Genomic DNA, 288,358 nt, shown 5'->3' with positions numbered 1-288,358 from the left:
GAGCCACACCCCCAATAACCACTTCCTCCAGCCACACCCCACCTGCCTCCAGTTACCACTCAGTTAAACTCACCAGGGACTAATTCACTGATTAGGTTAAGACTCTCACAACCCAATCATTTCTCCTCTAAACATTCTTACATTGTCTCACACATGAGCTTTTGGGGCACACCTCACATCCAAACCATTTCCCACCATTATCCGCCACCCTGAAAATCCATCCCTACACATATTATCCAGATTTATGTCTCCATCCACTTACCCATTGATCTATCCCCATGTTTCAAATCTCTAAAAGTCAGTCTGTCTTAAACTTTTGCCAATGGGCTAGAAGCTTTTTTAAATAGAGAAAATTTTATTTTAAAATGCTTAATTGTACATCATTTATTGATGAATAGAGTCCACAAGGTTTATGAAAGTTTTTGTGGGCATTTGATGCCTAAAATTATAGTTGTCACATTTCTTGAGTATAATTAGATGTGGGGCAGCATCTTACATTGTTTAAAAAGAGGCAGTGGGGAAGAAATATCAAAGCTTTTCTGTCTGGCCTAAATGATAGGTCAAGCTACACAGAAATCTCTCTGGTTTTGGAAACTGGCATTTGGGCCCAGATTGTCCAATTATCTGGGCCATCAGCCTCGGGTCTGTGCTGTCCACAATGATGCTTTCTGGGCCCAAGGCCAGGGTCTCTAGGCCAGCAAAAACCTTGACTGACGTCAGGGACCGAAACTGGAGAGGAAGAAAGGGAGGGATCCTCTCAGTATCTGTGGCTGCCTTGAAGGAGATATTTGACCCATACTGTTCAGGATAAGAATTTTTACCTTTCCAAATGAGTTTACTGTGATACTGTATACAGAAGCTCAATCAAATATCCCAGTGTGTACTTAGAAAGGAGCCAGAACAATGGAACTTGAAACCTTCTTCCTGTCTTCTTTCCAGCAGCGTATTTCCTCTAATAGAACCCATAGTGAAATCCATACTAAACTGTAGAACTGTGAGGTGAAAGGTTGCCATCCATGCCAGCACACATGGAGAAGTCCAGTTGTGTCCAGGATGATGTTCACTCAGTCATCCCGAAGAGAGTCCCATATTCCCTGTAAGTGAATAAGAATCTTACCCATGAAGACTTCATTGACTTGCCAGAGCCAGCTTGCCAGTGTTTTCCTTTGTCACAGAACACTGAGTGATTTGTAACTTGAACATATTGTCAGTTCCTAGGTGGACTGGCAAGGAAGGCTCTGAAAGCCACCCATACTCTGCAATATCACCTCTGATGGCTTCCCAAGGTGCCCCACCACTCAAGTGGCTGACTGTTCCATGTTGGAGGAGAGCCCTTAGAAGATGGATTGAGAGGTTTGACATGGAGGAAAAGAGCAACTGGACTTTAGGCACCCTGGTGAATAGCCCCCTTGTAGTGTAAGCCTCAGAGAGGGGTCAGGTAAGAGCAAACCCTACACAGCACCATTCTCACCATGCTTTGACATGGTGCCTGACAGTCAGGTGCCTGACAGCATGCCTTCCCAGAGTTCTGCACAGAATTAAGAAAACCAGTCCAATTCCTGCTTCCTGGCAGCTATCACATCAGCACAGACAATCCTGTGCCAGATAGGAATATTAGAAACAGACATCAATTAATAAACCAGGAATTTATGTTTTTGCTTTAATGAAAAGCAAATGGGTCAGTGTATTTGGAGGAGGAGCATACAAGGAAGAAATTGTGGTGGAATTCAATGCTCTTCATGTCAGTAATTAGGAGTTTTTGTTTTTATTTTTTGGTGAGAAGTTATCTCAGAAATCATTTTGAAGAACTCAGAGTACTTTATGAAAGTAGTGCGAGGGAGCACTATAGTCGATCTTTAGGGGAAAAAAACGTATAACAGGAGTAGAATGTGAAAAGATAACGTGCTTGACCATCAGTACCAGGTGGATTGAGTCCAGAGGGGTTGATGGGGGACAAAACTTGAAAAGGATTCAGCCCAGCATGAAACAGGTTTCTGTTTCACTCTCTTGATGTTCACTTGGTTTGGGGTGCCCAACTTGGATCACCAGATCCTAAGAGAAAATGACCTCTCATTTGCCAGTAAATGGATGGAACTGGAACTGGAGAACATCATGCTAAGCAAAATAAGCTAATCCCGAAGAACCAAAGGCCGAATGTTTTCTCTGATATGCAGGTGTTAATTCACAATAAGGCGGGTGTGGGGGCAGGCGGAGAGCTAGAGAAGAACAGAGATACTTTAGATTGGACACGGGAGTGAAGAGAGGGAGAGGGTATGAGAATAGGAAGGATAGTAAAATGAATTGGACAATAGTACCCTTTGTGCATATATGATTACATGACCAGTGTAACTCTACATCATGTACAACCAGAAGATGAGAAGTTATACTCCATTTATGTGCGATGTGTCAAAATGCATTCTTCTGTCATGTATAACTAATTAGAACAAATAAAAGAGAAAAGCACAGCTCTGCTTGGGCCTGGGATTCAGGTGTCCTGGGTTTAGAGGACAAGCATTGCAACAGAGAATAGGAAATTCTGCTAGTTCATGCCCAGCAACACCGAAAACTCATGCACACCTAGTCAACGCATCAACAACGTTCATTCCACCCTACCCCACCTACCCATGTGGGAACCTGGCCCAGTGTCCCACATGACTTCTATTCCCTTTCAAGATTATCTTTCAGGACCATTTTTTAAAAACTACATTTTATTATGAAAAGTTTCAAGTTTCAAATATAAAAATACAGAGACTGGATGAAAGGACCCATCAGCTTCCACAAGTATTAAGTCATAGATCATCTTGCTTCATTTATACCTCCCAATGTCTTGCCCCCCCCCACCACCCCGGAAAGAAAGCACACTCCCAACATCACATATTTTGCATGTAAATTTTGATATAAGTACATTCAAAAAGTTAGAATCATTTTTTAAAAATATAAGCACAATATCATTACCATACAATTTTTTTAAACAAAAAATATTCAAATATTTGGGATTGCTCATGAATGGGGACATTTGGGACAGGGGAGACAAGAGGTGCAGTCAGAGCTCAGACTCAGGATTCCAAGATGTGGCCACCCTAGAAATCTTCCAACCTGGCCAGAACCACTGTTCCAACCTACAATTCCCTTTACTTTATCCACTTGCCTTGTCTGAAATAGAAAAAAAAAAAAAAATCTAGCTGTGCCTAGAAGATGCCACTGTGCCCTAATTTATTAGCTTCCTGGTCTCAGGCAAATCTTGACTCAAGAATTGGAATGACAGTTTCCTTGTCAATGAAATACAATAATAGCATGAACTTGTATGACTAGTGGTAATCATTGAGGACAATATTTGTCATACACCCATTTCATAGTGGGCACCCTTTGACTCTGAACTTGATGACAGCTCTGATTTGTTCATTTAGCATCTGACTCAGTAAATTCCCTGCCTTTTCAACCCACGGCCATCTTGCTGTGTCTCTTTTTACTTTCCAACAATCTGTGATGTTACCTTAAGGTTCTTATAGACAGCATACAGTTGGGTCATGAACTTTACTGTCAGTGTCTGGTGTATTTATGTAATTCACATTTAATGTAATTATTGATATGTGAGGATTTTAGCTTGCAGCTTTTTGTTGGCTTTTGTACCCTTGGATTCTTATTTCTATTTTCACTTTCTTGTTTTCTTGTGACTTAAACATGTTACAGAGTTCCATTTGTATTTTTCTGAAAATGTTAAGTATAGCTCTTGGTATACTTTGTTAGTGGTCACTCTAGATATTAAAGTATGCATACATGATTTGTCACAGTTTACAGGTGTCAATAATTTTACTACTTCAAGTGAAATGTAGAACTCTTACCTTCATTAAAGTGCCATTAGCCTCTCCTCATCCTTTATAATTGCCTTAAATATTTCTTCTACATATATTGAGCATCAAATGATGTTGTAATTTTTGCTTCAACCACCAAACTTAATTTAAAAATGAAAGAGAAGGATAGTGCATTTTAATTCTATTTTCACCCAATTTGTTGTTATTTCTTTCTTCCTGGTGTCCCAAGTTTCCTTTCTGTTTAAAAAGTTCCTTTAGTCATTGTTCTAGAATAAGTCTGCTCATAATAATTTCTTCTGGGTTTTCTCTGTCTGAGAATGGCTTTAACTTTCTCTTGATTCCTGAAGGATATTTTTGCTAGATATAGAAATCTGGGTTGATTGTACCCCCACCCCCAGAACTTTAAACATGTATCTATTCTTTCTGGACTCCATGATTTCTGGTGCGAAGTCCTCTATCATTAGAAAATTCTTCCCCTATAGATAAGGTGTCACTTCTAAGTGCTTTTTTTTCTGAGGTTTAATTACGATGAGTCTGAGCGGATTTTTTTTTTTTTTTTTTTTTTTTTTTTTTTTTTTTTTTTTTTTTTTTTTTAGTTTATCTTGTTTGGAACTCAGCTTTTTGATTCTATGGATTTATTTATTTATTTATTTTACCAAATTTGGGGGAATTTCTGCCATTATTTCTTCAAATATTCACCCCACTCTCTTTATTGTTCATTGCCTCTTAGAACTCTGATGACGTGAATATTAGATCTTTTGTTACTGACCCAAAGGTCCCAGAGACTCTGCTCTTTTTTGTTCAGTCTATTTCCTCTCTTGTCAAACAGGGTAAGATTCTCTCCTTTCTTAGCTCTATTAAGTACATCCAGTGAGTTTTTATTTTGATTATTATATTTTTCAGTTCTACAGTTTCCACTTAATTCTTTTTACATCATTTAAATATGTTATTTTGGGGGGTGAGATTTTATATGCTCTAACTTGTTTCAAGAATATCCTTGCTTGCCCACTGGAACATTGTCAGCTGTCACCATGACAAAATACCTGAGAAAATTAGCTTAATAAAGGAAAAGGTCATTTGGGTTCATAGTTTCAGAGATTTGAGTCCACGTGGCTTGGCCCTGCTGGTTTGAACCTATGGAAACACAGTATATCACAGCAGAAGTGCATGGCAGAGAAGGTCACTCACTTCATGGCGGCTGAGAAGCAAAAAAGAGAAAGGAGAGGCCAAAGTCCCAATGTCTCCTTCAAGGGAATGTCCCTAATGACCTAACTTCTCTTATGCCCCATCTCCTAAAGGTTCATCACCTCCCAATTGCACCACAGGCTGGAGTCCAGGTCTTCAACACAAAGGCCTTTGGGGACCATTTGAGATTCAAACTGTAGCACTTCTCCATCTGGTCTAGCTTTAGAGAACCTTTGGAGGACTCTTTGGGGCCAGGTGAGACCTCTTAAATGAGATGGAACCAAGCCCTGCTTTGCGTCTGCCTTAGACTTAACAATTTTCTCCAGGGTCAGGGGAGAATGAGTCCTCATGATTGGAATGATTCCTTTTAAAGGTTCAAGACCACGAAAGTCATGGAGTCATTGTGGAATACTTGAATTGAACAATCATGGCTAAGCATGAATGCTGACCAGAGGCACCTGGCTTGCCTGTTTGCATGCAGCTTGCCCTTCACTGTGCTGGGGAGGTTGGTAGGGAGGTCAAGGCACTGGGTCAACAGCAGTGTTCTCACTATGAGACTTCTGCCCCCTAAACTCCAAAGCTGTCATAAAATTGCCTCATCATCAATGTCTCATAACCTAGAGACTAAAAAAGCCAAAAATTAAGAAAAGAAATCATTCTTAGAGCTGCCATTTCAACCCTGTGTACAGCTGATAACTTCAGCTCCCCACATCAATATAAATGCAGGTGACTGTCATTTTTCCTTGATCTATATTTTTATTCCAGGGCAGAAAAATCACACCTACATAGTTAAGGATTTCATATTAACAGGAAAATCATTGGAGGCTCCAAAATTACATTTTCTCAGTGAGAAAATTCTAGGTCATCTTTTATCACCTAACTTTTGTTGTTATTGTTGGATTTAGAAGTTAATTCTCCAACAGTCGTGTATTAGACATCCCCAAAACTTCAGAATTTAAATCCTGTCATTGGCAGTTCTCATATTTCTTCACCCTTAGGTAAATCTATCAGGAATCTGCCTGTCCTCTGAGGAGATGCCCGTGGCTTTCCATTGACACATCCTTTCTGATGGTGAGTGGATTCTGGCTTTCTTCTTCAGCATCTGACTTCTTGGGGTGTGGAAACACCATACCCCAGGAATTCTCAAAAGTACAGTCAACCCTCTGTATCTGTAGGTTCTGCATGCACGGACTCAAACAACTTTGGATTGAAAACATTTGAAAAAAGTTGTGTCTGTACTGAACATGTACAGACTTTATTGTCAGTATTCCATAAACAATACAGTTTGACAACTATTTACACAGCACTTATATTGTATTAGGTATGAAAAGTCATCTAGAGATAACTCAGAGTATTCAGGAGAATTGCACGATTTCTATGTAAATACTGCACCATTTTATACAAATTGTGTTAGTCAGCTTTTCATCACTCTGACCAAAATACCTAACACAAAGAACCTGGAGGAGGAAAGATTTGTTTTAGTTTTGGAGGTTTCAGTCTATAGTCAGCTGGCTTCAAGGCAGAAACATCATAGTGGAAGAGCATAGCTGTGGAAAACTGTCAGCTCATGGCAGCTGGGAAGCAGAGAGATAGAGAGAGAGGGTGGGAGGAACCGGTCAGAGGCATGATATAGTCCCCAAGGGCACAGCCTCCAACCATACCCCACCTACCTACAGTTTTCACCTCTTCCCTGTAGTCCATTCAAATCTACTGATGAGATAACCCAATCATTCCCTAAAAGCCCTACGTCTGAACATTCTTCATAGGGGTCCAAGCCTTTAACACATGAGACTCTGGGGAACATTCCAGATCCAACCTATAACAAAAGGACTTAAACATCTGCAGATTTTTGGTATCCTAGGGAAGTACTGGAGCAAAATCATGATGGATATGAAGTGAGAATTATAATCATCTGAGATACAGTGGACACTCAAAAGTTCCCTTTGGTGGCTTAGACTATATGAGACTGCATAGAATCTCATATCAGCTAAATCTCATATCACATAAACACTTAAAATCAACATCAAAAAAAGACCATTAAAAGTAGAGAACAGTAGAAAATGTATTTTTGATGCAGAATAAAAGACAGGAAAGTTTTTTTTTTATTACCATTAAAATCCACAATACCTATCCTTGCTTACATTCTTGATAATAGCCATTCTAATTGGGGTGAGATGAAATCTTAAGGTAGATTTGATTTGCATTTCTCTTATTACTGGGGATGTTGAACAGTTTTTCATGTATCTGTTGATTGCTTGTAGATCTTCTGTGAAGTGTCTGCTCAGTTCCTTAGCCCATTTATTCATTGGGTTATTTATATTCTTGGTGTAAATTTTTTTTTCAGTTCTTTATAAATTCTGGAGATTAGTGCTCTATCTGAAGTGTGTGTGGCAAAGATTTTCTCCCACTCTGTAGGCTCTCTCTTTACACTGTTGATTATTTCCTTTGCTAAGAAAAAGTTTTTAGTTTGACTCCTTCCTATTATTGATCCCTGCTTTTATTTCTTGTGCTTGGCAGTCGTGTTAAGAAGTCTGGTCCTAAGCCAACATGATGAAGATTTGGACCTACTTTTTCTTCTATTATGTGCAGGGTCTCTGGTCTAATTCCTAGGTCCTTAATCCATTTTGAGTTGAGTTTTGTACAGGGTGAGAGATTGGGGTTTAATTTCATTTTGCTGCATATGGATATCCAGATTTCCCAGCACCATTTGTTGAAGTGGCTATCTTTTCTCCATTGTATGTTTTTGGCACTTTTGTCTAGTATAAGATAACTGTATTTATGTGGGTTTGTCTCTGTGTCCTCTATTCTGTACCATTGGTATACCTGTCTATTTTGGTGCCAATACCATACTGTTTTTATTACTACTACTCTGTAGTATAGTTGAAGGTCTGGTATTGTGATACTCTTCCTGCAAAAAGTGAAAAAGGTACACTCATACATTGCTGATGGGGCTGCAAATTGGTGCAGTCACTCTGGAAAGCATTATGGAGATTCCTTAGAAAACTTGGAATGGAACCACCATTTGACTCAGTTATCCCACTCCTTGTCCTGTAGCCAAGGACTTAAAATCAGCATACTACAGTGATGCAGCCACATCAATGTTTATAGCAGCTCAATTCACAATAGCCAGATTGTGGAACCAACCTAGATGCCCTTCAATAGATGAATGGATAAAGAAACTATGGTGTATGTATACATCATAAAATATTATTCAGCCATAAGAAGAATTAAATTATGGCATTTGCAGGTAAATGGATAGAGTTGGAGAATATCATACTAAGTGAAATAAGCCAATCCCAAAAAACCAAAGGCTGAATATTTTCTCTGATAAGTGGATAATGATACATAATGGGGTGGGGGATAAGGCAAGAATGAAGGAAGGATAGATTGTATAGAGGAAAATGAGTGTGGGGAGGGGGCGGGAGAGAAGGAAAGATAACAGAATGAGGCAAACATCATTACCCTATGTACATGTACAATTACACAAATGTGACTCTACTTCGTGTACACCAGAGAAATGGAAGTTGTATCACATTTGTGTACAGTGAGTCAAGATAATTTTAAAAATCTACTATAATCTTTAATCATCCCTTTAGCTTTTCCTGTATCTCTGGAATTTTCCTCTTATATATGAAAGCAAAGAAGGTGGGGCTTTAAAAAATTTATTTTGGTGGAAATTTTCTAATTGCTTTTTGATTCTACCCATTAACTTTGTCTACTTGCCTCTCTTTAGATAGCAAATTCAAAAGAGATGAAGAAATTTGATGAACAACAGACCAAGTCAAAACACTAATTGCTGAGAACCATCCCCCTCATCCCTCATTTTTGGGTCATAAGTTGTTCCCAAACTTTTCTTTGTGGGCAAAACCTCTCATAAGCAACCTAGAATTCCCTTTATAATGAATGTAAAACTGCAGTTTCCATCAACAGAAAATTGAATTCCAGTACTGTGCTGGTAACGTGGCTAATTTAGCTTTGTAATGACATAAAGTATGTAATCAGATGGCCACAGATAAACCTGGGCATCTAGACCCTGGGAAATGTCCTGATTTCAGACTGTGGTCTCTTTGGGATTGTCTCCTGAGGCCATAGAGGCAAGATAAGGGGTCTTCTGATTGCCAGTGACCCAGGCCATGGAGGGACCTCCTGTTCTGTTCTGGCCATTTCCCAGATGGGGGAATGTCCTGCTAGCTACCTCCTGATCAGCCAGGTGACAATGCATGCATACTATGTGGGGATACAAGGGTCATGGAACTCTCAGTGGAGCTGGGTGCCAATGTTCAATTATGATGTCAATGGAACTGAGAAGGCTGAGAGAGTCTGTTCAGGTAGAAAGGTGTCCTCACTTGTGCTAGCTCTAAGGGTGAACGCTTGGTAAGAGATCCCTGGATGAGCCATCAAGCTGCAATGCATGGACATAAGAAAGGTGCTAAGACATCCATATGTGTAAACAGTTATATGAAAACCAGAGGTCTACATCATGGCTCAAAGTCACTGTAGATAATACAGAATGAGAAAAATTACCACATTAGTTATACAGCCCAGGACCTGCCATTGGAGTCCAGGAAAGGAGGAACAGGATTTCTCCTGGGGAAGGAGGCTTCTTCATGCAGAAATATATTCCAGAAAGGAGACATAAATCCCAACAAACCCTTCCTCTGGTGACCTTCCTCTGGTGATCATGGGTACTCTTAGAAGACAGGCACCCATCTGTCTGCTCCAACCCTAGGCCATTCTTGCAGGTGTCTCCTCTAGGACATCATCTCCTTGAAAGACATCATGGGTGCTGCCATCACAGAACCTTCAGGGCACCTGTTCCCACCTTTCCACCATCTGTCCCATTCCTGTGCTAGCCATGCTTATGCTTATAGTGTCGGCCCAAGGACAGCTTAGTTTCTCTGCTTTGAGTCGTCTTCCCTCACCTTTTGACTTTGTTCACTCCTGACCACCTAGGAACCCCCAGCTCCCTCTGGTGTGAGTTCCCCTGTTGTCCCTACAGCCTCTGGTTCCTATAATTGGCTCTTGGAGTGGTAGAAGGAATGGGGCAGAGCCCACATCCAAGCCCTTACTGTATGGGAGTGCAGCAGAGGGACACAGGAAGGGGAGACATGTGGACCGTCCACTCTGTGGCAGCGCAACCACCCTCACACCAATGCCGAGCTGCTGTCAAACCCAAGACTGCCCTGAACTCAGTTCCAATCACAGGAGACTAGTGTGAGACCCAGGTAGTTTAAAACAAGACATATAGAAGGGGTGATGGATACAGAGCTAGGAGAACCCCAAAGGCCAAGAAGAACAGCAGGAAAATCAAAATCCATGTGCCACTGTCCTGGGGTGGATAAGGAAGCCCAAACACCCATGGGAATAGGGGTCAAATGGGGGTCAGGCAGGCAGCAAGCTGCCCCAAGTCACATGGTAGAGCCATGGTGGTGAATGGTCCGTTCAATAAGAAGGGATTGACAGAGGGTAAAGGATGCGAGAACTGCCAATTTTCAGGTCTTTTTAGGTCACGCCCACTAGCACGCAAGCCTCATGGGCTCAGAGGAGAATGACTTCAAAGAATCTGTCCATCCTTCCTGAATTACTTCCCAGTCCTTAGAAGTGCAGGAGACAGTACAAAGTTCAGGGCAATTTTTACATTTCTGAGATCTTCCCTAAGCATTTCCAACTAGGCTGACATTGTAAAGGCTTCTCAGTGATTCCATAGCCTCTGATATCACCCAGTAAAAGGAGAACAGACCACAGACACAGACCAGGATCAATTTTCTGAAACTCTGATTCATTCCTTTCTTTCTTCTTTCCTTCCCTCTTTCCTTCTTTCCTTCCTTATTTAAATCTTATTTTTTGAAATCCATTAGAATTTCTTTAGCGGGCTTCAGAATATACTAGTGAGAGTAAATATCTTTTTATTTCAGATATCCACGTCAAGCAGCTGGCTTCTGATGATTCCTCTGTGCTCTGCTCTCTCCTGCATTATTTCTCTCTCTCACCCACCCCCCAACTTCATCACCACCTCTCCATCATCTTCAAAGATCTTTATCCACAAAGTTGTCGCTGGCTCTTTGCGGTTCCAAAATCCATGGATATTTGTCACCACCTGCAGCAACAGCTTGCACGGGTCTTATGGGTGGTGGAGTGGAAACTGAGGCACTTCTATCTTTCTCTTTAGTGCACTGCTTTCTTGCTTGTTTATAGAGGATAGAGGAAATGAGGTTTACTTGCTTTGAGAGGAGAGAGAGACTTTGCTTATCAGAGAGAGAGAGACTTTGCTTAAGAGAGACCTTGAGAGAAGGAAAGGCTTTGCTTAGAGCCCAGAGGAAGAGAGTTGCTATGCCTTAAAGTCCTGCATCCTGTGAACTAAGGGTATGTCCACCCAAGGTGCCCTAGTGATATGTCTCAGTTCTCCATTCCGTGATCTGCCTTCCGCCACTGCCCCTACTTGCTGCTGTGTTTTTCCTTCTGGCTGCTGCTGCGCGTGTGTCTTTCTTCTCCTGCTTTTCTGCTAATGGCTGCTGTATGTTTTTCTGCTTCCGCGTGTGTCCTGCTAGCTGCTGCTTTTCTGCTAATGGCTGCTGTCTCTCTCGCTCCGCCTACGCTTATATCACCTCCAGGAGGCGGAGAGCAGGGCCACGCCTCTTACCGCAAAGGTTAGGCGAGACGCTCCGAGCAGGCAATTAGTGCTCGAGAACACATGCGCATCCATTGTGTGCGTGAGAAAATCACCTGAGTGTGCTTATGTCAATCAACCTCCTCGCTGCCGATGTGATCAGGCGCCATCCCGGCGCTGCCAACATGGCACAGCCCCCAACACAAAGTCATCCAAAGATTATTCATGAAACCGAATGGTAGCAGTGTATAATTAGAAGTCCCTGGACTGTCACTGAATCTCATGCTTTCGCTGTCAGGGTTGAAGAAATAAGGGCACAAATCAGGAATACAGGATCAATAAATAATGTTCTGTCTTACCTAAACACATTTTAGAAATTTTACAAGCCACATGCAAAGTCAAACTTGAGCATTGTCTTCAAAGATGTTATCACTGATGACCAATTTTGGTAGGTGAAGTGTGTGGTGGTGCTTTTGAGACAGGGGCACACGAAAGAACACGAAATGTAACAAACCTCCAATGACTGCTGTTCCATGATGGAATTTTGCAAGGTAAAAAATATCAAAGCCGAAGACTTGAAACGCATAATGTTCCACATGAAAGACTTTAAGTAGTAAAAGAATGTTCATTACTGTAATCAAGAGGGTAAGAAAAATATAGCAGAATGGATTCTCGATGTTGGTTGAACAATGATCAGAAACACAAGACAGAGTGAGTGATGATTTCTAACTAATTATGATGACGAGATGTATCTCAACCAAATGGTTAGCACCTGCAACAAGTGACATCTCGTTCTGCATGTGCCTGGATGATCTCACATACACACAAACAATCTCTGGTAGCCCAGGGAGCTACCAGAAGATGATGTGTTCCACAAAAATGAGGAAGCAAGTCAGGGAAAAGGAAGAGGTGAGTTCCAGGAAATAGAACCCAGCACAGAGAAAGATAAAGCGCATTTGATAGACTCTGACAAAGAGAAATCTGAGATCAGCAGCTATTCAGAAACCCAGAGAACCTTCTGTGGAGATTCACATGGAAGACAGAGGCCCTGGGTGGGCGGACTCTGCCAAGCAGTGGTGCTAAGCGCTTAGCTGTAGCTGCAAGAACCGGTTGCTCAATATCTGAGAATTTTGCAAGCCAGGTGTTAAACCCAACCACTTAATAGTTAAATTATATAAATTTATAATTAAATATATTAGAAACAAAGGTAATAAATATTCAAAATTCACTCCTTCCTAATTATTATGCTCCACTTTTCTAGTATTTATGTTCTTGAGAATATTTATATTTATTCTTCAGTGGTCCCCTTCAATTCAAGGATTCATTTCCACAATTTTAGTTATCCTAGTCAGCCACAGTTTGAAAATATTAAATGGAAAATTCCAGAAATAAAAAATTTCTAACTTTCAAATAACTTTTATTAAAATATGTAAATTCTTATTGTGCCTAACTTATAAATTAAAGTTTACCATAGGTATTCACATATAGGAAAGAACATGGTATATATAGTGCTTGGTGCTATCCTTAGTTTAAGGCCTCCATGGGGGGATATCAGTCTGGAACATATTCCTTGAGGATAAGAAGCTACCATATTTGTACGGCACAAGTATACCGTATACTTCTTACCATCTACATGCTCTGTAATGTCATACTGGTAGCTCAATATTGGCCAAAGTGAGAGCATTTACACTACAGAAATCAGAAAAAAATAACTAAAAATCAGGGCTTGGCTTGTTATTTGGATTGTCCATGCTTAAGAAAACAATGAAGACATTGTTAATAATGCAATATAAACTTTAAAATGTGTTGTCTGAAGTCATTAGGTTATTAATAGAAGGAAATAAGGTAATATTCTTCTAGTATTCAAAAACTAATATTTGATTCAGCAGAGAAGTTGTTCACACCACTGACGACTAAACAAAGTTAAGAAACAAACAACAAATTCTTGCTGCTTAATGCTTTTGTATGACTCATTAAATAAATGAAAATATCAACCAATAACCATGTAAGAATTACACTCCTTTGTTATGGATACAAGCATTTGGCAAAAAACAGCGAAAACATCCTGTGGGAAACTGTTAGCTCTATGTAGGTTACAATAAAGAGTTTTGTGTATTTTATTAACTGTAAATAGTGAGCAACATGTTCTTGATGTCACTAATACTTAGAGGGAACTTACACAGTCAGTTGTTAAACATTTGCCAGTCCACCACTGACCCTGATGATGGGGGACGGGGAGAATGAAATTGGTACCTATCCCAATGCTTTTGCCTTGAAATAAGTTGAAATAAGCTAAATGTTTCTTTTGGAATGTTTGCAGAACAACTAGTTTAGTTTGCAGAACAACTAAGCAAATGATAAAAACAAAATAATTTTTAACTCAAGGAACAAAGGAAGATTGCACAAGATAGGAAATGTAACCCCATTTACTATGTGGCTCAGCCTTAAGTTTTTAAAGTCAGACTAAAGAATATTGATTTAACCAAAATTTGAGATATAAATACTATATGCTGCTGATTATTTGATGCACCACAAAGAAAACAATACCACCAGTTAAGCAATGAAATGTCATTTGTTTTCCTATCCCATTTTCAGACATTTTAAAACATGAAAAAAAATACGTGCATGGCTTGGAATCAGAAAGAAAGACGAGAAAGGAAACAAATGTGCAAGAGAGAGGGATAAGAACTAGAAAATCATTAGACGATGTTTAAAACTAAAACTGTAATTTTTTTACATTTAAATTTTAAAATATTAAGAAAATACCTAACAAAGAACTGATGTCTTCATCCAAACTTGATAGTACTAGTTGTTTTCAATGTTTCCATTAAGTAATAAAATGTTAACTTTGGAATTTAACTATCATCTTAACATCAACATTAGATGAAAATCATTCCTAACCCTCACTGCTCCCAGCTACCTCCTGGACAGGACTGCAGCCTGATAGATTCAATAAATAAGCTCCACTGACCAATATTGTTGGATGTCTTATTGTCTGGATGCCAAAAGAAGCTCTAGGCTTCAGGACTTCACTCAGGAGTCTGTTCGGGGGCTCACAGAGTCCATTGGGACCTCACTGCTCTTTGATGCTGGTACCACCAAAACATTAAGCCCAAATCCAAACCCAGGTGTCAGATTCACCCACAGCCCAAGGTCAGGGATGTGCAGACCAGCAAGCTCCTGCCCTCTGTAAATCCAACTCAAGCAGCAGCAGAGTAGTTGTGCGCCCACGTTTGACTCAGATTTCCAGTTCCGAGGCAGTGCAGCCTAGGATGAACCAATTGCCCTGTGGAGCCACCATGAGAATGACCCTGGAGCAGCAGCAGATATGTTTGCAGGTGCGCCCTTTGCATTCATGGTCATGTGCAGCCACTGTGCCTTCCTTTATAGAATGTTCACGCTAGGGCAGCTCAGATTCTCATTATTCCCCATTGATAGACATGGGAACTAAGACTCCCAGGGGATCCTGTGGACCCACAGTCACACAGCACAGGCTTGTCTCAGGGCACAGCTCGCCGGCTGGAGGCGGTGGGGGTGGCAGAGAGCTGGGCAACCCACCCCCACCAGCAGGCTCTCCCATCACCTAATGACGTCACCTTCTGCTCTGATCTTGGTAATCCTATCCACCCTGCCCTCACTGAGAAAAATAAATTAAAACAAGTCCGTCTGGGTACTCACAAATCCACTTAATTGTCCTGCCTTCACAGTCTTTGTTTAACAAACAGTCCCCACTTCTTGAGACCCATCAAGCATTTATCTGCCTTTCCGTGGTTATTTCTAGAATTTCTTTGAAATTTCATTTGCTGTAGAAAATTTGCTTTATATTATATATCTCACTCCACTCAATCTACATCTATTAGTCTCTCGGCCCACAAAAACCTTCCAGCCCCTCTCCTGGGAAGCTAACTTTACTGAGACTTTCCCACACACCTTATCAGAGCCCTGCTTCTTACACGGAGATTGGGGAAACTTGCAGAAAATGAGTTTACAATCAGCAACATCAACCTGGCCCACAGCAATGCCCTGGAGCAGAGGCAGACAAACTGGTTTCACCGACATTCCACACTGCCCTCTGGATTGGAGGGTCTAGGTATCCCCAGCACACTTCATCTGGCCTCATTCAAGTAGGGGCAGAGTCACCAGCAACCATGAACCCCTGAAGCCAACAAGCCAACTTCTGACTCTGTCCAGATAAAGCCCTTCTCTGGGAGTGTTTGCAGGAACAATTACAGGTGTTGTGTGAAATGTGTTTAATTTTTTCTCTGTCAGAGCAACACTCATCTTTCTGAGCCCTAACTTGTAGAATAACTCTTTTCAAGCCTCCCTGGGGCAGCCCAATTCCAAGAACACTCTCTAGTGACCAGGGTGGGCAATTAACATCCTTTCTCCACCAGTGTCAAAAATCGGATTTTAATAATTTCTGTGTAATCAGAGGGTTGACTCCTGGGAGTGGGCCACCATCTGCTCAGCCTTCTGTTGCAAGCCTGAGTGCCATTGGCAGATCCCAGCCAGCCCTCTGCTCCTTGTAGTAGGAGATGAATCACTGATTGATGAAACCAAGAGGCAAATTCATTTTAAAAGCAATCACTAGTAATAACATTAAGCTGTATTGGAATTTTGGCTTTACACCAGTTTAGTTGAAAAGACAGGTAGCCAAGTTGTGGTGGAAAGCTGAAGTCAGAGAGACTAAGATTAAAATAAAGGTGTTTCTGCCCATGACTTGGGACACTTAGAACAGGGCTTAGTACCTACTAAGTACTGAATAGGTGTTAGGCAATATTTTTGTTTATTTGATTTTATGATTCATATTTAAATTTATAGATAGTAAAATGGACATTTATTTAGCATACAGTTTTCTGAGTTTTAAGACACGTGTTGATTTGTGTAATCCCCTCCACAAGAGAGTTACAGAAGAGTTCCATCACCCCTAAGCACACCCACTTACTGCCCCTTCACTGCCAAACTTCCCCCTCCCCAACCTGTGGAACCCCTTGTCTGTTTCCCATCCCTAAAGTTTTGCCTTTTCCAGAACATCCTATAAATGCACTCATTCATACACTAGTGGTTTCCTTCATTCCTCATAATATCTTTGAAATTCATCCACATCATCATGCATATCAATAGTTCATTCCTTTTCCTCGCTGAGTAGTATCTCACAGTACACTGTTAGTAGTTCATTGAGTCACCCATCCAAAGACCCTAAGGTTATTTCAGTTTGTAGCAATTTTGAATAGTGTTTCTATAAATAGTCACAAACAGGTTTTGTGTAAACATGTTTTCATTTCTGTACAGCAAATACCTAAGGGCGGTATTATTGGGTCATAAGGTCTGTGGATAAATTTGTAAGAAACTGACAAACTCTTTTCCAGAGTAACCATACCATTTTACATTGCCAGTGGCCATCTTCTTCCTGGAACTTAGTATTGTCAGTATTATTTCATTGTAGTCATTCTAATAGGCAGGAGTCCTATCTCCTGGTGGTTTTAATTGGCATTTCCCTAAGTGAATAATGTAGAATATCTTTTCTGTGCTTATTTGCTATCCTTACATCTTCTTGGTGAAGTGAATATTCAAATATTTAGCCCATTTTTAAAAATAGAGTTATTTTCTTATTGTTGAGTTTTTTTTTTTTTAATTGTAAACAAGTGGGATACATGTTGTTTCTCTGTACATGGAATAAAGGCATACCATTTGTGTAATCATAAATTTACATAGGGTAATGTTGTTTGATTCATTCTGTTATTTTTTCCCTTCCCCCCATCCCTCTCACCCCTCCCACCCCTCTTTTCCCTCTATACAGTCCTTCCTTCCTCCACTCTTGCCCCCTCCCACCCCCATTATGTGTCATCATCTGCTTATCGGTGAGATCATTTGTCCTTTAGTTTTTTGAGATTGGCTTATCTCACTTAGCATGATGTTCTCCAATTTCATCCATTTGCCTGCAAATGCCATAATTTTATTAAAATGTTCAACATCTCTAGTAATAAGAGAAATGCAAATCAAAACTATCCTAAGATTCCATCTCACCCCAATTAGAATGGCGATTATCAAGAACACAAGCAACAATAGGTGTCAGGGAGAATGTGGGAAAAAAGGTACACTCATACATTGCTGGTGGGGTGCAAATTAGTGCAGCCACTCTGGAAAGCAGTATGGAGATTCCTCAGAAAGCTTGGAATGGAACCACCATTTGACCCAGCTATCCCACTCCTCGGCCTATACCCAAAGGACTTAAAATCAGCATACTACAGAGATGCAGTCACATCAATATTCACAGCTGCTCAATTCACAATAGCCAGACTGTGGAACCCATCTAGATGTCCTTCAGTTGATGAATGAAGTTTTTGAGAGTTCTTTATATGTTCTGGATATAAGTCCTTAACCTAATCACTGATCTGAAATATTGTCCTCCTAGAGTATGGCTGTTTTACATTTTCCTTTCTTTTCTTTTCTTTTTTTTTTTATTTTGTATATATACTTTTGGTAGTACTGGGGATCAAATGCAGGGATTTAGACGTGATAAGTAAGTGTTTTACCACTGAGCTATATCTCTGACCCTCATTTTCTTAATAGGGCTTTTTGTAGAGCAAAACATTTTAATTTTGATAAGATCTAATTTTTGAAGTTTTTCTTTTATCAGTCTTGTTCCTAACATCAAAAGCCTAAACCAAGACCATGAAGATGTTCTCCTGTTTTCCCCAAGAGTTTTATAGTTTTACATTTTTAAAGTTAACTTTTCAGTAAAATATGGGGCTTGGGTCAGAGAAGTTTTTGGGTTTTGCTTATGTAGGCTCAATTATTTTAACATGAGTTCTTTTACCCCTCTCTTTCTATCAGATTGTAATCTCTGAAAATTCATTTTCCTTCACTGAAAAGACATATGTGAAAAGTGCCTGGCATACAACTTATGGGAAATTACACACATAAATTTACAATACCCACAAAAATAAATTACAAAATGTAGCTGACGAGGAAGATCCATCATCCAAAACAAAATTTTGGAATCATCAGATAAAATTTGTAATGCCAACTTAAAGCTACCAAAGAGTAGTAATCACTGGCTCCAAGGTGACACCTCTCCAGACCCTGCTGAAGAATAAATATCTCTGCCTTTCTACATAACCAAGACCAGTCCCTCATCCAGTTCAGTGAGTGGTCATATGAGTCCACCATTAAAATAAGTTCTGTTCCTCTACATATCGAGTGTGTCTGGTATGACAGGATGTGTGTGGACATGTGTGCATAATTGGGTGTGCACAAAACCCATCCCTCATGGGAGTTATATTTGTGTGATCAGCTTACCCCAGTGACTTCAGGACCACAGAGATTTGTCCAACAAAAGAGCCCATTTATTTTCTGACGTACTGAATGTCCTGATTGAATGGCCCTCTTATATCACACTCAGCACCCCAAATTATAGGGCAACTTGGGCAAGGATTACACTACAGGATTCCAGACTGCACCTCTACCAAGATCTGTCACATCAGGTCATCACAGCTGCCCTCCCAGGGGAAGACTTTCAGACCCTCTCCTGTGCTGTGTTCCTTGGCTCTCTTTCAGGTCATTGTAACACCCTGTTGCTCCAGATCACTGTCCTCTGAGAGTCTCAGCTGCAGGAAATATTGTTCTGAACATATAACTGTACATGCAATTACCAAAATGAAGTCAGTGTTCCTTGGTTGTGTGTTAAAGAAAAAAAAAATCTGTCTCGATGGCACACTCTGAAACATCTCTGCTAGGAAAGATCATTTTCCATAATGGCCCTTTGGAGGAAAGTAGTTATGGTAAGAATCTCACAAACAGAAGTTCGCAAGCTTGCTTCTAAACACAGCCAGGCTCAGAGAGCTGCAGATTAGGCATGTTTAGTGCCTGGCCAAAATTCTGTCTCATGGATACAGGAGATTTTTATAACCCTTGCACCAGTCATAAGGCTAATATTAAGGTAAAATACTGATGCCCAGAGCCACACTCAAGGGCCTACACCCAAGAAATCTGGCAGCAACTTACAGCTGACACTGTTTCTTAGCTTAGATCTACTATTCGCTCAGTTAGTAATGGCTTCGGAGTAAACTACACAGTTGAAAACCCAAATTGCCTATGAAACAAAATTTCACTTTTATAAAAATAAGGCCATGTTCTTAAACTTAGATCCCACTTTATAAACATGGGAAATAAAACAGGTTATAATGAGACAAAATAGGGAATGACAGGTTATAAAAAATTAGCATTCTTAACAAGAAAAAATAGCTTACCATCCTATAATTATATCGATTTGATTTGCTAAAAGTAGATCTGGTGGGAAGGAGAACCTTCTGGAGAAAGAGGAAAGGTAGGCAGGTCCCAGCAGTATTTGCATTTGTATTTTCTACTCCAAACATTGCTCAATTCCATTATGAATCCTCAAACCCTTCACCTGGCACTAAAATGAGCACTCTGCCCCCGGGGGGCCGGGGAAGATTTAGGAATCTGTGGAGAGGCCAATAGGAAAGAAGCTCATGCTTTCCACGGGGCACCATGACCACCCTGGGCTGCAGAGTCTAGGCTTTTATCTCCTTCTTGGCCTAGGTGAATTAGCCCCTCTCGGAGCCTCAGTTTCCCCCCTGTAAAACAGAAATAAAAATTCCTATCCCAGAGGTGTTGAACTCCTTAATGTCACATACATAAGGCACTTTGAAAGGGTGTCTTGGCACACACACTGTGAAGATTCAACACAATTTAGCTAATATCACTATTGTTTGTCATAACTCTAATTTGATGATACCTGGAAGATGTTCAGACAGGGAAATTGCATGCATTGTTTCATGAACTGATGGCTGCCCCATCAGCACCAAACCACTCTCTCTTTCTTAAGCACATACACACAAACACACTCCCACACACATACACAAACAACCACAGAACTGAATTTAATTATTTTAAACTATTATTAAGCATTAGAATACCTTATTTCTTTTTTGGTTCATAATTATAGAATATTATTATTGTTATTGTTGTTGTTTTTACTATATGAGTCTGAAGTCCAGTACTAAAGAAATTTATAAGGAACTAAAATTGTCCTAAAATCCACTTGGGGCTGTGTTTGCTCAAAAGAAAAGAAGTTGTGGAAAGAAACACAGAAAAACAACAAAGAAGGAAGGCCAAGGGTAGAAATAAGAAAGAGAATACACTATCCTGTACTTTGAGCCAACCAATGGAGGGGACCCAGGCTATTCCCTCCACCTAGCAGCAGAAAGAAAGCAACTCACAGGGACCACTTAATGGAAAACATCCCTTACCCCATGGAACTGCAGCACACTATATTTTAGATAGCATATAATACAAAACACATTTGTCATTTTTCCTTATACCTAAATAAATAAATACCCAGGGGAAAGGGGAGGCTCACTACAGTAATCTGATTTGGTGACGTGTCTAAAGAAAGAATGCACACCCAAGAGCTGGCATGTAGGATGCGGAAAGCTATCAGCCAAGTGCAACAACTAGAGAAGACCCACCACACTGGGACAGGGTATGGGCAATGAAGTTGAACAAATCCCTCAAGAATTATATCATTTTCATCAGATTGAGTCACTGTGGGACAATTGGGGAGAGCAAGTCAAAATCTATTACTTAAGGAAGCATTCAGGCTACAGTCACAGTTTTATAAGTTGTGTGTGAATATTCATAAAACCCACACTGGGTTTTATATGCCACATTTCTAAGTGACTTACCTTTGAGACACTGAGCAAAGGAGGGAAGGTTCTCAGATTGGGGAACTGAGGGAGAGGAGGCGCTTGATCTCTACAGTGACCACACTGAAAAGGGACAGAGCGTGGCCCCTATGAAGGCCAAAGGTATGGGAAGCATTTCCTGTCTGGCAGAGGTGATGCCCCTTGAGGGGGCCAAGCACATCTGTTCTGAAGTTGTTGGCTAGGTTCTCAATTGGCTGGAAAATGGGGCTGCAATTTCTACCCACCCCTCCACCCTTAACAATATAACTAGGCCCTCCTGCACTGTACCAAAGGGCCAGTATTATTTTTGAAGAAAAAGCCAAAAGCATCCTAGGTTAGTGGTGAGACTGGAGACACTTGACTTCCTAGGATATAAAACTTTCTTCCCTTTGTAGGCTATATATCTCTATCATTGTACTTCCCCTTGCTAATAAGTTCTCATTGAACATGGAAAATGATCTGAGCTGGGTAGTGCCTTTATTTAGCTGAAAGCCCAATGCTACCCCTTGTAAACTATAAAAGTGAAATTAAATATGCTATACCAAGGAATCTGAGTTTTTCAAGGCATGGGGAGGCACAGCAAAAAGGAAGAAAACTTTATTCTGTTTTTGATATTCATGATCAAATAAAAATATTTATAAACAAAAAATAATTAGCGGAGAATACTCATCTATAAAGGTTTTTTTTTGAACAAATAAATCTAGCAAGCATCATTTTTTACAAGCAACAGGTTTTTAGAAATTTCAGAACTTTCTCAGTCCAAAATGAAATAGAAAAAAGAACTATCAGCATACTACAGCGACACCGCCACATCAGTGTTTATAGCAGCTCAACTCACAATAGCCAAACTATGGAACCAACCTAGATGCCCTTCAACAGGTGAATGGATAAAGAAAATGTGGTATATATACAGGATGGAATGCTACTCAGCTTTAAAGAAGAATGAAATTCTGGCATTTGCTGGTAAATGGATGGAGTTGGAGAATATCAGACTAAGTGAAATAAACCAATCCCAAAAATACAAAGGCTGAATGTTTTCTCTGATAGGCAGATGCTAATTCACAATGCGGGGGGGCAGGGATAGGGAAGAATAGAGTTACTTTATATTAGGTAGAGGGGAGTGAAGAGAGTGGAAGGGGTATGGGGATAGGAAGGACAGTAGAGTGAAACAGACACCATTACCTCATGTACTGCATGACCGATGTGATGATCCTACAGCATGTACATTCAGAAAAATGAGAAATTACACTCCATTTTTATATGATTTGTCAAAATGCATAAATGCATCCTACTTTCCTGTATAATTAGAACAAATAAAAATTTTAAAAAATAAAAAAAGACTATGAAATAAAATAATTTTAAAAATATGTATCAGAAACTATATAACACAGCTAAAGGGATAGCCTGAGGAAATCTCATAATCTTAAGTGTTTATTAGTGTAGTTTCTTTAATTAAAGAAATTAAGGAGAGAGTGATAAAATAAATCTGAGGAAACAACAGAGAGATAATAAAAATAAAAGGAGAAAACAAGAAAAAATGTAAGACTTGCCAAATAAATCCAAGAGTTACACCCCACCCCCAACAGGAAAAGAGGCAGGTTAAATAATAACTAAATAAATAATAAATAATCAGATTGTAATTGTTATGTAAAATATTAACCAAATCCGGGAGAAGGGGAAAAACTAAAAAAGAAAGAAAAATAGGAAATGGAAAAATTCTTAGCTACAAGGAAATTTTTAAAGTAATAAATGATTACCTTACTTAATGCTATAAAAATAAATGTGAAAAGCATATGATTTTGTAAGAAAGTATGAATTATTAAAATAGAAAACAGAAGCAATAAAGATATAAGCAAAATCATTTGCACAGTAAGGATTTTAAAGTTATATAAATGTTACTTTCTGGAAATCTATCAACTCAACTGGTTTTGTAGATTAATTATACCAACCATCCAAAATACGGACACCTCCAGTGTTCTTTAAATGCAATGGATCCTAAAGAAAGAAGGAATGATTGCAACATACTTTTTCTTTCAAAATTTTTATTTTTGAATAATTTTGAATTTACAGAAAAGCCTCAAAGTTAATACAGAATTCCCTCATATCCTGCCTTTGGTGGTAACATTATATAACCAGAACATGTGTCAAAACTATTAAGTTAACACTGTCACAAAACTATTGCCTAACCTACAGACTGTATTTGGACTTCCCCAGTTTTTTCATTAATAGCCTTTTTTTTTTACGTTCCAGGATCCAATCCAAGATTCTTTGCCGTATTTAGCAAATTAGTTTTATGAGGGAAAAAAACTATGTATTGATAACAAAATTTGACAATACCTCCCCCCAAAAAACTACAGATCAATCTCACCCATGAAGTCTAACTAATTCAACCATGCTTTAAAAGAAAAATACACCCCAGCCAGCAAAGTTTAATCCCACATATGAGAATGTTCTAAATCTATTTTAATAGGTTACTATTAAAATATTGTTATTCTAATATTAATGCTAGTAGGAAATACTATTAGATTAGATTAATATTAATATATCTTGAAATGCAACCATCATTTGACCCAGCTATCCCACTCCTCAGCTTATACTCAAAGGATTTAAAATCAGCATACTACAGTGATGCAGCCACATCAATGTTTATAGCAGCTCAATTCACAATAGCCAAACTAGATGCCCTTCAACAGATGAATGGATAAAGAAAATGTGGTATATATACACAATGGAATATTAGCCTTAAAGAAGAATGAAATTATGGCATTTGCAGATAAATGGATGGAACTGAACAATATCATGCTTAAGCAAAATAAGACAATCCCAAAAATGTTTTCTCTGATATGTGGATGCTGATTCACAAGGGGGGGAGCTAGGGAAAAATAAAGGTACTTTGGATTAGGTAGAGAGTAAAGGGAGGGGAGGGGTATGGGGGTAAGAAGAATAGTAGAATGAATTAGACATTATTACCCTATGTACATATGTGATTATATGACCAGTGTGATTCTATATCATGTACAACCAGAAGAATGAAAAGTTATACTCCATTTGTGTATGATGTGTCAAAATGCATTCTTCTATCATGTATAACTAATTAGAACAAAGTTTTAAAATATGACTGGAAAATTTAAAATAAAAAAAGAAAAATATTACAGGAAAAAATATAGTATGGAATAGATCAAAGAAAAAAACTTAGTTTATTCATAGATTTTAAAAAAAACATTTCTTAGTGAAATAGAAACACACTCATTTACTATGATTTTACACATATAAGTATTCACCAGCTTTGGCTTAATGACAAAGCATTGGAAGTATTGCTATTTAAGTCAGGAAAGAGATAACTACCCAATTACTTAAAATTGTGTTGGAATTGGTAGCCAATGTAATTGGACAAGAGAAATAAAATGCACAAACCTGGGAAGTAAATTTTTCATTATTTGCAGATGTTAAAACAGTATGCCTCAAACATTCACCACATATGTGCATGTGCATGCACACACACATACACAAGCACAGAGGAAAATCAACTAACGAATTATTATGCATAATAAGGGGATTTTAGTAAGATGAATGGTGACAAAATTATACAAAAATCTCTGGCTTTCTCATGTGCAAGTAACAATTCAGTAGAAAATATAATGGAAGAAAAGAGTTAAAAACAGAGAGAGAAAATCTGGGATCATGCTTGATAAGAAACATAATAACAGAATGAATCAAAAACTATTATCCTAGGTAAATTTATGATTACACAAATGGTATGCCTCTACTTCATGTACAAACAGAGAAACAAGATGTATCCCATTTGTTTACAATACAAATAAAAAAAAAAATACAAGTCCTATACAAATGCACTGGTAAATGATATTAGTGGACAGAAGAGAAGAGTAAAAATGGGTGAAACTACTTTATTATTACTTTATTATTATTATTTAATATTATTATTATTATTTATTATTAGGTACAAAAACCCAATGTTGTAAAGATGATCAATTTTCCTAATTTGTGACTTTCATAAAAATAACAGCCTCTCCCTTTTTAAACTATACAGGCTAATGCTAAATTCACATAGAAAAAAATAAATATTTGATAACTTCCAGGAAAATTGTAAAAACTCAAGATCAGTGAGAGATTAGTAGCTATATCACATTTAAAATATTATAAGTTGTAGTCTGATTTTCATGAACAAATAGACAAAAAGATCAATGGAATCATTTAGTGAATACAGAAACAGGCAAGATGCGTACAGGAGGTCTGTGGGTGTGGCTTGGTAGTAGAGCACTTGCCTAGCATGCACCAGGCCCAGTGTTCCTAGCATGTACCAGACCCAGGGTTCAATCTCCAGCGCTTCAAAAAAATGTATATGGTATATGATCAAAACTGCATTTCAGATCAATGGCTGAAAAGGTAGATTATCCAAAAGAAGAGTTGTGACAGCGGGGTAGCAATCTAAAAAAAAAAAGAAAAAAAAGAATATGGAATTATTATCCCACTCCACTTAATCAAAAATTCCTATATGGTTGCAATATTTAAATACACACAAGATATGAAGTTATTAAAATATTAAAATAAAACTTGGAAACATTTAAAAATATCCTTGAATATTTTCAGAAGGTTTTTCTACACCAGAAATAACATCCTGACATAGAGTTATGAACCTTATAACTCTAAGAAAAATAAATATAAACAGAGTAAAAAAATAAGTCACAATCTGGTGCAAACATTTGTCACAGATGAGACAGAGTAAGAGCTGATTTCCATAATACATAATGATCTGTTGAAATTCAATAAAAAAGTAACAGAGAAATAAGTAAAACTATGTTCCTGCAAAAAGAAATACAAATGGCTATCCAATCTCAATCATAATTAAATAAATTTTACTTAAAATTATAACAGTTTGACCTTTCATATTGGCAATGGTAAGTAAAAGTTTGACTCTACACCTTGCAGTGAAGAAGCTGGACTTTCATGCACCAGCCATGAAAGATATGATTGATGTAACTTGGGGGATAAATTTGACCTTGTCTATCCTTGACTGAGTTGCCCTGAGACTCTATCCCTCAGGACACTCACAGAGGTATGTAAGACACACACAGAAGAAATTGGTAGTAGCAATATTTGTAACAGCAAAATGATCCAAACAACCTAGATGCCTATCAGTAAGGACCCTGCTTAAGTAAAATTATGGCAGATCCAGACAGTGGACTCCTACACAGTGGTGGAAATGAATGAGGGAATGTGATACCTATTTCATAAAGGAAAAATGAGAAAGAAAGGAAACACAGAGGATCTTGTTTGGAGAGAATTGCATAGAGAATAAAATGACTTTTTAAAGCAAGAGCGTATGGGAACTCCAGCAGTTTTTGTCATGGTCTGGTTTGGAGCCAGGTTGGTGAGCTCAAAGGTCTAGATTTCATTATTGTGCTTAAATGACATACTACTTACTTGGTTTTTTGTACCTACAAGTATGTAATAATGACTTCTTAGGAATGAGGTGGCTGTCGGTCAACAACGTGAGTGGTGGTCACAGACAGAAACTGGGGTCAGAATCATGGGTTGGCTCCTCCATACTGGTGACCTTAGGCAAGTCATGACTGCATATCTATAAAAGGGGCATAATCATGGTGCCCACCTCATAGAGTGGTTGAGAGAATTAAAAATATGCATCCAAGTACCACAAACAGTGTCCTATACAAGGTTACGGTCAAGGAATGGCCTACAAAATATATGGCTAAGTGAAAAGAGCAAGAGGCAGAGGTGCTATGTAGCCACTCCTTTCCGTGTAGAAGGCAGAGAGGACCAGCCTTTGTAAACTCTTAGAATATTTACACCCAATAAAGGGAAAGGAGGACTCCTGAGGGGAAATCAACTGGGAATTCAAAAAGGAAGACTTGCTGCTCATTGCACAATTTGACTTTTTTCCCCTAAACATATGAATTATCTTTTTAATTAAAAAATAAATCTAATATTAAGCCAGTAATAAGCTAAAAGCTTTCCTGCTCTGACTCGGAGGAATTCCACATGCCCACAGCCTTTCTCTCTGCCCACTGATGCTTAAGCTATCAATAATCACAGAGCTTGATGTCGTGCCAGTTCCCAGTGGTGTTGACAGACTCCAGCTCAAAAGTCCCTTTATGAGGACCTTGTCCCTCAGTAAAGCTTGCAAATTGCTCTGATCTAAGCAGACAAAGCCATCGCTCATTCCCTGAATCTCTGAGTATCCTACACAATAACATAAGAATTGGAGAAAATTACCCAAGATAAAGCGTCTTTTAGAACATCAAAGTCCTTGGTTTCCAGGCTGTAGGTTGCAGGTATGCGACAGGCCTGACAGCCCAGATGGACAGCAGAGATAAAGCAAAAAGTGAAATTCTCTAGCTGCAGCAGTTGCACCCACGTTGGATTTGGTGCTAGGATTTCTGCAGAGGGGATTAATGTTATCCTCGGAGGTGTGAGCACATTTTGCTTTTACCTTCAAAACCAGGTAATCAGCAGCAGATAACAATCAGAGAAGGAAGCTTTAAGCCCTCTGCCAACCTAAAAGCCTTTCTTTCTCCTGCCGGGTTTGTTTAACTCTGGCCTGGATGGTTCTGCATTACGTGCACATACTTTCCACATTTTGGCTAAATTCTTTGATCCTGACTTTATGATGTGAGCCTCTTACCCTTTCTACCATCATCGTTGCACTTTCGGGATCAATTGCAGCCTTGCCTTCATTTTTTAAGGGCCAGCTTTGGCAAACTTACCACTGCACTTGCTCAACATAAATGTCACCCAGAAATACAGCCAAGTTGGAAGCATACACACATTCCCCCAAACACATGCACTTGAAATCAGCAATGTGAGTTGAGGCATAACTGTCCTCTCGGAGGAGAATGAGGGCTTCTTACAACTCCCAGAGAAGCTGCTTAAGCCTCCTGCTTGATCACTAGGCTCTGTCTTTCTGAAAAGGAAATATTTTGCCAGGTAACAGAAAAAAAAAAAAAAAAGAGTTGTATTCAGAGAAACAAGCATGAGTCACTGAATTGGGACATAATTTTGTTTTCTTTAAGTAGATTATGGGAAACTAACAAGGAAGAGGTTGGTTAATATGGACACAGTATTAGAGGACACTGGTATTATAAAGACCATCTGAAAAAAAGTCAAAAATAAGGGAGAACAAAAAATTTTTTTCAGTTGAATTTAAAATAATCTTGATATGAGCATAATTTGATAATTTGTAAGCATCACTGACACACAATAGGCCTAGAATGGTATTATTAAGGAAAGCAGAAAATAATTCCAATAAGTCCCATACTCTAATCTCTGGTTGAGGAAATCTAATAATTTGTAGAATTTATTAGTTATGTATATGCTTCTTGAGCCTGTGAGCAACTAAAATGCATGTAGATCAGTGTATGGGGAAGTGCCAAGAAGTAGGATGGTCATCAGGTTCATGGGAACCTCTTTCCGAACACAGTTATGCTGTATTGGGGAAACAAAAAACATGAGGCGTAAAACAGACTGATTCCCCAACAGCCGAATCCATATCCCACCAGGTGCTGCTTTGAAAACTGCTGCTTCGAAAACTGCTGCTTCAGGATGCTGGACACCACTCCTGTAATGTAGCTTTGGAATATTCTTTGAATTGCTGACAGGTAAACTCACCCCAAAAGTGATCTCATTATTTTCTCATGGTCCCAAGATTTTTTAAAAATAAATAAATGGTGTTACTTACTATGATCTTTTTTTTTTTTTTTTTAACCAAATCTGAGTGATTTTGAGCTGTTTTCAAACATGAAGTCCAAGATTTATCACTCCTGAGGAAAGTCAAAATCATGCCCCCACAGACCTGAGCTGTCCAGTTATGTTTTAGACAGGGCTGGGTTGCTGGTTAAACCTGGTCCCATTCCTAACAAGACAACATTGGTTGCTCATGTGGGTGTTTTCTGAACATCAGCCATATGACTTCGGTTGACCCTGGATGGTATGCGGTCCACACTACAAACGGCATGTTCCCTGATCTCTGCATTCTGATCTGGTGAGGGGCTGAGTAGCCTTCAAATCTGGGAAAGAGAGCTTGGTACACTGCCTGGCCTTGGCTCAGCCACTCTTACCTATTGTCCCAGGGTGACTGAGGGCCAGTGTCACAGTGTCCTATGGATCCAGTGATTTAAGAGGGCTGCATCTGCTGATCAAGACTGAGCCTGAAGCAAGAGGATAACTAAACAGGGCCATCTGCTTCATGACTTTCTCGGTAGCTGAAGCTTGGACATTCTTGCACCCTCCAGTTTACTAGTTCAGAAAGACATCAGAGCCTCGGAAATGACCAGAAGGTTGTTTTGGTTCAATACCCTAGCCAGAATAATTGATGTTTAAGTATCTAAGCTCTCAACCCAACACATCAACAACAAAATAACCTACTTTTTATTTCAGGAGCCATCCACTCTCCTTGTAAGAAGTTGTCTCTTTCAGAAATACCTCTTTCTAACCATCGCCTCCGAATCACTTAGGTTTCAGGAATTGACATATCAGAATGCATATCAATGTCTTCCAGTATGATTCAGATGCACATACATTTGAGACTTTAAAACTGGGAAAAGAGTTGGTCCCCAGGGGCAGGGCAAGCAGACAAGAATACAGCAAATGATTGGCATGCTCCACGAGTGGTCATAGACATGATGCTAGAGAGGTAACCCAAGTTTCCTGCCTTCTGGCATGCATATTAATATGCTGTCCAAAGAGACAAAACACATCCTCAATTCCTCTGTTAGGGAGTAGCTAGCAATAAGCAGTGAAATGCATAGCAAGGTTATAAAGTGTTCTTCAAATTACTTCGAGGACCTTCTTTATGATAAGGTCATAAAGAGTTCTTTAAATTACTTTAGGGTCTATCTTTGAACTACTTCCAAAGTAGAAAAGAAAGCAAAGGGTTGTAGTTAATTTGTACAAGATAGACAGAAGCAAAAGGAGCTAATTTGGAAAAACTGTCAAGAGAAAAGAATTAACAGGACTAAATCCTGACAGGATCCACTGAGGTTGATATGAAGCTAGGAATTATGGCTATAAGTGTCTCCATTTGGGAAGAAAGATTCCTTTAGTAGTGCAGGCTCACTAAGGGACTAATTCACTAATTTACTTCTGACTAAATTTTGACCCCAGTGCCCACATTAACATGCCATTGACTTGTAGATGAAGCCCCCCTAAATAGGATGAGCACCATGACAGTTCCGGAGAGGACCTACTAAGGTCAAAAACTCCACCGCCCCACATGAAGGAGGAGTTGAACACCTGATTGGCACAGTACAGAAGGCAGTCCCCAGTTCTTCTGGTAAACATCAAACAGTAATAAAGCTTGGGGACAGCATTGTCTCCTTTGTCATTCTCTGCACAGAGACGGCTCACTCTTGAGTGCTCTCTGCTTGAACCTCACTTTGCTTTTACTTTACGTTCACCTCACTTTCACTTATAATAAAGTTCTCTTGCATGGATTTTGGAGTCTGACTTTTAAATTTTCTTTCATCAGAACACAAGAACTGAGGTTTGGAGTTTCAGCTCCCTGCCTTCCTGTGACACCTCTAAGACAAAAATAGTTATGAAAAGCCCACACTCACCAGACCCACAATGTCCAATCCCACCTCTGCCCTGCATAGGCAGGTACCATCTTCCCATTACACAGATGAGGAAACAGGGTCATGTCAAAGAGCTGCACAGCTGAGAAAGTCCAGTCTGCACTGGGGCTCAGCTAAGACTGACCCACAGCTGCCTCTGGTACCTTTTGCATATGTTCACTTTGCCCAAACCATGTATGGGGAAAATATTGCTGGCTTTTAGTCAGTGATGTGTGACCAACCTTGCTAACTTTTGTTTTTATGCTCCATATGCTGGATATTTTAAAGTATAACTTGTCTAATATATGTCTTAAACTAAACAGAATGATGTACAAACCTGGGACAAACCTAGAAATTTTTTTAAGTTTTTGAAACAAAAAAGTGTAAAGAGGAATGAATAGAAACAAATTCACCATAATTCCATTATTTTACCCTGCTTCCTATTTTTGAATACTCCCTGACATATACTTACATAATTGTGATAATAAATATGTTTATCATTTATCTTTCAAAAATGTTATGTAATAAGTATTTTCCCCAATTCTAGCATTTATGAAATTTGTAATTTGTTGGATATCATTCTATATAAATTTGACTTAATGACACATTATTTTCTGCTTTTCCACTGTTATATGATACATTATAATGAACATATAATAAACACTTTCATACATATGGTATTTTTCTTCAGTTATTTTAGGATAAATTCCCAAGGGTGGTATTGAATATTATGAAATACTTTCCTGATTCAAATCACTAAGTTACTTTCTCAATATCATAGAACCAACTTAGAATGCCACCAGCAGGTTCCTACAGCAGTACCACTTTAATCACAACCTTGCCAAGATATGTGGGCAAATCTTCCAAAAGATATTCATTGATGCACTTGGTTGTTAACTATTCAAAATGTCATATATTTTCTGATGTTCAAAGTGGAGAATGATAAAACAGCAAAAGAAATACAGTGAATTTCAATATGATATTATTCATAGAATATTAAAGCTTAAAAAAATCTAAGGAGGAGGTACTTTCATGCCTTATTTAAACACATGGTGAATCCAAGACTCACTAATCTGAACTTCTAAATCAGGTCAGTGAGAAAGCAGGATAAGCTATCAACTGAGAGGAGGCTCAGCCTCCATTCCCTTTTCAGGTGGCAGCCTAGAGTGAGCCAGGCACTGCTACCCACCACCTCTTAGGGTCATCCAAATACAGTGACTGGCAACTCAAGTCACAGGGCTAAAGAGCATTTCACAGGAAGCTTCAGACAGTCCATGAGCTGCACTGAGAAATGTATCCTGGATCACTATCCACTTACATCTCACGTTCCTCCCTCCTTCTCCACCCTCCAGCTTTCTGTTTTTAATTAGAACTTTAGAGCTCGCTAGTACAGGACCAAATCATTTAAAGAATGACTTTCAAGTTGTATCTTTTAAAGAAAATGACTCTGGGTTTTCAGTCTCTATCTGTCATTACACTCTCATGCATCTCAGGGAAATTAGCAACCTGATTCTTCCCGGCTGACATTTTAAATAAAAACCTTTCTTATTTGCCATCCAAGAAAAAAGTACAGTAAACCAAGCAGCAGGCAGATGGGGTAATGAAACATAATTAACTGTATTCAGCAGGTTCCCAGTATCACATGGACCTGCATGTTTTTGGTGATGTGACTTGGGGGTAATGCATATTTACAATTTGCAGCTGTGCTGTTCATGCATCAAGCAGGTGTGTGTATATTCAGCTCATGATGAAGGGAGCAATGTGTCCCATGATGACCTCAGGGGCCCCAGAGCAGCTCACACTGCTGACTTGTTGAATGTATTGAATCAGCATGTGACATCCACTCAACACAGTGCCTCCAGGCAACCCCACTGTGTAGTGTTTGGGTCTCTTCACAGAGGCTGGTGAAAGGAACCTACATCTCCTGATGACTGAGTCCCCTGACTAAACCTGTGTGTTCCCAAACCTGCATTCACACGCTTGCTTTGTGCCAGGTACGTCACTGGGATTATGAAGTGTATTCTTTCCACAAAATATGAGAAAGACTCTGCTACTTTCCCCAGATGGGGAAACTGAGGCATGAACACATAGGTAACCCACCCAAAATCAGTGATAGAGCTAAGGTTTGAGGCCAGGCCATTGGGCTCCCAAGGCTCAACCCTCTGCTTTTCAGGGGACCCAAGGCCCATTTCAGCTCAGCTTCCCAGGCAGCACTTCAGAGAGCTGGGGGAAAGACACACCCTCACTCACTGGCAATCACTTTGAACCTGATCCTAAGCCAGCCTGCAGACAGAACTGTCAATGTACAAATAATCCAATGTACAGGGTACAAGGTACAGTGATCTCACTGGTCATTTTTTGAGTTTTCAATTGTGTGAAAACATGCACACACAAACATTGTTTTCACTTTTAGTATAGTGTTAATCGCAGGAATTATTTAACACTTTATTATAAAATGGTTCTTGCCTTAGATGATTTTGCTCCTCTGTAAGTGCTGTGAGCACATTTAAGGTAAACTAGGCAAAGTGATAATGCTCAGTAGGGTAAGCATGTTAAATGCATGCTTTTTTTTTGGCGGGGGGGGGGGGGGTACCGGGGATTGAACTCAGGGGCACTCGAAAACATCCTCAACCCTATTTTGTATTTTATTTAGAGGCAGGGTCTCACTGAGTTGCTTAGCGCCTAGCAAAGTTGCTGAGACTGGCTTTGAACTCGCTATACTCCTGCCTCAGACTCCTGAACCCCTGGAATTACAGGCGTGCACCACCATGCCTGGCTATTAAATGCATCTTTACTTAGCTATTTCAACTTACAATGGGTTTATCAGGAGGTAACCCCATGGTCAGCCGAGTAGCATCTATACAAGTTAAAGAAGGCCATGAAGACACAGGATAGTCTGTGAGATATTAGCTTTAATCTCATAACAATGCCAATATCACGGGAAAGTGCTGGGGGTGAGGAAGACTGTGCTAGATGATAAGAGACTGAAGAGACATTGTGAGTCTTCTCGATGATACTACAGCATCTCTGGCACTACAGTCTGGTGATCATGCAGGATAGCTTATTTTCTTAGGTGTGATCACTTTGTCATCTGTGTAGAAGGACTTCCTGTTTCTAGTAGTGCATGCTGAGGTCTGAAGCAGTACAGGGTTATGACATCTGTAGCTTACTTTGAATGACTTGACAAAGACTCCTATATCACAGAGATGAAGCATATGTGGAAAATGTTAATGTGTTAAATCCAGGTTAAAATTTTTCAAAATTTAAGTTGAGAAAAAGTTAATCTGACTATACTTATTTTGGAATGTGCTAACTCAAAAGAGATGCACAACCAAACCTTTAGAACAAAATATTTTAAAGGAAGACAGAAAGTGAGATATCGCTCATATGTATCTCAACTCCTCTCATTTTAAAGATGAGGAGAGTGAACATATTTAACAGTTAAAAGCTATTTAAAATAGGTGTTATAAATGTTTCCATTCAGAGCTTATTTCTACCAGACACAGAAAGATAAATACCACATCATCTCACTTATGTTATAGGTAAAATTTTTTTAAAAGTTGATTCCATGGAAGTAGATAATGGAACAGCAGTTATTGGGGACTGGGTTGACAGGGAAAAGAATTGGGGCAATATTATCAAAAGACACAAAGGAGCTAGGTGCAGTGGTGCACACCTGTAATCCCAATAACTCAGGAGGCTGAGGCAGGAGGACTGTAAGTTCAGAGCCAGCCTCAGCAACTTACTGAGGTCCTGTCTCAAAATAAAATGAAAGAAAAGGGCTGGGACTGGAGCTCAGCGGTAGAACACTTGCTCTGCATGCATGAGGCCCTGGGTTCAACTTCCAGTGTGGAGATGGGGGACACAAAGATTCAGATTGGAACGCAGGAATAAGTTCAAAAGATCTGTCCTACAACACTGCGACTATAGTTAACCACAACATTCTTGAAAAGTGCTAAGAGACTAGATTTTAAATGTTCTCACTAGAAAAATGGTAACATCATGAGGTTATACATATATTAATTAAGTAGATTCAGCCATTCTACAATGTATATATATTTCAAAACATCATGTTGTACTTGATAAACACATGCACTTCTATGTGTCAATTTGTAAAAAAAAAAAAATTCAATATAAAAACAGTTTACTATTTTAATGGTTTTTGTATTTTTGACAAAGTTGAAAAAATTAAAAGGATCTATAAATTGTTTACTAATTATTTTAAAAACATTTAGAATTCTAAGAAGTTTATAATATTGACAGATATTTAGGAAGTATAATATAGTCTAATAATCCACATAACATAGAATGACATATAATAATATAGTATAATATAATTATATAGTATAATAATCATGCACATAAACATAGGTGCTTAACATATTTGACCCACATATAAAGGAAATTAAAGAACAGAAAGATGCAGAACTTTATCAGAGGAGTAAGTAGAATGGGTAGCATTTGGCTCCTGCAACAACTTAGTTCTTTACAACTCCAGTGGTGGAAAGGCAAAGCTTATTAAAAACTAGGAAAAGGAGAGAAGAGGTGAGTTTATCAATTCCCTCTCCTGTATTTATATCAACTCCTTCCTGTTGCAGCAATTAGCTCCGGGAAGCCAAATCCAACACAAATGGACAAAGCCAGTCTCAACAGTCATTAGCTGGGCATTTCCCAATGACAACTTTGATGACTTGAAGAATGTGTTCTTGGGTTAGACCAGCGTGGGAAGTATCAGCATCCAGAAAGGAGTATGTCCACCTGGAGGACTGGGTGGAAGTGGAAGTCTGGAAACATGGATCTGGGAGTTACCAGTAACTTAGAGTCCTTGCATTCATGACTTTCATCCTCCACCCGAGCCCCACGTATGCCAGTCCCAATCCCGACCCTCTCTCCAGGCCCCAGGTCATGGCTGCTAGTCATCAGTTAGCCCCTTTTCTCATTAACCCAGGTTCCCTGACCAATGGATGCAAAAGAATGAGAAACAAAGACATCACCACTGGAACTCTAATTTCCCAAAACACAATTTGCTAAATGTTGTCCCTGTTCTGGGTCTGAGAAACGGGTCACAGAAACCTCCTGGAATTAGGAGTGGGAGTGAGTCTGGGGCTTTGTGGAGCTGCCCAAGGGTTCTGACTACTTCAGCATTTTGCTGGCTGGCCCTGGACAGCAAGAACCAACTTATATAAATATGTCATCAGATATGGAATCTGATAAAAACCTTATCTAATCACACTCACATGCATGTGTTTCTTAATGCTCTTGATCTTGGATAAAATGTATTTCAATAAATTAGATTTTAAGACATTCATACACATCATCAGTTGAGTAATTATATTCATTTCATTCATGTTAACTGCTCTGAATCTTTATTAATTTATCAACTTATTTAATTAATAGAGGGGTGATATATACATAAAAATTCCTGAAAAGATATGAATTTATAAGTTTAGGAAAACCTTTGGAGTGATTGTAATCCTTTATAAAATTTCATTCTTCAGGTACCAAATACTATAGTATCCACCAGCAACTTTGTAGCAATTGACTTCTGAGGTTCTCAAATGCTGGATTTAATTCTGTTAGGTAATACTATTTGTCCAGGCTTTAGAGTTACACATTAGCAATAACTAGAGGGATAAAGCAGATGGAATAATGTGGATCCTGGACACTGGAGTGCTATACTTTGAGTAAAGCCACAAAACTTCCATGGTGACTGTGACCTTGGGATGTGGCCAGCGACCTGGCAGGCTCTCTTACGAGTTCTGTTCAGAGGACTGAATGTGGATTCCACTGAACACTGCATTAACAAACTGGGATCCACACTCCAAACCCCCACCCCAGCTCCCTGCTCCGAGTTTTCCCAGTTACTACATGAATCAAATTACGGGCACCTCTGCTGGGTTTCCTGTGAAATAACAGATCTTACTGTAACCAAATATTACCATCTCGGAAAAACCTTATGCAACTAGTGAGGACTCTTCATTCTCAGGCAACAGAGAAAAGCTTCTTTGTTTTGAGACTGAACACCTGGAACATGTTATCCAGGGCGGCCACGGTGGAGAAGGAGCTCCAAGGACCCAATCACACCACGGCCTTCCGAGGGCCAGTCTGTCCAAAGCTGACTTCTGACTCCATTTGGCCCTGTTTCATCAGACCCCAGTCTTTGCAGCTAGCTGCGGGCAAATAGCAGCTGTGTATAAGGACCATGTTGATGAAGACCACAGAACTCCAAGGCAACATTTCAGAGGCAGAAGAGTCGAAGGATGCAGAGAGATAGCAGGCCCAAGAGCTGCCCTCCCTGCCCCCAGGCTGCTTGCACCCTCCCAAGCAATCAACAAATAAAAATGCTGGCTGTGTGTGCGTGAGAGAGGCAGACTGTTGGCATGGGATCAGTCAGCACACACATGTGGATGGCTTCCCTTGGAAACCAGAGAAACCCTGTGTTTCCACCTTTGCTTCAAAACATTCACATTCCAGAAGGAAACCTTGCTTCTTTTATCTTTAAGCAGCAGTCACACGCAGCAGTTACAGAAAGGGAAGGTTCCAAAAATCCAACTCTGGACGGCCTGGAGATGAGAGGCAAGGCTGGATGTTGCCGAGCTCAGGATGCTGGAGAACCAGCCAGGACCGCAGCCCTCATTCATGAAAGAGACCAAGAGCACTCCTTAGTGCGGAGATGCAGGGCGCATCCTAAGAAAAAGGCAGATCCAAATGCCAATATAACTTTGCAAACAATATCCCATTTTTGTTCTCATTGTCTAGTCCTATCTTAACTTGCTGAAAAGAGGCAGTTCTTACTCGCCTTGGGGCTCATGGTAAGACATTGAAATGGGGTGGGGGGCTGTAGCATTCAACCCGTGAACTAAAATCACTCAGACCTTTATTTGCATGGCAGTGTCTGGGGGCAGGGAGGTGCAGATTTTGAGAAAGCACATTTCCAGCAGGCTCCAAAAGAGATGCCAGGACAACTGAGTTAAAAAGAGATGTCTTAATGACAGTTATTTGGCTACAGATTGGGTGATTTTCCACAGCCAATAAAATGTTCATTTTTGATGATCTAAGACAGTTATAAGAACCTAACTTTTCCCCTTGCCAAATAACAAATAAAGCATAATTGTGTCTGTGCTAATTCTTGTGTCATTCATTCCATCACTTAAGCTTGACTCTGACGATTTTTTTTTAAAGAGTAAATCTAAGGTAAATTATTGGCCAACTGGTCCTCATAAAATCTTAGATGTTTATCTGGGAAAACAAAGCTAAGAAGTGCATACTTTTGTTAGACAATATAGGCAGTGCACACCTGTTGAGCTATGGTTATTTTTTAATAATTTTAATAAAACCATTAACTTTTGCTAAATATACAGGTGTGCTTAGAAAGGGGCAGAAATCCTGCTAAAGTCACTTTTGAGGTGCTGTCCTTTACACAAAATGTGGTCGAGAGCCCATACCTGGTTCACCCTTTAAAAACCTGTTCTTTTACTTCTGAACCAGGGATAAGGGCTCTGTTTGCAGAATATTCCTCTAAAATGGTCAAGGTCCCATTAATTATTTCCTGTCCGGTGTCATGTTTCAGGGAACCAAGTGTGTTCTTTCTCATTTAAGCCTATCTCTAGCAAAATACAATTCAGCTGCTTCATCCCGCTTTAATGCAAGTTTAATTTACTTGATTAAAAGTGCGACCATGTTCAGCACGTCTCACAAGGACCAGGAAGGGACATTAATGAAGAGTTTCTCTTTGAAATAAAATATACAGATTTTGTTTCCCAGTGTTTCCATGTCTATCTTGCTTGCTTTCTTAGTTTTCATGTAGTATCCAATATCACAGAGATTGGCAGCAGAAAGACACAGAAATGCTTCTCATGGGGGCCCGTTCTCTGGGCTTGTAGGCATAACATATATTTTACAAGAACAATAAGAAATCAGTTAGGGATCTACTTTTTTGCTGCCCCATTAGAAGAAATGCTCTCTAGGGCAGAAGGGAGGATGGTTGACAGATGACTATTATAGAAAGCTCAGGACAGAAAAAGCAAGCACACGTATTTCTTGGACTTTTCTGTCTGTGATCTCTTTCACAACTTTTTTTTTTTTTTTGACCTAGAATGTTCATGCAAACTATAAATATTAGGAGCAAAAAGAATCCTATTGAACAGAACTCATTAGAAAAATTGAGTGGTTTATATTTATTTGTATATTTATATCTTTCAGAGGGAAATATACTCCATATATTATTTTTATCATGAAGTGTAGAAATTCCTTAAGCAAATATGTACTTAGGCATTTTAAAATATAAAATGTATTTATAGCTTACATCCACACATTTATTTTTATTTGTTCAAAAGATTGAAACTACTCTTTCTTGCATTAGTTCTTCCTTGGGTTTCTTGTTTAAATATTTAATTAGGCAAATTTTGAATGTACCTAATAGCCCTGAGGAGACTGAGTGGCGATCTTTTCTGAAACTTTAAAAATATCAGTGGGAAGCTGTTCTCATCTTTTTCCACCAAATTCAATAGCTTAGCTTTTCATTTCCTGTCACCAATAGCCAGGGTAATTAGACCATAATGAGAACTCATTGCTTGGAAGATGACATCTGAAAGTTGAAACTATTTGCTGTTGCACAAACTTCAACATGAAGCAAAGGGGCAGGGACCCCCTCCTGAAAGGCAGAAAATTCTATGACTGAAATGTCATTTCTCTGCAAATAGATTTCTTCTTGGAAAGACTCCAAAGTTCAAAGTCCAGGAAGCAAAGTGACATTTGTTTTGTTTTGTTTTGTTTTTTCTCTGTCTTTCTTTCTTTTTATTTCTGGTTTTTTTTTTTTTTTTTTTTTTTTTTTTTTTTTTTTTTTGAGTAACCAATTCTTTTCTGTTAAGGAAACATCTTTTAGCTCTACTTGGTGGAGGGTGGGATGGGGGGGATGGAACCCAGGGCCTGGCACACGCAAGGCATGGGCTCTGCCACGAAGCCACATCCCCTACCCTTGCACATCTTAAAGGGTGCATTTCTCACTTGTGTAGACACCTGTGTAGACACCTGTGTAACCATCACTGAGATAAAGAAACAAAACATTCCCAGCCCTTGCAGAGTCTCAGACCCCTTCTTATCAACACCTCACCCAAGGAAGCCACCTGATTTATATCTCCCAGAATGGTTTTCTCTATCCTTGCATTTCACACAACTTTAGCCATGAATTATAAACTCTGTCATCCTGATTTCTTCCTTTCAAAGTTATGTGTCTGCAATCCATCCACCCTGGCTCTTGCATTTTCACTGCTCTATCCTGTTCCTTTAGGTGGATACACCACAATTTATTTATCTGTTCTACCTTTTATAGACATTTAGGTATTTTCTGGTTGGAACTTGTTAGTCTGCTTTTTGCCACTGTCACAAAGTACCTGAGATAAAAACTTAAAAGGAAGAAAGGTTTATTTTGGCTCACATTTTCAGAGGTTTCGGTTCATGGTTGCTTGACCCTGTTGCTTTGGGCCTGTAGCAAGGCAGAACTTCAGCATAGGAAGCATATGGTAAGGTAAAGCTGTTCACCTCATGGCAGCCAGAAAACAAAGAAAGAGGTAGAGACCATCAACCCAATATCCCCTTCAATGGAGTAGCCCCAATAATCCAACTTCCCCTCCACTAAGTTCCATTTCCCAAAAGTTCCACCACATCCTAATAGCACCATCAGCTAGGAGCTAACCCTTCAATATATGAGCTTTTGGGAGCTGGGGGTGGAATATTATGACTTGGATTCTTAATTGTCCACCAAAGGCCAGGTGTGGAACTCTTGGTTGTCAGCCTGTAGCACTACTGGGAGGCAGTAGAATATTTAAGAGTTAGACCTAGTGAAATAAAGTTAAGTCATTGAGGGTGTGTCCTTGAACAGGATATTGGCACCTCAGACCCTTCTTTCTCTGTGTCTCAGCTGCCATGTGGTGGAGCAGCTTTGCTCCACCACTTGCTTCCCACCATGATGCTCTACCTTGCCACAGGCCCAAAGCAACAAGGCCAAAAACCTGCATTGAAACATCTAAAACCATGAGCCAAAATAAACCTTTCCTCCTTTCAAGTTGTTTATCTCAGGCATTTTGTCAAAGCAACAGAGCTGACTAACATAGCACTCTTAAGAATAAAGCTGCTGTGAACATTCTTGTCCACATCTTTGAGCATGTGTTAGTCAGCTTTTCATCACTGTGACCAAAATACCTGACACAAACAACTTGGAGGAGGAAAGGTTTATTTTGGCTCATGATTTCAGAGGTTTCAGTCCATGGTCAGCCAGCTTCATTGCTCTGGGCATGAGGTGAGGCAGAACATCATAGCGGAAGGGTGTGACATCAGGAAGCAGAGAGAGAAACAGAGAGAGGAAGAGGGGCCAAGATATAGTCCCCAAGGGCACACCCCCACTGACCTACTTCCTCCAACCATGCCCCACCTGCCTCTGGTTTCTACCTTCTCCCAGTGGTCCATTCAAATGATTAACCCATCAAATGAATTAAGCCACTAGTGAGGTTACAGCCCTCATGATCCAATCATTTTCCAAAAATCCCACCTCTGGACATGCTGCACTGGGTACCAAGTCTTCAACACATGAGCTCCTGAGGGGCATTCCAGGTCTAAACCATAACAGAACATATGCATTTGTTTTCCATGGGTGTACACTTAGCAGAGGAATTCCTGGGGCATAGACTATATGCAGCTTTGATAAATTGTGCCAAACCTTTTTCAAGGAGTTGTACTAAGAGTCTAGTCACCACTTTTTGAATGGCAACCAGGGCTTAGTCTCATCGCTGAAAGCCAAGTGTAAACTGTTCCCAAAAGAAAAGACTGAGACTGAACAACAGAAGAAGTAGGGAAAAAAGTTTGAGAGAAAGAGAGAGCTCTGCCTCCTAGTGAAGGAACTTGTCCAGGCTAAACAGGGGCCAAGGTGGGTGAACTATTCCCCACCCTCACTGGTCAGGGCTAGAGGCCTGACTGGCAGTTCATCATCACTTATAGTACTTGCCTGTTGGTCACCTGCGCACTTTCCTTTGGATCAAATTCTATATGTTCTCTTTTTCTGATAATTTTTCTAATTATTGACCAAAAAGTAATACTAAGACCATGCTACCCTCATGGTTAGTGAAGCCCCACCCCCACCCCATGGTGTCCTGCCATCTTGGTGTCCTGCCTGCCTCTGTGACAGCACTGCTCCATCCTTCTCACTGACATGTAGACCCTTTGAGGGGCCCAGAAGGGTTTTGGGTTCCAACTAGGCTGAATTCCAAAAAATGTGACAACCCAGAACACCCCGCCCCCCACTCTAGGTGTTCTAGAAATACAGGAGACAGGGGTAGAAATGAGACTATTACCTTTTCTTAATACTTTTCTTTTTCTTTTTTCTTTTCTTCTGGTGCTGGAGAGGGAGCCCATGCTAAACACATAATCTACCCATGTGATCTATACCCCCAGCCACCAACAACTTTTCTAAACAACCAGAGCAACATCATTTTTTTTAAATTTAGTATATTTGCATCATTAGAGCATAATTCCCTTCTGCTTAAGTGTGGATTGGACTTAGTACCTTGCTTCTCACTCATAAAATAAATGTCGTGTGACTCTGGAACTAAATCATAAATGGCATTGTGGCTTCCTACTTGTTTCTCTCTCTCTCTCTCTCTCTCTCTCTCTCTCTCTTTCTTACTTTCCCACCACCCCCATCACTGACTCCTGGGAAAACAAGTATACTCAGGCTTCCCAGTAGACAGACCCACATGGAAAGGATCCTGCCAACAGCCATGTGGGTGCACCATCGTGGAAACAGACCCTGCAGCCTCAGTCAAGCCATCAGGTGCCTGCAGCTCTAGTCAACTTCCTAAGAGACCCTGAGGATTCACCCAGCTAAGCTGCTCCCAGATTCCTGAGTAAGAAAAGAAATGGTTATAGTTTTAAGCTTTTAAGTTTGGGGCAAATGTGTTACACATATAGATAACCAAGAACAATAGGCTTTTAGTACTACTAACCAAATGTTTCTGGTTCTATCTTCCAGAAACATGGCAGCATGACCTATCTCCTTTCCTTGGAATTTAGGTATATACACATGTAACTTCTCTGGCTAATGAGATAGAGTCAAACAGATGTTTGTCACCTCTGTGGAAGCATTTCAAGCATCAGTGTGCTATCATCACCTGAATTTCTTCCTCTACAATACCAGTGACCATTTGGTGAATAATGGAATAATACTCCACTAGCTTGTGACCAGAAATGGAGATGGTACGATGTAGAGCCATTAACTGACCCATAGTGGTTTTGTAGCAGCAAAAGAAATAAACTATTGTGGGTGTTTATTATAGCAGCATGACATGGCCTGTACTGACTGATGTAGACAAGGAGACACAGGGATTCTCTGTCCCTTTACCCTGAGTTCTTCATACTCTTTTTGCCCAAAAATGTCAGCATTTCCATCAAGGTCAGCAGAATAGCCTCGTTAATGTGGGATGCCATTGTCTGCACAGGAAACCAGGGAACTGTACTCTCCCATGTCCCAGCCCTGGTGAAGACTGTGGAACCTAGTTCAAGAGAGTGTTAGGGGCTCAGCACCACCAGATCATCATGAGAACCATGCAAGGGAGAAGATGCAAGGGTGTAAAAGGAGTTTAAGGTGTTAAGTACTGGCCCTGCCCCTATGATCCAGTTCTGAAAGTCACAAAGTCAACAATGATTGATCCTTTGCTTTCTTTTCCAGAACCATAGAGAATTTGGGGAAATTACTGTCTGGCCACCCAGAAAACAAAGGCCAATTAGTATTTGTTTTATTTCCTTTTCTTCCCAGATCAGTCCACAGTTCCCCAAGGATCTTCTGTGGTTTGGAGCTTCCTCTGTGCCTGCTCTGATCTTCTCCATTCAACACCCCTGCCTGGCCCCTCCCCGCCCTCTCAACGGTCCTACTTCCCTCGCCCACAGGCCCCTCTCTTTCTCCCAGCCCTCCAGCTCCAGCCTCCTCGTTATGAAGTGTTAGAAAGTTGGTGAAGTGAGAAATGAGCCTGTGAAAGCTCGTTGTCCTAATTAAACTTCAACAAGGAGAGTGACAAGAGGCGACGGGGAGGAAACGTTGCCACCACTGGAGGTCCTGCCTGGGCTCAGGTCTGGGAAGGCCATTGTCCTGCAGAACAAAAGCTACTGTTTGCATGTGTTAAACCCCATCAAACTTCATCAGGCCCAGGTGCAAAAGCCCACATCCCAAATGCCATCCCTGTTTATGCCACCTTCCCTAGCACTGATGGTCCCCAGCTGTCGACCCTGATCAGGGCCAGGTCCCACATCAAAGCACCATTCCCTCCACCGACAGTTTCTCCTCTAAGATGCATTGTTGTTATGACTTCCTACGCTGGGTCCCAGTCTGATGAATTAGGGCACAGAGCCCCCCATGGCATGCCGGGCCCTGCGGTGCTGTTAATGAGGTAAGACTGGCGGGATGGTCCTGGCCTGGGCCTAACTAATCACGTAAAACTGTTGCTTTGGAACAGACCTGAACTGCCCCAGAGTCAACTTCCCTGGAAGTAACACAAAGCAGAGCTTCCTGGGAGAAGACACAATGCCTCCTATTGTCTCTGTCACTTCCCCTTCACCCTCCCAGAGATTAAGCATCTACTTGGGAGCCACAGCCCTGTGCAAATGCTGTTTGCTGATGCCCAGTCGTGGTTTCTGAAACCCTGTGAGAAGCAGTTTCTCTCTGCAGTCATTTCTTCCAGACTGGTCAAGCCGGCTGGGGAGGAGAGGCCAGGCTCAGGGAGCTCTGGTAGCAACTTGCAACATAGGCCACCAGAGGCTGATGGCTTCTCACAGGTAGCTGGGACACAGCCAATAATGGACTATTAGACATGTCCTGTGTCTGGGCAAAGGCCAGGGGGGTACACGGTCCCATGTGCCCTTCCATGGCAGACCCAAGGAAGAGGGTCCTCAGGGACCAGGGCCATGCATAGGTTATCTAGCAAGCCCCATAGTGTTCCTAGGAAGCTACACCCAGCCCCCAAAATTTTGTTTTTGCTGTTTTTATGGCACTAGGGATAGAACCCAGGGCCTTGTGCATACCAGGTAATCCCTCTACCACTAAGCTACATCCCCAGCCTGCACCTTGCATTTTGCCTAGTACTCTGGGCAGGGCTCTGGGCCTCCACTTACCTAACCACTTCTTCCACCTCTTCCTAAGCATTGTCCCAGTCCCAAATATTCAGTTAGCCTCCCAGAAGAACTGGACCAGAAGGAAGTTCCCATCACATCCACCCAATGTCCTCATATTTATCTCTACCAACCTACTATGTGCTCTGAAGAACCCAGGTGGGCTGAGGGAGTCCCATTGGCAATGCCAGAACTGATGCTGGAGAAGAGTCCAGAAGAAGTGAGAAATGGGAGGCACAGGGGTGGGGGTGGGGATGTTGAGGTGCAAGTCTGATCTGAACACCAGGTAGGAAATGGGGGATTGAGCTGGAAGTCACATTTCCCCCACCCTCCCTAGTTGTGCATTTGGGAGTTCTATTGCATTCACTGAGGCACAAAAAGACTCTAGAAAATTCTAAACCACCAGCATTCTTGGGTGACCAAGACACGGTCCCTTGCTTCCCACTAATGAGAGACTCACTCGTAACCAACCAAGCATTATTAAATACAGAGTTGACAGAGAGCTCCAGAAGTTTCAAAAGATAGCATGAAGGAAGAGTAAAGTAGAAGATTCTGGGTGGAAGGAAAACAATTCCTGAGAAAGTGGTCCTTGCTCCAGGCTTCAGTGGTTCCATAGGATTTTGCAGAAAGGTAATGAGGGTAGTGAGGGGAAGACTTTGCTAAAGACTTTTGGTCTTATGAAAAGACCAAAAGCACTCATGCTCCTCCCAGCCCTGGGTTAGCATGTCTCTCTGAGTCTTTGGCAACTCTTGATGTACAGGTGTGATTTTTCCAATCTGCACCAGCCCAACCACCTCCTCTTAGCCTCTCAGTCACAGTCTGGTATAATGGGTTGGCATCAGACAACACTTATTGATCCTGAAGACAAAGTCATTCTTTGGGGTCCCTAGAAACAAAATGAACACAATGAAGACAAGAGATCACTCTTAGACACCAGCAAGAGTGAAATCACTTACTAGGTGTTTTGGTGTGTGTGTGTGTGTGTGTGTGTGTGTGTGTGAAAAAGGGTGATGTGCAACGAATACCCTGGCTCAGTCTCAAGTAGATGAAACTTTAAAAAATGACTTAATGTTATGTTAGACTTGCATTTTAAAGCAATGTCATGCCTTCTAAGAAACCAGCATCAGATCCTGAAAGCAATGCCTTGGGCAAATTTAAAGTTATAACTCTCTTTTCAAGGGAGCAACCATAAACATTTCACCCAATATATACAGCAACCAGGACCTCTAATGGCTGTGTAAACACTCTTTCATTCCCAGGTTATAACGCTCCCATTTTCTCTTCCTCCTCCCAAACCACATTTTTCCAAACAGCCACTGTGTGCAGGATGGGAAGCTCATGAGAGAAGGAAATATTTGGGGCTGTGTCAGCCAGTGAAGTGGGGCTGCATGGTTACAGCATTACAAAGGCAAATGGTTTCCCAGTAAATCCATCTCCAATGGCTCTCTGGCCAGGGTTGGTGGGGGCAGGCAGGAGTGTATGTGTTGGGTACATTGCGTCTCCAGCTGTGCAGCTCTGGAGGCCTCTCTGGACAGAGCCATTAATGGACAATTATTGGGCCCTCAGCCCACAGCAGATGTGCTGGGGAATGGAGCCAGGAAGAGCTGGGATGCAGCCGGCAAATGGACATGGAGGGCCTGAGATGCCTTGCAAGGTAACCACAGGCAGAAACCTGAAAAATGAAGATATTCCCACCATCCCAGATAATGGGCCTAACTTAAAATGCAGGTCCTTTCCTTGAAGTGAGCTTGGCAGGCCCAGTTGTTGAAAGGCAAAAAAAAAAAAGGAGAAAAAAATCAACATGTTTTATATTTGCCCAGCCTGCACATCTAACTGAGTTCCCTTCAGACCCCCTCATGTGTTGAACTGATGTGCAGGATCAGAACAAAAGGAATTGAGGGTAGTCATTGCTAAATGACACAGAATGAAGAGGTCATCTTTAAATGTTGTTTCATGCATTTATTATATAAGCTGACAAACAGGTAGTGGCTTGCTGGATCCTCTTAGAAGTCACCAGAAGTCTTATAGCTATGGTCTCTTTGGCTGTTGCTGTAGAGGGTCACCTGTCCCCCACCAGAAGCCACCTCTGCTCAGATGAGAAAGTTAAGGTCTGTTTCTCCTAGTTTGAGGAGTTCTTCTTTCCCTGCTGGTGTTCCAGAGCCTCAGATCCCCAACTTCCCTCATCCTCCAAGTCTGTTCTCAGGTGCAGAGTGAACGGGGAGGCTCTTAACAGACCTCCTTCAGGGCTGGGGTGGAACCCAGGAGCTGGCACACACAAGGTCAGAGTTCCACCATTAAGCCTCACCCAGCCTGAGGCTTGTGGTTTCACAGTCTTAAGCTAAAGTCAGGCCTCGCCAAGCAAATAGAGGGGCTCTATTAGGAGTGAGAGGTCCACCCTGGATTTCTCTGAGTTCCTTGATTTGCTTTACCTCTGGGTTTTATGTAGAGATTGGCTTTTTCCATCCACAACACTCTTTGCCTAACTGACTCATACTTTCTGCTTTAAAAAAAAAAAAAAAAAAAAAAAAAATGTCATTTCCCTGGCACAAGCTTCTGTGGTGAGGAGTGTTCCTTATAATAAAGACTGCTAGTTGCCTAATAATACCTTTTTCCGGTTTTTTGTTGTTGTTGCTGTTGTTGGTTTTTGTTTGTTTGTTTGTTTTTGACTAACAGATCCCTATATTGTTGGAATAGCAATTGTTCCAGCAAAAACACTATGTTTCTCAAATTTATGAACACATTCATAGTCAAGCAAAAGATGTTGGAGGTGGGGGATGCGTCCAAGAAAGCTCTTCGAAAGAGAAAGAATCAAGCCAGTAGATAGGCTTTCTTTATTGTCTTTTCTCCTGGAAAAGCGGTCATGATGTTTGGAACTCTAGTAGTCATTTTGGGCTCAACTTGAGGATACGCATTAGAAGCTAAGATGGTTGAGTAGAACAAAGACAGAAGGTATCAGGCCCTCTGAAGAATGACTGTGAAGCTGACTTACCAGGCCCACACTGCCCATCTCTGCACTTCTATGAGAGTAAACCTCTATCATCTTTAAGTCACCGTGGTTTCTACTCTTTGTCACTAGCAGCTGAACTAAACTTAATCAAGGCCTCCCTTTTCTGTGCTTCTCCATAGCACTGTTCACACTTGAATTGCTTGTCCTGTGTGTTATCTTTTCCCAGTTCTGTAAGAGCTATGATACCAGTACCTGGCTTAGAATCTGGCAGCCCTGTAAATGTCAAACAAGAAGTCCCTGAAATATGGTCCTGCTAGTGAGTTGGCACACTGGGGGTCCCTTTTCCATGGAGTCATACAAGAATCCAGGATATCAAGCCAGGGCCCACGAGAGGTTAGTGTTTAGACTAATTAGGGCACATGAGAGGGGAAACCCCTGTTAATTTATTTATAACAAAACCAGTCATTTTTGAGCACCTGCTGAGTGCCACACACTATAGTAGAACTTAATAGAAACTCTTCCCTGTGCTTGTGTGGAATCGTGTAGATAAACCATCATCCCTTGCCTTCAGGTGGCTCCATATTTCAAGACCTGCTGCATAACAAACTACCCCAACACCCAGGGCTGGAAACAACGGGCATTTTTAAGTCATTTCAAGATTCAAAGGGTTGGTTGGGAATCAGAGGGAAGCAGTTCTGCTGACCTGGTTTGGGTCCCTTCCCAGTCATAGACTGGTGGCAGCTGTGGCTAGACATCCCACATGACTTCATATAGTTGGGAAGGGTGGCTAGGGACCAAGCTCAGTCAGGAGATTGGGACAGCTGAGCCTGTCTCTCTCTAGGGTCTTAAGACCTCCCCTTCTCCACATGGCCTCTCCACATGTGGCTCCTGAAGAACATCTGGACTTCTGACATGGAAGCTCAGGACTCTCAAAGTACAGAAGCAGAAGCTAGAAGACCTTGAGACAGGCCCAGAGAGACCAGAATCACTCAGTAAGTTTTGTAGTTAAGACAGTGGCAAGGCCAGCCCAGAGATAGCACAGGAAGGGACTTCATGAGCATGGGGACACCAGGAGGTCATCTTTAAGGACTAGCTGTTGCACCCCTGAGTAGGTGCAACTCTCAGAATTACATAGGTGAAGAGGCCAAGGCTCAGCGAGGCAAAGGGCCTTTCCCAAGGCCTCACACTATCAAGGGTAAGAATGGAGCCCAGGATAGCCCAACACCATGACCTGCCCTCACTCATCTTCCTTACTCAATTTCTTAAACAAAAATATCCGAGGCTGGGTATTAAGTAAGAAAGCAGATGATTTTTTTTAGTTCACAGTTTTGGAAGTTAAAAGTCCAAAGAGTATGGTACCAGCTCTGATGAGGACCTCAAGGCAGATAGCATCATGCCATAGCTCATGCAGGAAAGATCACATGCCAAGACAGGAAACGTAAGAGATTCAGGTCAGACTCACTCATTTAAAGCAACTCACTCTTACAGAAACTAAGCAGGATCCCAGAAGAACTACCTTAATCTCTTCCCAGGGCACAGCCCTAAAAACCTAACCAACTCCCACTAGGCCCCACCTCTTAAAGGTTCCACCACCACTTACCCTGCCACATGGAAGACCACACTCTCAACACATGAACACATCCAAACCATAGTAGATATCCCTTATCTTCTTCTATTTTTTGCTGCTATGACTACATACCACAAGCTGAGTAATTCATTTAAAAAAAAAAAAAAAAGAAAATTATTTCTTAACATTTTGGAGGCTGGGAAGTCCAAAGCCCCAACAGACTGCACCTGAGGAAGTCCTTACTAGTGAGGACTCTCTGCAGAGACCCAAGGACATCACTTGGTGAGATAGATCAAATGTTCTAACCAGGTCTCTTCTTCTTCTTATAAAACCACTAATGCCATCATAGGGTCCCACCCTCATGACTTAATCTGATCCTAATTACCGCCCCCCAAGGCTCCACATCCAAATGCCATTGATGTATGACTTTGGGGATTAAGTGCCAACCTGCTTTGGTGGGAACATTTGAACCACAGCACCCCTGAAGGTGCATTTAAAACTAGAACTCTGCCAAAGCGCACATTGTCCAGAACTGCACATGCGAGGTTGGGGATGGTCTCTCATCCGAATGTTTTATGTCTGTCATTGGCAGCCAGGACCGGGTCCTGGGAAAACTGTCAACAAGATGAAGGGTGATTTGATAGAGAGGCTGCCAGAAGGAGGGTTAGGAACATCCATACTGTGTCACCCACAACACTGGGCTCCTCTGTTCACTCCAGCACATTCTCTAAAATCTCTGCCTGTTTATCATTATCCCAGGTGATACCGTATCCGCAATAGGCACCTCACCTTCTTCCACCGGGGTTTCTCAGCTGAATCGCTGCAGGTGTAGTAGGTATCAATAGCCTCAGGAAATGAGGTGCTCAGGATGGGGGAGCAGAGCCCCGCAGGGAAGGTCCCTCAAAGCCCGAGAGTTCCCTTTGCCTAAATGTGTTTTTAGACACACAGTTCCCAGCCAGCCCAGCCCCCTGGCCTCAGAGCTCAGCCTTCAGGGTAGGGCAGGAGAAAGAATGCAATCGGAGTTATGGCTTAATGAAGTGAACCATGATAACCGTAAACAGACAGTTTGGGATTTGGTTTGTTATTTTGTACAAGGCAGTACCTTTCAATAGCAACTGGTGTCAGGGTCAAGCTTAAACATTTTCGTGTCACCAACAAAAAAACAGTGATGCCATTGTTAAACACTGTACTTTTCCACCTTAAAATGGGATTGGTTTTGTGGATTGGGAAAGTTACCAAAAATAAGTTCCTTCAATCACAAAGGTTAGCAGAAAGGAAGATGATGGATGGCTTGAAAGATGAGAGAACCATATAGGTAAGTAATGGCTGTTACAAAGAATGGTATGCCTGGCTATCAACCCAAGCCTTTTAAAAATATTTAACACATATAGCCCAGTCAATAACCCCTGCATAACTTGAAAAAAAAATGTCTATTAATCCTTGTACACAGAGTAGAGCTGAAATTGCTCTGTGTAATAGCTCATGGCTGCATGCTCTGTTTAAGAACAGCAATTGTTAAAATGTGGCTTCCCTCTTGAGGGTAACACCCCAAATACAGTATGCCACATGGGGATGCCACGAAGCTGGAGATGTGGCAGTAGGTCAGGGCAGAAGGTGACAGTTGTGGCTTTCTAAACCACTTCTGGAAGGGAATATGCCAGCTCCAAAAAGTTGGGGTCTTTCTCTGGCATCCAAAAAATAGGCAAGACACTACCTAGTCACAGCCAAACTTAGGCCTATTTCAGCACTTTCATAGTTTAAGGCCATTTGGTAACTGTTTAAGAGTTGTTCTTTTTTTTTTTTTTTTTTTTTTTTCAATCCTGAGTGAACATAATGCTTTTTTACTAACTGTAAAATAAGTTCTACTTATAGTGCTATCCTTCATCATCCTTCAAACTTCAGGTGGTTTGGCTTTAGACAGTAAAATTGTCCCTTGGCACCCATGGGGGCTTGGTTCCCCCTGTGGAAACCCAAGTCCACTGAACATCCAGTGCAGATGCAATTTTTTTTCCTCAAATGTTTTTGATCTGTGGTTGGTTGAATCCATGACTGGAGAACCCACAGGGATGGAGGGACAGCTATATTTATTACGATTCCAGTCTCTGCTCAGGTGTCCTGAAGAATTTCTCCTTCTTAATCAACTCTCAATTCCATTCCACTGGTAGCAAAAATAATCCTGGCACTGGCCAGTGAATGTGCTGTGAGCTTGGAGACCTTTTTCTTGCACAGATGAAGAGCGAACACACACCCGACCTCACTTGGCACATTTTTCTGGAAGTGTCCATTTCCAGAACAGTTCAGCACCACAATACCAAGCTATCCCATAACTGCACACTGCTAAACCATCTCCTTTTACAGAAGAGGAAGCTGAGGATTAGCAATCTCTGCCAGGTTGCCAGGTCTTTCAGGTATAAGAAACAGCAAATATATTAGGGCTGAGATAACTGGAACCAGTGACTTAATCTCTCAAGTCCATAACATAATACAGAGCTTGATCAAGTAAAGAAGACCAAGGCCAAGTGAATAACTACCCAGATTAATGCATAATTGCATTTTTTGCATACACAAAGTCACATGTGTATCATAACATAGCTCCCCCATGAGTTGGAATATACACTATATCTAGAGTTGATGCTTTCACAAGTATACAGGTTCACTGTGGGGCAGGGTTGGGGACCTGAGACAGCCTACCAGCTACTGACCCATCTGCAGCCTTCATCTAAATCACATACCTCAATCATGATGGCTGGTGAGATGACCTCACTCAGAGGACCCTGCCCTGCCCTTGGCTTACCCCCTGGTTGTGAGACTTGTGACTGTCTTCTTGCTCTGCCCTCCTCTTGCCTGCTTGGACCATCCACTGGTTATAGTTGTCCCTTTGATGTCCTACTCTACATTCTAAGGAAACACTTTGTCATGCCCTGTTACCTTTACGGTCCTCATGTCCCAAAGTGGAACTCTTGTCTTGGTAAAATCCATCCCACCTCATCCAGTAGGCACAGGGGTTAACCCCCACAGTGCCCTAACAATCCTCGAGCCTGCCTTACTCAAGCCTTAGAATTTAAGATGTTTTTGTCAGTTTTTTTCACTGCTGGGACTAAAAGACCTGACAAGAACAATTTTAGAGGAGGAAAAGTTTATTTCGGGGCTCATGGTTTCAGAGGTCTCCATCTGTAGACAACCAACTTCATTCCCCAGGGCTTCAGGTGAGGGCAGAACAACATGGCAGAAGAGTGTGACAAAGAGAAGCAACTCACATGATGATCAGACAGCAGAGAGAGACTCCACTCACCAGACAGAAAATATATACCACAAAGCCGTGCCCCCAAACCCCATCTCCTCCAGCCACACCCTACCAGCCATCAGTTACCACCCAGGTAATCCCTATCAGGGGATTAACTCACTGATTGGGTTAAGGCTTTCATAATCCAATTGTTTTTCCACTAAACCTTCTTGCATTGTCTCACACATGAGCTTTTGGGGGACACCTCAAATCCAAACCTTAATATAAGATAATTAGAAGAATAATTTTCATTAAATGCAATGAGAATATCACTTCTTCTTAATAGTATTGTCCTGCTGTGTCTGCACCTTGATCATGTAAAACTATGTTGGTTAAAATTCTGCAAAGCCATCCCTTGGAGGTAACTGTCAGGCATGGGATCTTGACTGGGATGGGTACTGCACTTTCCTTGGTCTCTTAGTAGAACATCAAATCTCCACTCTGAAAATAAACCAAAAACTGGAAAGAGAAGAAGCACTTATTTCAGGCATCCTGAGAAGGTGGGTTTTGAGGGGACAGGAGTTGTTTTTCCTAAATTAGTCAGACCTCAGCCTGGTGGTCCTTCTCACACCATAATGTGCATCTGAAGCTCCTGGGGCTCTTATAAATCTGACGATTCTATCTCAGGATCTAGGGCCAGGACTGAGAGTTTGCATTGCTAACAAGCTCCCAGGAGATGTCAAAACTGTCAAAGCAGAGAGAACACTTTGTAGACACATTAGGAGCTTGTTAGAAGTGCAAAATCCTGAGCTCCACCTTAGACCTATGAACTGAATGTGGCTGGTAACAAGATCCCAGGCAATTCTTGTGCCCTTTACAGTATGAGAAAGCTGGTTTCTTAGGGTTTGCTGTGCTCGTGGCAGACATAGCTAATCAATCAGGACACTCTGATGGTCCTTCTTAACACAGTGCTGCAGTTCCAAGAAATGCCTGAGAGACAATCTAGGAAAGAAACCCTATAGCCAAGAATCAGCCCTGATAGATGACTGATAAAAGAGGAGAGAGAGAAACAAGTCAGGGCAAAGCTGGACTTTTAGAAACCAAAAGCCAGGAAGATTTCTAGGAGGAGTTTCAAAGTGCCTGCAGTATCAGGATGAAGCATAAATATAAATAAGGGCCCTGGAGTTAGCACCTGAAAGGTCTCTGTCCCCAGGGTTATGGAGCTACTAAAAGCCACCTGTAGCATTACTCAGAAACAGGATCAGAAAGAAGGTTCTAGAAAGGCTGAGAAGTTGCCCACCCAGCTGGAGATTTCATGGCTAAGGCTAAAGAAAGGGACTGTAGTCTATCTCCCTAGTAAGATGTCTCAGATGACTTAATGGAGCATCCATCATACACCCTGCAAGAACTGGCCTCAGTTTCTCATTCCATTAAGGATATGCACCATCTTTTTCTTAAGATGAGAAATCTAATGCCAAGGAAGCTTAAATAATGATGGTAAATACCCTAGCAGAAGTTCTTCCTATTAGGCTGACCTCCTGGTTCACACATATTTATCTTTTGACATTATTTATTATTTTGCCACCTCTTGACAAATTTCCATTAGAGGGTCTTTCCTGTGGGGAGTGCTGGACGGGACGAGGCTAGGATGGGCACTGAGGACCCAACAGAGCAGTCAGGTGGGGATGATTCTGAGAGTCAAGAACAGGCAAGACAGGATTCTGGGCTTTCTGTGAAATCAATCAAGATTTGGTCTGTGGTGATGTCTGCTTGTTTGTTTTACTGAAATTGTGCTTGGTACATCACGCCTGCTCTCTGGTGGATCCCCATGACCTCCTTGCTGGGCAAGAATCATTAATCCCATTTTCAGAAGAGAAAGAGTAGGCTCACAAAGACCAGGCGCTAGGCCCAAGTTCAACCTGGGCTGAGAACGGCACTCATATCTGTCTGATCTGAGAGTTAGGAACCTATTTTAGGGCTTATTAGAAGTGGGCTTTCGTGGGCTAGTCTGGGTGTGAATCAGCAATTCTGATTGTGTCTATGGTACAGTTGAAGTTTTGGACATTCCACTGTCAATAAACCTTTGCACTGCCACTTGTTTGTAAGCTAGGAAGTGCCTGTGTGTTGGAGTAGAAAAAACTTGAATGGTAACTTCCTACTCAACTTGGTGCAGTGACATCTAGTGGCCAACAGGAGAAATGCAGCAGAATCCCTGGACATAAGAGCAGGTGCAAAAGCTGGTACTTCGTGGGATTAAAAAATGAGCTGAAATTCATGATAACTGAAGTATTTATGGAATTTATAAAATGAAGTTTTAAGCCATGTCATTTCTATAATTCTGTGTTTCATTCCTAATATGTATGCTTATTTACTGTCACCAACGGAAAATACACTGCATCCAACCCATTGTTGCTTAATGGATAAACTATGTTTGCACTAATACAGAGCATAATCTAATATACAAAATAACATAATGTAATATAATATAATGCAAACTCAATGCTTGTAGACATGCTCAATAATTAAAAACATAAATTGGAAAATGCTGTAAATCACTCATTAACCCAGTTCCCTGGAAGTGTGATGGATGCTGTAGGATTACCATAATGCCATAAGAAAAAGATAGAGGAAAATGTATATAAATATGCTCCCTGGTTATTATACCTACACAGATGATAAGATATTATATGCTTTATAGAGACTTCTGGTTACAGGGTAACTTAAGCTCTGCCCAATTAATTTTTATACCACAGAGACACAACTACAAGGGGTTCCCCAGGAAATCTCAAGAGAATAAACTTTAGCCATCTCTTCTCATCCACCCTCACCCCCACCCACCATGGTCTCCACTTTGGGATTCAAATAATGGCAAAAATCCAAGGGAGATTCTTGGGTAATTGATGCTCCTTTACAGGGGGTCTCTGCTGAAGGGCAAAGAAAGTGGTGTCACTGTGGGGCCAAGAGAGATGCACCCAAGAGTGACTTGCCAAACCTTAACACACTCAAATTATTTTTTCAAACATTTTGGGTTTGGCAGATGCATCCTGTTAAGACCCCTTTCCCAACATTTTTATACCCATGTGAATTTCAAAGGAAATTTAATATGTATGTTTCTGATTCACTTAGGCTTAAGTCAGCACAATCGTTCAGTGAGAATCATTTTGTGTCCAAGAATCTTCCTGAACCCTTTCTTTTGTAAACCCCCTTAAACAATTTTCCTTCTAACCAGGAAGCATGTTTTGTCCAGAATAAATTGAACTCAAACCCCCAAAAGATTTAAGTTTGGTTCAAAACTCAGAGCCTTTGAATTCTGAAGAAGGTCAGAAGTTTGCATACAACTCCTTGAGTCATAGAGAATGTCCGGTAGTAGTATTGAGGAGGGTGGAGTGTTACCAATGAGACACAGTGATTCTGTGGAGTGATATTTTGTATACTTTAAAACTGAAAGTCTGATTTCTTGCTGCCTAGATCTAGTGCTGACCTGGCCAAGCATCTTCTGGGTCTGGGTGGCCCGCGGACTTGTGCAGCCACATCAGCCCTCAGTGTTGGTACCTTCCTCAGTAGCTAACACTCAGCAGCATATCCAACACCCAGGCAACAATAGGACAGTGGCTCCCTGCCTGGTTCCCTTGTACTACAGGATTTTCTTCCCTAGATAGGACCTCACCATCAGGTGTGGGCAATTAAAGCTGTGAATGAATTAATGAACTAGCTCATTTATTCCATCTCAGTGTAAAGGTGGCACCTCTATACAATTTGATTAAAGTCAAAATGGCAAAGATGATGATGACTTCTTTTAACATGCTGCTCTTTTTATACAAAGATGACATAATTATTCCACTCAAGTTTATTTTTTCTTTTTTGTTTTTCTCTCTCTGTACTGGGGATAGAACCCAGAGCACTCCACCACTGAGCTACACTCCTTATTATTTTTTAATTTTGAGACAGGATCTCACTATGTTTTGCAGGCTGGCCTCAAACTTGTGATTCTCCTAACTCCAAGCCATGCATGGGATTAGAGGTGTGTACCACTGTGCCCAGCTTATTTTTCTTATCATAGTGATAGGACAAGGTTTAAACAGCCAGCTCATTGCTCAGGATTAAGTTCTGTCATATATAACAGAAAACCCGAATAGCAGGTTTTAATAAAACAGGAATTTACCTTTTGTTCATATGAAAGAAATCCAAGGAGGGAATTCCAAGGCTAAAGGGCTGATTCCAGAGTCTTTGGGGACCTAGGCTCTTCCTATGTGTCTGTTTTGACTTCCTTAGCATGTAACTTCCATTCCAGAATCACTTTATCATCACAAGATATAGCTGCTGCAGCCCCAGCTCTCTTGTCTGTTCCAAGCAGCAGGAATGATAAGGAGCCCATCAGCTGACTCTGCCCGTGGCAAACCAAACCAAGACTTCAGTTCATATTTCTTTCATCACTTGTCTGCAAGAGAAGCTGGTATATAATGTTCATTGCTGGCCCTCAATAATTAGGGTTCCTCTGGCAAGAAAGAAGAAAAAATTGGGTGGCCAACCATCCATCACCCTTACCCATGATGCTCTTTCCTGTCCTTGTCACAACTCTCAACCACTGGAACTTAGACCAAGGGAAAGTTGGAGAAGCCATGAACTGCCAGGCTCTGGGTGTGTGGCCAGACCCACAAATATTGTGATGCAGGCTCTTTATTTCTATATAATCAGTCCTCTGTTTGCTTTTGCCTGGTCTAAGTCTGATTTGCCTCAGATTAACATACGTGTGCAGATTTTAACTCAAGCCAGAAGGGAGCAATGGGGCTGAGGAGAAAGCAACTGAAACAGCAGTGGGGATGCCCTTTCTCCTCTGCCTTGACTGTGTAGATCTGCTTGTCTTCCTTCTGCCAGGGCCATTCTTTCCTCTGGCATGACCACTGATTGCTAGAGTTTGAATCTTAAATGTCCCCTAAAGACCCATGGGTTAATGGCTTGGTCCTCAGTCTGTTGTGCTATTGGAAGGTAGTGGAACCTTTAGTGGGAGGAGGTTAGGTCATTTTGGGTGTGTTTTTGAAAGAGATAATGGAACCCTAGATCCTTCCTGTTTTCCTTTTTCTTTCTTTTCCCAGTCACTATAGGTGAACAGGCTTCCTCTGCTGTACACTCCTGCCATGATGTACTATATCACCACAGGCCCAAAGCAACAGGGCTAAGTGATCATGGTCTGAAACCTCTAAATCCATGAGATGGCCTTAAAAGGAAATCTTTTTTTCCTTTTAAGTTAATCATCTCAGGTATCTTGTTACAGAAGTAGAAAACTGACTATCACACTGATTAAAAACTCAGCAAGAAAACAGATTTGTTTGCATGTTCTCTGAGGACAAAATAGTGTTAACATGTTGGGGGAAACTAGTGGATCTTGATTTATAATGAGTTTGAAAGGTAATTGCTCATTCAAGTCAAATTTAGGTAACATTGGACAGTCACACTAAATGTGGAATCTACTTCACTGATAGTATCAGGGATGTGCTCACAATGAAGTTGATCTTCCCTCAGGGGCACATGTCACCCCCATTTTATAGCCAAGAAAACTTGAGGTTAGTTCGCCTTCTTCAAGCCACCTCAGGTCACTTCAGAGCTGTAATGGCATCCCTATATCAAAAAACTGCCCTTAACCAAGGAGCCAGGAAAGGGTTCAGAATGCATATTGCAGGTCCCAAGATCTGACCTTGACTCCCAGTCACTGAGTGAGGTGATTGACCTCAGTGGAAAAAGGCAGCTCTGGGATGCTGGGCATCCCGGGCATCCCTCAGCAAGAGTCAATCACCAGAGCTGAAATAAAGTAGAATAAAGAGTGGGCTCCATGGCTGTCCTCATCATTACAACTAATTCCATTTGCTGTAGACCTCAACATCTCTCACAAGTTCTTATGATCTAAAAATGGTGGAACTGTAGGGAAGGTTATCTGACTTCTGTTATTGTAGCTTTGCATGCTTTTCATATTTACTTATTTATTTACAGTGCTGGGGATCAAACCCAAGGCCTTGTGCAAGCTAAGGAAGCACTCTATCACTGAGCTACAACTCCAGCCCTCATGTTTACTCTTATTAGTTATCAAACAAACAGACCCTTCAAAGTGCAATGTCTTAGACTTAGATCCCTTGACATGCCAAGAAGCCAAGCAGCAGATAGAAGCAGCTATGCAGAGCTGAAAGCAAAAATAAAAATATTTTTTCACAATAAAATTAGCAGAGAGGTCCTTGACTGGGGAAGTTTACGCAAGTCAGAGAAATGAAGGTAGCTTACTGACTTCTAAGAAGAAAAGTTTGCTAGAAGGAACTAGACTAGTCCCCAGGAATAGGAAAACTAAGACCTGACAAACACCTCGCACTTTAGAGTTTATAAAGCCCTCCTTCACAGTGCTAACTTTTTGAATCCCTCCAAATTCTGTAAAGTGGGAAGGAGATCACAGAAATGCAATTCAAACTTCAGATAAATCCGGTGTCCAAACCAGAGGCACACAGCTAGAATCAGGGCAGGGATATGGTCAGAAGGGGCTTTGTCCACTACCACAAGGCTCAGGCAACACTTCTGCAAGCAGAAACAAGTCCTTTCTCCTCCTCCTCCAACCTATGTGGTCACTACTTTTGAGGCCAAGACCATAGCATTTAATTTCTAGGACAGACACAGCCAGGAGGGACGCTGCCACTGCTTTTGTACCTGTAAAACATTCTGTTCCTTCACGGTGTCTTATGTGGCCTCAGTGACATGGGGGCACCTATGTCCTAAGGATGAATGAATAGAACAGAGAAATATAACAGAAACCCTTCCTTCAGACCCTGCCCCCTGCTCCCACACAGCCTACCCTTGGTTCCTCTGTGACAGTGATGTCTGGAGCAAGTATCCACATGCCTCTGTTTACTCATCTGTAAAATGGGAAGAAGATCATTTGCCTTCATGCCTGCCACTGAGTGGCAAGTTGAGGGGAGCAGAGGTAAAGCCTACTGGTCTGGACAAGCCCAGAGACAGGCCCACCCCACTGACCTGCTCTCTCAGAGCTGCCTGCTAAGTGCTCTGATCTCAAGCTCCTAGAATCACATGGGGAGCTGCAGGTGAGCCAAAAGAAGCGATCGCAATTGGCTCCCAAGGTTAAATGCCTCAGGTCATGAGGGTGTCTTTGGGTGTGAGCTGAGGTAGCTTCCATTTTGACATCATGACCAGCTAAAGTGGTAGCTTTGAGCAAACAGGCTCTTAACACTAAAGGAGCAGAGTTCAAGGTCCCAATCCCATCTCTCTCCTCCCCATTGATCCACAACTTTTTAATGAGCACGATTCCTCTATAAATTTTCTGATTTGTTGTTCTTGTTATTTTTAATGCTTGCACAAGTGCAAGCCATCCAAGATCCCCAAATAAACTCCTGGAATGGGAGTTCAGTTTCAAAATTTCTCTAGCTGCCATCCCCTGAAGTTTAGTGCACCCACCAGCCTTGGGTCCCTGGCCCTTGTGCAGACCCTGTCAATAGGTCCTGCAGGTACTTAGACACTGGGGCTCAGATCCAGTCAGGGGTGCTGATGCAGGACATTTGCCCAGATGTTTTCAGGAGACCTGAGTTGGAGTCACAGGGCCAGTCAGGGAGTCAGGGAGCCCAAGAATTGGCAAGAATACCTGTGAAAGGAGGTGGCTTCTCTCTGGGATTCACCAGTGTTAGTGTGCCTAACATCAAAGATAGATTTGCAAGATGTTGACTAACCCTGGCCCACTCAGCAGTCCCATTGTCCCCCTTTCCCAGCCTCACCTGCACATTCCAACCTATAATTGCACAAGCCCTTTCCATCACTGAGGGCAGGTGGTCAGATGGGGACTTTCCAAAAGCTTAAAAGTGTACCCCACTATCCAGAAGACACCCAGTGATACTGCAGCCAGGAAGGGGACAAAGATGGACACTGAGGACACTGAAAAACCAAAGAAGCTTCAGGAAAACAGGAGAGTCCCACCACCTAGTTGTCAATCACTGGGGATTGCTAGCAAAAGGAGATGGACTGAAGGGCCTGAGCCTATTGGAGGATTAAACCACTGCTTTTATTAGGACTTCATACCTTGAATCATTGTTCCAGTCACCTGAAGAATGGAATGCATGAGAAGCCATTTCCATATCTCATGTGGGGTTTGGGGCAAGTCCTTAGGAGTGGTGGAGCTTTTCCAAAATGGCAAAATGAGAGTTGGACTTGGCTCTGTCTCCCTGGGAGTTATGAGCAGCATATAGGACAAGAGCTTCAACTCTGAAAACAATTAGCGACAAGGATCAAATGTGCTGTTTTTTTATTTTTATCATTTTTAAATTTAAATCATTTTAAACGAGGCTTAATTTATGCATTTTAAAAATCAAAATAATTTCACCCCAGGTGCTGGACCGGAGAGTGGGATGTGCCTGCGAAAGTGAGAGGCCCAGTGGCACCAGGACTCCAAAGCGCAGCACACGCAGAAAGAGCCTGACACTTCGCTTTCCCCTTCTTTTCTTGGTTTGTGATGCCCCAGGGCCGCTGAGAAATTCTAGGCCAGCCAGGCCCAGGGTGGACCCGGGCGTCCTGGCTCAGACGGTCTGGAGCACCAGCGGGGACCTGGCAGTTGGACCTAATGCGGAGGTTCGTGGGCAGCGACGCGGGGGATGCCTTTCCAGATGCCCATTCTATATGCGAACCACCAGAACTCAGAGCTAGCGAGCGCTCCTTTCCCGAACTCCGCTGGGCGCGCGGGTCTATGTTGGGCAAGTGCGGATCGGCGGGGGACGGGGGAGGCAGCAGGTGCAAACCCGCCCGACTGCGGAGAGACAGCTGAGAACTGCGTGCGGTCCCTGCACCCGCTCCCTGCTCCGACCCCGTGTCCCCGCTCTGGGACTTCCGGAGCCCCGCAGCGCTTCGGAAGGCTTGTCCAAGGGCAAACTTCCAGTCAGAGCGCGAGGCGCAACCGCCCGGGCGGTCCGCGCGCGGGCCGAGCAGCCGGCACCGGGGCCGGGCGGAGGATGGCCGGGCTCCCGCAGGGGCGGCGGGCGGGGTCGGGTGAGGCGGGCCGGCCCCCTCCCCTCCCTTCCGCACTCCCGCCCGCCCTCCGGTCCTCCGGTCCTGCAGCCAATTAGACGGCCCCCTCGGGCGGGAGGCGTGGGGCACTCCATAAAGCGGCGCGGAGCTGTCACCCCAGGAGCAGGCTGCGCACCGCCCAAGCTGAGCCGGCGCGCCACAGTCTCAGGCGCCTCGGGCCCGCGAGCGCGGAGGAGCCATGGCCACCACCAACGGGGCCGTGGAAAACGGGCAGCCGGACAGGAAGCCGCCTGCCCTGCCGCGCCCCATCCACAACTTGGAGGTCAAGTTCACCAAGGTGAGGTGGACGCGCCTCCCACCCGACGGCCGTCTAACTTCGCGCTGAGCAGCTGGGCCGGGGGCGCGGGGCGAGGAGTCAGCAGGCCGGGAGTTCGCTGGACTCTCCCTAGACCTGAGGTTCCTTGCCCGGGCTAGGCCCTCCCGAAACCGCACTTTTCAAGGGGCATCCCGGATGGGAACTCGTGCCCTAGGCAGGCTCAAAGGCGGCGGGGCTGGGGGCTCTAAGCCTCAAAGCAGGGTGAGAAGACGGTGCCAGGTTGTAGTTCAGGGCAGCCCCGACGTGCCCTTGAAGGGCCCTCTGAAAGCAAGTGGAGGTCGCCCTGTGGTGACTCGCAGCACTGTAGTTTCTCTGCAAACCTTGGGGATGGTTTCCCGGGCTGAAGAAGTCGGGCTTTGGGAGGGTCCGAGGTGCCTGGGAACTCCAAGAAAGAGTCTAGAGCGAGGGCCATATGGGGAGCCAGAATTGGGCTGCAGGACCTCAGGAGCGATGAGAGACGCTCCTGGCACCTTCTGTGCTTAGCCTGTACCCACCTTACCAGCAGAGCTTAGGAAAGAAGAAAGGAGCTTACTGATAAAACTGTCCTGGTGTTTATAGACCAAGAACGCTGTTCCCCAGAGTTCCAGATCTGGGTCTGGGGATGCTGCCTGGCAAGGTCGGAGCTCCCAGGCTCTGTCGCAACCTTGCCGCACTGGGCTCTGCTTCTTTGCGCTCTTTCCTAGGAGTCTGGAACTCTGGCAAAGCAGTTGAGATCACCTGCCTGGGGCAGAGGAAGATGGCGATGCCTGGGAGCAGGGGCCGAGGAGAGCTAGGGAGCCGAAGCCAGGAGCCAGTCTTGAGGGAGGTCACCCCGGAGTGTCTGGGTTCTTCGCCCTGTGCTGATTGGGAGGGAGGGGGCTCTTCAGCGCCGCAGGCCTACGACAGCAGAAGACTTTACTTCTCCCAATTTTGTCTCCTCTTGTCGGTAGTTCCCAACTCCAGCTAACACAATGCTTAGAAAACTCCCTCATCGATTTTACTTTCAAAAGAAGCGATTCTCTCTCTCAAATAATTTTAATCAAGCAGAGAAAGTGGCAGACCATTATGTGTGGCCTTCGGGTTTTGGTTTTTTGACACTTAATTCCCCAAATGGGTTGTGTGGACATTTAAATTACATGACATTTAGATTGACTGTTTTCAGATGGCTCTGTAATCTACAGCAAAGGCTGAAAATTGTTTTTAAAGGAGTTTCCTTAATAGTATCAACTTCAGAGGGAAAATTCCAACCTAAATTCTGGGGACGGTTAGAATAGTGCCTTCATTTTTTCAAACCCTAACTTTGTGGTGCTTGGCTGCTGTCGTTTTGGGTGGTGGTGTTTTGCTTAGTAAAGAGTTTTGTAAAACTATAGAAGCAGAAAGTGAAGGTATGATTGTCCTTTTACTTTGTACCTTGTCAGTCTTATGGGAGCAATCTGGCCACACATGAAAAGTTTCCCCCTTTCTCTGTGATTTCTTAGGACCCTTTAAATATGTAAATGCAGCCCTTAAGGAGGGGGAATTTGGAAATTTCACAGAGCAATGAGTGACTGTTGTCTTGATGGGTGCCCCCATTACCCATTAAAAAGGCGATGTGTTATTTACCATACACTGAGGAAAGGTAGTAAGGTGCAGGAACTGAGCTGGGACTCTTAGAGGGCTCCAACTGCCTGATGCCATGTGTACCTTTTACACTCATGGGGGACAACACTGCTGCCTGCTCTGTCTCTGCCACCAGCCTACCTCCACAGAGGCTTCTCCTTAGCATACTATGGGACTGTGGGTGAACACTCCTTCCTTGGTCAGGAAGACTGAGAGGTAGTGGGGACTGCCTGCCCAGGGAAGAAGTAGAGAGGAGGAGGAGAGGCTGGAGTGCAGAATGGAGGCCCAAGGCAAACGGTTGGCTGGATGGAGCATATGAGCCAGCCTGGTCTGCTATTTTTCAAAACTGATTCATGGTGCTTCTCGCTCTTGTAGGATCAGTTTGAGCCCTGGCCTTGATGGTGTGATTTCCAAGGTGAATCAGCTTCCAGAAGGAGGCCTTTGTCAAATCTCTTTACTTGTTCCCAGATTTAACATTGGGAGTAGGGTCATGCAATGTGATTTTGGTGAGAGGAGGGTCCCTCTGGGGACCCCCACAGACCTCAGAGGATACCAACCCCTTCCATTTTAGGGGGACTCTTTCTTTATAAAGTTTCCTCCAACATCAGAGGTTCTCTTTAAAGTTTTGTGCTTCATTCAAATGCCAGTTTTTATTATTTCTTTTATGAAAAATAAAATTCCCCCAAATCTCCTGAAAAACATATTCCTTTTGAGTTTATCTGAGTGTCCTGACAGCCAGTGGAAGTTACTGAAAATGATGCCAGTAGAATTCACTTGTGTGATCACCATCCTGATCTCTGTCCAGGGCACCTTCCAGCTTTGTGCCAATCCTTCAGTAAAAAGTGAATTCTGCCTACAACTCAATGTTGCTTAATTTTACACTGGATAAAGTTTGTTCCATACCAGTTTACAAGTCAAGGAAAACAATTCCCTTCTAGGTCCTTTATCCTGATTTGGGGTTCAAAACAATACAGTCAGCATTGTCGGTAGACTACGTTCATGGACCCTTTCCTTATTTGCGTTTTTGTTTTGTTTTAGTGGAGAGAAAAATCAACAGTAGAAACCACTTACAAGATTGCTTAGTAGGGTAGTAGAAAGAAAATAACTTTGCTAAATTAAAAACATTGTGATGCGGAGATATGGTTAGAGTCTAGCAGTTTGAATTTTTTTTTTTTTTTTTAAATTGCTGGTTAGCAAGGACTATGGATCAATGTCACGAACAACCAAGTTAAAAAAAATTTTTTTTTTTTTTTTTTGAGGAGCATGCTTGGAGATGAGGTATAACAGACACCCGATCGTTGCAATCTGTTTCCATCCCCCCTATTTATATTCTGTCTTGCCACCTTCTCACTTTCCCTCCCCCTTGGAATTGATACCAGGAAGGACCTAGAATCAGCAATTTTCACTGACCGTCTCTATTATCTTACCCACGAAATTTCATCTTGCTACAAATGGGCCTCTCTTCCTGGCCGCGCTTTCCTCCCCACACTAACCTAACTCCTCTTCTCCACTTATTAATTTCTCACTGTTACTGAGTGATTACTTGCTGCATGGCAAAAGTGGACTCTTGGATTTGGTTTCAGCTGGAAGAATAAACCTGTAATTGTAGCCTAGCCTTTTCCTCGCATGCTTCCCTGGGGGCCTGGCCTCACAGGGAAGGCGCTGAGCTTCTAGAAGTCGAATGGGCGAGTCCCTCTGGAACCAGATGCTCTCAGCTCTGGATTCCACATGGGAGGGCAGGGGGTCTCTGCTCACCTGCCAGGCAGAGCCTCTCTTCCGTGCATTGTCCCCGCCAGACTCACCTAGGGCTCCCTTCCCCATGAGCTGTGGAGTTGATACTACAGGGCCTACTCCAGAGAAGTAACCAAGCCGCACACTCGAGGAGATGGCTCCCCTCTCTCATCTGTCGTCATTGGAGAGTCAAGTGTTCGCAATGAATCAAATTCACAATCATTGGAATTGGCCCCGTAGTGACGCAATGCTTCTTTTAAACAATTCAAAGAGAAGCAGAATAAAAATATATGTGTATGATATCATCTAGATATAAGAAAGAAATCCCAATGGGCTGTTCTGTCCTTAGAAATGATTGAGGACATTGTGTTTGATGGAATACTTGGCCATTTCTGCAACTGGGTCTTTCCCGGTGACAGGCTGTGCTAACAAGACCTTCTCAGAGATGCAGCAAGACCTTGTCTGTCCTCTCTCAGGACAGCTAGGACCTCATTGCTGTCAGAAGGTGCTTAGTACATTATCTATCATCTCTGTTCCTAGTTCTTTTCCAAACCCCTTTGCTTTAATGTGGTTAAAACTTAAAGTAAACTAAGAGTAAATAGTACATACATTTCAGTGCATACATAGACTTTGCAAGTTCTTTTTGGTTTGCTCATGGTGTCTTTCTTTCTTTTTTCTTTCTGGGTTTTTTTTTTTTTTTTTTTTTGCATTCTTATATTTTAGCTGTGTTTTGGATAATTGAGGCTTCCAGTGAAGTGACTTTTGTGGTTTATTTCTTGGATTTTGGATATCGACAGTGTTTTGTTATGTGACTTAATGTAACCTGAAAATTGTCTATCCCAGTTATTTAACTTTGTATTCTGACGCTGGTTTTTATCAAGCCCAACAGGAAAATACACCTTTAAAAGGGGATGTAAGGGAAGGGTGTGCTGATGTGCATTAATGAAGACTAAAGGATTATGGTAGGATCCTCCTATAAATCAAGGTCCTTGGCTATCCTACTGGGGTTGCAGGAGGAAGGAGGAAAGGAACACTCACTGCTTACACACCCTTCAGGAGCAGGCAAATTGCTCATCACTTTCTATACCTATACCTGCTTCATCTTCCCCCAAAGTCTTTGAAGGTGTAGGATTCAATTTACATCCGCTATTTAACTCAGCTATTCTTTGTGAACCCATGTTATATTGCTTAAAAAAAAATAATAATTTAGAAAAACTCTAAACAACTTTAGTTTTATTACGACAGCCTGGATTCTAATTCTGAATTTGCTCCCAGTTGGTAACTTGGTCATGTGACTGGATGTTCTGTCTTCTCCAGGTCTCATCTGTAACACATCCAGGAGGAGGAGGGAGCTGTGGGGGAGAGGGCAGACAAGACGTTACCTAAGGTCCTTAGCATGTTGAAATTATATGATTTTGATTTAAACCTAATTCGTTACACTTCCTTTCCTGGTTAGATATTTATCAACAATGACTGGCACGAATCCAAGAGTGGAAAAAAGTTTGCCACATATAACCCTTCAACTCTAGAGAAAATATGTGAAGTGGAAGAAGGAGATAAGGTAAGTCCCCCTGTTCCCCAGTAATTCAATTATAGATAAATGAAGGATAAGGAAGCAGTGTGGCTTAGCTATAAGACAGATCGGGCCCACCCTGGGGGTAGGGCCTGAGTAATCGCTCTGACCGGTTGGTATGTGCAACTCAGACACATGGTCCTGCATGGGATCAATTACAGACGGTCTTTGCAAAGAGTCACTCTCCTTTGATAGATGTTTCCCCATCTATGAGGATGACCTCAGCTATCCTCATCACGTGGCTAAAGGAAAGGTTTTTATCAATTATTTGAACCTGGAGTCATTAAAGAATCTTTCCAGAAAGCATTTCCGGCTGGGGTGTTTCACCAAATGCAGCATTCTGGCAGGAAACACTTTAAAAAAAAAATACGCTTGAAGGAATAAAGACTTGCAATCCAAGCGATGTGGGGGTAGTCATAATGTCATGTAATCACCAGATTTCTCTTCTACTAGGAACTTCCATGATTGTGTAAAGCTGGAGTCTGTGTGGCCTGTTGACTAGTGTGGGGTCTATGTTATTCTATAGAAGCTAAGGAATATTTCAAGGCCATAAAGTGTATTTTGAACTGAAAGATTAGAGGTTAAGGTCTTGTACAGTAAAAAAAAAAAGGGGAAACATGAACCCCTCTTCAACCACCAGAATACAGATATTCTTTTTTTTTTTTTTTTTTTGAGATGGGGGTTTTCATTATATTGTACAGGCTGCCCTTGTGTTCAGCCAGTCCTTCTGCCTATATTCTTCGTCTTCTTCTTCCTCTTTCCTAATATTGGATATTGAACCCAAGGGCACTGTAACCACTGGTCTACATCCTCAGCCCTTTTTGTTTTTTATTGTGAGACAGGGCCTTGCTAAATTACCAAGGCTGACCTTGAACTTAAAATCCTCCTGCCTCAGCCTCTGGAGTAGCTGGAATTAGAGGTGTGTACCATAATGCCCAGCTTGGATAGATTTTTTTTTTTTCTTTTTGGTACTGGGGATAGAACCCAGGGGCACTTAACCACTGAGTCACATCCCCAGTCCTATTTTATATTTCACTTAGAAACATGGGTCTCACTGAGTTGCTAAGCTGAGGCTGGCTTTAAACTCCCTATCCTCCTGCCTCTGCCTCCCAAGGTGCTGGGATTACAGGCATACACCACTGCTCCTGGCTGGATAGCTATTCTTAATCAGTGTATTAGTGATGTTGAAATGAGTGGGGTAATGGTTGTGTGAGTGATGTAGGCTTGGATTTTCTCCCATGAGGAACAGTCTTATGATACACATGCAATACACAGTGGTTCCCCACATAGATACCCCCTCCATATGACTTCTTATCCTAAACTCTGTCTTCAAAGAAAGTAGCACATGAGCTCTGGCAGGGAGGCCATGATGCTGAATGGGATTCCCACTGGATGATTCCCAAGTGTCCCACATGGGTGTCAGAGAGGAAACTGAGACCCTTGCCCCACCTATCCCCTATAGCTGGAGAGGTCCTGGTCTCTACCCCAGAGCCCAGAACAAGTAATCCAGTGTCCCAGTATCTCCCTTGCCAAAGCTTTTGCTCACCCCCATGCAAACTTTGGAGACAGAACCTTGGTGCAATCCCCTCCTGACTGATGTCCCATGCCCGCTGCCTGCTGCACCTCCAGGGGAAGGGACTCAGAGCAGCCTTCAGGATGGATCACTGCCCATCAGCAACCAGAACCTTGAAGCCCATTCTTCCTGAAAAATGAGGATAGGTGATGCTCTTCTAAATAACTCTGACTTTTTTCCTTTTAAGAAGGAGATTCCGGGCTAGAGGTGTGACCTAGTGGTAGAGCACTTGCCTGGTACGCGAAAGACTCTGGGTTCAACCTCCAGCCCCACCGCCACCACCACTACAGCAACTATAAAAATGGTTCCTTTGTAATTATTCTCAGTGCACAAAAGATCCAGCTCCTGTTGGTAAAATGGTGCAACCATTCTGCACCCATGGGGTACAATGAGGCTGAGCAGAAAAGGGCCTCCATGGCTGTCACTGCCCCTGCCTGACTACAGATGACTGCAGACTCTTCCAGTGTGATCAGTTCTTCAATCTACAGAAGCAGGAATCACCTCCCCCAATCCTCCCTCTTGGACCACAGTGGAAAAATCTTTTCATACCTGAGTCACCAAGAAAAATACTTAAGGTTGGTGACTTTATTAAAATGTTCTTTGAATCAGAAAGGAGGTGAATACTTGGCCATAGTAGAAATTTTGAAAAGACTAAAGATGCAAAGGAAAAAGAGAACACCCCCCCACACACACCTCCATATTCAGGTGATCGAAGCTTCACTTCTGTGCTGCGCCCTCCTCCGTGCTGCAGCAGCTACATGCTGCTGTTCTCAATTACTCACCACAGAGTGGTCCCAAACTGTGGTTGCATCAAAAGGTGACATGCTCTTCTGTCCTTTTGGCCACTCAGCCTGATGTGGACAAGGCCGTGGAGGCTGCACAAGCCGCCTTCCAGAGGGACTCCCCGTGGCGCCGCCTGGATGCCCTGAGCCGGGGCAGGCTGCTGCACCAGCTGGCTGATCTGGTGGAGAGGGACCGTGCCATCCTGGCCGTGAGTAACCTTGGGGCATTTGCACTTGGGGACCACGGACTGGGTAGCATCCTGGTCCCACTTACATGTTTATGTACTCAATATTTTTTCTTTTTCACATTGGTTTCCTTTAAACTTAAATTTGACCTCATCCTGTATACAGTAGTACCCACTTCTCTGAGGTTTCCCTTTATATGACTACTTACCCATGGTCAATCCTGGTTCAAAAATATTAAGTGGAAAATTCTAGAAAAAGCAATTTATAAGTTTTAAATAACTTACTATAGTATTCTGTTAAAATCGTTCTATTTTACTTTTAGTTATTATTGTTAATCTCTCATTGTGCCTGATTTATAAACTAGATCTGTATCATAGGTGTGTATGTGTAGAAAAAACGGTAATATTGGGTTAGGTACTACCTGCATTTTCAGGAATCCAAGAATTTGGACCCTGTCCTCCATGGATGTGGGGGTGGGGGGGGTTAATGTAATACTATGCATGAAACTACAGGTTTAAAGTGCTGGTTGTGGTTTTTTTCCTAATACTTATTAAAATAAATGCCCATCATTTATAGAAAAAAAATGACTTAAAATCATTTCTATATTACCCCTGAATCGAGCAGGGGTGAGTGTGTGTAGAATAGTGGTAAAGGCAGGAGAGCCTGGTTATAGGAAACCTCAGAGAATGAAAGATATGGGTTCAAATCCTAACTCTGCCACTTACTAGCTGTGTGACCTTGGACAAGTTTCTTAACATCTCTGAGATTTATTTCTTTATGTAAAATTTCACTAACAATGATGTCTAAGTGTTTTAAGAATGTTCCATTTAAAATTCTTAACAGAGTCCCTGGCATGTAGGAAGCACTAACTACATGAGGGTTATTACTAATATTAGCAGTTGTAATATTAGTGTTGTGTGAAGGCCTAGATTCTAATAACCCCAGCTACATGCCTGCCGGCCACTAATTTTTAGATGCCTTAGTTCCTCAGCTGTAAAATGGGGATATGGGGATATCAGGCAGCCCAGCCCATGATCTGGGGCTGTGAAGGCCTTCATATGTTGTAAATGTGTTCTTTAACAAGACCCTCAGACCTTTGTTTGATGTTGAGGCGGGTGACTAGAGGACATCCGGGGCCACTGGTTTGCAACCTACACATCCATCCTTTGTGTGGCTCACACACCTGTTTTTAAAATGTATTCTAAACCTTGAGACTCGATTTATAGGAGAGGAATTTTCGTTGGGGCCTTTGATTTGGAAAAATGGCTTTTCTTATGTTGAGGACAAGAAGCACCTGTTTCAAGAAGCATCCTGGTGTCAGCCAGGACTTAGAGTTGCTTTTGACCCTGAATATGTTTGCCAGAGGCAGAGGAACTCTTGGGTGCATTTCCCCAAGGGCAGCTCCGCAGAGAAACTAGGGCCCCCTTCCTTCCTTCCTTCCTTCCTCCCTTCCCTCCCTCCCTCCCAGTGGCCAGTTGGTTTGTTCGCTGAATCCAAATCAGGGTGAGGATAGCTTCCTCCAGAGAGAGCTCTTCTCTCCACCGAGCCTCTGGTTTCTTCCTGCACCGAAAGCCAGCCTTGACTCTCAAGCTGCCAAACTGGCTTTTTCAAAAACATTTCTGTTTTCGCCCGGCATGAGCTCATCAGTCTGCAATGTCCATGTGGACTAATAGCAGGCTGGAAAGGATGTGCCCTGGGCACCCCTCCCCACCCCGTCCTCAGTGTCAGTATCATCCTGGGAGCAGTGGCTGCAAGGCCACCTTCGTCTTCATCCACCCCATTGTCCCAGTTTGGCTGTGTTTTGATAGCAGAAGAGGAGCACTGGAGGAACTCCGGGCACCACCCAGTAAATCTCCCCTGCCATCAGGACCTCGCTGTCCACAAGAAATAAGATCCAGTTCTTTGCCAAAACATGAAAGGGACAAGGGAATTACAGGCAACTATGGTTTTTAAAACTCCAGCCACATCACAGGCAGGCATCCTCATTCTCCACCTTGATATGGTTTCCTGCATTCGCAAGCAGCAAGTGCCTCCATTCTTCTTATTCTCTTGCTGCTTAGTGGTTTGACAGAGCTGGGTGTTTTTTCTGTGTTCAATGTTTGGAAACAGATGTAGGGGAATCCAGTGGCCCCTGACTTTCTCTCCCTTGCAGAAGCACCCTGGGCCCAGGCCGTGGCTCTTAGGTGCTCATTTTGGGAGCTTCCAAATAGGGGCTTTCCTGTAGTCTCTCCCTGAGTGCCATTTCTGGGTCCTCTCACTTAATGCCTGGACATGTGGGCCATGCAGGGCAGTTCCCACCTGCCACTCCTTTCTGTCCTTCTTCAGTATCTCATGGTTGCTGGGTCTTAATTATTCAGAGGACACATTTTTCTCCTAAAATGCTAAAGGAAATAAATTTAGGAGTGGCTGTGGTATGCTTTGGTTGAACCATGACAGTAAGTAGGTTAAGAGGCAACTGTTCCATTCAGTAGCTAACACTTGGTTCTTAGGTTGATTCCAGTCCACTCTTTCACCTGTGAATTTTTATTTTTTAAAAAATTTTCTGTCTGAACCTATTGTGACCTGGAATTTTCTTAGATAGATTCCATTAAACGAACCTGGAAAATTCATATTATCACTCCAGTAAGTTCATGATAAAGCTAATGATTAAAAAAATAAAAACACCCAATGCTTATTTAATCCTCTCCGTGCAGCTGGCTTATAAGTACTTGACCTGCAGTATTTATTATCCATTTAGGAGATAAGAAAACTGAGGACTGGAGAGAGTAAGTAGCTTGTCCAAGGTCTCCCAGCAAGAGGTGGAAAGCCAGGACTAGAGGTGGATAGTTATAGTTTAAAAACGCTGCAAATGTAGCCACGATGCCAAAGTCTTCTCCCTTGTCCTATTCCCCAAAAAAGCCAAGAATAAACTCCTGGTTCCATCAACAGGCAGAGTAGCTGAGTGCTGGAGACCTTTTTGGTATTACTTGCAATTGCTAAGTTTTTCCTGGGAAATTAAAAGTTCCACCTTGGAATATGAATCAATAGGAGCCAAAGGAACAGTTTACTGAATGTCACACTGGCCTGACTTGGTCCCTAAGTGGCAGCTTCTGGGGATGGGACACACACCTTGGACCCAGGGCTGTCCTATCATCTTCAGCTTCCCATAGCCCTGTCTTCTCCAGCCCCCAGGGGAGGGTCACCAAGCACCTGTGTGGTGCCTAAAGGGAAAATCAGTCATGGCTCTCCTTTGGAACACTAGCATGGCACATGCAGTGGTCTAGGTAACTGACTCCTCACTCTCACACCAGACTAGGAGGGAGCCTGTTGTTATGCTCAGCTTACAGATGAGGAAACTGAGGCAGGGAGATATTCAAGATCTTACCCAAGTCTTCTCAGCTAGCATTAATCAGAGTGGCCTGCTATTTAGAGGGGAGTTGGCTCATCCCTGAAGCAAAGATATTATAGAGGAGACCCAAGCATCTCAAGTCTTCCAAGATGCAAATGCCCCAGTGGCCGACACCCGAATGGCAGTCACTGTGCTGGTGGACACCCCAAGTTCAGCTCTGGCTGTCTGGGTACCTGTGGTTGAGTCACTGGGATCTGTCAGCTTCACGGTCTGCACCTTTAAGTGGAAGTGGCAATGCCCCACTCGGGATGGGACCCATGCCCGTGCATTAGGGTCAAAGCCCCACATAGGAGCAGAGGCCGTTCTTCCTGCCTGCCTTCCTTTTTACATCATCTTCTCACTCCATTGATGCTTCCGCAGGAATCCAGCCCTGGGCTATGTGTCAGGGTGGCCACTTCCTGCAGAGATGGATGACTGACAGTTTCAGTGCTGGGTTCCACTGGGGTTGCTTGTCTAAGGGACAAAGGGGTTCTCTTTACCACAGGCTGGAAATAGAAAAGAATCCCTGCATTGAGCTGCTGCACGCTCGCTAGCCCTGTGTAACCAACTCCCTCCGTAGTACACGAGCTGCTCCCTCCCAGCTCTGCTTCCGGCCACAGCAGTGCAGTGGGGAAGCATAGCATCTTTGTAATGGTGGCACGGCCCTTCTCAGCTCCATCACTCTTTCCAGGGCCACACTGGCCAGCCCTGCTGAGAGGGAGGAACCAATGCCTTCCCTTTCTCTTTTGTTAGAGAAAGCCACTTTTTCACTAGCCAAACTTCCCAGAGCTTCCTCAGAAAGCACAGGTTCACATGTCCAGGTCAGAGAGCTGAGGCCCCTGTGCTCTGGATAAAGACCAAATGGCATTGAGGATTCCTTCCTAGTGAGGCTTCCAATGAACCTTTCAGGACTACACCTGCCCAAAGCCCTAGCTGAGCCCCCAGCTTCAGGCATTTGGCAAAAAAAGCAGCCCAGGCTGATCTTAGGTCAATCTTGATTTAGCATTGCACTTTCCAAAGTGACACGTAGGACTCAGGTCTATGTCTTCTCCTCCATTTTTAACAACCTGACAGTTAAAAGAAAGCCGCCTCTACAGTGGATGTCATCTTGTTATTGCAGACCCTGGAGACAATGGATACAGGGAAGCCGTTCCTTCATGCCTTTTTCATTGACCTGGAGGGCTGTATTAAGACCTTCAGATATTTTGCAGGGTGGGCAGACAAAATCCAGGGCAGGACCATCCCCACAGGTGAGTCAAGCAGGACAGACTCTGGCCTCATTGGGGGTCTCTTTGGGGCTTTGTCTTCTCTTCCTCCAGGTGTCCCCTTCAGAGCCCCTCCAAGCCATTTCCCTATCTATCCCCACCCCCATGAAATGGTACTATGCTGCTTCTTCTCCTACGGAACTTACTTCATGTTTGAAGTCAAGTTCAAATCACTCCTTGTATAACAGACAAGACTTGGAGCCGGCACCCTCATGGGGTTCTGGGTCTCCTTCCTGCCTTCACTGCTTGAAGTGCTCAACCTTGATTAAGTGAGAGTATTCTTCCCCACCGGGTCACCTTTCTTCCAGATGACAATGTTGTGTGCTTCACCAGGCATGAGCCCGTCGGTGTGTGTGGGGCCATCACTCCAGTAAGTCCGACAGCTTCTCCTGATAGACTCTGTGTAAATCCCACCCTACGTCTCTGTGTCCTTTGGAGCCAATTTCGGGTGTGTGTTTGTGCGTTGTGCCAGTACTGATTGTGCATGTGTTTGGTGGCATGGCATCAGAGGTGAGGGCTCTTGAAATAGGTCAGACCCCATTTCTGCTCTCCAGAGGCCAGCTCTAGGTGTTTGGCAGAAGGCATGGTATATTCCAACCAGTGGTTAGGAATGACCCGTATCCCTAGGAGGTGGTTTCCTAGTTGGGCCTTAAAGGATAAGAAAGACATGTTTAATAGGAAAAGCTTTCCAAGCAGGAGTGGCTTGGGCGAAGCTGTGGAAGTGGTGGGGCTGCTTGGAAGGAAACAGCAAGTGGGGGCCGAGGTCAGTTGGGGTTGAGCACCTGTGTCAGGTGGCAGAGGCCCACCCCGGCAGCCTTCGCTGCTCAGAGGCTGGGACTGTATTCAATGGGCAGTGTCAATGCTCATAGGTGCCCCAGGGAAGCAATGATGCTGCCCATCTGCTTGGAAAGCCCAGGTGCCCAGTGTGGCAATAGGGCTGGGAGCTGAGGAGGCAGTCAGCAGCCTGAAGTGAAGATTGAAAAAGTGCTCCACAGGCAGGGAGGAGGTCACCCCTGCAGCAAACATTTTGAAGGGGACTGTTGTATATATCCAGTCGCATTCCCTCATAGGCTACATGCCCATCAGGGTCTCACAAGTGCAGTTTAGGGATGCAGCTCTGACCATGGCACACTCCTATGTTGCCCCTTCAGCCTCAAATCTAGGTGGTGAAAAGCAAGTGGCATCCTCCCCAGAGGCATTGTTGGGCACCTGGGGTGAGGGTGTGGTGGTGGACCCCAGCCCCCAAGGCCTTCCTTGTGCTCTGTCCCAGTGGAACTTCCCTCTGCTGATGCTGGCATGGAAATTGGCGCCCGCTCTCTGCTGTGGGAACACTGTGGTCCTGAAGCCAGCGGAGCAGACCCCCCTCACCGCCCTCTATCTGGGCTCTCTAATCAAAGAGGTAAGACATCCAAAAAGAAAATATTATGTGTTCTTGATCACATTTCCACTCCCAGGAACCACTCACTGTCACAAGACGTGACAGTGGCAGCCAGCTCACGATGGAGTGGGAAAGGAACGGTTCCCTGTGTTTTGTTTGGCAACTGTGCTTTCTTTCTCCTGCTTGTGGTCACTGAGCTGGAAGAAACACCATTCCTCCCAGTGGTCCCAGTGAGAACATGCCACTCTTATTATGGGCTCAAACCTGTGGTTTAGAACTCAATGTTTTGTCTAGAGGATTTGCAGGAGGGTCACCCAAGAGGGAGTTCTTTGTCCTGTGGAGTTTAGGGGTGTAAAATGGTTCTCTTTTCCCCTGGAGGAGGGACCCCACCAGTGCTAGCTAAATAGCACAGCAATGCCAGGCTGCCCCAGGGGACTCCCCATCAGTGCCCTCTGCTCTGCCAGCAACCATCTTCCCCCTAGGGACACCGCCTCCCAGACACACCTGGCAACCTATTTTATTCATTCCATCATCAACTTGTATGTAGCAAAGACTTAGAAAAGAGGTATGGGAGAAAAGACCCTTTCCCTTCACTTCTCTGCTGGGTTCATACTGGGATGCATGTCCTGTATTCCCGCAATCAAGGTTGGGACAATGGATAATAAACCTGCCTTTTCCTTTCTTTTGACTAGTGTTATAGAATGTGATCATTAGATTGACTGGACTTGTTGATTCTAAAATAATGACTTAAAAAAATAGGAAAGTAGAGATTGAAACCCTGTGTCCTAAACTCTTTACTTTTTAAAATGACATTTTTTTTTAAGCAAGACATGGGACATGTCAGGAGTAGCATCCTCCGCCTTGTTCAGCGTGTGGTGTTTGTGGTTAATGAGAAGCCCTCAAATGTGTGACATACGGGGAGTGAGTGCGAAAGCTGTGGCAGCCCCTGTCTTCAGGAGGTGCCAACTCCTGTGTGAGCCAGGCTGAATAAGCAAAGGACGTGGAGGGAGTGATTGCTTGTTCCATTTGCAACATAAATTTAAAAATGAACAGTGTAACTTGGGAAGGATGTTTTGCAGGTACCTCTGAGCCTAGGAGTTTGTGACCAAAGCACCTTTCCTTCCCTCAACGCATGTGCACACTCACATGCACACACATATATATACACATGTTCACACGTAGACACTGACATACACATGCACATGCGTACTCACACCTGCACACACTCTGACACTTCTCTCTATCTCTCTCTCTCTCTCTCTCTCTCTCTCTCTTTCTCTCACACACACACACACACACACACACACTCCCCTGCATGCACACATACACACTGGATGGTACTCTGCTACAAGAGGGCCAGTGCCACCTTGTGGTATCACTGCGCATTTGCTCATGAGCCCTCTCAGGTGGAAGACCCTTCTTAGAGGAGCCCAGCCTGTTCCCTGGACTGGCAGGAGGGGGTGAGGAACCCAGGTGGGCTCCCAGGGTACCTGCAGCTGACTGTGTATGGATCCTGGGGGGTGTGACCTGGGCCCAGGCTTACTGTGAGGACGCTGCTGTGCTTGGGAACATCACGAGGCTATGGTCCCACCACCCACAGGTGGTCTGTGACTGACGCTGGTCTGTTCTTTTTCTCTGATGCCATCTCGATTTCTTCCCAGGTCGGGTTCCCTCCAGGTGTGGTGAATATTGTGCCAGGATTTGGGCCTACGGTGGGAGCAGCAATTTCTTCTCACCCTCAGATCAACAAGATAGCCTTCACCGGTTCCACAGAGGTAATCCTCCTCACAGGCTGCTGGTACAAGTGGCAGCAGCTATATCACTTGAGACCTGCAAATGTTTCCTTTAAGAAACTCAAATATAATTTGTTTTTGCTTTCCAAATTTAATCATGTTTTAGTGCATAACAATCAGTAAAAAAAAAAAACTAAATAAATACCTAATAGACTAAATAAATATTAGTTTCTAGACTAAATAGACATCTAACAGAACTCAGAAGCCTTAGAATAAAAAATTGAAAGGGAAAATAAAATAAAAATGTAAGACATCCATGTGGCTCATAATTAAGGGATAATTAACAAACGAGAGAAAGCCAGTTGTAATATATGCAGATCACCAAGGGTTTGCATCCTTCATATGTGTTCCTATAAATCAATGGAAAAGAAAAAGACAAAGTGATGGGAAAATGGACAACACACAGAGAAATACTGAATGCCTAGTAAATTTAACCTAGTTCACTGATAATCTATCCATAATGAGGATACTTGTCTCCAGGGGAAGTACAAAGGCAAACCCAGCCTGTTCCAGGATGGCAATTTATGGCAGGGTAGGGTGGGTTGTTGAGGCAAATTTTATAGCTGAGGGCAACAAGGCTACTCAGGCAGAAAAGCACCCCTTCGGGAGGTGCCCTCTGGCCACCAATCCTTGGGGCCACAGAGGCTACTTGCTTGGCATTGGCTTTTGAGTAAAGCAGGTAGCACCCAGCTGGATTTATGGTCACCTAGAGAAGGCATAGGACATCTGCACAGAAGCTTGGGAGGGGCAGGGACAACTTTGCTGCTGTGTGAGAAGATAGGGGAGCTACTAGAAGACAGGAGCCAAGTCTCTGTCCTGGCCATTGAACCCGGTGTAGGTCAACTGCTTAGTTCTGCACACAGAGCACTGGCTGCCCTCGGTGGCTTTAGATTAGGGCTTAACTTGATTCTGACTATACTCTTTTATAATGTCCACCCTGGGTGTCAAAGCAGAGGACACTAGCACCCTCCTTCAGGGTTCCAGGAAGGAGATGTAGGTTCCTGGTTGGATTCAATTAGAATGGAGGTAGAAATATTTGTCACATGGGAAGCACTTATTCATTTCTTTTTTAAGTATGATAATTCCACATACAGATGCATATAAATTAAAGGGGACATCTGTGTCTTCTCTCATCTCATGTTCCAGGAACTGCCCCAAGGCTGACCATTGTCATTTCTTGGGAATTCTCCCAGATGGTTCCCATATCCATACACACATGGATTTACTAATGGGATCATGTTGTAGTTAATTTCCTACGTTTGGTTTTTCGTACCTCCTAATAGGTCATGGACAGCTTCCCTTGTTATAATGACTATACGACAATTTAAGAACAGATGTATTCGGAAAATATGTCCTTGAAGGCTATGAGCATATCTCTCTATTACACAGTCATTTCCTTAACATGGATTCTCTGAATCAAGTTTTCACTTTGAAATTTTTTATCAATACTGCTGAATCTCATCCTCCACTTTAGGGACAATATTGATGAGTGCCTGTTTTCCTATATTCTCAACAATACCATTTCAGTTTTTACCAAATGGAAAGACAAAAGGAGAGTGTGAATTTCATTTGAATATGCATTTCCCGGCCATCACCCATGAGTTTACAGATTTTATTTTATTTTATTTTTTTATTTTATTTTCATAGTGCTGGGGATGAAGCCCAGAGCCTTATGCATCCTGTGCAAGCCTTCTACCACTGAACTACATGCCCAATCTGAGCTTGCTGACTTTTAAAATGTACTCCTCCCTCAAAATTGGGAGAAGAACCTCAGCCCTGCCTTTTGCCAGTTGTCCAGCTCTTGGAACTCAGCATCTACAGTGGTCTCTAAGGGTCTTTCCAGGGGGACATTGGACAATGGGAGAGACCAATGGGCATGGGAAGGAGGCTGAGCATTGCTGTTTGCTCTCTGATGGATGATTCTCCTGTTTCTTCATCATGCATCAATTCTCTGCCTACCTACTACGCTGGCTTCAGTCCTAATTCTCAAAGCTTCCCTCAGATTATACCAAGGAGTCACACCTTCACTGCTGGGCTGTCGGAATTTCAGCTATTGCTACCATCACGACTGAGAGGTAGAGGAGTCGCCTCTCAATATCTCAGTGCCTTGAGTCCTTGTCAGATGAGCTGGGCCAGCCTGCTGGGCCCAGAGGGGTAGGTGCTGAGGAAGGCAAGTAGATGGCTGTGCCAGTGGGTGAATCTCAGGGTCTTCCAGAGACTCCCGTCCACACCTGTGAGTGGAGAGGCTCCAGGATGTCAAATCAGTCTAAGGGGAGATGCAGAGGCCAGGGGAGCTACATGAAAGACTCTGGTCCCCCTAGGCAAGTACCCTGGCCCTGCAGTGCTGCCTCCCAGGCTTGTCCACGACATTCACTGGCATGTACATTTCAGCTACATTCAGTCATGTCCAAGGTTTAATCTGGCTGTTTTTTTTTTTATCCCAAAGGTTGGAAAGCTTGTTAAAGAAGCTGCCTCCCGGAGCAATCTGAAGAGGGTGACATTGGAGCTTGGGGGCAAGAACCCCTGTATCGTGTGTGCCGATGCCGACTGTGAGTCTCTGTCCCTTCTGGACTTTTCTGGAACTTTAAAACTTCTGTAAATCCCACCCCACTTCCTGGCCTGCATTCAGGACCAACTGAGAGAGACAGGATCACACTCAGTGGGGAAATTTTCTACCTTGGGCCAGTCTGCCTGCAGTCTGCCAGCCATAACCGTGGGCAGATAGAGACCGAACTGCCTGCTCTGTTGCTGATAGAAAGCTGCACTGGAGAAGGACATGGCCAGAGTGGTAGCTGGAGGGGCAAGTTCACCTTCCTGCCCCTGCAGAGCTGCAGCTGGGGCTATGAGGAGCAGACAGGCCAGCTTCTCCCCAGAGGGGGCTTCTGGGGTGGAGGAGGGGCATGAGAATGAGGGGAAATGGGGAGACAGGCACTCTCCACTCTCAGCATCTGTTGTTCTACCTTTGGAGTCAGAATCTTCTGCAGTGTGTCCAGGCTCTCTGAAGAGTTGTTTCTTCCTTCTTTGTCTCATGCCTGGTTGATAAATCAGAAAAAGATAGTGGCAACTGACTCTTTCATAAAAACAAAGGCCATGGTCTGGGTACTGTCTACTGTCTCTTCCCTGGGAAAGCCACCTGCACAGCAACTTGGGAGTGGCTGGAGTCTTGCTAGAGCTGCTTGACATAATATTAAAATATATGCTATTCTTGGCTGCCATGTCAAGAAGAGAATAGAAGGGACCATACTTGGCTTCCATTTGCCTGGTAACAGGGTCAACTATCAAAAGGTATGACTTCCCAATACCTTGAAGCACTTTTGCCTTAAAGAACAACCTCCCCCGCCTGTCCACTGCTGCCAGAAATTCCTGTCATAAAGAACAAAGCCTTCCATTCCACACACAGATAAGGCTGGAATTGCAAATATCCCTGAGGGGGAAAAATGGTCCTGGCACAATTCTTGCTATGGTGTAAAGGACTGATATCAGTTCCTTTTCCTGAAGCTGGTTTTCAATGGGAGAGAAGCAGGTTAAGGAAACAAGCTCCAGATGGACTCTCCATTTCTTGCCTGGGTTGGTGCTCCCTTGTGAAAAACTCATTAGTGTTGCTCATGGTCTCTGGAACCACATGGAGCTGTTCTGGGTGTTGTCCTGCTACAACCCATATTTGGAGTCCCAAGCTCTCATCCTAAAGAGCCAGGACTCCTGTTTTGCATTCTTGGGCCACTGTATCTGGAGGCCTCATCTGCACCTCAGCTCACCTTATTCCTTTATGGCAAGGAAAGCCATAACTAAAGCATAGGACCATTCTGTTTAGGAGTTGATTTTATAAGGATCAAAAAAGAAAAAAAAAAAAAAAAAGCCAGCACTATGGAGCCATCTCCTATTCCTCATCTGGGCAGTGCCAATCTGTGAAATTAAACCCTGACATAATATCAGGGGTAACACGCCACCCTTCCCCTGACTCTTCAGCCATCATCCCTGGCTCCCACCAGGGTGCAGGAAATGAATTAGTTATCTTGGGGGAGGGGCTGGGTAAAGTTTGATGGACTTGAAATGGATCACCTTCCAATACCTTGTGGGGCCCTGTGCCTTTGCCCAGTGTAAAGGAAAGGTTCATTTCTTAAGCAAGCAATAGTATGGGATGCTGAAAAACCAGCCAACCATTGAGCATTAAAAGCCCTTCTGTAAATTTGTAAATACAAATGACATCTGGCTGTCATCTCTGCCCATCAAGCATATCCCCTCAAATCTGTCTGTACAGCCTTTAGTTAGGCTTTAGCAACTAATTCAACACTGATTCTACAATTCAGATCTAGCCCTGAGGTTAAAGCCATGCCTTTTTTAAACTTCTGAGTCATAGATGGCATCAGGTTACTTATAAGACCCTTCTTTCACTCAAGATGGAAAAGTTTGAATCCTTTAAAAGTTCTTACAATTGGCCCACATCAGAACTTGATAAAGTTTTTTTTTTTCCATACAACATTAGTTAGTCCTCCAGAAAAGGGGCAGAAGGAGGTTCCATGGGCAAGGGACATGGGAAGTTCTACACCTTCGTATGCCCATTAGCATATTCGAGGTACTGAGCAGTTCTGCAAGCAGGGACTTACTTAACCCCAGACCTGAAAATCCCTTTTTCCCATCCTCTCTGGGAAATGCTGAGAACAAAATTAATTTCTGAATTGCAGCCATCCTGGGGCCTGTTTTCTTGTGTGGGCAATTAGAGTTGCAGCTGTCGCCAGGCCTCTTTAACAACTTAATCGCTTCCTCTTGCCTTGCCCACCCGCCCCCTCCAGTGGACTTGGCAGTGGAGTGTGCCCATCAGGGAGTGTTCTTCAACCAAGGCCAGTGCTGTACAGCCGCCTCCAGGGTGTTCGTGGAAGAGCAGGTCTACTCGGAGTTTGTCAGGCGGAGCGTGGAGTATGCCAAGAAACGGCCTGTGGGAGACCCTTTTGATGCCAAAACGGAGCAGGGGCCCCAGGTAACCTGCTGATGTGTCTGTGTACGTGGTGTTCCCGTGGGGGCCGAACCAGGCAGACAGATGGCCCCACACAGTCTCTTCCAAAGGAAAGAATGCTGACTCAGCCTGCCACCACAGGCTTTCCTGTGGAAGCCGAACAACAATATGATCCTATCAGGCTTCAGCAGGGTTATGACATGGGGGTGGACATACAGAGGCAGGGGTCTCTGGAAGAAGGAGCAGTTTCCCAGGCAAAGGGCCGTCTTCCTGCACATCCAGTTCTCTCAGTGTTCTGTCCTTCTACTCCACACCAGAGCATCAGGCCAAGTGTGGTCTCCCTTCAGAAGAGGGACTGGACCCCTGCAGCACAGTGCAGCCAGGGCAGCACTGCAGCCAGCAGTCTTGACTGGAGGTCCTCAAGCCCACGTGCATTGTAGCACAAGATAACCATCAGAAACCAAAGAATCCCGGATAGAGAGGGCTCTGGGGACAGGGATACATCCCGAGCAGTACGAACATGTCTCTGGAGGCCTGGTTTGGAAAGCCAAGGACAGGATGAGAATGACGGTAACCATGAGGTTTAGTAACCTTTTTAAAAGGGCACATCCTGTATCACTTTCTTACTAATTATGAAGTGAAGCAGATGGATAAATATTTAAAAGAGGACAGCCTGACCATCCCATGTATTATTGAAATGGAGCCCAGCAGCAACCCACTGCTTTTAGCCAAATCCCGTGTCTGTGACTTACCCTCTGGCATCCACCCTGAAAGCTCACTGCTTACCCACTGCATCAGCACCACGTGTTTACAGGGAAGTTGTGGATCTGAGCTCAAATTTGGTTCTGTGACTTTGTGAAAGTCACAAGTTCCTTCTACCCCTCAGTTTCCTTATCTGGGAAATGGGAGTAACAGATGACTATTATAAGAATTTCGTGGCACCTAGGAACTATTCAATGAAAGGCAGGGTGTTTTTTTCATATATATTTAAAAAGAAGAAATATGAAATGACAGTCCTCCAACCTAGGTGGCATGAATGTCTACGTGTGACTTCTAGTCTTGTTTAACTATGCTGTGGAGACCATCTAGCTGGGGAGAAAGGAACAAGGGGTGCTTTCATTGTCTCAGTGCCCACCCTCCCCTGGCCCCAGCCCATGAGTTCTGCTACTCTGTACTTTGTGCTCTTGTGGATAAGCAGCTCCACTCACGGCCAACATCCTTGTCCCCAGTCACAGCCCCAGACTTAGCAGTCAGCAACATGAGGCAGCCAATGGCCGTTGTTAGATTTCAGATCTCAGTGCAAACATGACCACAAAGTCATTATCAAATTCACTGTGATTTTCAGAGGTAATCCAGAATCAGTGGGAAATATGTGAACTGACCCCCAGACTAAGGACCCCTTTTTACCCTGTCATTGTTTGTTAGTTTCTTTCCAAGGCTGCAGTCCTGACTTGTCAAGCCAGGTACCTGAAGCTCTTCCCAGAGAGCAGATGCAAGGGGAATGGGTGTTGATTTTCAACTGTGCTTTCATGCTGCTGTTCAAAGTCCTTTTGAAAGCTCACTTAAGCCATCTAACCTCAGCTTATTATTTTAGGATGCTGTTGGGGTTTTTTTCCTCCCAAAGTGCTTTTTCATCCATGGTAATAAGATTTTATTCTGAGAGGACTTACAGCTGTCTAAATAGTTCTGTCTGCCTCATGCCTGTAAAAGAGCTAACTGACCTAGATCAGTGTCCACTGCTGGAGAGCCACTCGCTGGAGTGCTCCAAAATCATTCAGGTTTATTTGGCAACTGAGCAACCAAACACATAAACATTACACAGGCCACCTGGCCAGGGCAGGATCCAGAGGCATCCTCCCAGGCAGAGAGAGAGTAGAGCTGAGCCTTGGGCCAGTCCTTTGGGGGCCATATTTCCATGTTTCTGGTGTCGTGCCCTGCCCCGTCATCTCACTTCCTGGCAGGTCCTTCTTCCTGTACTGTAAGGCACCAGCTGATGTTTCATGGGCCGATTATTAGATTTAAACAATGTGTTCTTATGGACTCGCCAGGGTGAGTCGAGTTCAGATGTGCAGGGTTTTCACTGGGACCCAATGCAGCCTGTAAGACAGACGGGGTCTTCCGGGCAGAACATGGTCAGCAGCCTGTGAGAATCCATGGTCTGATGAAGCCCCTCAAGTGAGTCCTGTTGGTCCCCAGGGATGAGGAGGGAGATAGCAGCACCTGGAACTTTTAACCAAGATTTGGTTTTCACAGATAGAAGTTGAGCTATTACTGGATTCATTGCAATTGTTCTTTTTATTTTCTCAAGTGGGAGTACATGCACTTAGTCTAAACCCTAGACTTGTGAGAAGGTCTATAGTGAAAGTGCTCCCACCCACCCTCCCCATTAACACCCCTGGTTCTTGCCCTTCCTCACTATGGGTATCCCTGTTCTTAATTTTTGGTGTATACCTGTATAATTTCTTATGTGTATACAAGTAAATATGAACATGTATTCTGATTTTCCTCCCTTATTTTTATGCAAAATACACCATGATGACTCTACCATTTTGCTCTTTGTTTTGCCTTAGCAAGAAATTTGAAGAGCTTTCTATTTTTTTAGCAAGAAATTTGAAGAGCACCTGCTTTGTTCCTTTGTACATGCATGTAGAATTCTGCTATATGAAGCCACTGGAATTTAAATAACATCTTTCCATGAACATGTGGGTGTGTGCAGTCACACACAATGCCTCAGTGTGATTTCATACAGGCACAAGGAAATCCAAGGGATGAATTCACCAAAGTAGTGTTGCTAAGTGAGAACATATTTGTAATTGCTGAATTACATTCCATAGTGCATTAACCAATTTATGTGCCTACTCACATTGTATAAGCTATTTCCCCAACACTACCAACAGAATATGGATTCTTGTCTACCTAAGAGTTAAAAATGGATTATCATTTAGTTTATTTTAAGTTTTAGTTGTGAATCAATGTAATGCCTTTATTTAATTAATTAATTTATTTTTATGTGGTGCTGAGGATCAATCCCAGTGCCTCACAGGTGCTAGGCAAATGCTCTACCACTGAGCCACAACCCAGCCCTCATTTAGTTCTAATGTATGTTCTACCTTCAGACAGTAAGGGAAAATACTTTATCATCTTTAAAAAACCATTTGTGTTTCCTCTTTTATCAAATGTGAAAATGCTTTGCATATTTTCCTCCTGCATGTTGGTCATTTTTCTTATCACTTCTAAGATCTCTTTTCATATACACTAGAGAGATTCATTTTCTTTAGGACTTGCCAGTGTTTCTTCAGAGTCCGTTTACTTTGCTTATGATTTTGCTTCCTCTTCTCCCTTACTTCTGTTCTTTCATACTTGAACTTATCAATCTTGACTCTTTTGGCTTCTATATCTAAAGTCATAGAAAAGCCATCAACACCCTGAGTTTGCAAGGACAGTCTCCCATGTGAGAGAATGAAAAACTTCTCTCTTCATTGGTTGTGGTTACATCTTTGATCTATTTGGAATTTTCTTGGCATAAGGTAGGAGGTATGGATCAGATTCAGTATTTTAAAACTGGATCCATATTTCATGAGTCTGTCAGTCAAGGGACACACATGATTTACACCCTCCCCTTCCAAGAAAGCCAGCCTGCTCATCAGAGATGGTTGCCCAGATGCACCATTGGGTTTACTTATTTCTCTATTTAACATTGTTAGAATGAAATCAGCTCTCCTATCTAAAAGTCTCAGCTACAGTAAACCTATTAAAGCTCTGTCTCTCCCACTCCACAAGGAAGAGCACTGTCAACAGAATCATGATGAAGAATAGGATTCCCATGAATTTCAGGAAAAAGGCCAGTGGAGGGGGACATGAAGCGCACCTTTCCTGTTGAGCTGTCCCCCATAGGGGCACCATTTTCACAGCCAGCTGGTAACATGTCCACTAGTCAGGTGTTAGGCTCTATAGTACAGGGCACAATACAGCCAAGGGGATCCCTAGACAAGATAGCAAACTGTGGTATATTCATATATGTACGTAGGTTCACATACACAGTGAATCTCACCATCATGTACATTCACAAGACACTAACTTAAAAAATACTAAAAGTAAATAGCAAAATTATCCATAAAATAGAGTGACGGGAATGCAGGGAGGGAGGCAGGGAAGAAAAGGGGAAGTACTGGGGACTGAATTAGAAAAAATTGTATTTGCTTTTATAATTATGTCTAAATGAATCCTAATGTTATGTTTAACTAAAAAGAACCAATAAAAAAAGAAAGAAAGGATATCTAAATAAAAATATGTGTAGAAAAAGATGGAGCCTTTCTGATGAACTGGTTCCCCACCAACCAAGGAGCAGCTCTCCACTCCACCTTGAGATTCGCTCCACTCTGCTTTCAGGGTTGCCAAGTACAGCAATTGGCTTTCCTGCTCACTTCTCCTCACCAGGAAAGGAGAATTCCAGAACAGTTCCCCTGATCCATGGTGCCGAGTGAGCAGGGGGCAGGATTGCCTGGTTAAATACATGACACCCATTAAATGTGAATTCCAGATAAACAACAAAGGCCTTTTCAGCATAAATATGTCCCAAATAATATTTTTATATTTGGAACATACTCATACTAAAAAAACATATATTGTTTTTCTGATCTTCAAATTTATATTTTTATTTGTTAAATCCAGCAACTTTATCAGGGTGCTAAGAGTTGGGAGCACAAAGAACATGAGCACTTGAAACCTTGTTTCACCCTCTAGCTGGCCTTTCAGTATGGAGAAGGGAATCGGATGTGTGCATGAACCCCAAACCTAGAGAGGGTGAGAACAGCCTCTCGCTCAGGCCTCCTCTGTTCCAAAGGGCCCACGTTTGTGCAGCAGAAGCATATTTTCCTGCAAGTCATGCTTGTTACATGACTTAGAACTTGGTTAAGACACACAGGGGAGGACAGCATCAAAGGCCATTGACAAAGATGGTGGCTACTGCACTAGGGGGAGCAGACTTAATTCCCTTCTGTGTTTTACAGATCGATCAAAAACAGTTCGACAAAATCCTGGAACTAATTGAAAGTGGGAAGAAGGAAGGGGCCAAGCTGGAATGTGGGGGCTCAGCTATGGAAGACAGAGGGCTCTTCATCAAACCCACTGTCTTCTCAGAAGTGACGGACAACATGCGGATTGCCAAAGAGGAGGTATGTGTGGCTTCAGACCAAGCTATAGCCCAAGGGGTCCTTCAAACAATTCTCCTCTAAGACCCAGAGATCCCAGAAGTTTTTGTGGGGTGAGCATTTGTCTTTTTTATGTGGCTTTTCCTCTCTTCTTTTGGGCCCCTATGGAAGACTTTCTATCCCTGTCCCTGCACCTCTGGGGCACCCCAAAGATAGGATGTCAGCCACAGACTTTGTTCTAGCCTCAGTTTCCAGTCATTGCTGTTGGTCTCTGGGGAGCAGAAAGCCTCCCCTGTCTTCTAGTGCATTCCTGAGTTTATCCTGAAGCCCATGTGTAGAAAGCAGCCACCACCTGTGGGTCTTGCCAGGCAGGAATGGAGCTGTAAATTCAGGGCTCAAAGCTGTCTTGCGTTCCTCCTGATAAAGCATAAATTACAAGTGCTCATTCAAGTAATGTGTCCCAACAAGAATTCTCATTGAAATTTTCCATTGGGACCATGGAAATGATGGGAATTAAAGAGACCCTGTACAAGTGTGAATCTACCTTTGTCTCCTAATCCTCCTGGTAAGCAGTTGGAAGCTGGTTCCTGCACGGGACTTATAAGATAAGACCCTGATACCTGGTGACCTTTTGGGGCACATGAAAGAATGAGCACTTCCAGGGACCTTCCTGGGACAGGTGTTTCATAGATGTTCTTCTTGAGATTTTGAGGGGTTACTAACACTGCCATGATGGTACAAAGCTCGGCTCTTTAAACAGCCCCATGATGAAAGGTCCTGAGGAAACTGGCAAGGTATTTCCAGAGACTGGGCACTGTTCTACTGAGATAGAATCATGCCTAACATTAAATCAACTACAGGCTCCCTTCAAAATACCCCTTAAATGTGCAAGCTCTTAGCTCTTCTTCTCTTCCTTTCTTTGCTGGGTTGTAGACTGTGTGAACCCTGTCCCAATTCCTGCCCTAGGCGTTATCATGGAAACATGTTAGGGTATCCTCATTGGTAGAAAAACAGCACCAGGAGGCTGGGCCACACAGTCCTACAGCCCCGCCTATGAACACCCTGAGAGATGACTTTCCAAAATTGCACCTAGAGGTTTTTGTCTTCTATGCCTCCCCACCTGCCCACAAGGCTCTCAGACAGGGGTTCTCAGAAACCTGGATGGTAAAGAGAGATCACAAATACAGCAGATTGTAGGGGTTGTTATTTTTTATTTTTGTCTCATTTTATTCCTTTCCTTCAGAGTTCAACCATCACGCAGCTAAAATGGTATCTAATGTTCCTTCTTCTCCAGTAATCATTGTCATACACGTGGGCATATGAAAAAGGCATAAGACCAAGGAAACACCTGCTCAGAGGGTACATTTCCACCCAAGCATGTCTCTCACTGCTCTTCTTGCAATTAATCATAGATTTTTGGACCAGTGCAGCCAATACTGAAGTTCAAAAATATTGAAGAAGTGATAAAAAGAGCAAACAGCACTGACTATGGACTCACGGCAGCCGTATTCACCAAAAACCTGGACAAAGCCCTGAAATTGGCTTCTGCATTGGAGTCTGGAACAGTTTGGTGAGTTGAGTACTTGTGTGTATTGGCTGTCCTGCTTTGCTGGCTGATTCCTCTGCTATTTCTCTGTTAGCAGAGAGCATCTAATTGTGTATTATGTGGCACCCATTGTATGGACACTTTGCTGGATCCTCAAGACCACCTTCCGAAATGGGTGCCCTTATGGTGTTAGGTACCTCATTTTATAGATAAGGAAATCAAGACACAGAGAGATTGAGTGACTTTCCCAAGGTCACATACTGTAAAGTCATTTCTGAGTATCCTCAGGGTATTGGTTCTGGGACCCTTATATAAAATGGCACAGTATGTGTATATAACCTAGGCACATCTTTCAGTATACTTTAAATGATCTCTAGATGACATAATACCTAATACTTTTATCAATGCAATGTAAATAGTTGTTATACTGTATCATTTAGGAAATAATGACAAAGGGAAAAATCTGTGTATGTTCAGTACAGATGCAATCTTATTTTCGATCAAGGTTGATTGAACCTGAAGTTGCAGAACCTGTGTATACAAAGGAACGGCTGTATGAGGCAGAGCAGCTTCAGGGTCTATGCCTTTGATCAACTCTGCTGCACTGTCTGTCTGACTTTGGTTCTGATTCTAAAATCAGTGCATGCTCATCTGCAAAGTCTGGATACTAATTCCTGCCTGAAGATTACATATTGTAATTTCCATTTTAAAAATGAGTGAATTGGGGCTTAGAGAGTTTAAGTAACAAGCTTAGAGTCACACAGTCCAGGAAGCAGAACTTGGAGTCAGGTCTGTGTTATTTCAAAGCTAATTCTTATTCCTTTAGGCCATAATATTTTTCTTCTTTGTGCTTGTCTTTTCATTCTATTCCTATTCCAATGAAAAGCTCCAGATTGAATTATATTCAATTTTTAGCTTCTGGTGGGAAGAAGGAGAAGGCAGAAGTTAAGAATTCATTGTTTTAATATTGGAATTTTGCCAAAATCCATATGTTAGGCAGCATCCTATATCAAGTGTCTAATAACTGGAGCACCCAAGATGCAAGTGGAGTTTTCTCCAGGTAATTGTCAGTATCTTTTCATCCTTTTTGTAGGATCAACTGCTACAATGCACTCTATGCACAGGCTCCATTTGGTGGCTTCAAAATGTCGGGAAATGGCAGAGAACTGTAAGTGTTTCTGGCACCCAAACCTGCCAGCCGGGGAATGAAAGATGCACTCGAATTGCAGTGTAGCAACTTGAGCTCTCACCTGATCCCCAAACCCTCTCTGTCTGGGGTATCCCCTGTCACGAAGGCTGGTGGTCCCTTCCCCACCCTCATCCTTAACCTGACCTCCTCCAGGCCACAGGACCAACCTCAAGCCTCCGCTTTCATGCCCTATCCAGCCCTCAAGGATGTTCTGTAGATTCTTGGTGTAGGCTTGCCAGAGGAGGCCCCAGATCTCTGGAAAAGTGTACCTTTTGCCAAGCATAGGCTGTCATTGCTTAACAATCTCCACTCTCAGCAAGAAAGATAGACTCAAACCCAAGTCAGGCTTGGAATCTTGTGAACCCAGCAGAGGCCCCAGGAGACACACCACGAGTAAATATGGTTCCTTCTTGATGCTTCTTTGGGAGACCCGCTGGGCCTCCATGATCTCATCAGTGTGTTCCAGTCCACCATATACCCCTCCATACCTCCTTTCTTTCTGGCCCCTGAGAAAATGAGTTCTGTAGGTGGAGATTCACTGATAGGCCTTCTTGCATCTGGCCTGGAGCCAGAGGTGGATGGAGTGCCCCTAGGGTAGAGATGCTGTGGTTTCTAGCTGGCTGCTGGCTGCTTTCCCCATCTCCTCCTTGATGCTGCTCAGGGTTTTATTAGCCTTTGTGGACAAACATCTTGTAGGCTCAATGTTCCTAGGGAACCATCTGTGACAACACCCCAGGGCTGTTCCTGAGACATTTCTGAGAGTTTGAGTTCTTCTTTTTATTTAAACAGTTTGTGTCATTTATATACAAATGCATTACCTTGTACTTGTTTGCACATCTTCTAGTGGGAACACACTCAAACACTTCTCCCGGCCTTGGGTCTTGGTGGGGCCTGTGAGGGCTCTACTTGCAGATTCTCGAAGCTGTTGTGAAGGAATGGAGCTGGCTTCCACCCTGAGCAATTGCTCTCAACCAGTCTGCATGGAATCAGGCACCCTTGTACCATCTCAGTCCTTCTTTCTGGTCTGTCCCTGACTGATGGCAAATGCCCCAGAACCATCTGTGTGCCTAAGTGGAGAGCATCCTCTTTATTCCTATGACTGGTTTCTCCTTCAGGGAACTTGAGTAAATTCTTGATCATGAAGACCTTTTGCAGTCACCTCTTTCTTCCCCTGGTGGCCTATTTGTGTCCGTTTGCATTCTCTGAGCCTCTGTTTCATTAACTCTTAAAACTGCCTGCCCACCTGAGACAGGAGGCCCAGACTGAGGTCACCTGGGTTCCCTCCAGGATCCTCCAACAATATAGTGTTGATGACAACCAGCATTTGCTGAGCAAACCATAAGAGGCTCTGTGAAAGCCCTGCAGGTTGGTTCATGTCCTCCCTGTGACAGTCTGTGAGAGGGGTACAACTGCTTTCAGATGAGGAAACGGTCCAGGGAGCTAGTGAGTGACAGAGCAGGGAATAAATGCTGGCAGCTTGGTCCCTGGACCTCCCACAGTATAGAGCATTGCTGGGCAAGGGTCACCTCTGTAAGCCACCTGGAATGAAGCCACCAGGGCTCATGTGGTCATTTGCCTCCTCTGATCTGCCGTCTTCAGACAGTCGGAACATTACAGCTAGGGAACTCAGATCCCACACAGTCCTCCCCTGAGAGGCCAGATGTTGCAGCAAGAACTCCAGTCCCCAAAGCAACTGTCCTTGTTTGTAGATGCTACAGGAAGGCATGTGGAGTCACATGGTACCTAGTTTGTATGGCCCAAATGGATTCACTGCATTTTCTCACCTTGGCCTCCCTTCCCACCACTCTGATGGTGCCCTTGCCCCTTAGCACCTCCCCTAGCCTGGCACAGAGCAGGGCCTGGTGACTGCCCCACTGGACACAGTTCATGTTTCATCCTGCCAGTTAGCCGCAGTTGAAACTTTTATGAATGTCTATTTTTTGGACTCTTGGCATATATTTTCCCAAGGCTTTTGATAAAATATTTTTTAAATATTCACAAGGAGCCTGGAAACTGCCTTGGAAACCTATGTCCGTTTTTTTAAAATATCTTTTTAGTTGTAGATGGACATAATTTCTTTATTTTATTTATTTATTTTTATGTTGTGCTGAGGATCGAACCCAGTGCCTCACATGTACGTGCTAGGCAAGCACTCTACCACTGAGCCACAACCCCAGTCCCTATTTCCATGTTTAATTACCTCTAATTAATGTCTTCATGTTGCAAGGAGTTCCCCTTTTTTTCATACTGGAGCACCATGCGGTGGATTCCACGGTTTTCCCCAAATCTGACCACCTGAGCTGGCCACCCACCCATGAGCCCCTCTGGGATCTGCTTCTAGTCTAGTCTTGGGATGGAGCCTACTTTTTTTTTCCCCCTTCATGAGCATTTTTCTTTCTCAGTTCTTTGTTTTTTGTTTTTTGGTTTTTTTTTTTTGTTTGTTTGTTTGTTTGTTTTTGTAATAAAGTTAAGGCAGTAATAAAAACTCCACACAGTAAGTCATGTTGAAGATCAAGTTCTTCTTCCCCTCATCTGCAATCTCATTTGTTAGAGGTAACTAATAATGTTCATTCATTCATTTTGTTCACTTATTCATTCACTTGGCAAGTGTTTATTGAGCATTTATGATGCTTAGGTATGACATTAAGATCTGAGCAGTGAACAACCCAATCACCTGTCCCTTTCCCTCTGGCACTCTGGTGAGATTTATTGGGAGAAAGGCTGGACTCATGAATGACCTCGTGATTGCCCAGGTGGATGAGCCTGGGCAAGAAACCAGTTAGGAAATGTCATAATGGGTTGAATAAGAGCAGTGAGAACTTGAACTAGAACAATTGCAGAAACAGAAAAAATGAGGGGATCCATGTACTTATTCTTACAAGAATGATTTTAATTCTGTACTTACTAGTTACATGCTAAAATAATAGGATTTCATCACTTTCTTTGCTTTTCTTCAGTAATTTGACAAGTCATTAACAACCTTAAATTTTTACAATGCAACATTTTGTGCTCACTTTTAAAGTTTTATTGTAGGTTTTCTATGAAAGCAATGAAGTCTCTTCTGTTTTCAAAAGAAATAAGAGAAAATTACTCTTTGCTCTTAAGAATGGGTCTTGGATAACCTTTCATTTTTCTTGGTGATGGTCTCCTGCTATGGACTTTTGTGTTATTTCCAAGGTGTTTTACTATTACAGACCATGTGTATGTATTTCCTTGTGTGTGGATCTTTATGCACTTGAGGGAGATTGTTTTCAGAATAAGTTTTTAGAATTGAATGATCTGCCACATGGCAAATAGGCTCACCACTATTTTGGTGGGCATTTCTTTAATTGTGAGAGGTTGAGTATCCTTTTCATACTTTTCAGAATTTACATTTCTTTTCTGCAAACTGTGTCCTTTGTTAATTTTTCTATTTGGTTATTTTTATTTTCCCAATTGGTTTGTAAGAACTTTTATATATTGAAGAAAATAGTACCTGTTGTAACACAGGTTGGTAAATTATATAATATACATTATATAATTTATGTATATTATATATACATATTACTTTTCCATCTACTTTGGGGACTTTTTAATGGAGTATCAGTTCTATAAAAGTTGAATTTAGCATTCTATTTGTGTATTTAGAAAATATTACAAAATAACTTACTCATTATCACAGGTTCTTCAACTTATGTTTAAGAAAGTATGTAAAAATTTCAATGACACATTATTAATAAAATAACAATATTACTTTTCACCATTCACATTTTACCTAGCACATGAATCATTTCTAATTGCTATAACTGCAAGGAGGTGATAGTATTCCCACTTTAGAGATGATGAAACTGAGGCTCAAGAGAAACAAAGCACTTGACTGACCTCCATAGTTTTAAGCTAGTGGTTTTCAAACTTGAGTATGCATCAGAATCCCCTGGGGGGCTGGTTAGTTTTCTGGGCAACATCCTTGGAATTTCTGATTCAGTGGGTATATTTGTTTTCTATTATTGCTACAACAAATAACCATAAGATTAGTGGCTTAAATAACACAAATGTATTATCTTACAGTTCTGTAGGATAAAAATCTGAGCTGGGATGAAGCAGGCTACATTCCCTTCTAGAGGCCATTGGGGGAGTGTGTATCCATGTCCTTTCCAGCTCCTAGAGATTGTCCTCCCTCCTTGGCTGATGGCCCTTCCTCTACCTCCAAAGCCAGCACTGTAGCATCTCTCTGCACCTGTGTCTGTGCCTCATTTTACTCTGTCTGCCTTCTTCCTCCACTTTTGAAGATCACTGGGCTCACCCAAATGATCCAGGATTACCTCCCTATTTTAAAAACAACTGATTAGTCACTCAAATTCCATATTAATTCCCCTTTGTCATGTAACCTAATATATTCACAGGTTTAGAGAGTGAGATGTGGACCCTTTAGGGAGGGCCTTTATTCTACCTGCCACAGCAGGACTTGGTAAGACCTAAGCATCTGCATTTCTAGCAAGTTCTGAGGTACAGCTGATGGCACTGGTCTGCCCCCCTCCCCCTACCAGGGTGGCATCACTTCTCTTACGCTGGTCCCAGCTGTGCCCTCCCAGGCCAGTCCAGGCTCTCAGTGTTCTGTGATTCCCTGGCCACATCCTCTGCCAATAACCTTAGACCTCAGTCTTTTTTGTCTCTTCATGCAGCTCCAAATCACCACCTAAAACTTATAAATCCATTATCATTTCTTTCTTTCCTTTTTTTTTTTTTTTTTTTTGATACCAGGAATTGAACCCAGGGGCACTTAACCACTGAGCCACATCCCCAGCCCTTTTTTAATTTTTTATTTAGAGACAGGATCTTGCTAAGTTGCTTAGGGCCTTGCAAGTTGCTGAGGCTGGATTTGAACTCATGTCCTCCTGCCTCAGCCTCCTTCCTGAGCCTCTGGGATTACAGGCATGCACCATCCATTGTCATTTCTGATCCCCAACTTGTCTTTTTTCACTTACCCAGCCCTCTTCTTTGGTTCTGAATTCCCTGACCAAGAGAATTCCCCTCCCCTGCCTTTTTTAATTCCCTTCATTGTTTGAAGGTGAACCCGTAATTCTTCTATTTCAAAAACATAACATGCAAAAACCTTCAAATTTAAACTTACATTTCCAGTTACTTAAACTCGTCATCATCGTGGCTGTTACTCTCTTAAGGTTTCACAGTTTTGCCCCCAATCTTAAACTTTTGTAGAACCCCAAATCCCAATCTGCCTAACAGAGTAATCAGGCATTAGAACAGTTTCTACAAAACATGCTCTACAAACATGCTCAGTTTGAATTTTCTTCCCTTCTGTCATCACAGAGGTGAATATGCCCTGGCTGAATATACAGAAGTGAAAACTGTCACCATCAAACTTGATGACAAGAACCCCTGAAGGAAAAAAGTGCTCCTTCCTCAAACTCTGGACAGTTGAATGTGGTGTATCAAACTCGCCAAAGGAAAAAAGTACAGTGCTTGACCTTCCCGGGACACTTTCTTCTGGACTCTTTCAATCTACTGGAGATTGAATGAATGCTTTTTATTCTCCTCTCACACTCACATTTTATTGACCTAACTGTGGATACCTGGAAGTTGTGTGTGAAATTCAGTCCTGTCTGGAGAGGGAGCTGTTGGCCATTTCTGTTTGTCTTTAGACCAGATGTGAGAGAGAGTGAAGACACTCAGGGCTCTGCTAACAAGAAACGGTACTCAAAGTGTCCAGCAGTTGCTTCAGAATGCTTTGCTGAATCTGACTCCAGTAGGAATTGGGAAAGAGGTCCCTGCATGTTCTGCAAGCAGGGTCCCACACCTGTGGTCTCCTCAGGGTTGCCTGTGCACAGGCCAACACCCACCCGCCCCCCCATTCTGAGGTAGGGGAGAGACCATACAGAAGGGAAGGATTAGCACTAAGTTAAAAAGGAAAATAAAATGATTTTGAGGGTCTGATGTGGAGAACTTTTAGGGAGCACATACCATGGAAGGGTGCCAGAGGCCGTGGGCATGCACTGGTATGGGTCTTGGAGGACTGCATATTGACATTGACCATGGGATTCACCTTGAAATCAATGCTGCCTTTGGAATATGACTGTATCAACATCCCAAGGAGCTTACTCTAAAACTATGTGATAGGCTACCTTAACCAAGGTGCTCTCTTGACTGAAAACAATGTTAGTATCACCTTTGCTGATGAGGACCCCTTTTCCATCACCATAACAACATAGCAAATCCTAACATAATTAAATCCCCCATTTGACAAGTCAGAGTCATGACTTACAAATTTTGCATTGACACCAAATTTTGCATTGACACCACATTCAGTAATGGTTTTTGATAAGTCTATACACTTTTCCTTTGCTCTCGTTCCATTATCCATTTTAGATTAGTAAAATGTACACAAGTAGAAAGATTGCTGTTATACAGCCCAGTTTTTCTAAAGTCCTATTTTGGTATTAATTTCTGATCAGTTAACAAACAGCACTTGGATTCCATGAAGAAACTGGATCTTCATCCAAGCAACCTGAGTAGTTCACTAACAGGTTACAAAATTTTCTTTTCTTCCTTTGTGTATCCAAATAATGTGCAATTCTATGTTTTAACTTGGAAAACTGAAAGCATTCTCATATAGCTTTAAAAACCAAACCAAACCTAAGTTATGTTATTCAGGTACTTTTCCTGTTACTATCTAGTACTTTTCTCATTGGAAAAATGGTGCTTATGTTTGAGGATTAAGTTGGAGGGGGCAATTACAAAATGAAACTCTATGTCAGAACCAGTGTGTATAAAGATAATCATGTCTGAATTAGGGTTGTCATCCTTGTCAGAGATACGCAATATGCAATTCATCTTCTATTCTCCAGCAGTTAACACTCATCACTTGTACTACCAATAACTTGTTAAATCAGGATTTGACTTCATACACTGAATTTGCAGTATCTCCAGTAACTATAGACACTAACTTTCTTAGTAGTACATTAGAGGGTTCCTATCCCTTCATTGTATAATAATGCTTTTAATATGAAATGCTACCTTATTTATAATTGATATACTTAATGTATCTTTTTATAGCTGTAAGAGCACAGAGGTGGTGTATTTAACCTTCTGTAATATACTGTATTTAGAAATGGAAATCTATATAATATTAGAATTCACTTCTTTTAATGTTTACCCCTATGGTATGGCTTATAAGTCTATCAGACTGGGAATTCTGATCCTAACTGCAGATTGTGTTCAACAATGATAAAATAAAATCAGGTATTTGAGAAATGTTATATTTTTTTAATTGTTGGACCAAGCCCATTTTAATTCTGTGGTAAGCCTTTCTGAGAACTCCTGTACCATATGACTTGTGCTAAAACAGGATCAATGACATGAATAAAATTACATTCCTCAATTGATCAGGCCCAGTGCTTCACCTAAGTATAAAACCCCTTTCTATGGTTTTTGGGGTTGACCAGACAGGGAGGTAAGCCTCAGAGGTCCTATGTCTTGGTTGACTAAGTTTAAGGTACCATCTAAGCTGCCCTAGTCTCTTAGAGTCTTATAAAGCGGTGATGGTTTGAGTGTAGAAAATGGGGATTGGAGGAAAGCATTACATCCTCAACCAGGAACACAAGTGTCTGTTTTCTCATTTTCTCTGTAATGACCTAGGTATTTGGGATTAACTTAGCAAAGTTCCTAAGACTTCTAACCAAGAAGTTTCAATTACCAAGTTGTGAGCTAACACTGAAATTGGATCAAAAACATTCATCGTGCTTGGATAGGACCACCAAGTTCAACCTGCACATTTGATGTTTGGAGCCCAGGTCACTGAGCACATAGTTCCAAAGCAGGACTCCTTTGAGAAACACCTTAAGGGAGGTTGAATCAGATCACTCTCAATGTGCATTTATCAATGTATTTAGGAACACCTCCTTTCTCAATCCAAATGTAAGCAGAAAATTATAAAACATGACATTTCCCTTCATTTGGTTTACCAGTATATATCTTCCTGAAGAGAACCATTCTAGGGACAACAGGATGTGGAGCATATGTGTGTGTATGTTTGTGTACCAAACGTGTTATGTTTGTGTGTTTGCATGCCAGGGGAGGGGGATATATTCTCTTTAAGTGGATCTTTTGGAGTGCCCTAGATTCTCCTGTAGTGGATAGAGACTTTATAAAGTCTTTGTGTCTTACTTCAAGTCATGTGTACAACTAGTGCCTCAAGATAAATGACAGGTGTTTAAAAAAATTGTTCAACGAGGAATGTCGGAGGAAACTGAGTATCCAGCTGAAGAAAGATAGCCAGAAGACACAAAAAGAGCAGATAGTTACTGCACCTTCAAAAGGCAGAACGTTAGTTCAGGGAAGTAGGTGGCTTCCAGCTGACGTAAAAAGGGTCATTCCAACTAGAAGTTGCTGAAAATCTTGGTGGGATTTGAGTAAAAGGAAGAAGTCCACGGGTCAGCAGATGTCAAAAAGTGGAAAGAAATATTAACTGCCTGATACCAAATTTCCTGTACAAACTAGTTACATTACATGCCTAATGAATAGAGTTAAATGCTGGTCATTTAACTCCAAACAAGTCATCCTCGTGTCGAATATACCAGATGTTTTCTACAGTGAGCATATTTACTGGCCTAGTCCCAAGCTGTTTTAAAAGGGAAGTTAAGTTGTCCCCATCTGCATTGGCCCGCCACACATCCCCGTGTCCGCCCGGTCCCTGGGCGTGCGCTTCCTCGGGGTGGCGGTAGGTGGCGATATGGTGCGCCCTGGAGGCGATACTAGGCGGTCTCGGGGCTCACTCAACACTGGCTGCCCCGCCCGGCAAATTATTAGGGACTTTTCGGTAGCAACCATACTGCTGCTCTTGCAAACTGGTAAGAGGACCTCAGTGGTGAGGACCGGATTGCTAAAATGTGCCCACCCTTTTGGAAGGACGTTTTGTGGCGGGAGAGCCTACCAGGAAGCTTCCTGGGAGCAGAGCAGAGTTGCCAGGTACACTCCAAGTCTAGGAGTGACTCCATGCAACCACAGCCTGGGGTGTCCTTGAGGTCGTACTGGGACCCTGAGGCTGCCCAGATTTTGTGAAATGACAGTGAGGGTTTTGGTAATTTGCTTTGTGCAAAGTCCTGGGAATAGTTGAGGGACAGACATTACCTAATAGCCTTAGGTGCTGGTCCTGCCAAGCTGTAGAACCTTCTGCTTTTTCTGAGCAGGATTCTTTTCTGGATGGACAGGTGAAGTAGAATCTGAATCCTGCCTGCAACATGGGCATCAATGTTTAGGTTTTCTTTTAGGTTTTTGCCTCAATGGTGTGTGATGAATACCCTTATGACAGGTCCAATACTAATGGATTGGGAACATTCCACCATGTTTTATTTATCCTGGGTCACCCGCCCCAAGCAGATATTTAAAATGATTCACCAATCAGGTGTGGTGGCCCACATTTTTAATCCCAGCTACTTGAAGCAGGAGAATGACTTGAGCTCATGAATGCGAGACCTTCCTGGCCAACAGTGAGAACACTCGCTCAAAAAATAAACACTAAATTTAAAAATTAAAAGATGCACCAAAGAGCTATATCTTTGCATACACCCGTAATTATATTAGCAATTCATGTGGCAAAAGAAGAGCAGTTTGCAAAATATTAACGATTTCAAAATACTTATATATTGCTCTCTTGAGCCACACAGAAATGAATATTCACTCTTTCTTAATATTTACAACCAGAATATATGGTCAACATACAAGTTAAAACTAACCTACCATCTTTGCGCCTACTAGAGTGCAGTGTGAAAGCTGTGCTGAGTAAAATAACCGGCAAATCTTATAACTGTGCCTGTAACCAAACCTAAAGGGAACCTGGCCCTGCAAGAGCCCTAAGGTCTTGGCGTCTGCCCGGTGGGTGAATGGACTCGATCACCTACTTCTTACAGCTAGGCAAAGTGCGGCGGGCCATTGAGGGGACTTCTCGTGCCCATTCTGCAGAAGGTCATCAGCGGCCGACCCTCGGGTGCCGCCGCCTTGCCCTGCGCGCTCTTTGCGCCGCCCGCTTCCCGCCCTCCCCGCCCGCCCGCCGGCCGCAGGATTGAGGAAGTGCGTCTGGGCCCGGCCCGGCCCCGGCGCGCTCGGCCCGAGTCCCGGTGGGCAGAGGGCGGTGGGACCGCAAGGCCCCGGCCCGCTGGTGTCGGACCGGCCCGCTCGGCCTCGCAGTCCCACAACGCCCGTGCCCCTACCCCGCCGCCGCAGGTAAGTGCTGCTCCGGTCCTCACCCGGCCGGGGCGGGGGCCTGGCTGCCTTCTGCAGCCGGCCGGGGACCCTGCGCCCGCATCGCCCGGGCCCGCGCCCAGGATCCGCGAGCAGCCCTGGCCTCCGCCTGCCCACCCGTCCGCGTGCCCTGCAACCCAGGCCCGCACTGCAGGCGGCCGCGTGCTTGGGCATGGGTAGCCTTTACCCAGGGGCCACAGACGGCTCGAGGGGCATAGAGAGCGTGGGGGGACCCCTGCCTCAACAGCCCTCCTGCCTCCCGCCGCGCCCGGACCCCCCAACCAGCGGGCAGGTCAGGGAGTGTGCGGGGCTCAGGCAGAGAACCCCGCAACTCGGCGCGGAGCGGGACGGGGACCGGGGTAGCCGGCGCAAGAAGCAAAAGTAGGAAACATCAGGGCGTCAGCAGGTTTGCTTGGCCTTTGGAGAAAACCGTCCTTTAACTTGGAGACAGCCGAGCCAGCATGTGGGAGATTGCGGGTGAATGTGTGTTGCCATCTCTTTTGGATGGCAATCTGGTGATCCGGGATGGTTGAGGGCATCTTCCCCCTGCTCACGTTTGGAGCGAGCTACTTGCCCAGGAATAGCATCTGTTTGGTCCAGATAAAAACTGCCATGGCAGTTGCCCCAGCAGGTGATCTTCCCTGGTAGGGACACAGGAAAAGTAGCCTAGGAAGGCTGGAGGTCTCTGGAAAAACTGGAGATTTTGGGGACCCCTATGGCCATTTCAATCTGCCCATTTATAGTTTGAGACCTTGACATTTTCATCTTACATATACATCCCCCTGCAACAGTTGAAGAAGTAGAGAAACAGGTACATACAGTTACATTCTTAGCAATCCTGTTACCAAATCCACTATTTTTAAGTTTGTCACTTACATGGCACTAAAGGGACTTTGGAAAACCTAAACAATGCCTTTTGCAGTTTGGCTTTTATTACCTTACTAATGTTTCAGAAGGAAAAATAAGTTAATTACATACCAACACCTAGTTTGTCCCTAAAGAAGATTTTAGGGTCAGCCTTTTCCCTGGGCTTTCACATTTCTGGAAATGTCCCCACAGTCAACACCATTTCTTAAATCAAAAATGTGAAGTTGTCCTCCTCTATTCCCTCTTCCCTGAATCCATTCTGTTGCCAAATCTTGTTGGGTCTACCAAAATGTGACCTGGTCTATCCTCTTCTTTCTCATGCCATCCGTCCTTGTCCAAGCTACCACCATCTCTTTCTTGTATGATTAGTCTCTCTCCCTCTTCTCTGTGGCAGCCAGAATAATGCTATCTGTGTATGTGTCCCCCATGGGTAAATGCTATCATGTCAGTCCTCTTCATGGAACCCTTCAATACCTTCTCCTTGCAATTGGCATGGAATCCAAGGAAACTCCTCCCTTCCCAACCCTCAGGGGGTCTAGCAGCTGCCATCTCAGATCACCAGGCCATTGCCCTGTAGTCACCCTGGCCAAGCGCACTCTGCAGCTCCAGGCCTCTGCATTGCTGCTGTAGGTCTTTTCACATGGTCTTTAAAGGTCTTTCCTGGCCACGCTCTCTAAACCACTGTCTCTAACACATCCCTTATTCTGCACCATTCCAGCATTCCCCACAGTTCATATATTCCTTAATTTGCTTAATTTCTTCTTAATTGCCTCACAGACTTCACCAGAGCTCCTGGGATCAAAGATTATATCTGTTCTGCTCACTGCTGCATCCTCATGACCCACACTGAGCAGGAGGTGCCCCATGCATGGTGATGCACATGGAGACTAACTGGTGCATGGATAGCCTTAACTCACTTTCAAATCCATGGAGCGCTTCTGTTCCCCAACCTTTCTGTGCTCATCTAAGATTGAGAACAATATATTTCTCTAGCCTGCAGCTCCATGATATTTTGATGTCCACAAACCAGTTACACACTTTATGTAAGCAAGCTAATATTAGGGAATGCCAAAAACACTATAGAGATGTCTAGAACATAAACCATCCATCTCCACCAGGCTTTTGATTCTAAAAACTAGAGGATATGAGCATTTCTGACATGTCTCACTTTCAAAGGTCTTCGAACACTTTTATATCAACAGTCCTTCCTAAACTTCCTGAAAACAAGACTTTAAAGCAATTACTTATTTTACTGTCCCTTCCAGTTTCATAAAATCATAAAGTTCACCCCTCACCAAAAGGACTCAATACAAGTTTCCTTGTTTTATTTGCCCTTGAGCATTTATTTATTAATGCAGATATAAAGGGTTGGCAAAAGAAAACTGAAGACATTTTTTAAAATTATTAATATAATCATTACCACAGGAAACTTGAAGCTTCCTTTAGGATGCTGAATGGAAAGAAAACATGTAACTCACGACCGTGACTTGTTGCATTGGTCTGAACCCAAAAGAAGCAGGAGGAAGCAAAGATCTGTTTGAGGGCAAAGATTGAGCAAAATGAGTTACCTCATCTTAAAGTTTCTACCTTAGTGTATAAGCCAAAATAGTCATTATAATTTTAAAAACTGCTCCGGTGTCAAAGTCCTTTACTAGTACAATGATTTGAAAAAGGAAACTGAAAGGGGAACCAAATGTGCTGGGTAAAGGTTAAACTAGAATATTTTTAAGATTTTTTAGGCGGGGAGTAACTTTAAAACACTACATGGTAAGACTTATGTTTTGAGAAGAAACATCTACTATTAGCATCTTTGAGATGTTGTTGGGTATGTTTGGTAGCTGTTTTAGAGAGGTGTTTGAAAGCAGAAGGCAACTGTGCATCTTAGTTTCTGGAAGTTAATGCACAATTTGGAGCCTCTATGTTATAGCAGAGTGTCTTGCTGGTTCTCCCTATTCCCATTCTCAAGTTGGTTTTCCAAATCGGGTTTCACAATTTATAAGACTATTCATCTGCTGAATTTTATCCAAATCCATCCTTTGTCTTTTTCTCCTTGGATTTTTCAGGCTCCCCAAGTTCAAACACACTTGTTTCTCTAAACAGTTCCCTTTAACTTCTCAAAGGTTCATAAGAAGCAAGATTGCCTAGTCAAGGCCTCCTTGGTCCCACTTTCTCTGGCCTTGAAGAGTTCAACCCATCTGGGCCAGGTGCCTGACTTCCAGGCTTTTAGACAGAAATTCCAAGTGCTCTTACAGCCCTTCTCTATAGCTTGCTCTGTGCCCACATGGTACAGAGCACCTTCCAGAACCTGCTTTCTGGGGAAACAGAGCCTCTGCCCTCTAGGGTTGACACCCTGAGTTTATTCAGCTCTGCTGGTCTCCCGAGCCCCCATGCTGACATTGCAGGTAAAAACCATGCCAGCCCTGTTGTAGAAAGCCAATGTGGAAACTTTGCCTGAGTAAATTGTCACAGCAACCCTGAGAGGTAGTGGGGTCATTGGGGTGCATGACTATTTTTAACAGAAGAGAAAACTGAGAGGTGTATATTTCAGCTGGAGTTCATTGCTAAAGTGAGACAGAGGCAATTCATACCTGGGACATCTACACTGTGCGTTTATCTTTTATCTTTAGAGTCTTAGGCACTATTTACATGACCCTAATGTTTGTGTCATTTTTTTTTCCGGTTGCACCATCACTCCCCATTTTGAAGTTGTCTGTCTCGGTGCCAATGACCTTGTACTTGATGTGTACAATAGACTATAGGAACACCCACTTTCTATAGTGATACCATCCTGAATTGCAGTTGTCTCTGTACCAGGCCTGAGGTGGGTCCTCAGACATTTCTCATTCCTTAACTAGCAGAGAAGAATTGGGGGCTTCCATACTTGGTGGGAGCCCGGCAAGGAAGAGCAGCACATGGCTTCAGGAGTTTCTCACAGCTTTGTTGGTTTTAAGAGATTTGTCTTAATCTGACTTTCTCCACCATGGAATTACTTGGAGTTAGATAATTCTTTGTTATGAGAGGCTGTCCTGCGCCTGGTGGGAGGTTTAGCAGTGTCCTGGACCTCTACCACTGCGTGCCTGTCAGCACCACCAAAAATGTCTCCAGGCATTTGCCACATGTCCTCTGGGAAAGAAGCACATCTATGGGGATCATTTCTGTTAGCGTCCAAAACTCAACACAACTTGACTTCATAACCAATAAAATTCCTTCTAGACCCCTTCCTTTTGGGATTGTTGCCCAACTGCCCTTTTGGGATTATATGCCCATCTCTTGACTTCCAGGAGAATCTATCCTGGGCAAGGGCAGGGCCTTGAATTATGTCCATCTGTATGTGTATCTGCCCCATACCAACTGGGGCATGAGCCCCTGAGGGCAGGAGCTTCATTGAGCTGTATCGATGTCACTGGGCCCTGCACAGACCCAGGCTGCCTGACAAGAGACAGGAGATTTGTGTTAACTGAATGATGACCGAGCCCTTTACCAGCAAATGCTTTGAGATTGCTTAGGGTTTCTTCTCAGGGAGACAAGCTCTAAACCCAGTGTCGAAGTGGGATGCGGGGAGCTACGTCCTTTCACTGTTCTCACCTGATGGTTTGGCCAGATAGATAGACTGTAAGGTGGAATATTGCAGAGGAAATGAAATATCAATAAATAGTAAATATTTCCAGGGGGTATGAGAAAGTTTTTGAGTGACAAAATCCATCTTATTTTATGATGTTTTTCACCACCAGAAGGAGAAAACTTTCTGCTCAACTATGCCTGTGTGTCCATGCCTTAACCCACGTGGGAAGCTGCAGTGGTGGTGACAACAGCAAGACCTGCCTTTGGAGATTGGCTGCCTTAAGGGTTGATGGCTGGCATGTCACGGAGACTACCCAGCATGTACTGGTGTGTGGGGCCAGAGGGATCAACCATGTGTCCAGATCGCGCCATGGAGACCCATAATGGTAAGGATGGGGCTTGCCGTACTTGCCTGGTTGTGAACTGCCATGCTTGCCCTACAGGGACTTTGGGCTGCGTAAGAACAAGGGGTTTTCAACCAAAGGAAATAAAATGACAATTATTGGTGGGTTTTCATCATAAAATATATTTTGGAATTCTCACTTAAAATTCTAAAAATTGAAGTGTCGTGAACAAAATTTATTGTGGACTCAATGATCTTAAGAATTGGGGTATTACTTTATGTTGGTTAAAAGACTTTTAAAAAATGGGGATTTGGTTTTGTTTTTACATTATAAAATAATGCATTTTCATTAAAGAAAAATTGAAAAAAGAAAAGAAAAAATTACCCAGAGTTCCACTACCCCACACTCAAGCACAATTAGATACTGGCATATTCTCTTCTAGTCTGCTTCTCTGTCATCGAGAGACATTATTTTTACCTTATCATATTTATAAAGTTGTATGCTACTTTCTTCTCCTAACCTTCTATCATTGATATTTACCCAAGTTACCATCTAGCTCATGTGATTAAATGAAGCATCATTTTAATATGGGACTACTATATAAAATGATTAACCTAATCTTTATTCTTCTATTAAACATTTGAGTCGCTTATAATTGTTCACACTTTGCAAAAGCATTCCATTCCTATTTTTTTTATATACACGGTTTTCAGGTTATTTTCATAACATAGATTTACCGATGTCAGATTATTGGACTTGAAAATTTTAAAGATTTTCCACTAAAGTTATGCCATTTTTTAAATTTTATTTCTGTGTTTATTTTTATGTGATGCTGAGGATCAAACCCAGTGCCTCATATGTGCTACACAAATGCTCTATCACTGAGCTATAACCTCAGCCTCCAATAATACACATTTTGGGAGAACACTTAATGAGTCAAAAGCTGTATGTTAAACACATCAGAATGATTGCAAAAGGAGGGTGAGAATGGAAATATTCTATGTTTAAGTATACATACATGCATACGGAAATACCAAAGAGGGGCCCTCCATGAACCAATTATGTTAACAACATGCAATGAACTGAGAAATATGATTAATTAATTCAACTCTTCATCTGAAGTCCAAAACACATTAACCATTGCATCATTTTTTTTTAGTTGTAGCTCTTTTTTTTTTATTGTAAACAAATGGGATTCATGTTGTTTCTCTGTTTGTACATGGAGTAAAGGCATACCATTTGTGTAATCATAAATTTACATAGGGTAATGTTTTTTGATTCATTCTGTTACTTTTTCCCTTCCCCCCACCCCTCCCACCCCGCTTTTCCCTCTATACAGACCTTCCTTCCTCCATTCTTGCCCCGCTCCCTAACCCTAACTCTAACCCTAACACTAACCCCTCCCTCCCCCCATTATGTGTCCTCATCCACTTATTAGCGATATCATTCGACCTTTGGTTTTCTGAGATTGGCTTATCTCACTTAGCATGATATTCTCCAGTTTCATCCATTTGCCTGCAAATGCCATAATTTTATCATTCTTTATGGCTGAGTAATATTCCATTGTATATATATACACCACAGTTTCTTTATCCATTCATCAATTGAAGGACATCTAGGTTGGTTCCACAGTCTGGCTATTGTGAATTGAGCAGCTATGAACATTGATGTGGCTGCATCTCTGTAGTATGCTGATTTTAAGTCCTTTGGGCCAAGGAGTGGGATAGCTGGGTCAAATGGTGGTTCCATTCCAAGTTTTCTAAGGAATCTCCACACTGCTTTCCAGAGTGGCTGCACTAATTTGCAGCCCCACCAGCAATGAATGAGTGTACCTTTCTCCCCACATCCTCGCCAACACCTGTTGTTGCTTGTATTCTTGATAATTGCCTTAATGAACATCGACGCAAAAATTCTCAACAAAATTTTAGCAAATCGCATACAAAAACATATTAAAAAGATAGTGCACCATGATCAAGTGGGTTTCATCCCAGGGATGCAAGGTTGGTTCAACATCAGGAAATCAATAAATGTCATTCACCATATCAATAGACTTAAAGTCAAGAATCACATGATTATTTCAATAGATGCAGAAAAAGCATTTGATAACATACAGCATCCCTTCATGCTCAAAACACTAGAAAAAAATAGGGATAGTGGGAACATTCCTTAACATTGTAAAGGCCATTTATGCTAAGCCCATGGCTAATATCATTCTAAATGGTGAAAAAATGAAAGCATTCCCCCTAAAAACTGGAACAAGGCAGCGATGCCCTCTTTCACCACTTTTATTCAGTATCGTCCTTGAAACTCTAGCCAGAGCAATTAGACAGACCAAAGAAATTAAAGGGATACGAATAGGAAAAGAAGAAATCAAACTATCCCTATTTGCTGATGATATGATTATATACTTAGAGGAACCAGGAAATTCCACCAGAAAACTTTTAGAACTCATAAGTGAATTCAGTAAAGTAGCAGGATATAAGATCAATGCACATAAATCTAATGCAGTTTTATACATAAGTGATGAATCTTTGGAAAGAACAATCAGGAAAACTACCCCATTCACAATAGCCTTCAAAAAATAAAATACTTGGGAATCAATCTCACAAAAGAGGTGAAAGACCTCTACAATGAGAACTACAGTACACTAAAGAAAGAAATTAAAGAAAACCTTAGAAGATGGAAAGATCTCCCATGTTCTTGGATAGGAAGAATTAATATTGTCAAAATGGCCATACTACCTAAAGTGCTATACAGATTCAATGCAATTCCAATTAAAATCCCAATGACGTACCTTACAGAAATAGAGCAAGCAATTATGAAATTCATCTGGAAGAATAAGAAACCCAGAATAGCTAAAGCAATCCTTAGCAGGAAGAGTGAAGTTATGCCATTTTTAAAACCAATAGAGTATCATTTATATTGTTAACAATAAATATGTGTTAATGTCTTAGTACATACCAGGTCCTGGGTTAATGCTTTACCAAATGATCTCCTTTAATCCTCAGAGAAACCTGTGAAAATGATACATTTATCCCTCTTTTATAGCTGATAAACTTGAGGGTAAGTGAGGTCTAGAAATTTGTTCATGGTCAACTCATAAATCATAAATCTGCCATCTAAACCCTGTCTGACTTCTAGAACTTTCATTCTAATAGTCTGTCCTTCAAGGTTTGGTAGGGACCACATGTTGGATTTGAGAGGGACCACATTTGGGATTTAAGAGGGACTCATGTTTGTTTTGAGAGGTCCACATATTGGGTTCAGGAGGGCCTGTGTGTTTGCAATTGTGTTAACAAATGGGCACTGGTTTAGCAAAGGTTTTTTTCACTATAAGTATTTTTTTCTCCATCTCAAATGTCTAGAGGCTAATTAGGGTGATGTTTCTGGAAGGTTTCTTTGCACATAATTCAGATTATGAAATGGGAGAAAAATTTGCTCCTTGACATTCCCAGCACAAAATGTTGCCAGAGTGTTTGATTTGTATCTTGCTTTCTTAGTTGATATAAGGTGACATGGGCAATAGAATGCTATACCTGATTTTGGAGCAGTGTCTTTGTCTTTCCAGTGTACTTCCAGCTCCATTTTCCCACCTGCAGTCCTGAGAGATGAGAGTCAGGGCAGGGATGCTGGGTCCATTGGGGGCTTGTTGGGTAGGTGACTGTATCATCTGAAAAAGTTCTGCAGAGGCCTCTGCCCCATCCCCTTTCTGGTCAAGATCTGGTGATCTAAAGACATGTTCTCAATCCTGGTCCACAGGGTCACTATGTTGTGACTGCCAATACCCAGACCACATCCAGACCCACTGGAACAGCATCTTGGTGGTCTGGGCATTTTTCAAAAGTTCCCCCATAATTTTAATGCAGCCAAAGTTGAGAATCAACCACTCTAAATGGCTTTAGTCCCATAGAGCAAGATTTGTGGAATTTTAAAGTGTACACCTGTTCCCTGGGGATCTTGATAAAATGCAAAGTCTCATTGAGTAGATCCGGAGCATGGAGATTTGCATTTCTAACTGGCTCCTCTCACTTAGGTTGATGAGTGGCAAGACTAAGATGATGCTTTCTAAGTCCGCAGGGATTCTGATTCTTATATGTCCCAAGGACCTAGGATGGGCTCGGGACAAAACTGGAACCAACCCCACCTCCAGAATTGAGGTAGAAAAGATAACCAGAAAATGCTTAATGTGAACCTAGACATGAAAGCACTGATTATCCCAAGTCCTTCATTTTCTTCCTTAAAGATCTGTGCCGAGCTTTTCTACTGTTCCTTAGTAGGTCCCCTCTCACTGATAGCTGTGATGAAACAACAGGCTCAGAAGACTTTTCTGCCCCCACAGGCTACTTTTCACAATGGAATCTCAGGTCTCCCCACTATCCCTGTGGTGAATAAATCTAATAATAAACACACACAGGGTTGGGGACCTGATGGGACTGAGTACTGTCTAGCTACTTGGGGTGGGAGACAGGGCAGAGAAGTGATGTCCCTCGAACCCCTGCAGGTGAGGGAGGTGTTTATCAGAAACCTAACATACAAACCATAGAATCAAAGAAAAAGAGAAGAAAGTTGCCTGCATTCATCAGAAACTTCTTTCCAGTGGCTCAGCATTAGGGAAATATTAAAGAATTATGATTTATATATTATTATATATTATTTATATATTAAAGAATTATGGTTGTGATTGAATCCCCTTAAGGAAGCTTATAAAGAAGCTACAGATTTACACCCATATTCCATTCTCATATTTTAAAGTTCCACGGGTGATAACAACAGGGCTGAGCCTGAAAACACCACCCCTGGAGCTAACTAACTAGCAGAATTTATTAATTCCAGAAACTGAACCCTATGACACCCCCCTCTGTAGAGTCCAATTTTAATACATCACATGTAGGATTTCACTTTCACAGAGTATAAATGCCAAATACCCCTTAAATCACAATGGGGTTATGTCCTAATAAAGCCATAGTAAGTTGAAGATGCATTTAATGCACCTAAACCACCCAACGCCACAGTTTAGCCTAGCCTACCTTGAAGATGCTCAGAACACTAATGTTAACCTATAGTTAGGCAAGATCATGTAACACAAAGCCTATTTACAATAAAGTATTGAGTATCTTGTGTAATTTGTTGAATATTATGCTGAAAGTATAAAACAGAATGGTGTATGGGTACACTTTCACACCATGGTGAAGTTTGAAAAAAAATCATAGGTGGAACCTTATTAGCCAGAACCATCTCTATTAACACCAAGACCACAGCACAGGAGCAAGCTATGCTCAAAGAGTAGGGTCCCTGTGCTTTCTGTTTTCTAAGGTAAACACAAATTATTTGTTGTTGTTGTTTTACATTACTTTTGTAATCAGAAGCCTGATATTGCAAGTTATTTTTTAATTGCTGTTTTTTAAGTGTCGATGCTTTGTGGTGAGGATCTAACCAGCATACCTTGTGTGCTCACATCCAAGGTCAAATTTGCCTCACTGGCCTCTTTCCCCTTAATGTCTTTTTTGAATAAATTGGGAAGTATTTGACTCAATACACCTGTAGCTGAGTCCTCTGCAGGGTCCACTTTCTCAGTGTGTCCTCAGAGGTGGATTGGTCCTTCCACCTTCTCTGTAGACCTCCTGGATCAGGAGGAGCTCTGCTTCTCAGTCCCCCTTTACCTACCTAAATCCACCCACCTTTTCTCAGGGAAGACTGTTCTGGACCTAATTCCCAACCCTGGCTAAGAAAATGTGGCTTCCAGTAGAGAGAAAAATGATTCTCAAATTATATAGGGGCAGCTCTCTCAGCTTTTAAAAATCTTTAGAAGATGACATGTCTGAAAATGACAAAAGTTCTTATACTTGCAAGAATAAATTTAGAAAAAGACCAAAACTTTTAATAAAACACCTGCTTTACTTTTGAGTTTGGTAATGGCATTTTATATTTCACACCCCACCTGTTTTGACTTGCATAACCTCACCTGTGTGTATAGAGTGGTTCACTCTTTCAAAGCCCATGGATGAAGCTGGACAAAGTGGCATATGGCTGTTGTCCCAGCTTCTCCAGAGGGTAAGGCAGGAGGTTCACTTAAACTCAGGGGTTCAAGGCCAGCTTCAGCAACATAGTGAGGAAAAAAAAACTCATGAACATATGAGGGTGTCCACCATGTGGTCTGCCATGTCTACACAGCACAACTGTGTCAGTGAGGCATGTCACTGCCCTAATCTCATGAGCACCATCAGCAATGAGCTCCCACTTAGTGCAGGAGGAATTTTTAGAAGCTTCAATGGGTTTCCAGTGGGTCAGTCCACAGAAGAGAGGTCAGCAAGTTCCTTATTGGGCCAGGGCTCCTGACCAACTACTTTGACAAACATGTCATTAGACATTCTTGAGCATATCACTGCTCTAGCTGACACCAGCCAGAGTGGAAAAACCTGTTCTGCCAGCTGAGCTGGGGCACCTAGGAAAGTAGAGATGTAAGGAAACGTCCAGATCATCCCAGCTGGGACTCTTCTGGATTGTGGAAGGTGGGGGTGCTTAAGCGGACCCCATCCTGGAGGCAGCTCACACCCCCACCTCTCTGTGCGTGGTCCTACCTTCATCCCTGAAAGCCCTGACACAGCTGCCTGCCTATCAGAGCACTGCCCACTGCCGGACCCAGCATGGACCAGAGGAGGAAGAGGAACATTCCAGAGGGTCTTCAAATCCCAGGTTGTTATATTACTACTTGCAGTGTCCTTTCCCCCACCTCTCCTTTGGCTTTCTTCAGATCTGTATTAAAAATTTAACTTTCTGTATTAAAAATCTAACTTTTGATCTATGTACCAACTTGTTTGCTTAAGTGAAGGCTCTTCTTGCCTTCTAGAAATAGAAGTATACTGAACTAGGAAGTACCCAGAGGGTAGTAGCTTGCCTTCTTTATGGGCCAAGGGACAGATCTATAGTGATGAGCCAGCCCACGTGTTTAAATGTCCCTCTTGTTGGTGTCCTGCTTATGCCTGCAGGGCCACGGAGGAGTGATGAGAAGGGGCTTTCGCCATGGTCAGTGGGGTACCCTCCTCCAGCCTGGTGGCAGGAGTACCCTGGGCCTCTCCGGGGGGGCAGCTAGCATCCAGTAAGAAATTCCTTACTGAGTGGTGGCCCTGTTGGTAGGAGCAATGGCTGTGGGCAGCCGTCCATGCAGGTGGCGGTTAGCACAGCTGTGCTTCATGCCCACAAAACAGAGCCCAACTACAGGAGCTCTGGGCTTGGTGAGGCTTTTAATATGAACCTTAATCTGAGACTTGGATCTTGGCTTAATTATTTGCTTACTTCCAGCAATGGGGAGCTGGCTGCCTATCAAATGATGCCACCCTTTCTGTTAGGAAATTATTGCTGTAGGTCTCTGCCCTGCTCTCACTGGACTCAGCCTCACTCCATGAGGCTATCAGAATCTCTTTACCCCTTTCCTGGGATAACTAAAAGCAGATTCCTTGCTCCTGCTTAGGGTTCCTTTTTAGGCCAAGTCATCCCACTACCTTTCATAGCTAGCAGCTCTTTCAACCTAACACCTTCCATTTGGCTATCACTCCGACTAATCTTTAGGCGGTGGCTGCCTGGGTCCAGAGGAAGAGCTGCCTTTCACCTCCCCTTCCTCTTCTCTGCTGTGGTGGGCTCTAGGGAACACCCTCACCCTCCCTTCCCACTCCAGGTGGCCACAAGCCTCAGCCCCACCCCTCCCTGCCTTCTCTACGTGGCTCCTGAAGGCCCAGGCCTACCCAGTGTTGCATTCAGCATTCAGTTCTCTTTCGGGGTTCCAATAAAGAAGTCAGTGGCCTGTGAGGTCCCTGTGCAGAGGGACAGAATTTTCACCCATCAGTCTGGATTCCTAGTCCGTGTGAGTCAGATCTCAAAGGAGCCATAATTAGGGAGTGTTATGAATTCTTCAGTTTCTCTAGGAATGGACCTCCACCCCCACCGCATAAAATTTAAATCTGAACTCTAGTGTATGAATTTCACATGTATTTTTGGAACTCCTGATGAATGAATATAAGGAGCTACCAATACAGACAGTCCCCACTCACAGTGGTTTTTGACTTGTGACTTTTCTACTTTATGGTGGTGTGAAATGGTATGCATTCAGTAAAACCCATACTTTAGATTTTGAATTCTGATCTTTTATCCCAAGCAAAGCTTTGTGTCCCTGTCCTCTCTTGCTATGCTAGGCAGCAGCAGTGAATTGTGGCTCCCTATCAGCCACGCTGTCACAGGGGAAGCCACAGATGCTCAACAGTGAGCTCCTTGTTAAGCTGTGATGTCTGGAAGGTTGGGTGTGTCAATGTAGTATATTTTCAATTTACTAGGGAATTATCAGGATGTGACCCCATCATAAATTGAGGCACTCTGGGTTTTTTGGAAGTCCAGTCCCAGTTCTTGGTCTCGTCACTATCCAGGCTACCCTTGTCTTCAGTTTATCCAGATTCCACTTAGCCATCTTTCTATTTCTTGGTGACATTTATCCAGAGAAGAAAAGAAACAAAACAAAAGAGGAACACCCAGAAACATACATCTCAAGTAAGAAGAATCTTTCTGAGCTCCTAACCTTGATATGCTAGAAGGAACCCCACATTAGTCACGATCATATTTTCAACTGTAAAGAATTTTTCAGGATTGTGGTTCATTTTACTAATTCTTGCTCAAGTTGTACCTAGCAACTTTTCTTCTCAGCCCCACCTATCACCTAGCACCCAAGGGCTTGTTGCTAAGTGTTGTCTTAAAAGCACCTGCCTGGGTGTCTCAAGAGAATCAAGGGAAAAAAATAGTTTAATTTCTGTGGCATTTTGAACTTTTCAGAGACTTAGAGATATTTAAAAGCATTCAAAAATAGTCTGTAATTTTAAAAATAGAAACCATGTGATGATGTGAATTGGAGGCTGGAATTTGAATACAAAGTGACAAGAATGGCACTAAAGTTCCTGTTAGCTCATTGTGGACATGAGAAAGTGGTGTGAGCACTCAGAGACAAGTGGGTGGTCACAAGTGGCCCACATTTGTGGGGGTTAGAAGTGGAGGACTCTGGTTGGTGGTGCTGGGTGGGAGGAGGCCAGGGCAGGACCTCTCAGACTGTCCTGCCTCTGTCCCAGCTGCCAGCCTCAAACAGCTCCCATGGGCAGTGGCCTGTCTCTGTGCAAACATCACCATCACCACTGGGCTCAAAAATAAAAGGTGAACAAAGAGCCTCTGCCTGACATGGGGCAGGAGCATTCTCCGTGTGCCTAACTCCTCCCTGAAGGTTAAGAAAAAAAGTTATTTGTATGAAATTCCACACATTCTCCAAATAGATTGAAATGATACTGGTGAGGCCAGGATGCTCACACACATGCTCACACACACGCACACAGGCACAATGTTTTTTGGTATGTGTAGTCTGACATGTTCATTGGTATGTGGGAGCTCTCTGTGTGTGCACCACATTTGTTGAGTATGAAAACAACCAGGGTGATTTTTAACCATCCTCTAGTAAAGTCTCTTTAGAGTCTTCCTAGATGCTGCCTGTTATTGTAAGGGTCAAGTATCACTGCATAAGTCCCAGAAGAGTTGCATGACCACAGAGTAAGCATGTTAAAAGTTTTCACAGTAATATATACCCCTGGTTAAACAAGTCAGTAGGAAACAAAAACTATAATGTAAGAAGACTAACAGGACCCTATCTCCATGTCAGTGTCTTCATATGCTCTTGCTGGATATAGCTCTTTAGGTAACTATCACTTCTTATGTAGAGAATGTGCCTGCACACTCTCTGGCTACCCATTGAGGCAGCATCTGTGGCCCTCTTGCCATGTTGGGTGAATATTTCCTTCATTTTCCTATTACAAGCTCCCTGCACCTTTTGTTATATGGGTGTTGATTCATCTCTAGGTTGTCTTCATAACTGAATGATGTGTTCCCATCTTCATGCCTCTGCTGGGAGACTCAGTACCGTTCTCCAAAGTGAGCACCTTTCCCTTCATCCCTTCAGGCTCCATCCACCTTCCATCTCTCACTGGGAACTCTTGCTTCCCTGCCTTGTTTAACTTGAACATCTCAGTGAGAGAACTACTAGAAAGGGCTCCCAGGAGGCACAGGCAAGAGACTGCCATCCGAGGACATCATCTTGTCCTCCTCTGGGCTCTCTTCGTTGGACATCTCTGGCCTTCAGAACTTGAAGGAGCCCGCTCTCTCATCCTCCGAGGTGGTCTGACTGTCATGGTTCTGTGGGCAACCTGTCTTTTCTTCTCTGGAAGCTTTTAGGGTCTTTCCAGCAGAATTGGCCGTCTGGAATTTCATAACCAATGACCTGAAGTGCGGGGGTCTTTTTTCATTCATGCTGCTTGGCTCTGGGTAAACCAGGTACATGTTCCTTCCAGGTCTAGAAGTTCCTTTGTATTTTCTTTGATAATATTTTTCCCTCTGCTTTTTCTCTTTTTTGTTTGGTTTTGCTTGTTTTTATGGAATTCCTACTAGTTAAGCTATGTATGTTATCTTTTCTCTCAGATTTTTCTAATTCTTGTTCTTTTTCTTAAAGTTTGAAAGATTTCCTTGACTTTATCTTCCAGCATCTCTGTTGAACATTTTATTTTGGCATTTGTTTTTCATTTCTAAAATTTTTTTCCTGCACTTGGTTGTTTCTTTTCATAGCCTTCTACTCCTGTGTTATGTGTACAGCATGTTCTTGAGTTTCCCAGGAAATTCTAATTGACTTTTATTTCATTTTATTTTAACGTAAATCCTATCATATTAGCTAATTTTTATTTCTATTCATTTTTCAAATGTTAAACATGTTTGCTAAAATCAACATTTTTACAATGAATTCCAGACAAACCAATAATTATATGATTCAAAGCATTATGAGGGTAATTTGCAAATAGTTTATTTTATAGGAAGAGACTATCTATAAATTACATGGAAAGCAGGTTCTTGCCTTGTTGAAAGAAGTCCATGAAAATGATGGAAAAAGGGTATTTCTTCATTGGCCCTTGTTTTTTAAGCTTTTTTTTTTTTTTTTTTTTTAATGATCTACATCATCTGAGGCCTGGATTTTTGTTGGTCTTTAATAAGTCAGCATTATTATTTCAATTATTACATATCTATTTACAGTGGACACTGCTCTAAATGGTGAGAACACCATAGGAATGTGGCCTCTGCTTTCATGTGCTTCTTATTGTAGCCTGAAAAAGAGACAGCAAAGAACAGGAGGAAAACCAGAGTGCTGCTTGATGTGGGTAGCTTTGACCAGGATCGTGCTAAAGAAGCATATGCGGCCATTTTTAATTGTTATTGGCTATTTTAGTCTGTTTTGTGTTGCTATGACAGAATACTTGGCACTGGGTCATTAATAAAGAAAAGAGGTTTGTTTGTTTTATCATTCTGATGGCTGTAAGTTCAAATATCATGGTGTCTGCTCAGCTCTAATGAGGGCCTTGTGCTGGATGGCATCATGTGGTAGGAGTGCCTGCATGTGGAAGAGATCATGGACTCTGTTAAAACAGCCTGCTCTCTCAGGCACTAATCTGCTCCTGTGAGTCCAAACCAGTCCTCAGGACCAGAATTCGTCCCTTCACAAGGACAGCACTGGCTCTTTTCCCCCAGGCCTCATCAACTTCTTTCAACATGAATTTTGGTGGGGATAAACCACATTAAAACTATAGCATTGGATAAAATATTGACATTGAATCTGAGATCCCTAGGCAAGTTATCACATCTGCTGGACTGACCAAAAGGGAAAGGAGTCAGGAGAAAGTGGGAAGAAGAATGTTTTTTGAATATACTGAAAACAACCAAAAAGGATATGCCCAGACCTCCTTCAGGTACACATTCATTCACTTCACACTATGTCAGAGCTTTCTCTGGAGAACCTGGAAAACCAGGAAAATGTTCTCATAACAATTATATTCCAGGGAAGAAACACAATAAATAAATTTGCTCCACCATCAGGAGCAGAAAGGGACATGAAGAAAATAAGCCAGAGTGCATGGGATGGAGAGGGATGTGCTTAGGGCATAAGTTAGACAGTTTTTTCTATTACTGTAACTAAATAACTGGGGCTAGGTACTTTATTAAGAAAAGAGACTTAATTAGCTCACAATTTTGAAGACTCAAAAGCATGACACCAGCTTCTACTTGGCTCTGATGAGACCTCATGGTAAATGGCTTCACAATGAATTGCATGCACAATGGCATGAGTGCATGCAAGAGGGGAAGATCACATTGCAAGACAGAAAGCCAGAGATCATAAAGAAGCCAATCTTGCTCCTCTATAACAGCCCTCTCATTCAAGAACTAACTGCAGTCTCAAGAGAATCACATTAATCACTTCTGGGTTTGCACCCCCAATGACCTTAGCAACTCCCACTAGTTTCTACCTCTTAACAGTTCCACCCCCCCCCCCCCCCCAGCATCACCACACTGGAACCAGGTTTCCAATACATGAACTCTTGGGGAACAAACTACATCCAAACCTAGCAGAGCACTGGGAAGGAGTCTAGAGAGAGATGTCATTTAAGCAGAACCATGTGATTAGAATGAGAAAGACAGTCTCAAAAATCAAAAGAAATGGTATTTCTGGCAAGACACCAGAAAATGTAAATGCTGGGAAGTGGGAAAGATCTTGGCATGTTTGAGAAAGAGCAGACTGGCCCACATGGAGCAGAGTGAGAAAAGCACTGAGTGGGGCTAGAGAGGTGAGCCTTCACGATATGGGCTCAGGTTTTGTTCCAATAGCTATGGAAGCACCTGGAGCAGCATCGTGATCTTAATTGGGGAGTCCAGAGGCTGTTCCCTGAGTCCTGGGGACAAGGCAGCAGGCATAGTCCAGGACAGTGGGGTAGGAGGATGGACATGGAATATGTTTCCAAAGAAAGCTGCCAGTGTTTACTGCTGTGTAACAAGCAACCCCAGAACCTACCAGCTTGACATGGCACTCTTATTTCCCAGGTTCCTTTGGGTCAAGAGTCTGGGCAGGGCTCAGCTGGGCGGTTCATGCTTCACCCACATATCTGGCATCCCAGTCCTCCTCCACTTGACTTCTCTCTCTTCCACGTGATTTCTCATCATCCAGTGTTTAGCCTGAGCTTCTTTACAGTCTGCAGTTGGAATTTTCAGAGTCCAGCAGCACAGATGTCAAGGCCTTCAGAAGAGTTAGACCCACACCTGACACAACATCACTTCTGCCACATCCTGTGGGTCAAAACAAAAAATCCAGTTCAGATAAAGCCCAGGGAAGGAAATAGGTCCCATCTTCTAATGGGAGGAACAGCAAAAAGTTAGTGGCCATCTTTAATACACCACGGACTTGATGGTGGGCTAGATATGAGAAGTAAATAAAAGAGAGATCAAAGCTGTAGTCACCACTCGATTTAACCAATGTTTTGTCATTTTTCCTTCAAAAAATTGTGGCAAGAAATCAAGTCGTATACGTACAGCTAGAGCCCTTTTGCTCTCTCCCTGTTTCCTCTCCTTCAGCTCCAGAGGTGGCTACTATTCTGAAATTAGTGTGAATATTTGCCATATTTTATACCATGCTAAATATGTGTATGTCCATAAAAACAAGGGACTCTTTCCTCCCAGGTGGGTTCCCTCTGGGTGCCACCTGTTGGGCAAGGTTTGGCACGAATCCCGCAGTGCCTTCCTGTGGATTAAGAAACAGGCCGCACTGAGGAAATGAATCTCAAAGCCTGGGTCTGTGAGATGAAGTTGCATGTAGTCCCCAAGCTTCATTCTCTCACAGGGAGGTGTTCCAGCATGTCTTTCTGGACAGAGGTGGGTTCAGTCCAGCAAGGAGTCCAGTCTGGGTCTCCCCCTCTCAAAAGGCTATACTATTAGTGACATGAAAGATGTGGTTGCTGCTGCCTATAAGTGATAACCTGAGACTTTGGGATGTGCAGTCCTCCATGATGGAGGGTGGGAGGCACTAGACCCATGGGAAACTGAGCTTGGGTGCTCTCCCTTCATCTGGGAGAAGGGGGCACCTCTAAACTGGTTCATTGTCCAAGGGCGAAGAGGGCAGAAACTAGTGTCATGGTTTGGTAATGACAGGTGTATTCAGAACAATTTCTATATTTAGAATTTTTGAGTAAATATTTTCATACCATGCCAGTCTTATTGCAGCTTGCTTTTTCAGTTAAGATTAAGTTTATACAATATAAATAAGTTGGATCTACATATCCATGGATTCAACCAACCAAGGATCAAAAGTTTTGTTTTTTTTTTTAAATTGTGTCCACAGTAAACATGTACAGATGTTTTTTGTCATTATCCCCTAAAAAGCACAGTATAACAATAATTTATATACCATTTATATTGTATTGGATATTATAAGGCATCTATAGATCATTTAAATTACACAGGAGGACATATGGAGTTTCTATGCAAGTACTATATCATTTTACACAAGTGACTTGAGCATCCACAGATTTTGTGTGTGTGTGTATGTATCCAAGTAGGTGAAGATCAAATTACCTGGAAATACCAAGGACTAACTTTATGTGCTATATTTTCCAAGAAGTTGCATGCAATATTTGCCTATAAAACCATTTAGGCCTGGTTCTTTTTTATGGGTAGATATTTTGCCTATGAGTTTCTTTCAAGGTTACAGGTCTAGTTAAATTTTCCATCTTTTCTTGAGTTAATTTTGACTTCCATTTTTCTGAACAGTCATCCATTTAATCTGAATTTTTCAATGTTCTAGCATGAAGTTCATAGTGGTATCAGCATTTTAAAAGGTATATTTTAATTATGTTTTTCATTTTAATATGTAAATCATAAACTTGATATAAAGTTGAAGGGTACAAATTATGCCCTTCAACCCTGTCCTGTCTTCCAGTTGCCCTGTCTTCCAAAGAATTCACAAATATGGATCTCCCCTTTTTTAACCTCAGAAACCACAGTTTCTTAGGCCTAGACTCATAACAGAATTTATTTTTATTTCTGCAAGTCTCTGCCTATGCAGAAGTTGGAAATATTATGTTTCTATCTTAGATTTTAAAATTTTTATGTTATGGAAAAGTCTGAGCCCATCACAAATTAAAGAGAATAATTTAATGGACCTCTTTATAGTCATCATCCAACTTAAGCTATTTTCATACATGGTTGATTTTGAGCTACATATATCCCCTTCTCCCTTTCTCTTGATTTGAAACCCAATTTCAGGGTTATGCCCTCAGAAGGCTTTTTAAAAAATTACAATATACTTAACATACTTTAAAAAATAATAGCAAAAAGTTTCATTAGTGCTATCCAGTCAATTTTCAAATGTCCGTCTCAATTCATTTTTATCACTGCTTTTTTTCCCCCATCAGATTTGTTGGATCCTCATCCCTGTATTTTATTGGGTCAGTACAGTGAAGTCTCTTAATTTCTATCTTTCTCACTCTCTTTTTCTTGGCGATTTCATTGTTGGTAAAGCCACATTGTCCTTTTCAGTTTCCCACAGTCTGGGTTTTAACAATGGCATCCCTGTGTGTGGCCTAGCATGTTCCTCTCTTCCCTGCGGTTTTCTTAGATCCAGAGGCTTGATTAGATTCAGGAAGATGTTTTGGCAGGAACACTCAATCATGGTGTGTGTACTTCCTATTGCCTCACCTCAGGAGTTAAGGAATGTCGAAGGTTTTTCTTTGATGTTTAGATTTTGCCAATGATTTTAGTTGTCAGCTTGATCATTAAAACTCCTAATGGTTTTTCGGCTTTTCACCTAATAGCTTTATGGGTCACCCATTGTTGCTCAGATGAATTTTTTTACTTGGGGTTGCAGAGGAGTGAGACTTTAAGTCTGTCTTTCCTTCTTCGCTTATTCACAGAAAGCATCTCTAAAGAAGAGCACTGTCCGGTCAACTCTGATCCTTGAGTTATAGTTTGTTTGAGAACATCAGGATTAAGACTCAGTTCTTTCCCTTAAGTTGCTTATGCATTCTTCTGAAAAATGAACCAATTCACCTTTCAAAGGTAACCAGTGAGAGGATTTTTCCTTGGTATCATTATGAACTCACAGATTCTAGCTTAGTTGTTGTTGCTCTTCGGCGAATAGGTCCTTCAGGTTGGTTCCTCTGTCCTTTGTCATGACCCCAGGTGTCTTTGGTGACTTCCTTGCTTTCTGACATGAAGAGCTCCAGGCTGAGGTTGCCCATTTCCTTTCCCAGATGTGCAATCTGATGTTTCTCCAAGGACCCCTGTTTCCTCTGGTAACCTCATGATTTTCGGTTCTCTAATGTGTAGTTTGGTCTCCCTTCTTGTTCCAGATATTTCTTGTGAAATCTCGTGTGCTCCCCCTTAAGCCTGTTCTTGTCCCCATCTCTCTTATTTTTTTGTTGATTAGTCTTTCCATAAAATTGTTCATTTCATTAGTCCTTTGAAAGAACCAGCTTTAGGTTTTGTTGCCGTTCTCTCTTATTTCTTTGCTTTAGCTTCAATTTTTGCATTTCTCTCTTTTCTTTTTTCTATATTTATTCCCCCCTTTTTCAACTTCATAGCTAGTAGTCACCTGTCACTTCTGAGAACTCGTCTTTTTTCGACTTGACAATTGTTCTTATTTATTAGTGTATATACTTCTAGAATTCTTTTTAGACATGTTTTGAAAAATTTCAGGAAGTGCCATCAGCCCTTGCTGTGCAGAGTTCCATATCCATGGGCTCTGCCTGGGTGGAGTCCACCAACTGCAGATCGAAAGTATGTGGGAAAAAACATGGTGTCTGTATTGAACATGTGCAGACTTTTTTTTTAATCATTATTCCCTAAACAATGCAGTAGAACAGCTATATGCGTAGCAATCTAGAGATAATTTAAACTATAAGGATGAATGTACAATAAGTTACATGCAAAATATTATTCCATTTTACTTAAGGGACTTGATCATCAGAAGATTTTGGTCCTGGAACAAATCTTCTACAATTCTTAGGGACAACTGTATCTTCCTTTCTCTTAAATTTTTTTTTTTTTTTTTTTTTCATTTCTACTTCCAACTTTTCTGTCTTTGGTTGCCGCATCCTTTGCTTGGCCTTCCAAATCACTGACTTGTCCTTCAGCCCTGTTCTTTGTGCTTGGCAGCCCATCTGATGTGTTTTACAGCTCAACTCTTCTAGTTTTAATTTCCAAGATCTTTAGCTGATTCTTGTTTGGGATTCTGCTTTCTCCTGGGTCTCTCCAGGTTGTCAGTAGTACTTATTCTGAGGTTGTTCTTGTGCTACTAACATTGACTCTGGGTAGAGATGGGCCCCTGAGATGCTGAAAAGCTAGACTCCAAAATGCTCCTTAGGGAAGTTGGGTGCTGACTCAGTCTTCTCCTTCAGGTTGACAATGACACTTGTGGGTTTTATTGTGAACTACGAGAGCCCAAGTCTTCTTCATCTCGGTGATTGGCTTATGTGTAGGTTCTCCCATCATAATGTAAGGGCACAGCAAGAAATGCAGGCTCTTAGTCCAAGCAAGACCCTGCCTTGTGTAGATACTGTCACCATCAGCTGCTCGCGTCCCCGTAGGAACTCAGTCTAAGAACTGCAGCTGTGGTAGGGCGCATCTTTTCCTGCCTGTTTTCCGATGAGCCTGTATTCTTGGCTGCATAAACAGGGAATTTAATTTGACTTTACTCTGTGTGGGGGTGGAGGGTGGGGGGTCTCTTCCTGGATCTATTGGTCAGTTTGATTCTTCTCCTTTGTGGGGCTGCCCTTCCTCAAATGTTTGTGGGTGCCTTGTTGGATGTTGACCTTCATGTTCGGGATTCCCCACAGCTTTCTGCGAATTCAGCAACAGTCACTCAGTCACCCTAGCCTGCAGGAAGGAGGCGAGAAGATTGTGCCAGGTGGTTTGGAGGTGCACCCAAAGCATTCTTCTGGGCAGAGGCCCAGGTGGGGAGTGGCCAGGTACCTTCTGGGACTTGCTCACAGCACTTCCTCTTTAGCCCACACGGGGGCCCCATTGGCCTCCTGCAGCCTGGCACAGTCTGGCTGGAGAGGGCTAAACACAGGAGCCTGCCGACTAGGATTGCCCCTCCCTGAAGCCCCCCTGTTGGCAGCCCTGTGGGGCAGGGGGAATGTCCTGCTTCCAGTGTGCAAGGCAGGCAAACTCGGAAGTCCCCCAGCCTTCTCCACCTCATGCATCATGGTTTCTGGTTCTTGTAGGTCTCTGTCTTTTCCTCTGCAAATACAGCTTACTGGTATTTTTGGACATTTTTAATAGTTTCTAAAGATTTGGGCAGAAGGCAATGGCTACAGCAGCCCAGGCTCAGTTTGCTGTTTTGATTCTGTCTTCCTGTGTCTCAGGCACCTTCAAAGTGAGAAGATCGCAGGAAGCACTGAGTGATGGTGTTGAGAACATGGGCTTTGCAGTCAGAAGGAGCTGGGTTCCAATTCTGATTCTTCTACACGCTCGTCCTCATCTCTAGCACACATAATTGGAATCTGTTTGTGGGATGCCAAGTGCTAATACCACAGCTGTGTGCTTGGTGGACCCTCCATGAATGGTCTATTTTTTTTCTTTTTCCCAGGTGGACAAGTTTCGTAGCCTCACCTGGACTTTATTTCTAGTAATGAAAATGATAACGCTATTACAATGATAAAAGGGGGATCTTAAACAAATAAGTGTCTTTGATTTCATTTGGCTCTAAGTCATTGTTGGAATAGAACTTAAAACATGGTCAGTCCTCATTTTTCCAAATATGTGTACAGCTGAAAGTTGATATCCCTCAAATGGAATCATCAAAATTAACTGTTTCAATTAAATTATTTTGTTAACATTAAATGAAAAGTGTTTTCAACACAGTAAAACTTTGCTTATGTTCAGAATGTTTTTCCCTCCAAATTATAAAACTTGTATGTCTTATGGAAGTTTAAAACACCTGATAAAGCTTGAAGTTCTAAAATTCATGGAGTAAACAAGGCTGACGCTGTGCAGGGAGCCCCTCTAGTTATTGGCAGCAATCTTGGAGGGTGGTAGGGCTCTCTGCTTTCCGTGAGCAGGTCAGGAGTGTGTACTGGCCAGAGGCGGTTCCTTCCAGACCTCAAGTACTTAGAGTCTCCAACCATCAATCAATTTGTGCAGTCAATCCCTTTTGAACAAGTCAGGAAATATTTCTTCCTGGGGTTTTTATGAAGTAACTCAGACATGACAATAAAATTATGCACACACTTCCCTAGTATGTTCTAAACTGGGACTTTATATGGACACTGCTGGTCCTAAATAGTCACTGCAAAGTAAATTAATATACCCTTCTTAAGATAGGGACAAGATGGCCACTGTTTCTTTAAGTACACAGTTAATTTCTTTGTCTTACTTCAGTTGGTTGCAACAACTTGCTCAGTGATTGCTTTCTGTCCTTGTTTGTAAAAACCGATTTAGAGAGGCAGTAAAATTTAGTGCTTTGGAGCCAGAATTCTGCAGCCAAGCCAAAGGGCTGCAAATCTGGACTTACCCTTGATCAAGCCACTTAATCTCTGGGGACCTCACTTCTCTATCCATAAATGGGAACAATGCTAGTATCTGAGGGGATTAAGTAAATTAATCGGTTTCATTTGAATATTTGCTAAGCACCTTTACAAAATAATATTTCCATGTTCTGTCCCTAAAATTTCTGCAAAACAAACAATTTCTTTCTTTGTTGTTATTGTCATAAAGATTTCTACAAATTTAAATAAACAAGCAGAAGCTTAAGGAAGTTGCCAAGATAAGCTATCAGAAACTTCTTTTTCTAAAGTCAACCTTAGACAATGTCCCTTTTCTCTTGTTCCCTTTTTTTTTTTTTTTTTTTTTATTCTTAGCTAAAAATAAGCTTAGTTCCTCCCTCAGTCCTTGGCCTTTTTTGATCATTTTGTTTGCAAGGGCTGATAGCTTTTAAATATTCAGCCTCAAGCCATTCATAGTGCCTTGAACACAAGTCAGAGAGAAATCATGAAGGGAGGCAGTGAGTCAGGATTTGGCGACGCAGGGTCTTGGTAGTGGAACCCAAGCATTCTTGGGATGTTTGTGGTTACTGAAGAATCATGGAGTGCTTAGCTTTAATAACCAGAATATCAGTCATGTAAAAAAGAGAGAGAGGCCTATTGTTGTCTAGCCAGCATTTGTACTAAAGAAATATGTACCACAGCAGTGGGCTTTCCCATGCAGGAAAAATCACTGTGATGTGGCCACACAGAGCAGCGCTGGTTCAGTCCAGCCTGCCACACACTGAAAGCCAGCACCCAAGCAGTGTTGACGACTGCTGCAGACTACAGATATCCTTGGGATCTGTGTCCTGGGTCACAGTAGGGGAAGGCAGGCGTTCACTTCTGCTAAGTGCTATCTTTCATGAGAATGGCTTTTGGCGTTGGCCTGAACCTTTCCGAGGCCGCATCACAGTCACCCATTGTTCATCTCAAACCCACACCTAAACTGCATCAGCCTGGAATTCTGACAGGTACGGAAGACCCCAGACTTGACTTCTGCCTCTGCGTAATGCTTGCCTTTGGCTTCGGAAGGTAGATAACTGTCCAGCTTTGAAACAAATCCCCTGAAGTCAATCTCTGTCCTTTGAACTTGAGGGTGTGTATCTCTGCCAAAGATAGGCGAAGGAAAAAGAAGAGTGAAGGGCCGCATGTGTTCTTCGCCAACTCAGCTACGATTCCCTGTACAGCTAGGACATGTCCTGATAAATGCATGTTAGATGACTTCATTGTTGGGCAAACATCACAGAGTGCACTTACACAAAGCTACATGGCAGAGCCGGCTACACACCTAGACTGTATGGGATGTGGCGTGTGTGTGTGTGTGTGTGTGTGTGTCAGCACCACAAGAAGCAAAATAACACAAGATTAAATCAAGTACAAGAAGAAATGGTACAATCAAGAGATGCAGTAACGTGAGATGTATGAGGCTGCTGCCAGGGTAGCACAGTACACTGTTCTACAGTCGACTTTTTTTTAATAAAGAGGAGTATGCTCTAAAATAATGATGAAAGGGTAATGTAATAAACCCATACACAAGTAACATAATCTTTTTTTATTACTATCAAGTATGTACTGTGCATCATGGTGAGAGTGGTACTCATATGGCTGGCAGCTCAGTAGACCGCTTACACCAGCAGCACCACAGACATGAGTAAAGCCATGCACTAGGATGCTTGTACTGGCTACAGTGTCGCTAGGTGGTAGCAGTGTTGCAGCTCCATTATAATCTCACAGGACCACCACTGTAGACTGAAATGTCCTTCTACAGCTCCTGGCTATATTTTAAACTGTTAGTTGTTTGACTATGCAATACAGTCACATGATTCAAAAACCATGAGTATCAATCTACAATTCTTAATTATTTCCTTCCAGAATTTCTTTATAAGTGCACAAGCAAAACAAATATGAGTTCTTATTTTCCTTATCTTTGATACAAAAGTAGCTGATCATGAGCACTACTCTGGACCTCCTGTTTCTTTCACATGTATGTACCTAACAGGTATCATTGATGTTCTTTTTGACAACGACATAATGTTTTATGGTGTAGGTGTGCTGCATTTAATATACACGCTCTTCTCTTAATGGGAATTGGACTACTTCTAATATTTGCTATGAAAATACCACCTATCTTTTCACATGTACATAAGCATATTTGCATAATAAATTCCCAAAGTGATGGGTCAAAGGGCACATGCATCTAAAAATATGCCAGATATTACTAAATTGCCCTTTGGGAGGGTTTTTCCTGTTTAACTTCAGCCCTGTCAATATGTGTGCTTGGCTTATTTCTCCATAGGCCTGACAATAGCATTTGTTACCAATTTGGGGGGTTTCTTTTACTTTTGGGGGGGTATTTTTTGTTTTGTTTTGTTTTGTATGTTTGTTTTGGTGCTAGGAATCAACCAACTGCCATGGGCATGCTAAGCAGGTGCTCAGCTCTGAGCTGCCTGTCAGCCTTCAGTGCAGTTTCCATGTGCTTTGCTCTGATGGCGAGTGAGGCTCAGCTGGCCTCCCCTGTGTAAAAACTCTGTTACAGTTACCTTTTTATAAAACCCTTTCTTCAGTGCTTTCTTATTAATGTCTGGGGATTCAGCACTGCCACTGTACCTTGCTAATACATGACTAAATGCCCTATCAAGATCCACTTAAGAACACAGACAACTGAAATGAAAACTTTAACTGTTCAAGGGGCTATAAGAAAAAATGATGTTTTCCCCCCATATTTACTAAATGAATATGTCCAAGAAAATATATCTTGGGTAGATAAACAGATAGAGCCTACTTGAAGAAAACCTTAAACTCTGGATGTGAAGAACCTCTAAGTAAATAAAATGGCATGTCTTCTTGCATAGAAAGACTTGAGTATTATTGATGCTCTAAATATTGTCAATTCTGAGTATCATCAATTTTCCACAAATTAGTTCTATAATGCAATACAGTAGCAATTAAAATGCAAACAGAATTTCTTGGGGGCACATGAAAAACATATTAATTTTACCAAGAAATATAAACCTAAGGTAATAACCTGAAAAAAATCAAGTGGGGAGGGGTTGAGTTGAGAGAAGGGTTAAGATTTATTGCAACACTACAGTAATGAGTGAAGTTGGGGACTAGCCAGGAAAGGAGAGAGAAAATAAAAGAATAGAAAAGTAACTCAAAAATAGGCCAAAATTCACATCAATTTTTCTTACTGAGTTTGGTAGTAGCATAGAAAAGCATGTTTTCTCACTTCCACACCAAAATAAATTCAGACTAATCAAATATATAAAAATCAAAATTACCACTAATAAAACTCTAGGAAAGTGATAAGGATTAAGCCAGTTTTGGAGTGAGGAAGGTCCAGACATCATAAAGGAGATTAATAAATGTGACAACATACCAACTAGAAGTGTTTTGTAGCAAAACTCCTCTCAACTGTCAAATAGGAACCAAAAGCTATTTTCTACGTACACCATGAGGAGCTGACTCCCTCATCTACAGAGAGCACTGGCAAATCATTGAGAAAAAGAGCATTCCAATTTTTAAATGAAAGGAAAAAAAGAAGTAGTTCCTAGAAAAAAAATAGAAATGATCAATAAACATAAAAGTATGACGTGTGCTATCTTTGTGGAAAGAAAGGCTAATCTGAACCCATCATGAAGCTGGGTGCAGTGATGCACCCTGTAATCCTGGTGGCGGGGGAGGCTGAGGCAAGAGGATGGCAAGTTCAAAGCCAGCCTCAGCAACTTAGTGAGGCCCTAAGCAACTTAGCAAGATCCTGTCTCAAAAGAAAATATTTTTAAAAGGGCTGGGATGTGGCTTAGTGGTTAAGAGCCCCTGGGTTCAAAAAACCCACTGTGAGATATGTTGTTTTGCTTTACAGATTGGAAAAAAGAACAAAAACGAAAACAAGAAAATTTGATATTATCTAATTTAACATTTTCATAAATCTTTTTTTAACTAATAGAGTTAATAAGTAAAGCTCTAACTGGTATGTCCTTGTGAAAGAAAATTGACAATATATATATTTTTTTAATTATCTCCGCTGCTTCTTCCACTGGTGAGCAGAAGTGCAAATGCAGTTCACAGAGCCGCTGAGGCAGCCCAGCAGGGAATGACAGAGAACCGGAACTGGCTATAAGGTCCATTAGTGAGGACTGCAGAAAGGAACCTGTTAGAGCCCAAGGTCCAAAAGGGAAGAATTTCTAAGTGGGAAAAGTTGCGGAAGTTACATTATAATCCACTTCTTTAAAAAGGAGAGGAGGGGAAATGAATACTTATGTGAGATCCAGGGAAACGCGAGCCGCCCCATGACATCCTGAGCCTGGTGACGCACTCAAAGGAAATTCCGGCCTGGAATCCTAAAATCAAGCAACTAAACATTTATGGAAGCTGCCCACAGGGCGTTCTCTTTAAAGCACCCAAAGTCCTGAACTCTGTTGCCTAGCCCTTTCTTCCCTAGAAGTTCACAGAATACTGTCTGTCCACAATGTTGAATCCCATTTTCTCAAGAAAGGATCTAAGTACTGTCTCTATATCCAGCCTGTCTTGTCTGTGTGTGTTTCCATCTGTCTATCTACCCCTGCTTCTGCCCTTCCCAGTGCAGACCTCTGAGCCCCAGCACCGGACCCTGCCTGCCTTTGCCTGGGAGTGGAGGGGGAGGGGAGGGAGAGAGGGAGGCAGTGAAGACACCACATCTCCTAGAGGGGCTTGTTCCCACCTTTCAAATGTGACTCATGGACACACTGAGCTTTCACAAGGGCATCAGGAAGTTACTGGCAGCGTGACCCCTGGGCATGGCTGGCAGGGAGGAGGGAGCAGCCTCTCTCTTGGATAGCTCCTGCCTTTCTGTAGCACCAACAAGTGTCAACTCATGGTCAGAACCAAGCAAAGCACAAAGAACTAAGATAGGACTGCGCTACAACCCTGGACCCAGCTGCAACTTGAGAGGTGGAGTTCAGGCTTCACATTTATTCTCCACTGAGCCTCAGTCTTCCCAACCCCAGGCTGTGGTGCAGGCCCCAGTCCCAGGGCCAGGCAGGGCAAGGATGTGTGCCCTGGGTGCAGGTGATGGGATCTGCACTGGGAATCACATCCTGGACAGGAATCCCTAGAGGTAGAACTCTTCCCATTCCTTCTTACCACCACATAGTCCTCTGCCCTAAGGACACCCCAGATTCTGTTTAGCCACTTCTCTACAGCTGAGTTGATTGTCCTGCATGATTCTGCATTGAATAGCCTGGTGTAGACATCATTTTGCATTTTGCTGATGTGTCTTTTTGTATAAATTTCTCATAGAGTGTTGGCAAAGAGGAAACATGCAGACATAATTTTGCTAGCTGTTGGTAAATTCTCCTCCATACAGGTCTCACCGTTTTGCATTCCCTCCAGCAATACGATAGCATGTCTGTTTCATGATATTAACTCTTTGAAATATAAGTTGCAAATTTTTTTTCCTATTTGCCACTTGTCTTTTTTATCTTCTCTGTATGTTCTGAGATATAATCTTTTTTCTCATGTGTTCAGATTTTTATGTCTGACCATAAAACAAACCTTAATAATTTTAAAAGGATTGAAATAATACAAAAATATGTTCTGTAACCACAATGGAATGAAATTAGAAACAAATAACAGAAGGAAATTTGAGAAATTCACCAAATATGCAGAAATTGATAACTTACTTTTAATAACCAATGATTTAACAAACAAATCACAAATTAGAGTATATTTTGAGATTAATTAAAACAAAAACACAGTATCCCCAAACTTGGGTTATGCAGCTAAAGCATTGCTTACAAGGAAATTGATAGCTGTAACCACCTATGTTAAAAAAAGAAGAAAGCTCAAATCAATAACCTGATCGTCCACCTTAAGAAACTATAAAAATAAGACTCACCTCAAAGCAAGTACAAAAAAGGATATTACAAAGATTAGAGCAAAAGTGAATAAAATAGAAAAACAATACAATCAGTGAAACCAAAAGTTGGTCCTTTGAAAAAAATCAACAATATTGACACTTCTTCAATTGGAATGACCAAGAAAAATAAGGTAAAAAGTTTAAATTAGAAGAACAGGAATGAAGAGGAGTATCACTACCAACTTTACAGAAATTTCAAAAAGGATGATAGGAGAATATAATGAACAACTATATACCCCTCTATAACCTAGAAGAAATGAATAAATCCCTAGAAAGACGTGAACTACCAAGCTGACTTGAGAAAGGACTGAAAATCCAAATAGACTTTAACAAGTAGAGATTGAATTAGTAATCAAAACTCTCCCCACAAAGAAAGGCTAGATCCAAATGCCTTGACTTGTGAATTCTATCATATGCTTAAAATAGAATTAATATCAACTTCACCAGCTCTCCCCAAAATAGGAGGGATTACTTCCTAACGCAATCTGTGAGGCTAACAGTACCCTGACACTAAAGTCAGGCAAAGACAATACAAGAAAACTATAGACCCATATCTCTTACAAATATAGATGCAAAAATCTCAACAAAATACTAACAAACCAAATCTAATAACATAAAAAAGGATTATACATCATAATCAAATAGAATTTGTCCCAGGTTGCAAGCTTAGTTTAACATCAATCAACATAATACATTGTATTAATAAAGGAGAAAAAATGCAATCATCTCAGCAGACATAGAAAAAGCATTTGATAATATTTAACACCCTTCAATGATAAAAACACTGAGTAACTAGTAATGGAATGGAATTTACTCAATCTAGTAAACTGCATCTATTAAAAATGGCCAAGTAACATCAAACTTAGTGGTGAGAGATTAAATTCTTCTTCCCTAATATCAGGAGCAAGATAGGAGGATGTCCATTCTCATTACTCCTATTCAATATTGTACTAGATATTCTAGCCACAGCAACAGTCATGTAAAAGAAAGTGCATCCAGATTGGAATGAAAGAAGTAAAACTGTCTCTATTTGAAAATGCATGATATTGTATATAGAATACCATAAACAGTACACACACACACACACACACACACACACACACACACACACATACACACTTCAACTAGAACTAATAAATCCATTCAGCAAGTTTGCTGAAAACAAGATCAAAATGTAAAAATCAGTTCCAGTTATATACACTATCAAAGAACAACCTGTAGATGAAATTGGAAAATAATTATAATAGCATCTAAAAGAATAAAACAATTGGAAATATTATAACAAAGTATTAGGTTTATACACTGAAAACTATAAAACATTGTTGAAAGAAGACAAGGAAGACATAAATAAATGGGAAAATGATCCATTTTCATGGATTGGAAGACTTAAGTAATATTATGATAACAATTTGACCTACAGATCCAACCAATGTAGTTCTGATCAAAATCCTAGTGGAAATTTCTACTGCTATTGTCAAACTTATCCTAAAAAATCATAGGAAATGCCAGAGACCCAGAATAGCCATAACAATCTTGAAAAAGAACGAAGTTGGGACTCACACTGCTTGATTTCAAAATGTACTACCCTGCTACATAATCAAGATTATGTGGAACCAGAAAGCAGCATAAGGATAGACATAAAGATCAATGGAACAGAATTAAGAGTCCAGAAAGGAACCCACATATCTGTGGTCTAATGATTTTTGACAAGGATATCAAGACAATTCAATGAGGAAAGATTCATCTTTTCAACATATGGTGTTGAGACAATGGAATAGCCCCACGCAAAAGAATGAAGTTAGACTCGCATGTATTAGTCAACTTTGAGTCACTATGTTGAGATACCTGAAGCAGGCTACTTAGGAAGAAGAGGTTGATTTAGCTCAGTTTTAGAGGTTTAAAAGCCTGGTACTGGCATCAGCTTATTCTTGGCTGCATCCCATCATGGTGAATGGCAATAGCCACATGAGGGAGAAAGTGATTACCTGTAGAACCAGGAGCTGAGAGAGCTGGGTGGGGCCAGTCAGGCTATTACAGCAGTTCTCTTGCAAGAACTCCCAAGGGGTTGCATGGAGAACTGCCTTCTAAGAACACAGGGCCCATGACCTAGGGACCTCCCACTAGGCCCCACCTCCCAAAGGTTCCATTATCTCCTGGTATCACCCCCCTGTGGACCAAGCCTTCAACCACAGTGACATACAAACCATATCCAAACCATAGCACAATGTACAAAAATTAACTCAAAATGGACATAGAACTAAATGTAAAGGAGAAAACTATAAAACTCTTAGAAGAAAACAAAATTAAATCTCATGACCTTGTATTAGGCAATAGTTTCTTAGATATGTTACCAAAAACACAAATGATGAAAAGAAAAATAGGTGAACTGGACTTCATCAATTAAAACTTTTTATGTTTGAAAAGACATCATCAAGAAAGTGAAATGACAGGAAAAAATATTTGCAAATCAGATATCTAACAAAGGCCTCATATCCACATTATGTAAAGACCTCTTGCAACTCAACAACAAAAAGCCAACCCAATTTTAAAATGATCAGAGGATCTAAATAGACATTTGTCTAAAGAAGAAATAAAAATATCCAATAAGTACATAAAAAGATGCTTGAAATCATTAGTCATCCGGGAAATGCAAATCAAAACCATAATGAGATTGCATTTCACACCCACTAGAATAACATAAAAAAAAAAAAAACAGTAACAAGTGATGACAATGTGGAGAGATTGGAACCCTCCTACATTGCAGGTTGCAGGAAGCAGTGATGTCAGTCAAGGTGTCTGATTACCACATGGTTGTGGTGCACTTGCGCTGGGGTTCCCCTGTACAAAAGTACAGTTTAATATTCTCCTGTACAAGGTTAACATTTCCTAGTTGCTATGGCAATGCCAGCCCTTGGTGTCTCTGACACTAACTCCTAGGGATAGAGGATTCTGAACATAGCAAGATAACCATAATGTCTCATCCAGGCTGTGACCTTCACACCTGCCTGCTTTCCAGAAACTTTCTCACAAATAACCTATATAATAAGCATGTGGAGCCAGCTCTGGGTCACTGTTCTCAGTCAGAGTTCAGTTTCCCACCTGATCCCACTTTTCTCTCTAAATGTTTATGTGATTTCCTTAATCTCCCATTACCCCTCTCCCGTTTCTAAATTAACAGCCACACAGGTCGTGGCAGCAGGTGGAAGCATATGGTACAGCTGGTTTGGAAAATGGTTTGGCAAGTAGTTCCTCAAAAATTTAAACATAGAGTTACCATATGACCCAGCAATTCCACTTCTAGGTATATGCTCTAGACAGTTGAACACATGCTCACAGAAAAACCCCAAATTATTTTAGAAGCCTTATTCGTAATGATCAAAAGGTGGAAAAAAACAAGCATCCATCAACTGATGAATAGATAAACAAGTCTGATGTATCCATACAGTGGACTATTATGCAGCAATAATAAGGAATGGGGCTGGGGGTGTAGTTCTGTGATAGAGCATCTGCCTAGCATGGGCAAGGCCCTGGGTTCCATCCCTAGCTTCACAATCAATCAATCAATAAAACAATGAAGTACTGGTACCTGGGACAACACGGATAACGTTGAAAACATGCAAGTGAAAAAAACTAGTCATAAAAGCCACATACTGTACGATTCAGTTCACACGAACTCTCTGGAATAGGCAGATCTACAGAGACAGAAATTAGGTAAGTGAATGTCAGGGGCCGGGAGGGAGGCAATGGGAGTGATTGCAAACGGGTCTGGGGCGTCTTTGCGGGGTGATGAGGATGTTTTAACATCAGAGTGTGATGATCAGATAACTCTGTAAATACACCAAAACCTACTGTACACTTTTAAGTGGTTTTTGAAGTGTATACTTTTAATCTGACCACATTAAAAATTGGCCAATATTTTCTTGTGAATGGGGTTTTTTTAACTTATTTATTTTTTTACATAATATTTTTATTTGTTCTAATTAGTTACACATGACAGTAGAATACATTTTGACACATCATGCATAAATGGAGTATAACTTCTCATTCTTCTGGTTGTATATGATATAGAATCATACCGGTTAAGTAATCATATATGTACATAGGATAATAATGTCAGATTCATTCTACTATCCTTCCTGACCTCATTTGCCCTCCCCTACCTTCACTCCCCTCTGGCTAATCCAAAGAACCTTTATTTTTCCCTAGCACCCCCTCCTTATTGTGAAGTAGCATCCGTATATCAGAGAGAATATTTGGACTTTGGTTTTGGGGATTGGTTTATTTCACTTAACTTGGTATTCTTCAGCTCCATCCATTTACTTTCAAAGGCCATAATTTAATCCTTCTTTAAATTAAAGGATTCTTTAGTAATATTCCATTGTGTATATATACCACATTTTCTTTATCTATTCATCTTTCAAAAGGCATCTAGGTTTGCTCTTGTGAATTGAGCTGCTATAAACATTGATGTGACTGCATCACTGTAGTATGGGGATTTTAAGTTCCTTGGGTATAAACTGAGGAGTGGGATAGCTGGATCAACTGGTGGTTCCATTCCAAGTTTTCTAAGAAATCTCCATACTGCTTTCCATAATGGTTGCACCAATTTGCATTCCCACCAGCAAAGTATGAGTGTACTTTCTTTGCCACATTCTCAACAGCATTCATTGTTGCTTGTATTTTGATAATTGCCATTCTGATTGGAGTAAGATGAAATCTTAGAGTAGTTTTAATTTGCATTTCTCTAAATTGCTAGAGATGTTGAACACTTTTTCATATGTTTGTTGACCATTCATATTTCTTCTTCTGTGAAGTGTCTGTTCAGTTCCTTAGCCCACTTATTGATTATTTGGATTTTTGGTGTTGAGTTTCTTGAGTTTTTTTTTTTTGTTTTGATTCATTGTACACAAATGGGGTACGACTTGCGTTTCTCTGGTTGTACATGAAGTAGAGACACACCATTTGTGTAATCATGCATGTACATTGGGTAATGATGTTTGTCTCATTCTATTATGAGTTCTTTATATAATGCTGTATCTGAGGTGCATGTGGTAAAGATTTTCTCTCTGTAGGCTATCTCTTCCTGTTATTGATTGTTTCCTTTGCTGAGAAGAAACTTTTAGTTTGAATCCATCCCCTTTATTGATTCTCGATTTTACCTCTTGCACTTTAGGAGTCTTATTAAGAAAATCAGATCCTAAGCTGACATGGTAAAAATTTGGGCCTACTTTTTATTCTATTAGGTACAGGGTCTCTGTTCTGGTGCCTAAGTCTTTGATTCACTTTGACTTGAGTTTTGTGCAGGGTGAGAGGTAGTGGTTTAATTTCATTTTGTTACATATGGATTTCCAGTTTTCCCAACACCATTTGTTGAACAGGCTATCTTTTCTCCAATGAATCTTTTTAGTGCCTTTGTCTAGTATGAGATAACTGAATTTATGTGGATTTATTTCTGTGTCTTCTATTCTGTACCATTGGTCTGCATGTCTGTTTTGGTTCCAATACCATGCTGTTTTTGTTACTATGGCTCTGTGGTATAGTTTAAGGTCTGGTATTGTGATGCCTCTGGCTTCACTTTTCTTGCTAAAAATTGCTTTGGCTAGTCTTATTTTTTCAAATGAATTTCATGATTTCTTTTTCTAGTTCTATAAGAATGTCATTGGGATTTTAGAATTGACACCAAATACTCCTCAAATTATTCCATGAAATAGAAAAGAAGGGAACCCTTCCAAACTCATTCTATGAGACTAGTATTACCCTGATACCAAAACCAAAGACATATCAAGGAAAGAAAATTTCAGACCAATATCCCTGATGAACATAGATGCAAAAATTCTCAATCAAATTCTGGCAAATCACATACAAAAACATATTTAAAAGATAGTGTACCATGATCAAGTGGGGTTCATCCCAGGGATGCAAGGTTGGTTCAACATATGGAAATTAATAAATATAATTTATTACAACAGTAGACTTAAGGAAAAGAATTGTATGATCATCCCAATAGATCCAGAAAAAGCATTTGACAAAATACAGCACCCCTTAATGTTCAAAGCACTAGAAAACTAGGTATAGTAGGAACATACCACAACATTGTAAAAGCTATGTATACTAAACCCAAGGCCAACATCATTCTAAATGGAGAAAAATTGAAAACATTCCTTCAAAAAACTGGAACAAGACAAGGATTCCCTTTGTCACCACTTCTATTCAACATAGTCCTGGAAACTCTAGCCAGAGCAATTAGAAGAAAGATATTAATGGGACTGGAATAGGAAAAGAAGAACTCAAATGATCACTATTTGCCAACAACAATATTCTATTCTCAGAGGATCAAAAAATTTCCATCAGAAAACTTCTAGAACTAATAAATGAATTCAGCAACGTGGCAAGATATAAAATCAACATGCGTAAATCTAATGCATTCCTATACATCAGTGATGAATCCATTGAAGGAGAAATTAGGAAAACTACCCCATTTACAACAGCTTCAAAAAAAATAAAATAAAATACTTCGGAACCAATCTAACAAAAGAGGTAAAAGATCTCTACAATGAAAACTACAGAATACTGAAGAAAGAAATTGAAGAGGACCTTAGAAGATGGAAAAATCTCCCATGCTCTTGGATGGGCAGAATTAATATTGTCAAAATGACGATACTACCAGAAGCGTTATACAGACAATACGGCTCCTATTAAAATCCCAATGATTACATAACAAAGGGGTGGTGGGGGAGGAGGGTGGGAGAGAAGAATGAAGGATGAAGGATGTAGAGGAAAATGGGGCGGGGGGGATGGAAAGAGAGAATGAGACAGTATTACCCTACGTACATGTGTGACTACATGAATGGTGTGAGCAACCACAGAAATGAAGAGTCACACCCCATTTGTGTAGAATGAATCAAAATGCAGTCTGTAAAAATAATTTTTTTTTTTAGAAATCCCAGTGACATTCTTCATAGAGATAGAAAAAGTGAATGGGTTTTAAGTAATTTAAGAGGTTTAAAAAAACAAAGGTTTGAGGTTTCAAGATGGCGGCCTAGAGGGTGGCTGCATTTCATGTTGCTCCAGGACTCAGGATTCAAAAGAGGAGATATTGAGACACTTGGGACCAACTCAAAGCAGCCGGGTGACTCTCACCCGTTGGGAAGGCGTCCCGGATGGGACGGTGGTCCCGGAACGCAGGGAACTTTGTGAAGTAGAGCTGCCGGCGAGACGCCCCTCCCCCCGCTGGAGCAGTGAACTCAGACACCTGGGAGCGCCGTAAAGGAAGCCGCTTGGCACAGCGCTGGGACTCGGAGCAACCACTGGGGCTCCGGCGGCTGCCCAGGGGAGGAGTGGCGAGGAGAGCTGTGTGGGCTCAGGACACCGGGGCCTGACCTGAGGAGGAGGAGGAGGAACGTGGCCGCTTGGATTCAGAGTGACTGCACCAGAGGTACAGGCGGTTGCCAGAGGAGAAGCTGCGCGGTGAGCTGTTTGGACTCAGACCACTTCTGAACCCCGGGGCCTGCCCTGAGGACGAAGAGGAGGAAGAGGAGCGCGGCCGCTTGGATTCAGAGTGACTACACCAGAGCTACAGGCGGTTGCCAGAGGAGGGGCTGCGTGGCGAGCTGTTTGGACTCAGATCACTTCTGAACACTGGGGCCTGCCCGGAGGAGGAGGAGGAGGAGGAGGAGCGCGGCGGGTCGTGTGGACTCGCAGTGACTGCATTAGCGCTCCAGGCGGCTGCTCAGAGGAGAAGGCGAGTGGTGAGTTGTTTGGACTTAAAGTGACAGCGCCTGAACACAGGGGTGCTGCCTGGAGGAGAAGCGTGGTGGGTCGCTTGGTCTTGAGTGGCCGCACCAGAGCTCCGGGTGGTTGCCCAGAGGACCCGTGCAGCGGGTCACGTGGATTCAGAGCCACTCAGAGCGACCGCTCCTGAACACCCGGGGGGTTATCTGGAGAAGGAGGAGGAACGGGAAGGGTCACTTCGACTCGGAGTGATTGATTGCCCAGGGCTACGGGTGATTGGTGGGAGGAGGAGGCACGCAGTGAGTTTCTTGGACTCCTAGTGACCGCACCGGAATACTGGGCGGCTGTCTGGAGGAAGAGGCATGTGGTGGGTCTCTGGGACTCAGAGCGATTGTACGGGGCCCCAAGTGGCTGCTCAGAGGAGGGGCCGCATAGCCAGGCGATTAGGTGCAGAGCAAGGTCCCAGGATCTAGGAGGCTTCTTGGTGGAAGAGCCGCACAGAGACAGGCTTAGGGCGGAGCGAAGGTTCCAGGCCTGCGGGCAGATTCTCTGAGGAGGGGCAGCCTAAGGAGATTCATCTGTGAAGGGTGAGGCTCCCAGGCCCAGGAAGTAGGGCCGGGCCCCTGGGAACTTTGCAGAGGAAGGCAGCCCAGCCCAGGCGGTAGTTGTAAATTGAGGGGAACCTCTAGGAGGGAACTGACCAGCGAGACCTCCCCACTGGGTGAGTCTTCCCTGCTGGGTGAGGTTTCCCCACAAGGACGGTAAAACCAGAGACTCAGGCCCAAACAGGCCTTGCCTCAGCCCGCAGCCTAGGTCCCCTTTGGATGACCATTGGTCAACAAGTGGAGACACCTCTGCCCACTAGCAGGGATTATACCCCACCTGAAGGCCACCACTCCTAGAGAGGCAGCTTCCTTGTGGAGCACCGCATTATCAACTTCCTCCAAGACTTCAGCCTACTGAAGGCTAAGAGGGGATATATATAGAAATCTTCAGGGACATTGTAAGTCAATAAAGGAAATCTGCAATATCTCAGCGGTCCACTGATACCTGAACAATATGAGAAAACAAGGAAAGAAAATGCTGCAAACAAATCTAGATGTTACATCAATAAAACCCAATGACAGCATGGCAGAAGAAATGACAGAAAAGGAGTTTAGAATGTACATAATTAAAATGATCAGAGAAGCAAACGAGGAGATGAAAGAGCAAATGCATGCACTGAATGATGAGATGAAAAAGCAAATGCAAGCATTGAATGATCGCACCAATCGACAATTAAAAGAGCAAATCCAGGAAGCAAAAGATCATTTCAATAAAGAGTTAGAGATATTGAAAAAAAACCAAACAGAAATCCTTGACATGAAGGAAACAATAAACCAAATTAAGAACTCCATAGAAAGCATATCCAATAGGATAGAACACCTGGAAGACAGAACCTCAGACATTGAAGACAAAATATTTAACCTTGAAAACAAAGTTGAACAAACAGAGATGGTAAGAAATCATGAACAGAATCTACAAGAACTATGGGATATCATGAAAAGGCCAAATTTAAGAATTATTGGGATTGAGGAAGGCCTAGAGAAACAAGCCAAAGGAATGAACAATTTATTCAATGAAATAATATCAGAAAATTTCCCAAATCTGAAGAACGAAATGGAAAATCAAGTTCAAGAGGCTTATAGGACTCCAAATATACAAAATTACAACAGACCCACACCAAGGCACATTATAATGAAAATACCTAACATACAAAATAAAGACAGAATTTTAAAGGCTGTGAGAGAAAAGAACCAAATTACATTCAGGGGGAAACCAATACGGATATCAGCAGACTTTTCAATCCAGACCCTAAAAGCTAGAAGGGCCTAGAACAACATTTTTCAAGCCCTGAAAGAAAATGGATGCCAACCAAGAATCTTATACCCAGCAAAACTTACCTTCAATTTTGACGATGAAATAAAATCCTTCCATGATAAACAAAAGCTAAAAGAATTTACAAAAAGAAAGCCAGCATTACAGAACATTCTCAGCAAAATATTCCATGAGGAAGAGATGAAAAACAAAGAAGCAAATCAGCAAAGGGAGAAATTATCCTAAAGGAATTGTCAAATAAAGGAGGAAACAAGTTGTGTCAAACAAATAAATAAATAAAATTTAAAAAATGAACCAAATGACCGGGAAACCAAATCATATCTCTATAATAACCCTGAATATTAATGGCCTGAATTCATCAATCAAAAGACATAGACTGGCAGATTGGATTAAAAAGAAAGATCCAACAATATGTTGCCTGCAAGAGACTCACCTCATAGAAAAAGATACCCATAGACTAAAGGTGAAAGGATGGGGAAAAACATACCATGCACATGGACTCAGCAAAACAGCTGGAGTATCCATCCTCATTTCAGATAATGTGGACTTCAAGCCAAAGTTAGTCAGAAGGGATAAAGAAGGTCATTTCATACTGCTTAAGGGAAGCATAAATCAGCAAGATATAACAATCATAAACATCTATGCCCCAAACAGTGGCTCATCCATGTATGTCAAACAAATCCTTCTCAATTTCAGAAACCAAATAGACCATAACACAATAATACTAGGTGATTTTAACACGCCTCTCTCACCACTGGATAGATCTTCCAAACAAAAATTGAACAAAGAAACCATAGATCTCAATAACACAATCAATAATTTAGACTTAATGGACATTTATAGAATATACCATCCAACCAAGAGCGAATACACTTTCTTCTCAGCAGCACATGGATCCTTCTCTAAAATATATTATGCCACAAAGCTAATGTTAGCAAATACAAGAAGATAGAGACACTACCATGTATTCTCTCAGATCATAATGGATTGAAGTTAGAAATAAATGAAAGAGTAAAACACAGAAACTATTCCAACATCTGGAGATTAAACAATATGCTATTATATGATGAATGGATAACAGAAGATATTAGGAAGGAAATTAAAAAATTCTTAGAGGTAAATGAGAACAAAGAAACATCATATCAAAATCTCTGGGACACTATGAAAGCAGTACTTAGAGGGAAATTTATTTCATGGAGCGCATTTAATAAAAGAAGTAAAACTCAACAAATAAACGACCTAACACTACAGCTCAAAGCCCTAGAAAAAGAAGAACAGAACAGCACCAAAAGTAGTAGAAGACAGGAAATAGCTAAACTCAGAGCTGAAATCAATGAAATTGAAACAAAAGAAACAATACAAAAAATTGACAAAATAAATAGTTGGTTCTTCGAAAAAATAAACAAAATTGATAAACCTTTAGCCACACTAACAAAGAGAAGACGAGAGAAAACCCAAATCACTAAAATTCGGAATGAACAAGGAAATATCACAACAGACAGGATTGAAATACAAAACATAATTAGAAGCTATTTTGAAAATCTATACTCCAACAAAATAGAAAATTTCGAAGACATCAACAGGTTTCTAGAGACATATGAATTGCCTAAACTGAACGAGGAGGACATAAACAATTTAAATAGACCAATTTCAAGTACTGAAATGGAAGAAGTCATCAAAAGCCTACCAACAAAGAAAAGTCCGGGACCAGATGGGTTCTCAGCCGAGTTCTACAAAACCTTTAAAGAAGAGCTCATTCCAATACTTCTCAAAGTATTCCATAAAATAGAAGAGGAGGGAACCCTCTCAAACTCATTCTATGAAGCCAATATCTCACTGATACCTAAACCAGACAGAGACTCATCAAGGAAAGAAAATTTCAGACCAATATCCTTAATGAACATCGACGCAAAAATTCTCAACAAAATTTTAGCAAATCGCATACAAAAACATATTAAAAAGATAGTGCACCATGATCAAGTGGGTTTCATCCCAGGGATGCAAGGTTGGTTCAACATCAGGAAATCAATAAACGTAATTCACCATATCAATAGACTTAAAGTCAAGAATCACATGATTATTTCAATAGATGCAGAAAAAGCATTTGATAAAATACAGCACCCCTTCATGCTCAAAACGCTAGAAAAAATAGGGATAGTGGGAACATTCCTTAACATTGTAAAGGCCATTTATGCGAAGCCCATGGCTAATATCATTCTAAATGGTGAAAAACTGAAAGCATTCCCCCTAAAAACTGGAAAAAGGCAGGGATGCCCTCTTTCACCACTTCTATTCAACATCGTTCTGGAGACTCTGGCCAGAGCAATTAGACAAACCAAAGAAATTAAAGGGATACGAATTGGAAAAGAAGAACTCAAACTATCCCTGTTCGCTGATAATATGATTATATATTTAGAGGAACCTGGAAATTCCACCAGAGAACTCTTAGAACTCATAAGTGAATTCAGTAAAGTAGCAGGTTACAAGATCAATGCCCATAAATCCAACGCATTTTTATACATAAGTGATGAATCTTCAGAAAGAGAAATTAGGAAAACTACCCCATTCACAATAGCCTCGAAGAAAATAAAATATTTGGGAATCAATCTCACAAAAGAGGTGAAAGACCTCTACAATGAGAACTATACAACACTAAAGAAAGAAATTAAAGAACACCTTAGAAGATGGAAAGATCTTCCATGTTCTTGGATAGGAAGAATTAATATTGCCAAATTGCCATACTACCTAAAGTGCTATACAGATTCAATGCAATTCCAATTAAAATCCCAATGACGTACCTTATAGAAATAGAGCAAACAATTATGAAATTCATGTGGAAGAATAAGAAACCCAGAATAGCTAAAGCAATCCTTAGCAGGAAGAGTGAAACAGGGGGTATTGCAATACCAGATCTTCAACTCTACTACAAAGCAATAGTAACAAAAACGGCATGGTATTGGTACCAAAATAGAAAGGTAGATCAATGGTATAGAATAGAGGACACGGACACAAACCCAAATAAATACAATTTTCTCATACTAGACAAAGGTGCCAAAAGTATGCAATGGAGAAACGATAGCCTCTTCAACAAATGATGCTGGGAGAATTGGAAATCCATATACAACAGAATGAAACTAAAACCATATCTCTCACCATGCACGAAACTAAACTCAAAATGGATTAAGGACCTCGGAATCAGACCAGAGACCCTGCAGATTGTAGAAGAAAAAGTAGGTCCAAATCTTCACCTTGTTGGTCTAGGATCAGACTTCCTTAACAGGACTCCCGTAGCACAAGAAATAAAAGCTAGAATCAACCACTGGGATAGATTCAAATTAAAAAGCTTTCTCTCAGCAAAGGAAACTATCAGCAATGCGAAGAAAGAGCCTACAGAGTGGGAGAATATCTTTGCCAATCATACTTCAGATAGAGCACTAATCTCCAGAATCTATAAAGAACTCAAAAAACTCTACTCCAAGAATTCAAATAATCCAGTGGACAAATGGGCTAAGGAAATGAATAGACACTTCACAGAAGAAGATCTACAAGCAATCAACAAACATATGGAAAAATGTTCAACATCTCTAGTAATAAGAGAAATGCAAATCAAAACCACCCTAAGATTCCATCTCACCCCAATTAGAATGGCGATTATCAAGAATACGAGCAACAACAGGTGTTGGCGAGGATGTGGGGAAAAAGGTACACTCATACATTGCTGGTGGGGCTGCAAATTAGTGCAGCCACTCTGGAAAGCAGTGTGGAGATTCCTTAGAAAACTTGGAATGGACCCTCCATTTGACCCAGCTATCCCACTCCTTGGCCTATACCCAAAGGACTTAAAATCGGCATACTACAGAGATACAGCCACATCAATGTTCATAGCTGCTCAATTCACAATAGCCAGACTGTGGAACCAACCTAGATGACCTTCAATTGATGAGTGGATAAAGAAACTGTGGTATATATATACAATGAAATATTACTCAGCCATAAAGAATGATAAAATTATGGCATTTGCAGGCAAATGGATGAAATTAGAGAATATCATGCTAAGTGAGATAAGCCAATCTCAAAATGCCAAAGGACGAATGATATCGCTAATAAGTGGAGGATGACACATAATGGGGGGGAGGGAAGGGTTAGTGTTAGGGTTAGAGTTAGGGTTAGGGAGGGGGGCAAGAATGGAGGAAGGAAGTGCTGTATAGAGGGTAAAGAGGGGTGGGAGGGGTGGGGGGAAGGGAAAAAATAACAGAATGAATCAAACAACATTACTCTATGTAAATTTATGATTACACAAATGGTATGCCTTTACGCCATGTACAAACAGAGAAACAACATGTATCCCATTTGTTTACAATAAAAAAATAAATAAATAAATAATAAAAAAAAAGGTTTATACACTCCCAGGTTAAAAGGGAATTCATCCATGTTTTCTTTTAATACTTACAAAGTATCATTTTTTGCATCCATATCTCTGATCCATTTGGAGTTATATGAGCGTATCATGTGAGGATCGGGTCTGATTGTATCTCTTTCCACATGGCCTTGCAACCGCATAAACGCTGCTAATTAGCCGGCTTTTCACTTCAAGACTCTGCTCTCCAGACTTGACAGCAGCCCGGCCACTCTTCCTTCACAGGGAGACGATTAGCATTCCACACTCGCACTTGTCTTGGAGAGGATATCAAATAATTGTCAGGCTTTTGGTTACATCCAGGTTTCATCACGAAATCGCTCTCATCAAGGATTTTTACAGTGAGTAACCAGAAAATTAACTATGAACGTTGCCTCTAGGATTTAAAAATGAAGTTAACTATAAAGCTTACCTCTTACTTGGGAATATTACTGGACACTTCCCATATTTTTAAGCAAGATCTTTTAACAAAATCCATGAATTCTAAGGTCACTCATTCGAACCTTAGCTGATCTCTCAAAACAGCATTTTTATTTATTTTTCCAACTTAATTGATAAATAATCAACAAATAAAAATACATATTTATTTATGGGGTACAGCATGTTAATTTGATGTATGCCTAGATCGTCAAATAATTGCCACAATCGAGTTAATTAACACATATATCACATCACCAGTTACCTTTGTGGGTGTGTGTGAGTGTGTGTGTGTGTATACTCACATGTGTGTGGGGGTGAGAACACTTAAGATCTACTCTCCAGGCAGATTGAAGTACACAGTTCGGGATTATTAACTGTAGGCACCATACTGTACATTAGATCTCCAGAACTTCTCATACCTGAAAGTTGGCACCCTTTGGCAACACCTCTCCATTTCCCCAACCCTTCAGCCCCTAGAAGCACGGTTCTACTCTGGTTCTGCTTTGGACACTAAGATTCCACTTATAAGCGCTATCAGCTGGTATTTGTCTTCCTGTGCATGCTTCATTTCACTCAATATAATGTCCTCCGGATTCATCCATGTCATCAAGAGAAGTCATTTACCTTCTTTTTTTTTTTTTTTTTAAAGAGAAACATATGTATTTTAATATAATACAACATTTTTTTTAGCAAACACATGTGGTTTCAGTAAGTATTTTTTAATTCAGGAAAAAAAGACTAGAAGTCTAGAATGCAAACAAGCAGAAATGAAAACTATATAACTCTGGTCTTCATCTTGAGCAAAGGATCAAATGATTTTGTGACAGCAGTGTTAACACCTGGTATTACATTATTTAGCACATACTATTGGCACTTAGTTTTAACTAATCTCATTCTTTTTTTTATTTTTACAGACTGCATTTTGATTCATTATACACAAATGGGGTACAACTTTTTGTTTCTATGGTTGTACATGATGTAGATTCACATCATTCGTGTAATCATACATGTACATAGGATAATGATATCTTAGTCCACTATCTTTCCCTCCCCCACCCCCTCCCCTCTTCATTTCCCTTTATGTAATACAAAATTCCTCCATTCTTCTCTTACCCCCTATGCACCACCCCCATTATGTATCATCATCCACTTACCAGAGAAAACATTCGGCCTTTGGTTTTTTTGAGATTGGTTTATTTCACTTAGCATGATATTCTTCAATTCCATCCATTTACCTGCAAATGCCATAATTTTATTCCTCTTTATGACCGAATAATATTCCATTGAGTGTATATACCACAGTTTTGTTATCCATTCATCTATTGAAGGGCATCTAGGTTGGTTCCACAATCTAGCTATTATGAATTGAGCTGCTGTAAACATTGATGTGGCTGCATTACTGTAGTATGCTGATTTTAAGTCCTTTGGGTATAAACCGAGGAGTGAGTCAAAAGGTGGGTCCATTCCAAGTTTTCTGAGGAATCTCCATACTGCTTTACAGAGTGGCAGCACCAATTTGCAATCCCACCAGCAATGTAAAAGTGTGCCTTTTCCCCACATCCTCGCCAACATCCATTATTGTTTGTGTTCTTGATAATCACCATTCTAATTGGAGTAAGATGAAATCTTAGAGTGGTTTTAGTTTGCACTTCTCTAATTACTAGAGATGTTGAACACTTTTTCATATATTTGTTAATCACCTGTATATCCTCTTCTATAAAGTGTCTGTCCAGTTCCTTAGCCCATTTATTGATTGGGTTCTTTGTATTTTTGGTGTAAGATTTTGTAAGTTCTTTATAAATTTTGGAAATTAGTGCTGTCTGAAGTGTGTGTGGAAAAGATTTTCTCCCATTCTGTAGGCTCTCTTTTCACATTATTGATTGTATCCTTTGCTGAGAAAAACTTTTTAGTTTGAATCCATCCCATTTATTGATCCTTGCTTTGATTTCTTGTGCTTTAGGAGTCTTGTTAAGGAAGCCTGGTCCTAAGCCAACATGATGAATATTCAGGCCTACTTTTTCCTTCTATTAGTTGCAGGGTCTTTGGTCTAATTCTTAGGTCCTTGATCCATTTTGTGCAGGGTGAGAGAGGTTTGATTTCATTTTACTGCATATGGATTTCCAGTTTTCCCAGCACCATTTGTTGAACAGGCTATCTTTTCTCCACTGTACGTTTTTAGCTCCTTTGTCTAGTATGAGGTAATTGTATTTATGTGGGTTTGTCCCTGTGACTTCTATTCTGTACCATTGGTCTGCCTGTCTATTTTGGTGCCAATACCATGCCATTTTTGTTACTATTGATCTGTAGTATAGTTCAAGGTCTGGTATTGTGATACCTCCTGCTTCACTCTTCCTGCTCAGGATTGCTTTGGCTATTCAAGGTCTTTTATTTTCCAGATGAATTTCATGATTGCTTTCTCTATTTCTATGAGGAATGTCATTGGGATTTTAAATGGAATTGTATTGAATCTGCATTGAATCTGCCTTTGGTAGTATGGTCATTTGTGCCTCTACAAGAACATGGGAGATCTTTCCATCTTCCAAGGTTTTCATTAATTTCTTTCTTTAGTATTCTGTAGTTTTCATTGTAAAGGCCTTTCACCTCTTTTGTTAGATTAATTCCCAAGTATTTTTTTTTTTAGTCTATTGTGAATGGAATGGTTTTCCTAATTTCTCTTTCAGAGAATTCATCACTTATGAATAGAAATGCATTAGTTTACGCGTATTGATTTTATATCCTGCTACTTTACTGAATTCATTTATCAGTTCTAGAAGTTTTCTGATGGAGTTTTTTGAATCTTCTAATTATAAAAGCATGTCAGCGGCAAATAGTGATAGCTTGAGTTCTTTTCCTACTCATATCCCTTCAATTTCTCCACCTTCTTTTAAAAAATATTTTTAGTTGTAGATGGATACAATACTTTCATTTTATTTATTTATTTTTATGTGGTGCTGAGGATCAAACCCAGAGCCTCACACACGCAAGGCAAGCACTCCAACACTGGACCCCAGCCCATTTACCTTCTTTTTTAAAGAATAAATACTACTTCAGTGTGTGTCTGTGTGTGTGTTGTGTCACACATTTTCTTTATCCATTTATTCATCAACAGGTACTTTGTTTCTGTATCTTGGTTATTGTGAAGAATCCCATGGTGAACACGGGAATACAGATGTCTCTGCTTATTTCACATCCTTTGAATATGTAACTTACATATCTAAGTTAGATTCTTGACAACATTGTACATTTCTCCACACCATTGTCACACTTCTTATCTCTTGATAATAGCCATTCCTAACAGGTGACAGCTGAGGTGACATCTTGTGTTAGATTTTCATTGCCGAGACAAAATATCTAAGAAAATCAACTTAAAGGAGGAAAGATTTATTTTGGCTCATAGTTTCAGAGATCTCAATCCAAGGTTGGCTGATTCTATTGTTTCTGGGACTATGGTGAGGCAGCACCTCTTGGTGGAGCAAGCTGCTCACCTCATGGCAGCCAGGAAACAGAGACAGGAAGAGAGAGGAAGGGTTCAAGGAGAAGGTATACCCCAAGGACACACCACCTTCAAGTAGGTCCCACCTTCTACAGTTTCCAACACCTCCCAGTAGTCCATTCAGCTATGAATCCGCTGATGTATACTCGAGTGGAAAGGTTAGCGCCCCCGTATCCAATCATTTCCCAAAGGCCCCACCTCTGAACATTGCTGCAGGGAGACCAAGCCTTCTATACATGAGCTTTTAGGGACCATTCCAGATCTAAACCGTAACACACCTCATGGTGTTCATTTATATTTTCCCACATTATTGTTGTTGAGCAGCTTTACATGTATGTTTGTCCTTTTGTATATTCTTTGAAAAAATGTCTATCCAGGTCCTTTGCCTGTTTAAAAAATTATTATTAGTATTAGTAGTAATAGCAGTATGATTGCTACCCAATTATATGAGTTTTCTTATGTATTTTGAATGCTAACCTCTCATCAGATATGTGGCTTGCAACTATTTTCTCCCATTGCGTAGACTGCCTTTTCGTTTTGTTGATTGACTCCTTCAATGTACAAAAGCTGTTTAGTCTGATGTACTTCCCCTTGTTTATTTGTGCTTTTTGGTGTCATATCCCAAAAATCCCTGACAAGAAAAATGTCAAGGAGTTCCTGCCCTGTGTTTTCTTGTAGAAGTTTCAGGTCTTAGATTCTAAGTCTTTAATCCATTTCAAGTTAAATTTTGTGCATGATGTAAGATAAGGCTTCAGTTTTATTCTTTTTTTTTAATTTATTTTTATTGTAAACAAATGGGATACATATTGTTTCTGTTTGTACATGGAGTAACAGCATACCATTTGCATATTCATATATTTACATAGAGTAATGATGTTTGATTCATTCAGTTATTTTTTTCCTTCCCGCCTACCCTCCCACCTCTCTTTTCCCTCTGTACAGTCCCTCCTTCCTCCATTCTTGTCCCCCTCCCACCCCCCCCATTAAGTATCATCATCCACTTATCAGTGAGATCAATCCTCTTTTGGATTTTTAAATAAATAATAACCAGTTTTATAAATAAATAACCAGTTTTATTCTTTTGTACTTGAAGATTTGGCTTTCCCAACACTGTTTATTGAAGAGACCATCCTTTCCTGTTGTATATTCCAGGTGCCCTTCACAAAGATTAGTTGATTATTATGTGTGAATTTATTTTGAGATTTCTCTTCTATTCCATCGGTCCATGTGTCTGTTTCTTTGCAAGAAACCTACTGTTTTGATCATTATATCTTTGTGATGCAGTTTGAAATCAGGAAGCGTATTTTCAGGTTTTTTTTCTTCCCCATCAAGACTGATTTGGCCATTTGTGGTGGTGGTTTGTTTTGTTTTATTTGTGATTTCATACAGGTTTTAGGATTCCACCCCCCACCCCCCACTATTTCTATAGAAAATACCATTGAGCTTTGGAATTGCATTGAATCTGAAGGTCATTTTAGGACATAGGGAGATTTTAATAATATCAATTCTTCCATGAAAATGGGATACTTTTCCATTTATTTGTATCTTCTTCAGTTTCTTTCACCAGTGTCATAGTTTGAGCATACAGACTTTTCACTTCCTTGGTCAACTTTACTTTTAAGTATTTTTTAGCTACTATAAATGAAATTTAAAAATTTTTTTTCTGATACTTTGTTGTTGGTATCTAGAAATGCAGCTTATTTTTTAATTGATTTTGTGTCCTGGAACTTTACTGTTCTAACAGGATTTTTGGCAGAGTCTTCATATATCTGCAGAGATGATTTGAATACCTTCTCCCTGGTTTCTGTGCCTGTTATTTCTTTTTCCTGCTTAATTTCTCTGATGCAGGCTTCCAATACTATTTTGAATAGAAGTAACGAGAGTGGGCAACCTTCTCTTGTTCCTAATCTTAGAGGAAGAGCTTCCAGTTTTTTACCTTTGAGAATGATGATAATTCAGATCTATCATATATGACCTTTATTGCATTGGGGTACATTACTTCTATACCTAACTTGTTGAGAATTTTTACTGTGAGGGAATATTGAATCTTACCTAATTCCTTTTCTGCATCCATTGAGATAACCATATGGTTTTTATACTTCATTCTGCTGATATATCACATTTATTAATCTCATATGATAAATCATCCTGGCATTCCAGGGATAAACCTCACTTGATCATGGTGTTACTGTTTTACTCAATTCAGTTTACCAGTACTTTGTTGAGGATCTTTGCACCTATGTTCATCAGAGATGTTGACCTATAATTTTTTTTTCCTTGTAGTGTCCTTATCTGGTTTTGGTCAGAGGATAATGCTGGTCCCATAAGTGAGTTTGGAAGAATTTAGGAAGGATTAGCATTCTTCTTTAAATGTTGGTAGAATTCACCCCTGAATGCATCTGGCCCCGGGCTTTTCTTTGTTGGGGGATTTTTTTATTACTGTTTCAGTCTTCCAACTCTTTAGTGGTGTAGTCATGTTGTCTATTTCTTCATTATTCATTCCCACTAGGTTGCATATATCTAGAAATTTATCCATTTCTTCTAGATAACCAATTTTTTGATCTGTAAATGTTCATAAGTTTCTTATTTCCATATTATCAGTTGTAATGTTTCCTCTTTCACTTATAATTATTTTAGTGATTCCCCTTTTTTTCTTGGTTAGTCTAGCTAAAAGTATGTCAGTTCTACTTTTCTTTGCAAAAAACAACTCTTATTTTTACTGATCTTTTTCTATTGTCCTTCTAGTCTCTACTTCATTCATTTTTGCCCACTTTTTAATTTACTTCCTTCTACTAACTTTGGACTTTGTTTGTTTTTTGTGTATTTCCTTGAGTATAAATTTATTGTTTGAGTTTTTTTTCAATGTAGGTACTCAATGCTGCAAACTGACCTTTCAGAACTGCCTTTTTTAAAAAAACATTCCATAAATTTTGGTATGTTATATATCCATTTTCATTTGTCTAAAGATACTTGTTGATTTCCTCCTTGGTCCTTTGGTTTTTCAAGAGCATGTTGTTTACTTTTTACATATTTGTGAATTTTGTATTTTCCTTCTATAATAACATTTTAGTTATACCACATGGTCAGAAACACTATTGATATATTTTCAGTCTTCTTAACTTTGTTAATACTTTTGCATCCCCAACCTACCAACATATGATCTATTCTGGGTAATATTCTGTGCTCATTTGAGAAAAATATGTATTCTCTTACTCTGGGATGAGATGTTTGATATATGTCTAGTAGATTCATTTGGCCTACACTATTATTCAAGTCCATTGTTTCCTTATTGATTTTCTGTCTGTATGATCCATTTATTATTGAAAGTAGGATATTAAAAGCTCCTATTGTTATTATATTGCTATCTATTCTCCCTTCAGTTCTGTTAATATTTACATTATATATTTAAGTGCTCCAATGTTGGGTACATATATACTTATGATCGTTATATCCTGATGAATTGACTCCTTTATCATTATATGGTGACCTTCTTTATCTCTTGTGACAGATTTTGACTGAAAGTCTGTTTTGTCTAATGTAAGTGTAACCATCCCTGAACTCTTTTAATTACCTCACTTTCAGTCTGTGTGTCCCTAAAGTTAAAGTAAGTGTTTTGTAGGCAAACATATTGTTGATTCTTGTGTTATTTGTAATCCATTCAGCCTATCTGTATCTTTTGATTGGAAATTTTAATCCATTTACATTTAAAATAATTATTGATATGTAAAGAATTACTCTTGCTATTTTATTGTTTTTGATTGTTCCATAGTTGCCTTCTTTTTTTTTTCTTTCTCTTTTGCTATCTTCTCTTGTGTTTGTTGATTTTTTGTAGTGGTACAAAGCAGCATTTTTAGATAAGAACACTGCCGAAGTAAGCAACTGGGGCTCTTCTTTTCGACATATCATCTACGTACTGAATGTTCATTGAGGCTCAGCTATATGCTGGGCAACCTGTAGGATTCAACCTTGCCCACTGACAAATACTGTCCTGCCTAGAACTGATGCTCAGGCACTTTGGGTGCATTCATACCTCAGTTCCCTAGCACTGTTTGAAGGCTTTTGTCTTCTACTTTTTGGCCACATGTCTGACCCAGAGCTAAGTAAACAAAATTCTGAAAAACCATCAACTTGTCCATTTGGATTGACGTGATTGATTCCCAGATGCCTAAGGAGTAAGATGAGAACTCCAGACTTCATAGTTTTTAGACCATGGGCCAAATGTCTGACTTAATTTCAAATAAAAACAATAGTAGGGGACACCTATCTAGAGCCCACTAAGGGTTGGACTGAGTTCTGATCACTTGCCACACTCTCTTTCACTTGATCCTGGCCACAACCCCTCTGAGCTAAGTGCTGTTGTCATCTCCTGTTTTACAGTAGAGAGAAGGAGGCAATGGAAATATGCCAGGGCCCCAGAGCTGGGTGCAAATGGTAGGGGGTGAGATTAGGTTGTGACGTGGTGGTCCCACTCTAGAGTTCTCTGTGCTTTGGGGCCTCTTTCTCTGTGAGTACATTACAACCATATATTCCTGGGCAGTTTGTGTAACTAAGGCTTCAGATCCTTTTATGAATTGGAAAGTCCCAGAATATTATCATGAAATAGTGTAAACTTTGACTTAATATGATCCCAACAAGTGTTGTAAACAGACTGACTCTAGGGCAGGCTGGGGGACAAGCCAAAATGAAGCCATTCCTGGCAAGAAAAATTTTAAAAGTGTCTGAAGGTATTACTCTTCTCTTTTACCGGGAGAATTCTATGCTCTGGGACCATACTACACAATATTGCAGATGGGCAAGATTATAGTTGAACCCTTAGTGACACGCAGAGACTTATTTTTCTTGGGGTGGGGCATGTCAATAAATTGAAGTCGGGAATTTACAGTGAGTACCTGCTCTGTGCAGGGCACATTGCCAACTAGGTTCTAGAGACGATGACAGCACCTAGCTCAGAGGGTTTGTGGTCAGGATGAGAGTACGGCAGGTGATTAGAACTTGGCCCAACCCTTAGTGGGCTCTAGATACAAGCTGCCTACTATTATCATTATTTGAAATTGTTAGACATTTGGCCCATGGTCTGAAAACTATAACGTCTGGGGTTCTCATCTTACTCCTCAGGCATTTGACATCAATCATGTCAATTCAAATGAACAAGGCACCTGTGGACACGAGTACTGGGGGCCCAGTGGGTGGGCAGAGCAGGAGGCTGACAGGCACCCTCACAAGGGGGCAGGCCACAATCCAAGTCAGACCATGTACAGGTGGGAGGACGAGAGGGAAGCCCAACAGGAAATTCCCCAAGTCCTCCCTGGGGAGCATTATCTGTTCTGGGTCCCGAGGGAGGAGAATTTGATAAGGAAAGAAGGAGCAGGAGCTCCTTCCAGAAAAGGGAGGAGAAACCTGAGGTCCATAGAGGAAATGAGAGTGCAATTAGTTGATTCACAGGCATCTGGGGTGGAGATAAAGGGGCAGGGCCCATTTGTGTGCTGGCTATTCTTTTTGTTTATTTATTTGGTATATATATATTGTACAATCTTTTATATGTGCCATTTTTCTTTTACAAGAAAATGATGATATTCAGATATTTTAAATGCTTGCCAAAGGCCAGGAAACTGTTCAAGAGTCAAGCTGGAGCTTAAACCCAACTCTCACTATTTGAATACAGTTCTTTTCTTTTTTAATTTTTTTCTTTTTTAGATTTGATGGACCTTTATTTTATTCATTCATTTACATGGTGGTGCTGAGAATCGAACCTAGTGCCTCACACATGCCAGGCAAGCGCTCTACCACTGAGCCACAACCCCAGCCTATGAATAACGGTTCTTTCTGTTGCCACATGTTTTATTTAGCACAGTTCTCAGTAGGAGACACTACTGGAAAAAATCTGGTGCCTCATCTTTTTTTTTTTTGTTTTTGTGGTACTGGGAACTGAACTTAGGGGCACTTTGCCACTGAGCCACATCCCCATACCATTGGGAAAAAAAGTACTTTCCATTTTGAGACAGGGTCTCATGAAGTTGCGCAGGCTGGCCTTGAACTTGCGATCCACCTGCCTCGACCTTCCGTGTTGTTGCTGGGATTACAGGCATGTGACACCACTCCCAGCTTGATGCCTCATCTTAAATGTTCTCTTTAATTTGAGATATTTTCTTCCTTCCTTTTTGCCCATCATTGCTAAAAGGAGGTTGGGTTCAGTTAGAAAAAAATTTGTTAACCCAAAAAGCATATTTTTTTAAAAAAAATTTATCATTATAGTAGTAACAAAAAAATGACCAGAAAATAGTGAAAAACATTTCAAAAAGTGACCTCAAATTTCACTGCATAAGAAAAAAATAGAATCATTTTGGGGTTTTATTTTTGTTGTTGGTGGTGGTGGTTTGGTTTTCCTGTATGTGCAGTTGCTATATCTGTCTACTTGTATTTATGTATTTTTTTTCTGTGCTAGGGATTGAACCCAGGGGTGCTCTGCTACTAAGATACATCCCAAGCCCTTTCTATTTTTTATTTTGAGACAGGGTTTCCTAAGTTGCCCGGGCTGGCCTCAAACTTGGGATCCTTCTACCTCGGCCTCCCAAGTAGCTGTGATTATAGTCTGCACCATTACAACTGACTTGTATCTGTCTACTTGAATGCATTTCGTAATTGTTATAGCCTTCATTCCTTGCTTAACAGTATTTATGCATATAGCTTTTGTTTAGATTTTTGCAGACTGTGTTTTAAATGTGTAGAATGATTCCCTTGGAGTCAGTTCCTGGAAGCAGGATTGGTATGTCAAAGAGAATCCAGTATTTATAACCACAATCACTTCCTTGAAGATTAGACTAGGAATGATTTTTTTTATCTTTCATGTCTTCCGATTGTACCACTTTATATTACAGTCATGGGATATAAGGTAAAGGAACTATTCTATTTCTGTGGTTTTCATTTTCTCAGAATGATGGTTTTTCCTTCTTTAACAGCTCAGTTTTTATCTGTTGACCATCCCAAGTCCCTCAAGCACCCTTAGCTGGGTAAAGGGCATGGATTCTGCTGTAGATGTTTAAAAACAAACTCTGGGAAGAATACAGCTCACATTCAAGCTGTTCCTGCCTGTCTCAGCAAGCTGTGTCCCCAGGGTCTAGCTCAGCACATAGGAGATATTAAATATCTTTAGAATGAATAAGCAATAAGTAACTGAGTTTTTGGAAGAGTATCTAAATTTAGGAAAGAATTAGTCTTGGTAACTCTGGATTGCTGTGTTTCTCTTTTGCCGCTACAGAAAAATCATGGAGGAATTGGCTTCCATTTCCTCTCTGGCTTTTCCATCCAATGAGGTAGAATCATCTCACCTTAATTACCATGTCCTTACCAGGCAGAATTAATTCTTACATTATATGAAGAGTAAGGTCTTATGTTTGCTTGGGGACACACAGCCTAGAATGCAGAAGTGTGGGCTTTGATGGCAAGGGTCCAAGTCTAAGCTGTGCTGTTGGGAACTGGGTGGGCAGCTTCCCTAACCACCCAGAACAGTGGTCACTTCATGTTAAGTGGTGATGAGAAGCCCAGCCTGCCTGGGTGTTGGGAGGAAGGCAGATATAAGCAGGGTATTTCCCAGAGCATCTGGCAGGGCTCAACAAATAGCAGCATTGCTGAAACATGAACTATTATTATAGACCATTTTATTTAATCTTTTAAAATATGGGTCATCTGTACCAGTTACTGTTTCATGAGATATTCTTGCTCTTTCTTTTTTTCTGGAGCAACAGAATCAAGACTGGTATGGTTAAGAGCATACAGATGCTTCTGTGTCAGTAATCCCATCACAGAACTAGCTGATTAAGTCAGGTTGAAAGGAGTGCATTTTTTTTTCATCTACATTTACTCTATTTCCAGCATTCTTTATTTTTCTTTAATTGTAAACAAATGGGATACATGCTGTTTCTGTTTGTACATGGAGTAAAGGCATACCATTTGTGTAATCATACATTTACATAGGGTAATGGCGTTTGATTCATTCTGTTATTTTTTCCCTTCCCCCCACCCCTCCCACCCCTCTTTTCCCTCTATACAGTCCTTCCTTCCTCCATTCTTGCCCCCCTCACACCCCCCATTAAGTGTCATCATCCGCTTATCACAGCCAGATCGCCCTCACATCCACTAGTGCATTTTTTGCTTTGATTTTAAAAGCAGCATGAGCTTGGTGCAAAAAGAGAAAAAGGTTGAAAACACAGGAAAACACAAATAGAAAAAGACTCCAGTCATTTCATTTACTAAAGGCAAACGTCACTATCATTTATGTGTACCCTTCAGGTGTTCCAGAGATAGAGAGACAATTGTTACAAACAAAAAAAATAGACGATGTATATTATCCATACTCATTAGGAACTTGCTTTTTTTCTCCCAAAACATTTTAATCTCACACAGTCTGCAAACCTGAAATAAATGCTTTCATTCTGCAGATTTTTTAAGTGTGTCAATCAGTGTTCTTTGTTATGTATTTTTCCATGATGTTTTCTAGTTTATGTACTGTATCCTATGCTTTGACTTACTATGCTAAGTACTTCTCATACTGCTCCTTAGTCTTCAATATTAACAGTTTTAATGGCTGCATAATAGTCCATCATTTGGAAGTTCCAGGAGGTTCTACACTGGAGAGCAGATGAGTGGAAACTCCATGGGCTCTGGAGTCAGAAAGTGCTGCTTCCACTCTTACTCCTGCCTCTCTCTAGTTCTATAACTTTGTGGCCAATGTCTTATCTTGGCCTCCATCATTTGTGAGATGGTGGCCAGGACATGTGCTTCATAGCTTTGCCATGAACATTAAATTACATCACATAAATCAAGCCCAATTCCCACAAGCCCTCGGCATCACTCTAAGCCACTCCCTACTTCCCTGGCATTGGCCAGTTCTTCCTTCAACTATTACAGGTAACTAAAGAGAGCAGTTTCAAAGTTCAGTGCTACATTATTCTGCAGGTTAATATTTAGGAGAGAAAACCACGGGTGAACCAGTGCAACCTTTTTCTGAGGTTTGTCATAGAGGATTTTCCTCTTGCTTTCTGAAATAGTCATGTCACTTGCAAAGTCTCCCACAATGGCTAATATACCTTACAATGTGCCAATTTCACCACCCTGTAGCTGGCAATGAATGTTGTACGCCTTTAAAAATTTCACTGTCAAGTGGCTGTAACATATTATTTTAGGATTAATTGTATTTTTTTATTGCTAAAGAAAAATAGGATTTTGATATAATTTTCCCCTCCCCCATGGACTATATAACCACCCATCTCCTTTTTATTAACAAATATTCCCAATGGTTTGGTGAAACAGGCACAAAAATGTTGTAAGTTTGTGCAGGGAAGCCTCGCTGAACTGAGCTACGCTCGCCTCTGAGCTAGAGCTGGTCGGTGTGAGCTCCCAGCCCGGCCATTGCTCTTGCTTTCTTTTCTGATCTGGTGGAGTAACGGGTAGGATGGTGTGAGAACCAGCCATCTGGAGCCAGAAGGGAATTGCTGCGGAGGGTCACCCTGGGGGCTGTGTCATCCTCCCCCCACACACACCCTGCAACCTCTGCATCTTCCCCGAAGAAACAGAGGGTTGGATTTCACAGTAATGTGACCCAGAGAGGAAAACTGCTGCTGAGGCTGAAACCTTCGAGTGATGTCTGGGGAAGAGAGGAGCAGCCCGCCGGCTGAAGGACGGTGAACCCAGGGCCACAGAGGCTGGGAGGGCATCAGTTACTGGGCAGTCCATCCCGCTGTCCCTGGCGCTGTGGTCACTGGGGATTCGGTGGAGGATGGCCCAGGAAGATCATTAAACAACTATGATCAGGTTGGTAGCATCCTAAAGCTTACTTGTGTTTGTCCTGCAAGGAGCTCTGGATTGATGGAGCAATTTTACTTTTTCTTACTCTATTGATGGGGGTAAATGCAATTTTTTAAATGTCACAGATGCACAAATGAAATGGCAGTGTCCTTTCAAAGAGACACAAATGTGCCTTTCAAATGTGAGAATGCCACACATTTTGAATTGACAAACATTATTTGTCTTCCATTGTACATATTTTCTTTGATGAGGAAGAGAGAAATACATGCACACACACAAACACACACACGCACACACACAAACACACACACACACGCACACACACGAGGTCAAAGTTAGAACTTAACAGAATTGAAGCCACTTTCATATCCATTGCTCCATTGCTCTGCAGTTGTAGAGTAAAATAGTTGAAGGAGAAGTTTATTCCAATCATTGTGTTAGGAGAGATGACTTAGTAAATTCTGTTCTAGAAGAAAAGTTGAGGATGACATCAGGACAGAACATTCTCAGAGACTGACAAACAAAGGAGGTGTCTTTCAAGGTCTGCTTGAATAGCACACTGAGCTATCGCAAAAAGTGACGTGGTTCCTAGTCAAGAGTTACCCCATAATATTTGTGGAATTCTGTTTTCTTACTGTCCCAAAATACTGAAAGATAAGAATGATTTCTATAGTCAGAATAATTTGTTCATTTACAACAAAAATTATGGAAATGGTATTTAGAAACTGAGTTATTGGCAGCTATACTCATCTCTCCTTGAAATGACTGATGAAATGGAACATAAATAATGGAAGTATTTATTAATAAATAGGATGCTAAATTAAAAGTGATTATCAAGGACAAAATGATGTTCTGACTGTATAGGTTTAAAAATTTTTTTAACCACATACTTCTTTACATAATGAACTTTAACTTGCTATCCACATCCAGTACACTGAAGTACCAGGGTATTGCCAATGCTAGCATTCATCATCAACCAAGAATGGTGCACTTATTTGCTCAGCGTGTATTGTACGTGTTTCTTGTATTCTCAAATAACTCTATGTACTGTGTCCATAACTCTAGCCATTTACTACCTTTATATTTTTCTCTCACTGGTTCCTACTTCCAGTTGACTGCTAAAATCAAACAAGGAGCATTAAAAAATGGACCGTGCTCTTGGTTTACCCTTCCCGCTTTTCTTAATTAAGTACTTGGTTAAATATATTAGTTTGCATTAAAAGCAAGTGAGAATCCCATTTGTAGTAGTGTGTGTGTGTATGTGTTTGAAAATTTAATTGCTATATAGGAAAACAATGACACAATTATAATACACAAAAGGGATTTTTTTAAAAATTGAAACTAAATTTTTCTGATGTTCTATTATTTTCCTTGTGGTTTTTGCTACATATTTGGAACATTAATGTCTCATTGAAGTAGAATCACTCTGAGAGGTTTATATGCTTTAATATGAATTTTAAATCTGCACGAGGAATATATTTAAAACAGTGGTGTGTTATGAAATAAAAGAATATATTTGGAAAAATTGATGGATAAGTACAAATAACTGAATTTAAATAAGGGCAGAAAACTGAATAATCTCAAATAGTATAAATTAATTCCCCAGTGTTTAAAGTTTAAATCAAAGGTAACAGATTCTCAGATACAAAACTAGTGTTTTTGGAAAAAAAAAAAAAAAATTTCTATGAAAACATTTTTCTCCAAGGAAAGAAGATGTCTCTAACATTGATAAGGAGCAGTTTTTGCCTTTTCCATGATATATTTATGTATTAGTTAGTTTTATCAATGAGAATGTATTTGTTTTTATCTGATTTCTTAGTTTTCAATAATGCAGTCATATCATTCCATTATAAATAACTTGGAAAATTAAGAAGAAAAGTCTTTTCTACGCCTGTCCCTAATTTCCCACAGCTCATCCTTAATGCTAATTGTTAGAATTTTGGAGGTTTTTTTTTTTTCTTTTAGTCTGCTAACCATTCTCTTTATGATTTCTTAAAATTAAATGAGGTTGGCAGTGTCGATTAAATGCACACACATCAACTGGTGTTTTCCCAGCCCCATCATGTCCTTCCAACACTTTCATTGATCGATAGCCCCAGCTCACAGGGTCAGTGAGTGTGGCCATATGCTGTCCAGGCAACTTAAGAAAGATTCAAAACCAAAAAGCACAGTTTTGAACAATGTAACAAGAACTGAGCAAGTTGCAGGTTCTTATGTCATTCACTCCACATACATAGGCAATATTTTTAAATCATGTTAAAATAAATCACTCTTGTAATTTGACATGCACCATGTGACCTACATGTGACTGAGTCCCACCATCACAATGTCCCTTCACTTGAACTGCACTTGGATTTATGTTCTTAACACAAACAGATTACTTTGTTCCTACTCTCCCATGCACATGTGCACACACACACACACACACACATGCACACACACTTGCTTTTTACTAGATAAGGAGAATATTTGTTTAATTCTGCAAGATAAGCCATGACATAATTAAGTGCCCCCTTCTGATGGAGGATGCTGCGGTGATTCTGCCTCCTTCTCTCACCCCTGCTAATGGCTTCTCTCCTTCTGGTCTGCTCTCAGATGTCTCAGGGTCTCTGACCATAAATAATTTATGGGGACTGTCAGTGCATGTTGGAAAGCGAAGCTGCTTTATGCACATGTATTACCACTTCATACTAAGCCGTTTCTTGGTTCCTCTTTCCAAAAATACCTAGCCAAAGAAACTAGTAATCTCTATACAGGCCGTGTAATCCTGCACTGGCATTTGAGGAATGATGCCAGTTGTCTGGCGACCACTCGTTTTCATGGCATTTCAGAACAGTTCCCTGTGAACTGGTGCAAACCATGGCTTCAGGAGTTGTGAAGACCCTGGCATTAAGGGCCTTTGCTCTGTAAGCAGCGTGGCTCTGCCGTCCTACAAAGTAGGGTTTCTCTGTGTCAGTGTGGAGCTCATTCGGTATGTCCCACAGCTGGCCTTATTCAGGACATGGTATTCTGATTCACCTTTCCTCCAAATATGGTATTATGAAAAATTTCAAAAACATAGTAATGTTGAAAGAATTGCACCAGTGTACACACATATGCCCCCACCTGGAGTACCATAAACATGTTCTAAAATTGCTCTCACACATTTTTACAATCTCGTTTTAATGCATTTCAAAGTACATTCGAATGTCTGTGCAATTCAACCTTATATACTTCAGTAGGCATATTATTTACTAACATTTGATATTTTTGTAGTCGTTTTTGGATCAGATGTATATAAGGTGAAATGCACGGAACTTAAATGGATTTTTTGATAAGTTTTGACAAGAAAAACAACTGTGCGATGCAAATTCCACCAAGACTTGGAGACATCCACCCAGAGGATGAATTTATCCCCTCTCTTGCTGAACGTCACTGCTTACCCTGCCCCCAGGAATGATTCTTCTGGGGATTTTTTCCAACCCAGATTAGAACAGAATATAAATGTCATCCTTTTCATACCAGGTTTCTTCTTTCAGCAATATGTTTCTGAGATTCCTATCAGTCATTTCATAGAGCAATAGTTCATTCCTTCTTATTGTGCAGTAGTTACTATACCATATTTGTTTAATTTCTTCTCCTTTGGATGGACACTTGGGCTATTTGCAGTTTGGAAATACGGCTGAAATTGCTATGAACATTCTTGTATAACTTTGGGGTATATTTATAAATATCTAAGGATGGAATTGATGAATCAGAGGGTTTGCACATGTTTAGTTTTATAAAGCCATCAGAGCTGTTTCCAAAGTGGTGGTAACGTTTTACATTCTAATTAATAAAACATGAGCATTCTGGTTGCTTCACATCCTTATCAATACTGTCAGCATTTTAAAAAATTTAACCATTCTGGTGGGAGGGTCATGGTGTCACATTGTGGTTGTTTCCCTGATGACTAACACTATTAAGCTCTTTGAATATCTTCTACCGTTCTATCTTTGCCCATTTTTAATTAGGTTGTTTTTCTTATTATTGAGTTGTAGGAGTTTTTATACCATAGATGCCATTCCTTTTCAGACATATATTTTATAAATATTTTATTCCAATCTGTAATTCACCTCTTCATCTTTCAGTAGTATCTTTAGATAAGCAGGTGTTTTAATTTTGATGAAGTATAATTTAGCAATTTTCCTTTCATGGTTGTTGTTCTCTGTGATTTATTGTGTAAGTCATCACAATACTAAAATAACTGACACAGGCTATTTATGAAGAAAAAGAGGTTTATTTCACAGTTTTAGAGGTCTGAGTGTCTGCATCAGCTCAGTTCTGTTAAGAACCTCATAGTGAATGGCAGACAGTGGAACACATACAGGAGCAAACAAGTGATCCCATTTTGAACTATGAGAACTACAAGGAGGTCACATAAGAATGACCCCCTTCATACCCTCAGGGACCTGAGGACCTCCCAAGAGTCTCAAACCACTAAAGTTTCCACCACCTTCCAATGGTGACATCCTAGGCAACAAGACTTTATTCACAATGGACCCTTGAAGGACACTCAAACCAAAGCACCCATCTGAAAAACTTTGTTTCCTCTAGAGTCATGGAGGTGTTCTTCTATGTGTTTTTCTAGGAGCTTTGTAGTTTCAGCCATTAGAGGAAAGTCCACTGTCCATCTCAAACTAGTTTTATGTATGGTGAAAACAGGGGACAGGGATCTTTTTGTTCAATGAGGATGTCCAGTTATACCAGCACCATCTGCTGAAAAGATGTTGCTTTTCCCATTATACTACTTTGGCACTCCTGTGGAAAATCAATTGTATGTTCAAGGATGGGTCTATTTCTCAACTCTCTTTTCTGTCCAATGAAGCTATTAGTCTATACTAGTACCACACTGTCTTGATTACCATAGATTTACAGTAAGTCTTGAAACCAGGTACTGTAAATTCTCCAATCTTTTTTCTTTTTCAAGACTGCTTTGAATACTCTAGGTTATTCAGATTTCCATATGAATTTGAGAATCAGGTTGTCAATTTTTACACCAAAAAAAAAAGACTAATGGAATTAATGTTAGGTTTAAATTAAATCTATAGATAAAAATCATGGAGAATTGACATCTTAACTTTCTTCTAATTCACAAACAGAAGTCTTTCCATTTATATAGGTCTTGCTTAATTCTTCTCAGCAATGCTTTACAGTGTACAGATGTTTCCTGACTCTTGCTACATTTATTTCTAAGTTTGTAGTTTTTTTGGTGCATTAAGGAGTTTTCTATCACCATAACAAAATACCCAAGATAATCAACTCGTCAAGAGAAAAGGGTTATTTTGTTTCAAAGTTTTGGAGTTTCCAGTCCATACTTGAATAACCTATTGTTCTGGGCCTGTGGCGAGGCAGTGTATCATGGAGGGAGCATATGATAAAGCAAAACCACTTACCTTAGGGCCAAAAAGCAAAGAGCAAGAAGGAGACGTTTCCTAAATTCCCCTAAAAGAGCATGTTTCTGATTACCTATAGAACTCTCACTAGGACCCACCAGTTAAAGGCTCTACCACTCCAAGTAGCATCATTCTCTGGACCAAGCCTTTAACACATGGGCTTCTGGGGCTATTCAAGATCCTAGTTTAGCATATTCTACTCTAAAGAAATTAATTTTTTTAATTTTCCAAATGGTAGCTGCTACTATGCGATTTACTTTTGTGATGTGTATGTTCAGAAGTCAATTTTACTCAGTATTTACATTAGAAAGAAAAAAACAAGATAAAACCTGTTTGGTTAATCCCTTCAAAGAGACAGCAGAAAGATGGAACTGATTACCCCCAGCCTGTTTGTCTCTTCCTGGCTTTGCAAACTTGGCCAAAAATGAATAGAATTCTCTTCCTATTTCTACTACCACTCAACACATCAGAATTTAAGTCCTCATTCTTTGGAGTTTTTTCCTGTAATGTCTATAGAGATAAGGTTTTAACTCTGGTCCTGTTGGGAAATCTGGTAGAAGCATGAATTTTCTCATGAGAGAAAATTACATACACAAACAGACAATTTTGTGTACAAGTCTATGACATTTGGGGAACTTCTGAAGTGTGATTGTCATCCTTTCTGGTCCCATAGACACCTAATTATGAACCACTGTTCAAGAGTGGGCCATTGATCAGGGGAGGGGCTGTATCCTCGGTATCTTCAGCACCCAGCAGGGTTTTTAACAATGTCCCAGCTACTCAGTAAGTGTCCATGTTTACCAAATATCCCTGCAGCGCTGCAGCTTTCTGCAAGACTGGTCTCCCCTCCCAAGCAGCACCAGGTGCTCAACTGGCCCGGAGCAGCCCTGTACCTTCCTCCACCAGGGTTCACAGGAGTGCTCCACCCAGAAGCCAAGTTCAGATAACCAGAATGACAGCCAGGTGGCATCTTACATACATCCTGGATCAGTCTCACCCATGGTCCAAATACATTTTGGAGGCTCTGATTTCCAGGAAATTGCCCAAGATCATAGTGTGTCCTATTTGCACAGGGGCAGAGTGACCTGAGGGCTACAGATCCTAAATCCTGTGCCCTCTGTGGGGTTTTCTAGCCAAGAAGGAGGGGCTTGGGAAAGCCTGTAGATTTCCACACCCTCAGAATGACCCCATCCACCACTCCCCCCAGAACACAGCAGTGGGGCAGTTTATCTGGGTCACCTCTTCTCCCACCAAAGCCCCTGCTCCTCCCCTACTGTCTGTGGAGTTAGCCAGCACCCCACACCAGCTTCCCTCGGGCTCTGGAATGGTTCCAGGTGACAGACTCACTGCAGAATCACCAGAGCTGTGCTCAACTGCCTGGTGAGCAGACAGCCTGGCTTCTGCACCAACTCCAAAAAGTCTCTTTCTGAAGGCTGCAGGTCCCTAGCGTGACGAATTTTGGTGACGACAGCACTTCGGGGCGATCTTTTCTCTTCCTACAACCCCCAGAATTATGTCACAGACAGCTCATCCCTCTACTGTCATCTCCTATCACTCTCCAAAGCACACTGGCAGTGACGGTGACACGGTGTGTGTGCTTCCTTCCATGCAGGTGCTGGGGCTATGGGCAGCAAACTGTCTACAACAGGCGGGGACTCCACAGCACGGTCCCCCAGGACAGAAGACATTCACATCGCATACAAGAAGGGAGACTTCAGCAGGGCCCGCCACCTGCTCAGGGAGGCTTGTGAAGAATGCACATCCCAGCTGGAAAAGGTAGGGGGAATTTGCACCCCCCGGGGCCACCATTGCAGTCCTGGTTTGGATGAGGGTTAGTGCTCAGATTCATTTCTCATCGACATCTTTTTTTTTTTTTCTTTTGTGGTGCTGGGGATTGAACCTAGGGCTTTGGGCATGCTAGTCAAGTGCTCTATCAACTGAGCTACATCCGCAGCCCCTTATTGGCATGATCTTAATGAGGATTTTTTTTTTTAATTGCGTCCTGAAAATATCTCATTTTGCACATAGACTTGTGGGTACCATTCCTTCTGAGGTGACTTCTTCATGGACTGTCGTCACAGAAGCAAGCCCCTCCCCACCTGTTCATGTCAAAGCTTTAAGGGGTAGGGTAACTTATATGTAAAGAATAAAATACCATCTGTGGATTTAACCAACTGTATTCTTTTACACTCTTTTTCCATTATAAAAATAGCACAAGCTCGAAAGAGAAAATTTAGAAAATCTGTAAAAGTAAGAGAAGAAAGAATAAAAATGTAACCATGCTTCTAGGATACTCAAACAATCCCACTTAACAGTTTTTGTGTATTTTTCTTCCAGCTTGCTGAGCTGAGCATATGTTGTTACTTCTAATATAAATAGAGTTATATATATATATATATATATAGTTTTGCATGTACTTCTTGTTCTCACATAATATGTCAAAATTTTTCTGCATGACTATAAATTCATTGTGTCACCTCCAATGGCTGCATGATATTCCATCTGGTAGAGAACCTATAATTTACTCAGCTGCTCCTCTTGTTTGGATTATTTCTAATTTCTTACTAATTCAAAATAATACTGTAGTGAATGTTTTCACTTAATTCTTTTCTTATTGTAAGGTTATTTTCTTAGCATAGACTGGTAGGAATTGAGAATATATGAGCATTTTTAAAGTTTTAGAACATATGCCAAACATATTTCCAAAAAGCTTATACAAATTAACCCTCCCATCAACTGTTCAAGAGGGCCATTGCCACATTCTTGCCCTTGTAGAGTGTAAGAATTGGAAGTTATCATGGAAACTGTGTGGATGCTTTATTTATATTATTTTGATTAACATAGGCTTAACATGTCTCCAGTGAACAAGTGTTAGAAATTATTTGATTCTTAAACTGTTCTCAGAAAGTTAAGAGGTTTGGGGTACAACATGCTTGAGAATTGAGGGGAGGGCATTTGCAACTCCTCTGATTGTGAATTCACAGTGTATTTGGAAAGGGCCCCTCTTCTATATGGGGCCATGGCCTAACTGTTCTATCCACAGGAACAGATGGCTCATAAACATCACTATGCCCAGGACATAGGAAACCATGTAGCACTCCAACAAAACAAAATACTGAACTTAGAGGTTTTCTTTTTACCTCATGCATATCAGGAGACTGCAGAAGCTGGTAACCCAGAAACACAAACACATACAGGCAAAAAATCCTCAAGGAAAACCTGCTGTCTTGAGCTAAATAACCAGGCAAGGGGCAAGCAGAAAATTTATAGGCAACAGCCAACCTACACACCACAGGAATGCCTGCAGCCCCAGCCCCAACCCTCACCCGCAGGGGCCAGGTGGACAGCCTAGACTTTCACCTTTGCCAGTCTGTAACAACCTTTCCCAATCTTCCCTACCTCCAGAGTGACTGAGAAGGAGCTGGGATATTGATCCCCCTCCAGTTGGTAACAAATCTCTCCTATCAGAGGAGACCATGCACTTCCATCTCCTGACTTACCTGTTAGTAAAAAAACACTCCTCCTTCCAGACAGCAAGGAATCGTAGCAAGCCTAATGATGAACCCAAGTCCCACCTGTGCCCACCAATAAATAACAAACAGTCCCTCCCCCTGGGCGTTAACCATTTCTAGTAATGAAGTGGCACTCCTGTTGACCCACCAGAGTGACTAGTAAAGTCTATAACTCAAGACTTAAGATTCAGAGTCTTAAAATATATCGCCCCAAATTCCCTGGTTCTAATAAAAAAAAAAAAAAAGACAAAAAAATTCATACGAGGAAATGGAAAAATCTCAAACTCAACAAAAAAAGACAACAAACATACACCAACAGCAAGATGACTCAGAACTTAGAAATATCTGACAAAAATTCTAAAGCAGACATCATAAAAATGCTTCCAAAATATGAGCACACATAAGTGAAAAAATAGAAAATCACAGAAAAGAGAAGTTTTGGCAAAGAAATGAAGATACCAGTAGAACTAAATGGAAATTTTAGAACTTAAAAATATTATAGCTGAAGTTTAAAAAAATAGATGGTCTCAATTCTAGAATAGAGAGGATAAAGGAAAGAATCAGTAAACTTTGAAGGTAGAACAATGGAAATTACCCAGTCTGGAAATAGGGAGAAAAATAGACTGAAAACAAATGAGCAGATCCTGATAGACACTTGAGTATTTTAACTGAATAGCTAATATTCATGTCATCAAAATCCATGAAGGAGAGTATAAAGAAGGCAGGACTCAAATTACTGAAAACTTCTGAAAAAAATTGCCAAAAGAAAATAAATGTACATATTTAAGAGGCTGAACGAATCCCAAACAGAATAAATCCAGTGAAATTCATTCCAAGCATATTATAGTCAAACTTATGAAAACAAAAGAAAACAAAACAAGCAAAAATCTGGGAAGCAGCCAGAGAGAAATATTGACTGTGCAGGAAAAAAACATTTCAAATGACAGTGAATTTCTCATCAGGAACCAAAAGACTAGAAGAAAGCTGCACATTTTTCAAGTGCTGAAAGAAAAAAAAGAGGTCAACCCAGAATGCCATATATCAGAGAACAGCCTTCAGGAAGGAAGGGAAAATAGACATTCTGGAATTATGAAAAACTAAGAGGATTAATTTCCAGAAGCTCTACCCTAAATGAACATCCAAAGGAAATTTTGTAGACTGAGAGAAAATTACAAAAAGAGGAAGCGTAGAACACCCAGAAAGAAGGAATATGGAAATAGCAAAAATATGGGTAAATAAAATAAATTTTCTTTCTCATCTTTAAATTGTTCTTTAAATTGTTTGAAAATTGAAACAAAAATAATAACATTGCCTAATATAGTTCTTAATATATGGAAAGAAAATGTTTAAGACAAGAGAATTCTTTTATAAATGAAGGCAGGTAAAGTGATACACAGAGGTAAGGATTTTATACTCCACTCAAAATGGTAAAATGTTGAAAACAGTAGATTTTAATAAGTTATATCTCTCTATATAATGTGTCTGTTTATGTATTATGTGTATAATATAACATGTAATAAAAAACTAAAACTACTAAAAAAAAAACTATGCAGAGAGATATACTCAAAACACTATAGATTAATCAAAATGAAATTCCAAAAAAATTTAAGGAATTCACAGGAAGACAGGAAAATGAAAACAGAAATGAAGCAGAGAGCAAACAAAAAACAAATAAGCAAGCAAAATAATGCAGCAGACTTAAACCTTAACATCTAAATATTGTATTAAACATGAGTGGTCAAAATACATGAACTTAAAGACAGAGTTTAGCAGAGTGGATATAAAAACATATGCAACTGTATACTATTTATAAAAAAAGCATTTTAAATACAATGACATATGTAGGTTGAAAGAAAATGGATGGGGAAAGATTTATTATGAAAACATTAATCAAAAGAAAGTAAGAGGGGTTATAGAATTATCAGAAAAGTCAATATCAAAGCAAAAAAAAAAAAACTTACCATAAGCACAGAGGGTTATTACATAATGATAAAGGTCTTGATCCGCCAAGAAAACATAGCAGTCTTAAGTGCATATGCGCCAAATGACAGAGATACCAAAATTGTGAAACAAAAGCTGATATAACTGAAAGTAGAACTAAATAAGTCCACAATTGTGATTAGAGGTTAGATGGGTTTTTTAAAAATATTTTTAGATGTTGATATACCTTTATTTTATTCATTTATTTATATGTGGTACTGAGAACTGAACCCAGTTCCTCACACATGCTAGGCAAGCACTCTACCACTGAGCCACAACCCCAGCCCACAGGTTAGAGATTTTGACACCCTCTCTCAACTATTGATAGAGCAATTAAACAGAAAAATCATCAAGAATACAGAATAACACTATCAACCAACAGAATCTAACTGACATTTATAAAAGATTCCATCCAATAGCAGTAGATACATATTCTTTTCAAAGGTCCACAGATCATATATCAAGATAAACCAGTAACCTTGGCTATGAAACAAACCTCAACAAATTTAAAGTAATTGAAATCATACAGAATGTGTTCTCTAATTTCAATGGAATCAAAAGAGAAATCAATAACAAAAAGATAATGGGAAGATCTCCAATGACTAGAAACTAACCGCACACTTTAAAATAATCCACGGGTCAAAGAGAAAGTTTCAAAGGAAATTTTTTTAAAAAAAATTAACTGAATGAAAATGAAAATACAAGAGAAAAGAGACAATCACCAATATAAGGAGGGAAACAAGGAATATGACTACAGATCCTGGAGGCATTGGAAGGATAACAGAGGAACACTATGAACAACTCTATGCACATAAATTTGGCAACTTAGATAAAATGGACAAATCTTCCAACAGTAGACACTACCACAACTCATTCAATATGAAACACATAATTTGAATAATTCTTTAACCATTAAGGAAATTCAATTTGTAATTTTAAACCTCCTAAAAAATAAATCTATAGATCCAGATGGTTTCACTGCAGAATTCTTCAGTCTCTTCCAGAAAATAGGAGGGAATACTTTCCAACATTTCTATGAAACCAATATTATCCCAACCCCCAAACTAGACAAAAACAGTATAAAAGAGGGAAAAAAAAGGAAAGACCAATCTCCATCATGAATATAGATTCAAAAATTCAGCAGTAAATGAAAAGAATTATATATACCATGACCAAAGGTGGTTTATTCCAGGGATATGAGACTGATTTCTGTATTTAATAATCAATCAGTGTAATCCTCCATATTAATAGATTAAAGAAGAAATTTTGCTTTCCCACATCAATTGATGCATAAAAGGCATTTGAAAAATTCAGTACCCATTCATGACTTAAAAACTCTCAGAAAATATGGAACAAAAGGGAACTTTCTCAATCTAAAAGAAATCTCTAAAATCTACAAAATACAACTAACATCATACCTGACCATGGTCTTAGTCTATGTTCTATTGCTATTAACAAAATACCCAAGATTGTGTAAGTATAAGAAATAGAGATTTTTGTCTCATGGTCAGGAGTCTAACAAGATCCTTGAGCTGTATCATAACATGACAGAAAAGCAAAAAACAACTGAATGCATGTGGAGAAGACAAACACAAGAGGCAGGCTCACCTAATAACAACGTGGACTTCTAAGAACAAATCCACTTACTTGATAAAGGCATCAGTCCCTCTTTAATGACCTCATCACCTCTTGAAGGCACAACCTCCCAGTACCATCACAATGGCAAGCAAGTGTCTATAGGAATTTTGAAAGGGACAAACCACATTCAAACCACAGTAATGGTGAAAGGTGTCTTTCCCCCTAAGATTAGGATCAAGGCAAGAATGTCCACTCTCAGTACAGTACTGGAAGTTCCATGCAAGAAGTTATAATTATATTCAATAAGGCACTATTCAATGTACTACTGGAAATCCTAGCCAGTGCAATAAGGTAAGGAAATGAAATAAATCTGAGAGGAAAACAATAAAACTATTTGCCAAAACTATTGTCCCCTATTTGCCAAGGATGGTATACATAGAAAGTCTGAATGAAACAATCCATAAAATAAAAAGTTGATAAATCAGGTGATTCAAAATTAGAAACTTTTGCTATGAAAAATACTCTGTTATGAGGTTAAAAGGACAAGCTGTAGACAGGGAGAAAATATTTGTTAACTATACACATGACAAAGGTCTCATATCTAGAAGTTATAAAGAACTCTAAAAACTTTAACAATGAAAAGCAAACAATGCGGTTAGGAAATGAATGAATTCATGAAGAAATGTTTGTCTTAAGAGGATATATAGGGAGCAAATAAGCACATGAAAAGCTGTTCAACATGGTTAGCCATTAAAGAAATGCAAATTAAGACCATAGTGATCAATCACTGTGAACCCATTTGTAATGACTAAAATAATAAATAGTGAAAAAAACAAATTCTGATCAGAATACAAAGAAACTATCTTGTACATTGCTGGTGAGAATGTCAAATGGTGAAGACACTCTGGAAATGGCTTAGTAGCATATTAAAAAACTAAAAACACATTATGAGCCAGCAATTGATCTGAACTTTTATTCTGGAGAAATGAAACTTAAGTACCCACAAAAATGAACAGTGCCAGCTTTATTTGTAATAGTCACAAACTAGATGTAATCAAAAACTCTCAGCTGGTGAGGGCTTAAACATACCAGAGAGCACTACTGAGCAATATAAAGACACTTAGGGAAATACACAGCAACCCAGTGGGTCTCAAAGGCACTATGTGGAATGGAAGGAAAGCCAGACTCCTTGTCGTGTTCTATACGGTTCCACTTTGTAATTCCACAAAATGACAGAGATGGAAGAGAGATTAGTGGTTGCCTGGAACTCAGGGTGTAGAAAGGAGAGTGGTTGAGACTTGAAAGGGGTAGCATGAGGGAGATTCTCGTGATGAAGGAAATTTCCATGTCTGTATTTGGTGGTGACACAGGTCTACATGCGTGACACAATGACAGCATTGTATACACGTATCTTACTAACACGAACTTGCCAGTTTTGATAATGGTAAGATGTTACCATTGGGGAAAACCAGATGAAGGATAATCAGATCCTCTCATACTATTTTTGCAACATCCTGTGAATCTCCAGTTATTTCACAGTGAAAAGATAAAAAAAAAATAAGAACAAGTAAAATTTAACTCCATTTTTATAGCATTTGAAAACTGGCAAAAACGAACCTTTGGTGTGGGAAGTCAGGAGAGTGATTCCTCCTGTTAGGGCAGTGACAGGAAGCTTACACAGTGGCGCTTCTGGGCTGGGGCAATATTCTGCTCCTTGGTCTGGGGCCAGTCACATGAATGTGATCAAGTGAGAGTTCATGAAACTGAGCACTTCCAATTTTTTTTTAACTCTTCTAGATATGTAGTAAATGGATAAAAAGTTATAATGAGTTAGGTAAAAAGAACATTTGGTTTTGTAGAGACTACCTGTGAGGGTGTATGGATAAACATGTTCTGGAAGACTTGTGAGAGCGCTTTCCTTTGCAGACAGGGGTTGGTTGGTAGAGCTATAGAAAGTCCTCTATTTTTTATTTTTTACTAAATTAAAATAAATACATACTCCAGAGCCTCTGAGCTGTCTCCAGCCAGAAAATTAGCTCCGGCTCCTCCCACCCTCTGGGTTCCTCTTGACCTTGGGCTGGCTCTGTGAGCTCTCCTACCACCTCTTGAGGATGGAGCTTTTAAGCCTATGACCCACTGGAGTCTAGACGGCTGTTAGTTGTATTAGTCGTTTAATCAATCACCGTGGGTTTTCTCCATAATGCAAGTGCTTTCCTGGAATGGCAGGGCTAACCAGCCCCACCCTGGGCAGAGGAGCGGGCAGTAGGTTTTTCTTTTCTGGTCATATCAAATACATAACTCTACTGTCGTCCAAATAATTTCATCCCTCAAAGTGTCCCTCATCCCATTTGTCATCTCCATTGCAGCCCGTTCATTCCACTTACAGAACCTGAAACTGCCTCCAAATCCCACCTTTTCCAAGGAGTCTTGGATGGAATGGGGGGAACATGGGCTTTGGAGCTGCAGAGACTCCAATTCAGTTTTTGGTGCAGAGGGTGATATGATGACAAACCTTGACCGTGGACAAGCTTTCACTTCCTCATCTACAAGATGGAAATATGGGTTGCATGACTGGTAAGAGGATCAAAGTGATTAAATGAAGTACTCAGTGCTACATCTGGAATGTGAAGTGATTGTGTGAAGTACTCAGCACTGCATCTGGAATATGGTCAGAGCTTGACAAATATCATTTCCCTTCCCTGGCTTCCATTTGCCCATTTCTGCCCATCTCATCCTAACATGAACTCCAAAACACTACTTGTTTTCTTTCCTTTTTACAGTGCTGGGGATCAAACTGAGTCTCCCGTCTGCAAGGCAAGTGCTGTACCACTGAGCTTCATCCCCAACCCCAAGACACTTATTTTCTAAACCATTCAGCAAGCAACATGTGCTTGTTGGTGGTTCTCTTATGCACATTCCTACCTTGAACAGGAACAGTGCTGTCCAGTAGAAATAGAACATGAGCCACAAATGCATGAACAAATTTCCTAAGTCACATTGAGGAAGTAAAGGGAAGCAGAAGAAATGTTAATACCATTATTTCATTTTGCCTGAATACCAGCAGTCTCCAAATTTCAAAGGCTGACAGTGAGTTTTGGACTCTGCAATGGTGTAAAGATCATATGCATTCAGTACTTGAATTTTGAATTTTTCTTTTTTCTCAGGCTAGCGATATGTGGGTCCATCCTCTTGTGATGTTGGGCAGCAGTGGTGAGCCACAGCTCCCTGTAGGCTGCGGGGTCAGGCGGGGAAACAGCTGGCACTCTACATTGTGCTGCATTGCTAGGCTAGGGTGTTTGGTAGGTTAAAAGTGTTCTGTGTATTTTCAGCTCACAACAAGTTTATGGGGAACATAAACCATCATAAGTCAAGGAATATCTATATGTAGATTAAAAATCTTTATTTCAATGTGTGATCAACATAAAATTATTGATGAGCTGGTTTACCTTCTTGTACTAGGTTTTTGAAGTCCCAGGTGAGCTTCCACTCTCCTCCACCTCTCACTTCCAACAACTATGTTTCAAGCCCTGCACGGCAGCTTGTGGCAGGTGTTGTCAACCCCAGGCAGAGAAGCACCAATCTTGCCCATGACCTTGGTGAAACATTTAAAGCGGATTCACTTGGCAGTTCCAAACAGAGCTGGTCTCACGAAAGCACTATTCTGTTTTGACCAGGGTCAACTCTTGAGCATCTCAGCGGCCCATGGGGATCTGGAGATGGTCCGGTATCTACTCTCTGAGAAACAGGTGGAGCTGCCAACAGAACCCACGGATGACAACCCCGCTGTGATGGCAGCACATTTTGGGCACACTGAAGTCGTACATGAACTGCTTGAGTCCTTAGCAGGTAAATCACAGCACGTGAGCTCCTTACCACCTCTCAGGGGACCCTCTTAAGTTTCAACCAGAAATTCTCATCTCTTCATGCTTTTACCAAAAAGGAGATCAGTAAGTCTAAGGCATCCAACTGAGAATCTAAGTGAAAACTGCCTGCCATCCACAGCACCAATCCCATGTCTCACTCCCATTAACTCATGGGGAAATAATAAAGAATATAAATCAATCAAGCTTTTCTTTTATTAAGAGGCTATCTTTTTAGAGCAGCCTTAGGATTACAGAAAAATTGATAAGAAAGTACAAGTTTTCAGGGCTGGGGTTGTAGCTCAGTGGTTGAGCACATGTGAGGTCTTGGATTGGATCCTCAGCACCACATAGAAGTGAATGGATAGAATAAAGGTATTGTGTCTATCTACAACTAAAAAATATATTAAAAAAAAAGAAAGTACAAGTTTCCGTATCTCCCCCTACACAATTCCCCCATTTTATATCAGTCTGCTACGTTTGTTACAATTAATAATCTAATATCAAAACATTATCATTTAGTCCATAGCTAATACTAGGGTTTATGCATAGACTATGAGTTTTTACAAATACATAATGACATCGCTCTGCCTTTACTATATCATACAGAATAGATTCACTGCCCCAAATATCCCCTGTTCTTCATTTGTTCCTCCCCCTATTCATTCCCTGCAACCCTTGAAAACCACTGGTTTATTTGTTTATTTAGTTTTTAATTTTTGTACCAGGGATTGAACCTAGGGACATTTCACTGAGCCACATCCCCAACCCCTTTTTATATTTTATTTTGAGACAGGGTACCGTTAATTTGCTTAGTGCCTCACAAAGTTGCTGAGGCTGGCTTTGAACTTGCAATCCTCCTACCTCAGCCTCCCAAACCACTGGATTTCTAAAGGGTCACAGGATTGAAATAACAGTAGACAGCCTTTCAGATCAGTTTATTTCACCTAGTGATACGCACCTAAGATTCCTCTGTGTCTTTTCATAACTTCATAGCTCCTTCAGTGACTGAATTCGTTGTGTGCATGTACCATGCTGTGTTGCATTTGTGATTTTCCCTTTGGTAAACTCAGGGTGTCCTGGTCTCCTAAAATTTCCCATGGTGACCTTGGCTCAGTAATTATGGGCAAGTTCTGGCTGGCATCACCACAGCTATAGACTGAGGCAGACCCTTGCAATGGTCTTTGAAAGTTGGGATTTTGTCTGGGAGCAGGCCTGGCTTTGTGCACTAGAAGGGCCCCATGATTGGTTTAATACCCTGTAGTTGTCTTCTTGAAATTTTCCATAAATTTTAATCAAAGGGTCCTATTTATTTCATTTTGCACTGGGCCCCACACATCATGTAGCAGTCCTGTTTGGAGGTGTCAAACTGTATGCTTTTAGATACATCTGTGCTCAGAGATACTCCCAAGCTAGTGCCTGCTTCATGTGTCTGGAGGACAAATAAGGTTATAGACAGGACTCGAACAGTCTTAGGACTTGTAAGAAGCAGACGAGGGGAGGCAGTACATAGGAGGGCAGGGAGGAACCTGGTCCACCAAAAGGTGGCCCTCTTGTCAGGGATCCCCAAGATCAGCTCTGTTCTAGCCCCCAAAGAATCTACACCAACTGATTCCATCACCTAATCTTTCAGCTAATATTTATTGAATATTTGCCAAGTACTGAGCACCCTTTGGAACTTGAGAGCCATGGAGATTTTTTTTAAAGTTATTCTAGTTCTTTAATAGCTCCTGGTCAAGCTGGGAAAATTGAGATAGAAAGGAAGTTGACAGTGTGTGCTTTGGGGGAATTCCCAAGCTAGAGGAGGAAGGCAGCCACAGTCCGCAGTTAAGTAGGACCAGAAGACAAGAGGTATCTAGAGGCAAGGGAGAGTTTGAGGGTAGAGGTGATGAGAGGATCCTTTGAAGCATGTCATACTATAGTTCCTGGTTTCTAGCGGTCAGGGAGGAGGAAGGATGGAGACCAAAACCAGGCTCTCTCTGCGTGTGGCAGTTAGGACTCAGAGAACACAGGTAGGGGTTTTGTGTGGTTAAGAGAGCACCCTGCAGTTTTTTACAAAGCAGAATTCAAGTCTTGGCTCTGCCCTTTTATCAACTCCAGGACCTTCAACAAATTCCCAATCTCTCTGAGGTTTGGTTTCTTTTGAAATACAGCATCTGCCACCTGAGATTGACCATCTACATCTCAACAGAAGTTAGCATCACAATTACTGTCTTACTTAGATATCCTTGCAGGAAATGAATTAAGGAGCGCTGGTTTTCTGATAATATGTCTTGAATCGTTTATTCTAGTTAGCAAGAGAAGAAGGGACATTTATTTAGCACCAGCAACAGTCCAAACACTCTGCCAGATGCCTTGTGTGATAAGTTCTGATTCCTGCCATCCTCATCTCCATTTCCTGGCCAGTGTTCAATCATGGAGAGGAAGGTTGCCTTCTCCATGCCTGGGGACACTTTGACCTTTAAGAACTTCACACCTCTGAAACAGAAAATATCATGACGCAGTTGGAAAGATGAGGTCATTTCTCCGTAGGAACTAGGTCCAGATGATACTGTGCTATTTTGAACTTGAAGATGTTGTCATTTTTCAGACCACATGCCTTTGTTCATTCAATGTGCTAAAGTTATTTCATCCTGGAATTAAGTAGGCAGTTCTTTTAGGAAATAATTCTAAATCATTTAGCCTGTTGAATTAGACCTAACATTTTTGTCAAGACTTTTTTTATAAATTATTATTTCATATATATATTTTTTCATATATATATATAAAACAGAACATTTGAAAGAGCAGAGTAGTGTTAGTACTCTAATGATGTGATAACAGAACATAATGAATTAGATTTATTGATTCAGGCACTTTACATACATTATGCTATATAATTCTCACATTAAGTTTCAGAGAATGGGTGTTATTCTACCCATTTTACTGATGGGTAAACTGAGGCAGGTAGAGGTTAAGAAATTTGTTCAAAATGACATGACTAAAATAGTTTAACCCTAAACTGGCTTTCCCCAAAGCTTAATTCTTGTTTATAATGCTACCCTAGGGGCAAAATCAAGGTTGGGATGAGTTCGAAGGTCCAGATAATGTTCAGAATCTGCTACCCAGAGAGAAAACCATAATACTGAAGAAGTTCATTCTATTCTTAATTTCCAAATATACTTTTTTATAATTTGGTTAAGATCACACTGGGTCATCGTGAATCCTGCTTTTCTTCACTTGGCATCATTTGACCAGCAGGTGGATTTATAATGATGTGGGGAAGCATCACACACAACCCAGATGGACAATTCCAGAAAACACTATCCACCCAACAAAAGCAACTTTCAGCTAGATACAGAACAGCTCAATTTCATTAGTGGTCAAGCATGAGTGCAGCCAGTACCCTTCAGTGCCACTTTCACTCTGTCCTGTCGCCTCTCACCAGGTCCCTGCAGCCCCCAGCGGCTGCTGAACTGGATGCTGGCCCTGGCTTGCCAGCGAGGGCACCTGGGGGTGGTGAAGCTCCTGGTGCTGACACACGGGGCCGACCCAGAGAGCTACGCGGTGAGGAAGAACGAGTTCCCTGTCATCGTCCGCTTGCCCCTCTACGCAGCCATCAAGTCAGGTGGGTCCTGCCCTGAAAACTGTCCCTTTTCCAGATGTGGGACTGTGTCTTCACCCCTGCCCCAGACTCCCCAGTCACCTCTGTGGGAACAACTTCCTGTTCGGTTTCTTTTTCAAACAATCTGTACCTTCCTTCCCTCCACCTACCCTCATTCTCCCTTGTCAGGGGATTTCAGTGAGGGGGACCAACTGTGCCAAATGTCACCTTTGCATGAGGCACTCCAAAGGGCAAAGTCTTGCAGAAATTCTCTCAGTACCAGGAACTCGATGCATCAGGGAGGTAATAGAGAAGCTCACCCAGCCTAAGAACTGCTCATCTTCCACCCGGAACGGTGGAGTCTGCCATTTTGGACAACAGTGGCCCCATCCATGTCGGAATGCCCTTTGCTTTCTGTTTTGTCCCATTAGGAAATGAAGACATTGCCATATTCCTGCTTAGGCATGGGGCGTTCTTCTGTTCCTACATCTTACTGGACAGTCCTGACCCCAGCAAACATCTCCTCAGGAAGTATTTCATGGAAGCAAGTGCCTTGCCCAGCAGTTGTCCAGGAAAACCAGTGAGTACTCGCTGCCTGTGGAGTGGGATCCCAAACCTGGCTTCATGTACTCTTTTCTCAAGGGCTTTTTATTTTAGTGGGGGCATTTTCCCCCAAATTGGTTAAATAGGCCATAATTTTTTACTGTTTTTTACATTTCCTTTGTTAAATTTTTAAAATACATAAGTTACGTGTGTTTGTTGTAACAAGTGAAAACAAAGGAGAGGAGTCATAAAAATTTCCACCCTTCCTTCTTTGAAGTAAATAATTTAGCAACCTGGTAAGGATCTCTTCACACCTTTCCCTATGGAAAGCCATAAAAGCATTATAAACCTATGAAGGGCTGAGTTTAGTTTTCTATGTTGATTACAAAGATAATGTTGTGTTATTTATGTCATTGTCAACTTGATTCCTTAAAATTTATTACTCTTTCACAGCTTCATTCTAGATCAGTCGAGGTTGACTGCAAACCATTCTTATAAATACATACGTGCCTTAGATCTGTAGAGTCAGTGTAGCTTAGTGGACTCAGCCCCTCTTATGGGTTCACGTTTGGAGTATTCCTGGTTTGGGCCTTGTAGGATATAGCCTGATTTGATGAGTATATTTGCTTATGTAGATCGGAGTTCTAAAAGTGTACTGCTTTGGAATCACAGCCCTAAAACATGGTGGTCATTTGCACTTTCACCAGCAATATCTGGGGCTCTCTATCCCCATTCCTTGCTAACATTTGATATCCCAGAGCCTTTTAGTTCCCATCAACCTGCTGGGTGAAATGATATCTAGTAAGTGTTTCAATTATTAATACTCACACTGAATATTTTTTTCAGATGTTCACAAGCTATTTGTATTTTATGTAAGCTGCCTATTAATAATGGTCGTTGATTATTTTTCTAAGGATCTTTATCTTTTCCTTTTCATTTTGGAAAGTCTTTCCTATATTAGGGATCTTAAGCCTTTGTTGATCCTTTATGTTGCCAGTATTTTTCCCCAGCATATTATTTTTTCTTTGTTTATTATATTTTTATAACAAAGATTTAAGAATATGATCAAATGTTTCTATTCTTTATGGCTATGATTCTTTTTTCAGATTTCTTGAGTTGAATATTTATTTCTCTTTTTTTCTCTAAGTTGGCTTGGGGGTCATATTATTACTCAAACCCTTATCAGTGCTGTATCAAAATCTAAAATACAGGGGCTGGGGTTATGGTTAAGTGGTAGAGTGCTTGCCTGGCATGCATGAGGCCCTGGGTTAGATCCTCAGCACCACATAAAAATAAAATAAAGATATTGTGTTCACCTACAACTAAAACGAAATATTTCTTAAAAAATATCTAAAATACAGTTATAGAGATCTATACGTATATGCAGGCATAACTGTATATGTTCAAATGTATATACATATACATACACTCATGTATATTTTCTACCACTTCTACTAATTTTTTTCTCATTCTTCTATATTTTTCTAAGGTCTGTTTCACATACCTGGTTTGTGACTTTTCACCCATAGATATTGATTTTCATTTTATCAAATAACTGCTTTATTCCTACTGGCACCTCTGTCCTACAAACTAAGTACTACTTTTCCCATGGCCATATTGCCCTCTTTTTCTATGTGTCAACTTTGAATAAGCTTTCCCAAACATTTATTTTCATTTTTTTATTTGTGTTCAGTTTTTATTCTATCTGAATGTGTGTCTCTTGAAAGAAGACCCCACTCACTTCACATTTGTATGAGATCTGCCATATTGGTTTACTCTTTCCATCTTTTTTTTTTTTAAATTAATACTGAGAATGGAACCCAAGACTTGCACATACTAGGCAAGCATTCTACCATTGATACAACCTAGCACTCATCATATTTATATGTTTTTTTCACCCTCCCATTATTCTTGCTAATTTCCTCATTTCTAAAAATACTGACATTCTGTTTTCTTCACTTGTTACTCTTCTGTGCCTTGGTTGGTCTTCTCAGTTATAAAACAGAGAGAATTCTATTTACTGTGTCAGGCAGCTGTGCACTTAGCACCAGGCCTGGCACATAGTAAATGCTCAATATTAATCAGTGTTCACTGGTTATTATTATTATTATTAGCCTCATGATGCAAAAACAAATAATGATCATCTAACCCTTGCATTTATAAAGTAACTGGTGTTTTTCACAGCCCTTTATCATCATATTTGGTCCGCACTGTACCTCGGTCAGAATCACAGGGAATATAGTGTATTTTGCAGATGAAAATATTGAGGTATTTTGAGGTATTAAGATTTACATTACTTTTCCAAGGACAACGAATACTAGACAAGGTTGATGCCCAGACCAGATCCTGTGTCTCCTGAATGCAGAGCCGTCCACCCTTTTCCAATTCCTGAAATGTACTCCCCAGATTCCATGTACACCAGTGACTCTCACTTTTCTGCACATCAAAATGCCTGGGAGTTTTAAAGTGCTCAATGCTCAGGCCACACCCTTCACTGATTGAATCCGTATAGCTAAGATGGAACCCAGCATCGGAAGTTTAAGAAATTCCCCAGGTGATTCCCACATGCACCAGAGGTTGAGAGCTGTGGTTTTGATTTTCTTGGCATGAGGTTAAAAGCAGAAACATCGGCATCTCTGCCTGTGATCTGTCCTGCAGGGTGACTCCCACCATGTGTGTCGAGGTTGGCAAAGAGCACGGAAGTGGTGGTTGCATTTGCCAGTGAGGAGACAAAGAAAAGACAATGTTGCTTTTCTTCTCCTTGGCTTTTCTGGGTCGAATCAGAAGAGGAAATGAAATTTCAGCACAGCCTGAGTCATAAGGATTCCTTGGGCTTCCCCAAAGCAGGTGTTATTTTTATGATTCAAGTGAATTTCAAAGGCCAGCTCCTTGGAGTGGGTGTGTCTGGCTGCCCCTCAGCCTGTACCCTGCAAGAGCACGTTCCCTCTGTGCTGCTGGCGGGAGAGAGGAGGGAGGGGATAGCCCGGAGAGGTCCAGAAAGGAACAATGACTCAGGAGCCAGAGGTAAGCTTTCCTGCCTTTCCAGCTATCCCATGGGATTCAGCTGACATTTTTGGTTCAGAATATTTAATTACTAATGGTAGGCATTAGAACAGTGCTTTGCTGACATGATACCTGGCCTAAAAGCTCCCTCAGCTTCACCAGCATCCACGGCACTGACCTGAAGTAATAATCCCACCAGGGTACATGTGACATGAGTTGCCTCCAGGGCTGGTGAAGCAGGTAATGGGGCGGGGGGCACACAGTGACATTTTGTTTTGTGTGGTGTTTGTGCTCTGCCTCCCCCACTGTCTAATGGGTATTTTTTAATGTCACTGCTGCCTTTATGGAAGCCACAGCTGGTCCGGTAGCAGTGACAACCTCCCTGCATGTTCTAGGTCCAGCACTGCCTGGTTCTCAGGCTGCCAGAATCCACCTCCATTGGCAACAGGGGGGTTGCAGAGAATCGCGCATCTCTTTTCCACGGCCAATGTCTGGCTCCTTGGGTTTTGTTGGTGTTTAGGTAACCAGGTTCCAGAAGCCAGACTGCATGGTCTGGTCTGCTCCAACATACTTTTAAAAGAACAAAAGTAAAGCCAAGCTGGACCTGGGAAAGCCGTTTCCCTGGCTCCTCAGTGGTCCTCTTGGAGCTGCCAAGCTCTTGCCTGCATGTCTAATAAGACGGCCTGTGTTCATGGTGAACATTCTGTCAGTGTTTCTCTGTGTTGCCATGAAAAATAACTTATTGCTTTACACCCAGAGAGGAGAAGGAAAACACAGAAATGCCAGGAAAGGCTTAACCAGGTCCTAGAATAACCACGCTATCCATCCCTGTTCAGCAGTTGGAGTTGCTGGGGCTCTTTTAAATGTCGGAAAAAAACGAGAGCCAGAATTAATTTTGAAACAACCCAGTGAGGAAATTGTTAATTTCCTCTTTCAAATCTGGCAAATAACCTAAATTTAAAGGGGTGTTTATAATTGTTATTTTTATTATTACTTTTTTGGATTTTCTCTGGCTTGTGTAGTTGAAAAGTTCTGGGTGAACCACCATATATGTTCCTGTGTCGGTGCCCGAGCACAGCCATCCCGGCTGCACTCCTACCATGCTGAAGAAGGCCCTTCAGCTGTGTGATCCAGTACATCTGGAATTTGCATTTGCAGGATGCTCATAGAGGGTGGGAAGCAGCAAAGGAAGCCTCTCTGCCTTTATTGAGGCCTGTGGAAGATGCCGATGATGTCAGCCGAGTGGGGACTGCGTGTGCCTGATGGCCATTTGCTGGCAGCCTTTCCTGAGAGACACTTAAGGCCTCTGGGAGGCACTCTTGTCTTAAGTGAGGCCTCATATGTGGTACAAAGCATTTTATTCAAGACTTTTGTGCTTTCAAGAGTATCTCCACACCCCGTGCCTCCATCTTGATTTCTCACATCCCACTCACAGCTGGTGGTGCTGTTTCACGTGGCAGAGATGGGAATTGGCATCCCCAGATTTAAGTCTATGGACCAGCGAGGCTCCCATGGGTAAGAGGCAATGCTGGGGAACAGACTCTGGATCCCATGTCTTGGCTTTTCACCACCTACTTTTATGAGAGGAGGAGAAAGCCTTCAGCTGCCCTCTGAAAATCATGAAAGCAAATTCAGGACTGTTCCAGGCATCTTGCCATCAATTCTTTCTTTTGCCCTGTAGTCCCTTACTATCCCTTACAGTAGTCCCTTACTATCTCTGCTTTTCACTTTCCGCAGTTTTAGTTGCTAGTAGTCAACTTGGTTCAAAACGTTAAATGGAAAATTCCAGAAATACATTTATAAGTTTTAAATTGTATATCATTCTGAGCATTGTGATGAAATCTCACACTGTTCCACTCTATCCCACTTGGGATGTACAATTCCTCAACTGGTGTATCCATGCTGTATATGATACCTGACTGTGAATCACTTAGTAACTGACTGAGTGATCAGATTAATTATCAGGATGTCACAGTGCTTGTGTTCAAGTAAACCTTATTTTACTTCATAGTCATTCCAAAGCACAAGAATAGTGATGCTGGCAATTCAGATATGCAGCAATGTATTTTGAGAGAGAGCAAGAGCATTCACAATTTTTATTATAGCATTTTGTTATAATTGTTCTATTGTATTATAAGTTTGTGTTGTTGATCTCTTACTGTGCCTAAGTTGTAACTTAAAGTTGTATCATAGGTATGTATGTGTAGGAAAAAACATTTATAAATAGGGTTTGAGACTATTCAGTTTTAGACATCTTCTGGGGGTCTTGGAATACATCTGCCATGGATAAAAGAGACAACTATATTCTGCATATGTCTATTTTCTCTAGTTTCCAGATAATGGATCTTTCAAGTAGGCATTTATCTTGTCCTAGATTTTAAGTCATAATAAAGCAGCAATTACATACAACTCATGTTTAGTTAAAAACAGAGAAAGTGATTAATAAAATAGCCAAGAAGAAATGGAAAAGCTATTATTTGAACTTACATGACTAACTAAAACACATCATAAGAAAATGAGTAAAAGTAAGAAATATTATCAAATGTTATTGGAGCAGTTGGATATTAACCCAGAGATTTAGACTAATCATCATCATATCTCTATCTTATGTATCTATACATAGATACAGATATTTAAAAGCACACATCCCATTATAAAAGGGAGATTATTATATTTCCAAATTTTAAAGATGTATTTCCAAATATAAAGATATGTAATCAGAAATAATATGAATGTGTTTAAATAGTAAATATACTAAATTATATTTTTAAAAGAAATATTTTTAAAAAGAAAGGTAATAAGCTGGGCATAATGGTGCACACCTAAAGTCCCAGCCACTTGGAAGGATGAGGCAGAAGGATCACTTGAGCCTGTGATTTTAAGACCAAGCTGGGCAACATAGTGAGACCCTGTCTCAAAAGAGGAAAAAAAAAATTTAAAGTCAACAGAAAATATTTGAGGAAAAAAAACTGACAAAACTAAATCAAAAGAGATCATTGATATAGTGATATTGGATTTAGTTCAGTCAATGTTTATGGATACCCCACCAAATGCCTGGGTCTCAGCAGCAGCCAGGCTAGGCCATCTCTACACCTTAGCAGTTGCTTTGCTCACAGATTCCTTTGAATAAGAAGTTGAGTGACCTAGCAATTAATTTACACATTAGAAGACACAGACAGCAAATCATGGCCTGGCATATACAACCTTACTGGCAATTACAGAAATTCAGATTAAAACAATTTGAAAATATTGTCACTCCTATTAAACTAGCAAAAGTAAATAGAAATGTTGAATAAGACATTTGGCAGGGTTGTAGAGTAATTGGCACACCAGTATCACGATCCTGGCACTGTAAATTTGTCACATGTGTGCATAAGTAATGGGCATCACCTGATAAACCCTATACAGGATTTTTTTTTCTCCTCCAGTGAGCTGCTCTGAGTTTGGTATTTCTTTTCTGAAAGATACCCTTAGGACACAACCACAAACATGATGAAAGCCTACATTTATAAGAATAATTGGGGTGGGGTGCAAAATGTCCAATAGCAGGGGAGAGACAATACTGTCTAATGCTATACCAGCAGGTGGACCCTTCCAAACCAGGAAACAAGTATTCCTGCCTCCTCAGCACTCTACACGGTTCCTTGACCCAGGTACACCCTACAAATCCAAGTCTTAGCCCCACACAGCACCCTCAGGAAGGTCTTCCTTAACCTACAGCCTGGTCACACACACCCTTACATCGCTTAGAGTTTCCTGTCTGGTTTTTTGTTTGTTTGGTTTGTTTTTGTTTTTGCTTTTCATAGCACTTACCAAAGTTTGGGGTTGTGTGTTTGGGTGGCGTTCTTGTAATATGTCCATTCCTCCACTTGACTGGAATGCTTCTTGAAAATAGGGACGTTGGCCACTTTTGCTCACCCTGTGTGTGCCCCACAGTGTAGGGCCTGAAACAGATTTAATAGATGGTTGCATGTGTGGATGGGGGTTGAGTGTTGCATGGATGGATGATGGATGGATGGATGGATGGATGGATGGATGGATGGATGGATGGATGGATGGATGGATGGTTGGATGGATGGATGGATGGATGGTTGGATGGATGATTGGATGGTTGGATGGATGGTTGGATGGATGGATGGATGGATGGATGGATGGATGGATAAATAGATGACTGAAATTTTATATGTGCATTAAACTCCTTTCTATTTATCTAGAACATCATAGATTTAATAGTACTTTGCCAAATATTCTTAACTAATCTTTTATACATTCCTGTGAGGTAAAAGTGTTGTTCTTATTTAAAAGTTGAGGAAACTGAGGATTCTCTCACTAGCAAGTTCAGTGGCTTAGTTAACTGCACCCAGTATTTTTATTTTTGCTTTTCTCTCCTTCAAATAGCTATTAGCAAAATTCCTAAGTTGGAATGGATGACAAACAATTTCTTGTAAGTTTTCTATTTTTAAAAGGAATGACTGAAATGCTACAGAAAAAAAACAAGTAAAATGTTCGTTTTAGGGAGAAACCCTAAACCCTCTCTTTACCTGCTTTAAAGAATTTTAGTGAAGACAAAGTGATACATTTTCCTAAATACCTTTTGCTATTCCAATGATTAAAGGTGGAACACGATGTTTCCCTTCCTGTGCTACATGGTGCCATGGGTTCCCCTAAGTTGCCACCATGCTGTTTTGTTGGTAGAGACCCTATTTGGCCTCCACACTGAAATATTTGAGTTTGGTCTATTGTATTCTGTTTAAAAAGATTTTATTACATTTTTTTGCATCCATGTACATACATGTAACTGAGCTGGAATTTTAATGGCCCTTGCAAAATTACTAGTTTTGACTCATAAAACAAAGTGGGTCCTGCATTAAGGAACCATTTATGTAACATAGGGACTGTTTGTTCTTTGAAAGATTTGATTGAAAACAATTTATATTGGATTAAGAGCCTTTGGGGGAGATTCTTTAGTTATTTTCGTTGTTTATCTCATACATTATTTTTCTTCTTTTTGAGAATCTTTATTTTTGTGAGTAAAATTTGCCTTTCAGCATAGCCAGCTGGTTTTTTAGCTCTATCTGGGGCAAAATCTCCCTTAATGTAAATACAGATTTCACATCACTTGTTTTAGTGTCATTTTCACTATTTTCATTTATTTTATTATTTTTCCATCAATAGCACATGTTTTATTCCTTAAAAATATGTGTATAACTTTCATATAGCTTTTATAAATTAAGTATACATATACCTATACACACACATATACATATATGTATATATATATAGAGAGAGAGAGAGAGAGCGTGAGAGCCTGTTTAATGATACTTTGTTTATTATGAAATGAGTTTTGACAATTTCATTATTTTTTCCAACACCCTAGAATTGATTATATGTATCAACCTCATTGTTTTTACTACATTTTGGTCTTTCTATTCTTAGTCTTATTATTTTTATTTTCCCTCTTAATTTTCTGTTCTAAGTGGAAGAGGCGAGTTTACTGTTTCACTTTTACTAGCTTTTTACTGTGATCAGAGTCGTGCCCTCTCTTCTCCATTAATTGTGAGGCTTTCATTGTTCTGAAAATGTATCTCTTGTGTGCTTGTTTTTCCTCTCTCTCTCAAGCATTTTTTTTTAGAGTATGTTTAATGCCCAAACAATTGGGCGCATTTGTTTTCCTTTCGTGGTTGGTTTCTGCTTTTACCTGGCCTTTTTCTGGGCAAAAGATACATATGATAAGGGATAAGGTGTGTAGGAAGCCTGCCTTTTTCATTTGCTTTTCCTTTGTTCTCAGAATCTATTAATCAATAAGAAAGCTTCCTGTCTATGTGAAACAGAAGTCTTTCTCTTGTCCCTACCCTTGTTTTATCTCCCATTGCTATTTTAGTGTGTACTTTATAACTTCTCTTTTATTTTCTTCGTGTATTTCATCTCTTACATTCTGCTAATGCTTTTCTTGAATTTCCATGTTTCTTTTACCTATTTTGTCCTGTGTTGTAATGTAAAGATTCAGCAGCAGCATTTTTGGGTCACAGTCCTTTGTATTTTATCATGACTGCACTGCCTTGGTTTTCTCTCCCAGTGCCCTTGAATTGCTCTGTCAGCTTTTCCATGTGACATAGAGACACCATATGTGAACATAGAGACACCATAAAAAGGGAACCGGATCAAGCATCAGACATCCAAATGGCAATCCTGATCCTGTGGCTTTTGAAGGGGTCACCTCTCTGAGGTTCTGTTTTTGAAAAGTGTACCAACTTTTTAAAGGGTTATAGTCAGGGTCAGTTGAAAAGGTGCTTTGTACACATCGAAAGGAGTTGCCAAGAGGGTGTTACCACCTGATCCTAGCTCAGCTTCCAGACTATTCACCCACAGAGTCTGGTCTCGATTGTGCCTGGTTTAGACAGGGTTCTTCAGCGAGAGAGAACTAGTAGCATGGATGTATGAGAGGGGATTTGTCAGAGGAACTGACTCATGTGATCACGAGTGCTGAGAATTTCCACTACAGGCCACCTGCAAGCTGGAGACCTTGGGATGCTAATAAATTGGCTCAGGTCAAGTCTGATGGCCAAAGAGTCCAAGGGACCATTGCTGTAAGTTCTACAGTTCAGCGGTTAGAGAAGATGGAGTTCTGGTATCCAAGGGCAGGAGAAGAGCATTCCAGCTCCAGGAGAGAGGAAGAAAGTCAATTTTACCTGCTTTTATGTTCTGTCTGGGCCCCTTCCCACATTGAGATGGGATATTCCCCTACTTAATCCACCAACTCAAACACCAGTCTCCTGCAGAAGCACCCTCACAGACATCAAGAAATAATGCAGCTGGACATGGTGGTATACCCCTGTAATTCCAGTTACTCAAGAGGCTGAGGCAGGAGGGTCAAAAGCAAGACCCTGTCTGAAAATAAAATAAAAAGGGAGCTGGAATGTAACTCAGTGGTAGAGCACTTGACTAGCATGTGTGAGGTCCTGAGTTCAGTCCCCAGAACCGGGGGGTGGGGGTGGCAGGGTGTAGTGGCACCAGAAATAATGCTTTCCCAGCTAGCTGGTTTTTTTTTTTTAATCCAATCAGGTTAACACCTAAAATTATCCATCACAGAACCCTTGTAGCAGATTGCTATGTTGATTATTTAATATGCAATCAGAAGTTAATCTTGTAAGTTGTTTTTGTATTTAATATTTGTCATTTGTTGAGCTTTTATGGTAATATTTCCTTTCTTTATTTGTTTTATAGTATATTGGCAGCTCATCAGCGCTAATTCTGATATTTACAACTTTTTTAGCAAACATGCTTTGGCCAAAACCAGTTTCATTTTTGTCTCTCCTTCGGGCATTTAATTAACTAAATAAACCCTTCTGGGATCAGAAGGAGACTCTGCTTCCTTTCTTCATCTCTCCCTTCCCTCTTCTCTGTGGTAAGAACCACAGAAGGTTTTCAAGACCTTTCTCAAATTCTGCTTTTACACTACAGGGTCCTCAAAGTCTCTCCCCTATAGTGGCTGATTTTACTATCATTTTTGCTGCCTTTCAACATTATATTTCTAATCTACTCTCCAACAGGCATACCTTCAGATTTTCAAAAGAATCTGGTTCTCTCTTTTCCTGTCCCCATCTGTGGGTCTCTGTGGGTGGAATGTCCTGAGCCCTCTACCTCCTTTCGCTCATTCCCGTCTGTGTGAGTTTCCCAGAGCTGCCATAACTAAATGCCAAACCTGTGTGACTGGAAGCAGCAGAACTTGTTTCTCTCCCAAAATCAAGGTCTGGGCAGTGTTGGCTCCTTCTAGGACTCTGAGGGAGAATCCTGCTGCACTTCCCAGTTTCTGGTGTTGGCCAGCAATGCTTGAGCCCCTTGGCTTGTAGACGCATCATTTCTGTCACATGGCCACATTCTCCCTGTGTGTCTTCACATCGTCTTCTCATAAGGACACCAGACATATTGGAGGAGGGCTCATCCTAATAATCTCATTTTAACTTGATTGCCTCTGTAAAGACCCTATTTCCAATTAAGATCACACTCTGAGTTGGGGGGTGGGTGGGAGGACTTCAGCATATCTTTTTGGAGGGACACACTCAACCCATCACACTAACCTTGCAGCCATTGCACTTAGCCTGGATTCACCCTCCATAGGCAGCCACATGCGCCAGGTGAACAGCCAGTCAAGTTTCAATGTCCTTCTCATCCTTTTCAATGTCCCCCCTCACCTTGACAGCCTATTTCCACCAGATGCAGAGACTTGAGAACTAGGTGTTTAGAAGTCTGTCACTGAGGATTTGTCTGGGGTCAAGGTCAGGGCACAGCCTGTTCTGGTTCTGTTGGAGCCTTGGCATGCACAAGGAGGTGGGGACAGCGCTGCTGTCCCTGCATTGCTCATTCTCTGTCCAGCTGGATCCCTCTCACTCAGAGCTGCTTCTGATGGTCAGGGTTCCCCACTTGCAGACTTGAAATTTACCCCCAACCCATCAGCATGAGCGCATAGACCCCTTCTTCAGCCATCATTTCTTCTCTTCTGTCATTGGCATTGGTCAGGTGGCCTGAGACAAGTCTTCAGACACTGTCACTGGATCTGCAGCTCTGAGCTTCTTTATTTTTAGTGTATCTTTGGTTTGTTTTTCAGGGCTTTGAGTGAGTTAGTTCCTTTTAGATTTAGACTAGTCGATTTGGCACCTTCTCCAGCTGCTTGTTAGTTCTATAAAAATAACTCTTGTCTTAGTGGCTGACTCAACAAGGAGAAAGTATCTTCCACCGTCATCCCAGGAATCTTTGCTTACCTCCAAAAGAAAGTCTTGGGATTTATATGGACCAAGGATTGAAAAATAGAGTATAGAACATTCTGTTTATTCCTTCCTTTTTAACATGTGTGTCTTAATTGAATAGACATCTATTGACTTAGCATTAGTCTATCCCTTTGAGGGATTTTCAGCCTCTCAGGGGGATGATTCTGACTAAGTTTAGTTACCCACAGATGTCTAGCACAGACCAACCAACAGGAACAATGAGCTGGGAACAGAGGAAGAAGAGTTATGAGTTCAGCATTATGGGGTTGGCAGAGACATGCTAAGGAGTGAACATCAGAACTCCACCCAACAAAATCAGGCAGAAGCACACCTGCCTGTCCCAGGAGCCAAGAATTCTTTTCTGTGTTCAGCCTGAATCTCCAGAGCTTCAAAACCAGTCTAAAGGCATTGTGGACTCCAGCCCCTTGATTAACCATTTTTTCTTCCACCAATAGGGTTTAACTGACATTAAAACATAAGAGATGTCATTGTGACCAGTACTACTTTATGTCCAGTGACATCCAGAAGCATTGTGTCAGGACAGATAATTGCCTTTTTGAGCTGCCAGTTCCACTGTCCAGCAAGGAGGCCTTCTCCATGCATCACTCTCTGTAAGGAACCCATGGCCCTTAAATCCTTCTTGAAACCATCCTAGTCACTACCACTGCCTACGAAGACAAGCCTTCTGAGTCATTATTCTGGGTCTTCTGGGGAAAGAGGTACTTCCTTTTATTTAGCCTGACATTTAAAGGGCTCAAGCTGGAAGACAAACAAGAGCACATTTTCCATCTGTTTACGCAGGGGTGGGTGTGGCTGGACCATTACACTGTTGAGTTGGTGGGAGTCTGCAGCCAGCTGTCTTTGATTGTGCAGTTCAGCCTTCATGGACTAGATTATACAATGGCTGGCTGCACTTCCTCAGAACCTTGTTTATTGTGATTATGCCTGGACTAAACACAAATAAGCAGCGAACACTTCAGGGCTTGCTGGGCCTGTTTCTGTGTCAAGTGCATAGACATGGTTTTAACTGGACATTCTCTCTCCTTTCTCCCTGGCACTTTGTGAACACTTGGGCACCCTGGAATGCCTGTATACCAAAAAGATAATAAATTATGTAAACCAAAGTTTCCAGACCAACCCAAGACCAGGTAGAAGTCTTACATGCTTTTCCACCTCCATCTAACCCAGATTCCATTTCACAATGTGCCCCTCCCAAGAGTGTTGTCATGTATTCAGACCTCTTCTGCCTTTTCCCACTTCTCTCTGCACTTGAGTTTATCAGATGTCAATCATGAAGAAACCCAGCTGGGTAGGACCTAAAAAGAGCTCTAGGACCTTTAGCAGCCTCTGCCTCCTCCTCTTCCTGGTGTCTAAGGAAGCCATTCATTCTTTTTGGTGATTTTCTTCTGATAGAATGGTCACCCCAAAAGAAGCATGGAAGGTTTCCATAAAGTGTTCTTTCTTAGCTGGGTGGGTCCACTACCACCATACACTCATACGAGTCCATGAAGACCAAGGAACCCTTGAGCTAGAGCAGCCTGAGAGACACATATACCCAGGTGTGCATGCACACATCTCTTCCCTCTGGACCCTAAACTCTCTGGGTTTTGGTTCTGTCTGCAGCAGCTACAGCTTTATTTCCACCCCACTGCCTACCAGAATAGTTAACACAGTACTTGAGCAGTACTACTCAAGAAAACATTGTTGGATATATGAACTCAGTGACCCTATTCTATAAGGGTAACAGACACTGTGGTTGGGTTGAAAAAGGTGGCCCTTGAAACAGGGTGTTGTGGTTTGAATGTAGTTTGTCCCCCAAGAGTTCATTTGCTGGAGACTTGGTTCCCAATAGAGGTATTAGAGGTGGCGGGACCTTTAAGAGGTGGAGCCTAGTGGAAGGTGTTTAAATCATTGGGAGTATTACCCTTAGAAGAGATTAATGCTGGTCTTGCAGAGTGAATGAGTTCTCATCAGGGTGAGTTGTTATTTATTTAAAAAAAAAAAAAAAAAAAAAAAGCATACCTGACTCTCAAATCCCTCTCTGGCTTCGTGCTGAGTCCCTTCCTCTTACATGTTCCCCCACCATGATGCCCTCAGCCATGTTGTGATGTAACCAAGGAGACTCATTAGAACCAAGCAGATGCTGACAACCATGCTTTTGAATCTTGAAAAATGTAATCTAAATAAACCTCTTTTCCTTATAAAATACCCATACCCACATATTCTGTTATAGTAGCATAAGATGAACTAATACAAAGAATTTGCAGGAATCATAGGATTTATATAGGAGAGAGAGTTGTGAAGTCCAGGGGAGAAGAAATGGAGCAGGGTGCAGAGGTGGAAGTGGGGGAAATGTTTACCCTTCATCATAGTCACAGAACACACAGAGACACAGATCAACCCCGCCCCTAGCACCTAGGAGTCCTTGCTGACTTAGGGACACCCACCATCTAAAGGAGGCAAGCTCTCAGGAGACTTTGAAGTTTCTCTTGGCTCCAGGCCAAACCAACCTTGTATTTCCCACACGGTCTTCCCATCTCTATCCTTTCTGTCACCCTGACAACCCTATTCCAGGGGGAACACCTGGAGCCCCAGAGCACCTGGCAGCCTGGCAGTCCCTTTGTCACATGAATACCGAGTCCACATCCTTTTACCCCCTCACTCCCAGACTGCGAATGCCAGGGTTGGGCCCACTTTCTGAGCCTACTTTCTGAGCCCACTTTCTGAACCCTGTGGTTCATTTACAAGCAAGCAGTGCCTGTGCTTTGATAAGCAATTCCTCTTTGGCCTTAATTCTCCTAATCTGAAAGTGCCCATCCCTCAACTTCTTTCCCCCAGAATCAATTAATCCACAAACAGCAGGAATGCAGAAGGCATCTCTGTGAGGCAACTATGGCTCTTGGCAGGTGGAGAGAGGCTGTGGAGAAAATAGTGAGACCCGAAGTTGGAAACATGAGTTGGGGTGAAGATTGTGGAGGCGAGAGGCTGCAGATGAAGGAGTTTGGATCTTCTGCTGAAGGCAAAGTTGGGGTGGGAGAGAGGCTGGAGGGATTTTAGCAGACCTGATATTTTAGGATGATTGATCTGTTTACAGCTATGTAGAAAGGATGGACTGCAGATCTTGGGGGCCGTGTTCTCTGTAACCCACAAACACTTTAGTGTCTGCTGCATGGTGCACATGATGTGGAGCCATAAAGGAAGTCCAGAGCATGGAAGGTGTGCTCTTCAGGTCCTGATTGACTATGCCACCTGTCAAAGCAGGGAAGACCACCCATAGATTGAGTCAGTGCAGAGATTCAGTGGGGAATTTAATAGAGGAGAAGTTGAACTGGATGAAGCCTGGGAAAGTGTCCACCTCCGCTGCAAGTTGCCCAGAGCTTGAGGAGTTAGTTAAGCAAACCAAGGTTGAGCCCTGCTCCTTATGGGGTTCAAGGCTGCAGATCCAGGTCAGAAGACATGGAGATGTCAGTAAGGAAGTTACCACTGTAAGGTGTACCCAGAGCAATCTCTGTGCTCATCTCCCAAGGATGTCTAGATCATCTGTGTCACATTTAGCTCATGTCACAGTAACAATCAAAGTCTTTTCTTGTTTATTCTCTTTGTCTTGCAAATTTTTATTTATAAGACTTTCAACAGACACCTAACAAAATCTGTTGTCAAAGTTAAAAACCAAAACCAGCTTCCTGGTTGGTTTTGAAACCTCCTTTTCATCTTGCTTTTGGTTGCTGTTTCTGTTTGGGTCCAAATTGTTTGATGTGGAACAACCACCATGGCCATACAGGGTGAGTGGAAGAAGTTGGAATGCAATCTGGATACCTTGGCTTGGTGTCCAGTTGTCTGGCCCCAACTCCCAGGACCTGGGTACGTCTCTATGAGCTCAGGATGGAGACAGCCATGCCCTGCAGAAGGTTTTCTTTGACTTGGCTTTGCAAAGACTGCCTGGTGACCTTCCTCTCAACCTGTTGCTGAGTTGACTGTTAGACTTACCCTAAGACTCCCCAGCGAGGAGAGGCCACAGTACTTTGCAGAATCAGCAGCCAGAAAACACCCTGGGTCCAAAAGTGACTTGGACATTATCTGACCCCAACTGCTTATTTAATAGCTTAAAACCAACCATACCAAAGTAAAGGGTGGTGCAGATATGAATTAATGAAAGATTAAGAACACCATGTAGCTGAGTTTGAATTAAGGGCATCAGAACACACTCATGGTAAACATAGAACTGTGTCAGATCAGTGGACTGAGAAGCACTGACACTCCAGCAGTGACAAGCACACCTAACACCCAGATCATGGTTTCTAATTCCATTTTCCACTAAAGGAAATCAGCCCAGGGATTGGGCTTAGCTAGCATAAGAAAGTGGAACATCTTATTTTGCTAGGAAGTAAGGAAGCACTCAGAAACTGATAAGACTGTGTTAGAGGAACATAGGAGCCCTCACGATGAAACTCCCACTGAACAAACTGGGGACAATTTGGACATCAAAAGAAATAATGATAATGATGAATTATAATGCTTCAAATTAAAAAAAAAAAAAAAAGAATCTATGAGTCCAGAATGACATTTAAATGTGGTGGGGGGCACTCTTGCGCAGAAAAGAATGCCAGATAATAAATGTAGAAGTGGATGTCATTTGGGGGAAAAAAATCACAGCTTTGCAACCACCATTGTTTTAATTGATTCAGACCAAGACTGACAATGAATGTTAAATCCGCTGGGTGCAATGATGTAAGAGCAGAGTGCTCATAGTGTCACAATATCACAATATTCACATAGTGTCAGAATATCACAGATATTACATATTGTATGTTAATCCTAAAAGGTAAAATGTATCTTCACAAAGGAGAGAATGGATACCATATTAACCAAGGACTCCCAACTTGGCAACTGTAGTAGGATCCCATGACATCTGTTGCCCCCTGGTGGGAGTCAGTGGGAAGGACTCAACATTGTCTCCAAAATGGTACATCTAAACTTGAGGAACGCAATTGAGTAAATTCAGATTATGCCATTTTTCTATAAAGACTAACTGGAATGGCTTGGAAAAATGGCAATGCCAGTGTCAAAAAGTCACAAAAAAGGCATGAGGACTATTCCAAATTGAAGAAAAGTAATAGAACATGACAACTAAATACAGTGTATGGTTCTTGATGGGACCTGGGATCAGGACATAAAATAGTCATAGAAGACATTTCTTGGCTAACTGGAATATTTGAATATGGACTAGAGACTTGATAATATTGATGTCACATTTCTTGAAAATTATATGCTCATGTGTGAAAATATCCTTGTTCTTCAGAAATATGTACTGAAGGTTTTAGGGGTGAGGCATCATGGTGTATCATTTACTCACAAATGATTCAGCAAGCAGTGAAGTGTGTGTGTGTGTATGTGTGCGTGTGTGTAGAAGAGAAAAAGCAAGTGTGACAATATATTAACAATTGGTGAATCTAGTTTTTAAATTGTTTTCAAACTTAAGGTAAAAGGGAAGAGCGGAGCTGGGGTGGGGGTTGGAGCCTCATCATTCGCTTGGTTCAGACCCAGGCTTGAGGAGGTGTGGACCCAGCCTTTCCAATCCCCAGGATTTGGTTGTGACTAAGACAAGTACACACCGCCATCTAGTGGCCATATAAGAATACCTCCGCTGCTGCCAAATTTTGAAAGCCAATTTATTCCACCATTGGTACTTTTCCCACAGTCCCTGTGGGTTCTTAAATTTCCCATTTGTGAAGCACTAATTTTTGTTTATATTTCTGCTCCTTTAATTTTCCATTACAGATTTCCAGTTGCTTTGGAGAAACAAGCCAAAAAGCAGATTTCCTCTCCTCAGAGACCTAATTTCTCCTCAGAGCCCCAAATTCTTTGATAATCAAAAAAAAAAAAAAAAAAAAGAAAGAAAAAGTCCTGCTCATATGTATTTAACCAGATCTCTTTTGCCACCCCACACCAGAAAAACCACTGGACTTTCTGACTTCCTCCTGTGGAAATAAAACAAAGACCAACTAAAGGAGAAAAGTCTTTACTCTGGGCTTACCACATTCAGAGAGTCTGTCTCTGTCACTTGCATGTGGCAATCTCAAAGCAGGAGAGGAATGGGAAAGCAACAAAGGGAAGGTCCCCTGTGTGCCTGGACTGGGGGCCGTTCCTGGGGAAGCTGGAGGTGGTTCACAGGAAGCAGGGCATACCATAGGATTGGTTAGGGAGCATATTTGACTTTCTCTGGTTGGTCCTAAGTCTGAAGTAGGAAAAAAAAAATTAGAGAAGTTATTAAGAAGTTATTAGAGAAGTCTTGACCATTCTGGACTAATGGTCATAGAAGTTATTGTTTAGTTCACCAAATTGGCATATCTGCATATCTGACTTGCGGCCGGCTAGCTTTCTGGGCTATTTATTATAGCTACAGGGGTTGGTTTCCTCAGCAGTTTCCTGTGGATTTGGGTCAGAGTTCTGTTTTCATATATGGTGTGGCCATTGGAAGCAGCCGGTCCACAAAGCGTGGAATGTGTCCTGCCACAGTGAGGGCAGCTGCAGACAACAGCGGCCCTAATCACAGGAAAGAGAGCCCCGAAAGAGTTCAGAGAGTCAAGTTTGGGTCCTTAGCCTGCATCTCCAGACTGGGAGAGGTTCCTCCATGCCTTGGTGGCCTCCTTTGCATACGGGGTGATTGCTGCTATTCTCCTGCCCCAACTGGGACCAGCCCCTAAAGGGTTGGCTCTGAATACACTGGCGCCCTCTGGAGGCTGGAGAGTGAGTTGATGTAACTGTGCAGAGATTACCTTTCGGCAGCAGGTACAGATCAGAACAGATACTTCTCTGGTGCTGGCCACCATGGCAGGGACTGGGGAGACTAGATAGGCATGGTCCCAGCATCTTAGGACTGTGTCTGGGGCGGGCACACAGATACACTTGAATGACCCTGCTTTATTTCACACCGACATTGATCCTGGACTCACCACTTGACTGTGCTTTTCCTTTTTCTCCAACACCAGGCACTTCGTGTGAAATGGTCCCATCTTCGGTTGCCCTGGGTGGATCTCGACTGGCTCATAGACATCTCCTGCCAGATCACGGAGCTTGATCTTTCTGCCAACTGCCTGGTTTCCCTCCCCTCGGTCATTCCCTGGGGACTCATCAACCTCCGGAAGCTGAATCTCTCAGACAACCACCTGGGGGAACTGCCTGGCGTGCAGTCATCAGATGAAATCATCTGTTCCAGGTGCGCCCTGGTTGCCACCACTATCCTCCTGCAGGGGCTCCCTGGTTGTATTTTGTGGTTTTGAAAACAAAAGTTCTGTCTAAAATGAGAGGAGGAAGTTGCAGCTATGGTTATACAAGCTGTAGGGAGCAGGGGAACCAGGTCCATGGTCCCTTTACAGGTGAACACAGAGAGGCAGCCTGGCCCAAGGTACACAGCTCACTCATGGCTGTGCAGAACTGCCTGACCAAGATAGACATATCGATCCTGCACAGGAGTCAGAGGATGGCGACCAGAAGCTTCCTGGGCTAGTGATGATTTTACTTCTCCCAGAGAAAGTGGGAAGGGAGGCCTTGCTGTGCTGAGCCTTTCCTGAGGTTGCATGAAAAGGGAAGGCCCACACTTAATCGACTTCTTTAGGATACACACTTTCAAGGCCTTGTTCCATAAAGGATTTGAGCTGGTTGCAAAAGCTGAGGTTCTAAATGAGGTAAGAGGAAAGAACTTGGGGGTCAGCATATGGACCTCACAAGTGAGCTTTACACACTACAAACTTAAAGGGCCTGAGCAATCTGGGCAATGTCCTTAAGATGGGCAGATAGACAGATCTGCAAGGGTCTAAAAGATTAAAAGCCTTCTCTGTGGTCTTCAGCTGTCAGGGCACCAGCTCACTTTGCTGTCAATGCATCTGAAAGGTTTTAATCCCTGTTTGTCAGCAGGACGAGGGTCCACAAAAGAAAGATTTGATTTTTCTTTATGCCAAGCATGGTAACAGTTAACTAAATGAATAGAAATCATATGCACTATCTTCCCAGCATGCTCTTTAACCATGTGCAGGGAGAAAAAGAAAAAAGTACACCTTGTTTATGGAGAAATATGTACAGTGGTATTTTACTCTTTCTTCTGCTGCCTTGATTTTTTTCTTCCCCAACCACAGGCTACTTGAAATTGACATTTCCAGCAACAAGTTGTCCCACCTCCCACCCGGGTTCTTGCATCTCTCAAAACTTCAAAAACTGACAGCTTCAAAAAATTACTTAGAAAAACTGTTTGAAGAAGAAAATGGTATGTTTTATCATCAGTGGCCTGATATAATTGTCATTTTTTTCTTGACACAGATATTTTTACCAATTCATGCTTTTTCTTTCCCTCCAGCCACTAACTGGATTGGGTTGCGGAAGTTACAGGAACTTGATCTGTCTGACAATAAATTGACAGAGCTCCCTGTCCTTTTCCTGCACTCTTTCAAGTCACTCAGTTGTTTGAACGTCTCCAGAAACAACCTGAAAACATTTCCAGAGCCCTGGGCCTGCCCATTGGTTAGTATCATGAAAGCCACAGTCAACTCTGCATGTCACAGGAACCTCACAGAGCCCTCTCTGTTCATTCTCTCTTCATTTTCTTGGTGGCTACCCTGGATATGAGAACTGTCGCTCCCATGTTGTAGCTGAGGATGCTGTTACTCAGCATCTGTGTTACTCAGCGTTGCACCTAGGCGAAGTGTCTCAGGCCAGCAGCTCATCTGTAAGCCAGCCCTCTTGGCTCTGGGTTCCAGAGTCACACAGCGACACCCCCAGAGCTTTCCAGAGCAGCAGCTTGCACGCTGGCACAGGAGGATAGTTCTGCCCACAAAAGGGGGTTCAGTTCTTTTGCAACAACTATAAAATAAGACCAAGAAACGATCTACATTCACAACCCTGCCAACTAAATGGCGTTTTTGTTTCTTGGGAATTTTTCTTGTTAAAACAAATGGAACATGGAGTGGCATAAAGAATATTTGTGCTTTCATGCTATTGGTTTTAGACCAGGAAATTCTCCATCTCTCGCATTAACATTTCTAGTTTGACCATATGTGTGTGGGAAACCAGTTTCTCTCTAAAGCGTGGTTCTGAATTGTTCCATTATTTCCATGGACAATGGGCCGGATGTTCTGAAATGAAGGAGAAGGACTGTGAGCCACCTTCGTCTCCCCAGGAAACGCCATTCCCATCCCTTCCTTGGAGCAGGGGCAGGACAACAAGGGCAAGGAGAGTTCATAGCCTTTTTCCCCACGCTGCTTCTCATTTATTACAGAGCCCTATTATAATGGCCTTGTTTTGAACATCAAATTTGGAAGCAGTCTTATAGGCCCCATTGCACTGAGAGAGCTAATTAATATTCGTTTTCTTTCTCATCAAACTCCTAGAAATGTTGTAAAGCATCCAAAAATGCCCTGGAATCCCTGCCAGACAAAATGGCTATCTTTTGGAAAAATCACCTCAAGGATGTAGATTTTTCTGAAAATGCACTGAAAGAAGTTCCCCTGGGACTTTTTCAGCTTGATGTAAGTCTAACATCACTTTATTTCTCATTTTCGGCTTTGGTGAGAAAAATCACACCACCTCGCAGTGAAACCTGTGATTTTCCTGAGACAAATAAGGAAAAAAGAAAAGTGAAGGAAAAATTTAGCTATCAAAAATACACATGGTCAGGAGCAAAGACAGGAAGGTGGGGAGAACATGTCTGTGGATACAGCTGTGCTAGGATGGCGGGAGGATGGGGTCATTTCCCCATGTTAATTAGCTTTCCATTACTGTAACAAATTCTGAAGATAACCAACTTATAATGAAAAAAGGTTTATTTGGACTCACAGTTTTTGAGGTCCCAGTCCATAATTGGTTGGCCCCATTGCTTTTGGGCCTATGGTGAGGTGGCACATTGTGTGAGGAAGCTTGTGAGGGAGCAAAGCCAGTCTCCTCGTGGTTGATACTAAAAATGAAGAGAAAGAGGAAGACAGCAGGGTCCCACTATCCCCTTCAAGGATACACCCTCAGTGACCAGAAGGCCTCCCACCAGGCGCTCCCTCTTTTTTTCTTTTAATAATTTTAGTTGTAGATAAACACAATACCTTTATTTTATTTATTTATTTATTTTTACATGGTGCTGAGGATGGAACCCAGTGCCTCACACGTACTAGGCAGGTACCCTACCACTGAGCCATGACCCCAGCCCAGGCCTTGCCTCTGAAGGGCTCCACTGCCTCGCAATAGCACCGTGGACTGAAGAGAGTCCAAGCCTGTAACACATGGACCTGTAAGAGTCATTCCAGAGCCAACCTACAATACTCTAAAAGTCCAACATGGAGACCCAGGGTGCTCGGCACCACACTGCTTCCCCCAAAGGTGATCCTGTGTGCACCAGGCGGGGTGCCCCTCCCAGGAGAGGTCCACCAGTAAGGTGATGCTCAGAAATCCTTAACCCTGGGAGGGGCTCGAATTCCTTTCCTTCTGTGAGGATTACCTCTCACTGATTTCAAGGGAAGCCCTTCTATGGATATGTTGTTTCATCTTCTCTGTTTGATATGATTTCATGAATTTTCAGAGACTGTGTATTTGGAATCCTTGTAAAGGTGAACTGGCTGCAACTATCTGACTGAGTTTTGTTAGGGAACTGATTGGCTTTTCTCCTTGGACTAGCCTCCCTTTTCGTGTTTGATCCCATCTTTGCTTATCGCTCGCTCATTCTCTCTCAGGCCCTCATGTTCCTGAGGTTACAGGGAAACCAGCTGGTAACACTGCCACCTCAAGAGAAGTGGACTTGCAGGCAACTCAAAACTCTAGACCTCTCCAGAAACCAACTTGGCAAGTAAGCAAAAGCTCTCTACACCCCAAAAGGTGTATGTGGCCACAGTTAAGCAGACCGAGGGATGGTGCCTATGTCAGTGAGCTAAGGGTGATACCACAGGCCCCGGCCTTAAACTACACAACCATTTGTTACCAGTCCTAGAGGCTGGAAGTCCAAGTTCAAGGTACCAGGGTTGGTTTCTCCCGAGGCCTCTCTCCTTGGCCTACAGATGCTGTCTTGTCCCTGTGTCTCCAGGTGGTCTTCCTTCTGTGTGTCAGCATCCAAATTTCCTCTTCTGATAAGGACATAGTCATACTGGGTCATAGGGCCCCACCCTTAATGAACTCATTTTAACATTATTGCCTTTTTAAAGACCCTATATTTTCAATATCCTTTATTCAAAATCATTGGGTCTTTCAGATTTGGGACTTTTTTCAGACTGGAAATATTTTCATATACATAATGAGATGCCCTGAGGAGGAAACCCAAGTTAAATTACAAAATTTATTTATGTTTCTTATACACCTTATACGCATCACCTGAAGATAATCTTGTACAATGTATTTAGTATGCCTGCGTTTTGACTTCAACCCATCATATGAAGTCAGGTATGGAATTTTCCACTGTGACCGCATGTTAGCACTCACCAAGTTGGGATTTTGGAGTAGGCTGGACTTCAGATTTCTGGATAAGGGTGCTCAACCTCCATCTCCAAATCCAGTCACATTCTAAAGTCCTTAAGGGTTAGGACTTCAACGTATGACTTCCAGGGGACACAATTCAGTTCATAACAGTGACTCCGTTTCCTAGGCAAGCTCTTCTCTCACTTCAGCCTAAACTGTAATCCAAAAGACAGAAGTCTTTACTGACCACTAACATATATATTGGTTGAAGAAATGTACCCACCCCACCACCACCCAATAAAAGGTGAAGAGTGGGGATTGAACCTAGCCCATCCTTTTGGCCCTGGAGAGGAGCTTTGTGGGTCATTTGCTGAAGGTCATTTCTTCAGCATCTCAACAGAACATAAACTCAAAGGGAGCTCTCTCCTGAGATGGGAGTGGGATGTGCAGTATATCAGCCCCTGGGATGTGCCAGGCACAGCACACACTCACACCTGCCTCAGTGGAAAAGCCCAAGAATGGAAACCACCAGTTATGCTGGGGTTAGATTGTCCTTTCTAAACACCTTTCCAAAAAGCCCCCAAGCTCCACGGCTGTACATAGGCTGCAAGGAGCCTAGACACCTGCTACCAGAATTTCCTGCCTTGTCCAAGGATCAGTATATAGTCTCAACCAAAATAATAATGGGTTTGTTACACTCTCCTTAAATTTTGATTCTTCTTGTCACCCTCCTCCCACAGAAATGAAGACGGACTTAAAACAAAGCGTATTTCCTTTTTCACCACCAGAGGCCGCCAGCGTTCAGGGACTGAGGCAGGTGGGTGCTGGTGGGAAGAGTTGGTGTACTGAGCTGAGGCCCCGCAGGGTTGCCTGGTTCCCTGCTCCACGGAGCGGGGGAGTGGCCTTACCACCAGCTTTACCCTTCTGTGCCTGTTGGAATGCCAGAGATGACCATGGATGAAAAACCCTCAGGTAAACAGTACCGGTTACTCATGTCATGTGCGTGCCATGCCCATGTCCTGAAGCCCTGGTTTCCTGTTTGAAGTCCAGGGATGCTGGTAGCTATCTACTGTGTGCTGAGTACTTCCCTAGACAGGTCACAAAGATAAGGTGTGGGCTGCCGTTCTTCTTTTGTACATGAAGAAACCAAGTCTCTCAGGGTCTTAGTCACCTCAGACTACCATAACAAAATACCATAGCCTGGATGACTTACTCCACACACATTTATTTTCTCACAGTTCTGGAGGCTGGAAGTCTGAGGTGGGGGTTCCAGCACGGCTGAGTTCTAGTCAATCAGGTCTTCTTGACTTGCAAATAGCCACCTCCTCACTGTCCTCATATAGTGAAGAGGGCAGGAGGAGAAAGACAGAGACTCTGGACTGTCTTCCTCCTCTTATAAAAATTTTAATCCCATAATGAGGGTCCTCATGACCTCATCTAAACCTAATTGCTTCCCCTAAAACCCATTTCCAAATTCCATCATATTGTGGGTCAGGGCTTTCACACATGCATATAGAGGACTTGCTTCAGTTTGTAGCACAGTGTTGACTGATTTTCCAGGTCATGTGACAGAGACAGATTTCAGCTCAGGATAGTGGGAGTCCAGTCCTGGGGCTGGGAGACCAATGCTATTAAGTCCTTCTTGCCATACTGTAGTATCTTGCAATGTCCACAAGGGGCCACAGCCACCCTTGGCCCCACAGGCTGAGGCTAGTCTGAGGTTGTGGAAGAGTATGTGGTCTTCCCTGACACATCAGAAACAGAACTTTGCCTAGAGTTTTTGCACTGGCTACTCAACAAGGCCAGTTTATTACAGAGTGTAGGGAAAGTTCTTCTTGTCTGTTATCTTCTAGGAGGTGCAAGGGAAGGTATGGACATGTCCGTCATGGTAAACAGCTGGCCCTCCTTTTTAACCTCAAGGCCAAGATTTTTTTTTTCTACACCTATTCTTTTTAATATATTTTTCTTTAAAAAAAAAAAAAACTATTTTTAGTTGTAGATGAACACAAGTCCTTTATTTTATGTATTTATTTTTATGTGGTACTGAGGATCAAACCTTACATGCTAAGCAAGCTCTCTACCACTGAGCTACAATCCCAGCCCATATTTTTCTTTTTAATCAACATAATAAATGCCTACATACGAGGCACAAGGTGACATTTCAGTATTTGTATACAATGTGTAATGATCAGATCAGAGAAATTGGCATATCCATACCACCAACATTTATCATTTCTCTGTGATGGGAACATTCAAAATCCTCTCTACTAGCAATTCAAACTATACGATTAATTGTTGTCAACCATAGCTGTCCTACTGTGCTGTAGAACATTATATGTCATTCCTCCTGTGGGTACCCTGTAACCACTAACCATCCTCTGCCCACCCCTCCTTCTCTACACCTTTCTCAGACCCTGGTAATCACTTTTCTGTTTTCTACTTCAATGAGATCTACTTTTTGATCAAAGCTAAGACTTCTAACACCAGTTATACTCAAATATCCCTCAGGGTGCTGTCTCCTAAAACAGAAGCCAATATTTAGGTGTTTTAAAACGTAATATAACTTTCCCCTTCAGTTTCATAGATTGATGTTCACAAGTATAGCTGGTGTGAGGTGGAATTGTCCAGAAAGACCAGGACATATTTGCAGGAGGTGAACTCAATGGTCTGTTCCTCTGTTGCACTTTTTGATGGGCTGGTGTGCATGTGTATATACACATGGTATGCAAATAGGTCAGTCGCACATAAGTGCGTGTGTTTATATATGATTGAAAAAGAAACATGTTATCAGCAAAACAGTAGGAGAGTCCAAAACAGACTTAAGTAAATTCAGTCAGCCAACTGTGTCTATCGGTTCCATATCTGTGAGTTCAAATCAATCATGGATTGGAAATGTTAGAAAAAAATTGCATCTGTCTTGAACACGTACACATTTTTTCCTTGTCATTACCCCATAAGCAATACAATATAAAAATTATTTACCTAGTATTTGTATTACATTAGGAATTTTAAGTAGTCTATAGTTGACAAAGTCAACAGGAGAATGTGTGTAGGTTCCATGCAGATGCCACGCCTTCACCATTTATATAAGAGACTTGAGCACCTGCAGATGTTGGCATCTGCAGACAAATCCTGAATCAATACCCTACAGATACTGAGGGACAACTGTGAAGGATTTTAATATATGATGAAGGTAGCATTTCAATTTAATGGAAAAGAATGTTTTGTTGTTTTAGTAAGTAGTGTTGGTATAACTGCCTAACTAGAAGGAAAACACACTAGATGCCCCCTACCTTACATCAACCACAATCCTGTCCATGTGGATAGCAGATGTAAATGAAAAAGAAAAAGAAAAAAAAATAACATTTAAGAGAACATACATGTAATACAGAGGTGATAAAGACCTTTAAAAGCTAGCTGGGGAGTTGGGAATCATTTTTTTAAAAATCTTTGGCTTTGTAAAAGTTGAAAAGTAAAAGGTATTATAAACAAAGTCATCTTTCAAATAGAATGAAAAGAAACATTTACAACAGAAATTGTTGCAACACAAATTGGCATACTTCCCTAATATAGAATGAATGCTTACCAATTGATTTTTTTTTTAATCCCAATAAGCAAAAGAAAAAAAAAAATGGAAAAAAGGGGAGGGGTGGGCAACAGATATAAGCAGTTTGCAGAAAAGGAGTCCAGATGACCAGGACACAGATGAAAAGATCCTTCACCACACTAATAGAGAAATGCAATTATGAATTTCATAACTGGTTCCTTTTTAAATGAAGGGCCTTAGGACGTCAGAAATTGAGTGCAGACAGGGATCTTACTTGGAAGAAAAGAAAACAAACACCATCTTCTCGTTGATGCCAAACAGGGTGATGGGCGTGAAAAGAGGAGCTGGGATGGATCTTGATCCCACAAGCCACTGCTTGCAGGTTGAACCCTGTGTGTTTGGAAGGGACCTTCAGTTTAGAAGTGCAGAATCCCTTCTAGGACCAGGAGGATGAGTGCTAGGAGGTGGGCCCTCACTCAGTAGAACCATCCACTCCCTTGGGAAAGTACCAGAGAGGAAGATTCCCATACATATGACAAGTTCCATAGGAACATGTACCCATTTTGGAAATTGGCTTTGCAGGTGACCCACAAGAGCTTGTCTGGGGAGCCAGACAAAGAGGCCACACTCCCTGGGAGGTTGCCTGACTGAGGTGGGTTGTGGCTTTGGCAAATAACAAAGGCCTCTTGATTTTTTCAGTTTCTTCTAGAAGATTGAGGCCCACACCTGAGTGAAAAGAAGGCAGAGGGGCCCCTTGTGAACCCTTTTCCTCAGTAGGGTTATTCTCTCAGGGATGTTGACCCTGGGGTAAAGAATCATCTATAAAAGACAACTTGTTTGCAGATGGATAGTAAAATTCCAGAGAGATTTACGTACATTCAAGTGGTCATATTTGTGCAGTAGCCTCATCCAAAAATAATTTGGATGGCTGTTTTTACGGTAAAATTCAGACCTGCAGAGTCATAAATAACTTATGAATAAATAATTACAGCTCATAAATACCTCAAGCCATGCTCTCGCCAGCCCAGTTCCATCGTTTTCCATGCTGGGCCAGGAGGCGTGGGACAGGTGTTGGCTCCATTTGGAACAGCAGCTCCTCATTCCACCCATCCGTTCCCCAAAGAGGCTTCATAAACACCAGGGGAAACTTCAGAATCGGAAAGCCCCGAGGCCAGGTGCTCAGAATGTTCCCCTTCTCTGGGAAGAAAGTGAATCTTTCTCTTAATGAATGTTTTTCCATTAAAAAATGTGAATTAATGTAGGCTGACATTGATCATTCCTTTTCCTTAAAGAAAAATAAAAGAAAACTTTTTGGACATATTCCTGTGGAACAAGGTCTAGTACAAAGCCATCTTTAAATGTCTGTTGCATCTGTATTTCCACAGGGGCCCCTACAGTGAGTCTCATTGTCATTGCAGCCATCTGGGCATATTTTCCAGGCACTGAGCTTGATATTCCACAGTCCTCTCTTCCAGAACATTCTCTGAGGTTAGGTTGCCCCATTATTATTGATACTATGGCTTCATGTGTGGAGAAAAGCGGGGGGTGTGGGGGGGTTGGTTATCAAAGGCAACCAAACGTGGCTTCAGCCCAACAAAAGAATTCTAGCTTCTTCATTTTCTGCATCTGGCAGGGAACCCAGGGAGGGGACTTTGAGGCACTCCTTTTATCTCAAATTCCCTAAGCTTCCGGACAGGATGAAGACACTTAGAGATTCTGCAGAAATCTAAACCTCTGATCCCCATTAATGTCCTTTTCCAAGCTCTCTCCCTTCCCCCACTGCACGTTCTTGCTCAACGCAAACACTCCGGTGCCTTGGAAACAGCAGATTTGACGTGATTTTAATGGTAATCTCATAATTAGCCTAATTAATGAAGTCCCTTGAATACTAAAGAGTTGACTGGTTTTTCAGTGCCATCTTAGGCAACATAAAGACAGCCCACAGTGTTATTTTTTAGTTAACTAGGTTTAATTGAAGAAGTAATGCATGTATATTTGAAAACAGAATTTTCAAACATTATCGAAGAGCATGGGTTGAAGAGTCAATCTTCTAATAAGACCCTCTTCCAGAGACAATCATGGAATTTTATGTTGCTAACAATTGTGTTTTTATCTGTAATATTTATGCATATACATATGTGCATGTGTGGTATGTGTACATGCATATAACTCTGTGTGTGTGTATGTGTGTGTGTATGCATGTCTGCAGATGTTTTCTGACACAATAATAAGCCTTCTAGAAATGTGGTTCTGCACTTTGCTTTTTCAATTCATCACTGGCTCTTGAGTAACACTTCATGCCTACACGTGTGACCTCCCCCTGCTTTGTAATACTTACATATTATTCCATTATTCATTAAACCAACTCCCTGTGGACATGTCACTATAAAGGGCACAGAAGTTGTCCTCTCTCTGTTGTTGCAAGCAGCATGCCACCAAGCATCATTGTCACATCTTTGCCACACATACAAGCAAGGATGTCTGCAGAATGAGAATTGCTCTGTTGGTGAGATAAACATTGTGCTCTGATGGAAGAAAGCCCTGTGGAGCTTGTGTGGGTTTACATACCCACCTGGCCTCCATGCTTAATGGGCCAGAATTATTTAAAAATACACAGGCTGCTTTGTCTTGTCTTTACAGCATGTGTGCTGGAATTCCCAGCCTTCCTAAGCGAGTCTTTGGAAGTCCTTTGTCTGAATGACAACCACCTTGATGCAGTCCCTCCATCCGTTTGCCTGCTGAAGAGCTTGTCAGAGCTCTACTTGGGAAAGTAAGTGCATGACGAGAGCCAGTCTGCCGGCTCTGCCCCCATGGAGGCAGTTTGCTGTCACTTAAATTGCCTGGGGACCAGGCAGAAGGAAGCTGTCTGTAGAAGTAGTAGTGGGGTTTTCAGCACAGGGCATGGGCCAGGAGGTGGGGGAGAGAGAGACAGAGAGATTGATATGCGCTTCTGCTACTTTATTCAGGCTGCAAGGAGAACCACTCCATCCTCATCCTAGCTCTTACTCAGCACTCACTGTGTGCTGGATACTGCTGGAGCTTTTAGGCTGTGTGTAAAATTTAATGAAAATATGAAGTACTATATTAATATTAAAGATGTGCTGCCTTTCCTAGAGGAGGCAGTAATCATCTTGATGGCAATGTAATTAGTAGAAAAGAGGCAGGAATTGGAGAAGAGGGGACCCAGTTCTAAGTTGCAGAGACTTGGACTTGCAGAAGACAGTAATGCCATTTCTACCACTGAGCATCCAGGGAAGAGAGACTTTGGACTCTGTATTCAAATGGGATACCTGAAATCAGGGCCTGGAGTGCGGGGTTTGGGGTGAAGGCCAATGGTGACCTCTGCAGGCTGCAGAGGCTGAGGGGAGCTGCGTGTGCACACACATATGCGTGTGTGCATGCACATATGTATTCTTTCCTGGTGGGCATGTGCACCCTCAGCAACCCTGGCATCCGAGAGCTCCCTCCTGAGCTGGGACAGCTGGGCAACCTCTGGCAGCTTGACACTGAAGACCTGAGCATCAGCAATGTGCCTGCAGAGATCAGAAAAGAAGGTAGGACATTTCTGTCCTGTCCCCATAGCATCACCTCCTTGGGAGAAAAAAAAAACAACCTCAGGTCCACCTGCTAGGTTCTAGAGATGGAAACAGTGGGTGGCCCACGGGGCCCAGCTCCAGCTTCAGGGTTTGGAAGATGTGATGGAATTGTCCCTAGGGCAATAGTTACCCAGGGTCATCATAACGAGAGTGGTCAGGTAGTAAAGCTGTGATCTCTTAGGCAGCAAGTACATTGTCCTTAGATTCTTAACTTTGATACCTCGTCGCTGGGGTGAATGGTATGGCACCCTCTCTCCACCAGATTCAATCATCTGCTATTAACTATTCCCCTAGAACACATCAGAAGCATTCCCTCACAACAGAGCTTAGCTTCTTCCCTTTATATGTTCCCTTTATATGTTAGCAATGATGTCCACTCTCCCCCTTCATGACTTTACAGGTCCCAAAGCAATGCTGTCTTTCCTGCGTGCTCAGTTACGGAAAGCAGAGAAGTGCAAGCTGATGAAGATGATCATCGTCGGTCCCCCGCGCCAGGGCAAGTCCACCCTCCTGGAGATCTTACAGACGGGAAGGGCCCCCCAGGTGGCCCACAGCGAGGCCACCATCAGGACCACCAAGTGGGAGCTCCAGAGGCCAGCAGGCTCCAAAGCCAAGGTCAAGGATGGTTGGCGAGCAGTGTCCCCCTGGGTGGGAGGGACACTCACAGAGTCTCTTCTTCTTTTTCCCAAAGAGCCCAGAGTTTTTCAGCCTAGTGTCCAAGGCCCAGGATGTTTGCAGGGGTCACTGTGTGATGTTCCAAACCAGCTTTGCCAAAGGCAGCAAGTCACTTCTTGATGTGACCTTGTAGTTTCTCTACTATAATTAAGTCGAGGCTCTGGGCCAGTGATCCTTAACCCTGGCTGTCCATTAGATTCCTTTGGGGAACTTGTAAAGACACCAGTACTCAGGCTTCACTACTTTTTGGGCCCAGAGATTAGATTCAAATGATCTTGGGTTGGAGTTCCTCCCGGGCTGAGAACAAAGTACCCCTGCAGGCAGTGAAAGATGAGCATTTGTCTGTCTCCTAAAGAGGAAGCTGAAGAAACAAAAAACCCTGGAATGAATGCTCTGTCCCCATGATTTCTGCATCACCCCAAGTTCTGAAAAGTCCTGTGTAAAATAAAGCCCTCACTGAACCTATCCATCATCCCTTTTTTCCATTTAGTACCAGGCAAACAGAAATGAACATTTTCTTATTCTTGAAAGAGACAGAAGAACTTGTTGGATATGGCGGGGGCAGGGGTGCTCTTCCTCCCTGGGACATAGCAGCAGGCACTTAGCTCTTCTCTGTGCTTGGGTTAGGAACATTGCCATCCTCAGCTGCTGCCTGTGTTTTTCTGCTGCCCTGTGGTGACCAGGGATCGAAGGTACAAGGAGCTTTCCCTATGAAACACTGAAGGGCCATGTCCAGTTGTGGTAGGATTTTGTCCAGAGCCCCCATGCACAGGGCCAGCTAGAGACGGGTCTCACTATAAACCTCTTTCCCAATCAGGGAAACCAAATTCAAGAAATGAGGCATTTAAGGTGAATGCACATTCTAACACAAACTCAGAAACTGGTCCTCTTGAAAATGGAGTCGCTGGGACTGGGCTGTAGCTCAGTGGTAGAGCTCATGCGTAAGGTGTGCGAGGCCCTGGGTTCAGTCCCCAACTTGGAAAAACAAAAGAATAGAGCCCTGTCTGTTATGGTCAGACCAATCAGATCATTAATACTAGGCCCACCCAGAACACCCCAGCAAGGAATCTAGTAACACCCGTCCAAAGGGTTTCCAAAATAACCAGAATCTTCCACGTTCTCTTTGGCTTTGACTTTTTAACAATGATTCCGTCTCATTTCCATCCAGCTGTTCTTTAGTGAATGGCCATCCAAGGCCAAAGGGGTGAATTTGTATTTCTATTTTTCCTGTGCATGTCCTTTCTGCCATCATGAAACTCCCCCTCCTTTAACTGAAGGACAGCCTCTGGCTCTGTGAGTGCTGAGCTCCGTCACTCTGTGTGTGGCTGACCTTCAGCTGGGGGAGAACAGCTGTCCGTTTTCATCGTTATACAAAATCAGGTCAGCATGCTGTCTGTCTTCGAGGCCAAAGTGCTGCCTCGTGGCAAAGAATCCTTGCTACAGCTAACTGCTGCCTTAGCTCTCAGGCCAGCTGTGACCTCATTCAATAATAGGGAAACCAGCGTTTACACAGCCTTTCCCAGCAGCCAACAGCTCCTCTGTTGTTGGGTTCCCACATCAGGGGAGTTTCCCATCCTCCTTGGTGGGCGCCACACTCTGACCTACACAGTTTGGAGGCCACCCTCTGAATGGAGGGAGGTCAAACCTTGGTGAGGACTGTGAGGTCAGAGTGGGGGCTTCCTCCAGTCAAATGTCTCCTAAGTCTGCAGCTATGATGGAGCCAGAGTATTGCCCTGCAGTGGTTCCCAGATGCCCCGGCCATGGGAGCCTGTCTGGCCCTGCTCTGTTAGCAAGAGGCAGAAACCCACAAAAGCCCACCCTGATGCAATCGTGCCTCTTTCCCTCGCCTAGATTATTAATTCCAAAAAGACATGATAGGACATCTAGAATTTTTTCATGGTTATGTCTTTTTCAGACACGACCCCAAGTACAGCATTCAAATTTATCCGTTTTCTCAATGTGGTTTCCTAAGACCTTGGTCTCTCAAATGCTTTCTTGTGATGGCTTGTTGTTCAAGTAGGTTGAGTCTGTGGAATTCAATGTCTGGGACATTGGGGGCCCTGCCAGCATGGCTACTGTCAACCAGTGCTTCTTCACGGACAAGGCCCTATACGTGGTGGTCTGGAACCTGGCGCTGGGAGAGGAAGCCGTGGCCAACCTCCAGTTCTGGCTGCTCAACATTGAGGTGAGGAGATGCTAGCCCTTCTCTTCCATTCCCTGTTCTCGGATTATCACCAGGGTCCTGCCACCCCTCTGAAGCATCCCCTATACTGAGAAAAAAAGGGATGATGTTAGGGAGAACCACTTTGCATTTTGAGGGGCTTTCACAGAAGGTCCCAGAATCAGTCTGCCTGACTTTCACAGTGGAGCAGATGGACCACTACCCGGCCTGAGGTGGGGTGCTATTGTAATTTTCTTGTTTACCTTTCATTCAAGAGTGTGAAAGAGAGGCCAAGCTTCTCTCTCAGGTGTAAAGGATGCTGACTGTGAGGGAATCACTGAAGGATCAGGGATCCCTCCTCAAGGCTGAACTCAGCACCCCCTGCATAGAGAAGGTCATGGGGCACCTCAGATACTTACTCAATGCATAACAAGCCCATAAGGGGACAGGCCCCAGGATGGTGACTGCCTGAAGGCCACTGGCATCCAGGGTCGACACGCCTGCACACCTGAGGAGCTGTTTCCCATCCTTATTCATGAATGGAGATGGGGCTTGGTCCTGGGGTTCTCTGTCACAGGCCAAGGCCCCCAATGCTGTGGTGCTGGTGGTTGGAACACACCTGGACTTGATTGAAGCCAAGTTCCGAGTGGAGAGAATCGCGACGCTTCGAGCCTACGTGCTGGCGATCTGCCGCTCGCCCTCCGGGTCCAGAGCCACGGGCTTCCCAGACATCACTTTCAAGCACTTACAGTGAGTGTCCCTTGTCCTCATGCTTGCTCCTGCTTCTGTGTGCTCCAGTGTCATCTTTCCTGGGGCCTGCTTGAAGAAGGCTCCTGATGCTGGGCTAGGCACCTCTGGCAGCAGGTGGCAGCTCAGCAGACCAGCCCTGGGCAGGGTGAGGATCCTCTAGATGACGAGTGGGACAGGGCCTGGAGCTGTCCTCTCTGTGCTTCCTTTCTGTGTCCTCTCCCTCCACACTATGGCCACCAAGAGTGCATGGTTCCCACGGCACTAAGAGATGTGAACTCAGACACCACCCCACCTGTTTGCAGATCACTGGTCAGTGACAGACCCTGGGGAGTGAGGTCCCATTCTCATGTTGAGTCTTAGTGGTCCTGGTAGCTGTGCATTTGGGGGTGAGGAGAGGACAGAGCTGCCGAGCGTGAGGAGGGTTAGGCCGTTTAGGTGGAATCAGCCACTCTGGGCTTGTCACCCCACACATGTCCTGTCAATGGACTGTCATGACAGCCTGCAGGTTATAGAGGCTGTTGTGTCCACTAAGTCTTAGTGAATTAAGTGAGGGCCTCCTGATGAGAACAAAATGTGCATTGCTGTAATTGCACTTGTGGCTCTTGGTTCCCTCTGGGTGAAGTGCCATGGATTCTGGTTCATGGGTTAGTCTGTGGACCTGAGAGCCTGGCTCTCAGGATCAGGGGATTCCTGGGATGGTCTTGAGATAGCCCCAGTCGTCCTGCAATAATAGGAGCACTGACTCTGGTTCAGAGCCCTTGGTCCAGCCTGAGTCTGCTTCTTCCCAGCTTGTTTCCTAGGGGCTCACATCATACTCTGTACCTCACCTTCCTCCTCTGTAAAATGGGCATGCTGGGAAGACAAACCAAAGTGATATATTAAGGGGTGCCCAGCATGGTGCTTTATAAATGTAAAACCTCCATAAACTTCCTGTGTCACCTTTAATGAGTTCTCCACTCGCCAGTGTTCAGGATAAATCTTGGGAAAACAAAGAAGCTAAGTGCTTCTCAGTGAGGGGTGGCATGGTGATTAAGCTGGGATTATTTTTGCACACACAGCGAGATTTCCTGTAAGAGTCTGGAAGGTCAGGAAGGGCTGCGGCAGCTGATTTTCAACTTCACATGCAACATGAAGGACGTGGGCAGTACCATCGGCTGCCAGCGACTAGCAGGGAGACTGGTGGGTACCCCCTCATCCAGTTAAACCAGAGGGCTGCTTCCTGCTGTTAGGGGTTGGGATGCCCCTAGCTGTGTTGTAAAACATGCATCTAGGTTTAAGGCTAAATGGTTCCCGGTGGGGCAGGGGAGGGGGAGGTATGGAGGGTCCTGAAGCCTCAGGACTGAGGGGGAGAGGCTAGAGCTGGCTGATCTGGCAGCACACCCCAGGACCTGACAGTCCCAGCCTCGTGCATTTGTCCTCCAGGTTCCTAGGAGCTACCTCAGCCTGCAGGAAGCCGTGCTGGCAGAGCAACAGCGCCGCAGCCTTGGGGACGACGTGCAATACCTGACAGACAGGCAGCTGGAGCAACTGGTGGAGCAGACACCTGGCAACGACATCAGAGACTACGAGGACCTGCAGTCTGGTGGGCCTAGGGGGTGGGCGCCAGTGTGGGGAACCCTGGGAAGCTGGGCAGAGGGCCAGGGTCACCAGGGAAAGTGTGAGAAACAGAACCACCTGCACTAGATAGTTCTAGCTTGATCCTCAGCACAGCAGGGTAACCAATTTTGAACAAGAGATCCCAAAACTCTGCCTGGTGTTCCATCTTCCTTTCTTCTTCCCACCATTCCTCCCTCCCACCTTCTTTCCTTGGACAGAGAGAACACACACAGCTGCTCTAAAACAGCATCATGTTGGCCATTGAGAACAAACTTATGACCAAAGTGGACTGGTCATAGCCTCCAAGGCTGAAGTTCAATAGAGAGACAGAGTTTAAATAATTACAACCAGTTCTCATCATTCACAGTAGTTGTAGTCTATAAATTCACCTCAACCACTGAAGTAGTGAATACTGAACCATCACTCCTGTGGAAATACAGAATTAGTTTCCTGAGAGTCTCTGGCCACATTATCATCAACCCATCAATGCGTAAGCTTGCTTTATGTGTACTTCTGTTTAAAGATTTTTTTTTAATATTCTGTTTTAGTTGTAGGTGGACATAATACCTTTATTTTATTTGTATGTGGTGCTGAGGATCAAACCCAGGGCCTCACACATGCTAGGCAAGTGCCCTACCACTGAACCACAACCCCAGCCCAAGATGTCTTTGAAAATAGATTATAATTCATTGACGTTCAACTCGTGGTCGACAGCACTATAATTCATCCCTGAACAAAGCTTATCTATGTATTTTCTCTATAAAGTACATTGCAGCTTTCTTGTGCTCAGGAACACCACACAGCATTTCAACACTGGACTTGGGGGCCTTTGTAAACAACAAACCCACTAACGGAAAGCACAAAAATTCTGAAAACATGGCACTAAATAGCCACTAGATAGACACTCCTTTGCATTACCAGAGCTGTGGCTGCAAGGCAGAGAGAGCATCACTTTATTCAACCTCAGCTGGGAACATGCTCACCTGTGCAGGCGACTCAAACTTTCCCCAGCTCTGCACATGTCTATGCAAGTCTGAAAAAGCACCTCAAGTACTGTATTTTGGGGACACAAATTTCAGCAAGTAGGGGAATTTGAAGAGGTGGGATCTGAGAATAATGAAAACTGAGTTGGCCGTCAACTCAAAATGCTGCCAAGAGTCACATGGTGCCACCAGGGAACTGAGCTTAGCTGCCTGTCCCTTGCTGAAGGGCTCAGTATGTCAGGAGTGTTGAATTTTTCCCAGGAAAGCTTGGTGACTAGTCTCCCTTTTACTCCATCATGCAACACTGCTTCCTGATCTCCTCCCTGACAGCCATCAGCTTCCTCATAGAAACTGGCACCCTGCTGCACTTCCCGGACACCAGCCACGGCCTGAGGAACCTCTACTTCCTGGACCCCATTTGGTTATCTGAGTGTCTGCAGAGAATCTTCAACATTAAGGGCTCCAGGTCGGTGGCCAAGAATGGGGTGATCCGTGCAGAGGACCTCAGGATGCTGCTGGTGGGGACGGGCTTCACACAGCAGACTGAGGAGCAGTACTTCCAGTTTCTGGCCAAGTTTGAGATCGCCTTGCCCGTCGCCAATGACAGGTGAGGCCACAGACCACACTGTGCAGGTCGCTCCCTGGAGGAGGGAGTTGAGGTCTGGGACCACTGGAACCCTGAACAAGACCTCCAGGGGTTGGCACCATTACCATCACTTCCCAGGGACAGGTCAGACCTAGTAATGACCTGCTACATTATATAGGGTATCAAGGCGGCAGGTGCAGCTAGCCTCCCAGCTGGTGGCTTCCTCCTATGCCAGGTGGTTGAAAGAAATCCATTCATTGAAAAGACTTAGGAAAGCATACAGGAAGGGCATTAAAAATGATTTGAGGGGGGTTCAGTTTGGCAGGTGGGTTGATGACTTGGTTACATGGTAAATAAAGATTAACCCATGAGGATGTATTTCCTAATTAAACACCCTGGCTTCAAAATGCAATCTAATTTGATGAATTTATGGGAACAACATTGTCACCTACTCTGAGGGTAGATGGCTGTGAGTGTCCCCACAGGGCATCCCTTCGCCAAGAAGAAATATTCTGTGAAATGCCTCTCTCTGTGGACTCTTCCTGGGTCTGTGACATGACCAGGTCTCCCAGTCCTAAACCACAAGCAAAACCAAACCAAGTCTCCTCTTCCTTCTTCTTTCCCTCATTCTCAGCATCCTGCTCCTCCCCAAGGGCCACCCATTAACCAAATCCTTCTGATTCAGTGCCAGTTGCCACAAAAGCCAATGAGTGCCTTAGCTGCCCCTCCCTGTCTTCTACTAAAAGTAGTCAGAAACTTGACCTCTGAGCAGCCTTCTTGACATGACAACCCTCACCTTTCTCAACTGCCACCAGCATCCTCCTGAGCAGGATCCTCCTCTGCACCTAGCCTGGGCCATTACGTCGGCTGCCCTGCTCTTCTTGCACCTTGCAGAAAGACTCCCAGATTCCTGCAAGGACCACACTCCAGAGCCTAATGCCTGAGCTTCCAGATGCTGCCACCTGGAAGTCTCCCATGATGCTCAGCTCAGCTTTCTCTTCTCTGTTGTCTGGTCACATTGGGCACATCATCCACACTGCTCTGCTTGGAAAGTGGAACTTACAGAATCAAGATTTCTTTCCATATCCCTGGCAGCCACTTCTTATTCCACCCCCTCTTTTACATGGCCCTGCCACCCTGCAAGGAAGTAATTCTACTAACTGACCCCTTCCTCATTGCGCTTCTCTTCTTTTCTCTTTTTAATTTGAGGCAAAGTTTATGGTAGTTCCACTGCAGCCTGAAAATATGAAATGGAAAATTTCAGACATAAGCAATTCCTTCATTTTAAACTGCACACCATTTCAGTAGCATGATGAAATTTTGTGCCATCCTGTTCCAATTCACCAGGGGTGTGAATCATTCCTGTCTCCTGTATCCATTCCGTATCGGCTGTCCCCCTGCTAATCACTTAATAGCCATGTTAGTTATCAGATTGACTGTGGTGATGTAGTCTTGCTTGTGTTCACTTTACCCTTATTTTACTTAAAAATGGCCCCAAAGCACAAAAGTAGTAATGCCAGCAACCATATAACCATTTTTATGACATTTTATGTGTCCATTTTATCATTCGTTATTATTGTTAGTCTCTTGCTTTGCCAAGTTTTTTAATTCAATGTTATCATAGGTATGTAAATATATGGGCAAAAACATAGCATATATAAGATTTGGTACCATTATCAATTCCAGTCCTCCACTGCAGGTCTTATCCTCTGCAGATAAGAGGGGGACTACTGTAGACTCACAGTGAAATGCACAGATCTCCAACAACCAAACAACAAGATTTTACAAATGCATACAGTAGGTAACCAACTCCCAGATCAAGATATAGAACAGTTTCATCACCAAGAAAGTTAACCCACATACTCTCCTATCTTTAGCCACCAGCACTGTTCTGATTTCCATCACCAAAGCCTAGCCTTCCTTGTTCTTGAACTTCATAGCTGCAAGGAATTATGCAATATGTTCTCTAATTGGCATCTCCTGCTAAACATCATGCGTTGAGATTCATCCAGGCTGTTAAGTGTATCTGAAGTTTGTTCTTTCTTCTTTGTTGCTGAATAGTATTCCATGGTACAGCTTTACAGAAGTGTGTTTATTGCATTCACACACTGATGGACATTTGGATTGTATCCAGGTTTTGGCTATTCTGAATAGAGCTGCTGTGTGTATCCTTAAGTCTTTTTGGAGAAATGTATTTTCATTTCTCTTAGGTAAATAAGAGGAGTGGAATTATTGGGTCATAGAGTAAGTTTAATTTTACAAGAAACTACCAAACTATTCCCTCAAGAGGTTGTATTTTCTAGTCACTCCATTACCTCTCTAGCATTTGCTATCAGTCTTTCTAATTTTTCCTAGTGGATAGAAAATTGTATTTCCCTGTGGTTTTATTTTGCATTTTCTTCATGACTAATGAGGTTTAACACCTTTTACAAATTTATTGTTCATTTGTACAGTATATTTCTGTGTGAGGTGTCTATTTAAGTTTTACGTCCATTTTATAATTAGAATGTTAGCCTTTTTCTTGCTCTCTTGTAGTTCTTTATATCTCCTGGATACAAGTTCTTTCTCAAACACATGATTTGCAAATTCTTTCTCCCTGTCTGGGACTTGTTCATATATATATATATATATATTTGCTTATAACAAGATCTTGACAATCTTATAGTGTTTTTCTTCTAGAAGCTTTATAGCTTAGCTTTTACTTCAAGGTCTAAAATCCATGTCAAATTGATTTTTGTTTATGGTATGAAGGGCCAAAATTCACTTTTTTCTATATGTTTATCCAGTTGTTCTGAAATCATTTATTAAAAAGATATCCTTTCCCCCTCATTGAATTACCTTGGTTCACTTATCAAAACTCAGCTGTGCAGGTTTAGTTCAGTACTCTGTTTTGTTCCATCAGTCTATGTTCCTACCCTTACACCAGGAACAAAGTACATTGATTTTGGTAGCTTCAGGATAAGCCTTGAAATCAGATAGTACAAGCCCTCTGCGTTAGTTTCCTGTGGCTGCTGTAACAAATAGCATGAACTTGGTGACATAAAATAATCACACATTTATTCTCTTTCATTTCTGGAGGCCAGAAGTTCATAATCCATTTCACTGGTCCAAAAGCAAGATGTCCAAAAGCCAATGCTCCCTCTGGAGGCTCCGAGGGAAGGTCTGTTTCCTTGTCTTTCCCAGCTTCTACAGCTGCATTCTTTTGCTCAGAGCCCCCTTTTCCATGCACATTTGTAATTGCCATGTCTTTGTAATGAATTGACCCTTTTTTTATTATAAAACACCTCTATCTCTGGTAACATTTCTTTTCTTCAAGTCTATTTTGTCTAATTCTAAAATGACCAGTTTTTTTCTTTCTCTTTATTCTAAATGGATTTTTTCCTCCATCCTCTTATTAGCTGCTCACCTGGGTATTTATACTAAAAATGAGTCTCTTGCTGACAGTGCATTTTCAGAGTCTCTGACTTATAATAGGAATATTTAGTTCATTTAGATTTAATGTAATTAATTATATAGTTGTGTTTAAGCCTAATATCTTACCATTTATTTTTATTTACTCCATTTTTTTGTTATTTTGTTCATTTTATCCTGCATTTTTTTAGTTAATAAATTTTTTTAGTATTTTTAGTCCCTCTATGACTATTTAGCTACTCTTCTTGGTATTGTGTTTAGTGGTTACGCTGTGGATTAGAATATATGTCTTTAACAGTGCAGTTTTGGCTTTTTTCCTACCGCTATCACCTGGGCTATTCCATGTCAGGATACATCTTCCTGAACAGTTGAACTGCAAAGTCCCCTACCCTGAGGTGTAACCCCAAGCAGGCAAGGGCTGGAGGGATCACATGGGGATCAGATCCCTGCTGACTTCCCAGTCCACAGGTGATGCTTGGACCTAAATCAACTTGGTACTCAAGGCCTCTTGTTCTCGTCTGTTTCAGCCACTTTCTGGATTTGATGCTGATGTTGATCACAAGGCAGCAGCTGGTATCCCTAGTCCACAGACTTTTGTTAGGTACCTGCCATAGAATAGATCACCACCTGTCCCCCAGCTCCAGAACCCAAGGGGATGCCCACTAGAAGCTCCTGGGAAGCTGGTTGTGGTGCTATGAGGCCAGCTCAGAAATTCTGTTGGCATAGATGCAAACTTCTGGGGGCCAAACTGGGCCTCTTTGCCTGAGGCCCCACCCAACTTTTTCAACTTGGCCTTATTGTGGGAGTTTCATGGGGGTCATGATCAGGGACCTAAAAAGAGAAATCCCAAAGAGGAATTCAAGATCCCATTGCTTCTCATTCCATGTCCTTGGCCTTAGTACACAAAACACTCAAGGTTAAGTACTCAGTGAGTTTACATAAACTTTCACCTATTTTATTAATGGATAAAAAGACTGAAGAGATATTAGTATTCAATAAAAATGAGGCAGTTATCTATGCACTGTATATAAAGCAGATACATCAATATATGTATAGATATAAACATAGATTAGACATCTTTCTACTTATTTGATTGAATAGTAAAATCAGCTGGGAATGTAGCTCAGTGGTAGAGTGCTTGCCTAGCATACATGAGACCTTAGATTTTATCCCCAGCACAACATACACACACAAAAATCAGTCAGATCATCACCAGAGTCCTCAGGGAGGCTTACTGTAAGGGAATTAGGACACTGAATCAAACTGTTCAAGTATGAATTCCAACTATTTTCTTTTTCTTCCTCTATGAAGTGGGGATAATTACCTACTGGTATTATAGTTGTTGTGATCATTAAATTAGATAGTACATAGTACTTAGAACAATGTCTCCTACACCTAAGAACTCCCAAGACATCAGGTATTAGCAGTACTGTTGTTACTAGTTCTTTGTGTTAAATACTCACAGCTGGGATGTCTAGTTCTGCACAATGCCATGAATAGCAGAACATTTTCCATCTTAGCACAGCCATAATGGTTCCCTTGTGTCCTAGGCGAGTTCCAGCATCTTGCATCATTAGCTTTTGTAAAGTCAATGACTCTGCTACAGTCTTTGGATCAATGCAAACAGATGCATTGGCGGGTCTTACACCTGCAGCCCATGAACCCCTCCAGTCCCTTGGAAACCCTTCAGGGGATTGATGAACCTCTTGGTTCATTAGCACTTGTTGCAGGTGGAAACTCCTGAGCTCTCAGCAGACACTGGCAAGGGCCCCAACCCCACCATCTGGCCATCTCAATGGTGTAGAGTGAGCCAGCCCAATTTTTCATCACAGGCACCATTGCTTACCCAGATGTCACTGGTTTATGTTCATCAAATACATAAATAGTTCACCTCTTTAGTTTCATCTTGCTCACTGTCTGCTCACCCCTTGGGACAGCTTTTCCTGACTCCTAATTGCTTTCCAACCAGTTCTCTCCAGGGACTCTGCTCCCTTGAGATTTGGCTTCTGTGACCAGTCAGATTTTTGCCTTACTGACTTCTAAGTCACCCCTGCCTACAAAAATATCTATCCCTGCCTTCACAAAGCACCTATTCTGTTTGTGCACCACGCTATGTTCTGGGGCACCTGGGACACCTGAGTGCCCCTTCCCTTCTCCAGGCACACATCTACAAGGAGAGAGAAAAGCAGGAAGCCACTTCCACGGGGCACAGCCAGCCAGTGTAGGCAGTCATGCAAGATACAGACTGAGCATGACCTGGGTAGATAAAACAAAAAATCAATAGGAGGTTCTGGTGAGGTCCTTCTGTGTGGAGAAAGACTCATGAGCAGATGAAAAATATGACATTTTCAAAATTTGAGGAAATAAGACAGGATGCAAGGATGGAGAAGGCCAGAGTGGGGACAGAGGCATCTAACCCCGTGGCTGAGAATGTCCTTTCACCTAAGACCTGCAGTGACTGAAAAGGACCTAATACCTCATCATCTGTGTCCGCCGGGTCACCTGCACAGCCCTGTCAATCCTCACCAACCTGCCAGGTGGGGACCCTGTCCTTCCCCATGGGTGCTCACAATACAGAGCAAGCAAGTCAGGGTTGTGATTTACACCTATGTGCCTGGGTCACCAGACTGTCACAGAATTTTCCTTAAATGGTCATCCCTCAATACCCATGGGGTATCAGGAGCTCAGGGGGTACTAAAATCCATGGATACTCAAGACCCTTTATATAGAATGCCCTGGTATTTGCATAGAACTTATACACATCCTCCTCTAGAATTTAAATCACCTCTAGATGACTTATAATGCCTAATATTACTTAAAACCTATGCAAATAGTTGCTATACTACATTGTTTAGGGAATAATGACAAAAGTCTGCACATGTACAGGCTTTTTATTATCATTTTCAATCTGAGTTGGTTCAATCTATAAATAGGGAACCTATGACTATGAAGGACCAACTGCATAAAATTTTAGGAGTCTCTTTCAAAATGTCTCTTTCAAAATGTTCTGAAGAGGTTTGTTGGAATGCAATGGATTTATTTTTAGAGGATTGAAGCTGAAGGTTTGTTGAGAAGGTTCTAGCTTCTGCACACCCAAAGGGCATCCCACGACTCCCCTGCCTTGGTCACCCTGTGCCTGCCCCACACCTGCCCCCACAGCACACGGAGGGTGCTGGTTTTCAGGCACACTCTTGAGGGGACCTCCCAGGTTTCAGCTGTTTTAAAATGACAACAAACATGAATGCCTTGGTCACACAGTGATGCAGCATCTTTACGATGACCATAAGTGTTCTCATAAAACAACCCTCTTTTGCACAAAACAACCACCTTCGAACTTTTAAGGCAATTGTGTTGTTTCAATTGGCCAAGAACAATAAATAGCTTTGAAGACCAAAAAAACGTTACTCTGACCCCAGTATCTGCATTGTCCTCAGAACTGTGCAGCTGTATTTGTTTTTCCTCCACCAACCAAAGTTAATGTTAAGTGATTTCCCAACCGCAGCCCAGTTTGCCGAGAATCAACTCCGATTTGCTGTGTCTGACATTTTTATGACCACAGATGTTTTCACATCTTCCCTCACATCATTCTAGTCTCTCTCTTAGAAACTTCAGTAAATATCTTCACTATGGCCATCTTCATTTTCCTTTGGAGCAGTTATTCTCAGCATATAAACCACCCTTTCTTTCTAAAAATAGAATTCCAAAGGCCCCATGCGGAAGGCACTCGGACAGCCTGAGTCACTTTGAGAAGCAGACTCCCAGGCCAGGCTGCGGGGCGTCAGGGCCCTGCAGCAGAGCTTGGACCACACTGGTCACCAATCCTCCTGATGTATTTCAGCTACCTCCTGCCACATCTCCTTCCATCCAAACCTGGCCTGGACACCCACAGCATGCGGCACCCCACAGCCAACACCATCCAGCGAGTGTTTAAGATGAGCTTCGTTCCTGTTGGCTTCTGGCAAAGGTTTATAGCACGGATGCTGATCAGCTTGGCTGAGATGGACCTGCAGGTAGCTGCGGGTTCTGTGGGGCACCTGCAGTGTTCTATTTCCTAGAGGGACCTGATTGAAGACCCTTCTCCTGCAGGGATGCCACTGAGCTAGAATCAGGAGGCAAAGGAGGCACAAACCATTTGAACCACTCTGTGAATACCAAATCAGTGTCCACCAGGCTTAGACAGAACTTCCCTAATGTCAGCCCACCTCCAGTTCACCCAGAGAGCTTGTTGTAATGAGAATGCAGGTTACTGAGCCCACCCCCAGTGATGTGGACCAGGACCCAAAATTGATATTTTTAACTATTCCCCAAGTGATCCTTGACTTAAGAAGCATGATCTTACCATCCTGGCTGTGCACTAGACTTGCCCAGAGAGGCTGTAACCACCACAGACCTTTCCTCAGACCATTCAAATCAGGATCTTTGGGGACGGGCATAGTGGCACACATCTGTAATCCCAGCATCTTGGAAGGCTGTGACAAGAGGATTGTAAATTCAAGGCCAGCCTCAGCAACTTAGCAAGACCCTGAAAGAAAGAAAGAAAGAAAGAAAGAAAGAAAGAAAGAAAGAAAGAAAGAAAGAAAGAAAGAAAGAAAGAAAGAAGGGAGGGAGGGAGGGAGGGAGGGAGGGAGGGAGGGAGGGAGGGAGAGAGAGAGAGAGAGAGAGAGAGAGAGAGAGAGAAAGAAAGAAAGAAAGAAAGAAAGAAAGAAAGAGAAAGAAAGAAAGAAAGAAAGAAAGAAAGAAAGAAAGAAAGAAAGAAAGAAAGAAAGAAAGAAAGAAAGAAAGAAAGAAAGAAAGAAAGAAAGAAAGAAAGAAATCAGAATCTTTGGTGTGGTCACCCAGATACTGGTATCATATAAGACTTTCAGGTGATTTCACTCTGCAGCCAAGCTTGAAAACTTAACTTGGTCTGATTACAAAACAACAAAAGACCTAACCCAAGGAATTTTGTCCTTGGGTTATGGGGACAAACCAGCTAGGGTTATGGAGTAGTAACCTGCTGTCAGTCAAATTAAATACTATGGAAATAATATTTGCCCAGAGCAGTGGTTCTCAAAGTGGGGTTCCCAATCAGCAGAATCAGCTTCACATAGTAACATATGAGGAATGCTAATTCTTGGGCCCAAACCCAAACCCACTGCCTCAGAAACTCCAGGATGGAGTCCAGCTATCTGTTTTAGATGGGCCCTCCAAAGAATTCTGATGCACTCTACAGTTTGTGAACCCCTGGCATAAATCTGGCCTTTTAAATCCTTTTTACATTGATCTCTGTATGAGCTTACTTTTGCTACCTTCTAATTAGAATGCACTTATTGAATTATGAATTCTTGGCTCCATAAAGCTGTTCTTTGATCGTCCCTTTTTATTAAAGTGGAAAGAAAAATAAATGCAGGAGCCTGAAAATCAATGGAAACTGTGGCAGCCAGTGTTAGCAGAAAAGGGATTTGTTTATAACGCCTGGAAGGTGCAGTGGGGTGCAGGCCTTGGCTCTCCGAGGTTCCATCCTTCCCTCTGCCCTCCCTTTGAACTCTGAGTCCTGCTGCATTCTCAGTGGGAGGTCACCAGCGCCAGCATCTTGGGAGGCTGAGCTCACAACTGGGGCCCAGCTGGGTGCAGAGGCAGGCATCCTTCCCAGCAGCAGCCCCCACCCAAAATTTGGAAAGATGTCCTATTGAAATTCAGACAGGTGACAGGGGGAAGAAGAGTTCAATTGCATCTCTAATCAAAGACATGCAGATTCCCACAGTAGTGGATGCCACTTTTCACCTATCAAATCAGCAAAGAGCTGAACCTCAGTACTCCTATGTGGAACACTGGTGGTTACTGTGTCTGTGGGCTCATGGCTTCAAAAGCCAGTTCCTCCATATGCATTCAGAGCCTCAAAATCTTCAGCCCCTTCGATCAGTAATCACAGAGCTAAATACCTGAATTGAGGAAATCATTTTGAACCAGAGAAGTCTTTGTGGTTTCTTTCATGTTCAGCATTCCATATTTGAAGAAGCAAAAAAATGGCATCACAATCTAAACATCCAAAAAGAAGGGAATAATTCGAGAAATTGCTATAATTCACAGCTTTCGCAAAATGAATGTTGAGTTTTTAATGACATGGGAAAAGTGCTGTTTTTTTTTTTTTTTTAAATATACTTTTTTTTCTTTTTTCCGGTACTGGGAATTGAACCCAGGGCCTCACACAAGGTGGATGGACAACCACTCTACCTCTGAATCCCATCCTCAGCCCAAAATTAAACAGAATTAGAAATATAACATACACTATTTTTTAAATGTATTTGTAAATTTTTTAGAACTCCTGGCATCCTAGACAACTGAATATGTCTTTCTGGGTGTTAAATTGTTGTTTTATTTTCTCTCTTACCCACATTTGCCCACATTTCTAACATAAATTTTTACTTGTGAAGTCAGAGAGGGAGAAGATTTTTTTTAAAAAAGAAACGTCTACTTCCAATCGTTTGGAAAAATCTGTTCCCAGGGTACCCTGGAGACCCCTGCAGATCATGCAGCGTTTAATTTGGCAGCAGGGATGAGCGGCAGGCGTGGGAGGAGAGGGAGGGAAGCCCATGGTGATTTATCAAGACGAGGCCGCCCTGGGCCTTGTTAGAGCTCTGCACAGGGCCAGCAGCGAGCACGGAATACTTAAGCAGGGTCTTTTCTGTCTGTCTTTCAGCTTTTTGAAAACAAGAAGAATACTAAAAGCAGGAACAGAAAAGTCACCATTTACAGTTTCACAGGAAACCAGAGAAATCGCTGTAGCACATTCAGAGTGAAGAGAAATCAGACCATCTATTGGCAGGAGGGGCTTCTGGTCACTTTTGATGGGGGCTACCTCAGGTAGGAACATCTGGAAGCCCACCAGCCCAGGTCAGCGAGGTTGCTGGGACAAGGACCCCCATAAGAGCTCCCGGAGGACACCTCACCAGAGCCCTGCTCGTGAGAGGGGTTCCTCACTGCAGCTTGCTACAAATGCAGGACCCTCCCTGTGAATGCCTGAGGCCCCCACCTTCTCACCCTTTCCACACTCCTTTTGCAGGACTGGAATGGTAAGAGCAGATGTGGCAGCCATGGCCCAGAACTTGAGGGAAATGGGCAGCCACTGAGCTAGCAGTGAGAACAGAACAGTGGGCACCTCCCACACACAGTCCCTGAGGTGGGACCACCAGCCCACCCCCTTGTTCTGAGAGAAGCCAGACCAATGGGTACACTTGGGCTCCTCAGCTCCAATCCCACACTGTGGCCTAACAAGATGACAAGACGCCTTTTCTCTTCATTTTTATTTATTCATTTATTTGGAGACACACACATGAAGTTAGATCAACAGACTTAATGAATGATCAGCACACAAGATTATTTAATATCTACAATGAATTTTTCAAAAGAATCCTTTTCTGTGTGAGAAGATTCTGTGTAGATATTCTCACTTAAAGCTCACCATTGCTACTTGCAGATGAGAACACGGTGGCTCAGAGAGAGAAGGGACTTCCTAAGGGTCACATCTGAGAGTCAGAGCTCACCCTGAGCAGCAAAGTCCTCCTTATGACCACTTCACTGTGTTGGGGATGGTGTGGGAAGGGAGACGAGGACAAGACAGGTCCACAAACACAAGCAGAGGAGTCTCCTAGCAGTCCTGCAGGGCATGGGGCCACTCTGGGTCCCTGGGTGGTGTCCACCCTTGGAGGCAAGGAGATAACCCCACGGTCACCTCAGCAGACTCACAATGGTCTCCTTTTTATTTCTGGGCCGCAGTGTGGAATCCTCTGATGTGAATTGGAAAAAGAAAAAAAGTGGAGGAATTAAAATCATTTGCCAGTCAGAAATGAGGGACTTCTCAGCAATGGCTTTTATCACAGATCATGTCAATTCCCTGATCGATCAGTGGTTTCCCGGTAAGAGAACTTTCTTGAACCAAGCCTTTGACCATGCTTTATTTCTTTATAAACCAGATGGGACTATTTCTTTGGGGAAATAAATTCCACTGGAATTCAGTCCAAAAAAACCAGTGTGTGTTGCGATGGGGGTGTGGTGCAGGAGGTGGCAAGAGTCTTAGCCTTTTGGTGAGGGTCCTATCCTCAGGGGACTCTGGCTCTGAGCTTGGGCAGGGAATGCTGTGGGAAGATGGGAACCAGGGTCCCTCAGGGAATGTGCCAGCACTCGGGCCCTTGGGAAGAGAGATGGCTCTGGGTCCCATGCCTGTCCCGAGGACATGATCCATGTAAGCATCATACGTGGCTGCTCCACATGAAAACAGAGGGACGGAAATCAGGGGGGTGGCTGGCAGACAGAGGTCTACCCCTGGCACAGGGGCAGGGAGGGAAGGGAGCAGCAGTGCTGAGGGGACTTGTCCTTCCCTGCCTCCCCCACCCTTCAGTGGTAAGCATCCACCCACATGGTCCTTTTCAGACCCTTTAGATCAGCTTTTTCATTGACAGTTCACCTGAAAAAAATACTTTTTGAAGTGAGCTGTTGAGGTCTTGTTTGTTTTGTTACTGGGATGGAGACAACCAACCCCCCAGCGGGGCCTATAGAGAAAAGGTTGTCGGGTGATAGGGCAGAGCCAGGAGACTGGTGAGCTCTCCCTCAGGCTCTGAAAACCGGAGGCCAAGCCAGGGCAGAGCAGGTTTGGGATCCCAGTGCTACCAACTGCCTGCTCAAACAAGTCCCCCAGCCCTTCTGAGCCACCTCCTCGCCTGCCCAAGATCCCTGCAACCAAGACAGCATTAGGAAAAGTGCTTACAGAAGTGGCAAGATGCTCACTGGATACACATTCCAGCCATTAGGGTCTGGTTTCCTTTGGGGCTTGGGGTCCCTTGGGTACTGGCAGGAGGGTCCCCTACAAGGAGAAATGGCTTAGAGAGGGGTTTGCAAAGAAGGCTGTCCAGTGTGATTTGTGATGCTTTGGGGGTTCTAGGACATCCAAGGGGTTCCCAAGGCCCATATCAGCCTTCTGGGCACTTTGTAGGTCCCCATTCACTAGGGTCTGCCACCTTCAGGTGCTAGGGAACTTGACACATGGTACCATCAGACAATCACCTGAGATGAGGGGGACTCAGCTGAGCACCTGAGCCGAGACGTTCTGGAGCCAGCATCACCAGCCAGTGGCCAAGAACACTCCCAGCAGGATGCCTGTGGATGTCAAATGTACCCCTCTTACCCTGCACAGAACAGGTGGTTGACCAGCCCCGATGGTACCTGCATAGGGCACCTCAAGGGGTGAGTTTCTTTGTACCTATGAGGCACACAGAAAAATTATGTCCCCTGCTTGGGGAAACCCATGTCAAATAATTAGTTTTGTCTCCTGTTATTTGTACTCATTATTCCCCCTCCCTGCATTGTTCTTCTAGAAAGCATCTTAGTAATGTTGAGTCATCTGTTTTTAATATTAAGAATGGCTCCTTATGCCAGCTGTGTTTGAATGACTGGAGTATAACTCAGATCCAGCCCCAGTCATGAAGGTGGGGTCCCCACACTCCTTCTCACCCTGTTCCACCAGCCTGCCCAGGGGCACATGGCTGCAAGGCCCCTGCTCAGGGTCGAGACCATGAGGCAGCTCTTAGGTGCATCCTCACCCACTCCCAGGGAACATCTTGCATGATGAACAATTGCACTTTACAAAATGCACTGAGTTTTGGACTCATGATGAGTATGGATGTTCACAGTGAACAATGGTACTCAGCTTTGGACTCTCCCTGGGGTCCAGGCAAGGGCAGACAGACCCCTGCTGTGAAGGTTCACCTGGCCCAGGTTCGCAAGGTGCTTGCTACTCAGGAGACCCACCTGCAGCCTCCTTACCCCACATAAACTCTCCTTCTCTGTCCCCATTTAGCCCTGACAGCCACGGAAAGTGATGGGACCCCTCTCATGGAGCAATATGTGCCCTGCCCAGTCTGTGAAACCTCCTGGGCCCAGCACAAGGATCCCAGTGAGAAATCGGAAGGCGTACAGTACTTCGACATGGAAGACTGTGTGCTGACGGCCATCGAGCGGGACTTTATCTCCTGCCCTAGACACCCAGACCTCCCTGTGCCACTCCAGGAACTGGTTCCTGAGTTGTTCATGACAGACTTCCCAGCCAGGTATGCTCCCAGGGCCCCTCCCAGGACACATGTGCAGGTCACAGGGCTGTGCTTCTAGCTTTGCAAGTGCTCATCAATCCCAGGGCAGAACCCTCCCACCAGGTTATGCATGGTGACCAATCTAGGGGTGACAGTAGCTTCCCTAGCCATGGCTTCCCACTAGATCTTAAGTGACTTTTAGGCTCCCATCCTAAAAAGGGAACCAGGAGGCCTTCCATTTTTGAAGCCTAAACAGGCCCAGCTGGGCACCTCACAGGTGAAGCTATCTGGGACCACTGCACTTTCTTCCCCTCTCATGAACTAGAGCTCCTTTCTGCTGGACTAGCCCTCCATTTGGAGGAAGCATTCTGTGGTCCCACCAAATTGGTAATGGCAACAAAATCCAAGTCCTCAGTAAAACATGGCACTTTCTTAAGTGGATAGGAACCCAAATCTGATTTGTTCTCCCTAGAGACAATTTGATATCAAGTGGCTCCCAACTTTTTTGGAGTTCTAGAGTCCTGTTGTTTTCTCACTCAAAGGCATGCATGCAGGCTGGGGTTATAGCTCAGCAGTAGAGCATTTACCTAGCATGTGTCAGGCACTGGATTCGATCCTCAACTCCACATAAAAATAAATTTAAAAAGGTATTGTGCCCCATTTACAACCAAAAAGTATTTTTTAAAAAGGTATGCATGCTATATCTGGTTTCTTTAAAGAGCATTAAACGCTCCCTTTTTTTATAAAAATATTTGTATTCTCATATTTTCTACATCACTTCAAGTAGATGTGGAATACTCTATGAATTTGCAGAATTAGGATTCCAAAGCATGCTTCTGGATGAGTCTGTTAAATTAAAGAGGGGTTGGGGGTAGAGTTCATTGATGGAGCACATGCTTAGCCTCCATGAGGACCTAGGTTCCATCCCTACCAAAAGTATAATAAATAAACAAAGAAAATGCATCCTACATTAGGTGATGCCTAACGTTTATTCATTATTCCCAATAATCTCACAAGTGAATGTGGCAGATGCCACTCTTTTGCAAAATGACTTCCTTTCATTCCTAGATCTTTTTTTTAATTTTTTTAAACAAATGGGATACATGTTGTTTGTTTGTACATTTAGTAACAGCATACCATTTGTGTAATCATACATTTACTCAGGGTAATGATGTTTGATTCATTCTGTTATTTTTTCCTTCCCCCCCACCCCTCCCACCCCTCTTTTCCCTCTATACAATCCCTCCTTCCTCCATTCTTGCCCCCCTCCCAACCCCCATTATGTGTCATCATCCACTTATCAGTGAGATCATTTGTCCTTTGGTTTTTTGAGATTGGTTTATCTCACTTATTATGATATTCTCGAATTTCATCCATTTGCCTTCAAATGCCATAATTTTATTATTCTTTATAGCTGAGTAATATTCCATTGTATTTATATACCACAGTTTATCCATTCATCAATTGAAGGGCATCTAGGTTGGTTCCACAGTCTGGCTATTGTGAATTGAGCAGCTGTGAACATTAATGTGGCTGCATCTCTGTAGTATTCTGATTTTAAGTCCTTTGGGTATAGGCCGAGGAATGGGATAGCTGGGTCAGATGGTGGGTCCATTCCAAGTTTTCCAATCATTCTTAGATCTTTAACATGAGGATTCTCAGTTCTCAGAGATCATGTGAAGTTTTGTATATACACACATATGATTTTTTAGGGAGGTACCCAATTAGAGACCCCCCCAAATTTTAGAATTTTCATTTGGTGAACTTTGCTATGTCTACCTCTCAGCTTAGAGACCCCAACTGAATCTGGGCTGTGGAATTCACTATGTGGAATTTGAAAAGCCAGATCGTACTGTCTCTGTTGGTTTGGATCAAATCTCAGGTTGTAGTACAGTTCTGAAATGAAGTTACTTGATAGGAAGTTGGAAACGTTGACAATCTGAGTAGGATTCGCAGTTCAGCAGAGGTGCTGTGGACTTCATCTGGGTCCCAACCACAGCCCCAAAGCTTCACACCCCGCAACTTGAAGTTTGGCAGACAGAACTCTGCCCCATGGCTCCTACAAAAGCATGCATTCCCTGAGTCTGTGCAAGTCCTAACAGAAAGCCCCAGAGGGAACCCCAGCGTTCCCACAGCTCCCCATGCCCATCCTAGGTGAGAGGTGGTTTTGTTGGGTGCTTGGAGAACAACCCCAGCCATCTTCTCCCATGTCCCCAAGGGCTGTAGTGGGTGTAGGTGGCGATGCAATTGAGCTATACCTGAGCAACCGCAAGCCTGTTCCTAAAGTCATGAGAAACAACCCCATCTGCAGGCCAGCCAGTGGGGCCAGGAAGGCTCAGGTGCAGACTTCACCTCTGCCTGGATGGGACATCTGACAGGGTGCTGGGGAACTCAGGTGGCTTTCAACAGGTCGGCAGCCTCCCCACCTCCCTTCTTTGCTCCCTGCTTTGCCTTTTCACTATACTTGTTTCTGAAGAAAAAGAGGAGTCTCAAGGAATGAGAAGCAGACTCAGAGGATCCTGGGGTAATGAAGGGTATCCATGAAGGCCCAAGCCTTGCATGCCAGCAAGAGCCCTGAGCATCTGTTTTAGTCAGCTCTTTTGCTGCTATGACTAAAGGATATGACCAGCACAATTATAGAGGAGGAGGAAAAGTTTATTTGAGGGCTCACAGTTTCAGAGATCTAAGTCCATAGAAGGTCGACTTCATTCCTAGGGGCTTGAGGTGAGGCTGAACATCATGGTGGAGTGTGAGGCAGAGGGAAGAAGCTCACATGAGATCAGGAAGCAGAGACTCCACTCTCCAGATTCAAATATATATACCCCAAAGCCACGCCCCAATTCCCACCTCCTCTAGTCACACCACCTGCCTCCAGTTACCACTCAGTTAATCCTATCAGGGATTAATTCACTGATTAGGTTAAGACTCTCAAAACCCAATCATTTCTCTTCTGAACCTTCTTACATTATCTCACATATGAGCTTCTGGGGGACACCTCACATCCAAACCATAACAGCATCAAAGCCCATAGAGGACCTGCAATCCTGCTCCTTCTATCTTGGCCTCCATCTGGGCTGCCAGGAAGGCTCTAGGCCACTGTCCACGCAGCCCTGGCCTTCTTAGTCAAGACCCTCCAGGCCCCCCAGGAATCTGCAGAGAAGGCCAAGTGGTCCAGGAGCCCCTGCTAGTATTTCCAAAAGCCTGGCAGAAATCTCTCTTCACTAGGATTAGAACACACAGACTAGTGAGGTGACTGACGCTCCCTGTCTTTGGGTGAAATCCCAGATAGTGTGGACACTGGTCAGGCAGATTGGAAGCTCTGCATGTTAGCGTATACAACCATGGCATAATAAAAAGTAGAGAGACAACCTCACAGTAAATAAGTCTGAGGGATGCTAACTGTCCAAGTGCACAATGTTTCAGAGTAAAGCATCCAAAGGGATCCTTGTTCTGACCCACCATTTCTGGAGGCTTCACCCTCAAGCTGGTATCAGCGTTTCCTGGTCAGCTCCTGTTATGAGCCCACTTCACAGAAGAGGAGACAAGGTGTGGTTTTCCCGTGGGCATGTGGCAGGTCCAGGGTTAACCCAGATTGGTCCATCATCACAGATATCTTTGAACTGTGACCCCAGGTCTGGTCGTTGGGCTGACCCTGAGCCGTGTTGCTACAGGCTCTTCCTGGAGAACAGCAAGCTGGAGCACAGTGAGGATGAGAGCAGCATCCTGGGCCAAGGTGGCAGTGGCACTGTCATCTACCGGGCCCGATACCAGGGCCAGCCTGTGGCTGTGAAGCGATTCCACATCAAGAAATTCAAGAATTTTGCTAATGTTCCAGCAGGTAACAAGGGCCCTACCACAAAACTATTTTTTCCCAGATATTTTCTTCCTCAGGTTCAACTCCCTGCCACCTCAGGGAGGCCTGAGGTGACACACATATGGTGTAGGAGGTGAGGAGGGTGGGCAAGGCCAGTGTGGGCCCCAGGGAAGCTGTATGTCATGCTTAGCAGTTGAGGAACAGGCTGGAAGGCCAAGCCACGTTAGGCCTGGAGGTTGCTCTTGGAGATCAGTCTCCTATCTAGCTAAGAGTCCCCAAGAACAGAGATCATCCTTGCTATCTCCATCTGCTCTGTGCCAGGCACCGGCACAGAAGGTGGGGAGGTGGGCACTCCTAATGGATGGTGTAGAATGCTTCTCCCCTACTGCCCAAGCCCACAAAGAAAGGAACTTCCTACTGCCCGCCTTAGAGGCAGCACACTCAGCTCCACACATCATGGACAGTGCTGGAATGTTCTCCACCAAGAGGAACCCATCACCATTTGCCTAAGTCCTTTTCTGCTGCTGTAACAGAATACCACATGCTGGGGAATTTCTAAACAATAGAAATGTATTCAGCTTATGGTCCTAGAATTGGAAGGTCCAAGAGCATGGCTCTGATATCAGATATCAGGGCCTTTGAAGGGTGAGAGAGTGCGAGAGCCAGAGAGCAAGAAGGGAGCCAAACTTTATTTTATAATGAGCCCATCCCATGATAATAACCCACTCCTGAGATAGTCACAGTAATCCATTTGTAAGGACAGAGCCCTTGTGACCTCACCACCTCTTATGAAGCCCCAGTTCCCACACCATTGCATTAGGAATGAAGCTTTCAACATGGGGGACACATTCCAACCACGGCACCATGTAATGCCCAGCCAATCCTCCCTCTAGCCTGCTGAATATTACATTTTCCACTGCCCTTGGCTCAGGATAGCTCATTTGTATGGTCATAAAGCTAATTTATACTCCTGGTAGCAAAATTAGAATCACAGAAAAATATAAAGAATATAGAAAGGAAGAGGCAAACTTATAATTGTCTGAAGAGAACATGGCTTTCTGCACAGAAAATCAAACAGCCTTGGTTGACAAATGTCAGAGCTAATCAGAGCTTCCTGAAATTGCTAGACATGAGAAGAATATCAGAATTCAGCAATGTCCCTGTACACAATGACCCATTAGAAAATGTCCTCTGTGATAAAAACCATAAAATAAAAACCATGTGGTATCAAGGAATAACTAGTGTATCATTCCACTTAGTTCTCATCTGAATCCCAACAGGGCATGTCTATGTATAATTTGATTAACTGTAAAATGCATGTGCAATGAGAAAAATCCTAGAACTGAGAACATCGATAATGAAAGAAAAAGGGCAGAGGGCCGCCCTGAAAATGTCATGACACGAATCTGCAGGCATTAAGTCCATTTCCTCCTGGGGCAAGCATAGGCCCGTCTAGAGAACAGAGACAGTCATGCACTTGCAGGAAGCTGGCATATAGCAGAGGTGACATAGCAGGTCAGGGGAGAAGGACACACCAAGATTTAGATCCTGTTGCACACCATAATAAAAAATAAATTTCTAATGGGTTAAGGACCCAATGTGGAAAACAAAAGCTTTATGCTTAAGAACCAAGTGTCTGGACACACACATAGATCTGTCACAACCAGTGTCTTTGGTCACCAAGATTTTCATGCTGTTTAAACTTTCACCTCCAACAATCCCCTATGATAAAATATAAACATAGAGGAAAGATAGAATCAAGGGGACAAGATGGATAGGATCCGAGAGGACAAACAGGGCCTGCATGAACCCTGCCTGGTGGCCTCAGGCCCAGCTGATTGTGTGTGTGCTGGTCACAGCCTGGTAGGCAGTGTCCTGACCCCTCCAGGGTCTCATGCAGGCTGTCACGAATTTCAAGGGCATTGGAAGAAGTTTATGATTTGGGATTAGAAATCACCCACCACCTCCTGGACCTGTCTCTTCTGGCCTGAGATAACTGTCACAGTCAGGTCAGTGGCCCTGGGCACTTATGGTTTCCACCTTCAGGGATCCTGGCTGCTAGCAGTGACCTAAGCCTCAGCATTAGCATTCTTGTGGGAAGAGAGGAAGGGACCTTGTTAAATTCTAGATGTCTCCTGAGCCAGTGCTGAGTGAGACACCAGGGATGCAAAAGAAATAAGATAATAGGTCTGGGGTGAGAGCTACAGAGCCCTCCCTGGGTGACAAGGGTGGGCACATGTTGCAGTCCTCCATCAAGAGGGCCAGATGGGCCTTACTGGGTGCTCAGGAACTGCCAAAAGTTACAGGACCACACTTAACACTTGAAAAGAGGGGGCTTAGCATCAGTGCACAGTACCACCCCATGGGGCCAAATTCTCGACAATGATATTGCAATCCCTTATCCAATGTGTGCCTTAAAATGTAAATCCCTGCCCCACCTGATCCCTCCATCCCTGCGAGGCAGCTCTGAGTGTGGCAGGCCCCCCATGTCATGTGGCCCCTGGGATGCTGCCCCACCAGCCTGTCAGAGTCCAGCTGGTCCTGGGTCCAGCAAGGCAGTCCATGCCCTTTGTCCTCCCTGGGTGACTGAAGGCTGTGCTGTACCCCAACAGACACAATGCTGAGGCACCTGCGGGCCACAGATGCCATGAAGAACTTCTCGGAGTTCCGGCAAGAGGCCAGCATGCTGCATGCCCTGCAGCACCCCTGCATCGTGTCACTCATTGGCATCAGCATCCACCCGCTCTGCTTCGCCCTGGAGCTCGCCCCACTAAGCAGCCTCAACACTGTGCTGTCTGAGAATGCCAAAGGTAGGGGCCACACAGAGAATATCCTGCAGGGGATTGCCTGGGCCCTGCCTCCAGAGGCCACCAAAGCAGCAGGGCTGGCAGGGCAGGCCTTCGGAAAGCCACCATGGGCCCAGGAGCTCCCCCTAGCCCAACCCAGCTGTCTGGGTGCAAAAGTAAAGCCACAGGTGGTCTCAGTGACCCAGTTCTATGACAAGGCACCTCACCAGGTCTAAACACTTGATGGTGACGTTGGTAAGACCTGAGGACCTCACACTCTAGAATCACAGAACCAGGTTCCAAATCCTGGTTGCCATAACTTGCTTATTTTACATGCCTATAAGAGAGATAATAATAGCCCCCAGGGAGGGAATCAAGCTTCAATAGCACCCCCCAGGTGGGCCCAAACTACAGCAGCTGGTACCTCAAGCCCACCAGCTACAAAACTAGATCACTTCTCTGACTAAGGCACTGTGCTGCCTGCCATTGAGAAGTCTGAGACCCTGGGTTTAGTTACCATATCTGAGTCTTTTAAGAAATTGAAAAAGAATTTACCTTGAGAAATGCTGACTAAACTCCAAAGAACTGCCAAAATAATGAAAGAAGTTACCTTTGGACTGAGGAAGAAATGGTATTAAAATCAGTCCCTTCTCCCTCAGTGAGAAATAAAAATTTTAAATGAACTTCTTACACCTGCAGCTCAGCTCTTGACAGTAAGACCACCCTGACCTGACATGAACTCTGGGGATTTTGAATCCTTGTCCTTTTAGTAAAAACACCAGAAATTCCAAGCTTGAGATATCATGAAAGGAGCTCTCACAACAAGCATTTCAATCCTAAATACAATTTCACTTGCGAAGAACATTCTCTGTCTAGCTTCAAGAATAATGAGAATGTGCCAGTGGAACATAAAGTATTGGGAGATACATGAGTCAGCTTTCTGTTACTGTGACAAAATATCTGAGAAAAACCACTTAAAAGAAGGCAAAATTTATTTTGGCTCACAGTTTCAATCCATGCTTGCTTGACCCTATTACTTTGGACCTGTGGTGGCACAGTACATCATGGTGGGCGCTTGTGGCAGAGAAAGCAGCTACCTGTGGCAGCTGGGAAGCAACAAGAGAGAGGGGAGGGACCAGGGTCCCATTATGCCCTTCAAGGTCATGCTTCCTGTGACCTAACTTCCTTCCACTAGGTCCCCCTCTTAAAGGTTCCACCACCTCCCAATAGTGCCACAGGCTGGGGACCAAGACTAACACATGGGCCTTTGGGAACAAACTATAGCAGAAGAGAGGAGGGGAGAATGGATAATTCTAATTTTATTCAATCAAAATTGAAATATTGATCAATTTCAAAATTGTTATTTTTTTTTTTTTTTCCTGCAAGATTCTTCCTTTATGCCCCTGGGACACATGCTTACCCAAAAAATAGCTTACCAGATTGCCTCAGGCCTGGCCTACCTGCACAAAAAGAACATCATCTTCTGTGACCTAAAGTCGGACAACATCCTAGTGTGGTCCCTGGATGTCAAGGAACACATCAACATCAAGCTGTCTGACTATGGGATCTCACGGCAGTCCTTTCATGAGGGAGCCCTGGGTGTGGAGGGCACCCCTGGCTACCAGGCCCCCGAGATCAGACCTCGCATCGTGTATGATGAGAAGGTACCTGCCCAACCCACGCAGTCCCTGGCCCAGTCCCACGGTTCTGGAGCCCAGGTCCCTTCTGAAGCCAGCCAAACAGCCCTAACAGCACCTAGAGCTTCCCCCCAGCACACTTTTCTCTCTCTGACCTTGCTCAGTGAGGGAAGTTCTGGCATAAATGGGAAGGACCCAGGGGCCTCTATCTGTCTGCTTGTGGAAAGGTTGACTTTTCATTAGGTTCAGAATTGTCAAACCTCAATTCATGGACATTGTACAGGCCGTAAAGAGTGGAAAAAGAGTCTGAGACAGAACTATGACATTTGATGTACAAAATGAGGTCAGAAGACCAGCCTTGCAGGATACTCTTGAGAAGCAGATAGAGTAAAGTTGGTAAAGGCTCCTGGCCCATAGGGGCTAGCTGCAAGGTGCTGGCCAATCCAATGCCAAACCAGAGGACAACAAATTCTAGCAGGACAATTGTGGCTTCCCCACGCAATTACACAGCCCATCTTAATTCGGACAATAGCTAATGTTTATCTTCTTCCCTGATAGATGCAGGTATTCAGACAACATGAAATTATTTCATGCCACCCTGCTATACCTAGTACCAGCCTTGTTAATTAATCCCAACATTGAAATTCCCCTCATCTGCAATTTCTTATTAGTGGGTTATTCTCAGATGGGTCATTGACTATTTGCTTTGAGAATGACCTAAGCATATTTAGGTTAACTTGGCACCTGTGTCTGTTGCTCAAGATAGAAAAGTCAAATCAAAACAACAGACATATGAGCTTCTTAGTAGCAGATAACTCAGAAAAGATGATTACCTTGAAACTAGGATTATAATAGAAACATTCACATTAAAACTTCTCAAGTCTTTTCGCAGCCATTTTCCTGCTAAAAGTAATTTCTTTACCCTTATAAGTTGTGCAGGTGCCTGTGAATTCTTTTCTTGCTGGGCCTTTTTATGAAAATGAAAGTGAGAGATGTAGTTTATAATCTAGGAGATACTTCCCTCTTGTGAATTACACACACAGCCCCTCTAGTGCCAAACCTGTTAAGTTGAAGGTCTTGCCATCCTTGTGGCCCTTAATCAATACCTGGAGGTTAGCAATCTCTCACTATGAGTTTATTAGTTGGAAGGATAAATGGATGGATGGATGGATGGATGGATGGATGGATGGATGGAAGGAATGATGAATTAATGGACAGTAGGACAGGAAGACAGATAGGTGGATGGGAAGAACAAAGGTATGGGAAGATGAATGAATAAATTCACAGAAGCACAGATGGTCAGATAGATGTCTGGATGGGTAGACGGATGGATAGAAAATGGATGGATAAATAAAAGAACAGGTGGTTGGAAGCCTATATGGTTGGGTAGATGGGAGAATGTGTAGACAAATGGACAGATAGACAGATGGTTGATTGGCTGTTTGGACAGATGGAGACAGATGGATGAACTGGTGGAGGGATCACTGATGGTCTTACTTTGTCAGGACTCATATTTTCCTTGTCTAATGGTATCTCCCTGCTTCCTCCAACTCAGGGCCAGTTGCAAAAGCCACTGGGCTCAGGCAGGGGACCTGACTTGGCTTGCCTTTCTGCCCAGGTAGATATGTTCTCCTATGGGATGGTGCTTTACGAATTGCTGTCAGGACAGCGTCCTGCCCTGGGCCACCACCAGCTTCAGATTGCCAAGAAGCTGTCCAAGGGCATCCGCCCCGTTCTGGGAGAGCCAGAGGAAGTGCAGTTCCATCGATTGCAGGCACTCATGATGGAGTGCTGGGACACAAAACCGGAGAAGGTACCTGGGGGCGCACAGAGACTGGGGCCTGGAACCTCCTGCCCCTGGGACAGAGACTATGGCAAATGTGTGTATGGCTGCCCACCACCCTTTACTAAGAACAGCAGGCAACCTTCTCTGCTCACCTCTTTTATAGAGAAATATTTACTGCTCCAAACATACCCAGTATCATTTTGTGTGTCATTCTCAGGAAAAATGAACTTTCTTTTGGAATTTTTCAAATTTGGGGATATTTGCATAGATTTTACTAGTTAAGCGTACCTAATCCCCAAATCCAAAATGCTCTGAAATCCAGAACTTTTGAGCACCATTCAACATGTATATCAATTCCTTTATAGTAATATATGCAAGAGCAGAGGGAATCTGAGTATCTCTTTGTAAAGTAATGAGGGGAAAGGTTGATTGTAAGAAGCAAGGGTCATAGTATAGTATAGTAGTAAAGCTATTTTATTATTCACTGGGAGAGGCCCCAAGTTTCAAGGTTAAACTCATTTATCAAATCAGACAGACTTGGTTTAATGTATTGAGAATAAACAGGGATTGAGAAAAATCCTTCACGAGAGTATATGTCCTCTGGCGTGGCGTGAAATACTTAGAGTTTAGGCTGACCCAACCATTTGAGCTCGAGTTGTTGTGGCCAGTGAAGACCCAGAAGCCTAGGTGGATATGTTTCTGGTATCTGAAATCTTGAGCCTCTTGTTAGGATCTGGTCCTGAATGACAGATTCCCTCATCCCTACCTGGCTTGAGACAGCTGATCTCATGATTAGAACTGGCATGGAGATGCTCACAATGTGGAGGCCTCTCTCCCTCAGCGCCCGCTGGCCTTGTCCGTGGTGAGCCAGATGAAGGACCCAACCTTCGCCACCTTCATGTACATGCTGCCCTGTGGGAAGCAGACTGCCTTCTTCTCGTCGCAGGGCCAGGAATACACGGTGGTGTTTTGGGATGGAAAAGAGGAATCCAGGTAACCTCCTGATGCCTGCCCTGTCCTGCTGGTATTTGGGGTAGAATTGGAGAACAAATCAGTGATGACCACAGTGAACATTGTTTAGTGGACAGTGGGTAACAAGACTTGGTGAGAGTACATTTAGGAGAGCAGGAAGAGAGAAAACTGAGTATGTACAGACACACAGTACGGGTTTGTGGTTAAGAGAGGCCAAAAAGAAAAATGGATGGTGTGTTGGGAACACAAGTCAAGGGAGGGTTTTGCTTTGAGATGAAGCCATTTGCAGCCTGGTTAGGTAGGGCATTAAATGATGCTGCAGGTGGGAGATCGGGCAGTGAGGTTGCTGCAGAGTAAAAGAGAATGGGATCCAGAGCCAGGTAAGAGGGTCACCCTGCAATAAGAACCAGTTGCAGCTCCTTTTCTCAATGAAGTAGCAGGAAGAAGAAGAGAAGCAGTGGGAGAGGTTTTGGATATTCCAGAAGGAAAGAGAAGGTATGGAATGGGCATGGGGAAGTCCAGGGTGCCTGCAGGTTGGTACTGAGGCCTACTTCAGGCTGGAGGGCCTATGTTTGAAAGGAGACCCACCAGCCTGGTTATGTGACTTTCCCTAGCATGTTCTGCTTCCCAGATTGCAGAAGGGGCAACAAAGTGGTCTTAAGCAGTCAGGGTTTTGCCAGGCTTAGGAGCCAGGTGCCTTCAAGGAAGTGATCACATTATAGAGAAGAACATGGAACCTAAGTGAGGCCATAAACTGTGGAAGACCAAAGGTCCCATTCTTGGTAGAGTAAGAAAGACTTGCAGGGAGTAATGATGTGAGGTGAAGTGAACCAAAAAGCCAGGAGGACCTGGTCGGACACCAGGTGCTTGGTGTGGCATGGGCAGGAGGGATGCAGTAACAGAGGCAGGATCTGGAGTGCAGCCTTGGGCAAGGGTGGCTGGGAGAGTATGGGGAAGAGGCCACTGAAGAACAAGCAGGAGGTCCCAGGACACAGAGGCCAGGGCATGGGAAAAGGAAGTGTCAAAGACTAAATCTCCGAGAAGTCTCATACCATCTTGTATGAGAACCTTCTTAACCAGTGTGTGTTGCCTCTCTCACCTACCTACTGTGAGATCTTCACAGGGGACAACATCCTTCCAGTGAGCCCTGTGCAAACATTTTCAGGTGCTGAAGTCAGGGAGGTCTAGATAAAGTGAAGCCTGGGTAGTAATGAGATCAATGGAATGGACTTTGCAGTTCCCTCAGGTCAATCTGGGTGTCGTTTGCATCCAATTCTATACCACTGGGACTGAGGGTTGTGACATAGACACACACTAAAAATTGATGACTTAATGAAAGATGTCACTCTAAAAAGCACCACTGACTTTACCTTCCTGATGGGATACATTCCAAGAATAAAATAAAAAGCAGTTGTGCAGCCAGGCATAGTGGTGCATGCCTGTAATTCCAGCAGCTTTGGAGGCTGAAGCAGGAAGATTACAAGTTCAAGGCCAGCCTCAGCAACTTAGACAAAGTCCTAGCAACTCAGACAAAGTTCTAAGCAACTTAGTGAGACTGTCTCAAAAGGACTGGGAATGTGGCTCAGTAGTAAAGTGTTTCTGGGTTCAATCTCTGGTACCAAAAAAAAAAAAAAAAAAAATTTAAAAAAGCAGTTTTGCCCAGCTGCCCTCCAGCCCTCCATCCATATCCACTGATTCAACCAACTGCTGAGGGAAAATATTTTTAAGTGAAATCTGTACTGAACATGTATACACTTTTTTGTGTCATAATTCCCTTAAAAATTGTGTATAAGCATTATTTACATAGCATTTGCATTGTAGTATTGCAAGTCATCTAGAGATGGATTAAGCTCTATGAGAGGATAGTATGAAAATATTATGCCATTTTATATAAGTGACCTTAGTATATGCAGATGGTGGTATCCATGGTGGATCCTGGAACCAATTCCCTGTGAATACAGAGGGTGACTATGTATCACCCTGTATTCAGTAATTGCTTTGTTGGAGGTAGTGTTATTGTTATTCTGGCATATTGTTGTAGTTGTAGAGAAAAGTTAATGAATAATTATTGTTGTTGTCATTGGAAGCCATGATTTTCGGCATGAGCTAAAATGGGAATGGGATATTAAGTTAGGTAAGTTAAAAACCTATAGTTCTGAATTGAAATTGCATGGACTTGGGATATATTTTATTTTGGGGCCTACTGAAGAAACCTCAAAACAATAAGCAATCAAATACACATGAACCCTGAGGACTCAGGTGGTGGTCTCTAAGTAACCAAGGGAACCAGGCATCAGGGGAGAAAAAGGCCAATTCCAGGTCTGGGGTGAGACATAAACCTGGGACATTTGTCACATGAGAAGCAAGATGTCCTCAAAGACTTCTGAGATATTTCAAAGGGACTCCAGAGCCAGCCTGGTCCTGCTGGTGCTGGGATGGGCCCCACTCCACACACCTGGGGATGCTCTTTTTTTATCTTCTCTGTCTTGCACACACAATAGGGTATTGGAGATGGTTCTGCTCAAGACACAGAAAGCTCATTCCCAGAGGGAAGAGAGAGGCCTCTTTGTGTGTCCTGTGAAGGTTATTGAAAGCTCCCCACCAGCCTGAAGAAGGAGCAAGCTCACAGGAAGGGAGGAGGGTTTCCGGCCAGATGCACAGGGCAGTGAGCCTGGAGAGTAAGGGTGGAGCAGAACTTGGGATTTATCCCTGAATTACAGAAGGAAAGGAGGCAGCAGGAAAGGGAGAACAATACACCTGTGATAAAATTGTGATTGGAAGGTATAATATTGTTGTTTTCCTTATTTTAATTTTTTTCTAAGTAAAAGCTATTTAAAAATGTCTTAATTTCATTTTTTTAATGCATAGGGGAGAAACGACTGAAAAAGAGGTAGACAAATATTACTTTGAAGAAAGTCTTGTTTGCTGGTTTTTTCACCCATTCTTATCATCTGCAATCACATGTTGTCTGTCAAAGATGGCAAGGGTTCCCAAAATATGGTGGCAGAAAACATTTACAGTGTGGATTCCTGCTCACTAGCTTAACTTGCTCTCTTGAATTGGGGAGAACTGTGTGCTCTGGGATGCAAAACTAACTGCCTCCCCAACTTCATCTTCTGTTCTGTGCAGTGAATACAGGCAATGTCCCCCCAGGATGGTGGGGAGGCACTGGCAGTGGTGCCAGGATTGCCTGGCCTGTGAGCCAAGGGCTAGCTCTTATAAATGACTGCTCACTAGCTCTCAAAACACCCATGTTGGGAGCACATTTTGAGCCTCCACACCAGGCTACTGTGGAATTTACCCTTCTTGTCTTTAGCCTTGGCCTTGATACTTGGTTCAAAGGGGCCACCTATATCGGCAGGAGCTGAGAATTGAGAGGACAGTGAGTGATCTTAGTGGAAGTACCTTTTCTTCATGCTGGGAGCAACTGTCTCAACCCTCAGAAGTCTCACACACACACACACACACACACACACACACACACAAAGGCTTTCTTCCCTTTGGGAATATCCTTTCTCTACAATGTTCAAGCATTACTACCCAGCAGGCAGAACTTAGGACCACCCAAAGGCATAAAGGGTGAATCTTGACCTCTCAGAACGTGACAAGATGTGACCCTAGCAAACAAGGAGCAAACAAGGCCCAAAGTGGATGTCCTCCTCCAAGACCTTCCAGGAGCAAACAAGGCCCAAAGTTGATGTCCTCCTCCAAGGTCATTATACCAGGCATGGGTGAGGAAGGTGGCCCCTGGCCACCTAGAACTGAGCATGTGTTGTTGCTGATCACAGGAACTATACCGTGGTGAACACAGAGAAAGGACTTCTGGAAGTGCAGAGGATGACCTGTGCTGGGATGAAGCTGAGCTGCCAGCTCAAGGTCCAGAGCTCTCTGTGGACTGCCACCGAGGTAACCACCTGCCTGTAGGGCCCCCAACAGAGCAGGCTCTACCAGGGTGCAGCTTTCAGGGGGGCCAGATACATTAAAATACAGGATGCCCACATCAACATGACTTTCAGGTAACCCCCAGCTCATCTGCAGGCGGTCCTCAGAGCAGTGCCATCAGCCCCACCTGCAGCTGGCCCTGCCTGCCCCTGGCTGGGTGGCCAAGCTCAGGGTGAGTATCAGGGGTAGACTCTCAGCTGGAGGAGAAACCCAGTAGGTTGGTGACGTGCTGGTTCCACACAGCACATCCTGGTTCCACATCACTTCTAAAACTTTTGCCTTGACATCAGGGAAGCCACTCAAAGACCAAGGAACTGTCTTCTAAAAATTCTGGGGCGGAATTCCCCAAATCAAATGCTCTGAAGTTTTGGTAGGGGATAGATTGGTGCAATCTTTCTACAAGACATTTGGAAAATATGGTTCAAATACAGATCAGAAATTTCAGATATACCCATGTAGCTTAAGCCTTGTTAACTTCAATTTTAAGAATTTATCCTAATAAAATAAACAAGACACACCCATGCCTGGAGAATCTATAAGAATTCTCATGCCTGTCAAGTCATAGTAGCGAAAACTTGGCGTTTCTCTGATGACAGATTGCCTAATTACAGTACACCCGAGTGACCGACCATCAAGGGGCACCCCAACGTCATCCTTCATGGAGGAAGTGAGAAGAGGGCTCTGCCCGTGGTGTATTGTCATTGTATTGTGATGCCACTTTTGTCAGTACCACGAACACACACAAACACCCACAGAAAACCCACAGAGGTGCTGCATCTCACATCCCCAAGAGTGATTTCCTCTGAATAATGGATTATGGGCAGTTTTATTTTTCTTCTGGACTATTCTGTATTTTTCAGTTTCCGCAAAGAGCAGAAATATTTCAACAACCAACCAGAAACCCTCTATCTAAGTTACTTTTTAAGGAACACAGGGGATCCCTCAAGCCAAGCACATCCCAGTAGGAAAGGACAGCACCTTCTGCACTGGGTCTCATGGTGGGCTCCTCTGTCTCTGCAGGACCAGAAAATCTACATCTACAGCCTCAAGGGCATGTGCCCCTTGAACACGCCCCAGCGGGCCTTGGACACTCCGGCTATTGTCACCTGCTTCTTGGCAGTACCTATTATTAAAAAGGTGAGTTGCCGGGGAGGTGGGCATGCGAGTCTCTGACTCCCCCTCCCTGTTTGAGTGGGCCTCCCACCTGTGTTGGACTGGGGAGTACTGGAGCCACGCCCTCTTGGACCACCTAGCCCAGGGCACAGCCCACCTTAGAGACACTGGCGGCTGGCCGTCATTAGCATAGAAAGCCTACAGTCCACAAGCAAACAGCCCCTGAGTGGAGGAAGTGCTTTTGGAGCCAATGGTGCAAGCCAGCAGCTGCACGTAGGCCCTTGTGATAGCAGGGACATCAAGAGCCTCTTCTCCACCATCACTCGCCTCTACCTTCCCAGGGCCGTTCAGTAGCTGTGTCCTGGCAGGTCCAGCTTCTCACCTGTCAGGCAGCCAGTTCTCCTCCTCTCTGTCTCTGCCTCCTCTCAGGGTCTCACTGTCCATCCCAGACCTCAGTTCTTCTTTTGCCCAGGGTGGCCTGGCAGACTCATCTCAACCTCTCAGGCCTGACAAGTGGTACTCTCCCTGACCCAGGGCCCAACCAGCTCTGCCCAACCATCTTGAGCTATCTAGAGAGCCTCACCCCACTGGCCTCTGTGACCCTCCCCACACTGCAACACACTGTGCTGGGGCGTCTCCATCCAGCCTCTGCCAGGAACAGTCTTCCACACATACGTCCCTCCTATTCAGTTCTCAAGATTGCAGGGACCGTGACCCTCCCACCACCACCACAGAAGCTGTGCTGTGTGAGAGGCAGCTGCCTGACTTTCCCAGGTTCTGCAGCCCTCTTGGGATCCAGGCACTGCTAGGGCAAATCTGACTCTGCCCCGGGGGACCGGTTTAAGCAGCAGACACACTCGCCAATGCACAGATTTCCTGGTGTCGCTTATTAAAATGTGTTGACTGTCATTGTTCCATTCCAGTTTCCCCATCTGTAAAATGGGGGTATTAAGAGATGGTGGAATGAATCTCTGGGCTTAATGTTCCCAGAGCTCTAGGAGGGTGCACTTGGAAATTGACAGTCGCGAAATATGAGTTCTCTCCACCCTGCTCCAGTTTCGTTTCTTTAAAAAAAAAGAAGAAGAAGAAGAAAGAAACAGGTATGAAATGAACCTCAGAGTCATTTATGACTGTGGCCCCATGCTTGAGGCTGGGCACTCGACCTGCACCGGAGCACAGGAGAGTAGGACACAAAGCATCATTGAAGGCCATCGCTGGCCAGAGCCCCAAGCGAGGGCACCACCTCTCACACAACCAGGGGGAATAAAGCCGACTCTGTGCTGAGCTCCTGTGAGGGGTGCCCGCCCTCTCGGAGGCCATCCTGCCCGGGCCACGCAGGGCAGACCCCTGCATTCTTGCACGTGCACGTTTACACCCAGCCGGGACGTGGCATTCACCATGCTGGCCAGGCTGAACCAGGACTGCAGGGAGAACTTGGAGCCTGCTTGCCATGGCTGCTTTCTAAAATTCCTCTTAAAATCCCAAAGGTGGATTTTGATAAACTTTCTTCAAGCTTCTTTCCCTGAATATTGAGCCCCAGGCCAGTCACTCTGTTACCCCAGTCAGCCCAACCCCAAAGCCCTGACTCCCAACAAAGCTGCTTTCTGCCGCTCACCCTCCCTGGCAGGAGGCCTGGATCCTGCTGTGTCCTGACTCTGCTTTTGTTCTGTGGAGCTCTTTCCACCCCCACTACACTGTTCCTACTCTGTCCTGGGAAATGCCCTGGGGAAGCCTGGGGTGGGCCCAGCACTCAGTGCTGTCCCTGCCACATTGGCCTCTGCCCAGAGACCTCTGGTGGGTGACTGCAGAAGAGGTCATGCTCCATCGCAGGCATGAGGGGACCCATCAATGTCAATACCATGGGCATTTCAGAGTAGGAGTCATAAACTGGAAATCAGGCCAAAAAATACTTCTAGGAGAGGGTTGAGTTGGGAGGGATTTCTTCCAGAATGAGTTCAGCAAATATGTATTATCCACTTGAAGAGAAATCTGTGTAGAGTCCCAGACTCACAGAGATGAATGAGACTCAGCTCATTCAGTTGTGGGCACAGGGACTTGGCCTCTGCTTTCATGGGGCACCCTGTCTAGCATGGGCAGACCCCCACAATGCCTACAACTGCTCTCATGTTATTCAGCAGTGTTCATAGGAGGGAGGGCACCATGCCCTGCCTCTCAGGGAGCTCTTGGTGGCCTCCAAGGAGAGGCAACTCCCTGCCTCTCGTGCTGCAAGAAGCTAGCCCCAGCAGAGGCAGGAACGTGGTCCAGCTGACATCTACCCTCACTTGGTGATGTAGGCACTGCTTCCTTTGCCACATAAGAAGAAGTATGGGGTTGGCTCTGCTGGGCTAAGGCTGCACCTCCTCTGGACTCTGGCCCAGAGGCCTCTGCTGGCAACCCCAGCCTTTCTAAGAGCTTTGCTTCTCTGGGTGCATTAGTGGAAATCAAGTGGCCACCTAAGGCAAGTGTGAAATGAGTCTGGTACGCACTTTCTTTTCTGGAGTGGGTGAAACCAAAGGGCATCATGTGTCCCTGTCTCCTCCCCACAGAATTCCTTCCTGGTGCTGGCAGGCCTGGCTGATGGGCTCGTGGCTGTGTTTCCCGTGGTGCGGGGCACCCCGAACGACAGCTGTTGCTACCTATGCTCACACACAGCCAACAGGTCCAAATTTGGCATCCCAGACGAAGACACACGGCAGAACCCCTACCCAGTGAAGGCCATGGAGGTGGTCAACAGCGGGTCTGAGGTCTGGTACAGCAACGGGCCAGGCCTCCTCATCATTGACTGCACAGCCCTGGACATCAGCAGGCGGCTGGAGCCCTATGCTGCCCCCTCAGTCGTCATGTCAGTCGTGTGCAGCTCAGATTGCAGGGGAGAGGAGGTTGTCTGGTGCCTGGACGACAAGGCCAACTCCTTGGTTATGTACCATTCAGCCACCTACCAGCTGTGTGCTCGATACTTTTGTGGGGACCCCAGCCCCCTCAGGGACATGTTTCCTGTGCGACCCTCAGGCCTGGAACCCCCATGCAGCCACACGACCAGCCTGAAGGGACCAGAAGGGGATTGCATCGCAGATGTGAGCATAATGTACAGTGAGGAGCTGGGCATGCAGATCCTGACCCACCAGGACTCGCTGACCGACTACTGCTCCATGTCCTCCTACTCCTCGTCCCCACCCCGCCGGGCCACCAGGTCCCCCTCCAGCCTGCCCAGCTCCCCAGCCAGCTGTTCCAGTGTGCCTTTCTCCACTGACTGTGAGGACTCGGACAGGCTGCAGGAGCCCAACGCTGCCTCCGACCGATCTGAGCACGATCTGACCCCCATGGATGGGGACACGTTCAGCCAGCACCTGCAGGCTGTGAAGGTCCTTGCTGTCAAAGACCTCATCTGGATCCCCAGGTAAGTTTCCTGATGGGGGAGGGGTCACCATCCTGTGCTGCCATGGCTCTTGTTTTGGGGGTGGGGTGAGCAGAACCCTATCACTTCCTTCAAGATAACATCCAGACCCACCAGGGCCTATTCTTCCAAGGATTCGCTCCCTTGGTTTTGGAATTGGGAGTGATGTCAGCAAATCTGAGAATGGCCACACAAAAGTGCATTTGCCCACTGGAGTTTAAGGTGCCACAAAAGGAGAGCCACAGTCAACTGTGATTGTGTTTCCCACTGGGAAAGTTCTTTTCTGCCTCACAGTCTGTACCTTCTCTGTAACCTAAAACCTTAGCAGAAACTGCACGTTTGTGACTTGGCAGCCGCGCCTCTCAGCACACAGCTCCATTCCCCCCAGAGGACGCTTCCCCCTCTTGGTTTTGATTTCTTAGGCGTGGTGGAGATGTTATTGTCATTGGCCTGGAGAAGGATTCCGGTGCCCAGCGGGGCCGTGTCATTGCCGTCTTAAAAGCCCGAGAGCTGACTCCTCATGGGTAAGGCTGAGGAAGGGGCTTCTGTGGGATCCAGGGGAGCAGTGTGGGGAACCTAAGGCCCCATCCCAGTCCTGTAGGACAGCCTGATATCCCTCCTGTGCTCTGTTCTCACAAGTAGCATTGCCAGGAACTGTATTCCTGCACAGTCTTGCCATGGAGACCATGTCCTGGACAGGCCTTCCTGCCCTGACAGCCTCATGGTGGAGACAGCCATGCTGCTACAGAGTCATGCCCCCAGGCTTGGAGATGGCAAAGAGCATGTGCCTGTGTCATCTGACTCTGCGAGGTGCTGAACTATTAGTAAGGTCACCTCCTAGGCAGGAAGATCCCCTGGAGGGATCTCTATTTCAATTTCAGGTGGACTCTGGTCCTGGAGACATACCCCCAGCAAGGTGCTTGATCTACAGGTGCACTGGGTACTCCAGAAGCAGGTGGCCCTGGGCAGTGGTTGATGCTCCATGTACTGGTATTTGCTGAGCTCCTGGCAGCTGCACGCATGTGCACACACGCACACATGCACACACTAGAACACTTCCGCTTCACTTTAGACCCGTTTCTCTGCAGTGTGAGCAGAAATCCACGGGTAAGAGTTTTTATTTTATCTGGAGCATAAGGAGGTAGAGAAATCCCTTTCAGTCTGTTTCCCCCAGAGCGTGACAATGACCAAAGAGACATCCATGGCAATTCCACTCCCTTGTCCACCAACATTGAGCTTTCTCAGTGAGTCCTGGAGCCAGGGGCCCTTGCTCAGTGAGTGCTTACAGAAATGAGATCAGGGTTTGATCCTGAGCCCTGGCTGATATTTGGACAGCAGCCTTGAGCTGAACTAGTTCCCAGCTTGCAGGTCAGACTTCTGGGATCAAGTAGATCTGCAGAACACAACTGTTAGCCTTGGAATTCCTATCATTAGTGTCCCTTAATTTTTGCCTGGTGCTCTTTTTCCATTTCATTCCCCGCAAAGCCAGGTTTTACTAAAACCCAGGTTACAGGGAGAGAGACCCCGAACAGTAGCTAAAAGGCAGGACCTGGTAAGGCCACCAGGAAGTGAAAGGCCTCTGGACATCCTGATATACAGGATGTCTTTATTGCCCAGCAAGGCATGTGTGCTGGACACAAAAAGAGGAGACACAGATAGTACGTGCCACTAGCCCACAGAGACATCACCAGCAGAGGAAGGCCATGGGGAGCTATCCACTGTGGCCCAAAAAGAAACTTGTTATGTATCCACAGATCATGCAAAACAGTCCACAGCCTCAATATATATATGGTTATGACTTTGGGGCAGCAGACTTTCTCCCTAGTGTATTACCCTATATCCTCTAAGTATGTGGAAATGCAGTAAGAGAAGAAGAATCACACTGAGCTTTAGTCAAGGGAATTGACAAGCCCAGACTCCATCATGGGCCCGGTCACCAGTGGGAGTTTGGGTCAATGGTATTTTCTAAACACTTCAAGTCTGAAGGAAGGCATGGAAGATGCCTGGTCTGGTTGCATCAGTGACCTTCCAGGGAATCGGTCCCTTATAGATAATTTCCATTAGCATGAACTGATGCCTTCAGCCCCTCGTGAAGCCTCAGTCTCCAGGCTGCAACCATGTGGGAGGGCATCCAAGCACATTTCAAAGCCAGACTAGGACACACATGTCCCCCTTACTCAGCTCTGTCCACTCCAAGGTGTATAGGGTGGAGGTGCTGTCCCCAACTGAGTGGGAACACCTATGGGTTTTCTCAGACCCTCTTTCTCTGCAGGGTGCTGGTGGATGCAGCTGTGGTGGCAAAGGACACTGTGGTGTGTAGCTTTGAGAATGAAAACACAGAATGGTGCCTGGCTGTCTGGAGGGGCTGGGGTGCCAGAGAGTTTGACATTTTCTACCAGTCCTACGAGGAGCTGGGCCGGCTGGAGGCTTGCACACGCAAGAGAAGGTAATTCCTGTGGAAGGACCCAAGTGTAGAGCCAGCTGGCCCCAGGGACGCTGCCTGAGTCCTCTGCCTGCAGCTCTCGGAAGATCCAGAGAACCGATGGAGTTCTGCCCTGAACCCTGTGCTGCTACGTGCTGAGAAGTTACCTGCCTGGCTGTGGTTTGGGAGTTCTCAGGTTCTGCAGGGCAGTTACCTGAATACCCTGTCCCCCTATTGCTGGTTTTACAGCCCAAGGGAAGATCATGGGGTCTGATCAGGAGGGGCCTCCTCCATTGGCTTCCAGGAGCAGGGGAGGGGGGACCCCATTCTAGGTTGAGTCCCACAAAGGGACCGGTCTCAGATGGAATTACACTAGAGCCTCTCTGTTGAGGAGCATTTCGGGGCAGGATGGGAGGAGGGCTGTGACCCCTGGCCCTTCCCCCGCGGAGACCCCAGTCACTGGGCCCATTTCATGAGCTCGAGTCCCGGGAGCATGGGGCCCAGCTTGAGCAAGCTGAGATCAGATGTCTTTATCTGGGCAAAGTGTCTGTGTGAGAAACCCCAAGAAGGACCCTGGGCAAGGAGAGTCGCCCAAGCTGAGGAGTGAATGAGTCCCCTTAAGTACCACAGCCGGAAAGCCCAGTGCAGGAGCACCCGCTGGCCTTTACATTCTTCTCCTACCAACAAAAGGAAGGAGAAACCCAATCAGCAGGACTTGCAAAAGGGCCTTGTGTTTATGCTTAGTAAAATAAACTTGGACACAGCTGAGCACAAGCCCTGTTTGTTTGCACATCATAATCATGTTTATCACTTTAACAAATTAAGTAATATCTCAGCGGTTAGGCCTCTGGTTGTGAAATCACATGGTATGGGGCTTCTACCAAATTATGTATTTGCTAAACATTTACTGCACACATGGACAGCAGACTATGAAAAGTGGAACTGTTAACAGGGAATGTATGGTTACTACAGGGAGCGGTTTTATAAATTGTATGTACACACGCGCACTCATATCCACGTCTTTGCCAGGACTTGCCATTTGAGACTGCTTGACCCAGAGTGGAAGTCTGAATGTGAGGTCGCACTCCAGCTCAAGTTGAACCTTTTCTAAAATTAAATTATAAAAGTCAAACTTATGATTTGTGGGGTGTGCAGGCAGATGTGACTCCTTTTATCTGAAAATAAACAGACCCTAAGAATGAAATCACAGTCTCTGTCTGCCGAGGGCTTGGGACAGCAGCACAGGCTTGGTCCCTCCAGCTTCACTCACTGTCCTGGGTGGGAACAGACAGCCTGTATTCATCCCTCAGCTTGTAGGCTGCCCCATATCAGTGTCCAGTCAGTCACAGACCTGGGAAAACAAATCCCCCACTTCCTTTTACTAGCCTGGGTCCCAAGTCCTGGGGAACTGAGGGTCCATGCCTTCTGCCCACTCCACAGCCTTTCTCCATCCTGGCCTCTCAGCACAGTCTTACAGATCCCCATTCTCCCTCTCATCTCTTCGCAGTGCCCCACAGCTGCCCAATTACCCCCAGGTCTTGTTTGTACACCCCTGAGCACCTGTGCCCTTTGTCAGCTGCAGTCAGACTGCTTTGCTGACATCCACCCCCACCACCCAACCTGCCTCCCCAACCTCTCCTGACCTGGGTCCAAGCCGGTATGAGGAGAGCCGACAGCGACAAGTGAGATCGCTTCACACCATGGTTAGAAACCATGCAGAAAATGGTTAATGATTGGAACTACATAAAAAATAGAGACTTAAATGGAAAAATTACCACTAAGTTCAAAGGTGGGTGATAAACTGGGAAAAAAATGGCAATAGAAATGAGAGGTGAATGGCTCATATTTGAAGGGTTGGTTTGTACCCATCACTAAGAAAGAGAAAAGCCAATAGGAAAAGAGGTAAAGGGTATGAGCAGGTAGCTGAATTACAAAGAAACACAGGCCCATGAACATTAATGCTGGATCTCACCCAACAGTAAGCCATTTACATTGAAAGTATTAAAGGGTCAGCAATTACTTCGTGAGTACCTACTAAATATCAGGCACTAACACCAGTACCCAGTGAAAATCACAGAGACAAGAATATCTGCTTCCAAGAGCTCACTTCTACTGGGCAGAGGTGGCAATGAACACACAAATGAAATTAAAGGCATGCTAGACAATAAAATCAGGATACTGGTGGTGTATGACCACATTTAACTGAGTCTGGGAAAGGCCCATATGTGGAGGTGCCATCTAAGAAGGAGGCATTGTGTGGAAATCTCAGAACACCCGCTGAAAGGGCTCATGTGTGCAAAGGCCCTGAAGTGGGACAGAACTGATATATTGAAGAGATCCATGAAAGTTGGTGTGGCTGGATCATGGTGAAGAAGGGAGCTCAGGGCCCACCAGGGACAGAATGATAAGTAGGGATCTCCATGGCAACGACTGGCAGCTTTAAGAAGGACTATTAGGCAATCTTTAAAAAGTGCTTTGACTGTTGGGTGGAGGAGGGGCCACCCATTAGAGGATATTGTCACAAAATCTACCACAGTTTCAAATGCACATACCCTTCGACCTAGCAGTTCTACTTAAGCATTTGATCCTGAAAGATTTGTGAAAGTGCCCAAAAATACAGAACAGAGATGTTCATTGCAGCATCACTCCTAATGGCCCTATTAGAGAAACCACCCGGAACTCTCAGGAGGGAAGTTATAAAGTTCCCGTACATGCAACAATGCGATGCTCCTGCAGCCTTTCAAGGAGACAGCGCTGCTCTGAAATGCTCTCTGAGGTGTAATACATGTGTTGTTGTTTTATAGCAGCTTGCAGTGCAGTGTTGTGTACATCAAAAAAAAAAAAAAAAAAACAAAAAAAACAAAAAACTGTAGAGGTACGTGTGCATGCACACATGGGAACTATCCCAAAGGATGCCCAAGAACCTGGTAGACATAGGTTGCCTCTAGGGAGAAGAATTAAGCATTCCTTAGAGGACAAGGTCCTTCATTTTTACTCTATACCTTCCCCCTTGCACTCTGAGTTGAATTTGTGCCTTTGCATGGTGGTGATCCAGGCTGAAAGGGACTTCACCTCTGGATCCCAGGAAGGATGTGCCTAAGCCTTGGTCTCCAGAGATAATGAGGAATTCTCTCTGCCCCCTCTCCTGTGTGGACATCTCACCCTAGGGAGAGTGTCAGGTCCCGGGGCAAGGCCAACCACACCAAGTATCCTACTGCATCTGCCTGACCTCCATGGTCATGGCTGAGCTGTAACCACTCTTGTCTTTGGGCTGTAGGTGCAGAGCCCCCAGTGAGGGGGATGTACACCAGAGGGAGGGAGGTGTGAGGGGCTAGGGATGGTCAAAAAGGCCAGTAGCTCTGCCCCTGGTGCACCCTTGTCCTGTCATCAGGGCAGTGTACAGCCCACGTGCAGCATCCAGGCCTCTGCTGCCCAGCAGACAACACCCAGGCCTCCTCCCACCCACTGCCCTGCACCTGGAAAAACAGTGGTCTTTCTGACAACTGCTTACTGGCAGGGTTGTCACCACCTTCCCAGGGCACTGCTTGCTCAAACCCATGGGGTCTTTGCAATGAGGTTCCTGGGGAGGCGTAGCAGACCCAACTCCCTGCACAGTGCCTTCAGGGCTGGAGTGTGGACTGCTATCCCTGTGGTTTTTCAAAGAGACAGCACTGGGGAAGGCCCTGAGCAAGGAGATGTGTGGATAGACACTCCCCAAGACTCAGGAAGGTCAGCAAGTGTGAAGTATCCCCAGGCATGAGCAGGCTGCAGCCCTGGAAAGAGCCAGGGCTTCTAACAAGTTGGGGCCAGGGGCCTCAAACATCTAAATGCCTAATGATATTTCCTATTCAAGACAGAATTGGACAGTTGGGTAGGGGTTCTTTAGTTAAGATAATGCTTTGACAATCCTATGGCAGAAACTGCTAACTGCACCCCTTCTGTTCAGTAACAGACCCTGATTTTGCTGCTGCCTCATCTCCCAGATGACTCTGCAGGTGGGGGTTATCCTGGGGCTGAGCTCCATTCAGGGGTGATGTGGATGTGGTCCAGTACAAGCTCAGGAGGAGCACCATCAAAAGGGTCTGGGGTCAGCAAGAGGCCTTTTGACCCTGACCTTTACCCCCCTCTTCCTTGCAGGCTATTCCCTGAGGATGCTGGGAAGCCCCCAGGTTAGTGAGGAGAGGCCCCCTTCATGCCAACCCTGGCTACCCACCTGCAGGCTTCTCATGACATAATGGGGAAAAAACCCACTTCCTTGTTTAAGTCTGTTACTTTTCAGTTCTTGATCATTGCTTCCAAATGTAATTCCTAAATGTTCAGATATATTTTCCATCAGCCCAACCAGAGCACTGGGAGTTAGCAAGTGAGCTGGCCCTAAAAATCCTCTGTGCAAGTTCAGACAGAGAAATATGAGCAACAGTGGAGTGGAACGTGGTGGGGCCGGACGTGCCCCAGAGCTTAATTCTGCAGTAAGAGCTGGGTGTGGTGTGGCCTGTCATTCCCCCAGGGCAGCAAGCAGTCATTTCCTCCCCACACCACAGTTGCAAAGGGGCAAGGGTCTAGCCTAGTTGCCCAAATCCCCAAATTTAGGGTGTGATGACTTTAATGTCCTGAGAGTTTAGGCCCTCCACCCTGGGCAAGCTGCCCCCCTCTGTGGCTCCAGCTTCTCCATGAAACAGCAACTGCTCTTCTTACTCCACTGGGATGGCTCAGGAGACCAGGAGAGGCCATGTGTGAGACGGCCCCAGCCCAGCCCCCAACCCAGGGCCAAGACTCACTCCCTATCTTCTACCCTGACACCCACCTCCCCTGCCTGGGAAGGACCCCCTGGGTAGCACGAGCTCTTGCCTGAAAACCACTTAAGGGAAATACAAGTGTCCTGTTGTGAAAGGTCCCAATTTTCAAAACAAATATTTCTTCAGAAGTATCGAATGCTGTGCTTGAACCAAGTTAAGGTGTAACACATGTAAGAGTAAATGAAGCCAGGCACAGTGGAAAACGCCTGTAATCCCAGTGGCCCAGGAGGCTGAGGCAGGAGGATTGCAAGTTTAAGGCCAGCCTCGGCAACTTAGTGAGAACCTTTCTCAAAATAAAAAATAAAAAAAGAGCTGGGGATGTGACTCAGTGGCTAAATGCCCCTGGGTATAATCTCTGATGCCAAAAAAAGAGAGAGTAAATGAAAGCCTATTGATTAGTGTAAATAAAGTAAATTTCCACTTTGCCACTGGTGGTCTCTGCCATCTCCAGGGCTGTCATCACTGCTATTCCAGGTCAGATGGTCAAGCTACATTCCTTGGTCCACAGTGGTCAGTCAGTGGGTGGGGAGAAGCCATGTGACTAGGGCAGAAAATGAGTGTTGAGGGAGCAGCACCCATTTTCCCTAAGAGCCAGAGCCCTGCATTTCCTGTATGAGACCCCAGGTTGCTCCATCCCTCTGCCCTAGAATCACAGCATGAGCTGGTGGTGTATCTATCAGCTCTTTTCTAGAAGGATGTTCCCCATGCACCCATACAACCTGCCATGGATGTGTCAAGAGTAACAACTGAAGTTTGTGGCTGGGGCCACGGGAATTTGAAGGTGCTGTTACCTGGGCTCACCTGGCCCATTCTAATTGGTACGTGGCCCCAACATGCCACCATCCCTCCACACCAGCACTACCCAGCACACACATGCCGTGTCCCCTGCTGTGTCTCTCCCAGACTAGAAGCTTCTCAAGGAAAGCTGCAAGGAGGTGAGGTCTGGATAGGCAAAGAGGTCTTGCCCTAAGAGAGTTGAGGACAGGACCTCAACTCTCACATGACCACCTCTCCTTTTCACACAGGCTGCTGTCTCCTGCACAGCTGAGCTCTCTCGGGAGGCACTTGGTAAATTCTGGTGTTTCAGTGTGTTCTGTTGGCTTTGCTGCCTGGACTTAATGACTCGTGACTAACCCCTTTGACACCTGTCCCCACATGCTCCTTGGCATCCTAACTTCCACATCTCCATTATACCAGACGTACCACTCTGAGTCTCCATTAGCTCTGAGATACACCAGCCCACCACGCACTGCTCCCAGGAGCTGTGGTCCCTCAGAGTACTCAGTAGGACCAGAACACTCCCAGCTTGTACCAGGGATCCTGTCTCTGCGCCACCAACATTCCATCACTGTCTGTGTCCCCTGCCAATAGACAAACTCCTTAACTAGATTAATGCACAGAAAGCCCACTATACCCATGACCTGGACCCTCATTGTCATTCTCCTTTTTGGGGAAGTTGGCAATTCTCTACTCCAACCCCAATGGCCCACGACTTTGTAACTCCTGGGCCTGTGTTAGTCACTCCCCATTAATATAGCAAAATACCTGAGACAATTAATTTTAAAAAGAAAAGGCTTGTTTAACTCACAGTTCTAAAGTTTCAGTCCAAGTTTGGGTAGACTGATTGATGTGGGCCTCTGGTGAGGTACCAAGTGATACTGGCAAGAAGGCATAGCAGAGCCAACTGCTCACCACATGTCCCAGAAAGCAAAGAGAAAGACTGGATGGGCCAGACCCAAGGATGTCCTCAAAAGGCATGACTCTAAGACCTAAGGACCTCCCACAAGGCCCCACCTCCTAAAGATTCCACCCACCTCCCAATAGCACCATCTTGGGGACCAAGACCTGAACACTTGAGGGACACCTATTCAAACTATAGCAGGGCCTCAGCTTCCTCATCTATAAAATGGGAAGATTCAGTGGAGGATGACTTAACACAATGAAACACAGCAAGAGCTGTGAACATCCATTCTCATCTAACCCTGGAGCTTCAATGATCTATTTCCTTAGTTTCATGAGCTTCATATCCCTGCAGCCTTCAAGCACCATACATCTGCTGGCTTCACTTTCATTGCTTTCTGACAAAATGGAGGCCTGGAGAGGTGAGGGTCTGCCATTACTCAGCCTGGGGCCAGCAGAGAAACTTGTTTCTGACGATTCCAGGATGCAATTGTAGTTTTGAACTTTAAGTCTGTCCCTCCTGGGCTCAGACTCAGCCCCCACTCTGGTGTCATCCGGGCACTTTACAGTCCTGTCTCAATAGTGTGAGGCAGGGTAAGGCATGCACCTGGAGAAACACATCTATCCCCTGCCTTCTGGGCACCCACTAGTCCCTAACAAGGATCCTAAATAGCTCTGCACAGTGTCCCTGGCATCCACAGCATAAGGACAGGAGCCAGCGTCTTCACTTCCTCCTCAGAGTGGCCTCCCCCAGGATGAGCTGTGTGCTGTGCTGGATGAGGTGATAAATGCTCCCAGCCCAGAATGCTCCTCCATCCTCAAGTCTGGCCAAGGTCAGCCATGTCAACCCTTCCCTCTCAGCAGTGTAGTCTCTACCCAGGTCTGCAGTGTGACAAGAGGAGGAGCAAGTCATGGGAGTGAGGTGGAAGGAACTAGAAAACATCTCCACCTCTGACATAGCTGCATCAGAGCACCAGAACCTTAAATCAAGTGCAACTGGAGAAGTGAAGTGAACCAACTCATTATCTGGATTTTATTTATTAAAAGTGGTTTAATTTTGATCTACAGTACACTAGGTGTTTGCAGCCCTCAATGCAAGATTTCTGCTCCTCGATGAACCCATTGAGCAGACAATGAGCTGGAGCCAACCTTCTCACTGGTGGGGAAATGTTCCCTCACAGAGGCCCAGGTCCCACACAAGGCTGAGGCTCCCTGGATTCTTGTCCTTTAGGCTTCCTATTATTGCTTCCCCTTCCATTTACTTTTAGTTTCACAGGTCAGAACTGGGAAAACAGAGACCCACATAGAAACCCACTGAGGACAGAGAGCATTATGATGAGACACCACTGGAACAAGAGTCAGAAAACCAGACCCTGGCACCTTTCTCCACCTCCCAGGTAGGTGGCCTGTGGCAGCCCCTCTCTCATGTACCTTCAGCTCTTCCACACCTCCTGACTCTCAGGCTGTGATGAAGATCCAATGGCATGGACTCAGCAGACTCCCACACTCCATTGTAATGGAGGTCATTGGCACCTCCAGACGGAAGAGCCCAAGAGCCTTGAGCACAGGAAGGTGTGACCAGGAACACCTGTTAAACTCCAAAAACCCAATGCCCAAGGTTTTTCCCTAAATCTCCCTCTTGGGGCTGTACCCAAGGATTTGTTGAAACTCATTCCCATGGGTTATTGTTCAAGGTGGTGATGAAGGTAGGGTTTGGAGACACAGATCCAAGTTCTAATCCTGTCCATTGCCCACTGAGATCTAAGGTGACTTTTTCAGCCTCTGACATCTTTGTTTCCTCCTGGACAGGATGGGAAAATGATACAGGATTGACTCAGTGACAATGCATAGCAGGGACACACAAGGGGGTTTCAGTTAAATGGAAGTTCTCTGTGCCCTGCAGTAGAGCCACCCATGAGTGTGCATATGCAGGTGGTGCCCAGGATCTACAAGGCTGGGCCTGCCCAGGCCTAGAATGACAAGTAGAAAGGGAATATACATAGGAGAACTCCGACTGCAGAGAGGATATTGTAGGGGTCAAACCCCTCAAGGGGCAATATCCCTACAAGGAACAAGGGTTCTGGAAGATGCCTCAGCTCCCACCCTGGCTCCCATCACGCTAGCCATGTGCCAGCAGAAGGCCTCTGAGCCTTTCCTGCCGACACTTCTGAGGGATATGCACAGACTTGGCTGAAGACCCATGCCACCCTCATGCACATACTCTCTCTCGCACTTGGCGTGCTCAGGGTAAGCCTCACATCCGCCCTCATGCCCACTTCCTCTCAAGTCATGGAGAAGACTCAACCCAGAGGCTTGGCCATGGACATTCTCCTCAACTCCTGCACCCAGCTGCCCCTGTCACAGGGGCCTCAGGCAGCACGACCCTATAGAGGAACTCTGATTGCTGAAGGCAGGGCTAGCTGTGAACGAAACTGTGCCAAGCCCTGCTCCCCTCACCCACCCCTCTGGAAGGGAGTGCATTGAGATTAGGTTCTGGAATCAGGAGGATTTACATGTTCTGGGAGACAGGACGGGAAACCCTGAATGTAGAGGCACAGAGGTTAGGGTCCAGAGACTTCCTTTTGATTCTAGAAAATGTGGGTCCTCCTCTCCCCAAAACCAGACAGTGATGGCAGGGCCTTGGGGAAAGCCCCAGGCTCTGGGCCCTGCCTCTCCCACAGCAGGGAAAAAATTCAACCAATCACGGTAGCCAGCAACTGGGGCTTGGCCAAGTAAACCTATACTGTTTGCCAAAATATAAGAGCTCCTCTCCCTCCCTGGAGCCTAGCCTCCCCAGCCCTCTCCTCCCAGCATCTACACCCCATCCCTACGTGGCCAGCTCTCAGAAGCAATTTCCTCACTCACAGCCAGGGGGCGCCCTGAACCCAGCAGCCAGGCCCATGTCCTCCCACCAACTCTGCTTGGCCCAGACAGGGGACAAGGCCAGCTGAGAAATGGATGCCCCTGTGCTCCTGGGCCCTCTGAGAAGTTTGTGGGCTTGATGAGTTTACTTTACCAAGTATTTCCAAGTAGGATCCCATCTAGGGAAGAAGGAACCCTTGTGGCTTCATGTGGACAGATGTAAATACAGACACCCAAGGAGCCCTGGAGTGCTTGAGGGCCAGTTAGGTAGAGAACGATCATCTTCTTGGAACTTTTTAATTGACACTTTGCATTCCTTGTGAAATAGAAATTTTGTTTTAGTGTAACTTGGGTTTTCTGTATATTCACAGGCTTGTGAAGTTCAATGCGTGTACATGTACGCAGGCATGCACATATGTTGGCTTACAAGGGTACATGTCACAGGTTATGCACGCACCTGCTTTAATCTCTCTGACATGTGGTCCCATAGCCAAGTGCAAACCCAGTTGGGGTCCCTCTGTCCACAGAGGTGATTTTGAGGGTCTGAGGGTCAGTGGCACATAGGGAGATTGTGGAGATAGAGTCTGGAAATTCAGAGAAAATTTTCCTGTAAAAGTCTCTGGCCAAAATTCCTTCTGGAGTTCCTTCCAAAGGGCCCCAAGTTTTCACAGCTGGACCTACTAATCCTTGCAGTATTCTCAGCAAAACTCCTCAGAATTTCTCAGCCATCCAAGGCTGTAAGAGGCATGTCTGCAGTTACCATAATGTCAGTCACACAGAAATTGTTCTGCAAAGGGGAGCCTACCCCTTCCCCAAATGGGTAAGGATGGCCAAATGTGCTGCTCAGAGACCCTGAAAGTCAGGCATAGAGGGGAGACTGTCTACCAGGAAGCTCTGGGTTACTAGGGGGCTTTCTGTATCCCACACTACTTGGCTCCAGGGTGAGGCTCTGCCTGGATCCCCTCATTCCAGAACCACAAATTGAGAGCCAAGAAACACAAGACCCAAAATCACATGAACAACTGTGGATGGTGAAGGACACAGGTCAGGATACTCCACTAAACAGAGTGCTCTTTGGGCTACAGTGAAAAAGACAGGGGTACAGGGGCCTGGCCCCTGCCCTGTGGATCAGTCACTACCGGACCTGTGAGGTATCTGCTCAGCAGCTATTAGGGAAAGGAGAAGGCATTGGAGAACCTGACCAAGACAGTCCGTGCAGATGGACTGTGGCTGGGGCCAAATGGGAAGGGAAGCCAGAAGGCAGTGTATTACATGGCCACAACAGGTCTCCTATCCCACCATCCCTCCCACTCAGAGGTGGCATCTCCACCCTTCCCTCTTGAATCCTGGGAGCTTGCAATTTTCTTGTAACCAAAAGAATGTGCTGGAAATAAAGCAGCATGACTTCCAAAGCTCAGTCAGAAAAGGCAATGAAGCTGAGGGCTCACCTCTGAAGTCCTGAGCCACCAGAAAAGAAGTCTGTCTAAGAAAAGGCCACCATTCTGTGAGGAAACCCAAGCCACAAGGAGGCTATGTGCAGGCATTCTGGCCTTCAGCCCAGCTGAGGTGCCAATCAACAGCCAACATCCCAAGGCAGCAGCAAACATGAGAAAATACACCTTCAGATGTCTCTTGCAGCTTAGTCTTCCTCAGCCATGGAGTCTTTGCAGTTGAGACCTCAGCTCTCACAGGGTAGAAGCAAATCACCCTGGTTATACTCTTTCCAAATTTTAGACCCACAGAACCACAGTATAGAAAGATGGTCATCATATATTAAATTTGGGGGTTGTTTGTTATGAAACAATGGTAATTGGAACAGATGGCCAAGCAAGAGGTCCAGAAAACTGTGCCAGCCAACTTTCTTGCTCTTTGTACTTGTGCAGTGCTGCTGGGACCTAGGAGGTCAAGGATTGGTTGGAGAGTTATGCTTGCTCCAGCAGGTGAGCATAGGCTCAGGGCTGTGAGAGCTGCCTCTTGAAGTGGGGGAGACAGCTTAACCATGAGCCCCCATGACCCTGGCTCAGGGAACCAGTCAGCGGACCAACCAGATAGAGCTGGCCTCTCTCTCTCTCTCTGGAACTGAGGAAGGCCCTGGTGCCTGAAGACTGGCCATTCACACTGGCAGAGTTCAGGGCTGATTTACCAGGACGTGCTGGGTGTTTCTGGGCCTGATAGATGGCTCAAGAGTCATGGGTCACCTTGGCAACTAATACCTTATGAGCATCAAATGCAAATCGCTGCTGCTGTGGGTGGCAAACTTGGAGAGTAAATGGTGCCTTGCCTTCACCACTCATTTCTGGCCATGGCTGCTGATTGGACTCTCCTCCATCACCTGCTCTGAACTTTGGGAGTAGACAGATGGATGGAAGTTTCCAGAAAAGAAGAAAAGGATGGCAGGCAGGTTCCTGGGGCTGTAGAGGTAGGTCTGGCAGGAGACTGGGCAGCCTGGGCAAGATTCCCAGCTCTAGGGACCTAATGGCGAGCAACAACCAAGGCCGTGAATAGTCAGTAGCTCTCTTCCTTGGTCACCAGACTATCTGTTTGCAGGCAAGAGGCCCTGGGAAACTGCAACACAGATGCTCTTATTCTCCCCAGCCACGATGCCAACCCCGGGAAATAAAGGGTAGGAGAGAGGCATGAGGTGTGGGTTTGTCCTCCCAGAATGTGAAGCCGGAAATGACCTTGACCTTCTCCCATCCCATTGTGCACAGAGGAAACAAAGGCCCAGAGAAACCGCCAACTTAAAAAAGTGTTGTCACCAGGGGCAACCCTGGCCACAGCACTGGCCAGCCTGGGAAAAAGTTGTTGTTCGCTGCGGGGATGGGTGTTTGTTTTGTTTTGATTTTTAAAAAGCCTGAACCAAATCAGCTTTTTAAAATGCTGCTCCAGGACACGGTGCTACTTGCAGATGGCCTGAAGGAGCAGAGATCCAGGCAGAGTTGAGTCAACAGCATTCAAAGCGAAATCCTCGCAGATTTCAAAACATCCACAAATGGCTCCTGCCTCACTGATCTGATGGGTCTGGGCAGTCTGTGCCTGAGACCAAAGGTCAGGCTCATATTTGCCTCTTTTATTCAATCAGCAGCTTTCATATGGGAATGAACTGAAAAGATCTGCTTTTTGCCCATGATTTTATGTGGGTGCCAGATTTTCTCTGCTCTAAAAAGTTAAGAAATCTTGAAACTAAGGAGGCCATTTGTCATGATTTCATGTTGTCACATGAGTTAATTAATTGTCACATCAGACCAAAATGCAGCACTAATCCAGCTGTGTGTGATGCAACTCCAGACCTCAGTGGAAGGAGAAAAGATTAGTTTGATAGACTGAAGATTGTTACTACAGAATTCAGGCTTCCTTCTTTCAAAAGAAAGCACACCATCTTTAGGAGCCTCCTTCTCTGCAGGAGCTTGCGGTGGTGCTTCCCATCACTTAGGTCCTAAGTATAGCAGTGGAGCACACCTGGAGCCCTGCCGAGCTGAGCCTAGTTGACCATCTCCTCCACCTCTGAGATCCTACCACGGTGCCCAGGCATAGGTAGGTGCTTCCAGGCCCTTCCTGTAGCCTCAGGGAGCTGCAATTCCTTCTCGTGTCCACTTCTCCCCGAAGCCTGATGGTGCAGACTTCAGCCCACCAGGCAGCACCTCCATGTTGGAGGGACCATGGACTTCCCACCAGCTTCCATCTGCAGAAGCGCTGAGCCCGCAAGAGAAATGCTAACATGCACTGTGCTCACGTTGCTGACTGGACTCACCAAGGGCAGGATGTGAGCACCCGTGCTGGGGTTTCTAAAAAAGAGAGAATTCAAAATAGAGCCATTCCCACCAGAAATTCTATCCATCATCTCCTGGATGGCAGGGACCCGCCCATACCGATGAGCACAAGTGAGAATTCCTTTGAGCATTCCCAATGTGGGACATGGTGGTCAAGAAGAGACCTTGGAGGTAGAGGAAGCCAGCAGAGTTGGTGTATGGGCCCGAGGTCCACAGGTTGTCGCTGGAACTGGACCCCACTTCTAGTTCCTGCTTGGTGAGGTCAGGAGAACAGGCCTCCACCTCAAGCCTGCACCACGCCAGCTTTCCCCAGGGAGCGTGTTTATGTGGTACCATTTATGCTAGCACGCCAAAAAGAGGAGATGGCATTAACAACCCAATAGAATGGCAGGGGGAAAAACTAAGAACTAATTAACAATGAGGTGCGATTGCATCAAGGTGCCTAATAAGCACGAGTTTTGGCCTCCTGGCCAAATGTTTTAATGTACCTAAATGTTTTTAAAAAATGTAGAAAATGTGTTTGAGAAAATAAATTCCTGGCAGTGCTAGAGGGAGGGGCTTTTACCTGACTGTAAGAAGGCTACAAGAAGATCTTCCATCCCACATGCCTTTCTTAACAAAAGACTCTGACACTCTCAGCTATTGGCCTGTTTCTTCTCCCAGAACCTCTGCAGGTCTCTGACTGCAGCAGAAATGAAGCCAAAAGACACCTTGGCTCACGACAACTGGTTCCATTTCTCCCTGTCAGCTGGGCACAGACACCACACTGTGAGGAAACCCACAGCAGGGAAATGGTGTGTGTAGGCACTTCATCCGACACCCCTGATGAGTCTGTCCCCAACCCCTAACTGACGGCAATCCTGTGAGAGCCTCTGAACAAGAGCCACCTGGTTGAACCCAGCCAACTTCCAGAGCCATGAGAGAGAACAATAAAAACGACTGTTGTAAAATAAAAATAAAGACTATTGTGTTAAGCCTCTATTTTTGAATAATCCATTTATCCACAACAGATAACCAGAACAGGGATATCCTCAGGGGTCAGAGTTATAAAAGACCTGGGATCAGACTGAATGAGGAAACCAAAGCCCAGATTCTGAAAATGGTGGGAGCAGCTCTGGGGGTACTTCCAATTTATCCAGGGAAGCCACAGGGGACAGAATGAAGCCCTAATTGTTAGGGTGTGAGTGTCGGGCGCCTCCATCTGGAAGACCACTCTGTCCCTGGCCACACATTCCCACCTCTCACCCACAATTGCTGGAAATAAGTAGATAAACCACTTATGGGTGCACCAACAAGAATTCTCTCTGAGTCGAGGCTGAGCACTTCTTGAAAACACACCAGGAAAAGCCACCACAAAATAGAGGTATCAAGCTAAAACAATAAAACGCTTAAAGAAAGTGAGCTGTTCTGACAAGGAAATGGAAATTAAAATATCATGAATACATTCAGAAAGATAGAGAAGGTCAGGAAACTATGAAAAAAAAAAAAAAAAAAAGAAAAAAGAACATCTGGGCGCAGTGGAGCACACCTGGAATCCCAGTGGCTCGGGAGCTTGAGGCAGGAGGGTGGCGAGTTCAAAGTCAGCCTCAGCAAAAGTGAGGTGCTAAGCAACTCAGTGAGACCCTGTCTCTAAATAAAATACAAAAATAGGGCTGGGGATGTGGCTCAGTGGTCGAGTGTCCCTGAGTTCAATCCCCAGTACCCACCCACCCCCCAAAACAGAAAGAACCAATTAAAAATCTTTAAGACTAGACATGATTGTCCAAATACAAATGGACAACCCCAAAAATCATGTCTCCAGAATTTAGGGCTAAAGCAGTCTTCAGAATGTAGTACAAAACAACAAAGTCATGAAATGTATGAAGGAGAGTAAAGAGACATGGAGAGTAGATGCAGGAATTGCAAAACCATATAATGGAAAATCCCAAAGGAGAATGAGTTAGTTAGAAGAGCACAAAAGAAACAGTAGAAGGAAAAATCATTGAAACCTATTCCCAAAGTTCTTAATAAGATATATATAAAAAAAAAAAACTTGGATAGATGAATAGAAAAAAAATTTTTCAATAGAAAAATAAAAGACTGAACTATAATAATAACTTAAAAATACTCAGGTTCAGTCATTTTTATAGGCACTTTCTATCTGATCTTTAAGAAACAGGTAATGATCATGTGAGATCAGCTATTTCAGAGCATACAGCAATACAAAACTAACCAACATATTTTCTAAGAACAGCATAAGGTTGATACCAAAACTGGAAACCAGCACACTAATGACCACAGATGTAAAAATTCTAGTGTACGGAGGTCACCTGTGTCTGTACATCAAAAGCACTGAAGAAAAAATGTGCGTGTTGAAGAAAAATCTATACACCAAGTGTATAGATTTCTTTTACAAGATATCATTATTCCCTAAACAAGACAATATGACAACTATTTACATATCATTTACATTGAGATATCTTGGGGACCAAACTAAATCGATTTGTTTCTACCTACTTTACATACCTTGAAGGTAATTCTGTAGTTTCTTTAATATTCTTTAATCATTTTGAGCATGAAACAAAGTATCATGGAGTGGACTTTTCCAGATGTAGTATTGTGTCAGTGCTCAAAACGTTTCAGATTTGGGGGCCTTTCAGATTTCAGATTAGGGCTGCTCAAACTCTATCTCATGGTACTACTGTGAAGATTCAATATGAAAATGTGTGTACCACTTGGCCAAAGGAGATTTTCAGTAAAATATCAGTTCTTTCCTCCTGTTGGTTTCATGAGTTTATGCACATTTATTTTGGGGTGTGAAATCTAGCAGTTAACTCTCTCCAAACTGGCATGCCTAATTAAGAACTGTCCACAGGGAGGACCCTCAGGAATTTGAGGAGCCATCTTGCAGTTGAGAAGCTGGGGGTTTTGCATCAGAATAAAGAAAAGAAGTGACCCGTGGGGCTTGCCAGTGGCCCTAGCATAGTCATTACCTGGTGGCTGCCACAGTGCTCATGGCAGTCAGATGCCAGAGGTAAGAGAGCCACAGATGCAGTGCCGGGAATCTCTAGAAGCTGCTTAATACACATTAGCCAATTTTGCTAATAAGAAAACAGATGCTTGGAGAGGATTGGTGACTTGCCTGGGATCACACAATGAGTGGCAGGCTCCAGTCCAAGCCCCCCTCTAAATTTCACTGGAAGAGAGTCTGATGAGAACAGGAATAATACTCTCAGGGCTGGAAGCAAAACCATCTTTCTCTTGGGATTCAGTGAAGTGCTTCAACAAGTGTGACGTGGCGGGAACTTCCCAGAAGAAAACTAGCTTCTTTCTCCTGGCCATGCTGGTCTCTGGCTGTATGCGCACCCTCTCTAAGTGATGGCATTGGACACTGCAGACTGTCCACAGCTGGGACCTGGCACGTCTTCCCCTGCTGGGCAGAGTGGGCAGCTAAGCAGCTGGGGAGTTGGAAGCCCGCTTTGCCACTGCTGGCAGATTGGGATATCACTATCCCCTCAGACAAAATGATCCACTTGTCAGGAGGATAGTCTGGGTCCACTTGCCTAGAGCTGAGGATGATAAAGGCTCCCAGGGTGCTGGTGCCTGTCACAGCTACTCCTCACCGTGAGAAGCCATTTGTCATGGGCACTGTGGCTCCTTGCTCAGCAGGTCCAACAAAAAAGACTGGCTCCCCGACACTACTTCATTGTGGCAGCTGGGGCTCTTGGTGCCAGGGAAAGGGGGACAGATGCAAACCCTCTGTCCTCGGGCATGAGACCAGAGACAAGAATGAACCAGAAGTAAAGGGGACGGAAGCTCATTCATTCTGGGCACACTTTGAGACCTAGGGGATGCAGGTCCTTCCCAAGGATGAGGGCAGAGAGGAGAATGGGCAGAGCTCTAGACTCCCTCCTCCTGCCCAGAACTACTCAAGATAGAGCAGCCCTGCCGTGAAGATGCTGGGAGCGCAGCACATCAAACACTGTAAGTTTCCTCTGAAGCAGCACCACAATCGGTTCCATTCCACGTTCCAGACAAAGACCCTGCAGGGTCCTCACCCACACAGAGGGTCTAAATCTCCAGGACTGTTGGGCATGAGAATTAGAATTTGGAGAAAAGTTAGGTATGCCCTCAAATACCACCTCTGCCCGCTGGAGTGAGGAAAATAAAGAATGCTTTCTTTTTCCCTCCAATTGCATAAGCAAGGCTCAGAGGACCCCCTCAGAAGTCTATCATTTCCCTGCAGAGTACATCATACAGTGGATCGGGACCCCGGTACCCTGGAAAATCTGAGGACACACTATGGGCCAGCACACAGCTCTGACAGCACCGCCAAGGGAAGAAGGGCAGGCTAGACTGCACTCCCAGTCAAACCAAAGGTTGAGCCACATGGGCCATGTGCAATGGATGGGGTTGCGGAGTAAGGGGGCCAGCTAGAAAAGAACTAGAGGCATCAACCCTTGTGAAAATGAGTTCACTCTGGTCAAGTTCACCCACTCAGCAGAGCCTTCCCCAGCAAGAGTGGTATATTGTTTCTACAAAAGGGGGGATAGTAAAATACCATATCCTTGAAAATCCCCTTTTTCCTTGCCCCCACCAAAAAATCAGCAAGATAAGGAAACAATGAGAGCAAGCCTGGGCTGGAAGGTCCAGATAACATTATTTTAAGGACACTGGCTTTCTCTTATACACCCTGGGAGCCAAGGCAAGTCAGTGCTACCTGTAGAAAGCTACTTTCTCACGTGCACACCAGGACAGGTGCTCCTCGGGATACGGGTCAGACAAGCTAACTAAGCAAGCTAATGCTGATGATGTTGCTGCTTGTGCAGCCTAATGAATAAAACCCTCTCTGAGTGGGGACAAGAGTGCAACTGAGGGATCTGTGGAAAGAATATGTGCCCCTTTTCCAGCTGGCCGCCTCTGGATAAAATATAGAAGGGGAGAGACACTGCTTGGCAGAGCACTATGAGGGACAGAAGTCTGAATGTCAGTCAGCGTGTCGCCACTGAACTCCTCTTGGAGCAGTCCCTGATCTCTTGTAAGCTTTCCCCAATAAGCCTTTTCCAGGCACTTTCTTTGGCCTGTCTACAACCCAGCCCACTGCCCTGGCCCAACTGGGCCAGTAGCAGGAAAAGTAGCATGAGGCAGCCCCTGAAGAACTCAACGCCCAGAAAAGAGAAGGAGCCAACACCAGGTCACAAGGACAATAATGGTCAAGTAATAGCTTCCGATCTGCACCTGCTTCTTCGGCTCTGCTCCCTGATTAGGGTGGGTCAGAACCTAAGCAAGAGGAAAAGGAGGAAAAAGGGAAGATGCCCACACACTCTTCCCCCAACCCCTGGCTTCTTGTGAATGCCACCAGAACCCATGGAGGTGTGTGCTTTGCCTGATGTCCCTGGGAGGACACACACCTGGGACCTGGGCAGCCGTGGGCGCTCTGCACAAGGGGGTAGAAGGCACCCAGGGTGTGGCTTGCATGAATGGCTTTGGGGAGGGTTCTAACAGGCAGGCTTTTCTTTAAATTGGGTGCCATCAGAAAGCAGGGATGATTCCAAGGATGGGTATCCCTACACTTCTTATCTGCAGGGAGGCTGACAGGCATTCTCTGCACCCTGTTCTGTGCACAGTGAGCTGGATTTTTCTATGCTTAGACGCAATAATAGAGCGGCCTCTTTCTGTTGTGCTTCATCACCATCAAGGGGTTTCTGGCCTGATGCAGGCTTTCTGTGAGGTTGAGGACACCAGGGTGGGGCTGGGAGCACCAGGCACTTCCCACAACACAAGCCCAACTTAAGGAGCCAGGCCAGCTCCCAATGCCAGAAGCTGCTTTTCTCTTTCTTGGTGATGCCAGCAATCCTCAGCATGGCCTGTGAGGCCCTGTCTAGTCTGTCCTCTAAGCTGTCAGACTCATAGCCCTGCAAAACAAAATTGATAGGAGGCTTTTGTTTTGGACTAACCTCCTGCACTAGGCCCCAGGGTGCAGGCCTAACCAGAATGGAGCTGCTCATGCTAAGTGCCACATAACCAGTCTGAACTTTGAAACAGGATAGTTTAAAAAATAAAAAAAATTTAAAAACCAGGAAATCCACAGCAACCAATCCAAAAGGGTTCAATTTATCTGAACTAGAATGCTAAGAAATTCTGTTTTAACCCTTTAAGAAAGCTACTTTGAAACAATTCATCTCCTTTTTGTGATCTGTTTCTGCTTTCCTGAGCCTTTCTCTGTCTCTAAAGCCAAACTTCTCTGTCTAGCTCCTGGGAGCACTCATTCTATTTTATAATCATAAATAAAAGCCAATTAAGTTATTTAAACTGAATTTGTTACAATTTTGTCTTTTGCTCCTTGGTCTGTCCTTTAGCACACTGGCCTTTTGTGCCTTCAATACACCTGTGCCCTCCAACTACCGCCTGCCTCTCCCTCCAGGGCCCCACACTCCACCCTCCAAAATCCAAACATCACTCTTCTCTAGGAGCTCTCTGAGCTCCACGCCTCTGTCCTACCACTAGGATAATGGTGCATTTGTTTCTGACCCTTCCCCTGTCAGTCTTGCCTAGACTGTAAATGCCACCAGAGCAGAGATGGGTTCTGTTCTCACCCCTGCAGCCGGCCTGCAGTCCTCTCTCACGGAATCTTCTCCTGCTCATTCATCCTCCTCTTTGTGTCTGCCTCACTGAGTTGAAGTGCAGGCTGATCTCAAACCCACAGGCAATCAATTCAATTTAATCACGTTCAATTTAATTGCTACCCCTTTATCCAAAGATCTTAATGATGTCATTTTCAGGGACTATATTAGTTTCCTGGGCCTGACACCATAAATTACCATAAATTAGTGGCTTAAAACAATGGAATTTATTATCTCACAGTTTGGGAACCAGAGGTCCCAATTTGAGGGGTTCCAGGGCCCCATTCACCTCCGGAAGCACTGGGGATGTTTTGCTCCATATCTGGTCCAAGGCTCCTGGTGTTTCTTGAGTCCACATCACTACAATCCTTAGTTCCCCTCCCTGACAAGGCAGTGTCCTCTCTCTGCCTGTGTCTCCTCTTGTGTGTGTTTTACAAACACATTCATCATTGGATTTAGGGCCCACAGGTAATCCAAGATGACCTCATCTCAAAATCTTTAACTTAATTACATCTCATTTTTCAAAGAAGGCCACATTCCCAGGTTTCTGGGGATTAGGATGTGGACATATCTTTCTGGGAGCCACCACTGAACCCACTCGAGGGACTGACCTTTCTCATGACCAGCTTGTGAGAACCAGTTCACACATCTCCCACAGACAGTGAGCACTTAATCCAAAGTGACTGATATTATTCTTCCCACATTCTCAGAGGACTTTCAGCATGGACCAAACTGTATTCAGGAAATAAGCCATTTTCTCTTTAGAGCTGATAAACTTAAGCAAATAGCTATTTTTTAAAAACCAACCTTGTCATTTCATGTCAAAAGTCAGCTGATTGATTTGCTTACTACCAATATTAGCCAAATGATGGAGACATTATCCATTTGCAAACATTTAATTGGACAAGTCAAAGTTAGAACTCCCTTCCCCTCAATCCTCATGCAATTAGCATCTCTCCCTACCCAGGGCCCTCCCCTCCTCTCCCTGCGGGGCACCAGGGGAGGTCATACCCATACCAGGAGTCAGGCCTTGGGACCATCAAAAACACATACTCTAAATCTTGTGGGGATAAAAGGCCATGCAGGTGTTGTCTGGATGCACACCTCGGGATGGGAAACTTATTGCCTGTTTCAGGCTGAATTGTGTCTCCACCCTGCCTCCAAAAATGTTTTAACTCCCAGAACCTCAGAATATAACAATATTTTGAGAGAGGGTCTTTAAAGAGGTAATTAAGGTAAAATGAGGTCATCTGGGTGGGCCCTAAACCAACAAAACTGGTATCCTTCTCATAAGAAGAGATTAGGACACAGACACCCAAAGAGGAAAGGCCATGTGGAGACCGGCGGAAGGCAAGTGTCAATGCAGCCAGGGAGAGAGGCCTCAGGAAGAAACCAACCCTGCTGACACCTTGATTTCTAAGTGAACTTGATCTCTTCCAGCCCTCAGAATTGTGAGAAAACACACTTTTGCTATTTGAGCCTCCTGGTCTATGACAAGGCAGCCTACCAGGGACTGAATGTTTATGTCCCCCAAGTTCCATTGTGTTGTAGCCTACTCCCCAGTACCATAGTATAGGGAGGTGAGTCTTTTGTGAGGTGATTGGTCAGGAGGTCGAGGCCCTCGTGGGGCATTTGGGCCCTCTTAAGAGACACAGAGGGCTTGCTTTCTCCCTTTCTCTCTGCCATGTGAGAACACAATGAGAAGATGGCCATTTGCAAACCAGGAAGTGGGCCCTCACCAAACACCAGATCTGCTGGCATCCTGATCTTGGATTTGCAGCCTCCAGAACTGTGAAAAACATGAATTTGTGTTTACCCCTCCAGTCTACTGTAGTTTGTTATGACAGCACCAACTGATAGAGTTCACAACTGAGGGCTCTCCCATCAGTCAGTCCTTTCCCTGGCTATCGATATGGTGTCAAGATGGGTGTTTTAGTCAGTTTTTTTACTGCTAAGACTGAAAGACCTGAACCAGAACAACTGTAGGAGAAGGAAAAGTTTATTTCAGGGCTCACAGTTTTAGAGGTCTTAGTCCATAGAAGGCCAGCTCCATTCTTCAGGTCTTGAGGTGAGGCAGAACATCATGGCGGAAGACTGTGGCAAAGGGAAGCAGCTCACATCATGATCAGAAGCAGAGAGAGAGTCTCCACTCACCAGATACAAATATATATCCCATAGCCACGCTCCCAATTCCCACTTCTTCCAGTCACACCCCACTTGCCTCCAGTTACCACTTAGTTAATCCCATCAGGGATTAATTTACTGATTAGGTTAAGGTTATGACCCAATCATTTCTCCTCCAAACCTTCTTGCAATGTCTCACATGTGAGCTTTGGGGAACAACACATCTAAACCATAACAATGGACATATGATCCAAAGCAATGACCCAGATCAATGGGAGACCATCTTGAGGAATTGTCTAGATAAAATCATTGTAGGGGGGTGAGTCCTCTTCCCATGGCGGTGACTATTAGCCTGGCACTCCTGGTGTGGGGAGGCCTTTCCAAAAGTGAAGCCATGCAGGGTCTGACTTATACCGTCGCTCGCGAAATCCAACAGTACCTGAGTCTGTGCCAAGGCTCTTCAGTGATATTGGGAAAGCCCTCCATATATGCCAGTTCTGCATTTGTAAATTCATCCAACCACTAATTGAAATATTTGAAAAAAAGAAAATTACATCTTTACTGAACACGTACAGACCTTTTTCCTTGTCATTATTACTTGAACAACACAACTATGGACCTAGCATTTACATTGTATTAGGTATTCTAAGTCATGTAGAGATGATTTAAAGTATTTGGAGGATGTGCATATGATAAACACAAATATTATGCCATTTTATAGAAGGCGTTGAGCAACTGTGGATTTTAGTATCTAAATGAAAGCCCTAGAATCATCCACATGGATACCAAGGAATGACTATACCCATGTGCACCCACACGATGTATGAAGTAAGTTTTTCTGTGTCAATTTTAAATTCTGATGTGGGGTTTCCCTGCCAACCCAATTGTCTCTCTTCCACCAGGCACCCACTCTCCCTAAAACACTTGGCCTTAGCTGGTGCTCATTGAGAGAACCAAACTATTTCATCCAGAGCCTATTCTAGGCTGACAAAAAGGTGATGGGCCTCTCTGGGCCAATTAGTGGTGAGGACAGAGGAAGGGCCTAGCAAGGCACAGCAGGTACAGAGAAAGGTGTGTGAGGTGTGTACGCATTTGGGGGTGACTGACAAGCTCTTTGATATTACTGGACACTGATAAACTCCATGATGGTGGCCTATTTGAGGATGGGCTGGGTGAGGTTCCTGGGGCAGGTTGGGTGCAGACCACCTGTCCTCTCTGATGTCCTCCTTCCTGAGATTCTGTACAGTCCTTATGCCCTGAGGCTGCCCCCAGCAGGGTTCACTGGAGAGCAAACTGTAGAGGTGCAAGTAGGAAAAAATGAGCAAGAGAGCAGGCAGAGCTGGAATATTGGGAACGAGACCATGACGAGCCTAGTTCTCTTACAGGATGGGTCATCTGGGAACCAGGCAAAGGTGTCAGTCCCCAGGCCTGGCTCTCGGAACTTCTGGGTCCCCAGATCTGGAGTGGAGCAGGAGTATGCATGTGCAACAAGCCACCAAGCAACTCTGAAGCTTGGGGAGATAGAGGAGAGGAGGGCTGGCTGGAGGCACGAGGCCAGGGGGAGGTGCTGGGGTATTCCAGATCGAGGTCTGCACTGAACCGCTGGTACGAGCTGAATGTGGATTAGGGAATTTTTTATTACTTTAAATTGAAATAAAGCCTACATGCAGTAAAATGCATATAGAGCAATCCTGCCTTCCTAGGGTAACTGTGCTGAGGATGGGGCAATGACTGCTGCTCCGAGAACGAAGTGTGGGCTGCAAAGCTTGGAAAAAACACAAACAGACGGCTCTTGGGGCTGTGCGCTGGCAGGAAGGCTCTTGACGTCACGCTTACAGAGCCCTGAAAAAGCCCCTTCTGTTTTACCTGATAAGTCCATTCTAAGAAGAAGTTTATTATAAGGAAATACTTTGAAAGAAAAAAAGTTACATGCCTAGAGACACTTATTGGAGTGTTATCTGTTCCAGGTACAACCAGAAATCAGGTGCCTGTCTAGTAACAGGAGACAGTAAAGTAGGATGTGCCCACTTTCTAGAAGAATACAGCAGCCATTGAAATAACCATAAACATCATAGTATGGTGGGTGTAGCTCTATGGTAGAGCACTTGGCTAGCACATATGAGATCCTGGATTCAGTCACCAACACCACAAAAAAAAAAAAAAAAACCAAACCTTCACAAAGAAAATTATAAGATGAAAATAATAACCTGGCATTATAATTGTCTTCTTTTTCTTCTCCCAACACTTACGGCACAAATAATATAACAACACTGACAGAAATGTTTCAGAGTCATGATGCATTATAACAATATTTATGCAATTTTTTAAAATTCCCTCAGCTGGGCTTGGTAGCACACACCTGTAATTCCAGCCACTGGAGAGGCTGAGGCAGGAGGATCCAAGTTCACAGCCAGCCCAAGCAACTTAGTGAGGCCCTAAGCAACTGAGACCCAGTCTCAAAATAATTAAAAAAAAAAAAGGACTAGGGGTGCGGTACAGTGGCTAAGCACCCCTGGGTTCAATCCCTGGTATAAAAACAAAACAAAACAAAAAACAAAAAACAAACAAAAAAAAAAAAACCTCAGCATTTTCAGCCCAGAGAAATCAGGAATTAAATCATTAGTTACCATAGGTCAAGAAGGGGTATTGATGGGGACAAGGGAACAGACTGCTTTGTAAAATTGCAGGAAGACCCTACTACACATGGAGGAGCCTGCTAGCAGGCTTGGTCAAAGCACACCACAAGAGGTCACCTGCAGAGAAAGGTTCTATATTTATTTACTTATTTATTTCTGTCTGAGACTTTCCAAATTTCTCTTCCCAAAATAATCCATCATATCACCAAATATCTTGGAAAGTGAGGCCCAGTTATTCAAGGGCCTTATCTACCAGAGAGTAGCTGCAGAATCACACGCTGTCTGAATTAACCTCCTGCACAATTCATGAAGCATTCCTTTAAGCTCAGGCTGGAGGGACTCCCACATTTGACGAGCTGCTTCCTCCCTAGGGGTACCTGAACAAAGGCCTGAGAGCCTTGCCATGTGGCCCCGGCTGGCCAGGTGCTGCAGCCCAGGGACTCGTACTCGGTGACTTATTTATCTTCCATCCTGGCTGAGATCCATGAATGATAGCCAGGGCAGCAGGAACAGCTTGGAACTGTCTGGTGCTGTGTGGAAGGAGCCAGGGCTCTGAAGCAGCTGCTCCAAGACCTCCACAGCTCCAGAGGTGGAGGGTGACAAGCACTGGGACCCCATGATGCTAAAGGAGGTGACCTGTTGACAAGACCTGCCAACTGTGGCCTTTTATAACTTTGGGGATGTCTTCTGAATGTCAACCACAGTGGGACTGAGTTACTCCTGCTTTTACCTGCAGCCTAAAAGCCCAGCTCCCTAATGTGGCTTTGGAGGCTCCTCTCAGTGTGACTTGCCTCCCCTAGAGATTTTCTTGGAGCACACATTCTGACTCTACCCCCACAGCAGCCCCTTTGCTCCTGCTGAGGATGCACCTCCAGTGTGACCAGCCTCCCCTTCTAGAACATGTCTGACTTCCCAGCTCTGCTCAATCCCCATTCTCCTTCATGAACTGAGTGTCCCCCGCACCACCTAGCTGGACCACCCTCCTTGGACATCCTCCCTGCTACTCACAACCTTCCCTTTATCAGAGGAAATCAGACACTTCAGCTTTCCTGGGGCCATTCCAATCTCAAAAATGTTATCCTGGTATCCATCCCTATGCATCATCAAACTACCCTTGCTGACCACAACAGGGAACAGTCAGAAGCTTGATCCAGCAATTTAGCATGAAGACACCAAAGGCGGGGGCCCCCCAAGAGCCTCTGACTTAGTTGGTGGGGACCTAGGCATGGGGGCTTTGTAAAGGTCACAGTGGTTCTAACACAGAGTTTTGGGAGCTGAGGGTTAGAGGGAGCCTCTTGCCCAGCCAGCCCAGCACTCCAGGAAAGGGGTGAGTGGCTGTGCAGGCCTCTGAGGGGTAAGCCATGTTACCTACATTGCTGGCAGGCAGCACCCCGCTTGGGTACCTGACTTCCTGCTTTGAATTCAAGTGTGTGCAGCTCAGTCATAGCCACGCTGGGAACAAGAGCAGGGTGTATCAGGGTGTCCATCTGCCACAGCTACAGGGCACAACTTACAGAGCAAAGTCTGAAATGTTCAGCTTGGGCAGTTTCTCCTTCACCAAGGGATGTGTACATCTCACCTGCTCAAGGAAGCAACCTAGGGATGGTTTTAGGGTTCAAGGGTGAGAGGAGCCTCCCAAATGCCAGGGTCCAGCCCTTGCTGACCTGGGCACTAGCCTGGGTCTGCCAGCTCCCTCCAGTCCCAGGAAGGACCCCAGTTTCTTGGACTGGAAGGACTTTTCATTCAATGTTTTCCTGTTCAGGCCAAGGGTTTCTTAGGACTGGCTCAGTCAATGAGGATCCTGACTTAGCTTCAAATCAGACGCGACGTTTGCCTTCTGAAGGGGAGTGCAGTGGACCGCCCTCTCCATTCATTCATTGGCTCCACACACTTACATGGGTACCTCCCAGGGTCCTAGACCCACCAAGGAACATCCTGACAGGCATAGCAGATGAGAACCCTCCACCAGGAGATCTGCTCAGGTGGGAAAGCTGAAATAAATAAATAAGCACACAATAAGCGAGCAAGGCTGTGTCAGATGGCAGGAGAAAGAGCCTGGGTGGGCAGGGACACAGGTGCTGTCGGAGGAACATCCAACATGAGACTGGGTGGTCCGGAAGCTGGAGGAGGTGGCATAGGCCCAGCCTGTTTGCCGGAAATGCTGAGATTTCACTCTGAGCAGACATCCCAAATCCCAGGGGAAAAATCCAAGAGGCCAAGGCTGAGTCAGACCTAACTCACCTCCTTCACGGTATGCATGGCCAGCACAAGGTCCCTGACTGGCTCCCCCAGGCTGGAGGGTTCCAGCCTGCCTGGCCTTGGGAGCAGAAGAGCCTCCTGTCTGAGTATGACTTTCAATGGGCCTGCACAGAAGTCCCCAGGGAGCTGTGAGGAGACCTGCCACCTGGGCCACACTCCAGTCAGTCAATCAGACTCTCTGGGTGTGGGATCCAGATGTCAGCCTTTTTTAATGTTCCCCAGGGGATGCTTCTGGGCAGTCAAGCAGAGGTTTAGGGGAGGCAGCCCAGGAAGGCAGCAGAGCCCCCGCAGGATGAGATCTCTGGGGTGGAGCAGGCCTGGGCTGTTATCCTAACTCACAGGTTGCTTAGCCTCTCTGGTCCTCAGTTTCTTATTTGCAAAATGGATTGGTACCCACTGTCTAGACATGGTGGGGATTAAACTAGAGAACTAGTTTAACTAGTATCTAGTCTAACTAGGTAGTAAGTAAAGTACACGGCATAGAGCCGGTTCCCTGTGGTGTTAAAGGCAAGCACATTTAAATGCGAGTACCCCTCCTGGATCACAGAGTAAAGAGTGCTGGGGATTGCAGGCAGCAGCCTCTGGCATGACCTGCGGCCCCAATTCTACCCTCTTCCAGTTTTGGGAACTTTGGTTTCCCTGCGTGTAAAATGGGGATCACTGTGATCTGTCTGCTGTGGAGATCTACAGCACCACAGCAGGAAAGGTCTGGAAGGGACATTTCTGAGAAGCCATGCTCCGGCCTGGTTTCTGCTCTGGAAAGATCTGAAATCCTGGGGCCAGATGGGGAGGACTTCCCAGACCCTCCACTCCTCCATCCATGAAGCTTACACATGAGCCACCTCCCTCCCTTCTCCCCTTCTTCCTTCCCTTCCTCAGTTCCAACTTCGCTCTTAACTGTGGTCATTAATTCAAAAAATAGGGAGGAGTGTTGGGGGATGAAGAAAAGACAGACAGACACGGGTCAAGAATAAGCTGGGGCCAGGTGGGTCATCATCCCTGATGGAGGATGAATGACCAGAGCTAGTATAGTACATTTATTACGTAGGTTTCATGGAAAGGTTATTTGTGGAAAAGTTTCAGTGAACAGGCAGTCTGAAGGACGCAGGACGGCGAGACATTCAGTCCTCTTGTTATGCTCCCAATTTTCTATCCCCGGGAGCGGTGCCTGAGCTCAAGATTCTGGCAGATACGGCTTTGCACCTCTGCGGGGAGACTCCTCTGCTGGTGTCACCATAACAACTGGGCCATCTCGGCCTGTACCTTTGCACAGGAAGTTCCCAGCGCAACACAGCCACAAGGCAGAGAGACCATGATTCGAATCCACACTTCCCCTGCCCACCACTCTCCCTACTCCCAGAGGCCTCCCCAGGTAGAGCAATGTCTCTTTAGAGGGGGTAGAGTGAGTGGGGCTTGGTCTTCCCAAAGTCCCTCTCTCTCCCAGCATCAGGGCTCTTCCCTGTCCTGCACCATCATGGACCTGCATGAACATCCTCCTGCCTCCCAGATGCAGCTCTGACTCTTTGCTCAATCCCCCATGGTTGGAGAAGAGCCACCACGGCAGGCACAGGTGGCTGGGGTATACCATTTTCAAATCCCCAGGCTTTCTTGGGAAGGAACCAGAGGGAAAACTGGAAGGGCCTGGACCTGGGTCTGGTGACCAGGCCTGCAGGGACTCCACAAAGGCAGTGGGGAGAGGCCAGACTCCAGGGCATCTGAGACCAGGGCTGCTGCCTCAAGGGCCACCCTGCCTCTGAGCATGGGTCCCAGGACAGCTGTGTGGCAGAGAAAGCTGGAACATCTTCACCAAGGGATCTCTGTGGGTCTACTATGTCCTGACCCCCATAACAAGACTGGCAACCAAAATCCCTGTAGGTCCCCCACCTTGGGGGTCGCCACAGTGAGAAGAGGCCACACCTGGCTGAGGTTGCAGGTGCTGCCTGCTCCTTGCTTTCTTCCAGCCTGCTCCCCCTGCGGCCTCAGAGCTGGAGTGTCCCTTTGAGTTAAAGCCTGAGTCCCCATCCAGAGCTGAGCCCCTGCTGCACTTCCCCTCAGTGAGGGTAGGTGTGGGTACCAGGGTGCCAGGCTCAACTTTCCCATCTGTCCAGGACTGGCACCTATTGGTGCCCCAGGAAGGGATGGCCTGGACACCTCTGCACTGAACACACCGCAGGCCCCCAGCCCTGGGCGTGGTTCCTATTAGGCAGCTGTGACTGCACTTTCCAGAAGGACATATGAGACCCAGAGAGGCTTGCTGCCCTAATCAAGGCTGGCTGCACAGGATCCCTGGGCTCTGAGTCTCTGACCCTCACAATCCTCTGGGGTCCAGATCATCCGGGCCATCCCTTTGCAAACTTGGGTTAAAAACTTCTTTTCCTTGAACAAAGACCTGGGCATTCAATTCCTAAAAACTTTAGGAGGGCAGGAGTGGATGAGGAGCCCACCTGAACCCCACTACCTTGTTCTGAGAGCCACTCCAAGGAGCTGAACTGAATGCTCTGATTAGTGCATGCACACCCATTTCTATAGGTGAGGAAACTGAGGCCATGGAAGGAGGCAGTGTGTGCTGAGGCAGACATGAGCTGCTCCCTCCCACTGTCCCTGGCCTGTTGTGCCACCCCCCCCCCCCCTCACGTCACACTGGAAATCCATTCACATGGCTTCTGCAGCCTGCAGACCACAGGACCCCTGACGTGGACCATATTTCTGTTCTGACAGTCAGCCGTTGTAAAACTGAGCCTCCTCCTTGTAATCACCCAGGAGTTTCCCTTTGGAAGAGCTGACTTTGAACTTGCAGAGAACAAAGACCTCTTTGTGACTTGCCCTGGGGAAGGGAGTTGGGGGGAGAAATGCATAAATAATACGAGAAGCAGCACTCCCGATTCTATTTTGTAACCTCTTGTGAATATGAAATAAAAACGACTTTATTTTGAGAACTGCAGTGGAGCCAAATTTCTTCAGCCTGGACACAGAAGCCTGGGAGCCAGGGCTGAGCCAGCAGGTCAGAGGCTGTGCTATTGGGGCAGCCTGGCCAACCATGCGCACGTCGGCACTCAGGCCCTGCTCAGCCCAGGCCAGGCATCAGAAAACATGGCATGAAGTTCCCCAGCCCAGTCACAGGAAGTCCAATTTGTGTAAGAAGAAAGTCATTTCTTTGCCATTTGGGGCTGGACAGAAATGGCTTTCACCCCTCCTTCCTCCCGCTGTTCTCAGCCATGCGTGTCTTCCTGAGTTTCCCTCCAGCATTTTTCTGCCAACACTCCAGGCAGAAAGGCCAGCCCTGGGGCCCCTCCAGGAGCCTGTGGGGGCAGCAGCTGTCCTCATACCACTCCACCCTCCCCCATTGCGGAGAAGGCTGGCTGCCTCTGGATCAGCCCTTGCAGCTTCTTTACACGCTCAGGGTTAGTCAACGAAATGGGCTGTGCCTACCCAAGTTTTCTTCTCTGACAAGCTCTGTGTCACCTCCTCTGGGAAGCCCTGCCTGACTCAGTCATTCTCCACTCTGCCCTCCCCTCAATACTCAGCGCAGATCAGTGTAACTTTGTCTATGCCTGAGAACGTAACTCGTCCTGTGCTCCCAGCCCCTGACCCAGGGCCTGGCACAAGAACAGCCTGTGGGTCAATAGGTGAGTAGGTTCTTATACCTCTTACATAATTATGTACTCCATACATAATTGGTCTTTATAGTGGTCGGAATGCTTTCAGCTGCAAGCCACTTTTTGTAAGAAGAGAAAGAGATGTATGGGCTTATAGATTCATATAACTGAGAAGTCCAAGTAGATGGCTTCAGGTATGGCTTGATCCAGGGATTCTCACTGTCTTGGCCTTATCAAAGGTACTCTCTGCATGAAAGGAACTAAAGAGATACTCCTACCTGGTTAGCAATCCTGTTGAAGAACAGCCTGTCTATAGCTTGACAAGGAAATGTTCTGCCCTCACCCTATCCAGAGGACCTGGAGGAAGTTTCTTTTCTGGAAAAGTTAATACTTTAGCAATTTTGTGTAGACTGTTCTCTGCTGCTCATTAGCCTGGTTCTGGGCATGAACATTCTAATATAATATTTTGCCTCTTTTTATTAATAATTTATACATCACTTACTTCCAAAAGAGATCCAAAGCTACAACCTAACTTTGACCTTGCTAATAATCCTTCCAAAGAGCTTTTGTGTAGCTATAGCTTCCATGGATTGCCCACACTGAGGAACGGAGGCACTGTCAGGCAGGAACTGTGTTTTATACATCTCAAAACTAAATAGAAGAAAATGCAGAGGATCCAGATTACCTCCTGGAATCCATACCTGGACCCATTTCACAGATGAGGAAGCTATGAACCAGAGAAGCTGTCTTTGTCTGTTTAGACTTATGTAACAGAATGCCTTAAACTGGGTAATTTGTAAATAACAAAAATTCATTTCTCACAGTTCTGGAGGCTGGAAGTACATGACCAAGGAGGTGTAGTGTCTGGTGAGGGTCCAGTCCCTGCTTCCAATATGGGGACTCGTCACTGCATCATCTGGAGGAGATGAACACGGCGTCCTCACAGAGAGACGGAAGGGCCTGTGTGGTTTGGACCTGAAATGTTCCCCAGAGACTCACGCGTTGAAGGGTTGGCCTTCTGAGCAGCAGTGTTTGGGGTGGACCTGTGCAGTGTGCTGGGATCATGAGGGCTTTGACCTCACCCACAGGTGGATCCTTTCATGGGCTATGACCAAAGGGGCTATGGGCCTGGGTGGAGGAAGTAGGTCGGGAGCATGCTCTGGAGGGTGTATCTTGTCCCCAGTTTCTTCTTCCCTCTCCCACTCTTTCTGCTTTCCCACTGCCATGAAGTGAGAAGCTCCTCGCCATGATATCCTACCTCACGGGACCCAGAAACAACAAAGCCAAGTGACTCTGGATGAAACCTTCAAAATTATGAGCCAAAGTAAATCTTTCTCTCTTTAAGTTGATTTTCTTGGGTATTTTGTCACAGCAACGGAAATCTGACTAACACAGGAATGAGCTCACTCCCTCAAGTCCTTTTATAGGGGCTCTTACCCCATTCAGGAGGGCTCCGCCCTGTGACCTCATCACCTCCCAGAGGCCCCACATCCTTAAACCATCATCTTCACAATTAAGTTTCAACATATGAATTTTAGGGGATCCATTCAGACCATAGCAGAGAGCAATTGACAAAGTCAGGACTGTTAGCCAGTAGGTGGAGAGGCTCTGAGCAGGAGGCTGGAGAGACAAAGGGCCTCCTACTCCTTGGAGGCCCATTCACTCTGCAGGACTCTAAGAGGAGGCTGGATGAGGTAAGGGAGATTAGAGATGGGACATCCGCTCTGTCAGTCAGTCCAGGAGGTGGGGCTGGTGCCCCGACCAGTCGGTCATTCTCAGGTCAGGGTGGAGAGCCCTTCCCTCTCTGGCAGCCCTTCCTTGGAACCTGGTTGCCTGGCTGCCTGACCTCCCTTCCAGGAGGCTGGGGATGGTCAGGAGCAGTGAAAGACAGCATGACCTCCAAGGCCTGTAGCAACCAGTGGCAGATTGGCTCTGAGGGGCCCAGGACACCAGCCAGCAGCCTGCAGGGGACCCGTGGAGCAGGACATGAGCACTCCCCTTCCAAGGGCAAATTTCCCATCCCTGGGACCAAGGACAAGAATGTCGTTCTGATTTCACCCACTTCCATGTGGCTGCAGGTTGAAGGTCACAAGATTCTCCTACCATCTTCAGTCTAGGCAAAGCAATTCCACTGCCCGTGCAGGGTTTGGGCTTCTCCCCTGCCCATGACACCCTGCACCCCATATCAGGCCCCAATGTCCCTCACTCCAGTCCTGCCCCAACTTTTCCCTGGATAGGGTCCCACATCTTGGGGCTCTGCTCAGGAACCAGACACAATCACAGCAGTAACATAGACCCCAACTCCACAGGGCTCCCCAGCTCCACGGTACTCCAGGAGGTCAGATCCGAGTGGGCCAGTAGACTGGCATCCTGTGGAAGTGGAGGACCAGGGACAATACCTAGAGTGGTGCAAACACACACTCCTTGTAGTCCAGGTGAAGACAAGGGAGGGGACCCACAGACCCATGCGCTGGGCCCAGGGGAGCTGGTGCAGAAGCAGACACCATTTTCAACAAGCCATATCCCCATCTCTTTATTTGAATTTCATTCCTCTTTTCATTTTGTTTGCCTTTACTTTGCAAATAGGACTGGGTGGCACGGATCTGTGACCACAGTACGCATGCATGGGGTCTGGGCTTGACTTCACAGTTGGGTGTATTTAAGTAACTGCATAATAAAAACAATTGAAGGCAACTCTAGGGACCCAGAGACTCTTCCCCTCCAAGATGGGGACAGAGGGTGATCCAGAGCAATTTGGATTTGATGAAAGCAGTGATAGATGTTGACAGTTGACAATAAGCAGTTTAACGAAGGGACACTCAGAAGAGGGTTGACGTGCAGACAGCACTGTGTTGGAGCCACTGTCCTTTATGAACTCTGAGCTGGAAAGGGAGGGGGCTCCTCTCAGCTGGGTTTCACACCTGAAAAGAGAGCCGGAGCCTCTGTCTCCAGGACCAGCCGACACTCATGGCAGTGGCAGTGTGGCAGGAGGCAGAAGCCCCTAGGCGTGAGGTGGCCTCTCTCCTTTGGGCTCCCCTCCTCCCAGGGCAGGCCTGCTTCCCCAGTTCCTTTAAGATGCACAGCATTGACCCAAGAAATTCCTTTCTCCAGGGGGATGCCAGACCCAGTGGCAAGCTGGTCAGGAGAGGTCTTGTTGCCAGCTCTGTGGCAGAGCCCCTGGGACCCACCAAGGCCAGCTGCCCCTTCTGCTGTGGGACAGGATCCGTCTACCCCATACTCAAATCCACACCAAAGGCTGCAGATCACCATGTCTTCCAACACTGGCTCACGCCTCACTTCCGGGGCCAGTGTAGGTCAGAGCAAGCAGAAGTGTGACCAGGTGTGTAACCCCATGACGTGGAGCCAGGTGCTGATGGATCCTGACAGCTTCTGAGGCAAGCTGTGCTGACAGGGTCACACCTGCCTCTCAGAGCAGCCAGGACCTGCTGACCTGGGCTAAGGTCAGGGAGGTCAGAGAGTGTCCATGTGAGCCCTGTCCTGGCTGCTGGGCCTGCCGGCTATGGATGAGCCCAGCAGGAGATGGGTGAGCTGGCACAGGCCCAGGAAGCCAGGGAGGGCAGGGTCACAGGCTTTTCAGTGAGGCACTGTGGTCACAGGCCGGCCTCTCTCCTGGCCTGGCCCCTCCAATCTCCGGCTCACCTCTCCCCATGGACATCTGGGGCACTAGGTCCAGATTTCCCCCAGCAGGGACTGGTAGAATTCACTGACAGGGTGAAGGTCTGATTTATTTTTACTTTTCAGGATTACTCCCACCAAAGTGAAGCTGCTATTTAACCAGCAGCCACTAAAAACAAATATTTAAACACCACATTTGTGCAGCTGAGCCAGGTGGGGCCGCGACTTAGAGGCCTGCTGTCTCCCTCAGCTGGCCTGGACTATGATACCACATGGCTCTGGCAGCCCCAGCACTGAAGAGGACAAGCCCTGCTGTCCACCTACATCCTTCTGTCCCAGTGTCTGAGGAAAGAGCAACTTGTTCGAGAAAGACAGAAGACCAAGAAAGAAAATGTTTCCCCAGAGAGGGCGCCCTGCCCGCCAGAGAGCGGGCAAACCTGCAGGAGACACGCTGTCCAGCACGCTGCCGGCATACTCCAGCTGTGCAGGTCCCACCAAGGCACCAGACACCAGCGACACCCCCATGGCCAAGGCCAGAAAGCCACACAGAAGGAGGGCCACAGGGCGGGGAGGGCCAGACCCTTCAACTGGGAGCGAGCTGGCCTGGAGAGAAGAAAGGCCCCATTCCACCTCCAGCCCTCTGCTGTTCCCCAACCCTGGGATTTCCGAACACAGATTTTATCATAGGAGGCCAGAGTGGGGACAGTGAAGTTTCTGCTTCAGGTTTCTGGAGAGAGGCAGAAAGAGAGAGAAAGAGAAACAGAGACAGACAGGAGGGGTAGAGGAAAGCGGGAGGGAGAGAAGAAAGAAACCTTGTCTAGGCTGAGAAAGGGCAGCCAGGGAGCAAGAGCGGGGCCCAGCCCCCACTGACACACAGGCCCCTGAGCTGACTTCTGCAGAGCTGGCTGCCTGGCCTGTGTGTGAATGGAGCTCCCAGCTACTGACGCCCCACTGCCCTGGGATGACCATGCCCAGAGGGCTTTCCTGATGACTCTCCAGACATAAATTGGACCTAGAATCACACAGATCTTCCAAGTCAGACTAAAGGAAGCTGCTGATAGGCAGTTACCTGTAACCATTGAGTCCACCGTGGAATAAGGTTTTCAATAAGTCCATGGTAAGTTATGTTGTGAACAGCACTTATGTGTTCTACTGTGTTTTATGGATTAAAAACACTACTCAGTTGTTAACTGCAGATATCAAAAATACATTTCAATGCCCGTGATCCTGTTTCCATCTCCTACTGTTTATTAATATGCTTGTGTTAGTCAGTTTTATATCACTGTGACAAAATACCTGAGATAATAAAAAAGAAAAAGGTTCATTTTGGTTTCAGAGGTTTCCATCCATGGTGATTTAGCCCTGTTGTTCCAGGCCTGTGGCAACACAGTATATCATAGCCATAGTTTTTGGCAGAAGAGGCCTGTTCACCTCACAGTGGCCAAATAGGAGAGACCAGGGTCCCAAGAGCCCCCTTAAGGGTGTGCCCCTAATCTCCTTCCATTAGGCCCTACTTCCCAAAGACTCCACCACTTCCCAATGGCACCACAGACTGGGGACCAAGGCTTTAACAATGAGCCTTTAGAGGACACTTAAGATCCAAACGGAAGCATACTGAAAGCCTCACAAAGCAACAGTGAGTGACCAAGCCTGCGCCTGAGGTTCACCTGGCGGGCTCCTCTGGCTCTGTAAGCACCCTGGCTGGGAGCATGACAGTGTTCCAGGGAGGCTGAGACAGGTACCGGCTTTGAGTAGCAGGCATCACCTGGGGGAGACCCTCAGGGGGATGGGGCTTTCCAGACCTGGCTGGGTATTATTACTGAAGGCATCTCATAGTCTGTCTCCTCCTACCCTCTGGAAACACCTTGAGAAAAATTAAAGTAGTAAGAAATAGTCCATCTATTATTCCATAATATATTTTATACTAATATAATAGTATATTACTATTCCATAATATAACACTTTGACACATCTTATCTCATTTGATTTTCACAATGGCCCCATTCTTGCTCCCATAAACTGATCTTTGTGCTGTTCCTCAAACATACCAAACACTTTCCTGCCCTAGGACCTTTGTACATGCTCTCCACCTGCTTTAAATATTCTATTCATGCCTTATTGCCTCTTCCCATTCAGGTCTCTGTTATAATGTTCCCTTCTGGGCTGGGGATGTAATTCATAGTACATGCATAGTAGGCATGTGACCCTATGTTCCATCCAAGTATCATTAAAAAAGAAAAAGTTCCCTTCTCTTAAAATACTTACTTTAAGGGAGATCCAAGATGGCGGTCTAGAGGGAGGCTGCATTCCTTGTCGCTCCGCAAAGCCAGATTCAAGCAGAGGATATCTGTTTCTCGGTGAGGCAGTTTTTGCTGCTTATCGATCCCCTGCTCTTTACCCCATTTGTCTGCTGTGATCACCTGCAATCTGCCAACATATCGATGCCTTTTTTGAGAGCAGATTGCTCACTGTCAGGCATCTATCATCCGCCATTTGCCTGCCTCTCGCCTGTCCATCACCTGCCTTACCCCTATCCATCACCCAACGCTCGAGGTTCACCTCCCGATCGTCCGACAGCTGCCAGCAGATTGACTGCAGACCGCCAGTGGAGAACCAGCTGCCTGCTGCTGCCTGGAAGTTCACTGTTACAGTACCTGCAGGTTTGATTACACGTGGCTGCTGCCATTTTGAGACAACAGCCAGGCCCTGTAGGACCCCTGGCCGGACTGACTGAGTCCCCTCTCCAGGATCCCTCAGCCCGACCAATCACTCCCTGCCTCTGGGGCCCTCACATCAACTGACTGCTCCCTGCCGCCAGGACCCCCAGACCAACTGACTGTGCCCTATCACTGGGAACCCAGACCAACTGATTGCACCCGGCCTCCTGGATCCCACAACCACACCACACACGCCCGACCTCCAGGACCACTGCCAGACCAACTGCATCCTGTCTCCAGGACCTCCAGCCTACCACGTCCACCCCTGAGCTGCAGTTCCCCATTTGCCAAAACATTTCGAAGCCAGAGCAGCCATCTTGGATAATCCTGGAAGCCGTAGCTCCGATCTTCAGGTGGGGCAAATCCCATCTTGCAACGCCTGCTGGAGGCATGAAGCCCATTGTCAGGTACCTCTCATACATCAGGAGGTTTCATAAGTATATGACTGTTACAGTAGATTTTCTTTTTTCTCATTTTAAGTTTTTATTTCTTTACGTTTCTTGCTTTCTTTTCCT

At 43.6% G+C, this 288,358-nt stretch overlaps 2 protein-coding genes and 2 long non-coding RNA genes across 5 annotated transcripts; 3 read left to right on the top strand and 1 right to left on the bottom strand.

The window, feature by feature from the left end:
* The first annotated feature begins 61,761 nt into the window (after positions 1-61,761).
* Positions 61,762-97,480, top strand: ALDH1A3 (aldehyde dehydrogenase 1 family member A3). Its single transcript, XM_079122178.1, has 13 exons — positions 61,762-62,126; positions 66,931-67,035; positions 69,471-69,611; positions 74,076-74,205; positions 74,529-74,590; positions 75,491-75,619; positions 77,260-77,373; positions 79,838-79,940; positions 82,182-82,366; positions 87,352-87,516; positions 88,905-89,062; positions 90,132-90,206; positions 95,535-97,480. The coding sequence occupies exons 1-13, from the start codon at positions 62,028-62,030 to the stop codon at positions 95,605-95,607; spliced, it is 1,539 nt and encodes a 512-aa protein (XP_078978304.1). The 5' UTR covers positions 61,762-62,027; the 3' UTR covers positions 95,608-97,480.
* Positions 79,947-100,194, bottom strand: LOC306650524. Its single transcript, XR_013760947.1, has 3 exons — positions 100,117-100,194; positions 99,351-99,449; positions 79,947-80,423 (listed from the first exon to the last, which is right to left on the bottom strand). It is a non-coding gene; the product is annotated as an uncharacterized lncRNA (long non-coding RNA).
* An 86-nt stretch (positions 100,195-100,280) lies between these two features.
* On the top strand, positions 100,281-252,802 carry LRRK1 (leucine rich repeat kinase 1). Of its 2 annotated transcripts, XM_079121754.1 has the most exons (34): positions 100,281-100,442; positions 105,059-105,274; positions 165,301-165,464; positions 174,433-174,604; positions 178,046-178,225; positions 178,633-178,781; positions 197,502-197,728; positions 198,645-198,772; positions 198,863-199,026; positions 199,893-200,030; positions 201,219-201,331; positions 202,674-202,750; positions 208,121-208,250; positions 208,922-209,034; positions 209,477-209,691; positions 211,772-211,936; positions 212,490-212,662; positions 213,721-213,841; positions 214,085-214,244; positions 215,572-215,848; positions 223,077-223,248; positions 225,918-226,081; positions 226,994-227,133; positions 229,071-229,320; positions 232,971-233,137; positions 235,726-235,923; positions 237,286-237,563; positions 239,155-239,349; positions 240,164-240,315; positions 244,083-244,200; positions 245,257-245,373; positions 247,896-248,746; positions 249,166-249,267; positions 251,016-252,792. In XM_079121754.1, exons 2-34 carry the CDS (start codon positions 105,178-105,180, stop codon positions 251,191-251,193), a joined length of 6,045 nt encoding a protein of 2,014 aa, XP_078977880.1. In that variant the 5' UTR covers positions 100,281-100,442; positions 105,059-105,177; the 3' UTR covers positions 251,194-252,792. The 2 variants fall into 2 exon arrangements, with proteins under 2 accessions (XP_078977880.1, XP_078977881.1); XM_079121755.1 differs by lacking the exons at positions 100,281-100,442; positions 105,059-105,274 and adding an exon at positions 111,337-111,925 and having other exon boundaries at positions 251,016-252,802.
* On the top strand, positions 137,393-145,373 carry LOC306650535. Its single transcript, XR_013760954.1, has 2 exons — positions 137,393-137,550; positions 144,538-145,373. It is a non-coding gene; the product is annotated as an uncharacterized lncRNA (long non-coding RNA).
* Positions 252,803-288,358: the final 35,556 nt, after the last annotated feature.

This window comes from Sciurus vulgaris (assembly GCF_902686455.1).
Source record: "Sciurus vulgaris genome assembly, chromosome: 2".
NCBI lineage: Eukaryota > Metazoa > Chordata > Mammalia > Rodentia > Sciuridae > Sciurus > Sciurus vulgaris.
Note: the sequence above shows the minus strand (reverse complement) of the source record. Positions and strands in the feature narration are given on the sequence as shown.

Bases quoted from the DNA above. Each gene is read 5' to 3' on its own strand.
- ALDH1A3 (XM_079122178.1), top strand. From the start codon at position 62,028: ATGGCCACCACCAACGGGGCCGTGGAAAACGGGCAGCCGGACAGGAAG. The intron at 62,127-66,930 runs GTGAGGTGGACG...TTTCCTGGTTAG, and splicing joins TGGAGGTCAAGTTCACCAAG to ATATTTATCAACAATGACTG. The intron at 87,517-88,904 runs GTATGTGTGGCT...AATTAATCATAG, and splicing joins TGCGGATTGCCAAAGAGGAG to ATTTTTGGACCAGTGCAGCC.
- LRRK1 (XM_079121754.1), top strand. From the start codon at position 105,178: ATGGCTGGCATGTCACGGAGACTACCCAGCATGTACTGGTGTGTGGGG. The intron at 178,782-197,501 runs GTGAGTACTCGC...CTCCAACACCAG, and splicing joins GCAGTTGTCCAGGAAAACCA to GCACTTCGTGTGAAATGGTC. The intron at 209,035-209,476 runs GTAGGACATTTC...ATGACTTTACAG, and splicing joins TGCAGAGATCAGAAAAGAAG to GTCCCAAAGCAATGCTGTCT.